A 225,459-nucleotide genomic window follows, 5' to 3' on the forward strand; every position below is an offset into this window, starting at 1 on the left:
ATCGGCCATAGAGAACATTGTTAAACGATGCAGAAAATTCCTTTAAAAAACCCATCGCTAAGCAAATACATCATTAAACGAAGCAATCGCTAAGTGAGGCACCGCTGTAATTGTATTTTAATTGTTTTATCTTTTTAATTGTATTTTAATTGTTGAAAGCCACCCAGAGATCTTTGGGTAGTGTGGGCAGCATATAAGTTTTAGTTAGTTAGTTAGTTAGTTAGTTAGTTAGTTAGATAGATAGATAGATAGATAGATAGATAGATAGATAGATAGATAGATAGATAGATAGATAGATAGATAGATAGATAGATAGATAGATAGATAGATAGACAGACAGACAGACAGACAGACAGACAGATAGATATTTTAAAAATTTTAAGTGAAGAAAAATATTTCCTGGATATGTAGGTTGAACCCTAGATAATGCATGCAATATTCTGTCTTCTCAAGAACCATTCCCCCCCAGTAAACCACTAACTCTTCAATCCACTATGAACTCTCTCCTTCTTCCAGCAGGAAGGAAAACTCCACAGAGTGTCACTAGAAAGAATGGAAGATGAAAATGAGAACTGTCCTGATGCAGAAGAATCCCAGAGGCAGAAGCAGAACCAGGCAGACCTGAGGAAAGACATATCTCATCAACATCTGAGGAGTGTTGTCTGTGAAGAAGAAACGGGAAAGATATCAAACAGATGTATCCTTCAAAGCTCAGAGTCTGGACAAAACAGCGCTCTGAGGAAAAGCCCTGTGAAATGCCCAACATGCCACGCAGAGGGAAAATGGTGTCATTGCTTGGAACATAGAAAGAGATCCAGATCGAGCCCAGAAGATACGAGATTTCACACAGGGCAAAAACACATCAAAGCCTCCAGGTCTCAAAAACGCTTCAGTGTAAGCTCTGCCCTTGAAGTATCTCAACCACAAAACTCTGAAGAGAAACCATATAAATGCAAGGAATGTGGGAAGAGCTTCAGTGCCCATTCAAGACTTAATAGGCATCAAAGGGTACACACAGGAGAGACGCCCTACAAATGTCATGAATGTGGAAAGGGCTTTGGGCAGACTTCACATCTTAGAGTACACTTGCGAATTCATAAAGGAGAGAAACCCTATAAATGTGGTGAATGTGGGAGGGGTTTCACCCAATCCATACATCTCACAATACATCAACGAATTCACTCAGGGGAAAACCCCTACACTTGCAAAGACTGTGGGAAAAAATTCAGGCATCTTTCAAATTTAACCAGACATCAGTACTTGCATTCAGGGAAGAAACCCTATCAGTGCAATGAATGTGGGAAAAAGTTCAGCTTGAAAGAACACCTTACAGTACATCAACGAACTCACTCAGGAGATAAACCCTATATGTGTGATGAATGTGGGAAGAAGTTCAGCCAGAAAGGAAATCTTATAGTACATCAACGAATTCACTCAGGAGAAAAACCCTATACATGCAAAGAATGTGGAAAATGTTTCAGCGATGCCTCAAATTTAAAAGTACATCAGCGCTCTCATTTAAGGGAGAAACCCTATCAGTGCCAAAAATGTGGGGATATGTTCAGCCAGAAAGAAAACCTCAAGGTACATGAACGAATTCACACAGGGGAACAACTCTACACATGTAAAATTTGTGGGAAAATGTTTAGGTATCTCAGGGATTTTACAGTACATCAGCGCTCTCATTCAGGGGAGAAACCCTATAAGTGTGATGAATGTGGGAAGAAGTTCAGCCAGAAAGGAAATCTTATAGTACATCAACGAATTCACTCGGGAGAAAAACCCTATACATGCAAAGAATGTGGAAAATGTTTCAGCAGTGCCTCAAATTTAAAAGTACATCAGCGCTCTCATTTAAGGGAGAAACCCTATCATTGCCAAAAATGTGGGGATATGTTCAGCCAGAAAGAAAACCTCAAGGTACATGAACGAATTCACACAGGAGAACAACTCTACACATGTAAAATTTGTGGGAAAATGTTTAGGTATCCCAGGCATTTTACAGTACATCAGCGCTCTCATTCAGGGGAGAAACCCTATAAGTGTGATGAATGTGGGAAGAAGTTCAGCCAGAAAGGACATCTTATAGTACATCAACGAATTCACTCGGGAGAAAAACCCTATACATGCAAAGAATGTGGAAAATGTTTCAGCAGTGCCTCAAATTTAAAAGTACATCAGCGCTCTCATTTAAGGGAGAAACCCTATCATTGCCAAAAATGTGGGGATATGTTCAGCCAGAAAGAAAACCTCAAGGTACATGAACGAATTCACACAGGAGAACAACTCTACACATGTAAAATTTGTGGGAAAATGTTTAGGTATCCCAGGCATTTTACAGTACATCAGCGCTCTCATTCAGGGGAGAAACCCTATAAGTGTGATGAATGTGGGAAGAAGTTCAGCCAGAAAGGACATCTTATAGTACATCAACGAATTCACTCGGGAGAAAAACCCTATACATGCAAAGAATGTGGAAAATGTTTCAGCGGCGCCTCAAATTTAAAATTACATCAGCGCTCTCATTCAGGGGATAAACCCTATCAGTGTGGTGAATGTGGGAAAAGTTTCAGCAAGAGAGAAAATCTTATAACACATCAACGAAATCACTCAGGAGAAAAACCCTATACCTGCAAAGAATGTGGAAAACAGTTTAGATATCTTGCTGATTTTACAATACATCAGCGCTCACATTCAAATGTCATGAATGTGGAAAGGGCTTTGGGCAGTCTTCAGATCTTAGAGTACACTTGCGAATTCATAAAGGAGAGAAACCCTATAAATGTGATGAATGTGGAAGGAGTTTCACCCAATTCGCAACACTCACAGTACATCAACAAATTCACTCCGGGGAAAACCCCTACGCTTGCAAAGTTTGTGGGGGAAAATTCACGTATCTTTCAAGTTTAACCAGACATCAGCGCTCTCATTCAGGGGAGAAACCCTATCAGTGCAACGAATGTGGGAAAAAGTTCACCCGGAAAGGAAACCTTTCAGTACATCAACGAACTCACACTGGAGAAAAACCCTATAAGTGTGATGAATGTGGGAAGAAGTTCAGCCAGAAAGGAAATCTTATAGTACATCAACGAATTCACTCGGGAGAAAAACCCTATACATGCAAAGAATGTGGAAAATGTTTCAGCGATGCCTCAAATTTAAAAGTACATCAGCACTCTCATTCAGGGGAGAAACCCTATAAGTGTGATGAATGTGGGAAGAGGTTCAGCTTGAAAGCAAACCTTACAGTACATCAACGAATTCACTCAGGAGAAAAACCCTATACCTGCAAAGAATGTGGAAAACAGTTTAGATATCTTGCTGATTTTACAATACATCAGCGCTCACATTCAGCAGTGAAGCCCTATCGCGGTGAAGACTGTGGGAAAAGCTTCACAGCTACGTCAGACTCTACAGATCATCAAAAAGTTCACATTGGGGAGAAGAAACCATATAAATGTGAAGAGTGTGGGGAGAGCTTCTGCCAGAGCAAGGACCTTGGACAGCACAAACAAATTCATTCCAGTGAAAATTCCTATCCATGCCGAGATTGCGGAGAAAACTTCCGTTGCAGAGCCCAGCGCATCAGACACCGGCAGATGCACAGAGAGGGGAAACTTTGAAAAGTGCACAAAATGTCTTTCTCCAACGCCATCCCCATTATCCATTTTACAACAATAAGTCTTATGTGATATGCTGTAAATGAACTTTTTAATATGGTGAAGGAGGATGTGTTGTGTGCAAATCCCCGCCTTGTGTTCTGGGGGTGAGATTTTTAAAAAATTGTTTTAATCGTATGTTTTACTGGAATGGTTTTAACACGATCCGAACTTCATCGTTTTACATAAATTGCCTTGAAATCGAAATAAATGTTCAGACTGGAATGAGGCATCTTCCGAGAATTAGCCTGAATTATGAAAATAAGGATGTTGACTGGATGAGCATGGATAATTTTGAGCATATTTACAAGACAGCTCCTGACAGATTTTCTGTGAGTTATGGCAACCTGTGAGGGTTCACCTTCGGGGGACCCTTTCAGGTCCTCCGTCCCAAACAATTCACAGTCACTTCCTTGCTTCAAACCAATAACGTTAACTTTGAACTCAACTGGTAACTTATTCACAGGTAAAAAATTCTCTGTTTTTCTCTTTTCCCCTTAACGGAGGGATAAAGGGGATGCAGTCCCAGTTTATGGGTTGCCCTAGGCCAGTGATGGCGAACCTTTTTGAGTCCGAGTGCCCAAATTGCAACACAAAATCAGCTTATATATTTCAAAGCCCCAACACTGCAGTTAAACCTAAATCCTGAGAAAAAAGTTTAGTTTAGAGAAAAAAGCAACTGCCCCTGCACTGTAAGGCTTAAATGCTTGGTTCCCACCCCCCAGGGCAGTATTAACAGAGAAATACTTCCCGGTCCTCCGGGAAGTATTTCTTAAACCTGAATCCTGAGGTTTTAGTTTAGGGAGGGGGGGGAACTGCTCCTGCACTATAAGGGTTAAGTGCTTGGTTTCCCCCCCCCCCCGGGCAGTATTAACAGAGAAATACTTCCCGGTCCTCCAATCCCCTGTTGGGCTAAACCGGTAATGGTCGCCATTGCACCCCTCCGCTGGACCACTGGACCTGCAGAGGGGAGTGCGGAAATCTGGGATCGGAGGGTGGGTAAGTATTTCCCGATGGCGACTTATGGCTTGCATGTCCACAGAGAGATGCCTGCATGCCAGCTGTGCCACACGTGCTGTAGGTTCGCCCGCCATTAGTCCTTCAGAAAACTCCCCTGCCTTCCGCAAGGACATGCAGCCACTTACCAAAACAACTTATGCCGTGGCACTTTATTAGGTAAAGGTAAAGGTAAAGTTTCCCCTTGACAATTTTTGTCCAGTCGTGTTCGACTCATCACCGTTTCCAAGCCATAGAGCCAGCGTTTGTCCGAAGACAATCTTCCGTGGTCACATGGCCAGTGCGACTTAGACACGGAACGCTGTTACCTTCCCACCAAGGTGGTCCCTATTTATCTACTCGCATTTGCATGCTTTCGAACCGCTAGGTTGGCGGAAGCTGGGACGGGCGCTCACTCCGTCACGTGGATTCGATCTTACGACTCCTTGGTCTTCTGACCCTGCACCACAGGCTTCTGCGGTTTAGCCCACAGCGCCACCACATCCCTTTATTAGTTAGACCTGATTAACTGCAGTCAATTGTACAAACATTAAATGAATAATGATTAAATTTTGGCCGGTGTGTGGCTATTCTAATTAAACCAAGATTCCTGAACAGTGTTCCCTTTTCCACAGAATGGTGGTTCTTGGCTGAAAGTCCAAAAGATCAGCCTCTATTTTCAAATACTTTCCCCTCATACCACTCAAAAGAATTTGCAGGGGTGATATAAGCAAATACATTATGCTAATGAGAGTACCAGTAGCCCTTTTTCTATGAAATTACTGAGCCATATGGCCCAAAATTGACTCAGGTTTCCATCTTCCTGGGGTGGATAACGTGAATACCCAGCTTGATGGCTCAAGGGAGAGACACTGCATGCTCCAAGCTCCACTCCCTTTTATGCTTTGATTCTTTTATTTTTAAGCTTTTAGAAATAAGTGTTTACTGCTTGCAGCTTTTATCATAGAAGAGTCGGGTGCTGCCACGAGTAGCCTCCTCCACTTGCTTATCATTGTTTTAATGTGATTTTAACTGCCTATTTATTTATTTATTTATTTATTTATTTATTTTTTTGTTTTGTTTTGTTTTGTTTTGTTTTGTTTTGTTTTGTTTTGTTTTGTTTGTTTGTTTGTTTGTTTGTTTGTTTGTTTGTTTGTTTGTTTGTTTGTTTGTTTGTTTGTTTGTTTGTTTGTTTGTTTGTTTGTTTGTTTGTTTATTTATACTCCACCTATCTAGCCAAACGACCACTCTAGGCAGCTTTTAATATTTCACCTTATATTTTAACTGGAACTTTGGATGGTTGCAAGGAAGAAGAGCAGCACATCACATAAGACAACGAAGGGCTTCTACTGTCTTAACTATTTGAATGAAGATTTTGTCTCTTGGTTTCTGGTTGGAGCATTTCTTTTGAGTTTGTTTCACACCTGTGGCTTTAAACAGCCCTTGCAAAACTACAAGCCTCCTCACAATGGATTTCAAAACTTTTACTTTATGAGAACTTCGACAAAGCATGCCAGAGAAGAGTGACAGGATGAGAAGCTGTTGAGGTGAAAATGGGAGACAGATTGTCGTCAGTGAGAGGAGCAAACTGCTCTGAACCTGCAATCAGCAAATCCTCACATTCTCACCGACCTGCCACACAGTGCATTGAGTGCAAATGGGAAATAAACATCATAGATCAAGCCCGGGTCATCACCCAGGCAAAGCAGTGAAGCAACTGAAAATAGATAAGCTTCTAACAGCCAACTGCTCAGTGAGTAATTTAATGGCTGGGGCCCCCATAGACCTAAGCAACCAAGTTGCAATACTGAGGGAATGAAACGCTTCCAATCACTGAGGGGATAAATGCTGAATCTTCCCTGCCCTCCCCTGTTAAGGCGGTTTCAGGTGCCTACCCTCTTAGCAGAACACTGCCTGCTCACAGCTCAAACTGTCACCGCAATATTTAATAATCTACAAAGGGTGTGTCATAAAATGAATGCAGTCGAATCCACTTTGGGGAAGCTCACAAAATCACTGACCCCAGCACCAAGACACCCTCAACCAAAGAGGAATGTGCAAGGCAACCAGATGGGGGGAAACAACAATAATGAACCGCAAAAAAAAAAAAAATCCCCAACACCAACCTGCTCAGTTTACTTAAGGGAGGCTGCAAGGAACATGAATATCTTTGAGCCTGCTCAGATCCTGATGCAAATCTCACCCATCTCCATCAATAGCAGGAGATGGGATTCACAGGAGACAGCTTTAACTTCCCTAAGTCAACTGTGAATGGCAGAAGCGCACAAAATAGACCTAACAACCGAGACAAGAAATAAATGTATCTGTCATCCCCTACTTTAGAATGACCCATAAAACTCCAGCCGATTCCCCATGCAAATTAATAGGAAGATATCTCTAAGTATGAGTTCCTTTACAGATATTGGCATGTGCTCTGTCACATATATTCAGGCATAGTTTTTTTTCATAGTTTTTTTTCAAAGTGAACAGTGTGGTCCTGGTCTGCATGGGAAGCATGCTTGTGTACACTAAACGGCTTCCGGTTCCGGCTCAGCCAGGCAAGACGCTCATGGCTACACAGCGGTGATTTTATCTTTATTTTATGTAATTTTATATGGTTTTTATAGCTTTTGTTTAGTTGAAGTTCCTATTCTACTTCTTGGCTGAAGGCATGATTTTAACCTTGGTAAAAGTAAACACAGAGATAATGACCACTGGAGCTGCCGAGAGATATTAGAAATACCTCTGTACGACAGAATTACACAACTGCAGCCTTGGGAAAAAAACAGAAGAAAATAACACCGCTACTAAACGCCCGTATGGGACCAGATGATGACTATCTGGGAACCAAATTTAAGATGATAGCCAACATAAGAAATGATAATGTGGGGACCCTGAATCAGGAGAGGGCATCTAAGGACCAACATGCAAATTATGCCGGGGCCTGTCTGTACAAATTTGCCTACAGACTGGGCCTCTCAGTTTTAAATGGCACAATCACAGGTGATACTCCAGGAAAATATACATTTATGGCAGCAACTAAAGCTAGTACAATTGACTACATCCTGGTGTGCAGGGGGCTCCTTTCCATGGTCAAAACTCTCCAAGTACAACACAAAGATGGCGTCGGTAGCAGCGGTTAGTGCTTACCTCCGCCGCGCCGGTTCGCCTCTTGTACTCTTTTCCTAACTTTCTCTTTCCTATCTCTTTTTCCTTTTTTTTTCTTCTTTTTTTTTGCTCTCACCCTCTTCTCTAGTCCCTCTCCTGGCCTCTTTGATTGATTGCTGGCTGCCTGATTGAGCACGGGGCTGGAGCCAGAGCTCAGACGCGGAGCTGGGGGCTGAGGCTCGACTGGAGCCTCCCGGCTTCGACTGTGCTTGGACGCTCGGGTGCCTCGCTGGCCGCAGGAGGTGGCGTTTTGAGCGCTTCCGTGTTTGCTGAGGAGTCGGGTCTATCGACCACTGGAGAACTGCGCTGCCAGGGAACAGGCTTGCTTGTCAGGCTGACGCTGAGCTCTCCAGAGGAGAAAGATTGGCGTCTGGTGACTCGGCGCCTCCCTCCCCCTTGACGATCTTTGCAGGGCCGAGATCGGAGCTCAGTGCTTGGAACCTGGTGTGCTGTGTTCCCTATGGCCAACAGCAAGGTCCACGCTGCCTAGGAGCGTTGTGGGACCCGGGCTGCTGAGACAGAGAGGCAGATTGCCAGCGGTGACCTGGTGGGACGAAGACCTCATCGTCCTAGGAGAGTCCTGGACGGTCGCCATGTTGGGTTCCCGGCCAGCAGCTTCTTCTCCAGATTCGGTCTGTTCATCCAGCCCGTCCAGGGCCAGCTATAAAAATCTATTGACTCCTTTACAAGGAAGGGAAAGAGGGAAGCCTGGGACTATCTATCTTTTTGCCTGGACTTCGCTGCTCTCGACGCTGCCTGTTCTTTTTATTTTGATGCAACCTGTGAGCAACATCCTTAATCCGGCAATTTCCCTGACTTTAACATCAACTCTAACAACCCCTGGAAATATATTAACATCATCAAGAATAGCAAGTCCAGCAAAACTAAAAAAGACAGGGTTCCGAGGCAGTGGAGGATGGACGTAGTTAGATGGGGGGGGGGAATGTTTTTTATTTTTTTTATTTTTTGTTAAATTTAAATTCATTATGTTTGTATTGGGTTTATAATTTTGTATTGCTATGTATTTTTTGTATTTGTTAAGTGGTGATATTATTTAGTGTTTGCTTTCTCATTATTATTATTATTATTTTATTTCTTCTCTCTTTTCTTTTCGTCTGGCATGGAGTGGGAGGCCTGCTTGCCCAGCGAGGGGCCTTTTAACATCCCGGTGGTTATGGGTAGAGGGCGATATGGCGTTGACGCAATCTCTGCTCGTGTTAGTAGAACAGTGAACAGATGTCTGAAGGCTGTTCACTGTTCTGAGGCTGCAGTCAACCCCCAGTATCGAGGCAGCCAGTTCAGCCAGCCTTCCACTCTAACCCTGGTGCTGTTGAATGCCAGGTCTGTATCGAATAAGCCCCAGGTGATTCATGACCTTATCCTGGAGGAGAATGCAGACCTGGCATGCATAACCGAGACGTGGCTCAATGGGGAGGGTGGTCCCCCCCTGGCTCTCATCTGCCCGCCCGGTTATGATGTCCAGCACCAGGGTAGACTGGAAGGACGGGGAGGGGGAGTAGCCATTGTCTATAAATCCAATTTGGAGGTTACCAGGCGCTCCTCGGTGGTAAGGCCGGGTCTAGAGGCACTCCACGTGTCGATAGGGGCCAGGGATGGAATTGGGATTTTGCTGGGCTACCGTGCTCCCTGCGGCCCAGCCACTTCCCTTCCGGAGCTGGCTGACTTTGTCTCCGCGGCATTGTTGGGATCCCCAAGGCTTCTGGTCTTGGGTGATTTCAACGTGCATGCGGAGGCAGAGGTTACTGGGCCAGCTCTTGAGTTCTTGGAAACCATGGCTTCCTTGAACATGTCCCAGCATGTCAACGGCCCCACCCACGTGGGTGGCCACACGCTAGACCTGGTTTTTTCCTCCAATTGGGGCGAGAGTGGTCTGATGGTGACAGACCTTGTGTCTATCCCCTTGTCATGGTCAGATCACCACCTGATAAAATCTAACCTCACAGTGGCTCTCTCCCCCCGCAGGGAGCAGGGGCCTATTTCCATGGTCCGCCCTCGAAGACTACTGGATCCAATCGGTTTCCAGGAGGCCATGAGAGGGATTACGGCTGACCTGGCTAGCGCTCCTGTTGACGTCCTGGTGGACAGCTGGTCCACCGCTGCCACCTGGGCAGTCGACACGATCGCGCCCAAACGCCCTCTCCGGCGCAGAACTCGTCCGGCGCCCTGGTTCAACCTGGAGCTCCGGGCAATGAAGCGAATTAGGAGAAGGCTAGAGCGCAGATGGAGGAAGAACCCGACGGACAATAACTGGATAGCTGTCAAGGTCGCAACTAACCTTTACCTGAATAAGGTGAAGGCTGCATGTAGATCATTCTTCGCTAACCGGATAAGCGAAGCGTCCAACCAGCAGGCGGAGCTTTTCCGTATAGTGAGCGACCTATCCGGAGTTGGTCCGGGTGATGGGCCTCCCCCTAGTTTTTCACCTGACCAATTTGCGGCATTTTTAAAATCTAAAGTGGAGGCCATCCGCCGGGAGCTCTCTCCTTTTCTAAATGCAGTGAATCAAGCTGAGATGTCCAGCGCTCCGTCTTACCCGGTTATTCTCGACTCTTTCCAGCCAGTAACGCCTGATTCTGTGGCCAGGGTGCTTGACCGCTGTCGGGCCACCACCTCCTCCTTGGACCCTTGCCCGGCCTGGCTAATCAAAGCAGCCAGGCCGAAAACAACTGAATGGGCCACAGCAATAATAAATGGGTCTTTCCTGGAGGGCAGGTTCCCGCCTGCTCTCAAGGAGACACTCATTAGGCCCATACGAAAGAAACCTAGTTTGGCGGCGGACAAAATTGGCAACTATAGGCCCGTCGCCAATATTTCTTTCATGAGCAAAGTGGTGGAGAGGGTGGTGGCAGACCAGCTTCAGGCACTCCTGGATGAAACAGATGGCCTGGATCCGTTCCAGTCGGGCTTCAGGCCGCATCACGGTACAGAGACGGCATTGGTCGCCCTGTATGATGACCTGCTGAGGGAGGCCGACAGGGGCAATACGTCTCTGCTGGTCCTCCTCGATATTTCGGCGGCCTTTGATACCGTCGACCACGGTATCCTCCTGGGGAGGCTCTCCGAGTTGGGAATCGGTGGCCTGGCGTTAGCCTGGCTCCGTTCCTTCTTGGAGGACCGCCCCCAGAGAGTTCAGCTTGGGGAGAGTGTCTCGGCCCCGTGGAACTCCAACTGTGGGGTTCCACAGGGGTCGATTATCTCCCCAATGCTATTTAACATCTATATGAGGCCGCTAGCAGGGGTCATCAGGGGGTGTGGAGCGCTGTGTCATCAGTATGCTGATGACACCCAGCTCTACATCTCCTTTTTACCAACTGCAGGTGATGCCGTCCTGTCCCTTCAGCGCTGCCTGGGGACTGTACTGGAATGGATGCAGGAAAATGGCCTGCGGCTGAACCCGGACAAGACGGAAGTCCTGAGGGTGGGCCCCCCCGTGGTTGGCGGCTTGGTTGGCTCTCTCTTGTTTGGGGGGGCCACCCTGGCTCCGGTGAGTGGGGTCCGCAGCTTGGGCATACATTTGGACCCGACGCTCACCATGGAAACACAGGTGGCGTCGGTTGTCCGCTCCTCCTTTTTCCACCTTTGGCGGATTGCCCGGCTGCGGCCCTATCTCGACACGGGGGCGCTCACCACCTTAGTACATGCGCTCGTAATCTCAAGATTAGATCACTGCAACGCGCTCTACGTGGGGCTACCTTTGAGGCTGATACGGAAACTCCAGATGGTGCAGAATGCAGCAGCCAGACTCCTTACCGGAGGGAGAAAATTCCACCACGTTTCTCCTATCCTGGCTAGACTGCATTGGCTGCCCATTCGTTTCCGTATTGACTTCAAAGTTTTAATGCTCACTTATAAGGCCCTAAACGGTTTGGGACCTCGATACTTGGCGGAACGCCTTCACCCACCAAGTTCTACCCGGACCACCCGCGCGACCCAGGAGGTGAGGCTGAGGAGCCTGATGCCGAGGGAGGCCCGGAGGGAGAAGACACGAAACCGGGCCTTCTCGGCGGTGGCTCCTCGCCTTTGGAACAATCTCCCTCCTGAGATTCGCGCGGCCCCTACGCTGGGTACATTCAAAACTCAACTAAAAACATGGCTCTATGTCAAGGCCTTCCCTCCTGCCAGCACCTAATCTAACTTAATTTATTTTTCTCTTCTTTATCTATTTATTATTTGCGATTATTTATGATTTTTGTTATTTTCTGTTAATTGATTTTTAATTTATTTTATTATAATTGTATCTATGTTCTTGTTAGCCGCTCAGAGTGGTATAGATTTACCAGATGAGCGGGATATAAATCAAATAAATAAAATAAAATAAATAAATAAGTACTTCCTTACATGGAGGGGGATCATTTCCCCCTACATCTAAGTTTCCACCTAAACGTCAGAGATTTAGACACAGAACCAAGATATCATACTGAAATTACAGCACTAGAAAGAGTGGGTTGCCGAGTAAGATGGTCACCTAAACTGGCACAAAATTTAAAACAACTTTTAACTTCGAAAAATTTGATTGATGCCCTTAATCCAGTAGGAAGCCAGACAGTCCACTGGAATCCCATAGATAAATATGAAACTCTCCTACAACAATTACAGCCACATCTCGTCCACTCATATAGCAGAAACCTTCAGAATTCATATAACCGATCCAAACCTTGGTTCAACCAAAGCTGTAAGGCAGCAAAACAATTAGTTAATCAGACATACCAGGAATACCTGAGAGCAGAAGACCATGTCAAAAAAGAGGTCCTCCTAAAACTACTGGTACATAAGAAAGAATACAAACAGCAGATACATCACAGTAAAAGAGAACACACGAGAGAACTATGGAGGAAGGTGATTGAAGCAGCAAAAGCCAAAAATCCATCCCTTTTCTGGAAACTAATCTCAGGCAGACTATCAGAGCCCAGACACCCATTATCCTCTTGTATTCCACTAGATAAATGGGTATCCCACTTTACAAGTATGTATGAGGATGTTATTGTACCCCCTTCTCCAGTAATGCTTGGAAGCACTCCCAAATGGCCCCCGGTGACCCCAGGCGAAATAATAGCTCATATAGATCAGCTAAAAAATGGAAAAGCCCCAGGCCTTGATGGCATCCCACCAGAACTCCTAAAAGAAAACAAGACATGGTGGGGCTCTTTTCTAGCACCTCTCTTCACCCATATTAATGACACAGGCCAAATCCCGATATCATGGAAAACGGCCACAGTGGTCCCATTTTATAAGAAAGGGAAAAGGGAGGATCCAGCCAACTACAGGCCAATAAGTTTGCTGAATATTATAAGCAAACTATATGCAAGGCACCTCCTAGACAAACTCCTGGAGTGGCTCGAAGTAGAAAATATCATTGGGGCAGAACAAGCAGGCTTTCAGCCAGGGAGATCCACAATAGAACAATGCCTAATTATACAGCATCTTATAGAGAAATACTCAGCCAAAGGAGTAACATCACTCTATGCTGCCTTTGTGGACTTTAAATCAGCATTCGATTCTATATCGAGAACACACCTCTGGGACAATCTATCAAACTCATCTATAGACAAAAGACTTCTATATCTAATCAGGGCCCTACATGAAGAAACATACCTGAGAGTCAGGTGCAGCAGACAGGGACACCTCACGGAATCTGTGCAAACGCACAGAGGTGTTAGGCAAGGCTGCCTGCTGGCACCAGCATTATTCATATTTTACATAAACGACTTATCAAGCTGGCTTAACACCGCCGATCTCCATTCACCTAAACTTACAGATAGAACAGTGCCAGCCTTACTCTATGCTGATGATACAGTAATTCTATCCAGAACCCCCATAGGGCTGAGGAGGGCACTTAAGAAGCTTGCCTCATACTGTGAATATAAATCATTAACGATTAACTATCAGAAGACCAAGATAGTCGCCTTTGGACAGAGACCCAAGAGTAGGTCATGGCAAATAAATGGACACAGTATCGAGCAGGTGAACAGCTTCAAATATCTGGGGGTAGTATTACAGGCCTCAGGATCTAGGCTTCAGCATAGTAAATTTGTGGCTGATCAGGGAGAAAGATCGGCAAATAGTATAGTAAAATTCCATCTCTCCCAAGGAGGGTCCTTCATACCGGCAGCCCTCAAATTGTATAGAGCAAAGGCATTAGCCCAGCTGCTGTACGGCTCATTCATGGGGCCACCCAGTTCTCACTTCGCACCACAAGAAATAGTCCAATCCAAATTCTTAAGAACTATACTCCAGGTCCCAAGATGCGTGTCAAATGCAAGGATAAGGCTAGAAACAGGATGCCTTAAAGTAGAAGCCTGGATTAGAATTCAATCTATATATATGTGGCTAAAGGGACAGTTAAATCCAGAAGGCCTATTTTCCTTATTATTTAAAGATAACTATCAATCTAAGTGGGTTAAATCGGTCCAGGGCTACTTGGGGAAAATTGGCCTCTCACCTCAGGCACTTATATCCTCTGGAATAGAGCAGGCAAAACAAATAGTTAAACAAAGAATAGAGGACAATGAATACCAAACAGACCTTTCTAGCATCCAAAATATGGCAGCACGGACTTACATCAAAAATTGTATGGTACCGGCCAAATACTTAACATCTTTGGAAATTAAAGGAATTAGAAGAGCCTTTACTCTGGCAAGGTGTTTGGCCCTCCCCTCTGCTGTACTAGAAGGGAAGTATAAAAATACCCCTTTTGCTGAAAGGTTATGCTCCTGCCACCTGAGGGAGATCGAGACCATACAGCACATGTTCTTCACCTGCCCATTGTATGAAGCAGTGCGAAAAGAGACTTTGTGTGTGTTTAGTCGTTTAGTCGTGTCCGACTCTTCGTGACCCCATGGACCAGAGCACGCCAGGCCCTCCTGTCTTCTACTGCCTCCCGGAGTTGTGTCAGGTTCATGTTGGTTGCTTCGCAGACACTGTCCAGCCATCTCATCCTCGGTCGTCCCCTTCTCCTCTTGCCATCACACTTTCCCAACATCAGGGTCTTTTCCAGGGAGTCTTTTCTTCTCATTAGATGGCCAAAGTACTGGAGCCTCAGCTTCAGGATCTGTCCTTCCAGTGAGCACTCCGGGTTGATTTCCTTTAGAACTGATAGGTTTGTTCTCCTTGCAGTCCAGGGGATTCTCAAGAGCCTCCTCCAGCACCACAATTCAAAGGCATCAATTCTTCGGCGGTCTGCTTTCTTTATGGTCCAGCTCTCACTTCCATACATCACGACAGGAAAAACCATAGCTTTGACTATTCGGACTTTTGTTGGCAAGGTGATGTCTCTGCTTTTCAAGATGCTGTCCAGATTTGTCATCGCTTTCCTCCCAAGAAGAAGGCGCCTTTTAATTTCAGGGCTGCTGTCTCCATCTGCAGTGATCATGGAGCCCAGGAAGATAAAATCTGACACTGCCTCCATATCTTCCCCTTCTATTTCCCAGGAGGTGATGGGACCAGTGGCCATGATCTTAGTTTTTTTGATGTTGAGTTTCAGACCGTTTTTTGCACTCTCCTCTTTCACTCTCATTACAAGGTTCTTTAATTCCTCCTCACTTTCTGCCATCAGAGTGGTATCATCTGCATATCGGAGGTTGTTGATATTTCTTCCGGCAATCTTAATTCCGGCTTGGGATTCCTCCAGTCCAGCCTTCCGCATGATGTATTCTGCATATAAGTTAAATAAGCTGGGGGACAATATACAGCCTTGCCGTACTCCTTTCCCAATTTTGAACCACTCAGTTGTTCCATGACCAGTTCTAACTGTTGCTTCCTGTCCCACATATAGGTTTCTCAGGAGACAGATAAAGTGGTCAGGCACTCCCATTTCTTTAAGAACTTGCCATAGTTTGCTGTGGTCCACACAGTCAAAGGCTTTCGCATAGTCAATGAAGCAGAAGTAGATATTTTTCTGGAACTCTCTGGCTTTCTCCATAATCCAGCGCAAGTTAGCAATTTGGTCTCAAGTTCCTCTGCCTCTTCGGAATCCAGCTTGTACTTCTGGGAGTTCTCGGTCCACATACTGCTGAAGCCTACCTTGTAGGATTTTGAGCATAACCTTGCTAGCGTGCGAAATGAGTGCAATTGTACGGTAGTTGGAGCATTCTTTGGCACTGCCTTTCTTTGGGATTGGGATGTAGACTGATCTTTTCCAATCCTCTGGCCACTGTTGAGTTTTCCAAACTTGCTGGCATATTGAATGTAGCACCTTAACAGCATCATCTTTCAAGATTTTAAATAGTTCAACTGGAATGCCATCACCTCCACTGGCCTTGTTGTTAGCCAGGCTTTCTAAGGCCCACTTGACTTCGCTCTCCAGGATGTCTGGCTCAAGGTCAGCAACTGCATTGTCTGGGTTGTCCGGGATATCCACATCTTTCTGATATAATTCCTCCGTGTATTCTTGCCACCTCTTCTTGACGTCTTCTGCTTCTGTTAGGTCCCTCCCATTTTTGTCTTTTATCATGTTCATCTTTGCGCAAAATGTTCCTCTAATATGTCCAATTTTCCTGAACAGATCTCTGGTCTTTCCTTTTCTGTTATCTTCCTCTATTTCTTTGCATTGTTCATTTAAGAAGGCCCTCTTGTCTCTCCTTGCTATTCTTTGGAAGTCTGAATTCAAGTTTCTGTAACTTTCCCTATCTCCCTTGCATTTTGCTTCCCTTCTCCTCTCTGCTATTTCTAAGGCCTCGTTGGACAGCCACTTTGCTTTCTTGCATTTCCTTTTCTTTGGGATGGTTTTCGTTGCTGCCTCCTGGACAATGTTACGAGCCTCTATCCAAAGTTCTTCAGGCACTCTGTCCACCAAATCTAGTTCCTTAAATCTGTTCTTTACTTCCACTGTGTATTCATAAGGGATTTGGTTTAGATTATACCTGAGTGGCCCAGTGGTTTTTCCTAATCTCTTCAGTCTAAGCTTGAATTTTGCTATGAGAAGCTGATGATCAGAACCGCAGTCAGCTCCAGGTCTTGTTTTTGCTGACTGTATAGAGCTTCTCCATCTTTGGCTGCAGAGAATATAATCAATCTGATTTCGATATTGCCCATCTGGTGATTTCCATGTATAGAGTCGCCTCTTGTGTTGTTGGAAAAGAGTGTTTGTGATGACCAGCTTATTCTCTTGACAAAACTCTATTAGCCTTTGTCCTGCTTCGTTCTGAACTCCAAGGCCAAACTTCCCTGTTGTTCCTTTTATCTCTTGGCTCCCTACTTTAGCATTCCAGTCCCCTAGAATGAGAAGAACATCTTTCTTTGGTGTCAGTTCTAGAAGGTGTTGTAAATCTTCATAGAATTGTTCAATTTCAGTCTCCTCAGCAATGCTGGTTGGTGCATAAACTTGGATTATTGTGATGTTGAATGGTCTGCCTTGGATTCGTATTGACATCATTCTATCATTTTTGAGATTGTATCCCATTACAGCTTTTCCCACTCTTTTGTTGACTATGAGGGCTACTCCATTCCTTCTACGGGATTCTTGTCCACAATAGTAGATATGATAATCATCTGAGCTGAATTCGCCCATTCATGTCCATTTTAGTTCACTGATGCCCAGGATGTCGATGTTTATTCTTGCCATCTCCTGTTTGACCACCTCCAGCTTCCCAAGGTTCATAGATCTTACATTCCAGGTTCCTATGCAGTATTTTTCTTTGCAGCATTGGATTTTCCTTTCACTTCCAGGCACGTCCACAGCTGAGCGTCCTTTCGGCTTTGGCCCAACCACTTCATTAGCTCTGGAGCTACTTGTACTTGTCCTCCGCTCTTCCTCAGTAGCATGTTGGACGCCTTCCGACCTGAGGGGCCCATCTTCCAGCGTCATATCTTTTAGCCTTTTGTTTCTGATCATGGGGCGTTCTTGGCAAAGATACTGGAGTGGCTTGCCATTTCCTACTCCAGGTGGATTGCGTTTAGTCGGAACTCTCCACTATGTCCTGTCCGTCTTGGGTGTCCCTGCACGGCATAGCCCATAGTTTCTCTGAGTTACTCAAGCCCCTTCGCCACGACAAGGCAGCAATCCATGAAGAAGAGACTTTAACCCCCTTAATAGATAGATTGCCAGGACGTTCAGAGGGAAATAGGCTAGAGTTCCTTCTCTCAGATGTTGATGTCCAGATCACCTGTCGGATTGCGAGGTTCTGTGTAGCAATTCTTCGATTGCGGAAGTTAAATACCAATTAGATTGCCGTTCCCAGTTGTATGTATGCCAACATGTTCTAATGGAATACTGAAAGTTAGAAATTTTAAGGTTTTATAAGGTTTTATACTTATGTGACTGGTCTAAGGACTGTAAATAAACTATTGATTGATTGATTGATTGACCTAACAACCATTAAATGGCTTCCTCACTCCAGGGGGTCAAAAGAGGGTACAACTCTCTTTTGAACATGCAGTGATTTATTTATTTGTTTGTTTGTTTGTTTCTTTCTTTCTTTGTTTGTTTATTATTTCTACATACTCCACCTATCTGGTCATTGTGATCCCATTCATGCTACTCAAAATAGTGGAGGGTCATATAAAACACACGTCGAGTGTTGTAATCTGGAAATTTATAACAGGAGGGCCACAGTCACTTTCTGCCTGCAAAAGCTGTGGTGGTCTAAGGCAGAGGTCATCAACCCCCCGGTCCGTGACCCGGTGCCGGTCCCTTGCATGAGCCAGACCAGGCCACGAAGACAGACTTCCCCCCTGCACGCACTCCCCTCCCCACAGCTGCTTTGCGCACACCCACGCGTGCCAATGCCGGCGTGAGCACTCTCTCACCCCTTCATGCATGCACCCCCGTGGGCAAAGCAGCTGTGGGGAGGCAAGTGCATGCAGGCAGGGAGGGGGAGGTCTGTCTTTGCGGCCTGGCATCAGCGGTGATGGGGGTGGTGCAGAGGCAGGAGAGATTAAGAGAGAGAGGAAAAGAAGCATTTATGTCTACATCAGGAAGGGAACAGAGGTAGGACATCCCCCGGTAAGAAAGCAGAAAGAAAACGTATGCTGGTTTGGGGTATTCTCAGCCTCAGGTTGGGAATCAAAGCCCATTTGCAAAGTTCTTGCCATGCCTGCGTGCCGGAGGCACGCACACACGCACGCTCCCCCACTGCTTCATGGGTGTGCAGGAGTGCCTGCTCACCTCACCCCCCCTTGTGCACGGGCACATGCTTGAAGGGGTGCAGGAATGCCTGCCAGCGCCAGCAGCCTGGGAGTCTGAGCATGGCCAGGGTGCGCTCTCTGGCTGCTCGCCTCCTAGGCTCCAACAAGGCCAGGGTCAGCGGTCCTCACCGCTCTTAGCAGGCCAATGCTGCTGCTGGTGCCTCTATCTCCAGAATCGGCACCAGCGGATGCTTGCTGGGGCTGCCGTGCCAGTCTTTGGCGCTCCTCCCTGCCCTCCACCATTTGAATTTCCCACCATGGCCCCCACGGCCCTCTGGCACACGTGATACCCCACCACTTCGTGCATGCATCCGAGAGCGTGAGGGGTCACCCCACCTCCCTCAGAGGCTCAGCCGGTCCGCAGTAAGGAAAAGGCTGATGACCTCTGCCTTAACCAACAAAAACCCACATCGTGTAAGCTATGGTTTTTCCTGTGGTGATTTATGGAAGCAAGAGCTGGACCAAAAAGAAAGCTGACCACCGAAAAATTGATGCTTTTGAATTGTGGTGCTGGAGGAGACTCTTGAGAATCCCCTGGACTGCAAGGACAACAAACCTATCCATTTTGAAGGAAATCAACCCTGAGTACTCACTGGAAGGACAGATCCTGAAGCTGAGGCTCCAATACTTTGGCCGTCTCATGAGAAGAGAAGACTGTCTGAAAAAGACCCTGATTTTAGGAAAGTGTGACGGGAAGAGGAGAAGGGGACGACAGAGGATGAGGTGGCTAGACAGTGTCATCGAAGCAACCAAGATGAATTTGACCCAACTCCGGCAGGCAGTGGAAGACAGGAGGGCCTGGCGTGCTCTGGTCCATGGGGTCACGAAGAGTCAGACACGACTTAACAACTACCCAACAACAAACCTGGTAAGGCTGGTGTGCAAGGTTTAAATTACACAGCTAAAGAGTTCTAAGCTTAAATAAGTCAGTAATTGGAAATCTAGGAAGAGAAGCTTGCCCATAGTTGCCCACTCACACACCTTCTCGGTCTCACCCAATCTAGAGAAAAGGTGGTGGAAGCTGGGAACTACAGTTTGGCTCCTTCTCCTAGTAGAATGACTTCTCTAAGGGGACGCGTTCCTGACAGAACCATGAATTCAGAACTCTGCAACAAGTCATTCATTCTTTCCATATCATTGTCCTGCCATTCTCTGTGTTTTTTCAAAATTCGGAGATGTTCTTTCAAACTTTTCTTAATTTTAATCTGGGAAGAGCAGGAAAACAGCTGAAAGTTGCAGATCCCTAATTCAAAGTGTTGTCGTTAAGTCGGTGAATTATGGAGTGGACAGAACCCTGCTGAGCCCAGTATGTGCTGAGAATCTGGCCTGGAACATGAAATCCAGTGGCAGCAAATATTTTACTGGTCACCCTCGGAAAGAAGCCGGGATCATAATTTTAAAAGTTGGTGTCAACTGTCCAATCAGCAGCTGAAATCTTGCTTCTTCTTGGGGTGGTAAACCACAGTACAATAAATTAACTGAATCAATAGAGATTAAGTAAATCAGCGCTTTAGGCTCCATGGATGGGCCATTTCTATTTGCCACTTTCTGTACTATACTATGTTGCAATTTGAGTAGGCCTATTGGAATCAATGCAGTTTAGGGGGGATTTAACTCACCTAATCCCAACGACTGGCTGACTGACTCCCAAAGAGTCAATGGGCCTTCTTTGGTGCAACTTACTAAGCAAAGTAAAAGGATTTTATCAGTTGTATAAATCTCTGGTCTTTAATACAGTGGTGCCTCACACAACGATGTTAATCGGTTCCAAAAAAATCAACGTTGTGTGAAACATCGTTCTGTGAAACACCATTTCTCATACGAATGCATTGAAAACCGGTTAATCCATTCCAATTGGAACGGATTGCCATCGTTCAGTGAAAATCCCCATAGGAAACATCGTTGAGTGAAACAATGTTTCCTATATTGGAATGTATTGAAGCTGACTCAATACATTTCAATGCCTTTGCGAAGTCCTTTTTCGCTTCTGTAAAAGTGTCTTACAATGTTTGGAAGCTGTTTTAAATGATTGCAATGGTTAGTCCACCTCCTGAAACCTTTGCAAACTGATTTTGGTGTTGTTCTGACACTTCGTTAATTTATGATGATTTTTTGTTTTTTCCATTGGAAACCATTAGACAGACCATCCAATGGTTTCCTATGGAGAAAAAACAAAAAATCATCATAAATTAACGAAGTGTCAGAACAACACCAAAATCAGTTTGCATAGGTTTCAGGAGGTGGACTAACCATTGCAATCATTTAAAACAGCGTCCAAACATTGTAAGACACTTTTACAGGAGCAAAAAGGGAGATCGTTGTGTGAAAATCCCCCATAGGAAACATCGCTGTGTGAGGCAGCAAATTTAACAGAAAAAGGCATAGTTGTGTGAATTCATCATTGTGTGAGGCACTCGTTGTGCGAGGCACCACTGTATTTTAAAATAGCCTCAGACACAGACAACATGGGGGAGCTGAGAAATCAAATGAACAAAGACGGGACATTTGAGGGTAAAAACAGAAAACGAAATACCTATAAACCTCTAGACAAACTTTTTTCCCCCTTCGACCACCGGTTTCCTCTATGCTGGAGATTCTGTGTTGCTCCCAGAATTCTTTGCAAATCCTAGAGTAAAATTTTCCACAGCTGGATCCATTGAAAAGCAGCAAGCTGGGAGTGATAAAACAAGGAAGAAAAGCCTCTAATTGCAATTAGCAGTAGGCTTCCAGCAGAAAGACTTCCAAGAAAAGGCTCTTTACTTTTACTCTGGCTTTCCTCAACGATTTATTTCTTTTCTTCCAACTCTGTAACTGGATGTTGAGATTTCCTGGGCCGTTGAGGTCATCTGGGTGAGTTAACGGGAATATTGGGAGCTTCTCAGAGGGAAGAGAAGGTGAAACAGAGAAGATGGCTTAGCAATGGAGGATAATGCAGAGATAGAGAGAATGTGTGTTCTTCCCCTTGTGTTTGAGGTGGGGCAGGAGAGAGTTTCTGCAGGGGTCCCTTTTGAGACATACAAGCCACAGAATCCTGTGGATGATGGACGGATGTTCTGGCCCGTATTTCAAAAGAAGAAGATGTGGACTCTCAGTAAGGAGGCTGACATTTCAGTTGTGATCCTTCTCTCCCTTCAACTGTTGTTCCCCCTTTAGCTGCAACCAGCCTTGGTGTCTTCCAGTCCTCTATAGTGCTGTTTCTGTGGCTTTACACGTGAGGAGCTGAACCTTCTCAAAGCCCCACTCGATTGAGCAAGGAGAATCCCTCATCCTCCATGTTTCTTCCTGTTGTTAACTGCCCATCAGGTCACCTGCAACGTATGGTAACCCAATGAATTAGCGGTCTCTCAAAGGCTCTGGCCTTACCAGCCCTGCTTGGCTTCTCCAAACTCAGTGCCCTGCCTTTCTATGCTGAATCAACTTATTTATTTATTTATTTATTTAATTTCTATGCCGCCCACTCTACCCAAAGGTCCCTGGGCGGCTTACAACAATTAAAATTCAATGCAATAAAATAAAATGATTAAAATACAATTAAATTACAATTAAAATACAATTAAAATTGCCATCATTAAGACCCACTTATCTCGTATTTTGTTTTCCAGTTGTTCATTCACCTTTACCAGGAAAGTTTTGGATTATGGACAGAACTAGTAGCAAAGAAGAAGCACAGATTTATACTGTATTCTCAGGCTATGCCATTTAGATTTTTGGGACTCCAGCTCTCAAAATTCTCAAAAAAAAAAAAAATCCCCGGGTGAAATTTCAGTCCAGAGACTCACAACTTCAGACACCAATATTTCCCTCACCTCCAAGCTGGGCCTCATACTATGAAGGCTACACTTTCATTCTTGATTTCGTGCTGCAATGCCTCCTGGGTGTTGTAGTCTCATAGCTCATTTTTTTTCTCTAGGGGGGCCTCTCAAAGACTACAATACCCAGGAATCATTGCAGGAGGAATTGAAGACGTGGACTGCAGCCTCAAAGACTAGGCCTTGCAACAGGTGAGGGAAAGGCAGGTGTTTGAAGCTGTGAGTCTGTGAACCAGGATTCTCAAAATTCTGCCAGGGGAATTCCTGGATAATTTGAGGAATTGGAGTGTAAGAGATCCAAACTGTCACATCCTTACTGTCTTCTCTCCGTGGGGTGAGGGAATGTTATCTCTCACATCTGCAAGCAAATGTGGTCCCAACGGTAGCCCTAAAAGGATTGTGCTCTATTGTGGCAGGCGCTAAAGAAGGGGTGAGCTCTGGAAAAAAAATACCATGGAAGGAAAGGCTCCTTTTGAGGGTGAAGAGAAGCAGCTGCGGAAAGCAAGCAAAAAAGGAGAAGACAACAGCGATGAAGGTATTTCCCTTCAGGGGGCTCTGCAGATAACTCTCTAGAGGGGTGTTGCAGGATCAAACACAAGAGACAGGATGTCGTCAGGCTATTTTTGCCTTATTTATCACTGTGAATGAATTTTAGTATTGGATCTAAATTTACTCTCAGAATCCCACAGCCTACGAGTCCAAAGAGAAACAGCTGAAGAAGACATTGAGAAATTAAATTTTCCCTAGTTTGAAGAGGGTCAAAGGTTTTCTATTTAATTACACATGCTAATTAACTGAAGTGTATACATTCCTTCATTTTCTGGACCTTCTAACTTGAATACTGAACAAGCAGTGTATGTTAGATCAGGGGTCCCCAACCCCTGGTCTGTGGCCTGGTACCGGTCTGTGGGCTTTCTGGAACAGGACCGCGGACATGGATCTCCACCGCCCCTGCACGCACGGTGGGCATGTCACGCTTGCGATTGGGCATGTCGCGCTTGTAGAGTGTGACACGCCCCTCTGTGAGCGTGACACACCCACCTGCAAACGCGACAAGCCCACCTGTGAGCACAAGGGTGCCCCCTGCCCCGCATAAGCGCCCGCACCCCTCCAACCAGTCCACAATCCAAAAAAGGGTTGGGGACCACTGTGTTAGATGATTTGTTCCAGTCTTCTGCTTGACTTATGCTGTGTATTTTTACACAGTGTCAAGTCAAATAGTCCTTATGAGGACCAGTTTAAGGTTGGTTAGGTAGAGAGCATTCAGAAGTGGTGTACCTTTTGATCATTTTGAGGGGAACTCCGGGACTTTACAGCTTCTCCAAAGCTATGCTGGCTGGCTCTTTTCCTGGGAGGTGTAGTAGGGAGTCAAACGTCTGGCTTCTGGATCCGCAGTCAGATAATCAATTAAGTAAGCTTTGCAGCTAATGGTATTTGATTTAAACAAATGAAACTTATTACTCTTCATTACTCAACCACGAGACACCTTGTGCTTTTAGCTCCACCTAAAGTGGAAGTGCTGTTACTGGGTGCTTCGCTGAATAGGCTGGAGGGCCATTTCCCTGCCCTGAATTGAGTTACACTCCCCCTAAGGGACAGGGTCCACAGCCTGTGGGTGCTCCTGCAACCCAGTCTAACTCTGGAAGCCCAGGTGGACTCGGTGGCGCCTTCCTTCAGCTGTGGAAATTATACCAGCTACAGCCCTACCTGGACGAGCGGAGTCTCATGACAGTTAAACACGCACTGGTAATATCTCGCATAGATTACTGCAATGCGCTCTACGTGGGGCTGCCTTTGAAGACGGTCCAACAACTGCAACTGGTCCAGAATCGAGCTGCACGGCTGGTGAGTGGTGGGGCCACTAGGGTACACATCAAGCCAATTCTGTTTCAATTGCATTGGCTACCAGTTGCTGCCCAGACCCAATTAAAGTGCTTGTTTTGACATATAAAGTCCTAAACAGCTGAAGGGCCACCTCCTTCCATATGAGCCTACCTGGCAGTTAAGATCTAGCCATGGGGCCCTTTTGAAAGAACCATCCCTCAAGGAGGTAAGAGGGATGGCTTGTAGGCAAAGGGCCTTTTCAGCAGCTGCCCCCAGACTATGGAATGCCCTCCCGAGGGAGATTCGTTGGGCACCGACACTGATGATATTTTGGTGCCAGGTCAAAACTTCCCTGTTCCAGAAGGATTTTAATTGCAATAAAATCAACTGTGGGTCCTGATGGCAATTTTCTAGAGTATATATATATATTAATTGTATTTTTAATTTTTAATTGTATTTCAATTGTTGAAAGCCGCCCAGAGATCTTTGGGTAGTGTGGGGAGCATATTAGATAGATAGATAGATAGATAGATAGATAGATAGATAGATAGATAGATAGATAGATAGATAGATAGATAGATAGATAGATAGATAGATAGATAGATAGATAGATAGATAGATAGATAATTTTAAAAATTTTAAGTGAAGAAAAATATTTCCTGGATATGTAGGTTGAACCCTAGGTAATGAATGCAATATTCTGTCTTCTCAAGAACCATTCCCCCCCCAGTAAACCACTAACTCTTCAGTCCACTATGAACTCTCTCCTTCTTCCAGCAGATGATGCACAAAAGAAGGAAGGAAAACTCCACACAGTATCACCGGAAAGAATGGAAGATGAAAATGAGAAGTGTTCTGATGCAGAAGAATCCCAGAGGCAGAACCAGGACCAGGCAGACCCGAGGAAAGACATATCTCATCAACATCTAAGATGTATCCTTCAAAGCTCAGAGTCTGGACAAAACAGTGCTCTGAGGAAAAGCCCTGTGAAATGTCCAAGATGCCACAAAGAGGGGAAATGGTGTCGATGCTTGGAACATAGAAAGAGATCCAGATCGAGCCCAGAAGATACGAGATTTCACACAGGACAGAAACATATCAAAGCCTTCAGGTCTCAAAAATGCTCCAGTGTTAGCTCTGCCCCTGAAGTATCTCAACCACAAAACTCTGAAGAGAAACCATATAAATGCAAGGAATGTGGGAAGAGCTTCAGTGCCAGTTCAGGACTTAGGAGGCATCAAAGGGTACACACAGGAGAGAAGCCCTACAAATGTCATGAATGTGGAAAGGGCTTTGGGCAGACTTCAGATCTTAGAGTACACTTGCGAATTCATAAAGGAGAGAAACCCTATAAATGTGATGAATGTGGAAGGAGTTTCACCCAATTCGTAACACTCACAGCACATCAACGAATTCACTCAGGAGAAACCCCCTACATTTGCAAAGTTTGTGGGGGGAAATTCACGTGTCTTTCAAGTTTAACTAGACATCAGTACTTGCATTCAGGGGCGAAACCCTATCAGTGCAACGAATGTGGGAAAAAGTTCATCCGGAAAGGAAACCTTTCAGTACATCAACGAACTCACACTGGAGAAAAACCCTATAAGTGTGATGAATGTGGGAAGAAGTTCAGCCAGAAAGGAAATCTTATAGTACATCAACGAATTCACTCGGGAGAAAAACCCTATACATGCAAAGAATGTGGAAAATGTTTCAGCGATGCCTCAAATTTAAAAGTACATCAGCACTCTCATTCAGGGGAGAAACCCTATAAGTGTGATGAATGTGGGAAGAAGTTCAGCCAGAAAGGACATCTTATAGTACATCAACGAATTCACTCAGGAGAAAAACCCTATACATGCAAAGAATGTGGAAAATGTTTCAGCGGCGCCTCAAATTTAAAAGTACATCAGCGCTCTCATTCAGGGGAGAAACCGTATCAGTGTGGTGAATGTGGGAAAAGTTTCAGCAAGAAAGAAAATCTTATAATACATCAACGAAATCACTCAGGAGAAAAACCCTATACATGCAAAGAATGTGGAAAATGTTTCAGCGGCGCCTCAAATTTAAAAGTACATCAGCGCTCTCATTCAGGGGAGAAACCCTATAAGTGTGGTGAATGTGGGAAGAAGTTCAGCCAGAAAGGAAATCTTATAGTACATCAACGAATTCACTCAGGAGAAAAACCCTATACCTGCAAAGAATGTGGAAAACAGTTCAGATATCTTGCTGATTTTACAATACATCAGCGCTCACATTCAGCAGCGCAGCCCTATCGCGGTGAAGACTGTGGGAAAAGCTTCACAGCTACGTCAGACTCTACAGATCATCAAAAAGTTCACGTTGGGGAGAAGAAACCATATAAATGTGAAGAGTGTGGGGAGAGCTTCTGCCAGAGCAAGGACCTTGGACAGCACAAACAAATTCATTCCAGTGAAAATTCCTATCCATGCCGAGATTGTGGAGAAAACTTCCGTTGCAGAGCCCAGCGCATCAGACACCGGCAGATGCACAGAGAGGGGAAACTTTGAAAAGTGCACAAAATGTCTTTCTCGAACTCCATCCCCATTATCCATTTTACAACAATAAGTCTTGTGTGATATGCTGTAAATGAACTTTTTAATATGGTGAAGGAGGATGTGTTATGTGCAAATCCCTGCCTCGTGTTCTGGGGGTGAGATTTTTTAAAAATTGTTTTAATCGTATGTTTTAACGGAATGGTTTTAACATGATCCGAACTTTATCATTTTATGAAAATTGCCTTGAAATCGAAATAAATGTTCAGACTGGAATGAGGCATCTTCCGAGAATCAGCCTGAATTATGAAAATAAGGATGTTGACTGGATGAGCGTGGATAATTTTGAGCATATTTACAAGACCACTCCTGACGACATTTGTGTGAGTTGTAGCAACCTGTGAGGGTTCACCTTCGGGGGACCCTTTCAGGTCCTCTGTCCCAAACAAATCACAGTCACTTTCTTGCTTCAAACCAATAACGTTAACTTTGAACTCAACTGGTAACTTATTCACAGGTAAAAAATTCTGTTTTTCTCTTTTCCCCTTAACGGAGGGATAAAGGGGATCCAGTCGCAGTTTATGGGTTGCCCTAGGCCAGTGATGGCGAACCTTTTTGAGCCCGAGTGCCCAAATTGCAACACAAAATCAGCTTATATATTTCAAAGCGCCAACACTGCAGTTAAACCTAAATCCTGAGAAAAAAGTTAAGTTTAGAGAAAAAAGCAACTGCCCCTGCACTGTAAGGCTTAAATGCTTGGTTCCCACCCCCCAGGGCAGTATTACCAGAGAAATACTTACTGGTCCTCCAATCCCCCTTTGGGCTAAACCGGTAATGGTCGCCATTGCACCCCTCCGCTGGACTACTGGACCAGCAGAGGGGAGTGCGGAAATCTGGGATCGGAGGGTGGGTAAGTATTTCCCGATGGCGACTTATGGCCTGCATGTCCACAGAGAGATGCCTGCATGCCAGCTGTGCCACGCGTGCTGTAGGTTCACCCGCCATTAGTCCTTCAGAAAACTCCCCTGCCTTCCGCAAAGACATGCAGCCACTTACCAAAACAACTTATGCCGTGGCACTTTATTAGGTAAAGGTAAAGGTAAAGTTTCCCCTTGACAATTTTTGTCCAGTCGTGTTCGACTCATCACCGTTTCCAAGCCATAGAGCAAGCGTTTGTCCGAAGACAATCTTCCGTGGTCACATGGCCAGTGCGACTTAGGCACGGAACGCTGTTACCTTCCCACCAAGGTGGTCCCTATTTATCTACTCACATTTGCATGCTTTCGAACTGCTAGGTTGGTGGAAGCTGGGACAAGTGACGGGCGCTCACTCCGTCACGTGGATTCGATCTTACGACTCCTTGGTCTTCTGACCCTGCAGCACAGGCTTCTGCGGTTTAGCCCACAGCGCCACCACATCCCTTTATTAGTTAGACCTGATTAACTGCAGTCAATTGTACAAACATTAAATGAATAATGATTAAATTTTGGCCGGTGTGTGGTTATTCTAATTAAACCAAGATTCCTGAACAGTGTTCCCTTTTCCACAGAATGGTGGTTCTTGGCTGAAAGTCCAAAAGATCAGCCTCAATTTTCAAATACTTTCCCCTCATACCACTCAAAAGAATTTGCAGGGGTGATATAAGCAAATACGTTATGCTAATGAGAGTACCAGTAGCCCTTTTTCTATGAAATTACCGAGCCATATGGCCCAAAGCTGACTTGGCTTTCCTTCTTTCTGAGGTGGGTAAACTGAATGCCCAGCTTGACGGCTCAAGGGAGAGACACTGCATGCTCCAAGCTCCACTTCTTTTCATGCTTTGATTCTTTTATCTTTTAAGCTTTTAGAAATAAGTGTTTACTGCTTGCAGCTTTTATCATAGAAGAGTCGGGTGCTGCCACGAGTAGCCTCCTCCACTTGCTTATCATTGTTTTAATGTGATTTTAACTGCCTATTTATTTATTTATTTATTTATTTATTTATTTATTTGTTTGTTTGTTTGTTTGTTTGTTTGTTTATTTATTTATTTATTTATTTATTTATTTATTTATTTATTTATTTATTTATTTATTTATTTATTTATTTATTTATTTATTTATTTATTTATTTATTTATTTATTCATTCATTCATTCATTCATTCATTCATTCATTCATTCATTCATTCATTCATTCATTCATTCATTCATACTCCACCTATCTAGCCAAGCGACCACTCTAGGCAGCTTTTAATATTTCACCTTATAGTTTAACTGGAACTTTGGATGGTTGCAAGGAAGAAGAGCACCACATCACATAAGGCAACGAAGGGCTTCTACTGTCTTAACTATTTGAATGAAGATTTTGTCTCTTGGTTTCTGGTTGGAGCATTTCTTTTGACTTTGTTTCACACCTGTGGCTTTAAACAGCCCTTGCAAAACTACAAGCCTCCTCACAATGGATTTCCAAACTTTTACTTTATGAGAACTTCGACAAAGCACGCCAGAGAAGAGTGACAGGATGAGAAGCTGTTGAGGTGAAAATGGGAGACAGATTGTCGTCAGTGAGAGGAGCAAACTGCTCTGAACCTGCAATCAGCAAATCCTCACATTCTCATCGACCTGCCACACAGTGTATTGAGTGCAAATGGGAAATAAACATCATAGATCAAGCCCGGGTCATCACCCAGGCAAAGCAGTGAAGCAACTGACAATAGATAAGCTTCTAACAACCAACTGCTCAATGAGTAATTTAATGGCTGGGGTCCCCGTAGACCTAAGCAACCAATTTGCAATACTGAGGGAATGAAACGCTTCCAATCACTGAGGGGCTAAATGCTGAATCTTCCCTGCCCTCCCCTGTTAAGGCAGTTTCAGGTGCCTACCCGCTTAGCAGAACACTGCCTGCTCACAGCTCAAACTGTCACCACAATATTTAATAATCTACAAAGGGTGTGTCATAAAATGAATGCGGTGGAATCCGCTTTGGGGAAACTCACAAAATCACTGACCCCAGCACCAAGACACCCTCAACCAAACAGGAATGTGCAAGGCAACCAGATGGGGGGAAACAACAATACTGATCCGCCAAAAAAAAGAAATCCCCAACACCAACCTGCTCAGCACTTAAAGGAGGCTGCAAGGAACACGAATATCTTTGAGCCTGCTGAGATCCTGATGCAAATCTCACCCATCTCCATCAATAGCAGGAGATGGGATTCACAGGAGACAGCTTTAACTTCCCTAAGTCAACTGTGAATGGCAGAAGCGCACAAAATAGACCTAACAACCATTAAATGGCTTCCTCACTCCAGGGGGTCAAAAGAGGGTACAACTCTCTTTTGAACATGCAGTGATTTATTTATTTATTTATTTATTTATTTATTTATTTATTTATTTATTTATTTATTTATTTATTATTTCTACATACTCCACCTATCTGGTCATTGTGATCCCATTCATGCTACTCAAAATAGTGGAGGGTCATATAAAACACACGTCTAGTGTTGTAATCTGGAAATTTATAATAGGAGGGCCACAGTCACTTTCTGCCTGCGAAAGCTGTGGTGGTCTAAGGCAGAGGTCATCAACCCCTCGGTCCGTGACCCAGTGCCGGTCCCTTGCATGACCCAGACCAGGCCGTGAAGACAGACTTTCCCCCTTCCCCCCTGCACGCACTCCCCTCCCCACAGCTGCTTAGCGCACACCCACGTGTGCCAGCACCGGCGTGACCGGTCTCTCACCCCTTCATGCATGCACCCCCGCGGGCAAAGCAGCTGTGGGGAGGCAAGTGCATGCAGGGAGGGAGGGGGGAGGTCTGTCTTTGCGGCCTGGCAGCAGTGGTGATGGGGATGGTGCAGGGCCGGGAGAGAGTGAGAGAGAGAGGCAAGCAAGCATTTATGTCTACATCAGGAAGGGAACAGAGGTAGGACATCCCCCAGTAAGGAGGCAGAAAGAAAACGTAAGCTGGTTTGGGGTATTCTCAGCCTCAGGTTGGGAACCAAAGCCCATTTGCCAAGTTCTTGCCATGCCTCCAGCACGCACACATGCTCCCCCACTGCTTCATGGGTGTGCAGGAGTGCCTGCTCACCTCACCCCCCCTTGTGCATGGGCACATGCTTGAAGGGGTGCAGGAATGCCTGCCAGCGCCAGCAGCCTGGGAGTCTGAGCATGGCCAGGGTGCGCTCTCTGGCTGCTCGCCTCCTAGGCTCCAACAAGGCCAGGGTCACTGCTCTTCGCCACTCTCAGCAGGCCAGTGCTGCTGCTGGTGCCTCTAGCTCCAGAACCGGCACCAGCGGATGCTCGCCGGGGCTGCCGTGCCAGTCTTCAGCGCTCACCCCCCACCATCCACAATTTGAATTTCCCACCACGGCCCCCACAGCCCTCTGGCGCACGTGATCCCCCACCACTTCGTGCATGCATCCAAGAGCGTGAGGGGCCGCCCCACCTTCCTCAGAGGCTCAGCCGGTCCCGCAGTAAGGAAAAGGCTGATGACCTCTGCCTTAACCAACAAAACCCACATCATCAAAGCAATGGTTTTTTCCTGTGGTGATTTATGGAAGCAAGAGCTGGACCAAAAAGAAAGCTGACCACCGAAAAATTGATGCTTTTGAATTGTGGTGCTGGAGGAGACTCTTGAGAGTCCCCTGGACTGCAAAGAGAACAAACCTATCCATTTTGAAGGAAATCAAGCCTGAGTACTCACTGGAAGGACAGATCCTGAAGCTGGGGCTCCAATACTTTGGCCGTCTCATGAGAAGAGAAGACTGTCTGAAAAAGACCCTGATTTGAGGGAAAGTGTGACGGGAAGAGGAGAAGGGGACGACAGAGGATGAGGTGGCTAGACAGTGTCATCGAAGCAACCAAGATGAATTTGACCCAACTCCGGCAGGCAGTGGAAGACAGGAGGGCCTGGCGTGCTCTGGTCCATGGGGTCACGAAGAGTCAGACACGACTTAACAACTAACCAACAACAAACCTGGTAAGGCTGGTGTGCAAGGTTTAAATTACACAGCTAAAGAGTTGTAAGCTTAAATAAGTGAGTAATTGAAATCTAGGAAAGAGAAGCTTGCCCATAGTTGCCCACTCACACACCTTCTCGGTCTCACCCAATCTAGAGAAAAGGTGGTGGAAGCTGGGAACTACAGTTTGGCTCCTTCTCCTAGTAGAATGACTTCTCTAAGGAGACGCGTCCTGACAAAACTATACATTCAAAACTGCAACAGGTCTTTCTTTCCACATTATTGTCCTGCCATTCTCTGTGTTCTTTCAGAAGCCATAGATGTATCAATATTTCCTTAATTTTAATCTGGGAAGAGTAGGAAAATAGGTGAAAGTTGCAGGTCCCTAATTCAAAGTGTTTGTCGTTAAGTCGGTGAATTATGGAGTGGACAGAACCCTGCTGAGCCCAGTATGTGCTGAGAATCTGGCCTGGAACATGAAATCCAGTGGCAGCAAATATTTTACTGGTCACCCTCGGAAAGAAGCCGGGATCATAATTTAAAAATGTTGGTGTCAACTGTCCAATCAGCAGCTGAAATCTTGCTCCTGCTTGGGGTGATAAACCACAGTACAATAAATTAACTGAATCAATAGAGATTAAGTAAATCAGCGCTTTAGGCTCCATGGATGGGCCATTTCTATTTGCCACTTCCTGTACTATACTATGTTGCAATTTGAGTAGGCTTATTGGAATGAATGCAGTTTAGGGGGATTTAACTCACCTAATCCCAACGACTGGCTGACTGACTCCCAAAGAGTCAATGGGCCTTCTTTGGTGCAACTTACTAAGCAAAGTAAAAGGATTTTTATCAGTTGTATAAATCTCTGGTCTTTAATATTTTAAAATAGCCTCAGACACAGACAACACGGGGAAGCTGAGAATCAAATGAACACACACGGGACATTTGTGGGTAAAACAGAAAACCAAATACATATAAATCTCCAGACAAATTAATTTTCCCCTTCGACCACCAGATTCCTCTATGCTGGAGATTCTGTGTTGCTCCCAGAATTCTCTGCAAATCCTAGAGTAAAATTTTCCACAGCTGATGCCATTGAAAATCAGCAAGCTGGGAGTGAACAAGGAAGAAAAGCCTATAATTGCAATTAGCAGTAGGATTCCAGCAGAAAGAAACAGAGACTTCCAAGGAAAGGCTCCTTGCGTCTCTTCTGGTTTTCCTCAATGATTTATTTCTTTTCTTCCAACTCTGTAACTGGATGTTGAGATTTCCTGGGCCATTGAAGTCATCTGGGTGAGTTAACGGGAATATTGGGAGCTTCTCAGAGGGAACAGAAGGTGAAACAGAGAAGATGGCTTAGCAATGGAGGATAATGCAGAGACAGAAAGAGAGACTGTGTGTTCTTCCCCTTGTGCTTGAGCTGGGGCAGGAGAGAGTTTCTGCAAGGGTCCCTTTTGAGACATACAAGCCACAGAATCCTGTAGATGATGGACAGCTGTTCTGGCCCGTATTTCCAAAAATGTGCACTGTCTGTTAGGAGGCTGACATTTCACCTGTGATCATTCTCTCCCTTCAACTGTTGTTCCCCCTTTCGCTGCAACCAACCTTGGTGTCTTCCAGTCCTCTGTTTCTGTGACTTTACATGTGAGGAGCTGAACCTTCTCAAAGTCCCACTTGATTGAGCAAGGAGAATCCCTCATCCTCCATGTTTCTTCCTGTTGTTAACTGCCCTCAGATTACCTGCAACGTATGGTAACCCAAATGAATTAGCGGTCTCTCAAATGCTCTGGCCTTACCAGCCCTGCTTGGCTTCTCCAAACTCACTGCCCTGCCTTTCTGTGCTGAATCAACCTATCTCGTATTTTGTTTTCCAGTTGTTCATGCACCTTTACCAGGAAAGTTTTGGATTATGGACAGAACTGGTAGCAAAGAAGAAGCACAGATTTATTTTATCAGGCTATGCTGTTTGGATTTTTGGACTCCAGCTCTCAAAATTCTCAAAAAAAAATTCCCAAGGTGAAATTTCAGTCCAGAGACTCACACATTCAAACACCAATATTTCCCTCACCTCCAAGCTGGGCCTCATACTATGAAGGCTACACTGCTGCAATGCCTCCTGGGTGTTGTAGTCTTATAGCTCATTTTGTTCTCTAGGGGGGCCTCTCAAAGACTACAATGCCCAGGAATCATTGCAGGAGGAATTGAAGACGTGGACTGCAGCCTCAAAGACTAGGCCTTGCAACAGGTGAGGGAAAGGCAGGTGTTTGAAGCTGTGAGTCTGTGAACCGGGATTCTCAAAATTCTGCCAGGGGAATTCCTGAATAATTTGTGGAGTTGGAGTGCAAGAGATTCAAATTGTCACATCCTTACTGTCTTCTCTCCGTGGGGTGAGGGAACTTTATCCCTCACATCTGCAAGCAACTGTGGTCCCAACGGTAGCCCTAAAAGGATTGTGCTCTATTGAGGCAGGCGCTAAAGGAGGGTTGAGCTCTGGGAAAAGAATATCATGGAAGGAAAGGCTCCTTTTGAGGGTAAAGAGAAGCAGCTGTGGACAGCAAGCGATGAAGGAGAAGACAACAGCGATAAAGGTATTTCTCTCCCTTCAGAGGTCCTTTCAAATCTGCATGGTAAAGAATTTTTTTAAAACACCAAGAATTAAATGACAACATTTAATTAAATTTAGATGGCTACGCTCAGAGGTTTGTATGCCAGGCACATTTATGGTTTTCCCACTCTCAGAAAGAAAGAAAGAAAGAAAGAAAGAAAGAAAGAAAGAAAGAAAGAAAGAAAGAAAGAAAGAAAGAAAGAAAGAAAGAAAGAAAGAAAGAAAGAAAGAAAGAAAGAAAGAAAGAAAGAAAGAAAGAAAGAAAGAAAGAAAGAAAGAAAGAAAGAAAGAAAGAAAGAAAGAAAGAAAGAAAGAAAGAAAGAAAGAAAGAAAGAAAGAAAGAAAGAAAGAAAGAAAGAAAGAAAGAAAGAAAGAAAGAAAGAAAGAAAGAAAGAAAGAAAGAAAGAAAGAAAGAAAGAAAGAAAGAAAGAAAGAAAGAAAGAAAGAAAGAAAGAAAGAAAGAAAGAAAGAAAGAAAGAAAGAAAGAAAGAAAGAAAGAAAGAAAGAAAGAAAGAAAGAAAGAAAGAAAGAAAGAAAGAAAGAAAGAAAGAAAGAAAGAAAGAAAGAAAGAAAGAAAGAATGAATGAATGAATGAATGAATGAATGAATGAATGAATCAAAACGGAAAAAAAGTTGAACGGATATCTGCCCCATTGAGATTTTATACAATATAAACATTTTATATCTGTTTGATCTATTTTTATATGGACCTCATAGTTATTAGTCCCAACCAAGCTTATTTTGGTATGTTTTGATTTGTCTGAATCCAAAGCATAGCTCAGTATCAGAGTATATGTTGCACCTTTGTTTAACCCTTTGTCTAAGCCCACTAGCTAATGTTGGATTGCAATTCCCATCATCCTGAAATGAGACTATGGCCGAATGATGGTTCAGGTAGCCCAACCACATCAATATTGAACAGGGACTGCTACCGGGAAGTTGTATGCTCGTGCTTCCAACAAGTACCAACCAAAGCTCTACAGATAACTCTCTAGAGGGGTGTTGCAGGATCAAGCACAAGAGACAGGATGTCATCAGGCTATTTTTGCCTTATTTATCACTGTGAATGAATTTTAGTATTGGATCTAAATTTACTCTCAGAATCCCACAGCCTACGAGTCCAAAGAGAAACAGCTGAAGAAGAAGACATTGAGAAATTAAATTTTCCCTAGTTTGAAGAGGGACAAAGGTTTTCTGTTTAATTACACATGCTAATTAACTTAAGTGTATACATTCCTTCATTTTCTGGACCTTCTAACTTGAATACTGAACAAGCAGTGTATGTTAGATCGAGCTGCATGGCTGGTGAGTGGTGGGGCCACTAGGGAACATATCAAGCCAATTCTGTTTCAATTACATTGGCTACCAGTTGCTGCCCGGGCCCAATTCAAAGTGCTTGTTTTGACATATAAAGCCCTAAACAGCTGTAGGGCCGCCTCTTTCCATATGAGCCTACCTGGCAGTTAAGATCTAGCCATGGGGCCCTTTTGAAAGAGCCATCCTTCAAGGAGGTAAGAGGAATGGCTTGTAGGCAAAGAGCCTTTTCAACAGCTGCCCCCAGACTATGGAACGCCCTCCCGAGGGAGATTCGTCTGGCACCGACACTGATGACATTTTGGTGCCAGGTCAAAACCTTCCTGTTCCAGAAGGTTTTTAATTGAACTAATATCAACTGTGGGTCCTGATGGCAATTTTCTAGAGTATATATATTACAGTGGTGCCTTGCTTAACGAAGTTAATTGGTTCCAAAAAAACATCACTATGGGAAAACATCGCTAAGCGAAACACGTTTTCCCATAAAGATGCATTGAAAACCGGTTAATCCGTTCCAATAGGAACAGATTGCCGTCCTTAAGCGAAAATCGCCCTAGGAAACATCTGTGACAAACCCAGACCTACTGGGATATGCCACAGTTTCACTAAGCTGCCACCAACCATTCCCTATAAGAAGTCACACAGACCAGGGATGGATTTTTAACAAATAAAAGAACAAGGTTTATTTACATAACACACAGGGAAAATAAAATGATCAAGTGAATAAGATACAGTAACGTGGCTTAGTCTCAATCATACATACACTAGTTTGGTTCACACAGAACGCATTTAACTAAAGCACAGACCCTGAACCTATCAGTTCTGGCTAACCCTACAGACACCTGAACCTATCAGGTTGGTACTGACTGACACACAGTAGTACCCTGTCTGACACACAGACTCCCACTCAAGCTTCTTCTCTCAGCTCTTCTCCAGCTTCTCACTTCTCCACACAAGCTCCACATATATATACAGTACAGCCCCTCCTCCTGATGTCCCGCCTTCCACTCCCCATAGGATGGAACTTTCCCTCCAAACCCATGACAGACAGGTACCATCAGTGCTGTATGTTACACCTCCCCTCTTTATAAGTTGTTTTGTAGGGGGAAAGCTAAAGTGCTTTTCTCCCAAAAAACAACCTGGATCCAAAACATACAAAAACAGTTATATAACAACATACAATACCATACTTACTTATACTTACACTCCAAACATGTCAATTAGGCATTTAAACATTTACTATTTCCAATACATCAAGTTACCTTTATTCATACAAACCAATCATGTTTAATAAACAGGTACATTTAACTTTTTGGTCACCAAAATATATACATAGTCCATGTTCCTTCGCCGTCTTTATTCTTTGGGTCTTCTTGACAAGGCGTCAGCAACACAGTTCACTGACCCTCTGACCACCTTCACTTCAAAGTCATAGTCTTGCAGGTTTAAAGCCCACCTCATAAGTTTACTATTGTGGGTTTTCATTGTCTTTAACCATTGCAGTGGTGAATGGTCAGTGCACAGAATAAAATGTCTTCCCCAGATGTAAGGTTTGGCCTTCTGGATCGCGTAGACTATGGCCAGGCACTCCTTTTCCACGGTTGCCAGATGTCTCTCACCTTTCTGGAGTTTCCTACTCAGGTAGGACACTGGATGCTGGTCACCATTCTCATCCTCCTGGCAAAGAACTGCTCCTACCCCGCTGTTAGACGCATCGGTGTAGATGATGAACTCCCGGTCGAAGTCTGGAGCACGCAGCACTGGATAGTTGATGAGGGCCTCCTTCAACCTCTGGAACGCCTCCTCACAGTCGCTGGTCCACGGGATGCGGTCATCAGCCTTCTTCCTCGTCAGATCGGTCAGCGGAGTCGCTATCTCGCTAAACCTCGGGATGAACTTTCTGTAGTAGCCCACCAACCCAAGAAATGATTTGACTTTTTTCTTGGTGTTGGGTCTGGGCCAATCACGAACTGCTTCCATCTTGGCCTCTAGGGGTTTTATCACTCCTCCCCCTACTATGTGACCCAAGCACTTTACTTCTGGGCTACCCAGCTGCAGTTTGTTCTCTTTGCAGGGCCTAGGCCAAAGCACTCCCTCCCCTGGGTTAAAGTGCCTCTCCCTGGCTTCCTGGTCATCCCAAGCTTTCTTTCTGACCTTTTGAGCTTGCAGGGTCTCTGCTGCTAGCTCTAGGTTTCTCTTTAGGTCATTCATCAAGGTGTCTATATATGTCACCACATCTTGTGGGTCATCCTGGGTGATCTGCTCCCAATTTTGTTTGATCAAATCAAGGGGCCCTTTCACCCTTCTCCCAAATAAAAGTTCAAATGGACTGAACCCGGTACTAGCTTGTGGCACTGATCGATAAGCAAACAAAAGGGATTGCAGCTTCTGGTCCCAATTGTTTGGATTCTCTGCCAAGTAAGCCCTAATCATGCGCATCAGAGTCCCATTGAACTTCTCCGTTAACCCATTACTTTCAGGGTGATAGGCAGTGGTTTCCTTGTGCTTAATTCCACAGATTTGCCATAAGCGTTTCATGAGCTTCGATGTGAACGATGCGCCCAAATCTGTGATTATTTCTGAGGCAAATCCCATCCTGGACATATACCCCACCAAGGCATCTGCCACTGTGTTAGTTTCAATGTTAGTCAAGGGTATGGCTTCAGGGTACCTCGTGGCATGGTCCACAATGGTGAGAATGAACCGGTTCCCCCTCTTTGTGGCCTTGGGCAAAGGTCCCACAATATCCACCCCTATGCATTTGAACGGAGTGTCAATCACAGGCAAAGGGCACAACTTTGCTTTGGTCCTGTCACGATTATTCCCCTGCCGCTGACACACATCACATTTTTTACAGAACTCCCTGATCTGCTTCCCTATGTCAGGCCAGTAAAAATTCTGTGTGATTCTCTGCTGTGTCTTGTTCACCCCTAAGTGCGCAGCAAACATGTCAGAGTGCCCCCTTTGTAAGATCATGGGGCGATACTTTTCAGGTACCACTAGCTGACTTCTGATCCCATCTCCCCCTTTTGAGATATTCCTCAGGGTCTCTCTATATAAAATCCCCTTTTTCTCTAGAAATCTCACTGGGGTTTCAGGTGTTAGCTGGGCGTCTGTCACCTGTTCAAAACACTTTTGGAGAGTGGCGTCTGCCTTCTGCTCTTGGCCAAATCTGCTGTCTGTGGTTAAGGTTTCCACCACAGCTTCGGCACTCCCCTCTGCTTCCGTCTCGGGCTCATCAGTACCCCCCTGAACTGTCCCCGTGGTGGCTTGTGAGCGTGTAATCACTAGCACCCGTTTCACATGTTCAGCCAGGTCATTTCCCACGAGCACGGCTGCTGGCAGAGTCGATGAAATCGCTAGCCGCCAAACTCCCTTCCAGCCTTGAAAGTTCACAGGTACCTCAGCTACTGGCAGCGAGATCACCTGTCCCTCAATCCCTGCCACCTTTATGCTCTCATTTGGGATTATATACTCCCTAGGAATAATATCTGGATGGCACAGGGTCACCTGGGAACAAGTATCCCTTAACCCCCTGTACTGATGGTCAAGTATTCCTACGTCCACCCCTGCGGTTTCAAACAACTGTGAATCTGTTCTCACTAGCAAGCAGCGCTTGACCTCCACAAGAGGACCATTTTCCCCAGCCTGATCAGCAGATGTAGCTGTTCCAGATTGAGTAGCCATGGCAACAGGCTCCCTCAGTGGCAAGGAGCTTTGCTCTTTCTGGACACAGAACACAGCTTTTGGCTTGGTTCCACTCAAATCATGAGGCGAATTTCCCTTTAGCTGCTTCCATTTCTCACACTCTGAGATTAGGTGGCCCTTTCCCTGACAGAAATAACATTTTCTGCTGTACTTGGAGTCTTTCTCATCTGGTTTTAGTTTTCCCTCCAAAATCTGGTTCCTGGACTGGCTCTGCCCAGAAGTTTTATCAACAAAATGGCCGCCCATTTTTGGCGGGCTCTGAACTAACCCTTTGGAGTACTTAGGGTCCCATGTTTCCCTCATGTTTTCTTCAGAATACTTCAGGTTTTGATGTTGTGCCTTAACTTGTGTGCCTTCTTTTGGTTTCTTTTCTAGCTGCAATTTCTTCTCTTTTATTCTCAAATCCAGCTCCTTTTGCTTAGCCTCAAACTCAGCCCTGATCTGTAAAATTTCTTCCTCAGCCCTAGCTTTTATCTCTTTTACTTTTTCTTCAGTCTTATCTCTGATTTCTTTTAATTTAATGTCTTTTTGCTGATTATATTTTTCAAGATCCTGCTCACTTTGTCTGGCCTGAGCCTCATACTTTTCTCTTTCCGAAATTTCTTCAACTGATAAATTGTTATTTTTCTTATTTAGGAATGTTAATTTTAATTGTGCCATTCTAAGTCTGTGTTTCAGTTCCATCTCTTTCATCCTCATGGCCATTCCCCTTTCCTTGGCATCTGCCTCTGCCTGCCTGATTTCAGCTCTCTCTGGCCTCCATCTCCCTCACCCTCAGTTCATGCTGTTGGGCTAGGAGCATTTTCCTGAGTTCTGGGTTCTGCTCTCCCGTGCTGTCCTCCTGCACTGAGCCAAATTCATCCTCAGAACCCTGGTCCACCTGGGGTTCTTTCACTTCACCCATTTCTGCCATTTGGCTTCGAGTCAAGGGCATAATCCCCCCTCCAGAACAGGCTGCTTTCAAAAGTCAAGCCTCAAAATAAAGCGACCACTTTTTTTCTCTCTTTCTTTTGCCTCAGAACCAGCCTTCTATAGATTGCTGCTGTTCTTCAGCACTAACTTGCAACTGTTGCCAGCCGGAGTCCACCCCCTCTGCTAGGCCTCTCAGCAGACAAGCTAGATCACTGCTATTTCACTCAGCTTTGCCTCAGCTTTTTCCCGCCAAAACAGGTTGCCTCAGAGCTCCCTAATCTAGTCTCCCCAATCTGAGGTTACACGTTCTTCTACTAGCGTACCTCCCCGTGAGGTAAGCCTAGACGATTACCTACGTGCTCTCAGATTGTCCCTGACTAGACCCCCCTTGCTCTGGGCACACTTGCCAAGGCTTTGCTGGACCACTGGACAACTGGACCAGTCGTATCCCACACGCTGGACACCAATCAATGTGACAAACCCAGACCTACTGGGATATGCCACAGTTTCACTAAGCTGCCACCAACCATTCCCTATAAGAAGTCACACAGACCAGGGATGGATTTTTAACAAATAAAAGAACAAGGTTTATTTACATAACACACAGGGAAAATAAAATGATCAAGTGAATAAGATACAGTAACGTGGCTTAGTCTCAATCATACATACACTAGTTTGGTTCACACAGAACGCATTTAACTAAAGCACAGACCCTGAACCTATCAGTTCTGGCTAACCCTACAGACACCTGAACCTATCAGGTTGGTACTGACTGACACACAGTAGTACCCTGTCTGACACACAGACTCCCACTCAAGCTTCTTCTCTCAGCTCTTCTCCAGCTTCTCACTTCTCCACACAAGCTCCACATATATATACAGTACAGCCCCTCCTCCTGATGTCCCGCCTTCCACTCCCCATAGGATGGAACTTTCCCTCCAAACCCATGACAGACAGGTACCATCAGTGCTGTATGTTACAACATCGTTAAGCGATACAATGTTTCCAACATTGGAATGCATTGAAGCCTATTCAATGCATTTCAATGGTTTTGCGATGTCTGTTTTTGCAATTTTAAGTGTGTCTTAAAAGGTTCAATAATGGTTTTAATTGCTTGGAATCATTAGTGCACCTTGTAAAACATTTGCAAACTTAATTTGGCTTTGTTCTGAGTCTTCGTTAATTTTTGGTGAATTTTTTTCTCCCCCATTGGAAAGCATTGGACCCGATTTTGACAGCTGTCAAACTTGGGTTCAATGCTTTCCAATGGGGGAGAAAATAAAATGATTCCAAGCATTTAAAACAGGTTTCAAAAATATTAAGAAACTTTTAAATGAGCGAAAACAGACATCGTTAAGTGAAAATCGGCCATAGAGAACATTGTTAAACGATGCAGAAAATTCCTTTAAAAAACCCATCGCTAAGCAAATACATCATTAAACGAAGCAATCGCTAAGTGAGGCACCGCTGTAATTGTATTTTAATTGTTTTATCTTTTTAATTGTATTTTAATTGTTGAAAGCCACCCAGAGATCTTTGGGTAGTGTGGGCAGCATATAAGTTTTAGTTAGTTAGTTAGTTAGTTAGTTAGTTAGTTAGTTAGTTAGTTAGTTAGTTAGATAGATAGATAGATAGATAGATAGATAGATAGATAGATAGATAGATAGATAGATAGATAGATAGATAGATAGATAGATAGATAGATAGATAGATAGATAGATAGATAGATAGATAGATAGATAGATAGATAGATATTTTAAAAATTTTAAGTGAAGAAAAATATTTCCTGGATATGTAGGTTGAACCCTAGATAATGCATGCAATATTCTGTCTTCTCAAGAACCATTCCCCCCCCCCCCAGTAAACCACTAACTCTTCAATCCACTATGAACTCTCTCCTTCTTCCAGCAGGAAGGAAAACTCCACAGAGTGTCACTAGAAAGAATGGAAGATGAAAATGAGAACTGTCCTGATGCAGAAGAATCCCAGAGGCAGAAGCAGAACCAGGCAGACCTGAGGAAAGACATATCTCATCAACATCTGAGGAGTGTTGACTGTGAAGAAGAAACGGGAAAGATATCAAACAGATGTATCCTTCAAAGCTCAGAGTCTGGACAAAACAGCGCTCTGAGGAAAAGCCCTGTGAAATGTCCAAGATGCCACACAGAGGGGAAATTGTGTCATTGCTTGGAGCATAGAAAGAGATTCAGATCGAGCCCAGAAGATACGAGATCTCACACAGGGCAGAAACATATCAAAGCCTTCAGGTCTCAGAAACGCTTCAGTGTTAGCTCTGCCCTTGAAGTATCTCAACCACAAAACTCTGAAGAGAAACCATATAAATGCAAGGAATGTGGGAAGAGCTTCAGTGCCCATTCAAGACTTAGTAGGCATCAAAGGGTACACACAGGAGAGACGCCCTACAAATGTCATGAATGTGGAAAGGGCTTTGGGCAGACTTCACATCTTAGAGTACACTTGCGAATTCATAAAGGAGAGAAACCCTATAAATGTGGTGAATGTGGGAGGAGTTTCACCCAATCCATACATCTCACAATACATCAACGAATTCACTCAGGGGAAAACCCCTACACTTGCAAAGACTGTGGGAAAAAATTCAGGCATCTTTCAAATTTAACCAGACATCAGTACTTGCATTCAGGGAAGAAACCCTATCAGTGCAATGAATGTGGGAAAAAGTTCAGCTTGAAAGAACACCTTACAGTACATCAACGAACTCACTCAGGAGATAAACCCTATATGTGTGATGAATGTGGGAAGAAGTTCAGCCAGAAAGGAAATCTTATAGTACATCAACGAATTCACTCGGGAGAAAAACCCTATACATGCAAAGAATGTGGAAAATGTTTCAGCGATGCCTCAAATTTAAAAGTACATCAGCGCTCTCATTTAAGGGAGAAACCCTATCAGTGCCAAAAATGTGGGGATATGTTCAGCCAGAAAGAAAACCTCAAGGTACATGAACGAATTCACACAGGGGAACAACTCTACACATGTGAAATTTGTGGGAAAATGTTTAGGTATCCCAGGCATTTTACAGTACATCAGCGCTCTCATTCAGGGGAGAAACCCTACCAGTGTGATGAATGTGGGAAAAAGTTCAGCTTGAAAGCAAACCTTACAGTACATCAGCGAACTCACACTGGAGAAAAACCCTATAAGTGTGATGAATGTGGGAAGAAGTTCAGCCAGAAAGGAAATCTTATAGTACATCAACGAATTCACTCGGGAGAAAAACCCTATACATGCAAAGAATGTGGAAAATGTTTCAGCAGTGCCTCAAATTTAAAAGTACATCAGCGCTCTCATTTAAGGGAGAAACCCTATCAGTGCCAAAAATGTGGGGATATGTTCAGCCAGAAAGAAAACCTCAAGGTACATGAACGAATTCACACAGGGGAACAACTCTACACATGTGAAATTTGTGGGAAAATGTTTAGGTATCCCAGGCATTTTACAGTACATCAGCGCTCTCATTCAGGGGAGAAACCCTATAAGTGTGATGAATGTGGGAAGAAGTTCAGCCAGAAAGGAAATCTTATAGTACATCAACGAATTCACTCAAGAGCAAAACCCTATACCTGCAAAGAATGTGGAAAACAGTTCAGATATCTTGCTGATTTTACAATACATCAGCGCTCACATTCAGCAGCGAAGCCCTATCGCGGTGAAGACTGTGGGAAAAGCTTCACAGCTACGTCAGACTCTACAGATCATCAAAAAGTTCACATTGGGGAGAAGAAACCATATAAATGTGAAGAGTGTGGGGAGAGCTTCTGCCAGAGCAAGGACCTTGGACAGCACAAACAAATTCATTCCAGCGAAAATTCCTATCCATGCCGAGATTGTGGAGAAAACTTCCGTTGCAGAGCCCAGCGCATCAGACACCGGCAGATGCACAGAGAGGGGAAGCTTTGAAAAGTGCACAAAATGTCTTCCTTCAACTCCATCCCCATTATCCATTTTGCAACAATAAGTAGACAGTCACCTGGGTGATATGCTGTAAATGAACTTTTTAATATGGTGAAGGAGGATGTGTTATGTGCAAATCCCTGCCTTGTGTTCTGGGGGTGGGATTTTTTAAAAAATTGTTTTAATCGTATGTTTTACTGGAATGGTTTTAACACGATCCAAACTTTATCGTTTTACGAAAATTGCCTTTATAATCGAAATAAATGTTCAGATTGGAATGAGACGTCTTCCGAGAATCAGCCTGAATTATGAAAATAAGGATGTTGACTGGATGAGCGTGGATAATTTTGAGCATTTTTACAAGACCACTCCTGACGACGTTTGTGTGAGTTATGGCAACCTGTGAGGGTTCAACTTTGGGGGACCCTTTCAGGTCCTCTGTCCCAAACAAATCACAGTCACTTTCTTGCTTCAAACCAATAACATTAACTTTGAACTCAACCGGTAACTTATTCACAGGTAACACATTCTATGTTTTACTCTTCTCTCCTTAACGGAGGGATAAAGGGGATCCAGCCGCAGTTTATGGGTTGCCTTAGGCCAGCGATCGCGAACCTTTTTGAGCCTGAGTGCCCAAACTGCAACACAAAATCAGCTTATATATTTCAAAGTGCCAACACTACAGTTAAACCTGAATCCTGAGGTTTTAGTTTGGGGGGGGGTACTGCTCCTGCACTATAAGGGTTAAGTGCTTGGGTTTTTCCCCCCTAGGGGCAGTATTAACAGAGAAATACTTACCGGTCCTTCAATCCCCTGTTGGGCTAAACCAGTAATGGCCGCCATTGCACCCTTCCGCTGGACCACAGGACCAGCAGAGGGAAGTGTGGAAATCTGGGATCGGAGGGTGGGTAAGTATTTCTCGATAGCGACTTATGGATTGTGTGCCCACAGAGAGCCAGCTGTGCCATATGTGCCATCGATTCACCCACCATCGCTGCCCTAAGCTGATGGGAGCAAAGGTGTTCCCATTTAGTGTGTCCTTCACAAAGCTCCCCTGCCTTCCGCAGGGACATGCAGCCACTTACCCAAACAATTTATGCCCTGTCACCTTATTAGTTAGACGTGATTAACTGCAGTCAATTATGCAAGCATTAAATCAGGGGTCTCAAGTATGCGGCCCACGGGCCATTTGCGGCCCGCCAGATGATAATTTGCGGGCCCCGCCTTGCCTGCCCCCAAGTGCCCACGCGTCCTCTGCTGTCAAGAGTCAAAAAAAGAGCCTTGCCTCGCTCACCAGCTCTCCCCCAAAACAGCGCCTCTTGCACCCTCAATCTGGAACTGCAGCCTGTCAGCCAGCCAGCCTGTCTGCCGGCTGGCAGGCTGCAATTCCGGATGGAGGGTGCAAGAGGCGCTGTCTTGGGGGAGAGCCGGCGAGCGAGGCGCACTGCCAGCCCTTTCCCCCAAGTGCCCGAGCCGCCGCTGAGCGATGCCTGAGAGTGGAGCTCACTCCCGGCCCGGCCTCAAAGAGTGCCTCCAAGCCACCAACAGCAGCTGCCACTGCCACCACCTCTTCCAGAGAAGCGGTTCTCTGGCTCTCTTTTTCTCTCTGCACCCCCTACACCAGCCTGGCCAGCATCCTCCTCAGCGCCCCACAGTGTTTCCTCCTCTTCGTCCTGCTTCAGCTGCCTCGGCTCTTGAGGCTGCCTGGGCTCACCTCACAAAGTTTGATCCTCTGTCGTGGTGGGGGTAGCTGCTGCTGAGTGCGCCTTTTTTTAAAGGGGGCCCTCAGAGGGTTGCTGGACCTCCATGCATGTGTGCGCGTGTGTTTTTGGGCGTCCGCACGCACCTGTGGAGGAGCCCGCCCTGTTCTGTTTAATTTTGCAGGTACTGATGGGAGCTTTTCTCCTTTGGCAAGGCATTTCTGTGACACCCCCCGCCGATGCTCCAACCCTTTAATGACAGAACTGCCCTGACTTACAGAACAGCTCCAACTCCCAGGGCACACTTTCCGTTCTATCATGGAACATCGCCGGGTGGCAAAATAAGTTTTGATATTTTGCTGTTGTTAAGTCATGTCCGACTCTTCATGACCCCATGAACCAGAGCATGCTAGGCCCTCCTGTCTTCCACTCCCTCCCAGAGTTGGGTCAAATTCATGTTGGTAGCTTCAAAATTGGGAGAGGCCGTGATGCAAGCCTGCCTCCAGGCTGAATGCTCAGAGGTCAAGGTTTCCCATCTGTTGAGGTCCATTCCTAAGGCCTTCAGATCCCGCTTGCAGATCTCCTTGTATCGCAGCTGTGGTCTCCCTTTGATCAAAATAAAGGGAACTCTTTTGATCGAGTTTAGCATTAATATTAAAATAAGTATTCTGCCTGGGGGCCAGAAAGGTTTGCCTTTCCCAAAGCTGGCTGCTCTCCATTATTTGGATCTGTTTGTTTATTTATTTATTTATTTATTTTATATCCCACCTATCTGGTCGGTTAAGACCACTCTAGGCGGCTAACAGCATAAAACAGTATAAAAAAATTGAAATAGAAGAAACTTTAGGAGGGAGGAAAGAATAGGAGAGGGAGAGGAGAGGGCATCAGGAATTGTCTGGAGGGAAGGCCTGCCAAAACATCCATGTTTTTAGTTGATTTATAAAGATACCCAGCGAGGGTGCCACGTGAATCTCAGGAGGTAGGTTGTTCCAAAGGCGAGGAGCCATCGCCGAGAAGGCCCGATTTCTTGTCTTTACCTTCCGGGCCTCCCTCGGCATTAGGCTCCTCAGCCTCACCTCCTGGCTCGCACGAGTGACACGGGTAGATCTTGGTGGTTTCACTCCTTTTGCAGGGGAGGGACATGTCAACCTGTCTTGGCCGTAGAAACAGATCCTGCCCAGTTACCACAGAACAACAACAAGAATATCTCTCACCTCCGTCTCCCCTGCCTTTTGTCCTTGGGACAAGACACTAAGGAGAGCCATAGTGGGGTTATATAAAACACACGTCTAGTGTTGCAATCTGGAAATTTATAATGGGAGGGCCACAGTCACTTTCTGCCTGCCAAAGCTCTGGTGGTCTAAGGGAGATGTTTAGGTGCTGAGGGAACTGGTGCTCTCACGGTCACAACGAAATGAAACACAGCCTTGTTTCCTTTTTCCAGAACTTGTTTTGTAGCAGTCAAGGCATGGAAATGGAGTAAAGCAGGGGTCTCAAACATGCGGCCTGGGGGGGAGCAATTGTGGCCCGTGGGAAGATCGTTTGTGGCCCCCTCCTTAATATGAAAGTTTAAGGAGTCGGGGCAGCGACGGCGGCACCTACTTGGTAAATGCGGGGCTTCCTCCCCGCCTCGTAGGGGCTGGGTCCCACCTGCCCCCCCAAAGTGCCCACGTATCCCGAAGGGGAGCCCTCTCCCTGCCCAGCAGTCTTCTCCCTCAGGGGTTTGGCACCATTGCGGCTTCTGCTTTTAGGTCTTTCTCTCCCCCCCCCACCACTCTTCACGGGTCACCTGACAAGGCTGCTGCTGCTGTCTGTGGAGACACAACGCTTCTTCCCCCCGCCTGGCACTCCCTGCCCAGACGTGCTGTGGGAGGAGGCGCAGCCCTTTAAGGATCATGTCCTCTGTCCAGCAGGCAATACCAAAAAACCTAAAAATGTCCAGCTTTTGTATCTCCACCCCCTCCCCCACCCCCTGCAGCCGAACTTCTCCCTGTTACTTCCTTGGTTGTGGTACTTGTAAATCCTCCTGTTCTTTCAGAGATTGGAGATAAGGTGGCTTGATTGTTTAGGGCTGTAGAACAGCCTCAGGCAATCAATCCCCAGCTTGTGGATGGCAGCTTCTGCCCAGAGCTGAAAAAGGAAGGAAGGTGCAAGAGAGATGGATGGATGGATGGATGGATGGATGGAAACGAACAGGAGAGGTGTGGAGTGAAGTGAGTGCACTTGCTTGTCTGCTGGAGGGGAGACTGGTCTGGGGTTTGGGGGTGGCATTTCAGAGCCAGGGAAATAGGGGGTTGTCCGTCCCTCCTTCCTCCTAAAGCTGGGGAAGCGGAGGCACTTTTATCCCCCCCTTCTGCCCTGACCCCCCCAACTCTGGGGCATGTGCAGAGCGCATTTCCAGGTCCAGGAGCATATGCAGAGTTATCCCCCATGCTTGTGGGAGCCGAAACACACACATACAAGCGTATTTCTCTCAGCTTGAGAAATTGCAAAGGGTGAAGAAAATGGCTCTGTGTGTGTGTGTGTGTGTGTGTGTGTGTGTGTGTGTGTGTGTGTGTGTGTGTGTGTGTGTGTGTGTGTGTGTGTAAATTCATTTTCTGCACCTTTTGCATTTCTCAAGCTGAGAGAAATCCACACCTTCTGGATTTTTTCCCTGTTTTTTATAAAGTGTTTCAACTTTTTAAACTTTTTATTTCACTTTATTATGCTTTTATTAAAATAAAAAAATCAATAACTAAAACAAGGGGATGGGTCTCCATTAAAGGAAGGAATAGATTGTCTCCATTGGTCCTGGGAGCCCAGTAAGTGTATATGTATATGTAGTTTTGTAGTCCAAAAAATGTAACTTTCCCAGTCTTGACCTTTCAAGACTGAGTAGGTTGAATATATTGCCCCATGATCAAAGAGCTATTCTCCCCAATACCTAATTCCAAAAGCGACATACCCCCCCACCCTGTGCACAGAGCCCCCCCCGAATACGTCCTCATTTGTCCTCCCTTTTGGCTTTCTATGTCCTCCTTTTCGTACACATGTATCCGGCAACTCTACCCTTAAAGGATTGTGCTCTAGTGTGGCAGGCGCTAAAGGAGGGGTGAGCTCTGGAAAAAAAACAATGGAAGGAAAGGGTCCTCTTGAGGGTGAAGAGAAGCAGCTACAGACAGCACGCGACGGAGAAGACAACAGCGACGAAGGTCCTTCTCTCCCTTCAGAGGTCCTTCCAAATCTGTAGGGTATCGATTTTGTTTCGTTTTGTTTACAGCAAGACATTAACACTGACATTTTATCACATTTCAATGGCTAGGTTCGGATGTTTGTATGCCAGGCACTTTTCAAGTTCATTCCACTCTCCAAAAAAAAGAGTTATTTAAAAACACACACAACCAATTCTGATTTCTCTCTGGAAAGGTTTTCCTTCTGACTTCTCTGTGGTTTCCCTTTCAACAGTCCCTGCTGACACTGGTTCATGCTTCAAATGGTCAACTTTTACTTCAGGAACAACCAAGAAACTACTTACATCTTCATTTTCTGTCATGAAAAATTGTTTTTATGTGTATATCTATTGTATAATTTTTAATGTTGTTAGCCGCCTAGAGTGGTCCTGACACGACCAGATAGGCGGGATATAAATAAAATAATAAATAAATAAATAAATAAACCTATAAACTTTCACCTCTCCCTCCAATGGAGAGAGGTAAAAGGGTTCATGGATTGAATCTCAGACATTCTGAATGTCCTCAAGTCTCTCCAGGCCTTCTCTTTAACATCGAATGCTTCCAATAGCTCCCTGGGCAATGGCAGGTGAAGTAGGGTCAGCGTACCATCTCCCCATCCTTCTCTTTCCTCAGGGTTCATCTCCCAATTTGAAGAGACCCTTGTCCAGCAGGCTGAGGCAAAAGATGCAGTCCCGAAACCAGCAAAATCAGGGAACTGGACAGGGAACAGACTGTATTTGTCTTCAGTGTGGAAGGGATGGTCACTCCCAAATTGGCCTTCTCAACCCCACAAGACACCGTTCTAAGACCTCTATTCAGAGCATGTTACCATAGTCCCTCAGAAGTGAAGAATGCCTTCTAGACCTCATTGGAAACCATTCCCCACCATCTTGTGGGTGATGCTCTCACCCAGCTTCTGGGTCCTCCATGCCTCCTCCTTGTCTGTCTCTCTGTCTCTGTCTCTCTTTTCGATCCTTTTCTTCTCTTCTTGCTCCACTCTCTGCTTTCTCACTCCCCCAAGTAGGAACACTTTCTAGGAAAACACTGTTTTCTGTGTGTTGCTGCTTCTTCTCCTGGAATCATTCATCTTTCCCAACTGGGGTTGCAGTAATTTTCCATCTGTATCCATTCTCTTTTCTAGCATCTACTTCTCCATCTTCTACTCCTTTGGCCCCCACTCATGCTTTCTCCTCTATTTATAGCTCTCCCCTCTCTTTTCTTTTTCTCCTCTCCCTGAAGAATGGATTAGGGATGGGATTGGAGGCTTACCACTTTTCATAAAACCAGAGATGCACATTCTTTTTTTTTTCCTTAACCACATGGGAAGAGGAATTTTGAAGAAATTACATCATACTTTGAAGCCCTGAGAAGGAAAACCTCAAGGTTTTGGGGGCACAGAGAGTCTTCTTCTCCATCCTACCAGTACTCAGAAGAGGAATAGAAAGGGAAAGAAAAATACTCTTGGTGAACAACTGGCTATGAAGGTGGTACCAACATGAAGGATTTGTATTTTGGGACCAACTAGATTTTAATGTGAGTGTTTGTGGACAAGTCAACCTCCTCAGAAAAGGAGGTTTGTCTTCCACAGGGAAGAAGAGAGAAGAGGAGGCCGGAGGGAAAGCCTGCCTTACCTCATCCCAATGCTATGATTCCACCATCTTCTGTAGTGACAGGATGTGAAAAAGGTCTGGTTCCTTTCATTTGGAAGTGAGACACCACCTTGTTTCCTTTTCCTAGAACCCAGAGATTCTCCTTTGGGACATCGAAGCCACCATTTTGATCAGCCTGAAAACAGAGCAAAACTGTGGCTCAAAAGCAGGTCTGTTTTACACCTTAGTAGAGATGGGCGTGGAGGTTCGTGCTGGTCAGAGGTTCATATCAAAGATGCTGCATGTTCCCTTCCCCTGCTCACTTACCGGCCAGAGCATGCTCTCCTCCTCCTCTTTGGCTATTCAGCCAGTCCCTGGCAAGAGCATGGGTTTTCCCATCCTGCCTCCTTGTCTGAGACGGTGATCAGCCAAGGAGGCAGAGCAGAGAAGCATGGGCTCCTGCTGGAACTGGTTGAACAGCCAAATAAGAAGAGGAGGGCAGCATGCGATCAGTGTGCGATCCAGCTGGGGAGGTGAGAGAAGAGAATGAAGCACACCTGCAATGCTGTGCATACAAACTGGCACAAACTTTCACTTCCAGGCGCGCCCACGGATTTGGCCCAAGCACTTCATTAGCTCTGGAGCTACTTGTACTTGTCCTCCGCTCTTCCTCAGTAGCATGTTGGACGCCTTCCGACCTGAGGGGCCCATCTTCCAGCGTCATATCTTTTAGCCTTTTGTTTCTGATCATGGGGTTTTCTTGGCCAAGATACTGGAGTGGCTTGCCAGTTCCTGCTCCAGGTGGATGGCATTTAGACAGAACTCTCCACTATGACCTGTCCATCTTGGGTGTCCCTGCACGGCATATTCCATAGCTTCTCTGAGTTACTCAAGCCCCTTCGCCACGACAAGGCAGCAAACCGTGAAGGGGTGGTTAGCTAGGGACACTAAAAGCAATTTAAAAAGCCTTCTTCAGGTATGTGAGTAGCAAAAGACAAACAAAAGATTTAGTGGCACAGCTCCGCAAAGGAGATGGAAAAATGATAACAGAGGACAAAGAAAAGAGGTGCTCAGTACCTATTTTAGTTCCATCTTTTCCCGTAAGACAGACAGTGAACTTCCAAACAAATTGGAAGTCCATGTGGGGGGGGGGGGGACAGGATTGCAGCTGGAGATAGATCAACAAAAAATCAAGGAATACCTCCACCTTGACCTAAAAACAACAAAAAGTCATGTACAGGAAGTGGGAAAAAGGCCAGGCCACCAAGGGTGAGTACAGACAAGTAGCAAGGAAATGCCGGTATGACATTAGGAGAACAAAAGCTGAGAATGAGCTGAGGTTAGCTAGAGACACTAAAAGCAATAAAAAAGCATTCTTCAGGTATGTGAGTAGCAAAAGACAAACAAAAGACATAGTGGCACAACTCCGCAATGGAGATGGAAAAATAACAGAGGACAAGGAAAAGGCAGAGGTGCTCAATTCCTATTTTAGTTCTGTCTTTTACCATAAGACAGACTATGAACTTCCAAACAAATTGGACTGCAGCTGGAGAAAAATAAACAGTCAAGGAATACCTTACTACCTTGAACGAGTTCAAATCTCCAGGACTGGATTAACTGCATCCGAGAGTACTGAAGGAACTGGCTGAAGAACTCTCGGAACCGCTCTCCATTATTTTCTTGAAATTATGGGAAACGGGGAAGGCGCCAGAGGATTGGAGGAGGGCCAATGTTGTCCCTATCTTTAAAAAGGGCAAAAAAGAGGAACCTGGGAACTACAGGTCAGTCAGCCTGATGTCAATGCCAGGCAAAATTTTGGAACAGAAAGCAGTCATTGTCCAAGCACCTAGAAAACAAAGCAGTAATAACTAGAAACCAATACGGATTTGTCCAGAACAGTAGTTCTTAACCTTTGTTACTCGAATGTTTTTGAACTGCAACTCCCAGAAACCCCAGCCAGCACAGTTGGTGGTGAAGGCTTCTGGGAGTTGCAGTCCAAAACTCCTGAGTAACCCAAGGTTAAGAACCAGTGGTCCAGAACATATCCTGCCAAACTAATTTGAACTAGTTTTTTGATCAGGTAACCTCCTTGATAGACAGAAGGAATGCTGTAGATGTAGTATATCTTGACTTCAGCAAAGCTTTTGATGAAGTGCCCCATGACATCCTGATTAGCAAGCTAACTAGGTGTGGACTGGATAGATCATGTGTCAGGTGGATACACAACTGGCTACAGAATCGTACTCAGAGGGTGATGATTAATGGGTCCTTCTTTAACTGGGCGGAGGTAACTAGTGGGGTGCCCCCAAGGCTCAGTCCTGTGCCTGGTGCTTCAATATTTTAAATTAATGACTCTATGATTATTTGGACCAAAACTTCAGCCTTGGAGGAAAAACGTCCTACCTGTTAGAGCAGTACAACAGTGAAACCAGTTACTTTGGGAGTTGGTGAGTGCTCCAACACTGGAAGCATTCAAGAAAAGCTTAGAGAATCACCTGGCAAATATGCTTTGATTGTATTCCTGCCTTGAGCAGGGGGTTGGACTTGATGGCCTTGTAGGCCTCTTCCAACTTCACTTTTCTATGATTCTGTGATTATTTGGACTGAAACCTTAGCCAAGAGGTGCGGAAGGAGACAGAGTGGGGGGCTAGGTCCTAGGAACCCAGAGTTTGAATCCCCCGTTGGTCACAGAATCTCACCAATGATGCTTGGCACTAGTAAAACCGCTCCTTTAACAGAGAGCGAAAAACTCTGTTAGGGTTGCTGTAACTTGGATGCCGCTTGAGACGCATGACTTACAACCTGTGTCAGCAGCTGTATTTCAGGCTGTCAAAATGACTTCATTGCAATTGGAGCATTTATTGGTTTCAAGGCAATTTTCATATAATGATTAATTTAAAATCGTGATAAAAACATTGAAGTAAAAGACGCAATTGGTGCTGACAAAGAATCACAGAGCACGAGACAGGGAGGTCCACACATCACATCCAGTCTTTGTCACTGTCTTCCGACATGCAGACGTTGAGCCAGAGCATTAACCCAGTTGACCGTCTCCTTCCTGATGTAGAATATGCTCAGGAATGTGGGGTTTGTGAACCTTGGGAGGAAGTGAACATTTCCTCCAAAGGATTTCCACATTCAAAGCCAACATGACGTTTCTTTCCAAAGTGCCTTCGTAGGTCCACAAAGGGTTAAGTCAACAGTAGAGCTCTCAGTATCCCTTGAATCTCCGAATGTTTTCTTCCCAGGAGAGACATTCAGATGACATTTCAAAAGTTTAAGGTCATTTTGCAGAATTTTCAGACTTTCCACTCTCTGTGCATAAGCTGATGTGTGAAGCTCTGGGTTTTGCAACCAAGTTTTCCCCCCACATTGTCTCCATTTTAGGGGTTCTCACTGGAGTGAATTTTCTTGTGTTCTTTCAGATCGAACAACCAGAGAAATCTTTCCCCACATTCCTCACATTTATGTGGTTTTTCCCTAGTATGAAGTTGTTGATGTTCTGTGAAGGGTGACTCAGCTGTGAAGCTTATCCCACATTCTTCAGAACGACACGGATTCTTCCGTGAATGTGAGCGCTGATGTATGGTTAAATTAGAGAGACGCGTGAAACATTTTCCACATTCTTCGCACACATACGGTTTTTCCCCTGAATGAATCCGTTGATGTTTGGTGAGGTTTCAACAGGAGCTGAACTCTTTGCCACAGCTTTTACAATGATAGGGTTTCTCCCCTGAATGTGAGCGTTGATGTATGGTTAAACTAAAGAGACGCGTGAAACGTTTCTCACATTCATTGCATGCATACGGCTTTTCTCCGGAGTGACTTCGTTGGTGTACTCTGAGGTGAGACTGTTGGGAGAACATTTTTCCACATTCCTTGCATTGATAGGGTTTCTCTCCTGTGTGACGGAGCTGATGTGCTTTGAAATCTGATGGATCACTAAAACATTTCCCACATTCTTTGCATGTATAAGGTTTTTCCCCTGAGTGAATTCGTTGATGTACGATGAGGTTGGAGTTTTTGGAAAACGTTTTCCCACATTCTTCACAGAGAAAGGGTTTTTCCCCTGAATGAATTTGTTGGTGTGCTGCAAGACTGGAGTTTTGTGAAAACCTCTTCCCACATACTTCACAGGGAAAGGGTTTCTCTCCTGTATGAATTTTTTTATGTTGTCTGAGATACGAATTACTCATGAAGAACTTTCCACATTCATGACATTTGTAAGGACTCTCCTCAGTGTGCATTCCCTCATGTTGCTTAAGTCCCGAATTTCCCTTGAAGCTCTTGCAACATTCTTCACCTTTATACAATTTTCCTTCTGAGTCCACAGGCTGAGTGACTTGAAGAGCTGAGCTAACGCTGAAGCATTTTTCAGACCCTGAGTCTTCATAAGCTTTCTCTCCTGTGGGAAATCCTGGATCTTCTGGGCTCCATCTGGAACTCTCTCCATCCTCCAAAGAAAAACAATAATGTGGGGTTATTTTCTATTAAATTTCATGTATTAATGAAAATTGGCTCATCTCTATTCCTTAAAAAAAATTTATCTCCTAAATATATTGGCTGAGTCTCTTTCTTGGGGTGAAGGTGGTTGAAATATATCCCTCCCCCCCAGAACAGAGGGTGGCACTAAAAAACCCAGGGAATGGAGGCTGAACCAGCGTTATGAGAGGAGTAATTTCCTCATGTTTATGGAGAGTTTTTTCTGTGTTGAAAGCATTTGTTTCTTTGCTTTTGCACTGGGGGGGGGGGGCGCAGGAAAAAGTTACCTGCCTTCTGGGTTGAACATTTTAAATCCACTGCATTTGTTCCCTGCAGAAAAACAGCAAAGGACCAGTTCTCATCACCGTTGATTCTAACACAGTGGCAATGCGTTCCACCGTTAGAGCTTTACACCCTGAGCTTTGGTGAAAAGATTCCTAAAATCCTTCTACATCCTACACCGAATATGGAGATACAAACCTCCCACCTCTCCCCTTTTCTTCCAGTCATGATCCTGCCTTGTTTCCATTCCTATCTGTATTTCTGTGAGGGATCCTGGCCTGTGATGAGGTGGCTTGCAGGCAAGCTGAGAAGCATCATAAAATCTGGACCATTCCTTGCATGGTTAAATGTGAGCGGGAAGTGGAGGTTAGGTTTTGAGAACCACAAAGCCATTTTAGAGAAACCCAGTGGAAGCAGCAGTGGGTTCCCAACGGGTGTGAGTCGATAAAAAAATCTTTTGTATTACTTCAAGAAGTAATTACTAGGAGTTGTTTGGGGTTCTCAGGCTCCGACCTCCTTTCATAGAGGAGGGCACGATGAACGTAGGAAACGCCGTTTAATAACAACGCATCAATTAGAATCCTATCAGGGTTAAAGGAAGCTTTGTGCAACTTGTTGTGGTTAATTGTGTCTAACAAGGTGCCAGGCAATTAACTGTCTTGAGTAATTTCCTGAATTCCCTGGCAAATACCCTGAACCAGTATACCAACACAGATGTCAAGGCTGTATCTTTGTGGAACTAGACAGGTGGTCTGTTCTATTGCTGGTAGTCTTCCCTTAGATTGTTTAATTATCCCAGTGCAGGTGCAGTGCAAAAAGTTTAGGTTTTAGAGGTGAATGTCTTCAGATCAAGAAATCACCGTACACGGGAGGCGTTGGGCGCTGCATCTCCAGAGTCAATGCGTTTATGACAACAACAAAAAATCCAGGTGGGACAGCATGACTCTGCATGACAATGGAAGAAATGGTAGGGGAAGTATTAAGGTCTGTGTGGTTGTGAGAAAAAGGACATGGAGGAGAACCCTCCCATCAATATGTCACCCCCTTCATCCTTCAGAAACTGAGGGCATTATAACCTCCTCTTCACTTAGAGATACGGGTGAAGAAAAGGGGGGAAATGAGCATCCCTGTCAGTTTAGGAGAAAAGTAATGTTCAACAGAGGATGGGTCAGCCATGGAGAAGGACATTAAAATGGGGGGGGGGAGTAGAGAAAGGGGAAGAGCTGGCAGAAGAGAAAGGGGAATCACAAAAAAGGAGAGAAGGCTCCAGGAAGGGATATAAAGGAACAGAAAGATTATTGTGGAAGAGGAGAAAGAATCTGAAGTGAAAGAATCTGAATTACTGGAAGGGCAGGAATGCATCTCAGAATGCAGGACATGCAACAATGGGCTAAAGTTACAGGAAACCAGATTTTGGTTGAATGCCATGAAAATGTCCTAATTGTTACAGAAGTAGAACAATGGAACCAATGACCTCAAAAGGTGGTAAGTGCTCCCACACTGAGAAGTTTAGGCAACTACCTGGCAGATATCCTTTGGTATGTATTCCTACACAGAGTAAAGAGTCAGAAATGATGGCATTAGAGGGCCCTTCCGAATTCATGATTCTGTGATCACCAAAGAGGATGCATGGATGAGGGAGATGGTCCATCTTAAGATCCCCCAAGAAGAAGCAGGGAAACATCGACCTCTTAGAAAACCCTCTATTTGGGGGAGGGAAAGAGAAAATATCACCACATAGAACGTGAAAGGAAGACCAGGGAAGAGACTAGAGGGAGAAGAGAAAACTCATGGAATCCCATCCAGGAGATGATCCAGAGGGGAGCCTCAAGCACAGGAGGAAGGGGATGAGTCGAGAGGAAAAGATGCCGAGGAAAACTGGGTTCAACATCCAGGCTCTGTCTCCTTATGTACAGGCCAATGCCAATCTCCTCCCCAAACCAGTCCAGAGACAACGAATGGACCAAAATGTCCACTGAAAAGACTTATCATTATGTAACCCGGGATGATATGACTCTTTATGTTGTTGTCCTTTGACTCTGAGTTAGAAGCTCTAAATCCTGTTAGAGTTGCTGTAATTTGGATGCAACTTGACAAACATACTCACACAGTCAGGATTCCTATTTCCATATTTCAGGTAGTCTAAAAAGACTTAGCTGGAATCAGATCATTTATTACTTTCAAGGCAATTTTCATAAAATGATGAAGTTAAAATCATGATAAAACCATTGAAGTAAAAGATACAATTGGTGCTGACAAAGAATCACAGAACACGAGGCAGGGAGATCCACGCATCACATCCAGTCCTTGTCATTCTCTTCCGACATCCAGACTTTGAACCAGAGCATTAGCCCAGTTGACCGTCTCCTTCCTAATGTAGAATGTGCTCAGGAATGGGGGGTTTGTAAACCGTGGGAGGAAGAGAACATTTCCTCCAAAGGATTTCCACATTGAAAGCCAAACGTTTCTTTCCAAAGAGCCTTCGTAGGTCCAGAAAGGCTTAAGTCAACAGTAGAGCTCTCAGTATCCCTTGAATCTCCGAATGTTTTCTTCCCAGGAGAGATATTCAGATGGAGTTTCAGACACAACCAAGCAACCAACCAAGTTATCCCCCCCCATTGTCTCCATTTTACAGGTTCTGACTGGAGTGAATTTTCTTGTGTTCTCTCAGTTTGAACAACCAGAGAAATCTTTCTCCACATTCCTCACATTTATGAGGTTTCCCCCCAGTATGAAGTTGTTGATTTTCTGTGAAGGGTAACTCAGCTGTGGAGCTTATCCCACATTCTTCACAACAATACGGATTCGTATTCATTACATGCATACGGTTTTTCTCCAGACTTCGTTGGTGTACTGTGAGGTTAGAGTGTTCGGAGAACATTTTCCCAACATCTTTGCACTGATAGGGTTTCTCTCCTGTATGACAGCGCTAATGTACTTTGAAAGCTGACGGATGACGGAAACATTTCCCACATTCTTTACATGTCTAAGGTTTTTCCCCTGAGTGAATTCGTTGATGTTTTTTGAGGTTTGAACAGTCGCTGAACTGTTTGCCACATATATTACATTGATAGGGTTTCTCCCCTGAATGTGAGCGCTGATGTACTTTCAAAGATGACGGAAAAGTGAAGCATTTCCCACATTCATCGCATACATACAGTTTATCTACTGAGTGAATTCGTTGGTGTACAACAAGGTTGGAAATTTGGGAAAACCTTTTCCCACATTCTTCACAGAGAAAGGGTTTCTCTCCTGTATGAATTCTCTGATGTACTATAAGATCACTCTTCTGCTTGAAGCTACTCCCACATTCTTTGCATGTATAAGGTTTTTCCCCTGAGTGAATTCGTTGATGTACCACAAGGGTTGAACGTGTAGTGAAGCTTTTCCCACATTCTTCACAGGGAAAGGGTTTCTCTCCTCTATGAATTCTCTGATGTACTGTAAGAACTCTCTTATAGTTGAAGCTTCTCCCACATTCTTTGCATGTATAAGGTTTTTCCCCTGAGTGAATTCGTTGATGTACTACAAGGTTTGAACGTTTAGTGAACCTCTTCCCACATTCTTCACAGGGAAAGGGTTTCTCCCCTGTATGAATTCGTTGATGTTCTCTGAGATTTGAATGCCTTCTGAAGCCCTTTCCACATTCATGACATTTGTAGGGTCTCTCCTCAGTGTGCATTCCCTGATGTTGCCTAAGTCCAGAACTTCCCTTGAAGCTCTTGCCACATTCTTCACCTTTATACAATTTTCCTTCTGAGTGCACTGGCTGAGTGACTTGAAGAGCTGAGCTAACGCTGAAGCATTTTTCAGACCCTGAGTCTTCATAAGGTTTCTCTCCTCTGGGAAATGCTGGATCTTCTGGCCTCCTTCTGGAACTCTCTCCATGCTCCAAAAAGTGACACAGACTTTCCTCTGAGTAGCATGTTGGACATTTCACTGGGCTTTTCCTCAGAGGGCTCCTTAGCCCAAACTCTGAGCTCTGAAGGACATGGAGGTGTCTTTTTATTGTCTTTTCCTCTTCTTCCTGACAGACACCTCCACTCAGATAAGGGTGAGGCTTGTTTTTCCTCTGCCTTGGCAATTCATCTCTGTTCCCACAGTTCTCCTTTTCATCCTCCACTCTTTCTGGGGATGTCCCGTGGAGTCCTCCTTCCTCTTCCTGTGCATCATCTGCTGGAAGAAAGAGAAAATTCATGGTGATTAGTGACTTTTGCCATTTAACATGGAAAATATCTATTGTTAAGCCAATGTCCTGCTGCCTCCTTTTCTCTGCTGAGAAAAAAAGTAGATTACAATCATTCGTGACCTGGGTTAACACCTTCTTAACCAACAGAAGTCCAAGGATTTAAAGGAATCAGATTTCCAGTCTTAGTGCTAAAAGTTTTAGGTGGACCTAAACGAATGTTTATTGGCTGAGCACTAAAGTCCAAGAACATTTATTTTTGCTTGGGAAGGGAACGTAAAAGAGAATGCAAATGCAAAAGTTCCTATCAGGAAGAAAAGTGTTTTTCTAAACCTAGCTGGATGAAGAGATCAGTGAATGGAGTGTGGATCTAGAGTCCAAGGGTTCGATCCCCCATGATACCTCTTGGGACTTTGTAAACTTTTCTCAGAATTTGCTACCTTTTCTGTTCAAGAGGCTTAAAACAATTATAGGGGGTATAGAAATCACCCGCAAATTACCCTAGACTTGAAGTTCTATTAAACATACAGCATGAAGATTTTTTTTTTACTACAAGTGTTCCAAGAACAATGAATCAGCTACTCTACTAGCAAGACCACTAACCTAAAACAATTTTTTTAGCAGTCCCCTGTTCTGTTTTGCTTCCCAATCCATACAGAGAAGGTAGTTGATGTACATGTCCAACCTGAAAAGGGGATAGGTCAGCCATCTCTGAGTACCCTCCAGCTGGGAAAAGAGTGTTGTGAGTCAGAATCGACTATACAACACATTAAAAAGATGAAAAATCAGCTTAACTGAGCCACTGAGTTTCTAAGATACATTGCTGGTGCAGTCACACAATTAGAATTAATCGGACATTACACATAAAGTTATTATAAAACAGAGAAGTGATGAGTGGTAATCAAGACAAATGTATACAATGATTAACATGCAGAGGGAAACAGAATAACTTTGTCTCAACTCCAAGAATGAAAAGCTCCCTGATTCTTTTGTAGAAAAGATTTTATACCCGGCAGAGGTCGAGATGCCTCTGATACGCCTGAGGGTAGAGCAGGAGCTTCTTCTTCACCGTCATCTTCTCGGTCCTCCGTGGTCTCCAGCTGCTGCTGCTCACCCTCAAGAACAGTTCCTGGCCTTCCAGATATGCGCCAAGTATTTGTCTTCATGGGCCACCTGGGACAACAGAGGAGAGTTTTGCATGGGACGATCTCATCCACCTGCTTGTTTTGTCATACATCACTCTCTGTTATGCTTATGCAGTGCCCCAAAGCATTCAAATCAATCTCTGAGCTGATAAAAACCTGCAAACTGCATATCCCCACCCCTACACCACCCCTGGAGCTGACTACTCAATTTTCCAACACCAGAAGTACTGAAGGGTGAATCAGCCTTGACTCATGGAATTGAACCTGGCTCATGAGCAGAGTTTTGGCTGCAGAACTGCAGTTAAATTACTGCACCACCACGTACCTCTACCTACCGGTGCTAATGTACTTTCAAAGCTGACGGATCACTGAAACATTTCCCACATTCTTTGCATGTATAAGGTTTTTCCACTGAATGAATTTGTTGATGATTGGTGAAGTTTGAAAAGGAGCTAAAACTCTTTGCCACATATTTTACATTGATAGGGTTTCTCCCCTGAATGTGAGCGCTGATGTGCTATCAACTTTGAGGGAGCACTTAAACATTTCCCACATTCGTTGCATGCGTACCTTTTTTCTCTGGAGTTAATTCTTTGGTGTGCTACGAGGCTGGACGTTTGGGAAAACATTTTCCCACATTCTTCAGAGGCAAAGGTTTTTTCTCCTGAATGAATTTGTTGATGTACTACAAGGTTTAAACGGTTAGCGAACCTCTTCCCGCATTTTTCACAGGGAAACGGTTTCTGTCCTATATGAATTTTTTGATGTTCTCTAAGACTTAAATGCCACATGAAGAACTTTCCACATTTAAGACATTTGTGGCAGCTCTGCTCAGTGTGCATTCCCTGATGTTGCTTAACTACAGAACTTCCCTTGAAGCTCTTGCCACATTCTTCACCTTTATACAATTTTCTTTCTGAGTCCACAGGCTGAGTGTCTTGAATAGCTGAGCTAACACTGAAGCATTTTTCAGACCCTGAGTCTTCATAAGGTTTCTCTCCTGTGGGAAATCCTGGATCTTCTGGGCTCCTTCTGGAACTCTCTCCATGCTCCAAACATTTACAATGATTTTCCTCTGAGTGGCATGTTGGACATTTCACTGGGCTTTTCCTCAAATTACTCCTTAGTTCAAACTCTGAGCTCTGAATAATATGGACGCCTGTTTTTATTGTCTTTTCCTCTTCTTGTTTACAGACAACTCCTCTCAGATAAGGGTGAGGTTTCTTTTTCCTCTCATTTGCCTCATTTTCCTTCTCCCTCTGGGATTCATCTCTCTTCCCACAGTTCTCCTTTTCATCCTCCACTCTTTCTGGGGATGTCCCGTGGAGTCTTCCTTCCTCCTCCTGTGCATCATCTGCTGGAAGAAAGAGAATTCATGGCAATTAGTGGATTTTGCTATTTAACAGGGAAGATATCTATCCATACGCCAATTTCCTGCTGCTTCCCTTTCTCTGTTGAGAGAACAGTAGATCACAATCATTCGTGATCTGGGTTAACACCTTCTTAACCAACAGAAGTCAAAGGATTTAAAGGAATCAGATTTCCAGTCTTAGTGCTAAAAGTTTTAGGTGGACCTGAACAAACAATGAGTATTTATTGGCTGAGCACTAAAGTCCAAGAAGATTTATTTTTCCTTTGGAAGGGGAATGTAAGAGAGAATGCAAATGCAAAAGTTCCTATCAGGAAGAAAAGTGTTTCCCTAAAACTAGCTGGATGAAGAGATCAGTGAATGGAGTGTGGATCTAGATATCAAGGGCTCGATTCCCCCATGATACTACTTGGGACTTTGTAACCTTTTCTCAGAATTTGCTACCTTTTCTGTTCAAGAGGCTTAAAACAATTATAGGGGGTTATAGAAATCACCCGCAAATTGCCCTAGACTTGAAGTTCTATTAAACATACAGCATGAAGATATTTTTTACTACAAGTGTTCCAAGAACAATGAATCAGCTACTCTACTAGCAAGACCACTAAACTAAAACATTTTTTTTAGCAGTCCCCTGTTCTGTTTTGCTTCCCAATCCATACAGAGAAGGTAGTTGATGTACATGTCCAACCTGAAAAGGGGACAGGTCAGCCATCTCTGAGTACCCTCCAGCTGGGAAAGGGGTGTTGTGAGTCAGAATAGACTATACAACACATTAAAAAGATGAAAAATCAGCTTAACTGAGGCACTGAGTGTCTAAGATACATTGCTGGTGCAGTCACCCAATTAGAACGAATCGGAAGTTACACATAAAATTATTATAAAACAGAGAAGTGATGAGTGGTAATCAAGAAAAACGTATACAACGATTAAGATGCAGAGGGAAACAGAATAACTTTGTCCCAACTCCAAGGATGAAAGGCTCCCTGATTCCTTTGTAGAAAAGATTTTATACCCGGCAGAGCTCGAGATGCCTCCGATACGCCTGAGGGGAGAGCAGGACCTTCTTCTCCGTCATCATCTTCTGGGTCCTCCGTGGTCTCCAGCTGCTTCTGCTCACCCTCAAGAAGAGGTCCTGGCCTTTCAGGTATGGACGAAGCATTTGTCTTCATGGGCCACCTGGGACAACAGAGGAGAGTTTTGCATGGGACGATCTCATCCAGCTGCTTGTTTAGCCATTGCTCACTCTGTGTTATGTTTATATGGTGCCCCAGAGCATTCAAATCACTCTCTGAGCTGATAACAACCTGCAAACTACGTATCTCCAGCCTCACGCCACCTCTGGAGCTGAGTACTCAATTTTCCAACACCAGAAGGACTGGGGGGTGAATCAGCCTTGACTCATGGAATTGAACCTGGCTCATGAGCAGAGTATTGGCTGCAGAAGTGCAGTTTAACTACTGCGCCACCAGGTACTTCTACCTTCCGGTGCTGATGTACTTTCAAAGCTGACGGATGACAGAAGCATTTCCCACATTCCTTGCATTCATAAGGTTTTTCCACTGAATGAATTCGTTGATGTTTGGTGAGGTTTGAAAAGGAGCTGAACGGTTTGCCACATATTTTACATTGATAGGGTTTCTCCCCTGTATGTGAGTGCTGATGTGCTATCAACTTTGAGGGAGCACTTAAACATTTGCCATATTCATCGCGTGCATACCTTTTTTCTCCGGAGTTAATTCGTTGGTGTGCTACGAGGTTGGTGTTTTGGGAGAACATTTCCCCACATTCGTCAGAGGGAAAGGTTTTTTCTCCCGAATGAATTTTTTTATGTTGTCTAAGACTTAAATGCCACATGAAGAACTTTCCACATTTAAGACATTTGTGGCTCCTCTTCTCACTGTCCATTCCCTGATGTTGTTTAAGTCCAGAACTTCCCTTGAAGCTCTTGCCACATTCTTCACCTTTATACAATTTTCCTTCTGAGTCCACAGGCTGACTGACTTGAAGAGCTGAGCTAACGCTGAAGCATTTTTCAGACCCAGAGTCTTCATAAGGTTTCTCTCCTCTGGGAGATGCTGCATCTTCTGGGCTCCTCCTGGAACTCTCTCCATGCTCCAAACATTTACAAAGATTTTCCTCTCTCTGGCATGTTGGACATTTCACTGGGCTTTTCCTCAGAAGGCTCCTTAGTTCAAACTCTGAGTTCTGAAAGACATTGAGGCGTTTCTTTATTATTATTTTCTCTTCTTGTTTACAGACAACTCCTCTCAGATAAGGGTGAGGTTTGGTTTTCCTCGCATTTGCCTCATTTTCCTTCTGCCTTCGTGCTTCATCTCTGTTCCCACAGTTCTCATTTTCATCCTCCACTATTTCTGGGAATGTCCCGTGGAGTCTTCCTTCCTCCTCCTGTGCATCATCTGCTGGAAGAAAGAGAGAATTCATGGTAATTAGTGACTTTTGCCATTTAACATGGAAAATATCTATCGATAAACCAATTTCCTGCTGCCTCCCTTTCTCTGCTGAGAAAACAGCAGATCGCAATCATTTGTAACCTGGGTTTCAACCTTCTTAACCATCAAAGTCTGAGGATTTTAAGGAATCTGTTTCCTGTCTTAGTGCTACAAACTGGATTTAGAATGGGCAGAGGAACTAGAGACCAAATTGCTAACATGCGCTGGATTATGGAGAAAGCCAGAGAGTCGAGAAATATAATTTGGGGGTGATTTCTATACCCCTCTATAATTGTTCTAACACTTTTGAACAGAAAATGTAGCAAATTCTGAGACAAAGTTACAAAGTCCCACGAGCTATCGTGAGGAATTGAACCATTGAATTCCAGATCCACACGCCACTCTCTGGTTTCTCCATCCAGAAAGTTTTTTTTGAAAAACTCTTTTCTTCATGATAGGACTTTTGCATCTGTAAAAGGAGAGAATTCATGGTGATTAAAGGATTATGCCATTTAATAGGGAAAATATCTATCAATAAGCAAAATTCCTGCTGCCTCCCCTTTCTGTGCTGAGAAAACAGTACATCACAATTGTGTTACTGAGTTGAGCAGGAGGTTGGACTTGATGGACATGATTCTATGATTCGTGACCTGGGCTTCAACCTTCTTGACCTACAGAATCAGTTTTCCAGTCTCAGTGCTAAAACCTTTAGGTGGACCTGAACAAACAATGAGTGGAATGACTGAGCACTGAAGTCCAAGAAAATTTATTTTGCCTGGATGGAGAATGAAGAAGAGGATGGAAATGCAAAAGGTCCTATCAGAAAGAAAAGTGTTTTTCTAAACCGGGTATAGCTGGATGGAGAGATCTGTGAGTGGAGTGTGGATCCAGAATTCAGGGGTTCGATCCCGCAGGATGCCCCTTCGTCCTTTGTAACCTTGTCTCAGAATATGATACCTTTTCCGTTCAGGAGTGTTAAAACAATCATAGGGGTGTCTAGAAATCCCCACCCCAGTCACCCTAAATGAAAAGCACTTTTAAACAGACGTCATGAAGGTATTGTTTACTACAAGTGTTGTGAAAACAATGAATCAGCTACTACACCAGAAAGATCATTGAATGAAAACAATTTTTGGCAAACTCCTGTTCTGTTTTGCTTCCTATCCATACATAAGAGGCATAAAAACAGTAAACACTGAACCTTGGGAAAGCATCCAACCAAAAAAGGGAAAGAGTAAACCATCTGTGAGTACCCTTACAGCAGATTACAGTGGACCCTCCACTTACAGACGGCTCCACCTGCGGACTTTTCGACTTCCAGACTTCTCCAGCTGCAAAATTTCACTTCGACTTGCGGCCGGAGAATCAACCTACGGACCGGAAGGGGGAGGCAGGGAAAGCACCAAAGTAGCATTTTGCAGTTCCCCCGCCTCCCCCTTCCGGTCCGGATGCCTTCCAGGGCTTCTCCGCCGCAATGGGAGGCATCTCGGTAGCTCCCCCGGCGCTGCTGGAGGCCTCCAAAGCACGATCAGCAGGGGGGGATACCTCCGAGATGCGTCCCATGGCGACAGAGTAGCCCTGGAAGGCCTCCAGAGGTCCCCCTCACTGCTGATCGTGCCTCCAGAGCTTCTCTGGTCGCTATCTGTTGCTGGATTTCCCAGAGCATACTGGCCCTACCAGGGGAGAGGTTACCCTGGTAGGCGTGGTCTACCCACCGGGAAAGCCTGGTAGACCCGATGTATTCTGGGAAAGCTCCCGCAAGCAGCAGTGGCCAACCTCCGAGAGGCCTCCCATGGTGGCGGAGAACCCCTCGGAGAGCTTCAGCAGCGGTGATGGCGGCGGCCAGGGACCCATTAGGACCAGTAAGGTGCTGCTTTTTGCATTATTTCCTTTTTTTGTGGGAGGTGTTTTTTCTTTGATGGGTTACGGATTAAGAGGTTTTCAGTGCATTCCTATGAGAAAGGGACCCTCAACCTATGTACTTTTTGACTTTTCCAGTACGGATTAAAACCGTAAGTCGAGGGTCCACTGTAAAATGATGAAAAAGCAGCTTAAGTGAGGCATTAAGTGTCTAAAATACATTGCTGGTGCAGTCACACAATTAGAAAGAATTGGACGTTACACATAAAGCTATTATAAAACAGAGAAGCGATGAGTGGTAATCAAGGCAAACATATACAATGATTAACATGCAGAGGGAAACAAAATACCTTTGTCCCGACTCCGAGGATGAAATGCTCCCCGATTCCTTTGTAGAAAAGAATCCATCCCCTGAAGATCTGGAGTCGCATCCCATATGCCTGAGGGGAGAGCAGGAGTTACTTCTCCATCATCATCTTCTGTGTCCTTTGGGGTCACCAGCTGCTGCTGCTCACCCTCAAGAAGAGTTCCCGGCCTTCCAGGTATGCACCAAGCATTTGCCCTCATGGACCACCTGGGACAACAGAGGAGAATCCTTCTAGGAGTACAATCCTGTCCCCGAGCCTAGTCTTAGCTAAGCAATCCCATTGCTTTATATGGAACAATCTCATCCAGCTGCTTGTTTTGTCATTGATTGCACTGTGTGATGCTTATATAGCGCCCTGGAGCATGCAGAGCACTCTCTGAGCTGATGACAATCCTGCAGGCTATATATCCCCACCCCCACGCCACCCCTGTGAGCTGAGTACTCAATTTTCCAACCCCAGAAGGATCGAAGAGTGAGTCTGCCTTTACTCATGGAATTGAACTCAGGTCATGAGCAGAGTTTAGGATGCAGGACTGCAGTTTAACCACTGCATCACGAAGCTCACTATCTAAATCCACTGAAACAAGCCAGTCCAGAGTTGCCATTTGAAATTTATGGACTCCAACTCCCAGAACATTCCAAGAGTCCCTCCCCCACCCCCAAAATCTTGGGAATCCCAGTCCACAAACTCATACCGTCGGATGCCTGTATTTCCCTAACCTGAACCAACTCTCCTGTGGCTGCATTCTAGACCACTGGTTCTTAACCTTGGGTTACTCAGGGGTTTTGGACTGCAACTCCCAGAAGCCTTCACCACCAGCTGTCCTGACTGGGGTTTCTGGGAGTTGCAGTTCAAAAGCATCCAAGTAACAAAGGTTAAGAACCACTGTTCTAGACTTTTATTTGGGGCTGCAATGCTTCTTGGGAGTTAAAGTTCTTTGGGAGGGGCCCATTGTAGAGCTTAAAAGGCAAGAGACAAGAATATCCAAGAAAAAATGGGGCAGGAAACTGAGGCCTGGAAGCCACCCTCCATTGACTAGTCTTCAAGGGACATGTAAGTGCTTGAAAAGCACCCTGGTAATTTTCAAAGAATTTGAGTAGTTGGAGGCCAAATAAACCAAACTGCATCTATCACAGGTGATAGGTTTTCTGTGCTCTGCAATTCAATGGTTTTCCTGGGAAGCAGGGAAGACAACCAAATACAAGATAGATGGATGCAGTAAAGCAGCACAAGTGAGTGTTCAGCCTTTAAAATGGCAGTCACCATTTCTTTTGTTGAAATAATTACTGCCCATAATGTCTGTACATCATCCACATCATCTCTGAAGACACCCTTGCAAGACCTCTCTAGATGGCTACATGGTCCATAAAGACCATCTCTCTCTCTCTCTCTCTCTCTTTCTCAGGCTACATTCCTCTGTTGAAAAGTCATCTTCTCTATTTCACCTTCTCTTCTTTCTGAGAAGCCTCCTGTATTCTTTTCCTCTTACTCACCAGGTGACCTCCACAGCCCAGGAAAGTTTGCAAACCAGGTACAGAGAAGCAGCCTCTTTGAGAGAAAGGACTCAAAAAGAGTAATAAGGCAGAAAAGAACAGGAAAAAAGCAGCCAGCTTTGGCCCTCTTTCCCATTCAATCCCTGTTTCTTTCTGCTGGCCTCTCCTTGCTAATTGAAACTCTGCGCTTTCCTTTCCCCTTTAAACACTCCCAGGTTTATGCTTCCTCCTTCAAATTGAGCCAGCTGCCCAGGATTTGCCCTTAATTTTTGATGGTCTTCTGGGAAGTGTAGTTCAGAACAAAACGGAGACTCGGGCACAGTGGTCCAGGGGAAATCCTGGGAAAGGCAGCCGTGATAGGCTATGCATGGATATCAGGCAAAAGCAACAGAAACAAAAGAAAAAAAGAGACATAAATACGTGGCACTTTATAGACCACTTTGAAGACCAATTATTACATTTTAATGTGAGCTTTTGTGGACTCATTCACTTTGTCAGACATACGAAAACAGAGTGAAACGCTGAAGGAAATATCTGTCCTATAAGCAGAACATTCTAAATCTACACTGGCTCTTGGTTTTGTGCTATGTTCACATGGAGTAATTTATGACTCATGTTGTTGTCAAAAAACAGTGGTTCCCAATCTTGGGTAACTCAGGTGTTTTTGGACTTCAATTCCCACAAGTCTTCAGCACCAGCTGTGCCGGCTGGGGTTTCTGGGAGTTGTAGTCCAAGAACACCTGGGTGATCCAAGGGGTGGAGCAACCACTGGTCTAAAATCAAACAAACAAAAAATAAAGAAAAGCCATAATGTGGGGGTATTTTCTCTTACATTTCATGTATTAATGAAATCTGCTCATCTCTATTCCTTAAAAAAAAAATTATCTACTAAATATATTGGCTGAGTCTCTTTCTTGGGGTAAAGCCGGTTGAAATATATCCCTCTCCCGCAGAACAGAGGGGTGGCACGAAAGGACCCAGGATATGGAGGCTGGACCAGTGTTATGAGTGATTTCCTCATGTTTATGGAGAGTTTTTTCTGCGTTGAAAGCATTTGTTTCATTGCTTTTGCACAGGGGGCAGAAAAAAGTTACCTGCCTTCTGGGTTGAATATTTTAAATCCACTGCATTTGTTCCCTGCAGAAAAACAGCAAAGGACCAGTTCTCATCACCGTTGATTCTAACACAGTGGCAATGTGTTCCACCGCTAGAGCTTTATCCACTGAGCTTTGGTGAAAAGATTCCTAAAATCCTTCCACATCCTACACCGGATATGGAGCTACAAACCTCCCTCCTCTCCCCTTTTCTTCCAGCCCTGATCCTGCCTTGTTTGCATTCCTATTTGTATTTCTATGAGGGATCCTGACCTGTGATTAGGTGGCTTGCAGGCAAGCCGAGAAGCATCATAAAATCTGGACCACTCCTTGCATGGTTAAATGTGAGCGGGAAGTGGAGGTTAGGTTTTGAGAACCACAAAGCAGTTTTAGAGAAACCTGATGGAAGCAGCAGTGGGTTCCCAAGGGGTGTGAGTTGATTAAAAAAAATCCCTTTGAATTACTTGGAGAAGTAATTACTAGGAGTTTTGGGGGTTCTCAGGCTCCGACCTCCTTCCATTGAGGAGGGCACGATGAACGTAGGAAACACCGTTTAATAACAACGCATCAGCTAGAATCCTATCAGGGTTCAAGGAAGGTTTGTGCAACTTGCTGTGGTTAATTGTGTCTAACAAGGTGCCAGGCAATTAACCGTCTTGAGTAATTTCCTGAATTTGCCCTGGCAAATGCCCTGAACCTGTATACCAACACAGATGTCAAGGCTGTATCTTCGTGGAACTAGACAGGTGGTCTGTTCAATTGCTGGTGGTGTTCCCTTGGATTGTTTAATTATCCCAGTGCAAGTGCAGTGCAAAAAGTTTAGGTTTTAGAGGTGAATGTCTTCAGATCAAGAAAGCACCATAGACGGGAGGCGTTGGGCGCTGCATCTCCAGAGTCAGTGCATTTATGGCAAAAATCTCCAGGTGGGACAGCATGACTCTCCATGAAGGCAAAAGAAATGGTCGGGACATATGAAGGTTTATGCAGGTGTGAGAGAAGGGACATGGAGGAGAACCCTGCCATCAATATGTCATCCCCTTCATCCTTCAGAAACTGAGGGCATTATAAGCTGCACTTCACTTAAAGATACGGGTGAAGAAACGGGGGGAAATGAGCATCCCTGGGAGTTTAGGAGAAAAGTAATGTTCAGCAGAGGATGGGTCAGCCATGGAGAAGGACATTAAAATGGGGGGAAGTAGAGAAAGGGAAAGAGCTGGCAGAAGAGAAAGGGGAATCACAAAAAAGGAGAGAAGGATACAGGAAGGGATATAAAGGAACAGAAAGATTATTGTGGAAGAGAAGAAAGAAGTAGAAGTGAAAGAATCTGAATTACTGGAAGGGCAGGAATGCATCTCAGAATGCAGGACATGCAACAATGGGCTAAAGTTACAGGCAACCAGATTTTGGTTGAATACCACGAAAATGTCCTAATTGTTACAGAAGTAGAAGAATGGAACCAATGACCTCAAAAGGTGGTAAGTGCTCCCACACTGAGAAGTTTAGGCAACTACCTGGCAGATATCCTTTGGTATGTATTCCTACACAGAGTAAGGAGTCAGAAATGATGGCATTAGAGGGCCCTTCCGAATTCATGATTCTGTGATCACAAAAGAGGATGCATGGACGAGGGAGATGGTCCATCTTAAGATTCCCCCAAGAAGAAGCAGGGAAACATCAACCTTTTAGAAAACCCTCTATTTGGGGGAGGGAAAGAGGAAATATCACCACATAGAACATGAAAGGAAGACCAGGGAAGAGACTAGAGGGAGAAGAGAAAACTCATGGAATCCCATCCAGGAGACGATCCAGAGGGGAGCCTCAACCACAGGAGGAAGGGGATGAGTCGAGAGGAAAAGATGCCGAGGAAAACTGGGTTCAACATCCAGGCTCTGACTCCTTATGTACAGGCCAATGCCAATCTCCTCCCCAAACCAGTCCAGAGACAACAAATGGACCGAAATGTCCACTGAAAAGACTTATCATTATGTAACCCGGGATGATATGACTCTTTATGTTGTTGTCCTTTGACTCTGAGTTAGAACCTCTAAATCCTGTTAGAGTTGCTGTAATTTGGATGCAACTTGACAAACATAACTTCCAACTTGTGTCAGCAGCTCTCTTGTAAAGAAGCTCAACATTTCCACACTCACACAGTCAGGATTCCTATTTCCATATTTCAGGTCGTCTAAAAAGAATCAGATCATTTATTAATTTCAAGGCAATTTTCATAAAATAATGAAGTTAAAATCATGATAAAACCATTGAAGTAAAAGATGTAAATGGTGCAGAAAAAGAATCAGAGAACACGAGGCAGGGAGATCCACACATCACATCCAGTCTTTGTCACTGTCTTCCGACATGCGGACGTTGAACCAGAGCATTAACCCAGTTGACCGTCTCTTTCCTGATGTAGAATGTGCTCAGGAATGTGGGGTTTGTGAACCTTGGGAGGAAGAGAACATTTCCTCCAAAGGATTTCCATATTCAAAGCCACCATAAAGTTTCTTTCCAAAGTCCCTTCGTAGGTCCACAAAGGCTAAAGTCAACAGTAGAGCTCTCACTGTCCTATGAATCTTTGAATGTTTTTCTTCCCAGGAGAGATATTCTAATGGCATTTCAAAAGTGTAAGATCATTTTCCATAATCTTCAGACTTCCTACTCTCTGTGCATATGCTGAGGTGTGATCCTCTAGGCTCTACAAACAAGTTTCCCCCCCACATTCTCTGTATTTCAGGGGTTCTGACTGGAGTGAATTTTCTTGTGTTCTCTCAGTTTGAACAACCAGATAAATCTTTCCCCACATTCCTCACATTCATGTGGTTTCTCCCCAGTATGAAGTTGTTGATGTTCTGTGAAAGCTAACTCAGCTGTGAAACTTATCCCACATTCTTCACAACAATAGGGATTCTTCCGTGAATGTGAGCGCTGATGTTTGGTTAAATTGGAGAGACGTGTGAAACATTTCTCACATTCATTGCATGCATACGGTTTTTCTCCAGAGTGACTTCGTTGGTGTCTTGTGAGGCTAGAGTGATAGGAGAACATTGCTGTACATTCTTTGCACTGATAGGGTTTCTCACCTGTATGAATTCTCTGATGTACTTTAAGATCGCCCTTCTGGTTGAAGCTTTTCCCACATTCTTTGCATGTATAAGGTTTCTCCCCTGAGTGAATTCGTTGATGTATTACAAGCTTTGATCGTCTAGTGAACCTCTTCCCGCATTCTTCACAGGGAAAGGGTTTCTCGCCTGTATGAATTCGTTGATGTTCTCTGAGACGTGAACGTCTTGTGAAGCCCTTTCCACATTCATGACATTTGTAGGGTCTCTCCTCAGTGTGCATTCCCTGATGTTGCTTAAGTCCAGAACTTCCCTTGAAGCTCTTGCCACATTCTTCACCTTTATACAATTTTCCTTCTGAGTCCACAGGCTGACTGACTTGAAGAGCTGAGCTAACGCTGAAGCATTTTTCAGACCCTGAGTCTTCATAAGATTTCTCTCCTGTGGGAAATGCTGAATCTTCTGGCCTCCTTCTGGAACTCTCTCCATGCTCCAAACAGCGACACAGACTTTCCTCTGAGTGGCATGTTGGACATTTCACTGGGCTTTTCCTCAGAGGGCTCCTTAGCCAAGACTCTGAGCTCTGAGGGACATTGAGGCATCTTTTTATTGACTTTTCCTCTTCTTCTTGATAGACAACTCTAAGATAAGGGTGAGTTTTGTTTTTCCTCTCATTTGCCTCATTTTCCTTCTCCGTCTGCGACTCATCTCTCTTCCCACAGTTCTCGTTTTCATCCTCCACTCTTTTGGGGGATGTCCCGTGGAGTCTTCCTTCCTTCTCCTGTGCATCATCTGCTGGAAGAAAGAGAGAATTCATGGTAATTAGTGGCTTTTGCCATTTAAAAAGGGAAATATCTATCAATAAACTAATTTCCTGCTGCCCCCATTTCTCTACTGAGAAAACCGTAGATCACAGTCATTCATGACCTAGGTTAACACCTTCTTAACCAACAGACGTCAAAGGATTTAAAAGAATCAGATTTCCAGTCTTAGTGCTAAAAGGCTTAGGTGGACCTGAAGGAGTATTTATTGGTTGAGCACTAAAGTCCAAGAACATTTATTTTTCCTTGGGAAGGGAATGTAAAAGTGAATGCAAATGCAAAAGCTCCTATCTTGAAGAAAAGTGTTTTTCTGAACCTAGCTGGATGAAGAGATCAGTGAATGGAGTGTGGATCTAAAGTTCAAGGGTTCGATCCGCCATGATACTTCTTGGGACTTTGTAACCTTTTCTCAGAATTTGCTACCTTTTCTGTTCAAATGGGTTAAAACAATTATAGGGGGTATAGAAATCATCCCCAAATTGCCCTAGACTTGAACTTCTATTAAACATACAGCATGAAGATTTTTTTTTTTACTACAAGTGTTCCAAGAACAATGAATCAGCTACTGTACTAGCAAGACCACTAAACTAAAACAATTTTTTTGGGCAATCCCCTGTTCTGTTGTGCTTCTCAATCCATACAGAAAAGGTAGTTGATGTACATGTCCAATCTGAAAAGTGGACAGGTCAACCATCTCTGAGTAGCCTCCAGCTGGGAAAGGGGTGTTCTGAGTCAGAATAGACTATACAACGCATTAAAAAGATGAAAAATCAGCTTGAGTGTCATGAGATGGGTTATGTGGTTTAAATCTTGTACTGAAGATGGGATATGTAGTAGTGAACAATGTAAAATGGATTCCATTTTAGTTCTCTGTATAAATGAATTTTGCATGCTGACAGTGTATTTTTCCAGAAGAAGGTGGGAATGTTTTTTCTGTAGGCCTAAGAAGAACAATCCTAGATTGATTGATTGATTGATTGATTGATTGATTGATTGATTGATTTATATCCCGCCTATCTAGCCAATTAAGACCACTCTAGGCGGCTTAGAACAAAATATAACTATATAATTAAAAACAATTTTATATAAGGGGAAAAACTTTGGACAAGATGGGACAGACACTAGGAAAAGGAGAGAAGGGGGAAATCAGGAATTGGCTGAGGGGAAGGCCTGCTGAAACATCAGTGTTTTTAGTTCTTTTTTAAAAATACCCAGCGAGGGAGCCGCGCGAATATCAGGGAGTAAGTTATTCCAGAGGCGAGGAGCCACCGCCGAGAAGGCCCGATTTCTGGTCTTCTCCTTCCGGGCCTCTCTCGGCGTTAGGCTCCTCAGCCTCACCTCCTGGCTTGCGCGAGTGACACAGGTAGATCTTGGTGGAAGTAGGCGTTCCGCCAGGTATCAAGGCCCTAAACCGTTTAGATAAGAAGGATGGACCTTGTTGTGGCGTGGTTGCAGATGGACGATAACAACAACACCTGTTACCCATGGGAAGAGAACAAAGCAGAGAGGAGAGAAGATAGAGGGACTGTTTACCTGACTTCATGGAGACTGGATGACAGCGTGAGAAATGGGAAATAAGGGATGTGCCAGCGAAGCTTGAAAAAGGAACTTTTTACTATGGACATTGATTTGAGATTCTGGGATTCATTATTCATTCATTCCTTGGGACATTTATTCTATTCTTGGATTACTTTATTCATCATGCTTTTTCTTATGGATTACCTTTTTGGACTATTTTAGAAATGTAGTTTTTCTAGGTCTATTTGCTTGCTGTTCAGTGCAAGTAAAATACTATACAGAATGTAAGGAATTTTAGAAGAAGGGGGGCTTTTGCCTTTTGCCTTCCCTTAAACAGCTTTTTATCTATTTTTATGGATTTGGGGGATTTTTAGTGTTTTTGTACTTTTATGGACTTACAGCGCGCAAAATTCTCAAAATGTATCTCTGGCCTTAATATGGTAAATAGGAAAGCCAATTAGATTTGCATAAGCCTGGGAGTTAGGAAAGTTTTAAGGATCAGATCATACTTTTGCACCATTAAAGAGCAGGCTGGGTAGGTGGAGCTCGTCAGCCATGGAAGGCAGCCCATCTAGGAGAAGGAAAACTCCAATTTCAAACCTCCACTGCTTTGTGGCTATATCCACTCATGGAAAAGGCTTCAGGAGTTAACCTCGAGGCAAAATCCGGAGCTGGAGTCCCGAAGGCAGCATGTGTCGTTCTCCCAACTCCTGTGACGTTGCTGGAACCAATTGTATTGGCTCTTGCCTTTCCATTGGACCATTTCAGCAATGTGGAGAGGGGGGATCTGCTGCTTGGGTAACAGCCTATCCTCCAGATTACCTTACCCGGCTTCACGCTCTGGAGAGGACACTCCTCGATTCAGAGCATTTTACCATAGTCTCTCGAGACTGAAGGATGCCTACATGATTGTTTCATTTCTATTTTGTAACCAGTCTTGAAAATGATCACTTGCTGGCTTATGCATGAAACTGACATGATTTTGTGAAACTTTATATCTTTTTAAAATAAAATTTAAAAAATTATAAAAATCAATTGGTCTCTTGAACAGTGGAACTGTCTTATCATTATCCTAAAGGGGAGTAGGCCACATTTTGCTACTGAGTTCTAACTTATTGAGCCTAATGGGTCTAAGGACTACAAAGCTCATGTTTTTTTTTAATTTTCCCAAGGTGGCAAAAGTGTTCTTTTTAGGGCAGACTTGTAAGCAGGAGTTGGGCGCAGGCCTTGCTGATGTTACTAGGACTCAACATTGCTAAATAAGGGTGCGCAAGCTTCTAATTACTCTCTGTCCGAATACCCTGGTATCCTGATCGCTTACATTGAGTGTCTAAGATACATTGCTGGTGCAGTCACACAATTAGAATGCATCGGAAGTTATACATAAAGTTATTATCAAACAGAGAAGTAATGAGTGGTAATCAAGACAAATGTCTACAACGATTAACATGCAGAGGGAAACAGAATAACTTTGTCCCAACTCCAAGGATGAAAGGCTCCCCGATTCCTTTGTAGAAAAGATTTGATACCCGGTAGAGATCGAGATGCCTCCGATACGCCCGAGGGGAGAGCAAGTGTTTCTTGTCCGTCGTCATCTTCTCGGTCCTCCAGGGTCTCCAGCTCCTTCTGCTCACCCTCAAGAACAGTTCCTGGCCTTCCAGGTATGCGCCAAGCGTTTGTCTTCATGGGCCACCTGGGACAACAGAGGAGAGTTTTGCATGGGACGATCTCATCCAGCTGCTTGCTTAGCCATTGCTCACTCTGTGCTATGCTTATATGGTGCCCCAGAGCATTCAAATCACTGTCTGAGCTGATGACAATCCTGCAGGCTACATATCCCCACCCCTACACCACCCCTGGAGCTGACTACTCAATTTTCCAACCCCACAAGGACTGAAGGGTGAGTCAGCCTGGACTCATGGAATTGAACCTGGCTCATGAGGAGAGTTTTGGCTGCAGAACTGCAGTTTAACTACTGCGCCACCAGGTACCTCTACCTACCGGTGATGATGTACTTTCAAAGCTGACAGAACACTGAAACATTTCCCACATTCTTTGCATGTACAGTGGTGCCTCACATAGCGAGGTTAATCCGTTCAGGATTAACCTCGCTATGTGAAAATATCACTGAACGGATCAAGAAAACACATTGGAACGCATTAAACCATTCAAATGGGCTGAAAACTCACCGTTCAGCGATGTTTTCCTATGGCCGGCAGCCATTTTCGCGCCCTCCCCTCAGAAGCGGCCATTTCGGGGCTTCCGGCGGCCATTTTGTAGCCACCGAACAGCTGATCTGCGGGTTGCAAAGCGAAGGTCGGTAAGCAAAATGCTTACCGACCTTCACTATGCGAGTTTCGCCCATTGGGGCCATCGCTTTGCGATTGCAGTTGCGATCGAAAAAAACCCCTTGCTATGCGGATTCGTTGTTCTACGGTGCGCTCGTTAAGCAAGGCACCACTGTATAAGGTTTTTCTACTGAATGAATTCGTTGATGTTTAGTGAGGTTTGAAAAAGAGCTGAACTGTTTGCCACATATTTTACATTGATAGGGTTTCTCCCCTGAATGTGAGCGCTGATGTGCTATCAACTTTGAGGGAGCACTTAAACATTTCCCACATTCATCACATGCATACCTTTTTTCTCCCAAGGAAATTCGTTGGTGCGCTACGAGGTTGGAGTTTTGGGAAAACATATTCCCACATTCTTCAGAGGGAAAGGTTTTTTCTCCTGAATGAATTTGTTGATGGACTACAAGGTTTGAACGGTTAGTGAACATCTCCCCACATTCTTCACAGGGAAAGGGTTTCTCTCCTGTATGAATTTTTTTATGTTCTCTAAGACTTAAATGCCACAAGAAGAACTTTCCACATTCAAGACATTTGTGACAGCTCTTCTCACTGTGCATTCCCTGATGTTGCTTAAGTCCAGAACTTCCCTTGAAGCTCTTGCCACATTCTTCATCTTTATACAATTTTCCTTCTGAGTCCACTGGCTGAGTGACTTGAAGAGCTGAGCTAACACTGAAGCGTTTTTCAGACCCTGAGTCTTCATAAGCTTTCTCTCCTGTGGGAAATCCTGTGTCTTCTGGGCTCCTTCTGGAACTCTCTCCATGCTCCAAACATTTACAATGATTTTCCTCTCTGTGGCATGTTGGACATTTCACTGGGCTTTTTCTTAGAGTACTCCTTAGTTCAAACTCTGAGATCTGAAGGACATTGAGGCGCTTGTTTATTATCTTTTCCTCTTCCTGTTTACAGACAACTCCTCTCAGATAAGGGTGAGGTTTGTTTTTCCTCTCATTTGCCTCATTTTCCTTCTCCCTCTGGGATTCCTCTCTCTTCCCACAGTTCTCCTTTTCATCCTCCACTCTTTCTGGGGATGTCCCGTGGAGTCTTCCTTCCTCCTCCTGTGCATCATCTGCTGGAAGAAAGAGAGAATTCATGGTAATTAGTGGCTGTCATGAGATGGTTTAGGTGGTTTAAAACTTGTACTGAAGATTGTGAGGCCCCCAAGATGGAGGCTATGATAGGAGTGCCGTCACTCCCAAAGAGTACCCATCACACCCAGACATCTCCCCCACCATCCCCACCGCGACGGGAAGAGAAAGGTGTGGAGACCACTGATTGGGGGAAGGAAAGCGTCGGATCCCTTACCCTGAACAAGGGGGTAGATACCCATGATTTGGAGGAAGTCATGAAGGAGTTTAAAATCACCCGGGATCCGGGACGAGTTCTGGCGGGAAACCGGGGGGTGGAGATTGAGGCTGGGGTAGGAGATATAAGGGAGAGGCCGAGGGATATACTAGGAGGTTGGGAGTGGGTGTGGATGGAGGACCCCTGGACCCATAAGTGGGAACAGGTCCGGGTTCCTCATGAGGAGGCCGAGAGGCGTCGGCAGTTGGGACTAAAACCCCGGCCTTCCTATTGGGGAGAAACGGAGGCTAAAGAGTGGAGGAGGAAACTCCGCGAGGAGAGAGAAGCCGTTGCCCGGGAATTGGAGAGAAAGAAGCAATGGCATATCGCAGAGCTGAGGAAGCTGGGGGGTTACCCGGCCCCTGGGGTGAGGATGGAGGAGATGGGTCCTCCTGGGATGGTTGGAGTGGAGATGAAGAGACACTACCGTTAATTTCCTTGGAAGAAGCTTTGGACCCTGGGCTGGGATCTGTGCCGCCTACAACAGGTCCCTGGAACCCAGAGACGACGAACCCATTTGTAAATAGTTTGTGGACTCCGTTGAAACCAAGCCATGTTTTGCAAGAATCTCTGAACCCCTTTGTGGGGGGAAACCCGGTTGGTGTTAATGTAGAAATAAATACAGAACCCTTTGATCTACCTCCACCGTCTCGTCCATTTATTGGGGAACAACCAGCCCTTCCAAACGAACCCTCACAAAGATGGGATATGTAGTAGTGAACAATGTAAAATGGATTGCATATTGGTTCTCTGTATGAATGATTTCTGCATGCTGACAGTGTGTTTTTGGAAGAATGTGGGAATGTACTCTTGTAGGCCTGAGGAGCACATTCCTAGATAAGAAGATTGGTCATTAGTTTTGGCGGAGTGCAGACGAATCTGGGAAAACAACACCTGTTTCCCATGAGAAGAGATGAGAGAAGATAAGGAAGAATTGTTTACCTGACTTCATGCCGTGAATGGATGAGAGCGTAAGAGACGGAGAAGAAGGGGGGTTCTCCAGCTAAGCTTTAAAAAGGAACTCTTACTATGGACAAAAAGCCTTTTCCTGATTTCTCATTTTTAGACTACAATATGCTAGGTCTTGTTGCCTGCTGTGCAGTGCAGGTAACAGACTGATAGAGATGTAGCTGTTTAGGTAGAAAGGGGGGCTTTAAGCCTTTTGCCCACCCTAATATAGCTTTTTATAGATTTTTCTAGGATTTTTAGTGTTTTTGTATTTAAAGAGAATTATTGTTTCATTTATATTTTGTATTATTCCTTGAAAATGATAACAAGCTTGCTTATGCATCAAACTGACTTTATTTTGTGAATTTCTATATTTTTCTTAATAAAATAATAATTATAAAAATCAGTTGGTCTCTTGAACAGTGGGACTCTCTTAGTATTACCCTGAGGGGGAATTTAGGCCACGCTTTGTTACTGGGTCCTACCCAGACTGAGCTAAGTATGTCTACTGACTACAAAGCTCATGTGTTATGTTTTTTTTAGTTTTCCTAAGGTGGTAGAGGTGTTTTTTTTAGGGCAGACTTTTAAGCAGGAGTTTGGGGCAGGCCTTGCTGGTGTACTAGGACTCAACCCAGCTGAAAGAGGGTGCACAAGCTTCTAATTACTCTCTGTCTGAATGGTCAGGAACCGGAGATGCAATAAATTTAACTGACACTTGACCCATAGCAACATCTCTCTGGCAAATTTCTTCCCCTCTTGGGTTTTCTGAATGCATCATCTCTCTCTCCCTTCTTGAAATTTCTGCCTCTTCTTGTTCTGTCACTTCAGCCAGCTGGGGATTATTAAACTGGCATTCTGGGATAGTAAGGTATCCCACCGCTGCCACCATGTCAACAATCAGCCTCCCTTAAGGATGCTTGATTGGTCAGACAGAGAGAAATTAGAAGTCTGTGCTCCCTCATTAGGCTAAGTCGAGTCCTGGTAACTTCAGCCAAGGGCCATCCCAGCACTTCTGCTTACAAGTCTGCCCTAAAAAGATACTTCTGCAGCCTTAGAAAATTCCAAAAAAGAAAGACCCATGAGCTTTATCGTCAGTAGACATACTTAGCTCAGTCTGGATAGGACTCAATAGCGTGTTGCCTTTTGCAAGGGATAGTCCTTCATGACTTCTGTTAAAATGTCCATTTCGGCTATTTCCCGTATCTTTTCAATAAGATCTTCTTGTTTCGGTACCGTTGGTCTTTTCCAATTTTTAGCATATAGAATTCTAGCTGCCGTAACTATGTATATAACTATATAATCCTTTGACTTATCTATATTTTCACGTATCATACTCAATAAAAACAGTTCTGGGGTTAATGGCACCTTACAGAGCAATATTTGTTCCAACATAGCATGCACTCTTTTCCAATATTGTTTCACTACTCCACATGACCACCACATATGGTAATAGCTTCCCACTTGTGTTTCACATTTCCAACACTTATTTGATACATCTGTATACATTTTTGACAATTTTTCTGGGGTCATGTGCCACCTATAAAACATCTTATATATATTCTTTTTAAAGTTCACCAATCTTGTAAGCTTTATGTTATTTTGTCATATTTTCAGCCATTGATCAATATCAATATTATGCCCTATATTTTGTGCCCACTTAATCATACGTTCCTTAACCATTTCATCTTGCATCTTAATTTCCAACATGTAATTATACATTTTCTTAACAATTTGTTCTTTTGAACCTAATAAAAGTTTATCGAAAATCGTTTGCTCTGAGTAGAAGCCTTCTATCTTATCTTTTGTATATCTAGATTCTAACTGTGCTCTAGGCCACCAGTCAATATATATATTCTGTGACTCTAGCTCTTCTTTAGATTTTAATTCACCATCCTTTTTTAATAGATCTAGCTTCATGTTAAAGAATGTGTTGCTGACGCAAAGACCATAATGGCAGCAAAGCTCCAGCAAGCGTTGGCCATTTTCAAAAACAAAACATCTTATATATATTCTCTTTAAAGTTCACCGATCTTGTAAGCTTTATGTTATTTTGCCATTTTTTCAGCCATTGATCGATATCAATATTATGCCCTATATTTTGTGCCCACTTAATCATACATTCCTTAACCATTTCATCTTGCATCTTAAGAAAATGTATAATTACATGTTGGAAATTAACAATTTGTTCTTTTGAACCTAATAAAAGTTTATCAAAAATCGTTTGCTCTGAGTAGAAGCCTTCTATCTTATCTTCTATCGGTGACACCCATACAGGTATTTTATAATAAATTTGTTGTACAATTTTTCTCCACATTCCCAGTAAAGCTCTTCTTATCATATGTGAGTTGAAATTCTTTTGTTCTTTATCCTTTTTATACCATAAGTAAGCATGTCAGCCAAGTTGCAAATCATGTCCTTCCAAGCTAAGTAATCTTAATTTAATTTATTTAATTAATTTTTTCTTTTTCCTTTTCTTAACTATTATTTATTATTTTTAGTATGTTTGTTAATAATGGATGTTCATGGATTCATATTGTTTTGTATTTTTTTTCTGTTGTTAGCCGCTCAGAGTGGTATAATTATACTAGATGGGCAGGATATAAATCAAATAAATAAAATAAATAAATAAATAATCTATCATTTTCTAGAGTTATCCATTCTTTTATCCAATCTAAGTTACAAGATCTATAATTCAGAACCCAATCTGGAAGACCAAAGCCGCCCCTCTGCTTATCATCTTGCATTGTCTTAATTTTAATTCTTAGTGTTTTTTTCCTTGCCATATAAATCTCATGATTATCCTATTAAATTCTTTAAAAAAGGACTGTTTTAGTATAATAGGAATTGACTGAAATAAAAATAAGATTTTTGGCAGGATGCTCATTTTGATCGTCGCAATTCTCCCCAGCAACGATAATTGTAGTTTGTCCCATTTTTCCAGGTTGTTCTGTATCTCCTTCATTAGTTTCATGTAGTTACCTCTAAACAATGTGCTTGTCTTCTTTGTAATTTGTATTCCTAGATATCGAATTTTCTTTTCCTCTTGGAAGTTTGTCTTCTCTATTAATTCCTGTCGTTCTTGTTCTCTCATGTTTTTAGTAAGTATTTTGGTCTTCTTTTGATTTATTCTCATACCTGCCATGTCACCAACATTTTTTAACATTGCCACCAAGGCTTCTATTGAATACAATGGTTCTTCCAGTATAATGACTAAATCATCCACAAAAGCCTGCAGTTTATAGCATTGGCCTTTTACTTTTAATCCTTTCAATTCCTTTTTATCTCTAATTTGTTCATTTAGTATTTCTAGAGTCAAGATAAATAGGAGTGGGGACAGTGGACACCCCTGTCTAGTACCTTTCTGTATTTGGGTTTCTTTTGATAACTCGCCATTAATTCTCACTTTTGCCTTTTGTTCGGTGTATATTGCTTTAATTAATTTCATAAATCTTTCTCCAACCTGCAGTGTTTTCAACGTATATATCAGAAAATTCCCATCAAGGTTGTCAAAGGCTTTCTCTGCATCCAGGAATATCATGGCCATCTGTTTCTCCGGGTGTGCTTCGTAATATTCCAAGGAATTTAGAACTCGTTTAGTTGTTTAGTCATGTCTGACACTTCGTGACCCCATGGACCAGAGCACGCCAGCCCTCCAATCTTCCACTGCCTCCCGGAGTTCTGTCAAATTCATGTTGGTTACTTCGCAGACACTGTCCAGCCATCTCATCCTCGGTCGTCCCCTTCTCCTCTTGCCATCACACTTTCCCAACATCAAGGTTTTTTCCAAGGACTCTTTTCTTCTCATGAGATGGCCAAAGTACTGGAGCCTCAGCTTCAGGATCTGTCCATCCAGTGAGCACTCAGGGTTGATTTCCTTTAGAACTGATAGGTTTGTTCTCCTTGCAGTCCAGGGGATTCTCAAGAGCCTCCTCCAGCACCACAATTCAAAGGCATCAATTCTTCGGCGGTCTGCTTTCTTTATGGTCCAGCTCTCACTTCCATACATCACGACAGGAAAAACCATAGCTTTGACTATTCGGACTTTTGTTGGCAAGGTGATGTCTCTGCTTTTCAAGATGCTGTCAAGATTTGTCATCGCTTTCCTCCCAAGAAGAAGGCGCCTTTTAATTTCAGGGCTGCTGTCTCCATCTGCAGTGATCATGGAGCCCAGGAAGATAAAATTTGACACTGCCTCCATATCTTCCCCTTCTATTTCCCAGGAGGTGATGGGACCAGTGGCCATGATCTTAGTTTTTTTGATGTTGAGTTTCAGACCGTTTTTTGCACTCTCCTCTTTCACTCTCATTACAAGGTTCTTTAATTCCTCCTCACTTTCTACCATCAAATTTAGAACTATTCTTATATTATTCCTCATCTGCCTTTTTGGTAGGAACCCAGATTGATCTTAATGTATCAGGTGGATTAAAATTCTTTTCAATCTAGTTGCCAAGATAGTCGCATATATTTTGTAATCCACATTCAACAATGAAATCGGCCTATAGTTTTGTATTTCTTTACCTTCCGTGTTTTCCTTATGTATAAGAGGAATTGTCGCTTCAGTCCATGTTGCTGGTATTTTCCCTTCTTCTTCAATACATTCTAGCAGCTTTCTGAATGGCCGGAGTAGCACCTCTTCCATTTCTTTGTAGTATTCCGCTGGCAGCCCATCCGGACCTGGTGCTTTCCCCTTTTTTTGTTTTTTAAGGGCTTCTATAATTTCTGCATGTGTTATAGGTTCATTTAAGGACTGAATTTGCTCTTTGGTCAATTTCATTTTGTTGTGCTTTAATATATATTCTTCCTGGGCTCCTCTATCCACTTCTTTTTTCTCATATAGCTTCCTATAAAACTCTTCAGCGATTTTTTTCATTTCTTCCTGTTTGAATTTTTCTATTTCCTTGTGATCTTTCAAAGTTCAGATTGTTGTCTTCTCCTTCTCTTTCCTTAATTTATATGCTAACCGTCTTCCCAGTTTATTTGCATTCTCGAAATAATTTTGCTTTGCAAATTTAAACTTCTTTGCGGTTTCTTCGGTGAGCAATATATTTATCTGATGTTGTATAAGTTTTATCTTCTCTTTCAGTTCTTTGTTTGTTGGGTTTTGTTTCAGCTGCCTCTCCTCTGTGCCTAGTCTCCTTTCCAGAGTCTCGTATTTTTTCTGTCTTTCTCTTTTTTGTTTTGCTGCAAATCTTATGGCTATTCCTCTTTAAAAAGCCTTACTTGCCTCCCATACCATAAACATTGAGATGTCTGGTCTTATATTCTGTTTAAAGAAAAAGTCCATTTCTAGTTTTAATTGTTTCTTAAATTCTTCATTTTTTTAATTTAAAAAAAAGGCTTCAACCTTCTTGACCTACAGAATCAGATTTCCAGTCTCAGTGCTAAAACTTTTAGGTGGACCTGAACAAACAATGAGCGGAATGGCTGAGCACTGAAGTCGAAGAACATTTATTCTGCATTGAAGGGGAATGAAAAAGAGGATGGAAATGCAAAAGGTCCTATCAGATGGAAAAGTGCTTTTCTAAACCAGGTATAGCTGGATGGAGAGATCAGTGAGTGGAGTGTGGATCCAGAGTTCAAGGGTTTGATCCCACAGGATGCCCCTTTGTCCTTTGTAACCTTGTCTCAGAATATGCTACCTTTTCTGTTCAGGAAACAATCATAGGGGTGTATAGAAATCCCCACGCCAATTACCCTTAAAAGAAAAGAAGTTTTAAACAGATGTCATGAAGGTCTCGTTTACTACAAGTGTTCTGAAAACAATGAATCAGCGACTACACCAGAAAGATCACTGAATGAAAACAATTTTGGCAAACTCCTGTTCTGTTTTGCTTCCAATCCATACATAAGAGGCATAAAAACAGTAAACATTGAACCTTGGGAAAGCAAGGAGGAGTTCATTTATGCGTCCAAACGAAAAAGGGAAAGGGTAAACCATCTGTGAGTACCCTTATAGCACATTACACTGGACCCTCAACTTACAGACGGCTTCTCCTGTGGACTTTTTGACTTACAGACTTCTCTGGCCACAAAGTTTCACTTCAACTTGCGGCCGGAGAATCGACCTACGGACCGGAAGTGGGAGGCGGGGAAAGCGCCAAATTAGAATTTTTCGCTTCCCCCGCCTCCCCCTTCTGTTCCGTAGGCCACTGATCGTACCTCCGGATGCCTTCCAGGGCGTCTCCGCTGCCATGGGAGGCATCTCGGAGGCTCCCCCCCACTGCTGGAGGCCTCCAAAGCACGATCGGCATAGGGCCCTACGAGATGCCTCCCATGGCAGTGGAGTAGCCCTGGAAGGCCTCCAGAGGTCCCCCTTGCCATTGATCATGCCTCCAGAGCTTCTCTGGTCTTCCGCCACCACCGGCTTTCCCAGGGCATACCGGGCCTACCAGGGGAGGGCTTCCCCTGGTAGGCCTGGTCTACCCACCGGGAAAGCCTGGTAGACTGGGCCTACGAGGGGAAGCCCTCCCCTGCTAGGCCCGGTGTACCCTGGGAAAGCTGCCACCAACAGCAGTGGCCAACCTCCAAGAGACCTCCCATGGTGGCGAAGAACCCCTCGGAGAGCTTCAGCAGCGGCGATGGCGGCGGCGAGGAACCCATTTGGAATGGTAAGGTGCTGCTTTTTGCATTTATTTTCTTTTTTTGGTGGGCGGTGTTTTTTCTTCAGCGGGTTACGGATTAAGAGGTTTTCAATGCATTCCTATGGGAAATAGACCCTTGACCAATGGACATTTTGACTTTTCCAATACGAACTAAAACCGTAAGTCGAGGGTCCACTGTAAAATGATGAAAAAGCAGCTTAAGTGAGACATTAAGTGTCTAAAATACACTGCTGGTGCAGTCACAGAATTAGAAGGAATCGGAAGTTACACATAAAGCTATTATAAAACAGAGAAGTGATGAGAGGTAATCAAGACCAATATATACAATGATTAACATGCAGAAGGAAACAGAATACCTTTGTCCCGACTACAAGAATGAGAGGCTCCCTGATTCCTTTTTCTAAAAGAATCCATCCCCTGAAGATCTGGAGACACCTCCGATATGCCTGAGTGGAGAGCAGGAGCTTCTTCTCCCTCATCATCTTCTGGGTCCTCCGGGGTTTCCAGCTGCTTCTGCTCACCCTCAAGAAGAGTTCCTGGCCTTCCAGGTATCCGCCAAGCGTTTCTCTTCATGGGCCACCTGGGACAACAGAGGAGAATCCTTCTAGGAGTACAATCCTGGTACCAAGCCTAGTCTTGGTTAAGCAATACCATTGTTTTGCATGGGACAATCTCATCCAGCTGCTTCTTTTGTCATTGATCGCACTGTGTGATGCTTATATGGTGCCCCAGAGCATTCAAAGCACTCTCTGAGATGATGATAATCCTGCAGGCTATATATCCCCACCCCCACGCCACCCCTGTGAGCTGAGATACTCAATTTTCCAACCCCAGAAGGACCGAAGAGTGATTCAGCCTTGACTCATGGAATTGAACTCGGGTCATGAGCAGAGTTTTGGCTGCAGGACTGCAGTTGAACCACTGCACCATGAAGCTCACTATCTAAACCCACTGAAACAAGACAGTCCAGAGGTGCCATTTGAAATTTTCGGACTCCAACTCCCATAACATTCTAAGAGTCCCTCCCCCACCCCCAAAATCTTGGGAATCTCAGACCACAAACTTATACTGTTGGATGCCTGTATTTCCCTCACCTGTACCAGAACCAACTCTTCTGAGGCTGCATTCTATTTGGGGCTGCAATGCTTCCTGGGAGTTGCAGTTCTTTGGGAGGGGCCCACTGCAGAGCTTAAAAGGCAAGAGACAAGAATACCCAGAAAAAATTGGGGCAGGAAACTTAGGCCTGGAAGCCACCCTCCATTGACTAGTCTTTGAGGGAAATGTAAGTGCTTGAAGATGTGGGTCTGCAGCCCAAAATTCCACCCTGGGAATTTTCAAAGAATTTGAGTAGTTGGAGGCCAAATAAACCAAACTGCATCTATCTCAGATGATAGATTTCTGTGCTCCACAATTCATTTGTTCTCCTGGAAAACAGGGAAGACAACCAAATGCAAGATAGATGAATCAAGTAGAGGAGCACAAGTGAATGTTCAGCCTTAAAAAAGGCAGTCAACATTTCTCTCTCTCTCTTTTTTTTGAAATAATTACTGGCCAGAATGTCTGTACATCATCCACATCATCTCTGAAGACACTCTTGCAAGACCGCTGTAGATGGCTACATAAAGACCGTCTCTCTCTCTCTCTCTCTCTCTTTCTCAGGCTACATTGCTCTGTTAAAAAGTCATCTTCTCTATTTCACCTTCTCTTCTTTCTGAGAATCCTCCTGTGTTCTTTTCCTCTTACTCACCAGGTGACCTCCACAGCCCAGGAAAGTTTGCAAACCAGGTACAGAGAAGCAGCCTGTTTGAGAGAAAGAACTCAAAAAGAGTAATATGGCAGTGGGACTGTTTATCTGATGGGGAAAAGAACAGGAAAAAAAGCAACCAGCTTTGGCCCTCTTTCCTGTTCCCTGTTTCTTTCTGCTGGCCTCTCATTGCTAATTGCAACTCTACTCTTTTCTTTCCCCTTTAATCACTCCCAGGTTTGCACTTTCTCCTTCAAATTGAGCCAGCTGCCCAGGATTTGCCCTTGATTTTTCAAGGTCGTCTGGGAAGTGTAGTTCAGAAGAAAATGGAGACCCGTGCACAGTGGTCCAGGGGAAATCCTGGGAAAGGCAGCCGGGATAGGCTATGCATGGATATCAGGCAAAAGCAAAAAAACAAAAGAAAAAAGACATAAACATGTGGCACTTTAAAGACCACTTTAAAGCTGAATTATTGCATTTTAATGTGAGCTTCTGTGGACTCATTCACTTTGTCAGACATACGAAAACAGAGTAAAACGTTGAATGAAATGTCAGTTCTATTAGCGCAACATTCTAAATATTCATTGGCTCTTGGTTGTGCGCTGTTTACATGGAGTAATTTATGGCTTATGTTGTTGTCAAAAAACAGTGGTTCCCAATCTTGGGTAACTCAGGTGTTTTTGTACTACAGTTCCCACAAGTCTTCAGCACCAGCTGTGCCGGCTGGGGTTTCTGGGAGTTGTAGTCCAAGAACACCTGGGTGACCCACTGGTCTAAAAACAAACAAACAAAAAAGAGAGAAAAACCATAATATGGGGGTATTTTCTATTAAATTTTATGTATTAATGAAATCTGCTCATCTCTATTCCTTCAAAAAATATTTCATCTCCTAAATATATTGGCTGAGTCTGTTTCTTGGGGTGAAGCCGGTTGAAATATATCCCTCTCCTCACAACAGAGGGGTGCCACGAAAGAACCAAGGGAATGGAGGATGGACCAGTGTTATAAGAGGTGCAATGTCCTCATTTTCATGGAGAGTTTTTTTTGTATTAAAGCATTTGTTTCATTGCCATTGCACAGGGGCAGGAAAAATTAACCTGGCTTCTGAGTTGAACATTTTAAATCCACTGCATTTGTTCAATGTGGAAGAACAGCAAAGAAGCGATTCTCATTCCTGTTGCTTCTACCACAGTGGCGATGAGTTCCACTGCCAGAGCTTTACACTCGTAGCTTGGGTGAAAAAGATTCCTAAAACCCTTTTCACACCCTAGACCAAATTTGGAGTTACAAACCTCCCTCCTCTCCCCTTTCTTTTCAGCCATAATCCTGCCTTGTTTTCATTCCTATCCATGTTTCTGGGAGGGGTCCTGGCCTCTGATTAGGTCACTTGCAGGCAAGCTGAGAGGCATCACAAATTCTGGACCATTCCTTGTACAGTGGTGCCTCGCACAACGAGTGCACCGTAGAACAACGAATCCACACAATGGGGCCGTTCTAGTGATCGCAAATGCGATCGCACACCGACGGCCCCTATGGCTCAAAAAAGCAGAGCGAAGGTCGGTAAGCGGTTCGCTTTGTGACCTTGGCTTTGTGACCCACCAATCAGCTGTTCGGCGGCTACAAAATGGCCACTGGAAGCCCCAAAATGGCCGCGCGCAGCATTTTTGCGCCCTCGTTAAGCGAGGGGAGGGTGCAAAAATGGTTGCCGGCCATCGGAGAAACATCGCTGTACGGTGAGTAAAGCTGCTATTGGAACGCATTAAACTAAGTTTAATGCGTTCCAATGGCTTTTTTTTTTGATCCGTACAGTGATGTTTTCACACAGCGAGGGTTCATCCGGAACGGATTAACCTCGCGGTGCGAGGCACCACTGTATACTTAAAAGTGAAAGTGGAGCTTAGGTTCTGACCATCACCAAGCCATTTTAAAGAAACCCAGTTAAATGTGTCTAAGAACCTGCCAGGCAATTAACCATCTTAATTCATTTCCTACATGCCGTGCCCTGAACATGTCCAGACACTTTGTCACCTGGTTGTAGTCAACTTTTATAACCTTTGTACACCAACCTCTAAAGGCTCAATCTTTGTGGAACTAGGGAGGTGGGTTGTCCCAGGTCTATCTGAAATTTTCAATCATTGTTCAATGGCTGGTGTTGTTCCCTTGGGTTGTTTATTATCCCAGACCACTTTCTCGGCTAGAGAGCAAACCACATGTCAAGTCAAGGTAATCCACGCAGGATCACAGACTCTCCACTCTCCTCTGTCAGAACATCGCCCCACTTTTAAAAAATGTCTTTGTGAGGTAAAATACCAATGACCTGATAGAAGAGTTCGTGAAATGGCACTGCTTGCCTCACACTGGAAAAGGGGTTCCTGCAAATTACGGTTTGGAGAAGAGACAAGAGATGCTCACTTGAGGATGATGAGCCGACTCTAGAGGCAGACCTTTCGGCACTGCACTGAAATTCGGGCCGAACACTTCAGAGGCAACAGGACTTTTTAGACACAGATATACACGCACCCCACACCAAGATACCAACAGTTACGCTTGTGAGCGTAGTGCAAAAAGTTTTATGTTTTAGAGGTGAATGGCTTCAGATTAAGAAAGCACCATACACGGGAGGTGGGAAGAACTGACAGAGGGGAAAGGAGACTCACAAAAAAGGCTATAGGAAGAGAAGCAAAGGAACAGAAAGAAAGATTATGGTGGAAACTTTTGAGGGAGAAGTAAAAGAGAAAGAATCCGAACTACATGAAGTGTAAGAATGGATCCCCGAATGGCATTCCAGTTGAACTGTTTAAAATCTTAAAACCTCGATATCCACACTGTGATTGTAAAGAGGCTCAATATTTGCAAACTGAGACAGTTAGGATTCCTATTTCTATATTTCATTTAGTCTAAAAAGATTTAGTTGGATTCAAATCGTTTATTAGTTTCATAACAATTTTCATTAAATGATTAAGTTAAAACCATTGAAGTCAAAGACACAATCGGTGCAGACAAAGAATCACAGAACACGAGGCAGGGAGATCCATAACTCACATCCAGTCTTTGTCACTTTCTGTGAATATGCTGATGGGTGTATCCCTGCACAGAGTAGGGTGTTGGAATTCATGGCCTTAGAGGGCTCTTCCAACTTCATGATTCTATGACCACCAAAGAGGATCTGTGGATGACGGAGATGGTCCAGGTTGAGGTCCCCCAAGAAGAAGCAGGGAAACATCAACCTCCTAGAATACGCTCTATTTCGGGGGGAGAGAAAGAGAGAATGCCACCATATAGAACATGAAAGGAAGACCAGGGAAGAGACTAGAGGGAGAAGAGAAAACCCCTGTAATCCCATCCAGGAGATGATCCAGAGGGGAACCTCAACCACAGGAGGAAGGGAAAGAGTCGAGAGGAAGAGATGCTGAGGAAAACTATGCTCAACATCCAGGATCTCACTCCTTATGTACGGGCCAATGCCAATTTCCTCCCCAAAACGGTCCAGAGGCAATGAATGGACCAAAATGTCCACCAAAAAGACTTATCATTACGTACCCTAGGATGATATGACTTTTTATGTTGTTGCCCTTTGACTCTGAGTTAGAACCTCTAAATCCTGTTAGAGTTGTTGTAAATTGGATGCAACTTGACACATAAAGCTTCCAACTTGTGTCAGCACCTCTCTTGTAAAGAAGATCAACATTTCCACAATCACAAAGTCAGGATTCCTATTTCCATATTCCAGATAGTCTAAAAAGAATCAGTTGGAATCGGATCATTTATTAGTTTCAAGGCAATTTTCATAAAATGATTTAGTTAAAATTATGATAAAACCATTGAAGTAAAAGATGCAATTGGTGCAGACAAAGAATCACAGAACACGAGGCAGGGAGATCCACACTTTACATTCACTCTTTGTCACTATCTTCCGACCTGCAGATGTTGAACCAGAGCATTACCCCAATTGACCGTCACCTTCCTGATGTATAATGTGCTCAGGAATGTGGGGTTTTTGAAACTTGGGAGGAAGAAAACATTTCCTCAAAAGTATTTCCACATTCAAAGTCACCATGACGTTTATTTCCAAAGTGCTTTCATAGGTCCACAAAAGCATAAGTCAACAGTAGAGCACTCACTATCCCTTGAACCTCCAAATGTTTTCTTCCCAGGAAAAATATTCAGATGGATTTTCAGACGTTTATGGCATTTTGCAGAATTTTCAGACTTTCTAATTTCTGTGCATAAGCTGATGTGTAACATTGTTAGTTCTGCAATGAAAGCTTTTCCCCAAATTCTCTCCATTTTAGAGGTTCTGACTGAAGTGAATTTTCTTGTGTTCTCTCAGACTGAACAACCAGAGAAATCTTTCTCCACATTACTCACATTTATGTGGTTTCTCCCCAGTACAAAGTTGTTGATGTTCTGTGAAGGGTGACTAGGCTGTGAAGCTTATCCCACATTCTTCAGAACGACACGGATTCTTCCGTGAATGTGAACGCTGATGTATGGTTAAATTGAAGAGACGCGTAAAACGTTTCCCACATTCATTGCATGCATACGGTTTTTCTCCGGAGTGACTTCGTTGGTGTACTCTGAGGTTAGAGTGTTGGGAGAACATTTTTCCACATTCTTTGCATTGATAGGGTTTCTCTCCTGTGTGATGGCGCTGATGTGCTTTGAAAGCTGATGGATCACTAAAACATTTCCCACATTCTTCGCATTTATAAGGTTTTTCCCCAGAGTGAATTCGTTGATGTACGATGAGGACTGAGTTTTGGGAAAACCTCTTCCCACATTCTTCACAGAGAAAGGGTTTTTCCCCTGAATGAATTCGTTGATGTTTTCTGAGATATGAATTCCTCATGAAGCCCTTTCCACATTCATGACATTTGTAGGGTCTCTCCTCAGTGTGCATTCCCTGACTTTGGTTAAGTCCAGAACTTCCCTTGAAGCTCTTGCCATATTCTTCACTTTTATACACTTTTCCTTCTGAGTGCACTGGCTGAGTATCTTGAAGAGCTGATCTAACACTGAAGCATTTTTCAGACCCTGAGTCTTCATAAGGTTTCTCTCCTGTGGGAAATCCTGGATCTTCTGAACTCCTTCTGGAACTCTCTCCATGCTCCAAACAGTGACACAGACTTTCCTCTGAGTGGCATGTTGGACATTTCACTGGGCTTTTCCTCAGAGGGTTCCTTACCCCAGACTCTGAGCTATGAGGGACATTGAGGTGTCTTTTTATTGTCTTTTCCTCTTCTTGTTCACAGACAACTCTCAGATAAGTGTGAGGTTTGTTTTTCATCTCATTTGCCTCATTTTCCTTCTCCCTCTGGGATTCATCTCTCTTCCCACAGTTCTTGTTTTCATCCTCCACTCTTTCTAGGGATGTCCTGCGGAGTCTTCCTTCCTCATCCTGTGCATCATCTGCTGGAAGAAAGAGAATTCATGATAATTAGTGGCTTTTCCCATTTAACAGGGAAAATATCTATCGATACGCCAATTTCCTGCTGCCTCCCTTTCTCTACTGAGAAAACAGTAGATCGCCATCATTCCTGACCTGGGTTTCCAGCTTCTTAACCAACAGAAATCCATGGATATAAAGGAATCATGAAGAAAATTGTTTCTCTACACCTAGCTGGATGAAGAGGTTAGTAAATGGAGTGTGGATCTGGAGTTCAAGGGTTCGGTTCCACCATGATACTTCTTGGGACTTTGTAACCCTTTCTCAGAATTTGCTAACTTTTCTCTTCAAGAGGGTTAAAACAATTATAGAGGGGTATAGAAATCACCCCCAAATTGCCCTAGATTTGAAGTTCTATTAAACATACTGAATGATGATTCTTTTTTACTACAAGTGTTCCAAGAACTATGAATCAGCTACTGTACTAAGCAAGACCACTAAACTAAAACAATTTTTTTAGCAACCCCCTATTCTGTTTTGCTTCCCAATCCATTCAGAAAAGGTAGTTGATGTACATGTCCAACCTAAAAAGTGGAAAGATCAACCATCTCTGAGTACCCTCCAGCTTGGAAAGGGGAGTTGTGAGTCAGAATCGACTATACAACACATTAAAAAGGTGAAGAGACCAAATTCCTAACATGCGCTGGATTATGGAGAAAGCCAGAGAGTTCCAGAAAAATATTTACTTCTGCTTCATTGACTATGCAAAAGCCTTTGATTGTGTGGACCACAGCAAACTATCGCAAGTCTTTAAAGAAATGGGAGTGCCTGACCACCTTATCCGTCTCCTGAGAAACCTATATGTGGGACAGGAAGCAACACTTAGAACTGGACATGGAACAACTGACTGGTTCAAAATTGGGAAAGGAGTACAACAAGGCTGTATATTGTCCCCCGACTTATTTAACCTATATGCAGAATACATCATGCGGAAGGCTGGACTGGAGGAATCCCAAACTGGAATTAAGATTGCCAGAAGAAATATTAACAACCTCCGATATGCAAATGATACCACTCTGATGGCAGAAAGTGAGGAGGAATTAAAGAACCTTGTAATGAGGGTGAAAGAGGAGAGTGCCAAAAACGGTCTGAAGCTCAAAATCAAAATCGGGTACGACTAAACGACTAGACGATGAAAAAAGGTGAAAAATCAGCTTAACTGAGGCATTAAGTGTCTAAGATACATTGCTGGTGCAGTAACACAATTAGAATGAATCGGAAGTTACACATAAAGTTATTATAAAACAGAGAAGTGATGAGTAGTAATCAAGACAAACGTATACAATGATTAACATGCAGATGGAAACAGAATATCTTTGTCCCAACTCCAAGGATGAAAGGCTCCCCGATTCCTTTGTAGAAAAGATTCTATACCCAGCAAAGGTCGAGACGCCTCCGATATACCTGAGGGGAGAGCAAGTGCTTCTTCTCCGTCATCACCTTCTGGGTTATCCAGGGGCTCCAGCTGCTGCTGCTCACCCTCAAGAAGAGTTCCTGACCTTCCAGGTATGCGCCTAGCGTTTTTCTTCATGGGCCACCTGGGACAACAGAGGAGAGTCCTTCTAGGAGTACAATCCTGTCCCCTTGACTAGTCTTGGTTAAGCAATACCATTCCTTTCCATGGGATGATCTCATCCAGCTGCTTGGTTTGTCATTGATCACTCTGTGTGATGCTTCTATGGTGCCCCAGAGCATTCAAATCACTCTCTGAGCTGATGACAATCCGGCAGACTACATATCCCCACCCCTACACCGCCCCTGGAGATGACTACTCAATTTTCCAACCCCAGAAGGACTGAAGGGTGAGTCAGCCTTCACTCATGGAATTGAACCTGGCTTATGAGCAGTTTTGGCTGCAGAACTGCAGTTTAACTACTGCACGACCAGGTACCTCTACCTTCCGGTGCTGATGTACTTTCAAAGCTGACGGATCACTGAAACATTTCCCACATTCTTTGCATATATAAGGTTTTTCCACTGAATTAATTTGGTGAAGTTTGAAAAGGAGCTGAACGGTTTGCCACATATTTTAGATTGATAGGGTTTCTCCCCTGAATGTGAGCGCTGATGTGCTATCAACTTTGAGGGAGCATTTAACATTTCCCACATTCATCGCAATCATACCTTTTTTCTCTGGAGTAAATTCGTTGGTGTGCTACGAGTTTGGAGTTTTGGGAAAACATTTTCCCACATTCTTCAGAGGGAAAGGTTTTTTCTCCTGAATGAATTTGTTGATGGACTACAAGGTTTAAACGGTGAGTGAACCTCTTCCCACATTCTTCACAGGGAAACGGTTTCTGTCCTATATGAATTTTTTCATGTTCTCTAAGACTTAAATGCCACATGAAGAACTTTCCACATTCATGACATTTGTAGGGTCTCTCCTCAGTGTGCATTCCCTGATGTTGCTTAAGTCCAGAACTTCCCTTGAAGCTCTTGCCACATTCTTCACCTTTATATAATTTTCCTTCTGAGTGCACTGGCTGAGTGACTTGAAGAGCTGAGCTAACACTGAAGCATTTTTCAGACCCTGAGTCTTCATATGGTTTCTCTCCTGTGGGAAATCCTGTGTCTTCTGGGCTCCTTCTGGAACTCTCTCCATGTTCCAAACATTTACAAAGATTTTCCTCTCTCTGGCATGTTGGACATTTCACTGGGCTTTTCCTCAGAAGGCTCCTTAGTTCAAACTCTGAGTTCTGAAAGACATTGAGGCGGTTTTTTATTATTATTTTCTCTTCTTGTTTACAGACAACTCCTCTCAGATAAGGGTGAGGTTTGGTTTTCCTCGCATTTGCCTCATTTTCCTTCTCCCTCTGCAATTCATCTCTGTTCCCACAGTTCCCGTTTTCATCCTCCACTCTTTCTGGGGATGTCCTGTGGAGTCTTCCTTCCTCCTCCTGTACATCATCTGCTGGAAGAAGGAGAGAATTCATGATGATTAGAGGCTTTTGCCATTTAACATGGAAAATATCTATCGATAAATCCAATTTCCTGCTGCCTGCCTTACTGTGCTGAGGAAACAGTAGATCGCAATCATTCGTTACCTGGGTTTCAACCTTCTGAACCATCAAAGTCTGAGGATTTTAAGGAATCAGTTTTCCGGTCTTAGTGCTACACACTGAATTTCGAAGGGGCAGAGGAACTAGAGACCAAATTGCTAACATGCGCTGGATTATGGAGAAAGCCAGAGAGTCCAGAAAAATAATTTGGGGGTGATTTCTATACCCCCCCTAAAATAGTTCTAACACTTTTGAACAGAAAAGGTAGCAAATTCTGAGACAAAGCTACAAGGTTCCATGAGCTATCATGGGGAATTGAACCACTGAATTCCAGATCAACACTCCATTCTCTGGTTTCTCCATCCAGCAAGTTTTAAACAAAACTCTTTTCTTCATGATAGGACTTTTGCATTTGTAAAAGGAGAGAATTCATGGTGATTAAAGGATTTTGCCATTTAATAGGGAAAATATCTATTGATAAGCAAATTTTCTGCTGCCTCCCCTTTCTGTGCTGAAAAAAAAACAGTACATCACAATTATATTACTGAGCTGAGCAGGAGGTTGGACTTGATGGACATGATTCTATGATTCGTGACCTGGTTTTCAACCTTCTTGACCTACAGTTTTCCAGTCTCAGTGCTAAAACTTTTTGGTGGACCTGAACAAACAATGAGCGGAGTGGCTGAGCACTTAAGTCCAAGAACATTTATTTTGCATCGAAGGGGAATGATAAACAGGATGGAAATACAAAAGGTACTATCACAAAATAAAGTGTTTTTCTCAACCAGGTATAGCTGGATGGAGAGATCAGGGAGTGGAGTGTGGATCCAGAATTCAGGGGTTTGATCTCCCATGATAGCTCATGGGACTTTGTTACCTTGTCTCAGAATATGCCTCCTTTTCTGTTCAGGAGCGTTGAAACAATCATAGGGGTGTATAGAAATCCCCACCCGACTTTCCCAAAAAGAAAAGCACTTTTAAACATACGTCATGAAGGTATTGTTTACTACAAGTGTTCTGAAAACAATGAATCAGGTACTACACCAGAAAGATCACTGAATGAAAACAATTTTTGGCAAATACCTGTTCTGTTTTGCTTCCAACCCATAAAAAAGAGGCATAAAAGCAGTAACACAATGAGAACAAATCGGGAGTTACACATAAAGTTATTATAAAACAGAGAAGCGATGAGTGGTAATAAAGACAAACGTATACAATGATTAACATGCATGGGAAAACAGAATACCTTTGTCCCGACTCCGAGGATGAAAGGCTCCCTGATTCCTTTGTGTAAAAGAATCCATCCCCTGAAGATCTGGAGACACCTCTGATATGCCTGAGGGGAGAGCAAGAGCTTCTTCTCCGTCATCATCTTCGGGGTCCTCCGGGGTCTTCAGCTGTTTCTGCTCACCCTCAAGAAGAGTTTCTGGCCTTTCACGAATGCGCCAAGCGTTTGTCTTCATGGGCCACCTGGGACAACAGAGGAGAATCATTTTAGGAGTACAAGCCTGTCCCCGAGCCTAGTCTTGGTTAAGCAATACCATTGCTTTGCATGGGACGATCTCATCCAGCTGCTTCTTTTGTCATTGATCGCACTGTGTGATGCTTATCTAGCGCCCCAGAGCATTCAAAGCACTCTCTGAGCTGATGACAATCCTGCAGACTACATATCCTCACCCCTACACCACCAATGGACCTGAGATACTCAATTTTCCAACCCCAGAAGGGCCGAAGGGTGAGTCTGCCTTGACTCATGGAATTAAACTCGGGTCATGAGCAGAGTTTTGGCTGCAGGACTGCAGTTTAACCACTGCACCATGAGGTTCACTACCTAAACCCACTGAAAGAAGACAGTCCAGATGTGCAAATAGAATTGTTTGGACTCCAACTCCCAGAATATTCCAAGAGTCCCTCCCACACCCTCAAATCATTGGGAATCCCAGTCCACAAACTCACACTGACGGACGCCTAGATTTCCCTCACCAGTACCAGAACCAGTTCTTCTGAATTTGCATTCTAGACCATTTAGGGCTGCAGTGCTTCCTGGGAGTTGCAGTTCTTTGGGAGGTGCCCACTGTAGAGCTTAAAGGGCAAGAGACTAGAATAGCCAGAAAAGAAATGGGGCAGGAAATTGAGGCCTCAAAAGCACCCTCCGTTGACTAGGCTTTGAGGGAAATATAAACGGTTGAAGATGTGGGTCTCCAGTGCAGAATTCCACCCTGGGAATCGTAAAAGAATTCAGGGAGTCGGAGTCCAAATAAGCCAAACAGCATCTATCCCAGATGACAGATTTCTGTGCTCCACAATTCATTTGTGCAGGCATCGTTCAGTCTCAAGAGACTATGCTAGCATGCTCTGCATGGAGGATTTCGAACAGCATCTAGTGTGGCTGAGAAGGCCAATTCGAGAGTGACCATCCCTTCCACACTGAAGACAAATACAGTCTGTCTCCTGTCCAGCTCCCTGATTTTGTTGGTTTTGGGATTCAATTCAATTTCTAGGAGAAGAATTCAATGGTTTTTCTGGGAATCAGGGAGGACAAACAAATACAAGATAGATGGACTCAGTGGAGGAGCACAAGTGAGTGTTCAGCCTTTAAAATGACAGTCACTATTTTTTCTTTTTTTTAAAAAATTACTGTCCAGAAAGTCAGTCAGTCAGTCAGTCAGTCAGTCAGTCAGTCAGTCTGTCTGTCTGTCTGTCTGTCTCTCTCTCTCTCTCTCTCTCTCTCTCTCTCTCTCTCTCAGGCTACGTTCCTCCACTGCAAAGTCATCTTCTCTGTTTCACCTTCTCTTCTTTCTGAGAAGCCTCCTGTGTTCTTTTCCTCTTACTCACCAGGTGACCTCCACAGCCCAGGAAAGTTTGCAAACCAGATACAGAGAAGGAGCCTGTTTGAGAGAAAGGACTAAAAAAGAGTAATAAGGCATTGGAACAGTTTATCTGATGGGGAAAAGAACAGGAAAAAAGCAGCCAGCTTTGGCCCTCTTTCCCGTTCAATCTCGGTTTCTTTCTGCTGGCCTCTCATTGCTAACTGCAACTCTGCTCTTTTCTTTCCCCTTTAATCACTCCCAGGTTTGTGCTTCCTCCTTCAAACTGAGCCAGCTGCCCAGGATTTGCCCTTAATTTTTCAAGGTCTTCTGGGAAGTGTAGTTCAGAACAAAACAGAGAATCGGGCACGGTGGTCCAGGGGAAATCCTGGGAGAAGCAGCCGGGTTAGGATGTGCAAGCATATCAGGCAAAAGCAGCAGAAACAAAAGAAAAAAGACATAAACATGTGGCACCAACAGTGGCCAGAGGATTGGAAAAGATCAGTCTACATCCCAATCCCAAAGAAAGGCAGTGCCAAAGAATGCTCCAACTACCATACAATTGCACTCATTTCACATGCTAGCAAGGTTATGCTCAAAATCCTGCAAGGTAGGCTTCAGCAGTATGTGGACCGAGAACTCCCAGAAGTACAAGCTGGATTCCGAAGAGGCAGAGGAACTAGAGACCAAATTGCTAACTTACGCTGGATTATGGAGAAAGTCAGAGAGTTCCAGAAAAATATCTACTTCTGCTTCATTGACTATGCAAAAGCCTTTGACTGTGTGGACCACAGCAAACTATAGCAAGTTCTTAAAGAAATGGGAGTGCCTGACCACCTTATATGTCTCCTGAGAAACCTATATGTGGGACAGGAAGCAACAGTTAAAACTGGTCATGGAACAACTGATTGGTTCAAAGTTGGGAAAGGAGTACGACAAGGCTGTATATTGTCCCCCAGCTTATTTAACTTATATGCAGAATACATCATGCGGAAGGCTGGACTGGAGGAATCCCAAACTGGAATTAAGATTGCCGGAAGAAATATTAACAACCTCCGATATGCAGATGATACCACTCTGATGGCAGAAAGTGAGGAGGAATTAAAGAACCTTGTAATGAGAGTGAAAGAGGAGAGTGCAAAAAACGGTCTGAAACTCAACATCAAAAAAACTAAGATCATGGCCACTGGTCCCATCACCTCCTGAGAAATAGAAGGGGAAGACATGGAGGCAGTGACAGATTTTATTTTCATGGGCTCCATGATCACTGCAGATGGAGACAGCAGCCCTGAAATTAAAAGATGCCTTCTTCTTGGGAGGAAAGCGATGACAAATCTTGACAGCATCTTGAAAAGCAGAGACATCACATTGCCAACAAAAGTCCGAATAGTCAAAGCTGTGGTTTTTCCTGTAGTGATGTACGGGAGTGAGAGCTGGACCATAAAAAAAGCAGACCGCCGAAGAATTGATGCCTTTGAATTGTGGTGCTGGAGGAGGCTCTTGAGAACCCCCTGGATTGCAAGGAGAACAAACCTATCAGTTCTAAAGGAAATCAACCCTGAGTGCTGGAGTAGCACCTCTTCCATTTCTTTGTAGTATTCCGCTGGTAGCCCATCCGGACCTGGTGCTTTCCCATTTTTTTGTTTTTTAAGGGCTTCTATAATTTCTAAACCTATCAATTCTAAAGGAAATCAACCCTGAGTGCTCACTGGAAGGACAGATGCTGAAGCTGAGGCTCCAGTACTTTGGCCATCTCATGAGAAGAAGAGTCCTTGGAAAAAACCTTGATGTTAGGAAGGTGTGACGGCAAGAGGAGAAGGGGATGACCGAGGATGAGATGGCTGGACAGTGCCTGCGAAGCAACCAACATGAATTTGACACAACTCCGGGAGGCAGCGGAAGATAGGAGGGCCTGGCGTGCTCTGGTCCATGGGGCCACGAAGAGTCGGACACGACTAAACGACTAAACACACACTTTAAATGCCAGCTATTACATTTTAATGTGAGGTTTTGTGGACTCATCCACTTTGTCAGACATATGGAAACATTGTCAAAATTGTCAAAAGCAATGGTTCCCAACCTTGGTCAACTCAGGTCTTTCTGGACTGGAATTCCCAGAAGCCTTCAGCCCCAGCTGTGCTGCCTGGGGTTTCTGGGAGCTGTCATCCAAGAAGACCTGGTTGACCCAAGTGTAGCAAGCACTGGTCTAAAAACAAACAAAAAGAAAGTTTTTTAAAATTATTCTACAGTATGTCTTTATGAATAAACTCCTCATCTTTATTCCTTCCATTTTTTTTTACTTCTACATATATTGGCTGAGTCTGTTTCTAAGGGGTGAAGCTGGGTGGAATATATCCTTCTGCCCAAATTAGAGGGGTGGCATGAAAGGACTCAGGGAAGGGAGGGTGGCCCAGTGGAGGGACAGGTGTGCTTTCCTCGTGTTCATGCAGAGTTTTTCTGTGTTGAAAGAGTTTGTTTCATTGCTATTTAATGGGGGCTGGAAAAAGTAACCTGGCTGCAGGGTTGAATATTTTAAATCCATTGCATTCGTTCCCTGCAGAAAAACAGCAAAGAACCAATTCTCATCACCGTTGTTTCAACCACAGTGGCAAGGAGTTCCACTGCTAGAGCTTTACACCCTGAGCTTTGGTGAAAAGATTCCTAAATTCCTTCCACACCCTACACTGAATATGGAGCTACAAACCTCCCTCCTCTCCCGTTTTCTTCCATCCGTAATCCTGCCTTGTTGCATTCCTATCCGTGTTTCTGGGAAGGATCCTGGCCTGTGATTAGGTAGCTTGCAGGCAAGCTGAGAAACATCATAAAATCTGGACCATTCCTTGCATGGTTAAAAGTGAGAGGAAAGTGGAGGTTAGGCTGCATCTTCGTGGAGCTAGACAGGCAGGCTGTCCTGTGTCTATCTGAAATTCCCTTTCAATGTTCAATCGCTGGTGTTGTTCCCTTGGATTGTTTTAATTAGCCGCCTAGAGTAGTCTTAAATGACTAGATAGGCGGGATATTAAATAAATAAATAAATAAATAAATAAATAAATAAATAAATAAATAAATAAATAAATAAATAAATAAATAAATAAATAAATAAATAAATAAATAAATATCCCAGATCATTTTCTGGGCAGGAGCACAAACCACATGTCTAGTCAATGCAATTCTCAACAGGATCCCGGAGTCTCCACTCCCCTCTGCCATAACACTGCATTCTTCCTCCCCCACTTTATAAAAAATGCCTTTATGAGGTAAAATAGCAGTGACCTCGTAGAACAGCTCATGAACTGGCACTGCTTGCCTCACACGGCACTTCACTGGAAAAGGTTCCTACAAACTCTTGTTTGGAGAAGAGACGAGAGAAGGTCACTTTACGATGACGAGCCGACTCTAGAGGCAGATGTTTCGGCACTGAGTTGAAATACGGGATGAACACTTCAGAGGCAACAGGACCTTTTAGACACAGATATACACACATGCCACACCAAGATACTGACAGTTACACTTGCAGGTGCAGTGCAAAGAGTGTAGGTGTTGGAGGTGAATGGCTTCAGATCGAAGAAAGCACCATAGACGGGAGGCGTTGGGCACTGCATCACCAGTCAGTGCATTTACGGCAAAAGTCTCCAGGTGGGACAGCATGACTCTCCATGAAGGAAGAAGAAATGGTCAGGACATATGAAAGTCTGGGTGGGTGTGAGAGAATGGACGTGGAGGAGAACCCTGCCATCGACATGTCACCCTCTTCATCCTTCAGAAACTGAGGGCATTATAACCTCCAATTCACTTATAGATACGAATGAAGAAAAGGGAGGAAATAGACTCCCCTGAGTATCCCTGTCAGCCCAGGAGAAAAGCAATGTTCAGCAGAGGATGGGCCAGTCATAGCGAAGGACATTAAAATGGGGGGAAGTAGAGAAAGGAGAAAGAGATGACAAGAGGAGAAAGGAGACTCAGAAAGAGGGCTATAATAAGAGGAGCAAACGACCAGAAAGAAAGATAATTGTGGAAATTTCTGAGGGAGAAGTCGAAGAGAAAGAACGCAAATTACTTGAAAGGTGAGAATGGATCCCAGAATTCGGGACATGCAACAATGGGCTAAAGTTACAGGAAGCCAGATTTCGGTTGAATATCAGGAAAACCTTCCTAACTGTTAGAGTAGTACAACAATGGAACCAATGATCTGATAAGGTGGTAAGTGCTCCCACAATGAGAAATTTAGACAACCAGCTGGCAGATATCCTCTGGTTTGTATTCCTGCACAGAGTAGGGAGTCGGAATTGATGGCCTAAGAGGGCCCTTCCAACTTCATGATTCTATGATCATCAAAGAGGATCCACGGATGAGGGAGATGGTCGAGCTTAAGGTCCCTCAAGAAGAAGCAGGGAAACATCAACCTCCTAAAGAAAACCTCTATTTGGGGGAGGGAAAGAGAGAATAACATCACATGGAATGTGAAAGGAAGATCGGGGAAGAGACTAGAGGGAGAAGAGAGAATTCATGGAATCCCACCCAGGAGACGATCCAAAGGGGAACCTCAAGCACAGGATGAGTTACGTACTCCAGGACAATATGACTTTTTATGTCTTTGACTCTGAGTAAGAACCGTTTGAATTAGTAGTAGCTACCAAAGCCATTCAAAAAGGTTGGATCTTTTGAGCATGAACTAGAGTCCCTCCATCCTTTCTAAGGGGGATGGGTGGAGGAGGAAGGGAGAATTAAACCCACTCACAGGGGGAGGAAAGGCATTAGTGGCTTTGTAGTTACATGCGAGGAATCCTGAGCAAAGCATTACAGGCTACAGGATCTCTAGTGGATTTCACCTCCCACACGGCTAAGCCTTTCCCACCACCTTCCTCTATCTTCAGGCAACTATGTGTTGTCTTGGCCTTGTTGTTTATTGTTCAGTCGTTAAGTTCTGTCCAACTCTTTGTGACCTCATGGACCAGAGCACACCAGACCCTCTTGTCTTGGCCTAGAACTGTCCTAGTATTAGATTTTTGTTTGTTTTTTATAATATACAAAGTTAAAAACTTTAACAATCTAACATATAATTAATGAAACAAAAAGACAAAAAGAAAAGCTACCAGCTGTTGTATGTATGTATACTTTTATTACCTGATGTTAGCCGCCTAGAGTGGTCCTGCGTTGGCTAGATAGGCGGGATATAAATTAAATAAACAAACAAACAAACAAACAAACATCCTTCCTTCTGCTATGGATCAGAGATTTCACTGTCGTCTGGACCTCAAATGCCTTCAAGGGGGTCCCGGTGACCACTGAATTCGTTATATCTATTAAGTTTCTCCCTAAGCTCCTGTCTTTTTCTGGGCCCAATTATGTACCAGCTTCCAACTTTGCTTTACAAAATCTCTTAATTGATCCCGTAGTGCCTCTCTGAGCATGTCTAGTTCTGCCATTTCCAGTAGCTTCTTTAAGAACTGTCCTATTATTCGGACTTCAACATCAGTCCAGAGGTGTTGAAGGAGACCGGGGGGGGCTAGGTCATAGGAAACCAGATTTCAAATCGCCCCTTGGTCATGGAAACTCAACGATGATGCTTGGCACTAGTAAAACCACTCCTTTAACACATAGTTAAAAACTCTGTTAGGGTTGCTATAAGTTGGATACAACTTGAAACTCATAACTTAAAAACTGTGTCAGTCACTCTCTTGTAAACAGGCTCAACATTTCCACACTCACACAGTCAGGATTCCTATCTCTGTATTTCAGGCTGTCTCAGAATGCTTTGTTGCAACTGGAGCATTTATTGGTTTCAAGGCAATTTTCATAAAATGATGAAGTTAAAATCGTGATAAAACCATTGAAGTAAAAGACACAATTGGTACAGCCAAAGAATCACAGAACACGAGGCAGGGAGATCCACACCTTACATTCACTCTTTGTCACTGTCTTCCGACATGCAGATGTTGAACCAGAGCATTACACCAGTTGACCATGTACTTCTACCTGTAGAATGTGCTCAGGAATTTGGGGTTTGTGAACCTTGGGAGGAAGAGAACATTTCCTCCAAAGGATTTCCACATTCAAAGCCACCATAACGTTTCTTTATAAAGTGCTTTCATAGGTCCGTAAAGGCTTAAGTCAACAGTAGAGCTCTCACTATCCTATGGATCTTTGAATGTTTTCTACCCAGGACAGATATTTAAATAGGGTTTAAGGAGGTCATTTTTCAGCATCTTCAGACATTCTACTCTCTGTGCATAAGCTGATGTGTGATGCTCTTGGCTCTGCAAGCAAGCATCATCTCACATTCTCTCCATTTTAGATGTTCTGAGTGGAGTGAATTTTCTTGTGTTCTCTCAGTTTGAACAATCAGAGAAATCTTTCCCCACATTCCTCACATTCATGTGGTTTCTCCCCAGTATAAAGTTGCTAATGTTCTGTGAAGGGTAACTCAGCTGTGAAATTATCCCACATTATTCACAGTGATAGGGATTCTTCTGTGAATGTGAGCACTGGTGTATGGTTAAATTGCAGAGACGTGTGAAACATTTCCTGCATTTATTGCATGCATATGGTTTTTCTCTGGAGTGACTTCGTTGGTGTACTTTGAGGTAAGAAATTGACTCTCCTGAGCATCCCTTTCAGCCCAGGAGAAAAACAATCTTCAGCAGAGGATGGGCCAGCCATGGAGAAGGACATTAAAATGGGGGGGGGGGGAGTATAGAAAGGGAAAGAGCTGCCAGAGGAGGAAGGGGAATCACAAAAAAAGGAGAGAAGGCAACAGGAAGGGATATAAAGGAACAGAAAGATAATTGTGGAAGAGGAGTGAGAATTAGAAGAGAAAAAATCTGAATTACTGGAAGGGCAGGAATGGATCTCAGAATGCAGGACATGCAACAATGGGCTAAAATTACAGGAATTCAGATTTTGGTTGAATACCACTGTAACATACAGCCCTGCTCTCACCTGTCCGTCACAGCTGGGCAGTGGAACATCAGCCAATGAAGGGGCGGATGGTGGTGCAGAAGGGGGAGGAGCTGGAATATATATAGGGGTGTGTGATGTGTGTGAGAGGGATTGATAGATTGAGAGACTGAGAGTTATTGATTAACATGTTAGTAGGCCTGTAAGCCAAATACAGTGGTGCCTCGCATAACAAGCGCCCCATTTAACGACGAATCCGCACAGCGATTTGTTTTTTGCGATCGCTTTTGCGATCGCATTGCGATGTTTCCTATGGGGTGAGCTCAGCCCAGTGCAAGGAGGACCCAGCGTTGCTTGCAAGGAGGGAGACAATTCCTCCCTGTCTGGCTGGCTTGCTTCCGAAGCCAAAAAGGCAGGGAGAAAGTGCGGGAAGTTCGAACTTCCCGCGTTTTCTCACTTCCTTTTTGGCTTCAGAGAGATCCAAAGCCACACATCGCGGCAGTGGGGACCCCCAGGGAGGTCTCCCAGGGCTTGCACGCCACCATGGGAGACCTCCCTGGGGGCCTCGCCGCCGCGATAGGTGCTTCAGAGGTTTCAAAGGGCTTTCCACGACATTGGAGGAAGCCCTTTGAAAGCTCCAAAGGCAGCGGAGCGCCGGGTGGCTAGAGCAGGCCGGGGCCCTGGCCACTCGCCCCCGGCCGCACGGAGCCAGCAGAGTGCCGGGAGGCTTCGGACCGGTAAGTCCTTTTTTAAAAAAATTTCTGTGTGGGTTTTGGAGGGTGGGTTTGGACTGGGGGGGTTATGTTTGTGGTTTGTGTGTGTGTGTGGTTTTTTTCATGACATTTTCACCTCAAGCGCTTTGGCTGTGTGAAAATGGGGGCTTTGGTCCTCCCAAAGGCCCCATTTTCACACAGCTGATCGGCGGTTCCAAAATGGCTGCCACAACCATTTTCACTGCCCTTGCTTACCAAGGCAGCGAAAATGGCAGCCGGATGGAGGATTTCCGCTTAGCAGTAAGTTTTCCCCCAATAGTGATGTTTCTGGATAGCGACGATTAATCCGGAACGGATTAATGTCGCTATGCGGGGCACCACTTTAGTCAGTGAGGGAAAAGTCTGTGTGTGCTATAGTGAATGAGAAACCGTGATTTACAACTTGATTATTTACCTGTGATTTACTCCTTTAATTTTGTTAAATCAATAAACACGTTTGTTTGGAAGAAACACTTGTCCTTTTTAAATATTGAATAATCTTTGGTAACAGCAGTTGAAGAAAAGTCGTGAGCACTCCTGGAGGCCTGAGTTGGCAGAGGCTTCAGAGTGGCCCACTACATATAATTGGTGTCCAGCGTGCCGGATACGAGTGTGGTCCAATAAAGCCTTGGACGGGAACGGTGCCCAGAGCAGATCTTTAGTCAGGGAAGTCTGAGTGGACGAGTGGGTAACCTCATAGGACTTGTCTCACGGGGAGAAAGTCTAGTAGGGGGCTCTGAAACTCAGATTGGGGGCTAAAATAGGGACTCTGGCTCTGTGGTAACCATTTCTGAGGAGAGTTGCCCAAAGCAGAATCTGTGGCAAGTTGGCTAGCTTGTCCTGAGTTTAAGGGAGAACTCTGAGGGGACAAAGCGGAGCCAAGGGCAGATAAGCTGAGGGAACTCAAGTCAGCTAAACCTGGGATAGGGGAAGCTGATAATTCAAGTTGTTTTGTGGCCTGAGGCAGGGAAAGAAACTCTGTCTTTGGTGTGTGGCCTAGCTGGAGGCAGAGGCCTAGACAAGGGCAGAAAAATAAACAAAAAGTCTGGTATGACAGGAAAGCCAGAGAATGAAGTTTTAATCCTAGAGATGAGGTGCTTGTGCTAAGACCTCTCAAAGGGAACAGATTACAACTAAATTGGGCAGGACCATTCAGAATTATTCCCAAAATGAACAACATTATATAATTAAGAAAGATGGAGAACCAGGCAGGAGGGTGGTCCATGTAAATATGATCAAACCATATTATAGGGAGGAGAACAGAGTGCTGTTTGCCGTGAAGGAAGCTGACAATGAGAAATATGCCTTACCCTATTGAGAAGGGAGGGGGAAAGCAAGATACAACCATGAAGATGTCAAGATTAGCCCTTTACTTTCCCAGGAGCAACAAAGGGAATTGAAGACCTTGGTTACAAAGTACCAACAGGTTTTCTCTAGCAAACCCGGGTTAGCCAAGGGAGTGGTGCACAAGATTGATACAGGAGATGCACCCCCACAAGCAGTTACTCCATATAGTGTTACTGGGCCATATGTTGATAAGGTGCGCAAGGAGCTAGATGATATGTTGAAAGAAAACATCATTGTTCCCTCATCCAGCCCTTGGTCTGCTCCTATAGTCTTGGTTGACAAGCCAGATGGCAGTATTCGGTTTTGTGTGGACTATAGAAAGCTGAACCATGTAACCAGTGTGTGTGTGTGTGTTTAGTCGTTTAGTCGTGTCCGACTCTTCGTGACCCCATGGACCAGAGCACGCCAGGCCCTCCTGTCTTCTACTGCCTCACGGTGTTGTGTCAGGTTTATGTTGGTTGCTTCGCAGACACTGTCCAGCCATCTCATCCTCGGTCGTCCCCTTCTCCTCTTGCCATCACACCTTGCTAACATCAAGGTTTTTTCCAAGGACTCTTTTCTTCTCATGAGATGGCCAAAGTACTGGAGCCTCAGCTTCAGGATCTGTCCTTCCAGTGAGCACTCAGGGTTGATTTCCTTTAGAACTGATAGGTTTGTTCTCCTTGCAGTCCAGGGGATTCTCAAGAGCCTCCTCCAGCACCACAATTCTTCGGCATCAATCCTTCATGGATTGCTGCCTTGTCGTGGCAAAGGGGCTTGAGTAACTCAGAGAAGCTATGGGCTATGCCGTGCAGGGACACCCAAGACAGACAGGACATAGTGGAGAGTTCCGACTAAACGCAATCCACCTGGAGTAGGAAATGGCAAGCCACTCCAGTATCTTTGCCAAGAACGCCCCATGATCAGAAACAAAAGGCTAAACCATGTAACCAAGCCGGATGCATATCCTATGCCCAGATTAGACAACCTGATAGAGACCATAGGGGGATGTCAATATATTTCCTGCCTAGATCTAACAAAAGGGTTTTGGCAAGTGAGAATTGACCCCAAAGATCAGGAGAAGACAGCCTTTTGCAGCCCTTTTGGTTTATACAAATTCTGTGTCCTAAGTTTTGGGTTACTTTCCAAAGACTTATGGACAAAACCTTACAAGGGCTTAGCGACTTCACATTGACGACATAGGTACTCCTGGAAAGATCACCTTTGTCACTTAGAGATAGTGCTGCAAAGATTGAAAGCAGCTGGGCTAACAGTGAAAGCGTGCAAATGCCAGCTGGGTAGCCCCGAATTGAAGTACTTGGGTCATGTAGTAGGGGGAGGTAGGATCAAACCCCTAGAAGCCAAAGTGAATGCTATTAGTAACTGGCCTGAAGCCGTGCTGTGCCAGAGTGACGACGGCGGAGATCTTCATCCAGTGGCGTAACTGAGCAAGAAGCTGCAGGGAGGTGAGTGACACCTGTCCACCATCGAAAAAGCGTGTCTTGCTATCGTGTATGCGGTTCAGAAACTTAAGCCATATATCTGGGGAAGACATTTTGTCTTGTGTACTGACCATTCCCCACTATTGTGGTTAAGGACTATCAAAGCCAACAACAGCAAGCTGATGAGATGGGCTTTGATCCTGCAGGACTTTGATTTTGAGGTTCGAGTAATTAAAGGGACTCAGAACAGTGCTGCAGATGCCCTCTCTAGAAGACCAGAAGACTAAAGAAAAGAATGGACTCTTATAATGGTGAAAGTAATATAAGTTTGATGTACATGGACCCATTGATAAATGTTATAAGTTATGTAAGCAAAAGAAATTGTATGTAAGTATTTTTAAATGTTCTAATGTGTTATTAAGTGTGTGCCTGAATGAACATTGGAAGTGGTAATGTATGACAACTAGAGTGTCAGGTTTAAATATAAAATGCAGGTAAGATGTTTAGCAATGTTTATATAAATGTTTGTTAAATGTAATGGTGTTATTGGGATAATGTAATTGTATCTTGCTCCTTGTTCATGAGAGGAAAGCACTTTAGCTTTTCCCCCATGAAACAACTTGTTAAGGGGGGAGGTATTGTAACATACAGCCCTGCTCTCACCTGTCCATCACAGCTGGGCAGTGGAACATCAGCCAATGAAGGGATGGAGGGTGGTGCAGAAGGGGGAGGAACTGGAATATATATAGGGGTGTGTGATGTGTGTGAGAGAGATTGATAGATTGAGAGACTGAGAGTTAGTGATTAACATGTTAGTAGGCCTGTAAGCCAGTGAGGGAAAAGTCTGTGTGCTATAGTGAATGAGAAACCGTGATTTACAACTTGATTATTTACCTATGATTTACTCCTTTAATTTTGTTAAATCAATAAGCAAGTTTGTTTGGAAGAAACACTTGTCCTTTTTAAATATTGAATAATCTTTGGTGGCAGCAGTTGAAGAAAAGTAGTGAGCACTCCTGAAGGCCTGAGTTGGCAGAGGCTTCAGAGTGGCCCGCTACAACCACGAAAAAGATCCTAATTGTTACAGAAGTAGAACAATGGAACCAATGACCTCAAATGGTGGTAAGTGCTCTCACACTGAGAAGTTTAGGCAACCACCTGGCAGATATCCTTTGGTTTGTATTCCTACACAGAGTAAGGATTCGGAATTGATGGCCTAAGAGGGCCCTTCCAACTTCATCATTCTATGATCACCAAAGTGGATCTATGGACAAGGGAGATGGTCCAGCTTAAGGTCCCCCAAGAAGAAGTCGGGAAACCTCCTAAAACCCTCTATTTGGGGGAGAGAAAAAAGAATACGACCACATAGAATGTGAAAGGAAGACCAGGGAAGAGACTAGAGGGAGAAGAGAAGACTCATGGAATCCCACCCAGGAGATGATTGAGAGGGGAATCTCAACCACAGGAGGAAGGGAATGAGTCGAGAGGAAGAGATGCCGAGGAAAGCTTGGCTCGACATCCAAGCTCTGACTCCTTATGTATGAGCTGAGAATGCCAGTCACCTCCAGAAACCAATCAAGAGGCAATGAATGGACCAAAATGTCCACTGAAAAGACTTATCATTAGGTAACCCGTAATGATATGACTTTTCGTGTTGTTGCCCTTTGACTCTGAGTTAGAACCTCTAAATCCTGTTAGAGTTGCTGTAATTTGGATGCAACTTGACAATCATAACTTCCAACTTCTGTCAGCAGCTCTCTTGTAAGGAAGCTCAACATTTCCACACATTTACATACTTATTTCCATACTTCAGGTAGTCTAAAAAGACTTAGTTGGAATCAGATCATTTATTAGTTTCAAGGCAATTTTCATAAAATGATTGAGTTAAAATCAAGATAAAACCATTGAAGTAAAAGACGCAATTGGTGCAGACAAAGAATCACAGAAAACGAGGCAGGGAGATCCACACGTCACATCCAGTCTATGTCACTCTCTTCCAACATAACTTCCAACTTCTGTCAGCAGCTCTCTTGTAAGGAAGCTCAACATTTCCACACATTTACATACTTATTTCCATACTTCAGGTAGTCTAAAAAGACTTAGTTGGAATCAGATCATTTATTAGTTTCAAGGCAATTTTCATAAAATGATTGAGTTAAAATCAAGATAAAACCATTGAAGTAAAAGACGCAATTGGTGCAGACAAAGAATCACAGAAAACGAGGCAGGGAGTTCCACGCATCACATCCAGTCTATGTCACTCTCTTCCAACATGCAGATGTTGAACCAGAGCATAACCCCAGTTGACCATCTCCTTCTTGATGTAGAATGTGCTCAGGAATGTGGGGTTTGTGAACCTTGGGAGTAAGAGAACATTTCCTCCAAAGGATTTCCACACTCAAAGCCACCATAGCATTTCTTTCTGAAGTACTTTTGTAGGTCCACAAAGGCTTAAGTCAACTGTAGAGCTCTCACTGTCCTATGAATCTTTGAATGTTGTTCTTCCCAGGATATTCAGACGGAGTTTCAAATGTTTAAGGTCATTTTGCAGAATCTTCAGGTTTCCTATTCTCTTTGCATATGCTGAAGTGTGATCCTCTGGGCTCTGCAAGCAAGTTTTCCCCCACATTCTCTCCATTTTAGAGGTTCTCATTGGAGTGAATTTTCTTGTGTTCTCTCAGTTTGAACAACCAGGTAAATCTTTCCCCACATTCGTCACATTCATGTGGTTTCTCTCCAGTATGAAGTTGTTGATGTTTTGTGAAGGGTAACTCAGCTGTGAAACCTATCCCACATTCTTCACAATGATAGGGATACTTCTGTGAATGTGAGTACTGATGTATGATTAAATTGCAGAGACGTGTGAAACATTTCCCACATTCATCGCATGGATACGATTTTTCTCTGGAGTGACTTTGTAGGTGTACTGTGAAGTCAGAGTGTTGGGAGAACATTTCTCCACATTGTTCGCATTGATAGGGTTTCTCTCCTGTACGAATCCTCTGAGGTACTCTGAGATCTTTGCTTTGATTGAAGCTTTTCCCATATTCTTCCCACCTATAGGGTTTCTCCTCTGAATGACACCGCTGATGTAATTTGAAAGCTGATGGATCACTGAAACATTTCCCACATTCTTTGCATGTATAAGGTTTTTCCCCTGAGTGAACTTGTTGATGTATGATGAGGTTTGCACAGTAGCTAAACTGTTTGCCACATATGTCACATTGATAGGGTTTCTCCCCTGAATGTGAGCGCTGATGTGCTATCAACTTTGAGGGAGCTCTTAAACATTTCCCACATTCTTTGCATGCATACCTTTTTTCTCCAGAGTAAATTTGTTGGTTTGCTACGAGGTTGGAGTTTTGGGGAAACATTTTCCCACATTCTTCACAGGGAAATGGTTTCCCTCCTATGTGAATTCTCTGATGTACTGTAAGATCTCTCTTCTGGTTGAAGCTTTTCCCACATTCATTGCAAGTATAAGGTTTTTCCCGAGAGTGATTTTGTTGATGTACTCTGAGACTTGAATGCCACATGAAGGTCATTCCACATTCATGACATTTGTAGGGTCTCTCCTCAGTGTGCATTATCTGATGAAGCTTAAGTCCAGACCTTCGCTCGAAGCTCTTGCCACATTCTTCACATTTATACACTTCTCCTTCTGAGCGCACCGGCTGAGTGACGTGAAGAGCTGAGCTAACACTGAAGCATTTTTCAGACCCTGAGTCTTCATAAGGTTTCTCTCCTGTGGGAAATGCTGGATCTTCTGGGCTCCTTCTGGAACTCTCTCCATGCTCCAAACAGTGACACAGACTTTCCTCTGAGTGGCATGTTGGACATTTCACTGGGCTTTTCCTTGGAGGGCTCCTTAGCCCAAACTCTGAGCTCTGAAGGACATGGAGGCATCTGTTACTTGTCTTTTCCTCTTCTTCTTCATAGACAACTCCTCTCAGAGAAGGGCAAGGCTTGTTTTTCCTCTCATTTGCCTCCTTTTCCTTCTCCCTCTGCAATTCATCTCTCTTCCCACAGTTCTCGTTTTCATCCTCCATTCTTTCTGGGGATGTCCTGTGGAGTCTTCCTTCCTCCTCCTGTACATCATCTGCTGGAAGAAGGACAGAATTCATGGTGATTAGATATCTCTCCATAAGCCAATTTCCTGCTGCCTTCCTTTCTGTGCTGAGAAAGCAGTAGATCGCAATCATTCGTGACCTGGGTTTCAACCTTCTTAACCATCTAAAGTCTGATTTTAAGGAACCAGTTTTCCGGTCTTAGTGCGACAAACTGGATTTAGAAGGGGCAGAGGAACTAGAGACCAAATTGCTAACATGTGCTGGCTTATGGAGAAAGCCAGAGAGTTCCAGAAAAATAATTTAGGGGTGATTTCTATACCCCCCTATAATTCTTCTAACCCTTTGGACATAAAAGGTAGCAAATTCTGAGACAAAGTTACAAAGTCCCATGAGCTATCATGGGGGATCGAACCATAGAATTTCCGATCCACACTCCACTCACTGGTTTTTCCATCCAGCAAGTTTTTTAAAAAAAACTATTTTCTTTGCTGTCCAAGGCCTCGTTGGACAGCAAAGAAAGCAAAGTGGCTGTCCAACGAGGCCTTAGAAATAGCAGAGAGGAGAAGGGAAACAAAATGCAAGGGAGATAGGGAAAGTTACAGAAAATTGAATGCAGACTTCCAAAGAATAGCAAGGAGAGACAAGAGGGCCTTCTTAAATGAACAATGCAAAGAAATAGAGGAAGATAACAGAAAAGGAAAGACCAGAGAGCTGTTCAGGAAAATTAGAGATATTAGAGGAACATTTTGCGCAAAGATGAACATGATAAAAGACAAAAATGGGAGGGACCTAACAGAAGCAGAAGACGTCAAGAAGAGGTGGCAAGAATACACAGAGGAATTATATCAGAAAGATTTGGATATCCCGGACAACCCAGACAATGTAGTTGCTGACCTTGAGCCAGACATCCTGGAGAGAGAAGTCAAGTGGGCCTTAGAAAGCCTGGCTAACAACAAGGCCGGTGGAGGTGATGGCATCCCAGTTGAACTATTTAAAATCTTGAAAGATGATGCTGTTAAGGTGCTACATTCAATATGCCAGCAAGTTTGGAAAACCCAACAGTGGCCAGAGGATTGGAAAAGATCAGTCTACATCCCAATCCCAAAGAAAGGCAGTGCCAAAGAATGCTCCAACTACCGAACAATTGCACTCATTTCGCACGCTAGCAAGGTTATGCTCAAAATCCTGCAAGGTAGGCTTCAGCAGTATGTGGACCGAGAACTCCCAGAAGTACAAGCTGGATTCCGAAGAGGCAGAGGAACTCGAGACCAAATTGCTAACTTGCGCTGGATTATGGAGAAAGCCAGAGAGTTCCAGAAAAATATCTACTTCTGCTTCATTGACTATGCGAAAGCCTTTGACTGTGTGGACCACAACAAACTATGGCAAGTTCTTAAAGAAATGGGAGTGCCGGACCACTTTATCTGTCTCCTGAGAAACCTATATGTGGGACAGGAAGCAACAGTTAGAACTGGTCATGGAACAACTGAGTGGTTCAAAATTGGGAAAGGAGTACGGCAAGGCTGTATATTGTCCCCCAGCTTATTTAACTTATATGCAGAATACATCATGCGGAAGGCTGGACTGGAAGAAACCCAAGCCGGAATTAAGATTGCCGGAAGAAATATCAACAACCTCCGATATGCAGATGATACCACTCTGATGGCAGAAAGTGAGGAGGAATTACAGAACCTTGTAATAAGAGTGAAAGAGGAGAGTGCAAAAAATGGTCTGAAACTCAACATCAAAAAAACTAAGATCATGGCCACTGGTCCCATCACCTCCTGGGAAATAGAAGGGGAAGATATGGAGGCAGTGTCAATTTTTATCTTCCTGGGCTCCATGATCACTGCAGATGGAGACAGCAGCCCTGAAATTAAAAGACGCCTTCTTCTTGGGAGGAAAGCGATGACAAATCTTGACAGCATCTTGAAAAGCAGAGACATCACCTTGCCAACAAAAGTCCGAATAGTCAAAGCTATGGTTTTCCCTGTCGTGATGTATGGAAGTGAGAGCTGGACCATAAAGAAAGCAGACCGCCGAAGAATTGATGCAACAAACCTATCAATTCTAAAGGAAATCAACCCTGAGTGTTCACTGGAAGGACAGATCCTGAAGCTGAGGCTCCAGTACTTTGGCCATCTCATGAGAAGAAAAGAGTCCTTGGAAAAAACCTTGATGTTAGGAAGGTGTGATGGCAAGAGGAGAAGGGGACGATCGAGGATGAGATGGCTGGACAGTGTCTGCGAAGCAACCAACATGAACCTGACACAACTCCGGGAGGCAGTAGAAGACAGGAGGGCCTGGCGTGCTCTGGTCCATGGGGTCACGAAGAGTCGGACACGATTAAACGACTAAACACACACATTTTCTTCATGATAGGACTTTTGCATTTGTAAAAGGAGAGAATTCATGGTGATTAGAGGATTTTGCCATTTAATAGGGAAAATATCTATCGAAAAGCAAATTTCCTGCTGCCTCCCCTTTCTGTGCTGAGAAAACAGTACATCATCCTCATCATAATTTATTGTCATTGTAAGTATATACACAGTATACCCATACAACGAAATTCACAGACACCCAGAGGCCAGACACATGCACACGCATAAAATTCCCCAAACACTCCCCACCCACTAAAAGACCCCACTCAAAATACAAACATCTACACCGCAGGCCAAGTAACACAGTCCAACTAATTATTCACTACTGGTGGTTTTTAAGCTCATTATTAATTGCAATTATAGCTCTGGTATAAAAACTATTGAGAAAATGTGTGGTCCGAGTCTTAACTGTTCTATATCTTCTGCCAGATGGTAACAGTCAAAAAAGTTATAAGCAGGATGGGAAGAGTCTCTCAGGATGCTGTGTGACTTCCTCAGACAGGGGGATGTGAAGATGTCATCCAGGGTTGGTAGCTGGAGCCCAATGATATTCTGGGCAATTTTAATGGTTCTCTGTAGAGCTTTTTTGTCCGCTACAGAGCTACTCCCAAACCATGCCAGAATGCCATAGGTTAGGACACTCTCAATGGTGCTACGATAGTATGACAGATGTAAATGCTGAGATAAATTTAACTTGCCGAGCATTCTCAGGAAATACAGCCTCTTCTGTGCCTTCTTCATTAGCATGTTGGCATTTATAGTCCATGAGAGGTCCTCTGAGATGTAAGTTCCCAGAAATTTAAAACTACCAACTATCTCCACTTCCTCACCGTTTATATACAGTGGTAAATGTACATTTCTCTTCCTCCTAAAATCAATTATGAGTTCTTTATTTTTGATGTTAAGTGTGAAATTATTTTCTTTACAAAGTATCAACCTTTGTACTTCCTTTCTATAAGCAGACTCATTGTTCTTATTTATGAGCCCCACCACTGTCGTGTCATCTGCAAATTTAATAATTGCATTGGTGTTATACAGTGGGGTGCAATCATGTGTGTACAGGGAATAGAGGAAGGGGCAGCACACAGCCCTGGGGAGCTCCTGTACTTAGTACCAGGGTAGAAGAATTGTGAGATCCCATCCTTACTGACTGTGGCCTATCTGTCAGAAAATCCTTTATCCACATGCAAATCTCCTGAGGTAATCCCAAGTTGATCATTTTAAAAACAACCTATTTGGTAGAATGGTATTAAAAGCAGAGCTATAATCCACAAACAACAGCCTCGCATAAGTTCCCTATTGTTCTAAGTGGCTCAATACAGTATGGAGTACAATGGACACAGCATCATCAGTAGATCTATTTCTAATAACAGATGTTAAAGCTACTGGTCTATAATCAATGAGAGATACCACTGCTGACTGCTTGGGGACTGGCACTATAATAGATGTCTTCAGGCAAGTGGGGACTGAACACTGCAACAAGGATAGATTGAAAATATCCGTAAAAACTCCAGCTAATTCTACAGCACAGCCCCTAACAACTATTCCCATGATTCCATCTGGTCCAGCTCCTGAGCATGTAGAGTCCGTAATAAGGACCGATCTCTGGAATGCCTAGCCGCTGCAAATGCTTGCGCCGCCATCACAATTATATTACTGAACTGAGCAGGAGGTTGGACTTGATGGACATGACTCTAGGATTTGTAACCTGGGCTTCAACCTTCTTGACCTACAGAATCAGTTTTCCAGTCTCAGTGCTTAAGAACATTTAGGTCGACCAGAACAATGACCGGAATGGCTGAGCACTGAAGTCGAAGAACATTTATTTTGCATGGAAGGGGAATGAAAAAGAGGATGGAAATGCAAAAGGTCCTATCAGAAAGAAAAGTGTTTTTCTAAACCAGGTACAGCTGGATGGAGAGATCAGTGAGTGGAGTGTGGATTCAGGGGTTTGATCTCCCATGATAGCTCATGGGACTTTGTAACCTTGTCTCAAAATTTGCTGCCTTTTCAGGAGCGTTAAAACAATCATAGGGGTGTATAGAAATCCCCACACCAATTACCCTTAAAAGAAAAGCACATTTAAACAGACCTCATGACGGTAGTGTTTACTACAAGTGTTCTGAAAACAATGAATCAGCGACTACACCAGAAAGATCACTGAATGAAAACACTTTTTGGGAAACTCCTGTTCTGCTCTGCTTCCAATCCATACATAAGAAGCATAAAAACAGTAAACACTGAACCTTCGGAAAGCAAGAATGAGTTGATTTATGCGTCCGACCGAAAAAGGGAAAGGATACACAGTCTCTGAGTACCCTTGCAGCACATCACAGTGGACCCTCCACTTACAGACGGCTCCATCTGGGGACTTTTCGACTTACAGACATCTCCGGCCGCAAAATTTCACTTCGACTTGCGGATGGAGAATCGACCTATGGACCGGAAGGGGGAGGCAGGGACAATGCCAAATTTGAATTTAGTGCATTTCCGCCACAATGGGCGGCATCTCGGAGGCTCCCCTGCCGCTGTTGGAGGCCTCCAAAGCATGATCCATGGTGGCAGAGAAGCCCTGGAAGGCCTCCAGAGGTCCCCCTCACCGCTGATTGTGCCTCCGGAGCTTCTCTGGTCATCCACCGCCACAGCGGCCGGCTATCCCAGGGCATATCAGGCCTACCAGGGGAGGGCTTCCGCTGATAGACCTGGTCTACCCACCGGGAAAGCCTGGTAGACCGGGCCTATCAAGGGAAGCCCTCCCCTGCTACGCCCATTGTACCCTGGGTAAGCTGCCACCGGCAGCAGAGGCCAACCTCCGAGAGGCCTCCCATGGCGGCGGAGAAGCCCTCGGTGGGCTTCGGCAGCGGTGATGGCGGCGGCGAGGGACCCATTTGGAACAGTAAGGTGCTGCTTTTTGCATTTATTTTCTTTTTTTGGTGGGGGGTGTTTTTTCTTTGGTGGGTTACGGATTAAGATGTTTTCAATGCATTCCTATGGGAAATGGACCCTCGACCTATGGACTTTTCGACCGTTCCAATAGAGATTAAATCTGTAAGTCGAGGGTCCACTGTAAAATGATGAAAAAGCAGCTTAAGTGAGGCAATAAGTGTCTAAAATGCATTTCTGGTGCAGTCACACAATTAGAAGGAATCAGAAGTTACACATAAAGCTATTATAAAACAGAGAAGCGATGAGTGATAATCAAGACAAACATATGCAATGATTAACATGCAGAGGGAAACAGAATACCTTTGTCCCGACTACAAGAATGAGAGGCTCCCTGATTCTCCTGTAGAAAAGAATCCGTCCCCTGAAGATCTGGAGACGCCTCCGATATGCCTGAGGGGAGAGCAGGAGCTCCGTCATTATCTTCTGGGTCCTTCGGGGTCTCCAGCTGCTGCTGCTCACCCTCAAGAGTTCCTGGCCTTCCAGGTATGTGCCAAGCACTTCTCCACATGGGCCACCTGGGAGAACAGAGGAGAATCCTTCTAGCAGTAGAATCATGGTAACAAGCCTAGTCTTGGTTCAGCAGTCCCATTGCTTTCTATGGGATGATCTCATCCAGCTGCTTGTTTTGTCATTGATCACTCTCTGTTATGCTTATATAGCGCCCTGGAGAATTCAAAGCACTCTATGAGCTGATGACAATCCTGCAGACTACATATCCCCACCCCATCCTACCCCTGTGAGCTGAGATACTCAATTTTCCAACCCCAGAAGGACAGAAGAGTGAGTCAACCTTGACTCATCAAATTGAATTTGGGTCATGAGCAGAGTTTTGGCTGCAGGACTGCAGTTGAACCACTGCACCACGAAGCTCACTATCTAAACCCACTGAAACAAGACAGTCCAGAGGTGCCCTTTGAAATTTACAGGCCCCATCTCCCAGGACATTCCAAGAGTCCCTACCCTACCACCAAAATCTTGGGAATCCCAGTCCACAAACTCATACTGTTGGATGCCTGTATTTCCCTCACCTGAACCAGAACCAGAACCAACTCTTCTGAGGCTGCATTCTAGAGCTTTATTTCGGGCTGCAATGCTTCCTGGGAGTCAGTTCTTTGGGAGGGGTCCACCGTAGAGCTGAAAGGGCAAGAAACCAGAATATCAAGAATAGAAATGGGGCAGGAAATTGAGGCCTCAAATTCACTCTCCGTTGACTCCGTTCTTTGAGGAAAATGAAAGTGCTTGAAGATGTGGGTCTGCAGCCGAGAATTCCAACCTGAGAATTTTCAAATAATTCAATGAGTAGGACACCAAATTAACCAATTAGCATCTATCGCAGATGAAAGATTTCTGTGCTCCACAATTCTGTGGTATTTCCTGGAAAACAGGGAAGACAATCAAATACAAGATAGATGGATGCAGTAAAGCAGCACAAGTGAGTATTCAGCCTTTAAAATGACAGCCACCATTTCTTTTTATTTAAAAAAAATACTGGCCAGAATGTCTGCAAATCATCCACATCATCTCTGAAGAAACTCTTGCAAGACCTCTATAGATGGCCTCATCAAGTCCATGGTTCATAAAGACCTCTCTCTCTCTCTTTCTCTCTCTCTGAGTAGCCTCTCTTATTCTTTTCCTCTTACTCACCAGGTGACCTCAACAGCCCAGGAAAATTTGCGAACCAGGTACAGAGAAGCAGCCTCTTTGAGAGAAAGGAACCAAAAAGAGCAAAAGAACCAAAAGGCCCAAAGGCCATACACTTTCTCATTCCAATCTCCCCTCCCCCTCAGCTCAAGCAGATAGTGAGGAAAAAGAGAAGGAATTAAAATATACCTCTCCCAGACAACATGTGCTCCCAAAGCAGAGCCTACCTGATGCCTTAGTGTCCCTTTCCAGGTGGGGCCCAAACGCCCTACAGGTTCTCATTTCAATCTCCCCTCCCCCTCAGCTCAAGCAGATAGTGAGGAAAAAGAGAAGGAATTAAAATATACCTGTCCCAGACAACATGTGCTCCCAAAGCAGAGCCTACCTGATGCCTTAGTGTCCCTTTCCAGGTGGGGCCCAAACGCCCTACATGTTCTCATTTCAATCTCCCCTCCCCCTCAGCTCAAGCAGATAGTGAGGAAAAAGAGAAGGAATTAAAATATACCTCTCCCAGACAACATGTGCTCCCAAAGCAGAGCCTACATGATGCCTTAGTGTCCCTTTCCAGGTGGGGCCCAAACGCCCTACATGTTCTCATTTCAATCTCCCCTCCCCCTCAGCTCAAGCAATTAGTGAGGAAAAAGAGAAGGAACTAAAATATACCTCTCCCAGAGAAAATGTGCTCCCAATACGGAGCCTACCAGATGCCTTAGTGTCCCTTTCCAGGTGGGGCCCAAACGCCCTACAGGATCTCCTTCCAATCTCCCCTCCCCCTCAACTCAAGCAGTTAGTGAGGAAAAAGAGAAGGAATTAAAATATACCTCTCCCAGAAGAAATGTCCTCCCAATACGGAGCCTACCTGATGCCTTAGTGTCCCTTTCCAGGTGGGGCCCAAACGCCCTACACGTTCTCCTTCCAATCTCCCCTCCCCCTCAGCTCAAGCAGTTAGTGAGGAAAAAGAGAAGGAATTAAAATATACCTCTCCCAGAGAAAATGTGCTCCCAATGCAGAGCCTACCTGATGCCTTAGTGTCCCTTTCCAGGTGGGGCGCAAACGCCCTACAGGATCTCCTTCCAATCTCCCCTCCCCCTCAGCTCAAGCAGTTTGTGAGGAAAAAGAGAAGGAATTAAAATATACCTCTCCCAGAGAAAATGTGCTCCCAATGCAGAGCCTACGTGATGCCTTAGTGTCCCTTTCCAGGTGGGGCCCAAACGCCCTACATGTTCTCATTTCAATCTCCCCTCCCCCTCAGCTCAAGCAGTTTGTGAGGAAAAAGAGAAGGAATTAAAATATACCTCTCCCAAACAACATGTGCTCCCAATGCAGAGCCTACCTGATGCCTTAGTGTCCCTTTCCAGGTGGGGACCAAACGCCCTACAGGATCTCCTTCCAATCTCCCCTCCCCCTCAGCTCAAGCAGTTTGTGAGGAAAAAGAGAAGGAATTAAAATATACCTCTCCCAAACAACATGTGCTCCCAATGCAGAGCCTACCTAATGCCTTAGTGTCCCTTTCCAGGTGGGGCCCAAACGCCCTACAGGATCTCCTTCCAATCTCCAATCCCCTCAGCTCAAGCAGTTTGTGAGGAAAAAGAGAAGGAATTAAAATATACCTCTCCCAGACAATATGTGCTCCCAATGCAGAGCCTACTTGATGCCTGAGTGTCCCTTTCCAGGTGGGGCCCAAACGCCCTACATGTTCTCATTTCAATCTCCCCTCCCCCTCAGCTCAAGCAGTTAGTGAGGAAAAAGAGAAGGAATTAAAATATACCTCTCCCAAACAACATGTGCTCCCAATGCAGAGCCTACCTGATGCCTTAGTGTCCCTTTCCAGGTGGGGCGCAAACGCCCTACAGGATCTCCTTCCAATCTCCCCTCCCCCTCAGCTCAAGCAGTTTGTGAGGAAAAAGAGAAGGAATTAAAATATACCTCTCCCAGACAATATGTGCTCCCAATGCAGAGCCTACTTGATGCCTGAGTGTCCCTTTCCAGGTGGGGCCCAAACGCCCTACACGTTCTCATTTCAATCTCCCCTCCCCCTCAGCTCAAGCAGTAAGTGAGGAAAAAGAGAAGGAATTAAAATATACCTCTCCCAGAGAAAATGTGCTCCCAAAGCAGAGCCTAGCTGATGCCTTAGTGTCCCTTTCCAGGTGGGGCCCAAACGCCCTACATGTTCTCATTTCAATCTCCCCTCCCCCTCAGCTCAAGCAGTTTGTGAGGAAAAAGAGAAGGAATTAAAATATACCTCTCCCAGACAACATGTGCTCCCAAAGCAGAGCCTACCTGATGCCTGAGTGTCCCTTTCCAGGTGGGGCCCAAACGCCCTACATGTTCTCATTTCAATCTCCCCTCCCCCTCAGCTCAAGCAGTTAGTGAAGAAAAAGAGAAGGAATTAAAATATACCTCTCCCAGACAACATGTGCTCCCAATGCAGAGCCTACCTGATGCCTGAGTGTCCCTTTCCAGGTGGGGCCCAAACGCCCTACATGTTCTCATTTCAATCTCCCCTCCCCCTCAGCTCAAGCAGTTAGTGAGGAAAAAGAGAAGGAATTAAAATATACCTCTCCCAGACAACATGTGCTCCCAAAGCAGAGCCTACCTGATGCCTGAGTGTCCCTTTCCAGGTGGGGCCCAAACGCCCTACATGTTCTCATTTCAATCTCCCCTCCCCCTCAGCTCAAGCAGATAGTGAGGAAAAAGAGAAGGAATTAAAATATACCTCTCCCAGACAATATGTGCTCCCAATGCAGAGCCTACTTGATGCCTGAGTGTCCCTTTCCAGGTGGGGCCCAAACGCCCTACACGTTCTCATTTCAATCTCCCCTCCCCCTCAGCTCAAGCAGTTTGTGAGGAAAAAGAGAAGGAATTAAAATATACCTCTCCCAGACAACATGTGCTCCCAAAGCAGAGCCTACCTGATGCCTGAGTGTCCCTTTCCAGGTGGGGCCCAAACGCCCTACATGTTCTCATTTCAATCTCCCCTCCCCCTCAGCTCAAGCAGTTAGTGAGGAAAAAGAGAAGGAATTAAAATATACCTCTCCCAGACAACATGTGCTCCCAATGCAGAGCCTACCTGATGCCTGAGTGTCCCTTTCCAGGTGGGGCCCAAACGCCCTACATGTTCTCATTTCAATCTCCCCTCCCCCTCAGCTCAAGCAGTTAGTGAGGAAAAAGAGAAGGAATTAAAATATACCTCTCCCAGACAACATGTGCTCCCAAAGCAGAGCCTACCTGATGCCTGAGTGTCCCTTTCCAGGTGGGGCCCAAACGCCCTACATGTTCTCATTTCAATCTCCCCTCCCCCTCAGCTCAAGCAGATAGTGAGGAAAAAGAGAAGGAATTAAAATATACCTCTCCCAGACAATATGTGCTCCCAATGCAGAGCCTACTTGATGCCTGAGTGTCCCTTTCCAGGTGGGGCCCAAACGCCCTACATGTTCTCATTTCAATCTCCCCTCCCCCTCAGCTCAAGCAGTTTGTGAGGAAAAAGAGAAGGAAGTAAAATATACCTCTCCCAGACAACATGTGCTCCCAAAGCAGAGCCTACCTGATGCCTGAGTGTCCCTTTCCAGGTGGGGCCCAAACGCCCTACATGTTCTCATTTCAATCTCCCCTCCCCCTCAGCTCAAGCAGTTAGTGAGGAAAAAGAGAAGGAATTAAAATATACCTCTCCCAGACAACATGTGCTCCCAATGCAGAGCCTACCTGATGCCTGAGTGTCCCTTTCCAGGTGGGGCCCAAACGCCCTACATGTTCTCATTTCAATCTCCCCTCCCCCTCAGCTCAAGCAATTAGTGAGGAAAAAGAGAAGGAATTAAAATATACCTCTCCCAGACAACATGTGCTCCCAAAGCAGAGCCTACCTGATGCCTGAGTGTCCCTTTCCAGGTGGGGCCCAAACGCCCTACATGTTCTCATTCCAATCTCCCCTCCCCCTCAGCTCAAGCAGATAGTGAGGAAAAAGAGAAGGAAGTAAAATATACCTCTCCCAGAGAAAATGTGCTCCCAATGCAGAGCCTACGTGATGCCTTAGTGTCCCTTTCCAGGTGGGGCCCAAACGCCCTACATGTTCTCATTCCAATCTCCCCTCCCCCTCAGCTCAAGCAGATAGTGAGGAAAAAGAGAAGGAAGTAAAATATACCTCTCCCAGACAATATGTGCTCCCAATGCAGAGCCTACTTGATGCCTGAGTGTCCCTTTCCAGGTGGGGCCCAAACGCCCTACACGTTCTCATTTCAATCTCCCCTCCCCCTCAGCTCAAGCAGTTAGTGAGGAAAAAGAGAAGGAATTAAAATATACCTCTCCCAGACAACATGTGCTCCCAAAGCAGAGCCTACCTGATGCCTGAGTGTCCCTTTCCAGGTGGGGCCCAAACGCCCTACATGTTCTCATTCCAATCTCCCCTCCCCCTCAGCTCAAGCAGATAGTGAGGAAAAAGAAGGAAGTAAAATATACCTCTCCCAGACAACATGTGATCCCAATGCAGAGCCTACTTGATGCCTGAGTGTCCCTTTCCAGGTGGGGCCCAAACGCCCTACATGTTCTCATTTCAATCTCCCCTCCCCCTCAGCTCAAGCAGTAAGTGAGGAAAAAGAGAAGGAATTAAAATATACCTCTCCCAGACAACATGTGCTCCCAAAGCAGAGCCTACCTGATGCCTTAGTGTCCCTTTCCAGGTGGGGCCCAAACGCCCTACATGTTCTCATTTCAATCTCCCCTCCCCCTCAGCTCAAGCAGTTAGTGAGGAAAAAGAGAAGGAATTAAAATATACCTCTCCCAGACGATATGTGCTCCCAATGCAGAGCCTACCTGATGCCTTAGTGTCCCTTTCCAGGTGGGGCCCAAACGCCCTACACGTTCTCATTTCAATCTCCCCTCCCCCTCAGCTAAAGCAGTAAGTGAGGAAAAAGAGAAGGAATTAAAATATACCTCTCCCAGACAACATGTGCTCCCAATGCAGAGCCTACCTGATGCCTTAGTGTCCCTTTCCAGGTGGGGCCCAAACGCCCTACATGTTCTCATTCCAATCTCCCCTCCCCCTCAGCTCAAGCAGATAGTGAGGAAAAAGAGAAGGAATTAAAATATACCTCTCCCAGACAACATGTGCTCCCAAAGCAGAGCCTACCTGATGCCTGAGTGTCCCTTTCCAGGTGGGGCCCAAACGCCCTACATGTTCTCATTTCAATCTCCCCTCCCCCTCAGCTCAAGCAGTTAGTGAGGAAAAAGAGAAGGAATTAAAATATACCTCTCCCAGACAACATGTGCTCCCAAAGCAGAGCCTACCTGATGCCTGAGTGTCCCTTTCCAGGTGGGGCCCAAACGCCCTACATGTTCTCATTTCAATCTCCCCTCCCCCTCAGCTCAAGCAGTTTGTGAGGAAAAAGAGAAGGAATTAAAATATACCTCTCCCAGACAATATGTGCTCCCAATGCAGAGCCTACTTGATGCCTGAGTGTCCCTTTCCAGGTGGGGCCCAAACGCCCTACACGTTCTCATTTCAATCTCCCCTCCCCCTCAGCTCAAGCAGTTAGTGAGGAAAAAGAGAAGGAATTAAAATATACCTCTCCCAGACAACATGTGCTCCCAAAGCAGAGCCTACCTGATGCCTGAGTGTCCCTTTCCAGGTGGGGCCCAAACGCCCTACATGTTCTCATTTCAATCTCCCCTCCCCCTCAGCTCAAGCAGATAGTGAGGAAAAAGAGAAGGAATTAAAATATACCTCTCCCAGAGAAAATGTGCTCCCAAAGCAGAGCCTACGTGATGCCTTAGTGTCCCTTTCCAGGTGGGGCCCAAACGCCCTACATGTTCTCATTCCAATCTCCCCTCCCCCTCAGCTCAAGCAGATAGTGAGGAAAAAGAGAAGGAAGTAAAATATACCTCTCCCAGACAACATGTGCTCCCAAAGCAGAGCCTACCTGATGCCTGAGTGTCCCTTTCCAGGTGGGGCCCAAACGCCCTACATGTTCTCATTTCAATCTCCCCTCCCCCTCAGCTCAAGCAGTTAGTGAGGAAAAAGAGAAGGAATTAAAATATACCTCTCCCAGACAACATGTGCTCCCAAAGCAGAGCCTACCTGATGCCTGAGTGTCCCTTTCCAGGTGGGGCCCAAACGCCCTACATGTTCTCATTTCAATCTCCCCTCCCCCTCAGCTCAAGCAGTTTGTGAGGAAAAAGAGAAGGAATTAAAATATACCTCTCCCAGACAATATGTGCTCCCAATGCAGAGCCTACTTGATGCCTGAGTGTCCCTTTCCAGGTGGGGCCCAAACGCCCTACACGTTCTCATTTCAATCTCCCCTCCCCCTCAGCTCAAGCAGTTAGTGAGGAAAAAGAGAAGGAATTAAAATATACCTCTCCCAGACAACATGTGCTCCCAAAGCAGAGCCTACCTGATGCCTGAGTGTCCCTTTCCAGGTGGGGCCCAAACGCCCTACATGTTCTCATTTCAATCTCCCCTCCCCCTCAGCTCAAGCAGATAGTGAGGAAAAAGAGAAGGAATTAAAATATACCTCTCCCAGAGAAAATGTGCTCCCAAAGCAGAGCCTACCTGATGCCTTAGTGTCCCTTTCCAGGTGGGGCCCAAACGCCCTACATGTTCTCATTCCAATCTCCCCTCCCCCTCAGCTCAAGCAGATAGTGAGGAAAAAGAGAAGGAAGTAAAATATACCTCTCCCAGACAACATGTGCTCCCAAAGCAGAGCCTACCTGATGCCTTAGTGTCCCTTTCCAGGTGGGGCCCAAACGCCCTACATGTTCTCATTTCAATCTCCCCTCCCCCTCAGCTCAAGTAGTTAGTGAGGAAAAAGAGTAGGAATTAAAATATACCTCTCCCAGACAACATGTGCTCCCAAAGCAGAGCCTACCTGATGCCTGAGTGTCCCTTTCCAGGTGGGGCCCAAACGCCCTACATGTTATCATTTCAATCTCCCCTCCCCCTCAGCTCAAGCAGTTAGTGAAGAAAAAGAGAAGGAATTAAAATATACCTCTCCCAGACAACATGTGCTCCCAAAGCAGAGCCTACCTGATGCCTTAGTGTCCCTTTCCAGGTGGGGCCCAAACGCCCTACATGTTCTCATTTCAATCTCCCCTCCCCCTCAGCTCAAGCAGTAAGTGAGGAAAAAGAGAAGGAATTAAAATATACCTCTCCCAGACAACATGTGCTCCCAAAGCAGAGCCTACCTGATGCCTGAGTGTCCCTTTCCAGGTGGGGCCCAAACGCCCTACATGTTCTCATTTCAATCTCCCCTCCCCCTCAGCTCAAGCAGTTAGTGAGGAAAAAGAGAAGGAATTAAAATATACCTCTCCCAGACAACATGTGCTCCCAAAGCAGAGCCTACCTGATGCCTGAGTGTCCCTTTCCAGGTGGGGCCCAAACGCCCTACATGTTCTCATTTCAATCTCCCCTCCCCCTCAGCTCAAGCAGTTTGTGAGGAAAAAGAGAAGGAATTAAAATATACCTCTCCCAGACAACATGTGCTCCCAAAGCAGAGCCTACCTGATGCCTGAGTGTCCCTTTCCAGGTGGGGCCCAAACGCCCTACATGTTATCATTTCAATCTCCCCTCCCCCTCAGCTCAAGCAGTAAGTGAGGAAAAAGAGAAGGAATTAAAATATACCTCTCCCAGACAACATGTGCTCCCAAAGCAGAGCCTACCTGATGCCTGAGTGTCCCTTTCCAGGTGGGGCCCAAACGCCCTACATGTTATCATTTCAATCTCCCCTCCCCCTCAGCTCAAGCAGTAAGTGAGGAAAAAGAGAAGGAATTAAAATATACCTCTCCCAGACAACATGTGCTCCCAAAGCAGAGCCTACCTGATGCCTTAGTGTCCCTTTCCAGGTGGGGCCCAAACGCCCTACATGTTATCATTTCAATCTCCCCTCCCCCTCAGCTCAAGCAGTAAGTGAAGAAAAAGAGAAGGAATTAAAATATACCTCTCCCAGACAACATGTGCTCCCAAAGCAGAGCCTACCTGATGCCTTAGTGTCCCTTTCCAGGTGGGGCCCAAACGCCCTACATGTTATCATTTCAATCTCCCCTCCCCCTCAGCTCAAGCAGTAAGTGAAGAAAAAGAGAAGGAATTAAAATATACCTCTCCCAGACAACATGTGCTCCCAAAGCAGAGCCTACCTGATGCCTTAGTGTCCCTTTCCAGGTGGGGCCCAAACGCCCTACATGTTATCATTTCAATCTCCCCTCCCCCTCAGCTCAAGCAGTTAGTGAGGAAAAAGAGAAGGAATTAAAATATACCTCTCCCAGACAACATGTGCTCCCAAAGCAGAGCCTACCTGATGCCTGAGTGTCCCTTTCCAGGTGGGGCCCAAACGCCCTACATGTTATCATTTCAATCTCCCCTCCCCCTCAGCTCAAGCAGTTAGTGAAGAAAAAGAGAAGGAATTAAAATATACCTCTCCCAGACAACATGTGCTCCCAAAGCAGAGCCTACCTGATGCCTTAGTGTCCCTTTCCAGGTGGGGCCCAAACGCCCTACATGTTATCATTTCAATCTCCCCTCCCCCTCAGCTCAAGCAGTAAGTGAGGAAAAAGAGAAGGAATTAAAATATACCTCTCCCAGACAACATGTGCTCCCAAAGCAGAGCCTACCTGATGCCTTAGTGTCCCTTTCCAGGTGGGGCCCAAACGCCCTACATGTTCTCATTTCAATCTCCCCTCCCCCTCAGCTCAAGTAGTTAGTGAGGAAAAAGAGAAGGAATTAAAATATACCTCTCCCAGACAACATGTGCTCCCAAAGCAGAGCCTACCTGATGCCTGAGTGTCCCTTTCCAGGTGGGGCCCAAACGCCCTACATGTTATCATTTCAATCTCCCCTCCCCCTCAGCTCAAGCAGTTAGTGAAGAAAAAGAGAAGGAATTAAAATATACCTCTCCCAGACAACATGTGCTCCCAAAGCAGAGCCTACCTGATGCCTTAGTGTCCCTTTCCAGGTGGGGCCCAAACGCCCTACATGTTATCATTTCAATCTCCCCTCCCCCTCAGCTCAAGCAGTAAGTGAGGAAAAAGAGAAGGAATTAAAATATACCTCTCCCAGACAACATGTGCTCCCAAAGCAGAGCCTACCTGATGCCTGAGTGTCCCTTTCCAGGTGGGGCCCAAACGCCCTATATGTTCTCATTTCAATCTCCCCTCCCCCTCAGCTCAAGCAGTAAGTGAGGAAAAAGAGAAGGAATTAAAATATACCTCTCCCAGACAACATGTGCTCCCAAAGCAGAGCCTACCTGATGCCTTAGTGTCCCTTTCCAGGTGGGGCCCAAACGCCCTACACGTTCTCATTTCAATCTCCCCTCCCCCTCAGCTCAAGCAGTAAGTGAGGAAAAAGAGAAGGAATTAAAATATACCTCTCCCAGACAACATGTGCTCCCAATGCAGAGCCTACCTGATGCCTTAGTGTCCCTTTCCAGGTGGGGCCCAAACGCCCTACATGTTCTCATTTCAATCTCCCCTCCCCCTCAGCTCAAGCAGTTAGTGAGGAAAAAGAGAAGGAATTAAAATATACCTCTCCCAGACAACATGTGCTCCCAAAGCAGAGCCTACCAGATGCCTGAGTGTCCCTTTCCAGGTGGGGCCCAAATGCCCTACATGTTCTCATTTCAATCTCCCCTCCCCCTCAGCTCAAGCAGATAGTGAGGAAAAAGAGAAGGAATTAAAATATACCTCTCCCAGAGAAAATGTGCTCCCAAAGCAGAGCCTACGTGATGCCTTAGTGTCCCTTTCCAGGTGGGGCCCAAACGCGCTACACGTTCTCATTCCTATCTCTCCCCCCCCCCCTCATCTCAAGCAATTAGTGAGTAAAAAATGAAGGCAGTAAAATATACCTCTCCCAGACAACATGTGCTCCCAAAGCAGAGCCTACCTGATGCCTGAGTGTCCCTTTCCAGGTGGGGCCCAAACGCCCTACATGTTCTCATTTCAATCTCCCCACCCCCTCAGCTCAAGCAGTTAGTGAGGAAAAAGAGAAGGAATTAAAATATACCTCTCCCAGACAACATGTGCTCCCAAAGCAGAGCTTACCTGATGCCTGAGTGTCCCTTTCCAGGTGGGGCCCAAACGCCCTACACGTTCTCATTTCAATCTCCCCTCCCCCTCAGCTCAAGCAGATAGTGAGGAAAAAGAGAAGGAATTAAAATATACCTCTCCCAGACAACATGTGCTCCCAATGCAGAGCCTACCTGATGCCTTAGTGTCCCTTTCCAGGTGGGGCCCAAACGCCCTACATGTTCTCATTCCAATCTCCCCTCCCCCTCAGCTCAAGCAGTAAGTGAGGAAAAAGAGAAGGAATTAAAATATACCTCTCCCAGACAACATGTGCTCCCAAAGCAGAGCCTACCTGATGCCTGAGTGTCCCTTTCCAGGTGGGGCCCAAACGCCCTACATGTTCTCATTTCAATCTCCCCTCCCCCTCAGCTCAAGTAGTTAGTGAGGAAAAAGAGAAGGAATTAAAATATACCTCTCCCAGACAACATGTGCTCCCAAAGCAGAGCCTACCTGATGCCTGAGTGTCCCTTTCCAGGTGGGGCCCAAACGCCCTACATGTTATCATTTCAATCTCCCCTCCCCCTCAGCTCAAGCAGTTAGTGAAGAAAAAGAGAAGGAATTAAAATATACCTCTCCCAGACAACATGTGCTCCCAAAGCAGAGCCTACCTGATGCCTTAGTGTCCCTTTCCAGGTGGGGCCCAAACGCCCTACATGTTATCATTTCAATCTCCCCTCCCCCTCAGCTCAAGCAGTAAGTGAGGAAAAAGAGAAGGAATTAAAATATACCTCTCCCAGACAACATGTGCTCCCAAAGCAGAGCCTACCTGATGCCTGAGTGTCCCTTTCCAGGTGGGGCCCAAACGCCCTACATGTTCTCATTTCAATCTCCCCTCCCCCTCAGCTCAAGCAGTAAGTGAGGAAAAAGAGAAGGAATTAAAATATACCTCTCCCAGACAACATGTGCTCCCAAAGCAGAGCCTACCTGATGCCTTAGTGTCCCTTTCCAGGTGGGGCCCAAACGCCCTACATGTTCTCATTTCAATCTCCCCTCCCCCTCAGCTCAAGCAGTAAGTGAGGAAAAAGAGAAGGAATTAAAATATACCTCTCCCAGACAATATCTGCTCCCAATGCAGAGCCTACGACATGCCTTAGTGTCCCTTTCCAGGTGGGGCCCAAACGCCCTACACGTTCTCATTTCAATCTCCCCTCCCCCTCAGCTCAAGCAGTAAGTGAGGAAAAAGAGAAGGAATTAAAATATACCTCTCCCAGACAACATGTGCTCCCAATGCAGAGCCTACCTGATGCCTTAGTGTCCCTTTCCAGGTGGGGCCCAAACGCCCTACATGTTCTAATTTCAATCTCCCCTCCCCCTCAGCTCAAGCAGTTAGTGAGGAAAAAGAGAAGGAATTAAAATATACCTCTCCCAGACAACATGTGCTCCCAAAGCAGAGCCTACCAGATGCCTTAGTGTCCCTTTCCAGGTGGGGCCCAAATGCCCTACATGTTCTCATTTCAATCTCCCCTCCCCCTCAGCTCAAGCAGATAGTGAGGAAAAAGAGAAGGAATTAAAATATACCTCTCCCAGAGAAAATGTGCTCCCAAAGCAGAGCCTACGTGATGCCTTAGTGTCCCTTTCCAGGTGGGGCCCAAACGCGCTACACGTTCTCATTCCTATCTCTCCCCCCCCCCTCATCTCAACCAATTAGTGAGTAAAAAATGAAGGCAGTAAAATATACCTCTCCGAGAGAACATGTGCTCCCAAAACCGAGCTTACCTGATGCCTTAGTGTCCCTTTCCAGGTGGGGCCCAAACGCCCTACATGTTCTCATTCCAATCTCCCCTCCCCCTCAGCTCAAGCAGATAGTGAGGAAAAAGAGAAGGAATTAAAATATACCTCTCCCAGAGAAAATGTGCTCCCAAAGCAGAGCCTACGTGATGCCTTAGTGTCCCTTTCCAGGTGGGGCCCAAACGCCCTACATGTTCTCATTCCTATCTCTCCCCCCCCCTCATCTCAAGCAATTAGTGAGTAAAAAATGAAGGCAGTAAAATATACCTCTCCGAGAGAACATGTGCTCTCAAAACCGAGCTTACCTGATGCCTTAGTGTCCCTTTCCAGGTGGGGCCCAAACGCCCTACATGTTCTCATTTCAATCTCCCCACCCCCTCAGCTCAAGCAGTTAGTGAGGAAAAAGAGAAGGAATTAAAATATACCTCTCCCAGACAATATGTGCTCCCAAAGCAGAGCTTACCTGATGCCTGAGTGTCCCTTTCCAGGTGGGGCCCAAACGCCCTACACGTTCTCATTTCAATCTCCCCTCCCCCTCAGCTCAAGCAGATAGTGAGGAAAAAGAGAAGGAATTAAAATATACCTCTCCCAGACAACATGTGCTCCCAAAGCAGAGCCTACCTGATGCCTGAGTGTCCCTTTCCAGGTGGGGCCCAAACGCCCTACATGTTCTCATTTCAATCTCCCCACCCCCTCAGCTCAAGCAGTTAGTGAGGAAAAAGAGAAGGAATTAAAATATACCTCTCCCAGACAACATGTGCTCCCAAAGCAGAGCTTACCTGATGCCTGAGTGTCCCTTTCCAGGTGGGGCCCAAACGCCCTACACGTTCTCATTTCAATCTCCCCTCCCCCTCAGCTCAAGCAGATAGTGAGGAAAAAGAGAAGGTATTAAAATATACCTCTCCCAGACAACATGTGCTCCCAATGCAGAGCCTACCTGATGCCTTAGTGTCCCTTTCCAGGTGGGGCCCAAACGCCCTACATGTTCTCATTTCAATCTCCCCTCCCCCTCAGCTCAAGCAGATAGTGAGGAAAAAGAGAAGGAATTAAAATATACCTCTCCCAGACAACATGTGCTCCCAATGCAGAGCCTACTTGATGCCTGAGTGTCCCTTTCCAGGTGGGGCCCAAACGCCCTACAGGTTCTCATTTCAATCTCCCCTCCCCCTCAGCTCAAGCAGTTAGTGAGGAAAAAGAGAAGGAATTAAAATATACCTCTCCCAGACAACATGTGCTCCCAAAGCAGAGCCTACCTGATGCCTTAGTGTCCCTTTCCAGGTGGGGCCCAAACGCCCTACATGTTCTCATTTCAATCTCCCCTCCCCCTCAGCTCAAGCAGATAGTGAGGAAAAAGAGAAGGAATTAAAATATACCTCTCCCAGAGAAAATGTGCTTCCAAAGCAGAGCCTACATGATGCCTTAGTGTCCCTTTCCAGGTGGGGCCCAAACGCCCTACATGTTCTCATTCCTATCTCTCCCCCCCCTCATCTCAAGCAATTAGTGAGTAAAAAATGAAGGCAGTAAAATATACCTCTCCGAGAGAACATGTGCTCCCAAAACCGAGCTTACCTGATGCCTTAGTGTCCCTTTCCAGGTGGGGCCCAAACGCCCTACATGTTCTCATTCCTATCTCTCCCCCCCCTCATCTCAAGCAATTAGTGAGTAAAAAATGAAGGCAGTAAAATATACCTCTCCGAGAGAACATGTGCTCCCAAAACCGAGCTTACCTGATGCCTTAGTGTCCCTTTCCAGGTGGGGCCCAAACGCCCTACATGTTCTCATTCCAATCTCCCCTCCCCCTCAGCTCAAGCAGTTAGTGATGAAAAAGAGAAGGAATTAAAATATACCTCTCCCAGAGAAAATGTGCTCCCAAAGCAGAGCCTACCTGATGCCTGAGTGTCCCTTTCCAGGTGGGGCCCAAACGCCCTACATGTTATCATTTCAATCTCCCCTCCCCCTCAGCTCAAGCAGTTAGTGAAGAAAAAGAGAAGGAATTAAAATATACCTCTCCCAGACAACATGTGCTCCCAAAGCAGAGCCTACCTGATGCCTTAGTGTCCCTTTCCAGGTGGGGCCCAAACGCCCTACATGTTATCATTTCAATCTCCCCTCCCCCTCAGCTCAAGCAGTAAGTGAGGAAAAAGAGAAGGAATTAAAATATACCTCTCCCAGACAACATGTGCTCCCAAAGCAGAGCCTACCTGATGCCTGAGTGTCCCTTTCCAGGTGGGGCCCAAACGCCCTACATGTTCTCATTTCAATCTCCCCTCCCCCTCAGCTCAAGCAGTAAGTGAGGAAAAAGAGAAGGAATTAAAATATACCTCTCCCAGACAACATGTGCTCCCAAAGCAGAGCCTACCTGATGCCTTAGTGTCCCTTTCCAGGTGGGGCCCAAACGCCCTACATGTTCTCATTTCAATCTCCCCTCCCCCTCAGCTCAAGCAGTAAGTGAGGAAAAAGAGAAGGAATTAAAATATACCTCTCCCAGACAATATCTGCTCCCAATGCAGAGCCTACGACATGCCTTAGTGTCCCTTTCCAGGTGGGGCCCAAACGCCCTACACGTTCTCATTTCAATCTCCCCTCCCCCTCAGCTCAAGCAGTAAGTGAGGAAAAAGAGAAGGAATTAAAATATACCTCTCCCAGACAACATGTGCTCCCAATGCAGAGCCTACCTGATGCCTTAGTGTCCCTTTCCAGGTGGGGCCCAAACGCCCTACATGTTCTCATTTCAATCTCCCCTCCCCCTCAGCTCAAGCAGTTAGTGAGGAAAAAGAGAAGGAATTAAAATATACCTCTCCCAGACAACATGTGCTCCCAAAGCAGAGCCTACCAGATGCCTTAGTGTCCCTTTCCAGGTGGGGCCCAAATGCCCTACATGTTCTCATTTCAATCTCCCCTCCCCCTCAGCTCAAGCAGATAGTGAGGAAAAAGAGAAGGAATTAAAATATACCTCTCCCAGAGAAAATGTGCTCCCAAAGCAGAGCCTACGTGATGCCTTAGTGTCCCTTTCCAGGTGGGGCCCAAACGCGCTACACGTTCTCATTCCTATCTCTCCCCCCCCCTCATCTCAACCAATTAGTGAGTAAAAAATGAAGGCAGTAAAATATACCTCTCCGAGAGAACATGTGCTCCCAAAACCGAGCTTACCTGATGCCTTAGTGTCCCTTTCCAGGTGGGGCCCAAACGCCCTACATGTTCTCATTCCAATCTCCCCTCCCCCTCAGCTCAAGCAGATAGTGAGGAAAAAGAGAAGGAATTAAAATATACCTCTCCCAGAGAAAATGTGCTCCCAAAGCAGAGCCTACGTGATGCCTTAGTGTCCCTTTCCAGGTGGGGCCCAAACGCCCTACATGTTCTCATTCCTATCTCTCCCCCCCCCTCATCTCAAGCAATTAGTGAGTAAAAAATGAAGGCAGTAAAATATACCTCTCCGAGAGAACATGTGCTCTCAAAACCGAGCTTACCTGATGCCTTAGTGTCCCTTTCCAGGTGGGGCCCAAACGCCTTACATGTTCTCATTCCAATCTCCCCTCCCCCTCAGCTCAAGCAGTTAGTGAGGAAAAACAGAAGGAAGTAAAATATACCTCTCCCAGACAACATGTGATCCCAATGCAGAGCCTACTTGATGCCTGAGTGTCCCTTTCCAGGTGGGGCCCAAACGCCCTACATGTTCTCATTTCAATCTCCCCACCCCCTCAGCTCAAGCAGTTAGTGAGGAAAAAGAGAAGGAATTAAAATATACCTCTCCCAGACAATATGTGCTCCCAAAGCAGAGCTTACCTGATGCCTGAGTGTCCCTTTCCAGGTGGGGCCCAAACGCCCTACACGTTCTCATTTCAATCTCCCCTCCCCCTCAGCTCAAGCAGATAGTGAGGAAAAAGAGAAGGAATTAAAATATACCTCTCCCAGACAACATGTGCTCCCAAAGCAGAGCCTACCTGATGCCTGAGTGTCCCTTTCCAGGTGGGGCCCAAACGCCCTACATGTTCTCATTTCAATCTCCCCACCCCCTCAGCTCAAGCAGTTAGTGAGGAAAAAGAGAAGGAATTAAAATATACCTCTCCCAGACAACATGTGCTCCCAAAACAGAGCTTACCTGATGCCTGAGTGTCCCTTTCCAGGTGGGGCCCAAACGCCCTACATGTTCTCATTTCAATCTCCCCTCCCCCTCAGCTCAAGCAGATAGTGAGGAAAAAGAGAAGGAATTAAAATATACCTCTCCCAGACAACATGTGCTCCCAATGCAGAGCCTACCTGATGCCTTAGTGTCCCTTTCCAGGTGGGGCCCAAACGCCCTACATGTTCTCATTTCAATCTCCCCTCCCCCTCAGCTCAAGCAGTAAGTGAGGAAAAAGAGAAGGAATTAAAATATACCTCTCCCAGACAACATGTGCTCCCAATGCAGAGCCTACTTGATGCCTGAGTGTCCCTTTCCAGGTGGGGCCCAAACGCCCTACATGTTCTCATTTCAATCTCCCCTCCCCCTCAGCTCAAGCAGTTAGTGAGGAAAAAGAGAAGGAATTAAAATATACCTCTCCCAGACAACATGTGCTCCCACAGCAGAGCCTACCTGATGCCTTAGTGTCCCTTTCCAGGTGGGGCCCAAACGCCCTACATGTTCTCATTTCAATCTCCCCTCCCCCTCAGCTCAAGCAGATAGTGAGGAAAAAGAGAAGGAATTAAAATATACCTCTCCCAGAGAAAATGTGCTTCCAAAGCAGAGCCTACATGATGCCTTAGTGTCCCTTTCCAGGTGGGGCCCAAACGCCCTACATGTTCTCATTCCTATCTCTCCCCCCCCTCATCTCAAGCAATTAGTGAGTAAAAAATGAAGGCAGTAAAATATACCTCTCCGAGAGAACATGTGCTCCCAAAACCGAGCTTACCTGATGCCTTAGTGTCCCTTTCCAGGTGGGGCCCAAACGCCCTACATGTTCTCATTCCAATCTCCCCTCCCCCTCAGCTCAAGCAGTTAGTGATGAAAAAGAGAAGGAATTAAAATATACCTCTCCCAGAGAAAATGTGCTCCCAATCCCGAGCCTACGAAATGCCTTAGTGTCCCTTTCCAGGTGGGGCCCAAACGCCCTACATGTTCTCATTCCAATCTCCCCTCCCCCTCAGCTCAAGCAGTTAGTGATGAAAAAGAGAAGGAATTAAAATATACCTCTCCCAGACGATATGTGCTCCCAATGCAGAGCCTACCTGATGCCTTAGTGTCCCTTTCCAGGTGGGGCCCAAACGCCCTACATGTTCTCATTCCAATCTCCCCTCCCCCTCAGCTCAAGCAGTTAGTGATGAAAAAGAGAAGGAATTAAAATATACCTCTCCCAGAGAAAATGTGCTCCCAATCCCGAGCCTACGACATGCCTTAGTGTCCCTTTCCAGGTGGGGCCCAAACGCCCTACATGTTCTCATTCCAATCTCCCCTCCCCCTCAGCTCAAGCAGTTAGTGATGAAAAAGAGAAGGAATTAAAATATACCTCTCCCAGAGAAAATGTGCTCCCAATCCAGAGCCTACGACATGCCTTAGTGTCCCTTTCCAGGTGGGGCCCAAACGCCCTACATGTTCTCATTTCAATCTCCCCTCCCCCTCAGCTCAAGCAGATAGTGAGGAAAAAGAGAAGGAAGTAAAATATACCTCTCCCAGCCAACATGTGCTCCCAATTCAGAGCCTACCTGATGCCTTAGTGTCCCTTTCCAGGTGGGGCCCAAACGCCCTACATGTTCTCATTTCAATCTCCCCTCCCCTTCAGCTCAAGCAGATAGTGAGGAAAAAGAGAAGGAAGTAAAATATACCTCTCCCAGACAACATGGGCCACCAATGCAGAGCCTACCTGATGCCTTAGTGTCCCTTTCCAGGTAGGGAAAACGCCCTACATGTTCTCATTTCCATCTCCCCTCCCCCTCAGCTCAAGCAGATAGTGAGGAAAAAGAGAAGGAATTAAAATATACCTCTCCCATCCAACATGTGCTCCCAATTCAGAGCCTACCTGATGCCTTAGTGTCCCTTTCCAGGTGGGGCCCAAACGCCCTACATGTTCTCATTCCAATCTCCCCTCCCCCTCAGCTCAACCAGTTAGGGAGGAAAAAGAGAAGGAAGAAATATATACCTCTCCCAGACAACATGTGGTCCCAATGCAGAGCCTACGTGATGCCTTAGTGTCCCTTTCCAGGTAGGGAAAACGCCCTACATGTTCTCATTTCCATCTCCCCTCCCCCTCAGCTCAAGCAGATAGTGAGGAAAAAGAGAAGGAATTAAAATATACCTCTCCCAGCCAACATGTGCTCCCAATTCAGAGCCTACCTGATGCATTAGTGTCCCATTCCAGGTGGGGCCCAAACGCCGTACATGTTCTCATTCCAATCTCCCCTCCCCCTCAGTTCAAGCAGTTAGGGAGGAAAAAGAGAAGGAAGAAATATATACCTCTCCCAGACAACATGTGCTCCCAATGCAGAGCCTACCTGATGCCTTAGTGTCCCTTTCTAGGTGGGGCCCAAACGCCCTACATGTTCTCATTTCAATCTCCCCTCCCCCTCAGCTCAAGCAGATAGTGAGGAAAAAGAGAAGGAATTAAAATATACCTCTCCCAGCCAACATGTGCTCCCAATTCAGAGCCTACCTGATGCCTTAGTGTCCCTTTTCAGGTGGGGCCCAAACGCCCTACATGTTCTCATTCCAATCTCCCCTCCCCCTCAGCTCAAGCAGATAGTGAGGAAAAAGAGAAGGAAGTAAAATATACCTCTCCCAGACAACATGGGCTCCCAATGCAGAGCCTACCTGATGCCTTAGTGTCCTTTTCCAGGTAGGGAAAACGCCCTACATGTTCTCATTTCCATCTCCCCTCTCCCTCAGCTCAAGCAGATAGTGAGGAAAAAGAGAAGGAATTAAAATATACCTCTCCGAGACAACATGTGCACCCAATGCAGAGCCTACCTGATGCCTTAGTGTCCCTTTCCAGGTGGGGCCCAAACGCCCTACATGTTCTCATTCCAATCTCCCCTCCCCCTCAGCTCAAGCAGATAGTGAGGAAAAAGAGAAGGAAGAAATATATACCTCTCCCAGCGAACATGTGCTCCCAATTCAGAGCCTACCTGATGCCTTAGTGTCCCTTTCCAGGTGGGGCCCAAACGCCCTACATGTTCTCATTCCAATCTCCCCTCCCCCTCAGCTCAAGCAGTTAGGGAGGAAAAAGAGAAGGAAGAAATATATACCTCTCCCAGACAACATGTGCTCCCAATGCAGAGCCTACGTGATGCCTTAGTGTCCCTTTCCAGGTAGGGAAAATGCCCTACAGCTTCTCATTTCCATCTCCCCTCCCCCTCAGCTCAAGCAGATAGTGAGGAAAAAGAGAAGGAATTAAAATATAACTCTCCCAGCCAAAATGTGCTCCCAATTCAGAGCCTACCTAATGCCTTAGTGTCCCTTTCCAGGTGGGGCCCAAACGCCCTACATGTTCTCATTCCAATCTCCCCTCCCCCTCAGCTCAAGCAGATAGTGAGGAAAAAGAGAAGGAAGTAAAATATACCTCTCCCAGACAACATGGGCTCCCAATGCAGAGCCTACCTGATGCCTTAGTGTCCCTTTCCAGGTGGGGCCCAAACGCCCTTCATGTTCTCATTTCCATCTCCCCTCCCCCTCAGCTCAAGCAGATAGTCAGGAAAAAGAGAAGGAATTAAAATATACCTCTCCCAGACAACATGTGCACCCAATGCAGAGCCTACCTGATGCCTTAGTGTCCCTTTCCAGGTGGGGCCGAAACGCCCTACATGTTCTCATTCCAATCTCCCCTCCCCCTCAGCTCAAGCAGATAGTGAGGAAAAAGAGAAGGAAGAAATATATACCTCTCCCAGACAACATGTGCTCCCAATGCAGAGCCTACGTGGTGCCTTAGTGTCCCTTTCCAGGTGGGGCCCAAACGCCCTACATGTTCTCATTCCAATCTCCCCTCCCCCTCAGCTCAAGCAGTTAGTGATGAAAAAGAGAAGGAATTAAAATATACCTCTCCCAGAGAAAATGTGCTCCCAATCCCGAGCCTACGACATGCCTTAGTGTCCCTTTCTAGGTGGGGCCCAAACGCCCTACATGTTCTCATTTCAATCTCCCCTCCCCCTCAGCTCAAGCAGTAAGTGAGGAAAAAGAGAAGGAATTAAAATATACCTCTCCCAGACAACACGTGTTCCCAATGCAGATCCTACCTGATGCCTTAGTGTCCATTTCCAGGTGGGGCCCAAATACCCTACATGTTCTCATTCCAATCTCCCCTCCCCCTCAGCTCAAGCAGATAGTGAGGAAAAAGAGAAGGAAGTAAAATATACCTCTCCCAGACAACATGTGCTCCCAATGCAGAGCCTACCTGATGCCTTAGTGTCCCTTTCTAGGTGGGGCCCAAACGCCCTACATGTTCTCATTTCAATCTCCCCTCCCCCTCAGCTCAAGCAGTAAGTGAGGAAAAAGAGAAGGAATTAAAATATACCTCTCCCAGACAACACGTGTTCCCAATGCAGATCCTACCTGATGCCTTAGTGTCCCTTTCCAGGTGGGGCCCAAACGCCCTACATGTTCTCATTTCAATCTCCCCTCCCCCTCAGCTCAAGCAGATAGTGAGGAAAAAGAGAAGGAATTAAAATATACCTCTCCCAGACAACATGTGCTCCCAATGCAGAGCCTACTTGATGCCTGAGTGTCCCTTTCCAGGTGGGGCCCAAATGCCCTACACGTTCTCATTTCAATCTCCCCTCCCCCTCAGCTCAAGCAGTAAGTGAGGAAAAAGAGAAGGAATTAAAATATACCTCTCCCAGACGATATGTGCTCCCAAAGCAGAGCCTACCTGATGCCTGAGTGTCCCTTTCCAGGTGGGGCCCAAACGCCCTACATGTTCTCATTCCAATCTCCCCTCCCCCTCAGCTCAAGCAGATAGTGAGGAAAAAGAGAAGGAAGTAAAATATACCTCTCCCAGACAACATGTGCTCCCAATGCAGAGCCTACTTGATGCCTGAGTGTCCCTTTCCAGGTGGGGCCCAAACGCCCTACATGTTCTCATTCCAATCTCCCCTCCCCCTCAGCTCAAGCAGATAGTGAGGAAAAAGAGAAGGAATTAAAATATACCTCTCCCAGCCAACATGTGCTCCCAATTCAGAGCCTACCTGATGCCTGAGTGTCCCTTTCCAGGTGGGGCCCAAACGCCCTACATGTTCTCATTCCAATCTCCCCTCCCCCTCAGCTCAAGCAGATAGTGAGGAAAAAGAGAAGGAATTAAAATATACCTCTCCCAGCCAACATGTGCTCCCAATTCAGAGCCTACCTGATGCCTGAGTGTCCCTTTCCAGGTGGGGCCCAAACGCCCTACATGTTCTCATTCCAATCTCCCCTCCCCCTCAGCTCAAGCAGTTAGTGAGGAAAAAGAGAAGGAATTAAAATATACCTCTCTCCCAGACAACATGTGCTCCCAATGCAGAGCCTACCTGATGCCTGAGTGTCCCTTTCCAGGTGGGGCCCAAACGCCCTACATGTTCTCATTCCAATCTCCCCTCCCCCTCAGCTCAAGCAGATAGTGAGGAAAAAGAGAAGGAATTAAAATATACCTCTCCCAGACAACATGTGCTCCCAATGCAGAGCCTACCTGATGCCTTAGTGTCCATTTCCAGGTGGGGCCCAAATACCCTACATGTTCTCATTCCAATCTCCCCTCCCCCTCAGCTCAAGCAGTTAGTGATGAAAAAGAGAAGGAATTAAAATATACCTCTCCCAGAGAAAATGTGCTCCCAATCCAGAGCCTACGACATGCCTTAGTGTCCCTTTCCAGGTGGGGCCCAAACGCCCTACACGTTCTCATTTCAATCTCCCCTCCCCCTCAGCTCAAGCAGTTAGTGAGGAAAAAGAGAAGGAATTAAAATATACCTCTCCCAGACAACATGTGCTCCCAAAGCAGAGCCTACCTGATGCCTTAGTGTCCCTTTCCAGGTGGGGCCCAAACGCCCTACATGTTCTCATTTCAATCTCCCCTCCCCCTCAGCTCAAGCAGATAGTGAGGAAAAAGAGAAGGAATTAAAATATACCTCTCCCAGAGAAAATGTGATTCCAAAGCAGAGCCTACATGATGCCTTAGTGTCCCTTTCCAGGTGGGGCCCAAACGCCCTACATGTTCTCATTCCTATCTCTCCCCCCCCTCATCTCAAGCAATTAGTGAGTAAAAAATGAAGGCAGTAAAATATACCTCTCCGAGAGAACATGTGCTCCCAAAACCGAGCTTACCTGATGCCTTAGTGTCCCTTTCCAGGTGGGGCCCAAACGCCCTACATGTTCTCATTCCAATCTCCCCTCCCCCTCAGCTCAAGCAGTTAGTGATGAAAAAGAGAAGGAATTAAAATATACCTCTCCCAGACAACATGTGCACCCAATGCAGAGCCTACCTGATGCCTTAGTGTCCCTTTCCAGGTGGGGCCCAAACGCCCTACATGTTCTCATTCCAATCTCCCCTCCCCCTCAGCTCAACAGTTAGTGATGAAAAAGAGAAGGAATTAAAATATACCTCTCCCAGAGAAAATGTGCTCCCAATCCCGAGCCTACGACATGCCTTAGTGTCCCTTTCTAGGTGGGGCCCAAACGCCCTACATGTTCTCATTTCAATCTCCCCTCCCCCTCAGCTCAAGCAGTAAGTGAGGAAAAAGAGAAGGAATTAAAATATACCTCTCCCAGACAACACGTGTTCCCAATGCAGATCCTACCTGATGCCTTAGTGTCCATTTCCAGGTGGGGCCCAAATACCCTACATGTTCTCATTCCAATCTCCCCTCCCCCTCAGCTCAAGCAGATAGTGAGGAAAAAGAGAAGGAAGTAAAATATACCTCTCCCAGAGAAAATGTGCTCCCAATCCAGAGCCTACGACATGCCTTAGTGTCCCTTTCCAGGTGGGGCCCAAACGCCCTACATGTTCTCATTCCAATCTCCCCTCCCCCTCAGCTCAAGCAGTTAGTGATGAAAAAGAGAAGGAATTAAAATATACCTCTCCCAGAGAAAATGTGCTCCCAATCCCGAGCCTACGACATGCCTTAGTGTCCCTTTCCAGGTGGGGCCCAAACGCCCTACATGTTCTCATTCCAATCTCCCCTCCCCCTCAGCTCAAGCAGTTAGTGATGAAAAAGAGAAGGAATTAAAATATACCTCTCCCAGAGAAAATGTGCTCCCAATCCAGAGCCTACGACATGCCTTAGTGTCCCTTTCCAGGTGGGGCCCAAACGCCCTACATGTTCTCATTTCAATCTCCCCTCCCCCTCAGCTCAAGCAGTAAGTGAGGAAAAAGAGAAGGAATTAAAATATACCTCTCCCAGACGATATGTGCTCCCAATGCAGAGCCTACCTGATGCCTTAGTGTCCCTTTCCAGGTGGGGCCCAAACGCCCTACATGTTCTCATTCCAATCTCCCCTCCCCCTCAGCTCAAGCAGTTAGTGATGAAAAAGAGAAGGAATTAAAATATACCTCTCCCAGAGAAAATGTGCTCCCAATCCCGAGCCTACGACATGCCTTAGTGTCCCTTTCCAGGTGGGGCCCAAACGCCCTACATGTTCTCATTCCAATCTCCCCTCCCCCTCAGCTCAAGCAGTTAGTGATGAAAAAGAGAAGGAATTAAAATATACCTCTCCCAGAGAAAATGTGCTCCCAATCCAGAGCCTACGACATGCCTTAGTGTCCCTTTCCAGGTGGGGCCCAAACGCCCTACATGTTCTCATTTCAATCTCCCCTCCCCCTCAGCTCAAGCAGATAGTGAGGAAAAAGAGAAGGAAGTAAAATATACCTCTCCCAGCCAACATGTGCTCCCAATTCAGAGCCTACCTGATGCCTTAGTGTCCCTTTCCAGGTGGGGCCCAAACGCCCTACATGTTCTCATTTCAATCTCCCCTCCCCTTCAGCTCAAGCAGATAGTGAGGAAAAAGAGAAGGAAGTAAAATATACCTCTCCCAGACAACATGGGCTCCCAATGCAGAGCCTACCTGATGCCTTAGTGTCCCTTTCCAGGTAGGGAAAACGCCCTACATGTTCTCATTTCCATCTCCCCTCCCCCTCAGCTCAAGCAGATAGTGAGGAAAAAGAGAAGGAATTAAAATATACCTCTCCCATCCAACATGTGCTCCCAATTCAGAGCCTACCTGATGCCTTAGTGTCCCTTTCCAGGTGGGGCCCAAACGCCCTACATGTTCTCATTCCAATCTCCCCTCCCCCTCAGCTCAACCAGTTAGGGAGGAAAAAGAGAAGGAAGAAATATATACCTCTCCCAGACAACATGTGGTCCCAATGCAGAGCCTACGTGATGCCTTAGTGTCCCTTTCCAGGTAGGGAAAACGCCCTACATGTTCTCATTTCCATCTCCCCTCCCCCTCAGCTCAAGCAGATAGTGAGGAAAAAGAGAAGGAATTAAAATATACCTCTCCCAGCCAACATGTGCTCCCAATTCAGAGCCTACCTGATGCATTAGTGTCCCATTCCAGGTGGGGCCCAAACGCCGTACATGTTCTCATTCCAATCTCCCCTCCCCCTCAGTTCAAGCAGTTAGGGAGGAAAAAGAGAAGGAAGAAATATATACCTCTCCCAGACAACATGTGCTCCCAATGCAGAGCCTACGTGATGCCTTAGTGTCCCTTTCCAGGTAGGGAAAACGCCCTACATGTTCTCATTTCCATCTCCCCTCCCCCTCAGCTCAAGCAGATAGTGAGGAAAAAGAGAAGGAATTAAAATATACCTCTCCCAGCCAACATGTGCTCCCAATTCAGAGCCTACCTGATGCCTTAGTGTCCTTTTCCAGGTAGGGAAAACGCCCTACATGTTCTCATTTCCATCTCCCCTCCCCCTCAGCTCAAGCAGATAGTGAGGAAAAAGAGAAGGAATTAAAATATACCTCTCCGAGACAACATGTGCACCCAATGCAGAGCCTACCTGATGCCTTAGTGTCCCTTTCCAGGTGGGGCCCAAACGCCCTACATGTTCTCATTCCAATCTCCCCTCCCCCTCAGCTCAAGCAGATAGTGAGGAAAAAGAGAAGGAAGAAATATATACCTCTCCCAGCGAACATGTGCTCCCAATTCAGAGCCTACCTGATGCCTTAGTGTCCCTTTCCAGGTGGGGCCCAAACGCCCTACATGTTCTCATTCCAATCTCCCCTCCCCCTCAGCTCAAGCAGTTAGGGAGGAAAAAGAGAAGGAAGAAATATATACCTCTCCCAGACAACATGTGCTCCCAATGCAGAGCCTACGTGGTGCCTTAGTGTCCCTTTCCAGGTAGGGAAAATGCCCTACAGCTTCTCATTTCCATCTCCCCTCCCCCTCAGCTCAAGCAGATAGTGAGGAAAAAGAGAAGGAATTAAAATATAACTCTCCCAGCCAAAATGTGCTCCCAATTCAGAGCCTACCTAATGCCTTAGTGTCCCTTTCCAGGTGGGGCCCAAACGCCCTACATGTTCTCATTCCAATCTCCCCTCCCCCTCAGCTCAAGCAGATAGTGAGGAAAAAGAGAAGGAAGTAAAATATACCTCTCCCAGACAACATGGGCTCCCAATGCAGAGCCTACCTGATGCCTTAGTGTCCCTTTCCAGGTGGGGCCCAAACGCCCTTCATGTTCTCATTTCCATCTCCCCTCCCCCTCAGCTCAAGCAGATAGTCAGGAAAAAGAGAAGGAATTAAAATATACCTCTCCCAGACAACACGTGTTCCCAATGCAGATCCTACCTGATGCCTTAGTGTCCATTTCCAGGTGGGGCCCAAATACCCTACATGTTCTCATTCCAATCTCCCCTCCCCCTCAGCTCAAGCAGATAGTGAGGAAAAAGAGAAGGAAGTAAAATATACCTCTCCCAGACAACATGTGCTCCCAATGCAGAGCCTACCTGATGCCTTAGTGTCCCTTTCTAGGTGGGGCCCAAACGCCCTACATGTTCTCATTTCAATCTCCCCTCCCCCTCAGCTCAAGCAGTAAGTGAGGAAAAAGAGAAGGAATTAAAATATACCTCTCCCAGACAACACGTGTTCCCAATGCAGATCCTACCTGATGCCTTAGTGTCCCTTTCCAGGTGGGGCCCAAACGCCCTACATGTTCTCATTTCAATCTCCCCTCCCCCTCAGCTCAAGCAGTTAGTGAGGAAAAAGAGAAGGAATTAAAATATACCTCTCCCAGACAACATGTGCTCCCAATGCAGAGCCTACTTGATGCCTGAGTGTCCCTTTCCAGGTGGGGCCCAAATGCCCTACACGTTCTCATTTCAATCTCCCCTCCCCCTCAGCTCAAGCAGTAAGTGAGGAAAAAGAGAAGGAATTAAAATATACCTCTCCCAGACGATATGTGCTCCCAAAGCAGAGCCTACCTGATGCCTGAGTGTCCCTTTCCAGGTGGGGCCCAAACGCCCTACATGTTCTCATTCCAATCTCCCCTCCCCCTCAGCTCAAGCAGATAGTGAGGAAAAAGAGAAGGAAGTAAAATATACCTCTCCCAGCCAACATGTGCTCCCAATTCAGAGCCTACCTGATGCCTGAGTGTCCCTTTCCAGGTGGGGCCCAAACGCCCTACATGTTCTCATTCCAATCTCCCCTCCCCCTCAGCTCAAGCAGTTAGTGAGGAAAAAGAGAAGGAATTAAAATATACCTCTCTCCCAGACAACATGTGCTCCCAATGCAGAGCCTACCTGATGCCTGAGTGTCCCTTTCCAGGTGGGGCCCAAACGCCCTACATGTTCTCATTCCAATCTCCCCTCCCCCTCAGCTCAAGCAGATAGTGAGGAAAAAGAGAAGGAATTAAAATATACCTCTCCCAGACAACATGTGCTCCCAATGCAGAGCCTACCTGATGCCTTAGTGTCCATTTCCAGGTGGGGCCCAAATACCCTACATGTTCTCATTCCAATCTCCCCTCCCCCTCAGCTCAAGCAGTTAGTGATGAAAAAGAGAAGGAATTAAAATATACCTCTCCCAGAGAAAATGTGCTCCCAATCCAGAGCCTACGACATGCCTTAGTGTCCCTTTCCAGGTGGGGCCCAAACGCCCTACACGTTCTCATTTCAATCTCCCCTCCCCCTCAGCTCAAGCAGTAAGTGAGGAAAAAGAGAAGGAATTAAAATATACCTCTCCCAGACAACATGTGCTCCCAATGCAGAGCCTACCTGATGCCTTAGTGTCCATTTCCAGGTGGGGCCCAAATACCCTACATGTTCTCATTCCAATCTCCCCTCCCCCTCAGCTCAAGCAGTTAGTGATGAAAAAGAGAAGGAATTAAAATATACCTCTTCCAGAGAAAATGTGCTCCCGATCCAGAGCCTACGACATGCCTTAGTGTCCCTTTCCAGGTGGGGCCCAAACGCCCTACATGTTCTCATTTCAATCTCCCCTCCCCCTCAGCTCAAGCAGTAAGTGAGGAAAAAGAGAAGGAATTAAAATATACCTCTCCCAGACGATATGTGCTCCCAAAGCAGAGCCTACCTGATGCCTTAGTGTCCATTTCCAGGTGGGGCCCAAATAACCTACATGTTCTCATTCCAATCTCCCCTCCCCCTCAGCTCAAGCAGATAGTGAGGAAAAAGAGAAGGAATTAAAATATACCTCTCCCAGACAACATGTGCTCTCAATGCAGAGCCTACCTGATGCCTGAGTGTCCCTTTCCAGGTGGGGCCCAAACGCCCTACATGTTCTCATTCCAATCTCCCCTCCCCCTCAGCTCAAGCAGATAGTGAGGAAAAAGAGAAGGAATTAAAATATACCTCTCCCAGACAACATGTGCTCCCAATGCAGAGCCTACCTGATGCCTTAGTGTCCATTTCCAGGTGGGGCCCAAACGCCCTACATGTTCTCATTTCAATCTCCCCTCCCCCTCAGCTCAAGCAGTTAGTGATGAAAAAGAGAAGGAATTAAAATATACCTCTCCCAGAGAAAATGTGCTCCCAATCCAGAGCCTACGACATGCCTTAGTGTCCCTTTCCAGGTGGGGCCCAAACGCCCTACATGTTCTCATTCCAATCTCCCCTCCCCCTCAGCTCAAGCAGATAGTGAGGAAAAAGAGAAGGAATTAAAATATACCTCTCCCAGACAACATGTGCTCCCAATGCAGAGCCTACCTGATGCCTGAGTGTCCCTTTCCAGGTGGGGCCCAAACACCCTACATGTTCTCATTCCAATCTCCCCTCCCCCTCAGCTCAAGCAGATAGTGAGGAAAAAGAGAAGGAATTAAAATATACCTCTCCCAGACAACATGTGCACCCAATGCAGAGCCTACCTGATGCCTTAGTGTCCATTTCCAGGTGGGGCCCAAATACCCTACATGTTCTCATTCCAATCTCCCCTCCCCCTCAGCTCAAGCAGATAGTGAGGAAAAAGAGAAGGAAGTAAAATATACCTCTCCCAGACAACATGTGCTCCCAATGCAGAGCCTACCTGATGCCTTAGTGTCCCTTTCTAGGTGGGGCCCAAACGCCCTACATGTTCTCATTTCAATCTCCCCTCCCCCTCAGCTCAAGCAGTTAGTGAGGAAAAAGAGAAGGAATTAAAATATACCTCTCCCAGACAACATGTGCTCCCAATGCAGAGCCTACTTGATGCCTGAGTGTCCCTTTCCAGGTGGGGCCCAAATGCCCTACACGTTCTCATTTCAATCTCCCCTCCCCCTCAGCTCAAGCAGTAAGTGAGGAAAAAGAGAAGGAATTAAAATATACCTCTCCCAGACGATATGTGCTCCCAAAGCAGAGCCTACCTGATGCCTGAGTGTCCCTTTCCAGGTGGGGCCCAAACGCCCTACATGTTCTCATTCCAATCTCCCCTCCCCCTCAGCTCAAGCAGATAGTGAGGAAAAAGAGAAGGAAGTAAAATATACCTCTCCCAGACAACATGTGCTCCCAAAGCAGAGCCTACTTGATGCCTGAGTGTCCCTTTCCAGGTGGGGCCCAAACGCCCTACATGTTCTCATTCCAATCTCCCCTCCCCCTCAGCTCAAGCAGATAGTGAGGAAAAAGAGAAGGAATTAAAATATACCTCTCCCAGCCAACATGTGCTCCCAATTCAGAGCCTACCTGATGCCTGAGTGTCCCTTTCCAGGTGGGGCCCAAACGCCCTACATGTTCTCATTCCAATCTCCCCTCCCCCTCAGCTCAAGCAGATAGTGAGGAAAAAGAGAAGGAATTAAAATATACCTCTCCCAGCCAACATGTGCTCCCAATTCAGAGCCTACCTGATGCCTGAGTGTCCCTTTCCAGGTGGGGCCCAAACGCCCTACATGTTCTCATTCCAATCTCCCCTCCCCCTCAGCTCAAGCAGTTAGTGAGGAAAAAGAGAAGGAATTAAAATATACCTCTCTCCCAGACAACATGTGCTCCCAATGCAGAGCCTACCTGATGCCTGAGTGTCCCTTTCCAGGTGGGGCCCAAACGCCCTACATGTTCTCATTCCAATCTCCCCTCCCCCTCAGCTCAAGCAGATAGTGAGGAAAAAGAGAAGGAATTAAAATATACCTCTCCCAGACAACATGTGCTCCCAATGCAGAGCCTACCTGATGCCTTAGTGTCCATTTCCAGGTGGGGCCCAAATACCCTACATGTTCTCATTCCAATCTCCCCTCCCCCTCAGCTCAAGCAGTTAGTGATGAAAAAGAGAAGGAATTAAAATATACCTCTCCCAGAGAAAATGTGCTCCCAATCCAGAGCCTACGACATGCCTTAGTGTCCCTTTCCAGGTGGGGCCCAAACGCCCTACACGTTCTCATTTCAATCTCCCCTCCCCCTCAGCTCAAGCAGTAAGTGAGGAAAAAGAGAAGGAATTAAAATATACCTCTCCCAGACAACATGTGCTCCCAAAGCAGAGCCTACCTGATGCCTTAGTGTCCATTTCCAGGTGGGGCCCAAATACCCTACATGTTCTCATTCCAATCTCCCCTCCCCCTCAGCTCAAGCAGTTAGTGATGAAAAAGAGAAGGAATTAAAATATACCTCTTCCAGAGAAAATGTGCTCCCGATCCAGAGCCTACGACATGCCTTAGTGTCCCTTTCCAGGTGGGGCCCAAACGCCCTACATGTTCTCATTTCAATCTCCCCTCCCCCTCAGCTCAAGCAGTAAGTGAGGAAAAAGAGAAGGAATTAAAATATACCTCTCCCAGACGATATGTGCTCCCAATGCAGAGCCTACCTGATGCCTTAGTGTCCATTTCCAGGTGGGGCCCAAATAACCTACATGTTCTCATTCCAATCTCCCCTCCCCCTCAGCTCAAGCAGATAGTGAGGAAAAAGAGAAGGAATTAAAATATACCTCTCCCAGACAACATGTGCTCCCAATGCAGAGCCTACCTGATGCCTGAGTGTCCCTTTCCAGGTGGGGCCCAAACGCCCTACATGTTCTCATTCCAATCTCCCCTCCCCCTCAGCTCAAGCAGATAGTGAGGAAAAAGAGAAGGAATTAAAATATACCTCTCCCAGACAACATGTGCTCCCAATGCAGAGCCTACCTGATGCCTTAGTGTCCATTTCCAGGTGGGGCCCAAACGCCCTACATGTTCTCATTTCAATCTCCCCTCCCCCTCAGCTCAAGCAGTTAGTGATGAAAAAGAGAAGGAATTAAAATATACCTCTCCCAGAGAAAATGTGCTCCCAATCCAGAGCCTACGACATGCCTTAGTGTCCCTTTCCAGGTGGGGCCCAAACGCCCTACATGTTCTCATTCCAATCTCCCCTCCCCCTCAGCTCAAGCAGATAGTGAGGAAAAAGAGAAGGAATTAAAATATACCTCTCCCAGACAACATGTGCTCCCAATGCAGAGCCTACCTGATGCCTGAGTGTCCCTTTCCAGGTGGGGCCCAAACACCCTACATGTTCTCATTCCAATCTCCCCTCCCCCTCAGCTCAAGCAGATAGTGAGGAAAAAGAGAAGGAATTAAAATATACCTCTCCCAGACAACATGTGCACCCAATGCAGAGCCTACCTGATGCCTTAGTGTCCCTTTCCAGGTGGGGCCCAAACGCCCTACATGTTCTCATTTCAATCTCCCCTCCCCCTCAGCTCAAGCAGTTAGTGATGAAAAAGAGAAGGAATTAAAATATACCTCTCCCAGAGAAAATGTGCTCCCAATCCAGAGCCTACGACATGCCTTAGTGTCCCTTTCCAGGTGGGGCCCAAACGCCCTACATGTTCTCATTTCAATCTCCCCTCCCCCTCAGCTCAAGCAGTTAGTGATGAAAAAGAGAAGGAATTAAAATATACCTCTCTCAGAGAAAATGTGCTCCCAATCCAGAGCCTACGACATGCCTTAGTGTCCCTTTCCAGGTGGGGCCCAAACGCCCTACATGTTCTCATTTCAATCTCCCCTCCCCCTCAGATCAAGCAGTAAGTGAGGAAAAAGAGAAGGAATTAAAATATACCTCTCCCAGACGATATGTGCTCCCAATGAAGAGCCTACCTGATGCCTTAGTGTCCATTTCCAGGTGGGGCCCAAATACCCTACATGTTCTCATTTCAATCTCCCCTCCCCCTCAGCTCAAGCAGTTAGTGATGAAAAAGAGAAGGAATTAAAATATACCTCTCCCAGAGAAAATGTGCTCCCAATCCAGAGCCTACGACATGCCTTAGTGTCCCTTTCCAGGTGGGGCCCAAACGCCCTACATGTTCTCATTCCAATCTCCCCTCCCCCTCAGCTCAAGCAGTTAGTGATGAAAAAGAGAAGGAATTAAAATATACCTCTCCCAGAGAAAATGTGCTCCCAATCCAGAGCCTACGACATGCCTTAGTGTCCCTTTCCAGGTGGGGCCCAAACGCCCTACATGTTCTCATTTCAATCTCCCCTCCCCCTCAGCTCAAGCAGTAAGTGAGGAAAAAGAGAAGGAATTAAAATATACCTCTCCCAGACGATATGTGCTCCCAATGCAGAGCCTACCTGATGCCTTAGTGTCCCTTTCCAGGTGGGGCCCAAACGCCCTACATGTTCTCATTTCAATCTCCCCTCCCCCTCAGCTCAAGCAGATAGTGAGGAAAAAGAGAAGGAAGTAAAATATACCTCTCCCAGCCAACATGTGCTCCCAATTCAGAGCCTACCTGATGCCTTAGTGTCCCTTTCCAGGTGGGGACCAAACGCCCTACATGTTCTCATTTCAATCTCCCCTCCCCTTCAGCTCAAGCAGATAGTGAGGAAAAAGAGAAGGAAGTAAAATATACCTCTCCCAGACAACATGGGCTCCCAATGCAGAGCCTACCTGATGCCTTAGTGTCCCTTTCCAGGTGGGGCCCAAACGCCCTACATGTTCTCATTTCCATCTCCCCTCCCCCTCAGCTCAAGCAGATAGTGAGGAAAAAGAGAAGGAATTAAAATATACCTCTCCCAGCCAACATGTGCTCCCAATTCAGAGCCTACCTGATGCCTTAGTGTCCCTTTCCAGGTGGGGCCCAAACGCCCTACATGTTCTCATTTCAATCTCCCCTCCCCCTCAGCTCAAGCAGATAGTGAGGAAAAAGAGAAGGAAGTAAAATATACCTCTCCCAGACAACATGGGCTCCCAATGCAGAGCCTACCTGATGCCTTAGTGTCCCTTTCCAGGTGGGGCCCAAACGCCCTACATGTTCTCATTTCCATCTCCCCTCCCCCTCAGCTCAAGCAGATAGTGAGGAAAAAGAGAAGGAATTAAAATATACCTCTCCCAGCCAACATGTGCTCCCAATTCAGAGCCTACCTGATGCCTTAGTGTCCCTTTCCAGGTGGGGCCCAAACGCCCTACATGTTCTCATTTCAATCTCCCCTCCCCCTCAGCTCAAGCAGATAGTGAGGAAAAAGAGAAGGAAGTAAAATATACCTCTCCCAGACAACATGGGCTCCCAATGCAGAGCCTACCTGATGCCTTAGTGTCCCTTTCCAGGTAGGGAAAACGCCCTACATGTTCTCATTTCCATCTCCCCTCCCCCTCAGCTCAAGCAGATAGTGAGGGAAAAGAGAAGGAATTAAAATATACCTCTCCCATCCAACATGTGCTCCCAATTCAGAGCCTACCTGATGCCTTAGTGTCCCTTTCCAGGTGGGGCCCAAACGCCCTACATGTTCTCATTCCAATCTCCCCTCCCCCTCAGCTCAAGCAGTAAGGGAGGAAAAAGAGAAGGAAGAAATATATACCTCTCCCAGACAACATGTGCTCCCAATGCAGAGCCTACGTGATGCCTTAGTGTCCCTTTCCAGGTAGGGAAAACGCCCTACATGTTCTCATTTCCATCTCCCCTCCCCCTCAGCTCAAGCAGATAGTGAGGAAAAAGAGAAGGAATTAAAATATACCTCTCCCAGCCAACATGTGCTCCCAATTCAGAGCCTACCTGATGCCTTAGTGTCCCTTTCCAGGTGGGGCCGACACGGCCTACATGTTCTCATTCCAATCTCCCCTCCCCCTCAGCTCAAGCAGATAGTGAGGAAAAAGAGAAAGAAGTAAAATATACCTCTCCCAGCCAACATGTGCTCCCAATTCAGAGCCTACCTGATGCCTTAGTGTCCCTTTCCAGGTGGGGCCCAAACGCCCTACATGTTCTCATTCCAATCTCCCCTCCCCCTCAGCTCAAGCAGATAGTGAGGAAAAAGAGAAGGAATTAAAATATACCTCTCCCAGCCAACATGTGCTCCCAATTCAGAGCCTACCTGATGCCTTAGTGTCCCTTTCCAGGTGGGGCCCAAACGCCCTACATGTTCTCATTCCAATCTCCCCTCCCCCTCAGCTCAAGTAGATAGTGAGGAAAAAGAGAAGGAAGTAAAATATACCTCTCCCAGACAACATGGGCTCCCAATGCAGAGCCTACCTGATGCCTTAGTGTCCCTTTCCAGGTAGGGAAAACGCCCTACATGTTCTCATTTCCATCTCCCCTCCCCCTCAGCTCAAGCAGATAGTGAGGAAAAAGAGAAGGAATTAAAATATACCTCTCCCAGACAAAATGTGCACCCAATGCAGAGCCTACCTGATGCCTTAGTGTCCCTTTCCAGGTGGGGCCCAAACGCCCTACATGTTCTCATTCCAATCTCCCCTCCCCCTCAGCTCAAGCAGATAGTGAGGAAAAAGAGAAGGAAGAAATATATACCTCTCCCAGCCAACATGTGCTCCCAATTCAGAGCCTACCTGATGCCTTAGTGTCCCTTTCCAGGTGGGGCCCAAACGCCCTACATGTTCTCATTCCAATCTCCCCTCCCCCTCAGCTCAAGCAGTTAGGGAGGAAAAAGAGAAGGAAGAAATATATACCTCTCCCAGACAACATGTGCTCCCAATGCAGAGCCTACCTGATGTCTGAGTGTCCCTTTCCAGGTGGGGCCCAAACCCCTACATGTTCTCATTTCAATCTCCCCTCCCCCTCAGCTGAAGCAGATAGTGAGGAAAAAGAGAAGGAATTAAAATATACCTCTCCCAGACAACACGTGTTCCCAATGCAGATCCTACCTGATGCCTTAGTGTCCATTTCCAGGTGGGGCCCAAATACCCTACATGTTCTCATTCCAATCTCCCCTCCCCCTCAGCTCAAGCAGATAGTGAGGAAAAAGAGAAGGAAGTAAAATATACCTCTCCCAGAGAAAATGTGCTCCCAATCCAGAGCCTACGACATGCCTTAGTGTCCCTTTCCAGGTGGGGCCCAAACGCCCTACATGTTCTCATTCCAATCTCCCCTCCCCCTCAGCTCAAGCAGTTAGTGATGAAAAAGAGAAGGAATTAAAATATACCTCTCCCAGAGAAAATGTGCTCCCAATCCAGAGCCTACGACATGCCTTAGTGTCCCTTTCCAGGTGGGGCCCAAACGCCCTACATGTTCTCATTTCAATCTCCCCTCCCCCTCAGCTCAAGCAGTAAGTGAGGAAAAAGAGAAGGAATTAAAATATACCTCTCCCAGACGATATGTGCTCCCAATGCAGAGCCTACCTGATGCCTTAGTGTCCCTTTCCAGGTGGGGCCCAAACGCCCTACATGTTCTCATTTCAATCTCCCCTCCCCCTCAGCTCAAGCAGATAGTGAGGAAAAAGAGAAGGAAGTAAAATATACCTCTCCCAGCCAACATGTGCTCCCAATTCAGAGCCTACCTGATGCCTTAGTGTCCCTTTCCAGGTGGGGCCCAAACGCCCTACATGTTCTCATTTCAATCTCCCCTCCCCTTCAGCTCAAGCAGATAGTGAGGAAAAAGAGAAGGAAGTAAAATATACCTCTCCCAGACAACATGGGCTCCCAATGCAGAGCCTACCTGATGCCTTAGTGTCCCTTTCCAGGTGGGGCCCAAACGCCCTACATGTTCTCATTTCCATCTCCCCTCCCCCTCAGCTCAAGCAGATAGTGAGGAAAAAGAGAAGGAATTAAAATATACCTCTCCCAGCCAACATGTGCTCCCAATTCAGAGCCTACCTGATGCCTTAGTGTCCCTTTCCAGGTGGGGCCCAAACGCCCTACATGTTCTCATTTCAATCTCCCCTCCCCCTCAGCTCAAGCAGATAGTGAGGAAAAAGAGAAGGAAGTAAAATATACCTCTCCCAGACAACATGGGCTCCCAATGCAGAGCCTACCTGATGCCTTAGTGTCCCTTTCCAGGTGGGGCCCAAACGCCCTACATGTTCTCATTTCCATCTCCCCTCCCCCTCAGCTCAAGCAGATAGTGAGGAAAAAGAGAAGGAATTAAAATATACCTCTCCCAGCCAACATGTGCTCCCAATTCAGAGCCTACCTGATGCCTTAGTGTCCCTTTCCAGGTGGGGCCCAAACGCCCTACATGTTCTCATTTCAATCTCCCCTCCCCCTCAGCTCAAGCAGATAGTGAGGAAAAAGAGAAGGAAGTAAAATATACCTCTCCCAGACAACATGGGCTCCCAATGCAGAGCCTACCTGATGCCTTAGTGTCCCTTTCCAGGTAGGGAAAACGCCCTACATGTTCTCATTTCCATCTCCCCTCCCCCTCAGCTCAAGCAGATAGTGAGGGAAAAGAGAAGGAATTAAAATATACCTCTCCCATCCAACATGTGCTCCCAATTCAGAGCCTACCTGATGCCTTAGTGTCCCTTTCCAGGTGGGGCCCAAACGCCCTACATGTTCTCATTCCAATCTCCCCTCCCCCTCAGCTCAAGCAGTTAGGGAGGAAAAAGAGAAGGAAGAAATATATACCTCTCCCAGACAACATGTGCTCCCAATGCAGAGCCTACGTGATGCCTTAGTGTCCCTTTCCAGGTAGGGAAAACGCCCTACATGTTCTCATTTCCATCTCCCCTCCCCCTCAGCTCAAGCAGATAGTGAGGAAAAAGAGAAGGAATTAAAATATACCTCTCCCAGCCAACATGTGCTCCCAATTCAGAGCCTACCTGATGCCTTAGTGTCCCTTTCCAGGTGGGGCCCAAACGCCCTACATGTTCTCATTCCAATCTCCCCTCCCCCTCAGCTCAAGCAGATAGTGAGGAAAAAGAGAAAGAAGTAAAATATACCTCTCCCAGCCAACATGTGCTCCCAATTCAGAGCCTACCTGATGCCTTAGTGTCCCTTTCCAGGTGGGGCCCAAACGCCCTACATGTTCTCATTCCAATCTCCCCTGCCCCTCAGCTCAAGCAGATAGTGAGGAAAAAGAGAAGGAATTAAAATATACCTCTCCCAGCCAACATGTGCTCCCAATTCAGAGCCTACCTGATGCCTTAGTGTCCCTTTCCAGGTGGGGCCCAAACGCCCTACATGTTCTCATTCCAATCTCCCCTCCCCCTCAGCTCAAGTAGATAGTGAGGAAAAAGAGAAGGAAGTAAAATATACCTCTCCCAGACAACATGGGCTCCCAATGCAGAGCCTACCTGATGCCTTAGTGTCCCTTTCCAGGTAGGGAAAAGGCCCTACATGTTCTCATTTCCATCTCCCCTCCCCCTCAGCTCAAGCAGATAGTGAGGAAAAAGAGAAGGAATTAAAATATACCTCTCCCAGACAAAATGTGCACCCAATGCAGAGCCTACCTGATGCCTTAGTGTCCCTTTCCAGGTGGGGCCCAAACGCCCTACATGTTCTCATTCCAATCTCCCCTCCCCCTCAGCTCAAGCAGATAGTGAGGAAAAAGAGAAGGAAGAAATATATACCTCTCCCAGCCAACATGTGCTCCCAATTCAGAGCCTACCTGATGCCTTAGTGTCCCTTTCCAGGTGGGGCCCAAACGCCCTACATGTTCTCATTCCAATCTCCCCTCCCCCTCAGCTCAAGCAGTTAGGGAGGAAAAAGAGAAGGAAGAAATATATACCTCTCCCAGACAACATGTGCTCCCAATGCAGAGCCTACCTGATGTCTGAGTGTCCCTTTCCAGGTGGGGCCCAAACGCCCTACATGTTCTCATTTCAATCTCCCCTCCCCCTCAGCTGAAGCAGATAGTGAGGAAAAAGAGAAGGAATTAAAATATACCTCTCCCAGCCAACATGTGCTCCCAATTCAGAGCCTACCTGATGCCTTAGTGTCCCTTTCCAGGTGGGGCCCAAACGCCCTACATGTTCTCATTCCAATCTCCCCTCCCCCTCAGCTCAAGCAGATAGTGAGGAAAAAGAGAAGGAAGTAAAATATACCTCTCCCAGACAACATGGGCTCCCAATGCACAGCCTACCTGATGCCTTAGTGTCCCTTTCCAGGTACGGAAAACGCCCTACATGTTCTCATTTCCATCTCCCCTCCCCCTCAGCTCAAGCAGATAGTGAGGAAAAAGAGAAGGAATTAAAATATACCTCTCCCAGACAACATGTGCACCCAATGCAGAGCCTACCTGATGCCTTAGTGTCCCTTTCCAGGTGGGGCCCAAACGCCCTACATGTTCTCATTCCAATCTCCCCTCCCCCTCAGCTCAACAGTTAGTGATGAAAAAGAGAAGGAATTAAAATATACCTCTCCCAGAGAAAATGTGCTCCCAATCCCGAGCCTACGACATGCCTTAGTGTCCCTTTCTAGGTGGGGCCCAAACGCCCTACATGTTCTCATTTCAATCTCCCCTCCCCCTCAGCTCAAGCAGTAAGTGAGGAAAAAGAGAAGGAATTAAAATATACCTCTCCCAGACAACACGTGTTCCCAATGCAGATCCTACCTGATGCCTTAGTGTCCCTTTCCAGGTGGGGCCCAAATACCCTACATGTTCTCATTCCAATCTCCCCTCCCCCTCAGCTCAAGCAGATAGTGAGGAAAAAGAGAAGGAAGTAAAATATACCTCTCCCAGACAACATGTGCTCCCAATGCAGAGCCTACCTGATGCCTTAGTGTCCCTTTCCAGGTGGGGCCCAAACGCCCTACACGTTCTCATTTCAATCTCCCCTCCCCCTCAGCTCAAGCAGTTAGTGAGGAAAAAGAGAAGGAAGTAAAATATACCTCTCCCAGACAACATGTGCTCCCAATGCAGAGCCTACCTGATGCCTTAGTGTCCCTTTCCAGGTGGGGCCCAAACGCCCTACACGTTCTCATTTCAATCTCCCCTCCCCCTCAGCTCAAGCAGTTAGTGAGGAAAAAGAGAAGGAATTAAAATATACCTCTCCCAGACAACATGGGCTCCCAATGCAGAGCCTACCTGATGCCTGAGTGTCCCTTTCCAGGTGGGGCCCAAAGTTTAGTGAGGAGAAACAGAAGGAAGTAATATATACCTCTCCGAGAGAACATGTGCTCCCAATGCAGAGCCTACCTGATGTCTGAGTGTCCCTTTCCAGGTGGGGCCCAAACGCCCTACATGTTCTCATTCCAATCTCCCCTCCCCCTCAGCTCAAGCAGTTAGTGATGAAAAAGAGAAGGAATTAAAATATACCTCTCCCAGAGAAAATGTGCTCCCAATCCCGAGCCTACGACATGCCTTAGTGTCCCTTTCTAGGTGGGGCCCAAACGCCCTACATGTTCTCATTTCAATCTCCCCTCCCCCTCAGCTCAAGCAGATAGTGAGGAAAAAGAGAAGGAAGAAATATATACCTCTCCCAGACAACATGTGCTCCCAATGCAGAGCCTACCTGATGCCTTAGTGTCCCTTTCCAGGTGGGGCCCAAACGCCCTACATGTTCTCATTCCAATCTCCACTCCCCCTCAGCTCAAGCAGTTAGTGATGAAAAAGAGAAGGAATTAAAATATACCTCTCCCAGAGAAAATGTGCTCCCAATCCCGAGCCTACGACATGCCTTAGTGTCCCTTTCTAGGTGGGGCCCAAACGCCCTACATGTTCTCATTTCAATCTCCCCTCCCCCTCAGCTCAAGCAGATAGTGAGGAAAAAGAGAAGGAAGAAATATATACCTCTCCCAGACAACATGTGCTCCCAATGCAGAGCCTACGTGATGCCTTAGTGTCCCTTTCCAGGTGGGGCCCAAAGTTTAGTGAGGAGAAACAGAAGGAAGTAATATATACCTCTCCGAGAGAACATGTGCTCCCAATGCAGAGCCTACCTGATGTCTGAGTATCCCTTTCCAGGTGGGGCCCAAAGTTTAGTGAGGAGAAACAGAAGGAAGTAATATATACCTCTCCGAGAGAACATGTGCTCCCAATGCAGAGCCTACCTGATGTCTGAGTGTCCCTTTCCAGGTGGGGCCCAAACGCCCTACATGTTCTCATTCCAGTCTCCCCTCCCCCTCAGCTCAAGCAGATAGTGAGGAAAAAGAGAAGGAATTAAAATATACCTCTCCCAGACAACATGTGCTCCCAATGCAGAGCCTACCTGATGCCTTAGTATCCCTTTCCAGGTGGGGCCCAAACGCCCTACATGTTCTCATTCAAGTCTCCCCTCCCCCTCAGCTCAAGCAATTAGTGAGGAAAAAATGAAGGCCGTAAAATATACCTCTCCGAGAGAACATGTGCTCCCCAAACCGAGCTTACCTGATGCCTGAGTGTCCCTTTCCAGGTGGGGCCCAAACGTCCTACACGTTCTCATTCCAATCTCTCTCCCCCCCCCTCAGGTCTAGCAATTAGTGAGGAAAAAATGAAGGCCGTAAAATATACCTCTCCGAGAGAACATGTGCTCCCAAAGCAGAGCCTACCTGATGCCTGAGTGTCCCTTTCCAGGTGGGGCCCAAACGCCCTACATGTTCTCATTCCAGTCTCCCCTCCCCCTCAGCTCAAGCAGATAGTGAGGAAAAAGAGAAGGAAGAAATATATACCTCTCCCAGAGAAAATGTGCTCCCAATACCGAGCCTACCTGATGCCTGAGTGTCCCTTTCCAGGTGGGGCCCAAAGTTTAGTGAGGAGAAACAGAAGGAAGTAATATATACCTCTCCGAGAGAACATGTGCTCCCAATGCAGAGCCTACCTGATGCCTTAGTGTCCCTTTCCAGGTGGGGCCCAAACGCCCTACACGTTCTCATTTCAATCTCCCCTCCCCCTCAGCTCAAGCAGATAGTGAGGAAAAAGAGAAGGAATTAAAATATACCTCTCCCAGAGAAAATGTGCTCCCAATCCAGAGCCTACGACATGCCTTAGTGTCCCTTTCCAGGTGGGGCCCAAACGCCCTACATGTTCTCATTTCAATCTCCCCTCCCCCTCAGCTGAAGCAGATAGTGAGGAAAAAGAGAAGGAAGTAAAATATACCTCTCCCAGACAACATGTGCTCCCAATGCAGAGCCTACCTGATGCCTTAGTGTCCCTTTCCAGGTGGGGCCCAAACGCCCTACATGTTCTCATTTCAATCTCCCCTCCCCCTCAGCTGAAGCAGATAGTGAGGAAAAAGAGAAGGAAGTAAAATATACCTCTCCCAGACAACATGTGCTCCCAATGCAGAGCCTACCTGATGCCTTAGTGTCCCTTTCCAGGTGGGGCCCAAACGCCCTACATGTTATCATTTCAATCTCCCCTCCCCCTCAGCTGAAGCAGATAGTGAGGAAAAAGAGAAGGAAGTAAAATATACCTCTCCCAGACAACATGTGCTCCCAATGCAGAGCCTACCTGATGCCTTAGTGTCCCTTTCCAGGTGGGGCCCAAACGCCCTACACGTTCTCATTTCAATCTCCCCTCCCCCTCAGCTCAAGCAGTTAGTGAGGAAAAAGAGAAGGAAGTAAAATATACCTCTCCCAGACAACATGTGCTCCCAATGCAGAGCCTACCTGATGCCTTAGTGTCCCTTTCCAGGTGGGGCCCAAACGCCCTACATGTTCTCATTTCAATCTCCCCTCCCCCTCAGCTGAAGCAGATAGTGAGGAAAAAGAGAAGGAATTAAAATATACCTCTCCCAGACAACATGTGCTCCCAATGCAGAGCCTACCTGATGCCTTAGTGTCCCTTTCCAGGTGGGGCCCAAACGCCCTACACGTTCTCATTTCAATCTCCCCTCCCCCTCAGCTCCAGCAGTTAGTGAGGAAAAAGAGAAGGAAGTAAAATATACCTCTCCCAGACAACATGTGCTCCCAATGCACAGCCTACCTGATGCCTTAGTGTCCCTTTCCAGGTGGGGCCCAAACGCCCTACACGTTCTCATTTCAATCTCCCCTCCCCCTCAGCTCAAGCAGTTAGTGAGGAAAAAGAGAAGGAATTAAAATATACCTCTCCCAGACAACATGTGCTCCCAATGCAGAGCCTACCTGATGCCTGAGTGTCCCTTTCCAGGTGGGGCCCAAAGTTTAGTGAGGAGAAACAGAAGGAAGTAATATATACCTCTCCGAGAGAACATGTGCTCCCAATGCAGAGCCTACCTGGTGTCTGAGTGTCCCTTTCCAGGTGGGGCCCAAACGCCCTACATGTTCTCATTTCAATCTCCCCTCCCCCTCAGCTCAAGCAGATAGTGAGGAAAAAGAGAAGGAATTAAAATATACCTCTCCCAGACAACATGTGCTCCCAATGCAGAGCCTACCTGATGCCTTAGTGTCCCTTTCCAGGTGGGGCCCAAACGCCCTACATGTTCTCATTTCAATCTCCCCTCCCCCTCAGCTCAAGCAGATAGTGAGGAAAAAGAGAAGGAATTAAAATATACCTCTCCCAGACAACATGTGCTCCCAATGCAGAGCCTACCTGATGCCTTAGTGTCCCTTTCCAGGTGGGGCCCAAACGCCCTACATGTTCTCATTTCAATCTCCCCTCCCCCTCAGCTCAAGCAGATAGTGAGGAAAAAGAGAAGGAATTAAAATATACCTCTCCCAGACAACATGTGCTCCCAATGCAGAGCCTACCTGATGCCTTAGTGTCCCTTTCCAGGTGGGGCCCAAACGCCCTACATGTTCTCATTTCAATCTCCCCTCCCCCTCAGCTCAAGCAGATAGTGAGGAAAAAGATAAGGAAGTAAAATATACCTCTCCCAGACAACATGTGCTCCCAATTCAGAGCCTACCTGATGCCTTAGTGTCCCTTTCCAGGTGGGGCCCAAACGCCCTACACGTTCTCATTTCAATCTCCCCTCCCCCTCAGCTCAAGCAGTTAGTGAGGAAAAAGAGAAGGAATTAAAATATACCTCTCCCAGACAACATGTGCTCCCAATTCAGAGCCTACCTGATGCCTTAGTGTCCCTTTCCAGGTGGGGCCCAAACGCCCTACATGTTCTCATTTCAATCTCCCCTCCCCCTCAGCTCAAGCAGATAGTGAGGAAAAAGAGAAGGAATTAAAATATACCTCTCCCAGACAACATGTGCTCCCAAAGCAGAGCCTACCTGATGCCTTAGTGTCCCTTTCCAGGTGGGGCCCAAACGCCCTACATGTTCTCATTTCAATCTCCCCTCCCCCTCAGCTCAAGCAGATAGTGAGGAAAAAGAGAAGGAATTAAAATATACCTCTCCCAGAGAAAATGTGCTCCCCAAACCGAGCTTACCTGATGCCTGAGTGTCCCTTTCCAGGTGGGGCCCAAACGTCCTACACGTTCTCATTCCAATCTCTCTCCCCCCCCCCCTCAGGTCTAGCAATTAGTGAGGAAAAAATGAAGGCCGTAAAATATACCTCTCCGAGAGAACATGTGCTCCCAAAGCAGAGCCTACCTGATGCCTGAGTGTCCCTTTCCAGGTGGGGCCCAAACGCCCTACATGTTCTCATTCCAGTCTCCCCTTCCCCTCAGCTCAAGCAGATAGTGAGGAAAAAGAGAAGGAAGAAATATATACCTCTCCCAGAGAAAATGTGCTCCCAATACTGAGCCTACCTGATGCCTGAGTGTCCCTTTCTAGGTGGGGCCCAAAGTTTAGTGAGGAGAAACAGAAGGAAGTAATATATACCTCTCCGAGAGAACATGTGCTCCCAATGCAGAGCCTACCTGATGTCTGAGTGTCCCTTTCCAGGTGGGGCCCAAACGCCCTACATGTTCTCATTCCAGTCTCCCCTCCCCCTCAGCTCAAGCACTTAGTGAGGAAAAAGAGAAGGAAGAAAAATACCCCTCTCCCAGAGAAAATGTGCTCCTAAAACAGAGCCTACCTGATTCCTGGGTGACCCAAGGGTGGCAAGCACTGGTCTAAAAATAAACTAAAAGAAAATTTTTTAAAATTATTCTGCAGTATGTCTTTATGAATGAACTTCTCATCCTTATTCCTTCCATTTTTTTTACTTCTACATATATTGGCTGAGTCTGTTTCTAGGGTTGACTCTGGTTGGAGTATATCCTTCCACCCAAAATAGAGGGTCGGCATGAAAGGATTCAGCGAAGGTAACGTGGCCCAGTGTGGGGACAGGTGTGTTCTCCTCGTCTTCATGCACAGTTTTTCTGTGTTGAAACTGTTTGTTTCATTGCTATTTAATGGGGGCCGGAAAAAATAACCTGGCTGCAGGATTGAAGATATTAAATCCATTGCATTTGTTCCCTGAATAAAAAAAGCAAAGGACCGATTCTCATCATCGTTGTTTCAACCACAGTGGCAAGGTGTTCCACCTCCAGATCTATACATACTGAGCTTTGGTGGAAAGATTCCTAAATTCCTTCCCCATCCCTCACTGAATTTGGAGCTACACACCTCCCTCCTCTCCCCTTCTCTTCCAGCCATGATCCTGCTTTGTTTGCATTCCTATCTATATTTCTGGGCGGGATCCTTTTAAAACTCTATCAACTCTCTGTTCCAGTCAGCGTTCTTACAGATCTCTAACTCACTCTTAGTTCACTTTTAAGTTTCACACTGTCTCTCGCTCACAGAATCTCTCCTCATACTCCATACACCAGCCTTTATATCCAGCCCCCTTCCCCCTTGGCTACACCTTCCGCCCTCTCATTGGCTCCTACTCCACTGTTCAGTGGTGACGGTCAGGTGAGGGCAGGGCTGTTTGCTACAGGCACTGCGCTGAAATATGGGATGAACACTTCAGAGGCAACAGGACTTTTTAGACACAGATAAACACACACACCACACCAAGATACTGATAGTTACACTTGCGGGTGCAGTGCAAAAAGTGTAGGTTTTGGAGGTAAATGGCTTCAGATCACGAAAGCACTCTAGACAGGAGGCGTTGGGCACTGCATCTCCAGAGTCACAGCATTTACGGCAAAAATCTCCAGTGGGATAGCATGACTCTCCATGAAGGCAGAAGAAATGGTTGGGGGTGTATGAACGTCTGGGTGGGTGTGAGAAAAGGGGCATGGAGGAGAACCCTCCCATCGACATGTCGCCCCCTTCATTTTTCAGAAAATGAGGGCACTATAACCTCCACTTCACTTATAGATACGGGTGAAGGAAAGGGGGAAAATTGATTCCCCTGAACATCCCTGTCAGCCCAGGAGAAAAGCAATCTTCAGCAGAGGATGGGCCAGTCATAGAGAAGGAAATTAAAATGGGGGATGTAGAGAAAGGGGAAAGAGCTGACAGAGGAGAAAGGAGACTTAGAAAGAGGGCTATAATAAGAGGACCAGAGGACCAGAAAGAAAGATAATTGTGGAAATTTCTGAGAGGAAATTAGAAGAGAAAGAACTGAAATTACTGGAATGGTGAGAATGGATCTCAGAGTTTGGGACATGCAACAATGGGCTAAAGTTACAGGAATCCAGATTGTGGTTGAATATCAGGAAAACCTTCCTAACTGTTGGAGCAGCACAACAATATAACCAATGACCTCAAAAGGTGGTAAGTGCTCCCACACTGAGAAATTTAGACAATCACCTGGCAGATATCCTTTGGTTTGTATTCCTACAAGAGTAGGCTGTTGGAATTAATGGCCTTAGAGGGCTCTTCCAACTTCATGATAGTATGATCATCAAAGAGGATCCATCAACGAGGGAGATGGTCCAGCTTAAGGTCCTCCAAGTAGAAGTAGGGAAACATCAACCTCCTAGAAAACCCTATATTTGGGGGAGAGAAAGAGAGAATACCACTATATAGAATGTGAAAGGAAGATCAGAGAAGAGACTAGAGGGAGAAGAGAGGACCCATGGAATCCCACCCAGGAGATGATCGAGAGGGGAATCTCAAGCACAGGAGGAAGGGAATGAGTCGAGAGGAAGAGATGCCGAGGAAAACTGGGCTCTATATGCAGGCTCTGACTCCTTATTTACAGCTCAATGCCAATATCCTCCCCAAACCTATCCAGAGGCAAAAAACGGACCAAAAAGTCCACCGAAAAGACTCATCATTGGGTACCAGAGGATGATAGAACTTTTTATGTCGTTGCCCTTTGACTCCGAGTCAGGATTCCTATTTCCATATTTCAGATCATTTAAAAAGACTGAGATGGAATCAGATCATTTATTAGCTTTAAGGCAATTTTCATAAAATGATGAAGTTAAAATCATGATAAAACCATTGAAGTAAAAGACGCAATTGGTGAAAACTAAGAATCACAGAACACGAGGCAGGGAGATCCACACATCACATCCACTCTTTGTCACTCTCTTCCGACATGCAGACGTTGAACCAGAGCATTACCCCAGTTGACCGTCTCCTTCCTGATGTAGAATGTGCTCAGGAATGTGGGGTTTGTGAACCTTGGGAGGAACAGAACATTTCCTCCTAAGGATTTCCACATTCAAAGCCAACATAATGTTTCTTTCCAAAGTGATTTCATAGGTCCACAAAGGCTTAAGTCAACAGTAGAGCTCTCACTATCCCTTGAATCTCCAAATGTTTTCTTCCCAGGAGAGATATTCAGATGGCATTTCAAAAGTTTAAGGTCATTTTGCAGAATTTTCAGACTTTCTACTCTCTGTGCATATGCTGAACTGTGATCCTCTGGGCTCTGCAAGCAAGTTTTCCCCCACATTCTCTCCATTTTACAGGTTCTGACTGGAGTGAATTTTCTTGTGTTTCTCCCCAGTATGAAGTTGTTGATGTTCTGTGAAGGGTAACTCAGCTGGGAAGCTTATCCCACATTCTTCACAATGATACGGATTCTTCCGTGAATGTGAGCGCTGATGTATAGTTAAATTACAGAGACGTGTGAAATATTTCCCACATTCATTGCATGCATACGGTTTTTCTCCGGAGTGACTTCGTTGGTGTACTGTGAGGTTAGAGTGTTGGGAGAACATTTCTCCCCATTCTTCGCATTGATAGGGTTTCTCTCCTGTATGAATGCTCTGAGGTACTCTAAGATCTTTGCTCTGGTAGAAGCTTTTCCCATATTTTTCACATCAATAGGGTTTCTCCCCTGAATGACGGCACTGATGTACTTTGAAAGCTGACGGATCACTGAAACAGTAACCACATTCTTTGCATGTATAAGGTATTTCCCCTCAGTGAATTTGTTGATGTATGGCGAGGTTTGAACAGTAGCCAAACTGTTTGCCACATATTTTCTATTGATAGAATTTCTCCCTTAAATGATGGCCCCGATGTTCTTTCAAAGTTGAGGGAGCAGTGAAACATTTCCCACATTTATCGCATGAATACAGTTTTTCTCCTGAGTGAATTCGTTGGTGCACTACAAGGTAGGACTTCCGGGAAAACATTTTCCCACATTCTTCATAGGGAAATGGTTTTTCCCCTCAATGAATTCGTTGATGTTCTACAAGATGTGAGTGTTTGGTGAACCTCTTCCCACATTCTTCACAGAGAAAGGGTTTCTCTCCTGTATGAATTCGTTGGCCGTTCCACATTCATGACATTTGTACCGTCTCTCAGTGTGCATTATCTGATGTTGCTTAAGTCCAGACCTTCGCTCGAAGCTCTTGCCACATTCTTCACATTTATACACTTCTCCTTCTGAGCGCACCAGCTGAGTGACGTGAAGAGCTGAGCTAACACTGAAGCATTTTTCAGACCCTGAGTCTTCATAAGCTTTCTCTCCTGTGGGAAATGCTGGATCTTCTGGGCTCCTTCTGGAACTCTCTCCATGCTCCAAACAGTGACACAGACTTTCCTCTGAGTGGCATGTTGGACATTTCACTGGGCTTTTCCTCAGAGGGCTCCTTAGCCCAAACTCTGAGTTCTGGAGGAAATTGAGGAATCTTTTTATAGTCTTTTCCTCCTCTTCTTGACAGACAACTCCTCTCAGATAAGGGTGAGGTTTGTTTTTCCTCTCATTTGCCTCATTTCCCTTCTGCCCTCATGATTCATCTCTCTTCCCACAGTTCTCCTTTTCATCCTCCACTCTTTCTGGGCATGTCCCGTGGAGTCTTCCTTCCTCCTCCTGTGCATCATCTGCTGGAAGAAGAAGAGAATTCATGGTAATTAGTGGCTTTAACCATTTAACAGGGAAAATACCTATCAATATGCCAATTTCCTCTTGTTCCCTTTCTCTGCTAAGAAAAAAGTAGATCGTAATCATTTGTGACCTGCGTTTCCAGCTTCTTAACCAAGAGAAGTCAAAGGATTTAAAGGAATCAGATTTCCAATCTTAGTGCTAAAAGTTTTAGGTGAAACGGAATGAACACCGAGGGTTTATTGGATGAACACTAAAGTCGAAGAATATTTATTTTTGCTTGGGAAGGAAATGTAAAAGTGAATGGAAATACATACACTCCTATCATGCAGACAACTATTTTTCTAAACCTAGCTGGATGAAGAGATCAGTGAATGGAGTGTGGATCTAGAGTTCAAGGGTTCGATCCCCCATGATACCTCTTGGGACTCTGTAACCTTTTCTCAGAATTTGCTACCTTTTCTGTTCAAAAGGGGTTAAAACAATTATAAAGGGTATAGAAATCACCCCCAAATTGCCCTAGACTTGAAGTTCTTTTAAACATACAGCATGAAGATACTTTTTTACTACAAGTGTTCCAACAACAATGAATCAGCTACTCTACTAGCAAGACCACTAAACCAAAACAATTGTTTTAGCAATCACCTGTTCTGTTGTGCTTCTCAATCCATACAGAAAAGGTAGTTGATGTACATGTCCAACCTGAAAAGGGGAAAGATCAACCATCTCTGAGTACCCTCCAGCTAGGAAAGGGGGGTTGTGAGTCAGAATCGACTATACAACACATTAAAAAGGTGAATAATCAGCTTAACTGAGGCATTAAGTTTCTAAGATACATTGCTGGTACAGTAACACAATTAGAACGAATCAGACGTTACACATGAAGTTATTATAAAACAGAGAAGTGATGAGTGGTAATCAAGACAAAGGTATACAATGATTAATATGCAGAGGGAAACAGAATAACTTTCTCCCAACTCAAAGGATGAAAGGCTCCCTGATTCCTTTGTAGAAACGACTCTATACCCGGCAGAGCTGGAGAAGCCTCCGATACGCCTGAGGGGAGAGCAAGAGCTTCTTCTCCGTCATCATCTTCTGGGTCCTCCATGGTCTCCAGCTGCTGCTGCTCACCCTCAAGAAGAGTTCGTGGTCTTCCAGGTCTGCAACGAGCATTTTTCTTCATGGGCCACCTGGGACAACAGAGGAAAAACCTTGTAGGAGTACAATCCTGTCCCCTTCACTAGTCTTAGTTAAGTGGTCCCATTGCTTTGCATGGGATGATCTCATCCAGCTGCTTTTTTGTCATTGATCACTCTCTGTTATGCTTATATGGTACCCAGAGCATTCAAATCACTCTCTGAGCTGATGACAATCCTGCAGACTACATATCCCAACCCCTACACCACCCCTGGAGCTGACTACTCAATTTTCCAACCCCAGAAGTACTGAAGGGTGAATCAGCTTTGATTCACGGAATTGAATCTAGCTCATGAGCAGAGTTTGGGCTGCAGGACTGCAGTTTAACTACTGCGCCACCAGGTACTTCTACCTTCCGGTGCTGATGTACTTTCCAAGCAGACAGATCACTGAAACATTTCCCAGATTCTTTGCATGGATAAGGTTTTTCCACTGAATGAATTCGTTGATGTTTGGTGAAGTTTGAAAAGGAGCTGAACGGTTTGCCACATATTTTACATTAATAGGGTTTCTCCCCTGAAAGTGAGCGCTGATGTGCTATCAACTTTGAGGGAGCGCTTAAACATTTCCCACATTCATCGCAATCATACCTTTTTTCTCCGGAGTAGATTCGTTGGTGTGCTACGAGGTTGGAGTTCTGGGAAAACATTTTCCCACACTCTTCAGTGGGAAAGTTTTTTTTCTCCTGAATGAATTTGTTGATGGACTACAAGGTTTAAACGTTGAGTGAACCTCTTCCCACATTCTTCACAGGGAAACAGTTTCTGTCCTATATGAATTTTTTGATGTTCTCTAAGACTTAAATGCCACATGAAGAACTTTCCACATTTAAGACATTTGTGGCAGCTCTTCTCACTGTCCATTCCCTGATATTGTTTAAGTCCAGAACTTCCCTTGAAGCTCTTGCCATATTCTTCAACTTTATAAAAAAATTTTCTGAGTGCACTGGCTGAGTGACTTGAAGAGCTGAGCTAACGCTGAAGCATTTTACAGACCCTGAGTCTTCATAAGGTTTCTCTCCTCTGGGAAATGCTGGATCTTCTGGGCTCCTTCTGGAACTCTCTTCATGCTCCAAACATTTACAAAGATTTTCCTCTGAGTGGCATCTTGGACATTTCACTGGGCTTTTCCTCAGAGGACTCCTTAGCCCAGACTCTGAGCTCTGAAGGACATTGAGGCGCTTGTTTATTATCTTTTCCTCTTCTTCTTGACAGACAACTCCTCTCAGATAAGGGTGAGGTTTGTTTTTCCTCTCATTTGCCTCTTTTTCCTTCTGCCTTCGTGATTCATCTCTGATCCCACAGTTCCCGTTTTCATCCTCCACTCTTTCTGGGCATGTTCTGTGGAGTTTTCCTTCCTTCTCCTGTACATCATCTGAAAGAAGCAGAGAATTCATGGTAATTAGAGGCTTTTTCCATTTAACATGGAAAATATCTATCGATAAACCAATTTCCTGCTGCCTCCTTTTCTGTGCTGAGGAAACAGTAGATCGCAATCATTCGTTACCTGGGTTTCCACCTTCTTAACCAACAGAAGTCCAAGGATTTTCAGGAATCAGTTTTCCGGTCTTAGTGCTACACACTGAATTTCAAAGGAGCCGAGGAACTAGAGACCAAATTGCTAACATGCGCTGGATTATGGAGAAAGCCAGAAAATGCAGAAAAATAATTTGGGGGTAATTTCTATACCCCCCTAAAATTGTTCTAACACTTTTGAACAGAAAAGGTAGAAAATATGAGACAAAGTTACGAAGTCCCATGCGCTATCATGGGGACTCGAACCATTGAATTCCAGATCCACAGTCCACTCACTAGTTTCTCCATCCAGCAAGTTTTTTTAAAAACTCTTTTCTTCATGATAGGACTTTTGCATTTGTAAAAGGAGAGAATTCATGGTGATTAAAGGATTTTGCCATTTAATGTGGAAAATATCTATCGATAAGCAAATTTCCTGCTGCCTCCCCTTTCTATGCTGAAAAAAAAGTATATCACAATTATATTACTGAGTTGAGCAGGAGGTTGGACTTGATGGATTTGATTCTATGATTCATGACCTGGGTTTCAACCTTCTTGACCTACAGAATCAGTTTTCGGGTCTCAGTGCTAAAACTTTTAGGTGGACCTGAACAAACAATGAGCGCAATGACTAAGCACTTAAGTCCAAGAACATTTATTTTGCCTGGAAGGAGAATGAAAAAGAAGATGGAAATGCAAAAGGTCCTAACAGAAAGAAAAGTGTTTTTCTAAGCCAAGTATAGCTGGATGGAGAGATCAGTGAGTGGAGTGTGGCTCTAGAGTTCAGGGGTTCGATCCCACAGGTGCCCCATTGTCCTTTGTAACCTTGTCTCAGAATTTGCTACCTTTTCTGTTCAGGAGCATTAAAAAAATCATAGGGGTGTATAGAAATCCCCACCCCAGTCACCCTAAACGAAAAGCTTTTTTAAACAGACGTCATGAAGGTCTTGTTTACTACAAGTGTTCTGAAAACAATGAATCAGCGACTACACCAGAAAGATCACTGAATGAAAACAATTTTTGGCAAACTCCTGTTCTGTTTTGCTTCCAATCCGTACATAAGAGGCATAAAAACAGTAAACACTGAACCTTGGGAAAGCAAGGAGGAGTTGATTTACACGTCCAACCGAAAAAGGGAAAGAGTAAACCATCTCTGAGTACCCTTACAGCACATTACAGTGGACTCTCGACTTACAGACGGCTCCACCTGCGGACTTTTCAAGTTCCAGACTTCTCCGGCCACAAAGTTTCACTTCGACTTGCGGCCGGAGAATCGACCTACGGACCGGAAGTGGGAGGCGGGGAAAGCGCCAAATTAGAATTTTTTGCTTCCCCTGCCTCCGGATGCCTTCCAGGGCTTCTCCGCTGCAATGGGAGGGATCTCGGAGGCTCCCCCGCTGCTGCTGGCCTCCAAAACACGATCGGAATGGGGGACCTCCGAGATGCCTCCCAAGGTGACGGAGTAGCCCTGGAAGACCTCCAGAGGCCCCCCTCTCCATTGATCATGCCTCCAGAGCTTCTCTGGTCATCCACCACCACCGGCTTTCCCAGGGCACACCCTGCCTACCAGGAGAGGGCTTACCCTGGTAGGCCTGGTCTACCCAACGGGAAAGCCTGATAGACTGGGCCTACCAGGGGAAGACTTCCCCTGCTACTCCTGGTATACCCTGGGAAAGCTGCCACCAGCAGCAGCGGCTGACCTCCAAGAGGCCTCCCATGGCGGCGGAGAAGTCCGCGCAGACTTCTGCAGTGGCAATGGCGGCAGCCCCAGATCACCGTGAGGCCTCCGTCAGTGGTGGGGAAGCCCTCGGAGAGCTTCAGCAGCGGTGATGGCGGCGGTGACAGACCCTTTCGGACCGGTAAGGTGTTGCTTTTTGCATTTATTTTCTTTTTTTGGTGTGGGGTGTTTTTTCTTTGTTGGGTTACGTATTAAGAGGCTTTCAATGCATTCCTATGGGAAATGGACCCTTGACCTACGGACTTTTTGACTTTTCCAATACAGATTAAAACTGTAAGTCCAGGGTCCACTGTAAAAAGATGAAAAAGCAGCTTAAATGAGGCATAAAGGGTCTAAAATACATTGCTGGTGCAGTCACACAATTAGAAAGAATCGGAAATTACACATAAAGCTCTTATAAAACAGAGAAGTGATGAGTGGTAATCAAGGCAAACGTATACAATGATTAACATGCAGAGGGAAACAGAATAACTTTGTCCCAACTCCAAGGATGAAAGGCTCCCCAATTCCGCCGTAGAAAAGAATCCATCCCCTGAAGATCTGGAGACGCCTCCGATATGCCTGAGGGAAGAGCAGGAGCTTCTTCTCCATCATCATCTTCTGGGTCCTCCGGGGTATCCAGCTGCTGCTGCTCACCCTCAAGAAGAGTTCCTGGCCTTCCAGGTATGCACCAAGCATTTGTCCTCATGAGCCACCTGGGACAACAGAGGAGAATCCTTCTAGGAGTACAATCCTGGTACCAAGCCTAGACTTGGTCAAGCAATCCCATTGTTTCATATGGAATGATCTCATCCAGCTCCTTGTTTTGTCATTGATCACTCTCTGTTATGCTTATATAGCGCCCCAGAGCATTCAAAGCACTCTCTGAGCTGATCACAATCCTGCAGGCTATATATCCCCACTCCCACGCCACCCCTGTGAGCTGAGATACTCAATTTTCCAACCCCAGAAGTATGGAAGGCTGAGTCAGCCTTGATTCATGGAATTGAACTCGGGTCATGAGCAGAGATTTGGCTGCAGGACTGCCGTTTAACCACTGCACCACGACGCTCACTATCTAAACCCACTGAAACAAGACAGTCCAGAGGTGCCATTTTATATTTTCAGACTCCAACTCCCAGAACATTCCAAGAATCCCTCCCCCACCCCCCAAAATCTTGGGAATCCCAGTCCTCAAACTCATACCTTTGGACACCTATATTTCCCTCACCTGTACCAGAACCAAGACTTCAGAGGCTGCATTCTAGACCTTCATTTGGGGCTGCAATGCTTCTTGGGAGTTGCAGTTCTTTGGGAGTGGCCCATTGTAGAGCTTAAAGGGCAAGAAACTAGAATACCCAGAAAAGAAATGGGGCAGGAAACTGAGGCCTGGAAGCCACCCTCCATTGACTAGTCTTTGAGGGAAATGTAAGTGCTTGAAGATGTGGGTCTACAGCCAGAGGTGGGATTCAGCAGCTATTCTATAGAACCGGTTCCTAAATGTACTATTGGTTCGTAGAACCGTTTGCTGGCCTGAGATGAATGAAGGAGGAGGGGCCAGGTGACCAGCGACGAGTGGGGGGAGGGGGGCACAATTAGCTGCCTCCCTTCCTGTACTACACTGAGGTGGGGTGTGGGTGAGAGAGATAAAGCCCTGGAAAGAGCAGAGGCATCACTGGGGGAAAGGGGGGGAGGATGAGTCCTTGACGTCACTGGAGGAAAGCCTATGGCCTTGAGGCGGGGGGGGGTGATTGACAAGGCATGAGGGCAGGATACAGAGGGAAAAAGTTTTGGGGTGAGACCACTTCAGTCAAACACCCAACCGTCCTCGTTTTACTATGATTTTTTTCAAGTTAAAGGTACCACATAAGACTGTTGCTCTGCCTAGAAACCACATTAGGTATGCAAAGGCGGCCTCCAGGTAACAACAAGCAGGGCTATCAGTCATTTCAGGAGCAGGAAAGGGGGTGGAAACAATTTTTGCTGGTGAGCTATAGGGTGAAATAGGAGGTAAAGGGAAGGAGAGATGTGTCAGTTTTCTGTCAAACTTGGTCATAAGCACTCACTGTGAGGTGTGTGTTTGTGTGTGTGTGTTTGGCACATGCCCACGGTGAGGGTAACAGCAGCGGTATGTCCAAACAGATACACTTATCCAGATGTCTTAATCATGTGAGAAGTAGTTGTGATGATAGGCAGTAGGGAGACCACTGTGGAAGAAACCCTCATCGGATCCCACTGTCCTGGGCATTTATTTATTTATTTATTTATTTATTTATTTATTTATTTATTTATTTATTTATTTATTTATTTATTTATTTATTTATTTATTTATTTATTTATTTATCCGTCATTAGGACATAGAACCTGTTGTTAATTTATTTGAATCCCACCACTGTCTACAGCCCAAAACTCCACCCTGGGAATTTTCAAAGAATTTGAGTAGTTGGAGCCCAAATAAACCAAACAAGAAAAAAGTAGCCAGATCTGGCCCTCTTTCTCAGTCAATCCCTGTTTCTTTCTGCTGGCCTCTCATTGCTAATTGCAACTCTGCTCTTTCCTTTCCCCTTTGATCACTCCCAGGTTTGCGCTTCCTCCTTCAAATTGAGCCAGCTGACCAGGATTTGCCCTTGACTTTGCAAGGTCTTCTGGGAAGTGGCTGCTTTTTTCCTGTTCTTTTTCACATCAGATAAACTGTCCCACTGCATTATTACTCTTTTTTATTCCCTTCTCTCAAGCAGGCTGCTTCTCTGTACCTGGTTTGCAAACTTCCCTGGGCTGTTGAGGTCACCTGGTGAGTAAGAGGAAAAGAATAAGAGAGGCTTCTCAGAGAGAGAGAGAGAGAGAGAGAGAGAGAGAGAGATGTCGTTATGGACCATGGACTTGATGAGGCCATCTAGAGAGGTCTTGCAAGAGTGTCTTCAGAGATGATTTGGATGATTTACAGACATTCTGGCCAGTAATTTTTTATAAAAAGGAAATGGTGACTGCCATTTTAAAGGCTTGTGCTGCTTTACTGCGTCCATCTATCTTGTATTTGTTTGTCTTCCCTGTTTTCCAGAAAAAACCATTGAATTGCGGAGCTCAGAAAATTTGTGATAGATGTTGGTTGGTTTATTTGGGCTCCAACTCCTCAAATTCTTTGAAAATTCCCCGGGTGGAATTTTGAGCTGCAGACCCACATCTTCAAGCACTTACATTTCCCTCGAAGACTAGTCAATGGAGGGTGGCTTCCAGGCCTCAGTTTCCTGCCCCATTTCTTTTCTGGGTATTATAGTATCTTGCCTTTTAACCTCCACAATGGGCCCCTCCCAAAGCACTGTGACTCCCAGGAACTATTGCAGCCCCAAATAAAGGTCTAGAATGCAGCCTCAGAAGAGCTGGTTCAGGTGAGGGAAATACAGGCATCCGACGGTATGAGTTTGTGGACTGGGATTCCCAAGATTTTGGTGGTGGGGTAGGGACTCTTGGAATGTTCTGGGAGTAGGATTCCATAAATTTCAAAGGGCACCTCTGGACTGTCTTGTTTCAGTGGGTTTAGATAGTGAGCTTCGTGGTGCAGTGATTAAACCGCAGTCCTGCAGCCAAAACTCTGCTCATGACCCGAGTTCAATTCAATGAGTCAAGGCTGACTCAGCCTTCAGTCCTTCTGGGGTTGGAAAATTGAGTATCTCAGCTCACAGGGGTGGCGTGGGGGTGGGGATATGTAGTTTGCAGGATTGTCATCAGCTCAGAGAGTGCTTTGAATGCTCTGGGGCGCTATATAAGCATAACACAGTGTGATCAATGACAAAACAAGGAGCTGGATGAGATCATTCCATATGAAACAATGGGATTGCTTGACCAAGTCTAGGCTTGGTACCAGGATTGTACTCCTAGAAGGATTCTCCTCTGTTGTCCCAGGTGGCTCATGAGGACAAATGCTTGGTGCATACCTGGAAGGCCAGGAACTCTTCTTGAGGGTGAGCAGCAGCAGCTGGATACCCCGGAGGACCCAGAAGATGATGATGGAGAAGAAGCTCCTGCTCTTCCCTCAGGCATATCGGAGGCGTCTCCAGATCTTCAGGGGATGGATTCTCTTCTACAGAGGAATCAGGGAGCCTTTCCTCCTTGGAGTCGGGACAAAGGTATTCTGTTTCCCTCTGCATATTAATCATTGTATACGTTTGTCTTGATTACCACTCATCGCTTCTCTGTTTTATAATAGATTTATGTGTAACCTCCGATTCCTTCTAATTGTGTTACTGCACCAGCAATGTACCTTAGACAATGCCTCAGTTAAGTTGATTTTTCATCTTTTTAATGTGCTGTAAGGATACTCAGAGATGATTTACCTTTCCCCTCCTTTTTTGGGTTGGATGCGTAAATCAACTCCTTCTTGCTTTCCCAAGGTTCAGTGTTTACTGTTTTTATGCCTCCCTCTTATGTATGGATTGGAAGCAAAACAGAACAGGAGTTTGCCAAAAATTGTTTTCATATTGTGATCTTTCTGGTGTAGTCGCTGATTCATTGTATTCAGAACACTTGTAGTAAACAATACCTTCATGACGTCTGTTTAAAATTGCCTTTCTTTTGGCGTTGGGATTTCTATACACCCCTACGATTGTTTCAATGCTCCTGAACAGAAAAGGTAGCAAATTCTGAGACAAGATTACAGAGGACGAAGGGGCATCCTGCGGGATCGAACCCTTGAACTCTAGAGCCACACTCCACTCACTGATCTCTCCATCCAGCTATATCTGGTTTAGAAAAACACTTTTCTTCCTGGTAGGACCTTTTGCACTTCCACCCTCTTTTACATTCCTCTTCCATGCAGAATAAATGTTCTTGGACTTCAGTGCTCAGCTATTCCGCTCATTTTTTGTTCAGGTCCACCTAAAAGTTTTAGCACTGAGACCGTGTGATGCACCTCCATCTCTGTGACCCATATTATGTTCTGGTTCCTCACAAAGACTCAAGCTGTATCTATCTTCTCACACACTGCCACCATATGTTTTATTTTAAACATCAATTAATTCAAGGACACACCAGTTAACAAACGCGTTAAGTTTATTTATTAGGGTGGGGTTAATGATTGGTTGAAAATAACAGTGTCAATCACAGGAAGCAAATCACATACAGTATATAAACTAGGCTGTATTTAACTTCTTCTGTTACTTTAATATATATCCCAATCTCTGATTTCAATCTACCTCAATCAATGCCCTTTGAACCTCTGATCTGAACCTTTATATTTGTCTTTTCACTATACTCTCTCTGTCTCACACTACTACTCTCTCACACACTCCTCCTATCTATCTCACACTCCTCCAGAGCTTCACACAGAACTTCTAATCTAATCTCACACTCCTCCAGAACCTCACACAGAAGTCTAATCTAACACAGAACTGAACTGAACTGCCTGTCTCCTCCAGACTCCTCCTTTTGTACGCCCTTCTCTCCTGCTCCCGCCTTCTGTCCTTCTCATTGGCTCTCCTGCCAAGGTACCCTGGTGACGGACAGGTGCTGAATGGGGTACCCGCTACAGACTGGAAAACTGATTCCTCAAAATCCTCTGACTTTTGTAGGTCAAGAAGGTTGAAACCCAGGTCAAGAATCATAGAATCATGTCCATCAATTCCAACCTCCTGCTCAACTCAGTAATACAATTGTGATGTGCTGTTTTCTTAGCAGAGAAAGGGGAGGGAGCAGGAAATTTGCTTATCGATAGATATTTTCCACATTGAATGGCAAAATCCTCTCATCACCATGAATTCTCTCCTTTTGCAAATTCAAAAAGTCCAATCATGAAGAAAAGAGGGTTTTTTTTTAACTTTCAGGATGGAGAAACCAGTGAGTGGAGTGTGGACCGGGAATTCAATGGTTCGATCCCCCATGATAGCTCATGGGACTTTGTAACTTTTTCTCAGAATTTGCTACCTTTTCTGTTCAAAAGTGTTAGAACAATTATAAGGGGTTATAGAAATCACCCCAAAATTATTTTTTCTGGAACTGTCTGCCTTTCTCCATAATCCAGCACATGTTAGCAATTAGGTCTCTAGTTCCTCTGCCCCTTCTAAATACAGTGTGTAACACTAAGACCGGAAAACTGATTCCTTAAAATCCTCAGACTTCTGATGGTTAAGAAGGTTGAAACCCAGGTAACGAACGATTGCGATCTACTGTTTCCTCAGCACAGAAAGGCAGGCAGCAGGAAATTGGCTTATGGATAGACATTTTTCATGTTAAATGGCAAAAGCCTCTAATCACCAAGAATTCTGTCCTTCTTCCAGCAGATGATGTACAGGAGGAGGAAGGAAAACTCCACAGGACATCCCCAGAAAGAGTGGAGGATGAAAACGAGAACTGTGGGAACAGAGATGAATTGCCACGGCAGAAGGAAAATGAGGCAAATGAGAGGAAAAACAAACCTCACCCTTATCTGAGAGGAGCTGTCTGTCAAGAAGAGGAGGAAAAGTCAATAAAAAGATGCCTCAATGTCCCTCAGAGCTCAGAGTCTTGGCTAAGGAGCCCTCTGAGGAAAAGCCCAGTGAAATGTCCAACATGCCACTCAGATGGAAATCTGTGTCACTGTTTGGAGCATGGAGAGAGTTCCAGAAGGAGCCCAGAAGATCCAGGATTTCCCAGAGGAGAGAAACCTTATGAAGACTCATGGTCTGAAAAATGCTTCAGTGTTAGCTCAGCTCTTCAAGACACTCAGCCAGTGCACTCAGAAGGAAAATTGTATAAAGGTGAAGAATACGGCAAGAGCTTCAAGGGAAGTTCTGGACATAAGCAACATCAGAGAATGCACACTGAAGAGAGACTCTACAAATGTCATGAATCTGGAAAGGGCTTCATGTGGCTGTCAAGTCTTGGAGAACATCAACAAATTCATACAGCAGAGAAACCCTTTCCCTGTGAAGAATGTGAGAGGAGGTTCACCAAACACTCACATCTTGTAGAACATCAAAGAATTCATTCAGGGGAAAAACCATTTCCCTGTGAAGAATGTGGGAAAATGTTTTCCCGAAAGTGCAACCTTGTAGTACACCAACGAATTCACTCAGGAGAAAAACCGTGTGCATGCGATGAATGTGGGAAATGCTTCACTGCTCCTGCATCTTTGAAAGCACATCTGCGCCATCATTTAAGGGAGAAATCCTATCAATAGAAATATGTGGCAAACAGTTCGGCTACTGTTCAAACCTCACCATACATCAACAAATTCACTCAGGGGAAATACCTTATATATGCAAAGAATGTGGGAAATGTTTCAATTATCTGTCAGCTTTCAAAGTACATCAGCGCCATCATTCAGGGGAGAAATCCTATTGGTGCGGAAAATATGGAAAACTTCAACCAGAGCAAAGATCTTAGAGCACCTCAGAGAATTCATACAGGAGAGAAACCTTATCAGTGTGAAGAATGTGGGAAATTTTTCTCCCTATACTCTTACCTCACAGTACATCAACGAATTCACTCCAGAGAAAAATCTTATCCATGCGATGAATGTGGGAAATGTTTCACACGTCTCTGCAATTTAACAATACATCTGCACTCACATTCATGGAAGAATCCCTAACACTGTGAAGAATTTGGGATTAGTTTCACAGCTGAGTTACCCTTCACAGCACATTAACAACATATTGAATAGAAACCACATGAGTGTGAGGAATGTGCGGAAAGATTTCTCTCGTTCAATCTGAGAGAACATAAAATTTTCACTCCCCTTAGAACCTCTAAAATGGAGAGAATGTGGGGGAAAACTTGCTTGCAAAAACCACAACATCACACATCAGCATATGCACAGAGAGCAGAAAGTCTGAAGATTTGGCAAAATGACTTTAAACTTCTGAAATGACATCTGAATATCTCTCCTGGGAAGAAAACATTTGGAGATTCAAGGGACAGTGAGAGCTCTACTGTTGACTTCAGCCTTTGTGGACCTATGAAAGCACTTTGGAAAGAAACATTATGTTGGCTTTGAATGTGGAAATCCTTTGGAGGAAATGTTCTCTTCCTCCCAAGGTTCCCAAACCCCACATTCCTGAGCACATTCTACATCAGGAAGGAGACGGTCCCCTGGGTTTATGCTTTGGTTCAACGTCTGCATGTCGGAAGACAGTGAAAAAGACTGGATGTGATGTGTGGATCTCTCTGCCTCGTGTTCTGTGATTCTTTGTCCGCACCTATTGCGTCTTTTACTTCAATGGTTTTATCACAATTTTAATGTTATCATTTTATATAAATTGCCTTGAAACCAATAAATGCTCCGATTATTTTTTATTATTATTATTATTATTTATTATTTATTTTATTTATATCCCGCCTATCTAGTCGATAGACCACTCTAGGCGGCTCACAACAAAGGGAACAACAATAATAAAAACCATTTTACAAAAAGGAAAACTTTCAACAATTGGATAACACACTAGGAAAGAGGAATCAGGAATTAACTGGGTTGGGGAAGGCCTGCCGAAACATCAATGTTTTTAGTTGCTTTTTGAAAATACCCAGGGAGGGGGCCGCGCGAATATCAGGGGGAAGGTTATTCCAGAGGCGAGGAGCCACCGCCAAGAAGGCCCGATTTCTTGTCTTTTCTTTCCAGACCTCCCTCGGCGTTAGGCTCCTCAGCCTCACCCCCTGGCTCGCGCGAGTGACACGGGTAGATCTTGGTGGTAGAAGGCGTTCCACCAAATATCAAGGCCCTCAACTGTTTAGGGCTTTATAGGTAAGCATCAACACTTTGAAGTCGATGCGGAATCGGATGGGCAGCCAATGCAGTGCGGCCAGAGTGGGTGAAATGTGTTGGAATTTTTTCACTCCACTGAGAAGTCTGGCCGCCGCATTCTGCATCACCTGTAGTTTCCGCAGCAGCCTCAAAGGCAGCCCCACGTAGAGCGCATTACAGTAGTCTAATCTTGAGATTACAAGCGCATGCACCAAAGTGGTGAGCGCCCCAACATCGAGATAGGGCCGCAGCTGGGCTATCCGCCTGAGATGGTAGAAGGCGGTTCAGACCACCGACGCCACCTGGGATTCCATAGTAAGCGCCGGGTCAAGATGGATCCCCAAGCTGCGTAACCCATCCTTTGCAGGGAGGGTCACCCCCCCAAAAGAGAGGGAGTTTCCCAAACTCCCAACTGTGGGGGTGCCCACCCTTAGCACCTCCGTCTTGTCCGGGTTCAACCTGAGCCCGTTCTCCTGCATCCATTGCAGTACGGACCCCAGGCAGCACTGAAGGGACAGAACGGCTTTTCCTGCGGTAGGTGGAAAGGAGATGTAGAGCTGAGTATCATCAGCATACTGATGACACCGGGCTCCACACCCCCTGATGACCCCACCCAGCGGCCTCATATAGATGTTAAACAGCATTGGGGAGATGATCGACCCCTGTGGAACCCCACAATTGAGATTCCATGGGGCCGAGACGCTCTCCCCAAGCTGCACTCTCTGGGGACAGTCCTCCAAGAAGGAACGGAGCCAGGCCAGAGCAAGGCCCCCAATTCCCAACTCGGAGAGCCTCCCCAGGAGGATACTGTGGTCAATGGTATCGAAGGCCGCTGAGATGTCAAGGAGGACCAGCAGAGACACTTTGCCCCTGTCGGCCTCCCTCAGTAGGTCATCACACAGGGCGACCAATGCCGTTTCTGTGCCATGGCGCAGCCTGAAGCCCGACTGAAATGGATCCAGGGCATCTGTTTCGTCCAGGTGCGCCTGAAGCTGATCGGCCACCACCCTCTCCACCACCTTACTTAGGAAAGAAACATTGGCGACGGGCCTATAATTGCCATTTGCGTCCGCCGCCAAACTTGGTTTCTTCCTAATGGGCCTAATGAGTGTCTCCTTGAGACCCATTAATTATTGCAGTGGCCCATTCCATAGTTGTAGGCCTGGCTGCTTTGATTAGCCAGGCCAGACAGTGGTCAAGGGAGGAGGTGGTGGCACGACAGCGATCAAGCGCCCTGGTGACAGCATCAGGCGTGACAGGCTGAAAGGAGTCAAAAATTGCCGGACAAGACGGAGCGCTGGACATCTCAGCTCGACTCACTGTATTCAAAAAAGGAGACAGGTCCCGACAGATGGCCTCCACTTTAGATTTTAAAAATGCTGCAAATTGGTCCGGTGTAAAACTAGGGGGAGGCCCATCACCCGGGCCAATTCTGGATAGGTCACGCACTATACGGAATAATTCCACCTGCTGGTTGGATGCTTCGCTTATCTGGTTAGCGAAGTATGCTTGACTGGCAGCCTTTACCTTAGCCAGGTAAAGGTTAGTGGCGACCTTAACAGCTATCCAATTATAATCCGTCGGGTCCTTTCTCCATTTGCACTCTAGCCGTCTCCTGATTCGCTTCAACGCCCGGAGATCCTGGTTAAACCATGGCGCCGGGCGAGCTCTGCGTTGGAGAGGGCGTTTAGGTGCGATCGTGTCTACAGCCCTGACCACAGCGGCGAACCAGCTGTCGGTCAGAGCCTTGACAGGAGCGCCACCCTGGTCTGCCATAGCACCTCTCATGGCATCCTGGAATCCAATAGGATCCAGTAGCCTTCGAGGCCGGACCATAACAATAGGTCCCTGCTCCCTATGAGGGGGGAGGGCCATGTTGAGGTTACATTTTATTAGGTAGTGATCCGACCATGACAGAGGGACTGACTCTAGGTCAGTCACCATCGGACCACTCTCGCTCCAAATGGAGGAAAAAAACAGGTCGAGTGTATGGCTGCCCACGTGGGTGGGGCCGATGACATGTTGGGACATGTTCAAGAAGGCCATGGTCTCCAAGAACTCAAGAGCTGGTCCGGAAATCTCTGCCCCCGCATGGACGTTGAAGTCCCCCAAAACCAACAGCTTAGGGGAACCCAACAGTGCTGCGGAGACAAAGTCCACCAGCTCCGGTAGGGAAATGGCTGGGTCGCAGGGAGCACGGTAGCCCAGCAAGATCCCAATTGCAAGGAAGTCTTGTATATTATAACAAACAAACAAATAATAGGACAGTTCTATGCCAAGACAGGAGGATCTGGTGTGCTCTGGTCCATGGGGTCATGAAGAGTCGGACACAACTTAGCAACTAAACAACAAACAACAAGGCCAAGAAAACACATACTTGCCTGAAGATAGAGGATGTTGGTGGGAAGGGCTTAGCCTATGTGAGGTGAAAGCCACTAGAGATCTGACAACCTGTTATGCTTTGCTCATGATTCCTCACGCGTAACTGCAAAGCCGCTAATGCCTTTCCTCCCCCTGTGAGAGGGTTTAATTCTCCGTTACTCCTCCACCCATCCCCCTTAGAAACGATGGAGGGAGTCTAGTTCATACTCAAATCATCCAACCTTTATGAATGGCTCTGGTAACTTCTCTACTACTAATTCAAACAGTTCTCACTTGGAGTCAAAGGGCAAAGACATAAAAATTCTTATCATCCTGGGGTATCTAACTCATCCTGTGCTTTGGATCATCTCCTGGGTGGGATTCCATAAGTTCTCTCTTGTCCCTCTAGTCTTTTCTTTGATCTTCCTTTCACATTCTATGTGGTGGTATTCTCTTTTTCTCTCCCCCAAATAGAGGTTTTTTTTAAGGAGGTTGATGTTTCCCTGCTTCTTCTTGGGGGACCTTAAACTGGACCATCTCCCTCGTCCATGGATCCCCTTTGGTGATCATAGAATCATGAAGTTGGAAGGGCCCTCTAAGGCCATCAATTCCGACTTCCTACTCTGTGCAGGAATACATACCAAAGGATATCTGCCAGGTGGTTGTCTAAACTTCTCAGTGAGGGAGCACTTGACACCTTTTCAGATCATTGGTTCCTTTTCCAATGAAGTGCCGTGTGAGGCAAGCAGTGCCAGTTCATGAGCTGTTCTATGAGGTCACTGCTATTTTACCTCACAAAGGCATTTTTTTAGTAAGTGGGGGAGGAAGAAGGCAGTGTTCTGACATCCAGCTGCTTGTTTTGTCATTGATCACTCTGTGTTATGCTTATATGGTACCCAGAGCATTCAAATCACTCTCTGAGCTGATGACAATCCTGCAGACTACATATCCCCACCCCTACACCACCCCTGGAGATGACTACTCAATTTTCCAACCCCAAAAGGACTGAAGGGTGAATCAGCCTTGACTCATGGAATTGAACCTGGCTCATGAGCAGAGTTTGGGTTGCAGAACTGCAGTTTAACTACTGCGCCACCAGGTACCTCTACCTACTGGTGCTGATGTACTTTGAAAGCTGACGGATCACTGAAACATTTCCCACATACTTTGTATGTATAAGGTTTTTCCACTGAATGAATTCGTTGATGTTTGGTGAGGTTTGAAAAGGAGCTGAACGGTTTGCCACATATTTTACATTGATAGGGTTTCTCCCCTGAATGTGAGCGCTGATGTGCTATCAACTTTGAGGGAGCACTTAAACATTTCCCACATTCATCACAATCATATCTTTTTTCTCCGGAGTAAATTCGTTGGTGTGCTACGAGGTTGGTGTTTTGGGAAAACATTTCCCCACATTCTTCAGAGGGAAAGGTTTTTTCTCCTGAATGAATTTCTTGATGGACTACAAGGTTTAAACGGTGAGTGAACCTCTTCCCACATTCTTCACAGGGAAACGGTTTCTGTCCTATATGAATTTTTTGATGTTCTCTAAGACTTAAATGCCACATGAAGAACTTTCCACATTTAAGACATTTGTGGCAGCTCTTCTCACTGTCCATTCCCTGATATTGTTTAAGTCCAGAACTTCCCTTGAAGCTCTTGCCGTATTCTTCACCTTTATACAATTTTCCTTCTGAGTGCACTGGCTGAGTGTCTTGAAGAGCTGAGCTAACGCTGAAGCATTTTTCAGACCCTGAGTCTTCATAAGGTTTCTCTCCTGTGGGAAATGCTGGATCTTCTGGGCTCCTTCTGGAACTCTCTCCATGCTCCAAACATTTACAAAGATTTTCCTCTGAGTGGCATGTTGGACATTTCACTGGGCTTTTCCTCAGAGGGCTCCTTAGCTCAAACTCTGAGTTCTGAAGGACTTTAAAGACCAATTCTTACATTCTAATGTGAGCTTTTGTGGACTCATTCAGTTTGTCAGACATATGAAAACAGAGTGAAACTTTGAATGAAGTATCTGTCCTATAAGCAGAACATTCTAAATATTCATTGGCTCTTGGTTTTCTGCTATGTTCACATAGAGTAATTTATGGCTTATTTTGTTGTCAAAAACAAGGGTTCCCAATCTTGGGTAACTCAGGTGTTTTTGGACTTCAATTCCCACAAGTCTTCAGCACCAGCTGTGCCGGCTGGGGTTTCTGGGAGTTGTAGTCCAAGAACACCTGGGTGACCCACTGGTCTAAAATCAAACAAACAAAAAGGGGAAAAAACACAATAATGTGGGGGTATTTTCTATTAAATTTCATGTATTAATGAAACCTGCTCATCTCTATTCCTTCAAAAGAAATTTTTAATCTCCTAAATATATTGGCTGAGTCTGTTTCTTGGGGTGAAGCCGGCTGAAATATATCTCTCCCCCCAGAACAGAGGCGTGGCACTAAAAAACCCAGGGAATGGAGGGTGGACCAGCCTTATGAGAGGTGCAATTTCCTCATGTTCAGGGAGAGTTTTTTCTGTGTTGAAAACATTTGTTTCATTGCTTTTGCACCGGGGGGGGGCAGGAAAAACTAACCTGGCTTCTGGGTTGAACATTTTATATCCATTGCACTTGTTCCATGCGGAAGAACAGCAAAGAACCGATTCTTATTCCTGTTGATTCTACCAAAGTGGCAATGAGTTCCACCGCCAGAGCTTTACACACTGAGCTTTGGTGAAAAGATTCCTAAAATCCTTCCACACCCAACACAGGATTTGGAGTTACAAACCTCCATCCCCTTCCCTTTCTTTCAGCCATAATCCTGCCTTGTTTGCATTCCTATCCGTGTTTCTGGGAGGGATCCTGGCCTCTGATTAGGTCACTTGCAGGCAAGCTGAGAAGCACCACAAATTCTGGACCATTCCTTACATGGTTAAATGTGAGCGGGAAGTGGAGGTTAGGTTCTGACCATCACCAAGCCATTTTAAAGAAACCCATTGGAAGAGGCAGAGGGTTCCTGAGGGGTGTGAGACGGTAAAAATTCCTTTGAATTATTTGGAGAAAAGATGTTTTAAAAGAAAGGAGGGCCTTTGTGGTTCTCAGGCTCCGACCTCCTTCCACTGAGGAAGGCACGCTGAAACTAGGAAATGCCATTTAATAACAACGCATCTGCTAGAATCCTATCAGGGTTCAAGGAAGGTTTGTGCAACTTGCTACAGTTGATTATGTCTAAGAACTTGCCAGGCTATTAATTATCTTGATTCATTTCCTACATGCAGTGCCCTGAACATGTCTGGACACTTTGTCACCTGGTTGCAGTCAACTACAGTGGTGCCTTGCTTAGCGATTGCCTCGTTTAACGATGTATTCGCTTAGCAATGAGGTTTTAGGAGCGATCTTGCACTCTGTTTAGCAATGTTTCCAATGGAGAAATTTCGCATAGCGATGTTCAGGAACAGGCCTCGCATAGCGATGACAGTTTAGGCCCCCCTGTTTTGCTTAGCGATGTCCGTTTTCTCTATTTTTAAAGTGTCTTAAAATGTTCAAAAACTGTTTAAAATGCTTGGAATCGTTAGTGCACCTTGTAAAACCTTTGCAAACTTAATTTGGCTTTGTTCTGAGTCTTCGTTAATTTTTGGTGAATTTCCCCCCCATTGGAATGCATTGAACTGTAGGTTTGACAGCTGTTTGACCCTTTCACTGTTCAATCACTGGTGTTGTTCCCTTGGATTTTTTATTATCCCAGACCACTTTCTTGGCTAGAGAAACCATATGTCAAGTCAATGAAATCCTCATAGGATCACAGACTCTCCACTCTCCTTTCTCAGAACATTGCCTCACTTTTAAAAAAGTACCAGTGACCCGATAGAAGAGTTCGTGAAATGGCACTGCTTGCCTCATACTGGAAAAGGGGTTCCTACAAATTACGGTTTGGGGAAGAGACAAGAGAAGCTCACTTGAGGATGACGAGCCAACTCTAGAGGCAGACCTTTCGGCACTGCGCTGAAATTCGGGATGAACACTTCAGAGGCAACAGGACTTTTTAGAAACAGATATACACACACCAACAGTTACGCTTGTGAGCGCAGTGCAAAAAGTTTTAGGTTTTAGAGGTGAATGGCTTCAGGTCAAGAAAGCACTGTAAACAGGAGGCGGGAAGAACTGACAGAGGAGAAAAGACACTCACAAAAAAGGCTATAGTAAGAAAAGCAAAGGAGCAGAAAGAAAGATTATGGTGGAAATTTTTGAGGGAGGAGTAAAAGAGAAAGAATCCGAATGACATGAAGTGTAGGAATGGATCCCAGAATGACATTCCAGTTGAACTGTTTAAAATCTTAAAAGATGACAATGTTAAGGCGCTACGCTGAATATGCCAGGAAGTTTGGAAAACTCAGTAGTGGCCAGAGGATTGGAAAAGCTCCGTCTACATCCCAGTCCCAAAGAAGGGCAGTGACAAAGAATGCTTCAACTACCGTACAATTGCAATCATTTCACACGCTAGCAAGGTTATGCTCAAAATCCTACAAGGTAGGCTTCAGCAGTATGTGACCGAGAACTCCCAGAAGTACAAGCTGGATATCAAAGGGGCAGAGGAAATAGAGACCGAATTGCCAGTATGCGCTGGATTATGGAGAAAGCCAGAGAATTGCAGTAAAACATCTAATTCTGCTTCACTGACTACTCAAAAGCATTTGACTGTGTGGACCACAGCAAACTATGGCAAGTCCTTAAAGAAATGGGAGTGCCTAACCACCTTATCCATCTCCTGAGAAATCTTTATGTGGGACAGGAATCAACAGTTAGAACTGGATATGGAACAACTGATTGATTCAAAATTGGGAAAGGAGTATGACAAGGCTGTATATTGTTAACAAAAATGATCTGAAGCTCAACATAAAAAAAAAAACTGAGATCATGGCCACTGGTCCCATCACCTCCTGGCAAATGAAAGGAAAAGATAAGGAGGCAGTGACGGATTTTACTTTCTTGAGCTCCATGATCACTGCAGATGGGGAGAGCAGCCATAAAATTAAAAGACACCTGCTTCTTGGAAGGAAAGCGATGACCAACCTAGATAGCATCTTAAAAAGAAGAGACATCACATCGCCAACAAAAGTCCCCATGGTAAAAGCTATAGTTTTTCCAGTAGTGATGTATGGAAGTGAGGGCTGGACCATAAGGAAGGCTGACCGCTAAAGAATTGATGGTTTTGCATTGTGGTGCTGGAGGAGACTCTTGAGAGTCCCCTGGACTGCAAAGTTAATTCAGAAGGAATTTAATTCTGAAGGAAATCAACCCTGAGTGCTTACTAGAAGGACAGATCCTGAAGCTGAGGCTCCAATACATTGGCCATCTCATGATAAGAGAAGACTCCCTGGAAAAGACCCTGATGTTAGGAAAGTGTGAAGGCAGGAGGAGAAGGGGACGTCAGAGGACAAGGTAGTTGGACAGTGTAATCAAAGCTACAAACATGAAGTTGAACAAAATTTGGGAGGCAGTGGAAGACAGGAGGGCCTGGCGTGGTCTGGTCCATGGAGTCACGAAGAGCTGGACACAACTTAATGACTAAACAACAACAACAACAACTTGGAAGCAACTTGACACACATAACTTCCAAATTGTGTCAGTAGCTGTCTTGTAAGTAGTAGGCATCCTTCAGTCTTGAGAGAATATGGCAACATGCTCTGTATGGAGGTCTTGGAACAGCATCTAGTGTGGCTGAGAAGGCCAATTCCAGAGTGACAATCTCTTCCATACTGAAGACAGCTGACAGAGTAGCGGAATTCCAGGTAAACATCGAAGTATGATAGCCAAATAAGATCTTCCCAGAGGTTATGAATACACCAGGCACAAGAATAGTGTTGATAGTAGCTGTTCTATTATTTACAATATATACAGGCAAGTTTTCAGTTCCAAAATAATGCACAGTTGTTTCCACAGAGTTTTGGTGCATATATCAGTAACAAAGTCCATTAAATAAGTTCAGTAGTTGTATACCATTTGTTCCTTCCAACTTGCCAGAGTCCCTTCTCAATACCAAGCGTGTAGACACAGCTTCCACCAGGATTCTCAGCAACAGGAACAAGATGATTCTTCTCCACAGTTTCTCCAACAGCATCACCAGCAACAATCCACAATAACCCACGACAACCCACAGGTTGTGTCTCCTAGTGCTGCTAGTTTTATCCTAGTATTGCCAAATCCTACATTTGCTTCCACAGCTGTTACAATCACTTCAGCTGAGTCTGTTCAAGCTTTGCTTTACTTTACACTTCTGATTCTGACAATAATTACAGTTATGTTACAAACTTGATTTAATAATTCTATCCAGGTTATTCCCAACCTGTCAACAACTACAATCTGTCCTCTGTCCAGCTCCCTGGTTTTGCTGGTTTTGGAACTGATTCTTTGCCTCACCCTGCTGTCCAAGTGTCTCTTCAAATTGGGAAAGGCTATGATGTACCACCTGCCTCCAGGCTGAATGCTCAGATGTCAAGGTTTCCCATCTGTTGAGGTCCATTCCTAAGGCCTTCAGATCCCGCTTGCAGATGTCCTTGTATTGCAGCTGTGGTCTCCTTCTAAGGATATTTCCCTGCACTAATTGTCCATACAGGAGATCCTTTGGAATCCGACCATCAGCCATTCTCACAACATGCCCAAGACAACGTAGATGTTGCTGTTTCAGTAATGTATACATGTTAAAAATTCCAGCTCGTTCTAGGACTACTGTATTTGGAACTTTATCCTGCCAGGAGATACCAAAAATGTGTCGGAGGCAAAGCATATGAACATGATCAACTTCCTCTCCTGCCATGCACAAAGGGGCCAGGACCCACTCCAGTACAGGAGTGTGCTCACAACACAGGCTCTATAGACCTGGATCTTGATATATGCCATCAGTTTCTTATTAAGCCATACTCTCTTTGTGAGTCAAGAGAACATGGTGACTGCTTTCCCAAGGCATTTATCCAGCTCGACCTCTAGGGAGAGTGTGTCAGAGATCGTTGAGCCAAGGTACACAAAGTCATGAACAACCTACAATTCTTGTGTGGAGATAGTAATAGAGGGAGGTGAGTCCACACCCTGGCCCATGACTTGTGTTTTCTTCAGGCTGACTGTTAGTCTTGGCAGGCCTTGCTAAAATGATTAATGTGTTGTTTGAGGTCTTCAGCAGAGTGGGCAACAATGGCTGCATCATCGGCAAAGAGGAAGTCAGTTGGACTTTGGTCTTCGCTCTCAATCTAGTGAGATTAAAGAGCTTTCCATCTGATCTAGTCCGGAGATAGACACCTTCTGTTGCAGTTCCAAAGGCCTGCTTCAGCACGACAGCAAAAAAGATCCCAAACAGGGTCGGCGCGAGGACACAGCCTTGTTTTCTTCCACTTCGGATGTCAAAGGGATCTGATGTTGAGCCATCAAAAACTACAGTGTCCTTCATTTCCTCATGAAAGGACCAGATGATGCTAAGGAGTCGAGATGGACATCCAATCTTGGGAAGGATTTTAAAAAGGCCATCCCTGCTAACCAAGTCAAAGGCCTTTGTGAGATCTATGAAGGCCAAAAGAGTGGCTGTTGTTGTTCACTACATTTCTCCTGCAACTCTCTGAGGGAGAATACCATGTCGGTGGCGGATCTATGAGCTCGAAATCCACACTGTGATTGTAAAGACACTCAATATTTGCAAACTGAGGCAGTTAGGATTCCTATTTCTATATTTCATTTAGTCTAAAAAGACTTAGTTGGAATCAGATCATTTATTGGTTCCATGGCAATTTTCATAAAATGATTAGGTTAAAATCGTGATAACGATTGAACCAAAGAGGCAATCGGTGCAGACAAAGAATCGCACAGCACAAGGCAGAGAGATCCACACATCACATCCAGTCTTTGTCACTTTCTGTGAATATGCTGATGGGTGTATCCCTGCACAGAGTAGGGTGTTGGAATTAATGGCCTAAGAGGGCTCTTCCAACTTCATGATTCTGTGATCACCAAAGAGGATCCATGGATGAGGGAGATGGTCCAGCTTAAGGTCCCCCAAGAAGAAGCAGAGAAACATTAACCTCCTAGAAAACCCTCTATTTGGGGGGGGAGAAAGAGGGAATACCACCACATAGAACGTGAAAGGAAGACCAGGGAAGAGACTAGAGGGGGAAGAGGAAACTCCTGAAATTCCATCCAGGAGACGATCGAGAGGGGAACCTCAACCACAGGAAGAAGAGAATGAGTCGAGAGGAAGAGATGCCGAAGAAAACTGGGCTCAACATCCAGGCTGTGATTCCTTATGCACGGGCCAAACCTGTCCAGAAGCAACGAATGGATCAAAATGTGCACCGAAAAGACTTATTATTAGGTACCCTAGGATGATATGACTCTTTATGTTGTTGTCCTTTGACTCTGAGTTAGAATTTCTAAATCCTGTTAGAGTTGCTGTAACTTGGATGCAACTTGACACACATAACTTCCAACTTGTGTCAGCACCTCTCTTGTAAAGAAGCTCAACATTTCCACACTCACACAGTCAGGATTCCTATTCCCATATTCCAGATAGTCTAAAAAGACTTAGTTGGAATCAGATCATTTATTAGTTTCAAGGCAATTTTCATAAAATCATTAAGTTTAAATTATGATAAAACCATTGAAGTAAAAGACGCAATTGGTGCAGACAAAGAATCACAAAGCACGAGGCAGGGAGATCAACACGTCACATCCAGTCTTTGTCACTGTCTTCCAACATGCAGACGTTGAACCAGAGCATTGCCCCACTTGACCGTCTCCTTCCTGATGTGCTCAGGAATGTGGAGTTTGTGAACCTTGAGAGGAAGAGAACATTTCCTCCAAAGGATTTCCACATTCAAAGCCACCACAACATTTCTTTCCAAAGTGCCTTTGTAGGTCCACAAAGGCTTAAGTCAACAGTAGAGCACTCAGTATCCCTTGAATCTCCGAGTGTTTTCTTCCAAGGAGAGATATTCAGATGGCGTTTCAGATGTTTATGGCATTTTTACAGAATCTTCTGAGTTTCTACTCTCTGTGCAGAAGCTGATGTGTAACACTCTGGGTTCTGCAATGCAAGTTCTTCCCCACATTCTCTCTATTTTAGACGTTCTGACTGGAGTGAATTTTCTTGTGTTCTTTCAGATCGAACAACCAGAGAAATCTTTCCCCACATTCCTCACATTTATGTGGTTTCTCCTCAGTATGAAGTTGTTGATGTTCTGTGAAGGGTGACTCAGCTGTGAAGCTCATCAGACACTCTTCTGAATGATACGGATTCTTCCGCGAATGTGTTTGCAGATGTATGGTTAAATTGCAGAGACGGTTGAAACATTTCCCACATTCGTCGCATACATACAGTTTTTCTCCGGAGTGACTTCGTTGGTGTACTCTGAGGTTAGAGTGTTGGGAGAACATTCCTCCACATTCTTCGCATTGATAGGGTTTTTCTCCTCTATGACGGTGCTGATGTACTTTGAAAGTTGACAGATCAGTGAAACATTTCCCACATTTTTTGCATGTATAAGATTTTTCCCCTGAATGAATTCGTTGATGTTTGGTGAGGTGTGAAGAGGAGCTGAACTGTTTACCACAACTTTTACAATGATAGGTTTTCTCTCCTGAATGTGAGCGCTGATGTGCCTTCAAAGAGGAGAGAGCAGTAAAACATTTCCCACATTCATCGCATGCATACGGTTTTTCCCCGGAGTGAATTCGTTGGTGTGCTACAAGGTTGCAGTTTTGGGAAAACATTTTCCCACATTTTTCACAGGGAAAGGGTTTCTCTCCTGTGTGAATTCTCTGATGTACTGTAAGATATCTCTTCTGGTTGAAACTTTTCCCACATTCTTTGCATGTATAAGATTTTTCCCCTGAGTGAATTCGTTGATGTTTGGTGAGGTGTGAAGAGGAGCTGAACTGTTTACCACAACTTTTACAATGATAGGTTTTCTCTCCTGAATGTGAGCGCTGATGTGCCTTCAAAGAGGAGAGAGCAGTGAAACATTTCCCACATTCATCGCATGCATACGGTTTTTCCCCGGAGTGAATTCGTTGGTGTGCTACGAGGTTGTAGTTTTGGGAAAACATTTTCCCACATTTTTCACAGGGAAAGGGTTTCTCTCCTGTGTGAATTCTCTGATGTACTGTAAGATATCTCTTCTGGTTGAAACTTTTCCCACATTCTTTGCATGTATAGGGTTTTTCCCCTGAGTGAATTCGTTGATGTACTACAAGGTTTGAGCGTTTAGTGTACCTCTTCCCACATTCTTCACAAGGAAAGGGTTTCTCTCCGGTATGAATTCGTTGATGTTGTCTGAGATATGAATTCCTCATGAAGCCCTTTCCACATTCATGACATTTGTAGGGTCTCTCCTCAGTGTGCATTCCGTGATGTTGCTTAAGTCCAGAACTTCCCTTGAAGCTCTTGCCACATTCTTCAAATTTATACAATTTTCCTTCTGAATGCACTGGCTGAGTGTCTTGAAGAGCTGAGCTAACACTGAAGCATTTTTCAGACCCTGAGTCTTCATAAGATTTCTCTCCTGTGGGAAATCCTGCATCTTCTGGGTTCCTTCTGGAACTCTCTCCATGCTCCAAACAGTGACACAGAATGTCCTCTGAGTGGTATGTTGGACATTTCACTGGGCTTTTCCTCTGAGGGCTCCTTAGCCCAAACTCTGAGCTCTGAAAGACATGGAGGTGTCTTTTTATTGTCTTTTCCTCTTCTTCTTGACAGACAACTCCTCTCAGATAAGGGTGAGGCTTGTTTTTCCTCTCATTTGCCTCATTTTCCTCCTGCCTTTGTGATTCATCTCTGATCCCACAGTTCCTGTTTTCATCTTCCACTCTTTCTGAGGATGTCTCGTGGAGTCTTCTTTCCTCCTCCTCTGCATCATCTGCTGGAAGAAGGAGAGAATTCATGGTAATTAGTGGCTTTTGCCATTTAACAGGGAAAATATTGATAAGCCAAATTTCCTGCTGCCTCCCCTTTCTATGCTGAGAAAACAGTACATCACAATTATATTATTGAGTTGAGCAGGAGGTTGGACTTGATGGACATGATTCTATGATTCGTGACCTGGGTTTCAACCTTCTTGACCTACAGAATCAGTTTTCGGGTCTCAGTGCTAAAACTTTTAGGTGGACCTGAACAAACAATGAGCGCAATGACTAAGCACTGAAGTCCAAGAACATTTATTTTGCCTGGAAGGAGAATGATAAAGAGGATGGAAATGCAAAAGGTCCTGTCAGAAAGAAAAGTGTTTTTCTAATCCAGGTATAGCTGGATGGAGAGATCAGTGAGTGGAGTGTGGCTCTAGAGTTCAAGGGTTTGATCTCCCATGATAGCTCATGGGACTTTGTAACCTTGTCTCAAAAATTGCCACCTTTTCTGTTCAGGAGCGTTAAAACAATCATAGGGGTGTATAGAAATCCCCACGCCAATTACCCTTAAAAGAAAAGCACATTTAAACAGACCTCATGAAGGTCTTCTTTACTACAAGTGTTCTGAAAACAATGAATCAGCTACTACACCAGAAAGATCACTGAATGAAAACAATTTTTTGGCAAACTCCTGTTCTGTTTTGCTTCCGATCCATACATAAGAGGCATAAAAACAGTAAACACCAAACCTTGGAAAAGCAAGAAGGAGTTGATTTATGCATCCAAACAAAAAAGAGAGAGAGAGATTGAGAGAGAAAGGGTAAACAATCTCTGAGTACCCTTACAGCACATAGTGATTTCAGTTTTGAGAGACTGTTCCAGATGCTGGAGGTACAGGATAAAGAAAATGGAAGGATATAAACCACTCCAAATCAGACAAGAAAGCTATCGAAGGCTCAGAGCAAGTCAACTGAAATGCCATCTGCTCCTTCATTTCCCCCAGAAGCTGAGGACCTAAATCTATATACAGTAACTACGGATCTCCTGATTTCTAATTGACCTTACTTGGAACTTATATCCAGCTCCTCTTCTTCTGCCATAAGCCTGGAGGCAGATGAGACCCACATCAAAGGCAGACTAAATCAGCCAACAAATACTGTGTCACCTCTACACCCACTTCCCCCTGTACAGGAGGATCCAAACCCAGTGGCTGCAATTGTGGATTTATTGTCTCTCAAATCATCCAATTCGGTACTTTTACCTAGCACCTCATCTCTGGCCATCAATATACAACCAGATAAGATTGCTGAAAGTAAATCTGTTCAGTCACCAAAAATATCAATGGTGCTTTAAAAGAATCAAAGAAAAGAAAATGCAAGAAAGCAAAGTGGCTGTCCAACGAGGCCTTAGAAATAGCAGAGAGGAGAAGGGAAACAAAATGCAAGGGGGATAGGAAAAGTTACAGAAAATTGAATGCAGACTTCCAAAGAAGAGCAAGGAGAGACAAGAGGGCCTTCCAGAAAAGGAAAAACCAGAAATCTGTTCAGGAAAATTAGAGATATTAGAGGAACATTTTGTGCAAAGATGGACATGATAAAGGACAAAAATGGGAGGGACCTAACAGAAGCAGAAGACATCAAGAAGAGGTGACAAGAATACACAGAGGAATTATATCAGAAAGATGTGGATATCCCGGACAACCCAGACAATGTAGTTGCTGACCTTGAGCCAGACATCCTGGAGAGTGAAGTCAAGTGGGCCTTAGAAAGCCTGGCTAACAACAAGGCCAGTGGATGTGATGGCATTCTAGTTGAACTATTTAAAATCTTAAAAGATGCTGCTGCTAAGATGCTACATTCAATATGCCAGCAAGTTTGGAAAACTCAACAGTGGCCAGAGGATTGGAAAAGATCAGACTACATCCCAATCCCAAAGAAAGGCAGTGCCAAAGAATGCTCCAACTACCGTACAATTGCACTCATTTCACACACTAGCAAGGTTATGCTCAAAATCCTACAAGGTAGGCTTCAGCAGTATCTGGACCGAGAAAACCCAGAAGTACAAGCTGGATTCCGAAGGGGCAGAGGAACCAGAGACCAAATTGCTAACATGTACCGGATTATGGAGAAAGCCAGAGAGTTCCAGAAAAATATCTACTTCTGCTTCATTGATTATGCAAAAGCCTTTGACTGTGTTGACCACAGCAAACTATGACAAGTCCTTAAAGAAATGGGAGTGCCTTATCTATCTCCTGAGAAACCTATATGTGGGACAGGAAGCAACAGTTAGAACTGGATATGGAACAACTGACTGGTTCAAAATTGGGAAAAGAGTACGACAAGGCTGTAAATTGTCCCCTGGCTTATTTAACTTATATGCAGAATACATCATGCGGAAGGCTGGACTGGAGGAATCCCAAGCCGGAATTAAGATTGCCCTAAGAAATATCAACAACCTCAGATATGCAGATGATACCACTCTTATGGCAGAATGTGAGGAGGAATTAAAGAAGCTTGTAATGAGGGTGAGAGAGTGCAAAAAACAGCCTGAAACTCAACATCAAAAAAACTAAGATCATGGCCACTGGTCCCATCACATCCTGGCAAATAGAAGGGGAAGATATGGAGGCAGTAACAGATTTTACTTTTTGGGGCTCCATGATCACTGCAGATGGTGACAGCAGCCGTGAAATTAAAAGACGCCTGCTTCTTGGGAGGAAAGCAATGACAAACCTTGACAGCATCTTAAAAAGCTGAGACATCACCTTGCCAACAAAAGTCAGCATAGTCAAAGCTATGTTTTTTCCTGTAATGATGTACAGAAGTGAGAGCTGGACCATAAAGAAAGCAGACCGCCAAAGAATTGATGCCTTTGAATTGTGGTACTGGAGGAGGCTCTTGAGAGTCCCCTGGACTGCAAGGAGAACAAACCTATCAATTCTAAAGGAAATCAACCCTGAGTGCTCACTGGAAGGATAGATCCTGAAGCTGAGGCTCCAGTACTTTGGCCATCTCATGAGAAGAGAAGACTCCTTGGAAAAGACCTTGATGTTAGGAAAGTGTGACGGCAAGAGGAGAAGGGGACGACCGAGGATGAGATGGCTGGACAGTGCCTGCGAAGCAACCAACATGAAGTTGACACAACTCCGGGAGGCAGTGGAAGATAAGAGGGCCTGGCGTGCTCTGGTCCATGGGGTCACGAAGAGTCGGACACGACTAAACAAAATGAAACCTTCCTAAGCCTAATGGAAAACTACCGTAACTCAGCTAGGAAAGAAATGGCATCTCTTACAAATTTTTGAAGAGGCAGGAGTGTCCCACCTGTCAATCGAAGGCATAGAGAATGTTGAATATCTTTGCTTCATTAACCCCACCTATAGCATAAAAGCAACTTTCATAGGCCCGACCTCTGTGTATCCTATACTTAGATAAAGGCAGGCTTTTGCTAGTTTAGGGGTTCAGGTGAAGAGACACTTTGTTAATACCATAATCCAACCACGGATCAAGGACTGGTCTGCCAGGGACGGACAACTTATAGAACAGGATAAATCTTTACCAACTTACAATTTAATAATAATAATAATAATAATAATAATAATAATAATAATAATAATAATAATAATAATAATAATAATAATAATAATAATAATAATAATATATTTTATTGTCATTGTAAGTATGTACACAGTATACCCATACAATGAAATTCACAGACACCCAGAGACCAGACACATGCACACACATAAAATTCCCCAAACACTCACCACCCAGTAAAAAATAAACATATATTAATATGTTTAGGCCTTAGTGATGCAAATTCAAGATGTGAGAATTTAAACTCCACTGGTCATAGAAGCAAGAACCTCGCTTATAATAACCAATTAAACAGAGACACAAGCGACACCCTTCAAAGTTCTCTGGAAGTAAGAGACTACTTTCCAGAGGGTACTCCGATAGTGTCCACGATGATCTCCGATAAGGAGAAAGTCCTAATTGACAGATACTTCACTTTCCCTATAACAGAACAACAGCATATCATAAACAGACTCCAAACGCTTATCCATAATTTAGTCAGCAGTTCAGTTAGTTTAAATTCCCCGTAAGAGCAAGCAAATAAACTCCAAACAAAATCTGCAGACTCCTGTCCAACAACAACACAAGCCTCTTGTATACAAATTCTATCAGAGGCTGACCCGTCACATAGACTGCTATTAACAAACCCTATCTCAGTCCAGACTCACAAAGAGAGTATGGCTTAATAAGAAGTTGACGGCATACACCAAAATCCAGGTCTATAGAGCCTGTGTCCTGAGCACACTCCTGTACTGCAGTGAGTCCTGGACCCTTTGTGCATGTCAGTAGAGGAAGCTGAACACCTTCCATATGCGTTGCCTCCGACGGATTTTTGGTATCACCTGGCAGGACAAAGTTCCAAACAGAGTAGTCCTAGAACGAGCCGGAATTTTCAGCATGTACACATTACTGAAACAGCAACATCTACTTTGGCTTGGGCACGTCGTGAGAATGGCTGATGGTCGGATTCCAAAGGATCTCCTGTATGGAGAATTAGAGCAGGGAAATAGCCCCAGAGGGAGACCACAGCTGCGATACAAGGATATCTGCAAGCGAGATCTGAAGGCCTCAGGAATCCTCAACAGATGGGAAACCCTGACATCTGAGCGTTCAGCCTGGAGGCAGGCATTGCATCACGGCCTCTCCCAATTTGAAGCGACCCTTATCCAGCAGGCCGAGGTGAAGAGGAAGTTGCAAAATCAGGGAGCTGGACAGGGGTCAGATTGGATTTGTCTTCAGTGTGGAAGAGATTGTCACTCTCGAATTGGCCTCCTCAGCCACACTAGACGCTGTTCCAAGTCCTCCATACAGAGCATGTTACCATAGTCTTTCGAGACTGAAGGATGCCTAACTAACTCAGTCCTCTCAGTCTCTTTTGCGGTTTACCTCAACCCATGGCAGGAGGTTGGTGGCCCCTGCCATTGAGGTGTTTGCCAAGAAAAGAGTACCCCAAATAACATATGGGGCAGAGATATGGGGATATATAAAGACTCACACTGAAGAAGTGATCCAAAATTCTTTTATCCAATCTCTTCTAACTGTCTCTCACAACATACCCTCTGCATATCTAAGGGCCGAAGTAGATTGATTCCAATTTAAATACACTCACATATTGCGCTAGCCATGTATTGGCTGAAATTGGCCAGTATGAATGACTCTCGCCTTCCTAGGAAGTGCTACATAGAACAGCTTCAGAATCAATCTCAAAAATCTTGAGTGAATTCAGTTAGACTCATTTTGCAGAACTATGGGATTGACACAGACTCCCTTCCTACCTTTGTTTCAAACAGAGCTAAGCAATTGGTTAAAGAAAAAATATGTCTTTAAGTGGCAGGATCTCCATACCATCTCAGAAACGTCCTATAACTGTTGGTTCCCTCTGTATAAAACATCATTCTGTTTGGAGGACTACTTTGTTAATCTCACCTCAGCCCCTCTAAGAAAAGCGTTTACAGCTGTGTGCTTTCAATGTATGCCGTCTGCAATATTAGTAGGAAGATATGAAAATGTTCCTTTTGATGAAAGACTTTGTATAGGTGGATCAGGAGAAGTTGAAGATGTTTCTCATTATTTGTTAAGATGTCCTTTATATCATCACCCCAGGAGCAAATTCCTTGCAGGCATACTTAGAACTCTGTGTGACAGTCCTCCTCTGGCTCACCTCTGCACGCTGCTTGTGGACAGGGATCTATTTAATACCCACCAAGTAGCAAAATTTGCCCTGGCAGCAAAGAAGATTCGTGCCAAGCATCCAAAATCCTAAATCTTTCTTTTTAAGTGTAATTGTGATATGACAGCGCCACATATGGTTGAAGCTGTCATTGTTATATTGCGATGACCTATGGTTTTAAGCAATTAACTAATAAAGTATTGAGAAGATGAAAAATCAGCTTAACTGAGGCATTAAGTGTCTAAGATACATTGCTGGCCTAGTCACACAATTAGAAGGATATCGAAAATCACACATAAAGCTATTATAAAACAGAGAAGTGATGAGTGGTAATCAAAGCATATACAATGATGAACATGCAGAGGGAAACAGAATACCTTTGTCTGGACTCCAAGGATGAAAGGCTCCCTGATTCCTTTGTAGAAAAGAATCCATCCCCTGAAGATCTGGAGAAGCCTCCAATATGCCTGAGGGGAGAGCAGGAGCTTCTTCTCCGTCATCATCTTCTGGGTCCTCTGGGGTCTCCAGCTGCTGCTGCTGCTCACCCTCAAGAAGAGTTCCTGACCTTCCAGGTATGCGATAAGCGTTTGTCCTTATAAGCCACCTGGGACAACAGAGGAGAATCCTTCTAGGAGTACAATCCTGTCCCTGAGCCTAGTCTTGGTTAAGCAATCCCACTGCTTTGCATGGGACGATCTCATCCAGCTGCTTGTTTTGTCATTGATTGCACTGTGTGATGATTATATAGAGCCCAGGATCATTCAAAGCACTCTCAGAGCTGATGGCAATCCTGCAGTGTACATATCCCCACCCTCACGCCACCCCTGTGAGCTGTGTACTCAATTTTCCAACCCCAGAAGGACGGAAGGTTGAGTCAACCTTGACTCATCGAATTGAATTTGGGTCATGAGCAGAGTTTTGGCTGCAGGACTGCAGTTTAACCACTGCACCACGAAGCTCACTATCTAAACCCACTGAAACAAGACAGTCCAGAGGTGCCATTTGAAATTTATGGACTCAAACTCCCAGAACATTCCAAGAGTCCCTCCCCCACCCTCAAAATCTTCGGAATCCCAGTCCACAAACTCATGCCATGGGATGCCTGTATTTCCCTCACCTGTGCCAGAACCAAGACTTCTCAGGCTGCATTCTAGACCTTTATTTGGGGCTGCAATGCTTCCTGGGAGTTGCAGTTCTTTGGGAGGGGTCCACCGTAGCGCTTAAAGGGCAAGAAACTAGAATACCCAGGAAACTGAGGCCTCAAATTCACTCTCCGTTGACTAGTCTTCGGGGGAAATGTAATTGCATGAAGAGGTGTGTCTGCAGTGCAGAACTCGACACTTGGAATTTTCAAAGAATTCGAGGAGTTGGAGCCCAAATAAACCAAGCAGCATCTATCGCAGGTGAAAGATTTCTGTGCTCCACTATTCAATGGTTTTCCTGGAAAACAGGGAAGACAATCAAATACAAGATAGATGGACGTAGTAAAGCAGCACAAGGAGTGTTCAGCCTTTAAAATGACAGTCACCATTTCTATTTTTTAAAATAAATTACTGGCGAGAATGTCTGTAAATCATCCACATCATGGCTGAAGACACTCTTCAAAGACCTCTCCAGATGGCCACATCAAGTCCTTGGTCCATAGAGACCCCCCCCCCTCTCTACATTCCTCCAGTGCAAAGTCATCTTCTCTGTTATCCCTTCTCATCTTTTGGGGAAGCCTCTCTTATTCTTTTCCTCTTACTCACCAGGTGACCTCAACAGCCCAGGAAAGTTTGCTAACCAGGTACAGAGAAGCAGCCTGTTTGCAGCTTTGGCCCTCTTTCCCATTCAATCCCTGTTTCTTTCTGCTGGGCTCTCCTTACTAATTCCAACTCTCCTCTTTCCTTTCCCCTTTGATCACTCCCAGGTTTGCGCTTCCTCCTTCAAATTGAGCCAGCTGCCCAGGATTTGCCCTTGACTTTGCAAGGTCTTCTGGGATGCGTAGTTCAGAACAAAATGGAGACTCAGGCACAGTGGTCCGAGGAAATCCTGGGAGAGGCAGCCAAGTTAAGATGTGCAGGCATATGAGGCAAGAATAACAGAAAAAAAAGATAAGAAAAAGACAAAAACATCTAGCACTTAAGAGACCAACTATTACATTTTGAGCTTTTGTGGACTCATCCAGTTTGTCAGACATTTGGAAACAGAGTGAAACATTGAATAAAATATCAGTTCTAGAAGTAGATCTTTTTAAATATTCATTGGCTCTTGGTTGTGTGCTATGTTTACAGGAAGAAATTTATGGCTTGTGTTGTGAAATACAGTGGTTCCCAACCTTGGGTAACTCAGGTGTTTTTGGACTTCATTTTCCACAAACTTCAGTACCCACTGTGCTGTCTGGGGTTCCTGGGAGTTGTAGTCCAAGAACACCTGTGTGACTCAATGGTGGCAACCACTGGTCTAAAGCCAAAATACTAAAAATTAATAAAATATGATTTTATTATATTTATTTATTTATTTATTTTTATTTACAATATTTTTTAACCACACCATTACCAGTGGCTTCTGGGCGGCGTACAACATTAAAACTTAAAAACATTTTAAAAGACAATATAAAATATCATATATTGAAATAATTCTTAAAACATTAATATTAATAAGTCCTGCTGCTCACGCGGCCAGCTAGGGAATACTGTTTAGTTAAAATGCTGGCTAAATAGAAAGGTCTTTGCCTGGCACCGAAAAGCCAAGAGTGTTGGAGCCAGGCGGAGGGCATTCCAAAGTTGGGGGGCAACAACCGAGAAGGCCCTATTCCGACATGCTATCCCCTTCACCTCTTTCAGGGCTGGCACCTTCAGAAGGGCCTCCTGGCCTGATCTTAGAGGATGGGCAGGCTCGTATGGAAGAAGGCAGTCCTTTAGATAACCAGGTCCTAAGCCGTTTAGGGCTTTATATGTCAAAGTAAGCACTTTGAATTGGGCCCAGCAGCAACTGGCAGCCAGTGCAAATTTTTCAGAACCGGCGTGATATGAGTCCATGCGGCAGCACCATTTACCAGCCGCACAGCCCGGTTCTGTGCCAGTTGCAGTTGTCGGACCGTCTTCAAAGGCTGCCCCACGTATAGCACATTGCAGTAGTCCAGTCTGGTTGTTATCAGCACATGAGTGACTGCTGCCAGGCTCCGCTCATCCAGGTAAGGGCAAAGTTGATATATTCTCCGCAGCTGTAAGAAGGCACCCCTGGACACTGAGTCCACCTGGGCTTCCAAGGTCAGACTGGGGTCAAGGAGCACCCCCAAGCTGCGGACCCTGTCATTTAGGGGGAATGTAATCCCGTCTAAGGCAGGGAAATGGCCCTTTAACCTATCTGGTGGGGCACCTACCAGCAGCTCTTCAGACTTGTCTGGATTGAGCCTCAGTTTATTGACCCTCATCCAGACCATTACTGAGTCCAGGCACGAGTTCAGAACAGTGACTGCCACACCTGGATTGATAGAGAATGAGAGGTAGAGCTGGGTATCATCAGCATATTGCTCATTCCTCAGCCCAAACCTCCTAACGACCTCCCCCAGCGGTTTCATGTAGATATTCTTCTTCACTTGTTGTTGTTGTTGTTGTTGTTCTATTGAATGTATTTATGATTTACCTTCTCATCTTTATTCTCTCAATTTTTTTTTTTACTTCTACATTTTGTGGTGTTCACCCTTCTGACCCCTGCTTGTCCCTCACAAAGGCTCACGTCTCACTTTCCTCTCACTGCCACCAGTGGGTTACCTCAATCCACAATACAAATTATGTATATCAGAACAGAAACTGAACTTATTTATTGAAGTGAAGCAGATTCAATAGTACAGAACAGAAACTACGGGAGTCCTAAATCTTCGTTCCACTGTGGCAATGAACTCCTTAAACCTCTGGGAAGTTTCATTTTTATGTTTCATTATATAGACATAGCTGTAACGTGAGTAATCGTCTGTTATGGTTAAACAGAACCTATTTCCACCTTTTGCAGTGGCCGCACATCAAGAAAAACCTTATCAGTGATTCTGTTATTTTTGTTACTCTCAGGCAATGCCTTTGACTTGGTTAATTTATGTCTGTGACAGTCTAAATATTTCTCACTGTTTTCTATATTTAGATCAGATACACATTCTTTAGTTTTGTCTAAAACTCCAAAACTTACATGACCTAACTTTCTATGTTGGATATGTATATATTCACGTGGCCCTGAGTTGTTAACCACATTTATAGCTTTATTCACTTGGCTATGACTCATCACATATAGATGATCCTTTAGATCAGTGGTTCTTAACCTTTTTGAAAGAAACGCCCCCTTGAGCCATTGAGGAAGTTATCATCGCCCCCCTCCCCGCGATGATATCTTATTTATTTATTTATTTATTTATTTATTTATTTATTTATTTATTCATTCATTCATTCATTCATTCATTCATTCATTCATTCATTCATTCATTTATTTATTACACTTAAATCCAATGACCCCTGAAAACAAAATTAAATTCCAAGAAAATGAAATGCCCCCCAAAAAGTAACATTTAATGATTTAGTTGCAAGTGAATTTTAAGACACAAAAAGAAATATAAAAAGGGTATAAAAACAAATTCAGGAACTAAAAATTTCAAGACAAAAAGTCTGAAACTAAATTAAAATTGGAGGAAAATATATATTCATGCACAATGTAAAAAGGCTGCAGCCATCTTCACAGGTTTGGCTTGCTCCAGCGCCCCCTACCGCCCCCTTCTGCTCCAGCGCCCCCACGCCGCCCCTTTTCATTCTACCGCCCCCCTGAAAAATGAAATCGCCCCCTGGGGGGCATTATCGCCCACGTTAAGAACCACTGCTTTAGATCACTGGTTCTTAACCTTGGGTTACTCAGGAGTTTTGGACTGCAACTCCCAGAAGCCTTTACCACCAGCTGTGCTGGCTGGGGTTTCTGGGAGTTGCAGTTCAAAAACATCCGAGTAACAAAGGTTAAGAACCACTGCTTTAGATAACCACTTGCCACCTGTGCACCCTTTTTCATTACTTTGCATCTGCCTTTCTCAAAAATTACAGTGTAGACGTCTTTATCTAGACTCAGCACATTGAATAAATTATGTTGTAAACTTGGCACACAAAAGACATTTTTTAAAAGTTTGCTTTAAACAGTTTACGTACACAGAACCTGTGTACGATGGGAACACTTCAGGAACGCTGTTTATAACACCGCCTTGTCCACATTTGGCAAGAAGACCAAAAAGATGTCAGACTGGTTCGAAGACCATTTGGAGGAGCAGATGCCAGCCATCAAGGAAAAGAGGAGAGCTCTAGCAGCATACAAAGCCTGTCCTAGCGAGTACAACTTGCAGGTTCTCCAAGTTGCTTGTAGCAAAGTTTAACAGGCTGCCAGGAGATAAATATTTATTTAGGTTCAATACAGAAGAAATTTGCTCCTTTGAAGACTACTATAGGCGTGATCATCCAGGACCAAGCACAGCAGATGGACCACTGGGTGCAGCACTACTCTGAGCTAGGTTTCAGAGGGAATGCAGTAACCAAAGTGGCATTAAATAACATTGAGTGCCTGCCTGTCTTGGAAGAGCTGGGCAGCGAACCAGCTTTAGTAGAAATAAAAGTGGCCCTGGATTCCCTCATCTCTGGCAAGGCACCTAGGAAGGATAACATCCCCGTTGAAGTGCTGAAATGCTGTAAAGAGATCATCACCACTGAGCTGTATGAAATCTTTTGTCTTTGCTGGAGGGAAGGTGGAGTTCCACAAGACATGGAGGATGCAAACATCGTCACATTGTATAAGAACAAAGGAGACAGGGGCGACTGCAATAACTACCGTGGCATCTCTCTTCTCAGCGTTGTAGGGAAGCTGCTTGCTCGTATTGTGCTGAAGAGATTCCAGGCACAGTCTATCCAGAATTACAGTGTGAATTCTGAGCTAATAGATCCACCACTGACATGGCATTTTCCCTCAGAAAGTTGCAGGAGAAATGTAGGGAACAACAGCCACTCTATGAGATCTATGAAGGCCACAAAGAGTGGCTGTTGTTGTTCCCTACATTTCTCCTGTCTGAGGGAAAATACCATATCGGTGGTGGATCTATTAGCTCGAAATCCACACTGTGATTCTGGATAGACTCTGTCTGCAAGCACCTGGAGTCTCTTCAGCACAACACAGGCTAGCAGCTTCCCTACAACACTGAGAAGAGAGATGCCACGGTAGTTATTGCAGTCGCCCCTGTCTCCTTTGTTCTTGTACAATGTGACAATGTTAGCATCCTTCATGTCCTGTGGTACTCCACCTTCCCTTGAGCAAAGACAAAAGATTTCATACAGCTTGGTAGTGATGATCTCTTTACAGCACTTCAACACTTCAACGGGCATGTTATCCTTCCCAGGGGCCTTGCCAGAGCAAGGGAATCCAAGGACGCATTTATTTCTGCTAAATTTGGTTCACTTTCCAGCTCTTCCAAGACAGGCAGGCACTCAATGTTATTTAATGCCTCTTCAGTTACTACATTCTCTCTGGAATATTTATTTATTTATTTATTTATTTATTGGGTTTATATACCGCCCCATAGCACTACAAGCACTCTCCGGGCGGTTTACAATTTTAATTATAAAGGCTACACATTGCCCCCCCAGCAAGCTGGGTACTCATTTTACCGACCTCGGAAGGATGGAAGGCTGAGTCAACCTTGAGCCGGCTACCTGGGATTTGAACCCCAGGTCGTGAGCACAGTTTTAGCTGCAGTACAGCGTTTTAACCACTGCGCCACGAGGCTCTTATATAGCTCAAAGTAGTGCTGCACCCAGTGTTCCATCTGCTGTCCTCAGTCCTGGATGATCACACCTGTAGCAGACTTCAAGGGAGCAGATTTCTTCTGTATTGGACCTAAAGCCTGCTTGATACCGTCATACATTCCCTTGTACAATCAGTACAATGACGCAGATAAAATCAATGGTTTTACTTTCAACAAAACAACATTTATATTAAATTTGTATTCACATCAAAATCTCAACAGCGCTTTTGTCATATTCATGGAGTTTTTTTCTCCGTTGAAAGAGTTCGTTTCATTGCCATTGAATGGGGGCAGAAAAAGTAACCTGGCTTCTGGATTGAACATTTTAAATTCACCGCATTTGTTCCATGAAAAAGAACAGCAAAGAACCAGTTCTCGTTCCTGTTGATTCTACCACAGTGGCAATGAGTTCCACCGCCAAAATTTTATACACTCAACTTTGGTGAAAAGATTCCTAAAATCCTTCCTCATTCTACACTGAATTTGGACAAACAAACCTCCCTCCTCTCCCCTTTCCTTCCAGCCATGAGCCTGCTTTGTTTGCATTCCTATCCATGTTTCTCGGAGGGATCCTGGCCTCTGATTAGGTCACTTGCAAGCAAATTGAGAAGCATCCCAAATTCTGGACCATTCCTTGCATGGTTAAAAGAGAGAGGAAAGTGGAGGTTAGGTTTGGATCACCAAAAAGGCATTTTAGAGAAACACAGTGGAAGTGGAAGTGGGTTCAGAAGGGGTGTGAGTCGGTAAAAATTCCTTTGAATTATTTGGAGAAAAGATGTTTTAAAATAATGGACGGCCTTTGGGGTTCTCAGGCTCTGATCTCCTTCCATAGAGCAGGGAACGCTGAATTTAGGAAATGCAGTTTAATAACAACTCATCAGCCTATCAGGGTTCAAGGAAGGTTTGTGCAACTTGCTACGTTTAATTATGTCAAACAACATGTCAGGTAATTCAGTAGTTTCTTGAATTTGACAGACATGGATTGTTCAATTATTCCAGACCACTTTCAGGGCAAGAGTGTAAATCACATGACACATCATTATACTTTTCACAGGATCACAGACTCCTCTGTCAAAAAACTGCCCCACTTTTAAAAAATGCCTTTGTGATACACACATGCCACACCAAGATACTGAAAGTTATGCTTGCGAGTGCAGTGCAAAAAGTTTAGGTTTTCGAGGTGAATGGCTTCAGATCAAGAAAACACCGTAGACGGGAGGCAGGAAGAACTGACAGAGGAGAAAGGAGACTAACGAAAAATGCTATAGTAAGAGAAGCAAAGGAACACTAAGAAAGACAATTGTGGAAAATTTTGAGGCAGAAGTAAAAGAGAAAAATTCAAACTACATGAAGTGTTGGAATGGACCCCAGAATGCCGGACATGCAACAATGGGCTAAAGTTACAGGAAGCAAGATTTCGATTGAATGTCAGAATAAAATCCTATCTGTTAGAGCAGTACAACAGTGAAACCAATGACCTCAAAAGGTAGTAAGTAGTCCCACACTGAGAAACTTTGACAACTACCTGGCAGATATCCTTTGCTTTCTATAAGTTAAGTACCCTAGGATGCTATGACTTGTTATGTTGTTGACCTTTGACTCTGAGTTAGAACTTGTAAATCATGTTAGAGTTGTTGTAACGTGGATGCAACCTGACACACATAATTGTGTCAGCACCTCTCTTGTAAAGAAGCTCAACACTTCCACACTCACACAGTCAGGATTCCTATTTCCATATTTCAGATTGTCTAAAAACACTGAGTTGGAATCAGATCATTTATTGGTTTCAAGGCAATTTTCATAAAATAAGTTAAAATTATGATAAAACCATTGAAGTAAAAGACACAATTGGTACAGCCAAAGAATCACAGAACACGAGGCAGGGAGATCCACACATCACATCCAGTCTTTGTCACTGTCTTCCGACATGCAGACGTTGAACCAGAGCATTACCCCAGTTGACCGTCTCCTTCCTGATGTATAATGTGCTCAGGAATGTGGGGTTTGTGAACCTTGGGAGGAAGAGAACATTTCCTCCAAAGGATTTCCACATTCAAAGCCACCATAACGTTACTTTCCAAAGTGCCTTCATAGGTCCACAAAGAATTAGGTCAACACTATAACTCTCACTGTCCTATGAATCTCTGAATATTTTATTTCCAGGAGAGATATTCAAATAGAGTTTAAGGCATTTTTACAGAATTTCAGACTTTCTACTCTCCATGAATAAGCTGATGTGTGATGCTCTGCGCTCTGCAATGCAAGCTTTCCACCACATTATATCCAATTTAGAGGTTCTGATTGGACTGAATTTTCTTGTATTCTCCCAGATTGAACAACCAGAGAAATCTTTCCCCACATTCCTCACATTTATGTGGTTTTCCCCCCAGTATGAAGTTGTTGATATGCTGTGAAGGGTGACTCAGCTTTGAAGCTTATCCCACATTCTTCACAACAATATGGATTCTACCGTGAATGTGAACGCTGATGTATGGTTAAATTGGAGAGACGCATGAAATATTTCCCAAATTAATCGCATGCATATGGTTTTTCTCTGGGGTGACTTTGTTGGTGTCTTGTGAGGTTAGAGTGTTGGGAGAACATTTTTCCACATTCTTTGCATTGATAGGGTTTCTCTCCTGTGTGACGGCGTTGATGTGCTTTGAAAGCTGATGGATCACTGAAACATTTCCCACATTCTTTGCATGTATAAGGTTTTTCCCCTGAGTGAATTCGTTGATGTATAGTGAGGGTTGAAATGGAACTGAACTTTTTGCCACAAATTTTACAATGATAGGGTTTATCCCCTGAATGTGAGCGTTGATGTCTGGTTAAATTGGAGAGCTGCGTGAAACATTTCCCACATTCATCGCATGCATACGGTTTTTCTCCGGAGTGAATTCGTTGGTGTACTCTGAGGTTAGAGTGTTGGGAGAACATTTTTCCACATTCATTGCATTGATAGGGTTTCTCCCCTGAGTGAATTCGTTGATGTTCTCTGAGACTTGAATGCCTTGTGAAGCCCTTTCCACATTCAAGACATTTGTAAGGACTCTCCTCAATGTGCATTCCCTGATGTTGTTTAAGTCCAGAACTTCCCTTGAAGCTCTTGCCACATTCTTCACCTTTATACAATTTTCCTTCTGAGTCCACAGGCTGAGTGACTTGAAGAGCTGATCTAACACTGAAGCATTTTTCAGACCCTGAGTCTTCATAAGGTTTCTCTCCTGTGGGAAATCCTGGATCTTCTGGCCTCCTTCTGGAACTCTCTCCATGTTCCAAACATTTACAAAGATTTTCCTCTGAGTGGCATGTTGGACATTTCACTGGGCTTTTCCTCAGCGGGCTCCTTAGCCCAGACTCTGAGCTCTGAAAGAGATTGAGGGATCTTTTTATAGTCTTTTCCTCTTCTTCTTGACAGACAACTCCTCTCAGATCAGGGTGAGGCTTGTTTTTCCTCTCATTTGCCTCATTTTCCTTCTCCCTCTGCAATTCATCTCTCTTCCCACAGTTCTCCTTTTCATCCTCCACTCTTTCTGGGGATGTCCTGTGGAGTCCTCCTTCCTCCTCCTGTGCATCATCTGCTGGAAGAAGGAGAGAATTCATGGTGATTAGTGGCTTTTACCATTTAAAAGGGGAAATATCTATTGGTAAGCCAATGTTCTCCTGCCTCCTTTTCTCTCCTGAGAAAACAGTAGATTACAATCATTCGTGACGTGGGTTTCCACCTTCTTAACCAACAGAAGTCAAATGATTTAAAGGAATCAGATTTCCAATCTTAGTGCTAAAAGTTTTAGTTGGACCTGAATGAATGTTTATTGGCTGAGCAATAAAGTCCAAGAAGATTTATTTTTGTTTGGGAAGGGAATGTAAAAGTAAATTGAAATGCAAAAGCTCCCATCATGAAGAAAAGTGTTTTTCTAAACCTAGCTGGATGAAGAGATCAGTGAATGGAGTGTGGATCTAGAGTTCAAGGATTCGATTCCCCCATGATACTTCTTGGGACTTTTTAACCTTTTCTCAGAAGTTGCTACCTTTTCTGTTCAAGAGGGTTAAAACAATTATAGGGGGTTATAGAAATCACCCCCAAATTGCCCTAAACTTGAAGTTCTATTAAACATACAGCATGAAGATATTTTTTACTACAAGTGTTCCAAGAACAATGAATCAGCTACTGTACTAGCAAGACCACTAAACTAAAACAATTTTTTTGCAATCACCTGTTCTGTTTTGCTTCCCAATCCATACAGAAAAGGTAGTCAATGTCCAACCTGATAAGGGGACAGCTCAAACACCTCTGACTAGCCTCCAGCTAGGAAAGGGGAGTTCTGAGTCAGAATAGACTATACAACACATTAAAAAGATGAAAAATCAGCTTAACTGAGGCATTAAGTGTCTAAGATACATTGCTGGTGCAGTCACCCAATTAGAACGAATCGGACGTTACACATAAAGTTATTATAAAACAGAGAAGTGATGAGTGGTGATCAAGACAAACGTCGACAATGATTAACATGCAGAGGGAAACAGAATAACTTTGTCTCAACTCCAAAAATGAAAGGCTCCCCGATTCCTTTGTAGAAAAGATTTTATACCCGGCAGAGTTCGAGATGCCTCCGATACACCTGAGGGGACAGCTTACCTTCTTCTCCGTCATCATCTTCTGGGTCCTCCGTGGTCTCCAGCTGCTTCTGCTCACCCTCCAGGAGAGGTCCTCCTCTTTCAGGTATGCGCCAAGCGTTTGTCTTCATGGGCCACCTGGGACAACAGAGGAGAATCCTTCTAGGAGTACAATCCTGTCCCCAAGCCTATCTTGGTAAAGCAGTCCCATTGCTTTCCATGGGATGATCTCATCCAGCTGCTTGGTTTGTCATTGATCACTCTCTGTTATGCTTATATGGTGCCCCATAGCATTCAAATCACTCTCTGAGCTGATGACAATCCTGCAGGCTACATATCCCCACCCCTACACCACCCCTGGAGCTGACTACTCAATTTTCCAACCCCAGAAGCACTGAAGGGTGAGTCAGCCTTAACTCATGGAATTGAATCTGGCTCATGAGGAGAGTTTTGGCTGCAGAACTGCAGTTTAACTACTGCATCACCAGGTACTTCTATCTACCGGTGCTGATGTACTTTCAAAGCTGACGGATCACTGATATATTTCCCACAATCTTTGTATGTATAAGGTTTTTCCCCTGAGTGAATTCATTGATGTTTGGTGAGGTTTGAAAAGGAGCTGAACGGTTTGCCACATATTTTACATTGATAGGGGAACCCCCCTGAATGTGAGCGCTGATGTGCTATCAACTTTGAGGGAGCACTTAAACATTTCCCACATTCATCGCAATCATACCTTTTTTCTCCGGAGTTAATTCGTTGGTGTGCTACGAGGTTGGTGTTTTGGGAAAACATTTCCCCACATTCTTCAGAGGGAAAGGTTTTTTCTCCTGAATGAATTTCTTGATGGACTACAAGGTTTAAACGGTTAGCGAACCTCTTCCCACATTTTTCACAGGGAAACGGTTTCTGTCCTATATGAATTTTTTGATGTTCTCTAAGACTTAAATGCCACATGAAGAACTTTCCACATTTAAGACATTTGTGGCAGCTCTTCTCACTGTCCATTCCCTGATATTGTTTAAGTCCAGAACTTCCCTTGAAGCTCTTGTCACATTCTTCACCTTTATACAATTTTCCTTCTGAGTCCACAGGCTGAGAGACTTGAAGAGATGAGCTAACGCTGAAGCATTTTTCAGACCCAGAGTCTTCATAAGTTTTCTCTCTTGTGGGAAATCTTGAGTCTTCTGGGTTCCTTCTGGAACTCTCTCCATGCTCCAAACATTTACAAAGATTTTCCTCTGTGTGGCATGTTGGACATTTCACTGGGCTTTTCCTCAGAGGACTCCTTAGCACAGACTCTGAGCTCTGAAGGACATTGAGGCGCTTGTTTATTATCTTGTCCTCTTCTTCTTGACAGACAACTCCTCTCAGATAAGGGTGAGTTTTGTTTTTCCTCTCATTTGCCTCATTTTCCTTCTGCCTTCGTGATTCATCTCTGATCCCACAGTTCCCGTTTTCATCCTCCACTCTTTCTGGGGATGTCCTGTGGAGTTTTCCTTCCTCCTCCTGTGCATCCTCTGCTGGAAGAAGGACAGAATTCATGGTGATTAGAGGCTTTTGCCATTTAACATGCAAAATATCTATCGATGAACCAATTTCCTGCTGCCTCCCTTTCTGTGCTGAGAAACCAGTAGATCACAATCATTCGTGATCTGGGTTAACACCTTCTTAACCAACAGAAGTCCAAGGATTTAAAGGAATCAGATTTCCAATCTTAGTGCTAGAAGTTTTAGGTGGACCTGAACGAGAAGTCTGAGGATTTTAAGGAATCCGTTTTTCGGTCTTAGTGTGACAAACTGAAATTTGTAGGGGCAGAGGAACTAGAGACCAAATTGCTAACATGCGCTGGATTATGGAGAAAGCCAGAGAGTCCAGAAAAATAATTTGGGGGTGATTTCTATACCCCCCTATAATTGTTCTAATCCTTTTGAACAGAAAATGTAGCAAATTCTGAGAAAAAGTTAGAAAGTACCATGAGCTATCTTGGGGGATCGAACCATTGAATTCCAGAGCCACACTCCACTCACTGATTTCTCCATCCAGCAACTTTTAAAAAAAACTCTTCTCTTCATGATAGGATCTTCTGCATTTGCAAAAGGAGAGAATTCATGGTGATGAGAGGATTTTGCCATTGAATAGGGAAAATATCTATCGATAAGCAAATTTCCTGCTGCCTCCCCTTTCTGTGCTGAGAAAACAGTACATCACAATTGTGTTACTGAGTTGAGCTGGAGGTTGGACTTGATGGACATGATTCTATGATTCGTGACCTGGGTTTCAACCTTTTTGACCTACAGAAGTCAGAGGATTTTGAAGAATCAGTTTTCTAGTCTCAGTGCTTAAGAACTTTTAGGTGGACCTGAACAAACAATGAGCGGAATGGCTGAGCACTGAAGTCGAAGAACGTTTATTTTGCCTGGAAGGGGATTAAAAAAGAGGATGGAAATGCAAAAGGTCCTATCAGATGGAAAAGTGTTCTTCTAAACCAGGTATAGCTGGATGGAGAGATCAGTGAGTGGAGTGTGGATCCAGAATTCAGGGGTTCGATCTCCCATGATAGCTCATGGGACTTTGTAACCTTGTCTCAAAATTTGCTGCCTTTTCTGTTCAGCGTTAAAATAATCATAGGGGTGTTTAAAAATCCCCACCCCAATTACCCTTTTAAAAAAAGCACTTTTAAACAGACATCATGAAGGTCTTGTTTACTACAAGTGTTCTGAAAACAATGAATCAGCGACTACACCAGAAAGGTCACTGAATGAAAACAATTTTGGCAAACTCCTGTTCTGTTTTGCTTCCAATCTATACATAAGAGGCATAATAACAGTAAACACTGAACCTTGGGAAAGCAAGGAGGAGTTCATTTACGCGTCCAACTGAACCATCTCTGAGTACCCTTACAGCACATTACAGTGGACCCTCGACTTACAGACGGCTCCACCTGCGGACTTTTCGACTTACAGACATCTCCAGCCGCAAAATTTCACTTCGACTTGCGGCTGGAGAATCAACCTACGGACCGGAAGGGGGAGGTGGGGAAAGCGCCAAATTAGCATTTGGCGTTTCCCCGCCTCCCCCTTCCAGTCTGGATGCCTTCCAGGGCTTCTCCGCCGCAATGGGAGGCGTCTCGGTGGCTCCCCCGGCGCAGCTGGAGGCCTCCAAAGCACGATCAGCAGCTGGGGGGACGTCCGAGATGCGTCCCATGGCGATGGAGTAGCCCTGGAAAGCCTCCAGAGGCCCCCCTCGCCACTGATCGTGCCTCAAGAGCTTCCCTGGTCATCCACCACCAGCAGCTTTCCCAGGGCCTACCGGGCCTACCAGGGGAGGGCTTCGCCTGGTAGGCCTGGTCTACCCACTGGGAAAGCCTGGTAGACTGGGCCTACGAGGGGAAGCCCTCCCCTGCTAGGCCCGGTGTACCCTGGGAAAGCTGCCACCGGCAGCAGCGGCGGACCTCCGAGAGGCCTCTCATGGCGGCGAAGAAGCCCTCGGTGGGCTTTGGCAGTGGCGATGGCGGCGGCCAGGGATCCATTTGGAATGGTAAGGTACTGCTTGTTGCATTATTTCCTTTTTTGTGGGTGGTGTTATGGATTAAGAGGTTTTCAATGCATTCCTATGGGAAATGGACCCTCGATCTACAGACTTTTCGACCGTTCCAATACAGATTAAATCCGTAAGTCGAGGGTCCACTGTAAAATGATGAAAAAGCAGCTTAAGTGAGGCATTAAGGGTCTAAAATACATTGCTGGTGCGCTGACACAATTAGAACGAATCGGACGTTACACATAAAGTTATTACAAAACAGAGAAGTGATGAGTGGTAATCAAGACAAATATATACAACGATTAACATGCAGAGGGAAACAGAATACCTTTGTCCCGACTCCAAGGATGAAAGGCTCCCCGATTCCGCTGTAGAAAAGAATCCATCCCCTGAAGATCAGGAGACGCCTCTGATATGCCTGAGGGGAGAGCAGGAGCTTCTTCTCCCTCATCATCTTCTGGGTCCTCCAGGGTCTCCAGCTGCTTCTGCTCACCCTCAAGAAGAGTTCCTGGCCTTGCAGGTATGCACCAAGCATTTGTCCTCATGGGCCACCTGGGACAACAGAGGAGAATCCTTCTAGGAGTACAATCCTGTCCCCGAGCCTAGTCTTAGTTAAGCAATCCCATTGCTTCACATGGGACGATCTCATCCAGCTGTTTGTTTTGTCATTGATCGCACTGTGTGATGCTTATATAGAGCCCGGGATCATTCAAAGCACTCTCTGAGCTGATAACAATCCTGCAGGCTATATATTCCTACCCCCACGCCACCCCTGTGAGCTGAGCATTCAATTTTCCAACCCCAAAGAGTGAGTCTGCCTTGACTCATGGAATTGAACTCGTGTCATGAGCAGAGTTTTGGCTGCAGGACTGCAGTTCAACCACTGCACCACAACGCTCAGTATCTAAACCTACCGAAACAAGACAGTCCAGAGGTGCCATTTGAAATTTATGGACTCCAACACCCACACACCCCCACACATCTTGGGAATCCCAGTCCACAAACTCATACTGTCTGATGTGTGTATTTACCTCACCTCTCTGAGGCTGCAATGCTTCCTGGGAGTCGCAGTTCTTTGGGAGGGGCCCACCGTAGAGGTGAAAGGGCAAGAAACTAGGATATCCAGAAAAGAAATGGGGCAGGAAATTGAGGCCTCAAATTCACTCTCCGTTGAGTAGTCTTCGGGGGAAATGTAAGTGCACAAAGATGTGGGTCTGCAGCCCAAAATTCCACCATGGGAATTTTCAAAAATTTTAGGAGTTGGACCCCAAATAAACCAACCAGCGTCTATCACAGGTGAACGATTTCTGTGCTCCACAATTCAATGGTTTTCCTGGAAAACAGGGAAGACAATCAAATACTACATAGATGGACGCAGTAAAGCAGCACAAGTGAGTGTTCAGCCTTTAAAATGACAGTCATCATTTCTTTTAAAAAAAATACTGGTCAGAATGTCTGTAAATCATCCACATCATCTCTGAAAACACTCTTGCAAGACCTCTATAGATGGCCTCATCAAGTCCATGGTTCATAAAGACCTCTCTCTCTCTCTTTCTCTCTCTCTCCCTCTCTCTCCATTCCTCCAGTGCAAAATCATTTTCTCTTTTACACCTTCTCTTCTTTCGGAGAAGCCTCCTATATTCTTTTCCTCTTACTCACCAGGTGACCTCAACATCCCAGGAAAGTTTCCAAACCAGGTACAGAGAAGCAGCCTGTTCGCAGCTTTGGCCCTCTTTCCCATTCAACCCCTATTTCTTTCTGCTGGCCTCTCATTGCTAATTGCAACTCTGCTCTTTTCTTTCCCCTTTGATCACTCCCAGGTTTGCGCTTTCTTCTTCAAATTGAGCCAGCTGCCCAGGATTTGCCCTTGATTTTTCAAGGTCTTCTGGGAAGCGTAGTCCAGAACAAAACGGAGACTCAGTGATCCAGGGGAAATCCTGCGAGAGGCAGCTGGGTTAGGATGTCCAAGCATATCAGGCAAAAATAACAGAACCAAAAGAAAAGAAAAAAGACAAAAACATGTATCACTTTAGAGTCCAACTACACTATTACATTTTAATGTGAGGTTTTGTGGACTCGTCCAGTTCGTCAGACATATGGAAACAGAGTGAAACGTTGAATAAAATATCACTTCTATTAGTAGAATATTCTAAATATTCATTGACTCTTGGTTGTGCACTATGTTTACAGGAATAAATTTATGGCTTGTATTGTCGAATGCAGTGGTTCCTAACCTTGGGCAACTCAGGTGTTTTTGGACTTCAATTCCCACAAACTTCAGCACCCACTGTGCTGGCTGGGGTTTCTGGGAGTTGTAGTCCAAGAACATCTGGGTGACTCAAGGGTGGCAACCAACGGTCTAAAGCCAAAATATTAAAAAATAAAATAAAATATGATGATGATGGTGATGATGATGATGATGATGATTAAACCGAATGTATTTATGATTTACCTTCTCATCTTTATTCCTTCAGTTTTTGTTTGCTACTACATATTGTGGAGTTCACCCTTGTGTCCCCTGCTTTTCTCTCACAAAGGCTCACGTCACGTTTTCCTCTTGCTGCCACCTGTGGATTAGCTCAGTCCACAATACAAATGACGTATATCAGTACACTTGTCTTGTAAACAAAAACAGAACTTATTTATTGAAGCAGATTCAATAGTAACAGAGGTTTCTCAGATACACATTATACGTAAGCAAATCATCAACAGTTCTCTCAGTACATATTTCTTTCTCTAGCCATATCACTACCACCTTCTCTACTTAATTTCCCAACCAGCTCTATCTCTCAGTATCCGTTCCCTCTCTCTTTAACCAGCCCTATCTGACTCCTCCATCTTCCGCCAAACCTCATGTAGCTGCTGACTCCGCCTCTCCAGTCCTCCTATAGGCTCATGCAAATCAGCTCATGACTATGAATAGCATGAGTGACGTAGGTGATCATCACACATATATTGGCTGAGTCGGTTTCTAGGGGTGAAGCTGGGTGGAATATATCCCTCACCCCAGAGCAGAGGGGTAGCACAAAAGGACCCAGGTAATGGAGGGTGGCCAAGCGTTGGGAGAAGCACGCTTGTTGAGAATTTTGGTTCAACGTGTATTCTCAGAACGTTAGCAGAGTAAGAAGATATTGGTTTGTATAGACACTATGACGCTGAGAGAGGAACGTATCAACTTTGTGTATTTACATATATACAGATAGAGTAGACATTCCTCTGGCAGCATAACATGACATGATACAACACACAGCATAGGAAAAAAGTGATCTGACTTAAAGCAGATAAAATGTCCCCTTTACACATGACTTAAAAAGGGACGTGGTGGCGCTGCTGGCTAAACTGCAGAAGCCTGTGCTGCAGGGTCAGAAGACCAAGCAGTCGTAAGATTGAATTCACACAATGGAGTGAGCTCCTGTTGCTTGTCCCAGCTCCCGCCAACCTAGCGGTTCAAAAGCATGCAAATGCAAGTAGATAAATTTTGTTTTTTATTTTTATCCATACATATCTAAACATATAAACTTAAAAATGCTAAGGATCTAGCAATAATAAACAAAAAACATTACAACTAAACATCCATCCTTCCCCTGTGGATCAGAGATTTCATCGTCGTCTGGTCATCTGAGTATCATCAAAAGATTCTGGTGAGCACTGGTTCGCTATAAACTAATTTCTCCCCTAAATTCCTGTCTTTTCCTCGGCCAATTGTATAGCAACTTCCAGCTGGTTAGTCCTGTAATGTCTCTGAAAGCATGTCTAGTTCTGCAATAGCTTCTTTAATCGCTCATCCATTGTTACTGTTTCTGCATTTTTCCATTTTTTGGCCGCAGAGTAACCTAGTTGCAGTGTATATATACAGTAGACTATATTTTATTTTCTTATCAATAATCTCTGGAATGGTATTCAATAATAATATTCAACATTTCAGATTTAATACTTAATTTTTGCTAAACAATTTATTGTGGTATTTCCCAGACCTGTAACCAAAATTATTTTGCTTTTTTGCATGACCACCATACATGACAATGAGTCTCTGAATTTTTTTTAACATTTCCAACAAACATCGCTGATCCCTTCTGACATTTTTTGAAAAAAATGGTGGTCCATTCCTCTTGCTAACCTATTCACCATCGTCAATAAATCAGGTATCATTCCCGAATCTTGGCTTAACTCAATTATTGCCCCAATATATTAAAAAGGTGACCCCTCTCTCCCCAGCAACTATAGACCAATAAGCCTTCTATCCTTTATTGGGAAACTCTACTCAAGATTTCTCCTCAAGAAACTCACTGCCTGGGCGGAAGACATTGGTCTCCCAACTAGGGAAAAAATTGCCTTCCGCCCAGGAGCTTCGACCCTGGACCATATTTTCACCCTCTCTTTCCTAGTTAATAAATACTCCCAGTCCCACAAGGCAAAACTTTACTCCGCATTCATCGATCTCAAAGGAGCCTTTGACTCCGTAGACAGGAACACCTTATGGAAGAAACTAATGAACTGGAATATTGACCCCCATCTTCTCTCGCTCATCCAACAACTACATTGTTCCAACTCATGTCGCGTACGTTTAGACCACACTGGCGCCGTGACTGAAGATATTCCTATCCACAAAGGCGTCAGACAGGGATGCATTCTGGCACCCCTCTTATTTAACCTCTATATAGCCGATCTTCCTCCTGTCTTACTCCCTCTTGACCTTCCCATCCCCTCCCTGAACAACTCACCTATTCCTCTACTCCTATATGCCGACGACGCTGTCCTTCTATCTCTCTCCAAGCGCGGTCTCCGTAAGCTGCTTTTAACCTTCCAGGAGTACTGTCTTGCAAATCATCTATCCATTAACTCCGCGAAGACTAAAATTTTAGTCTTCTCCAAATCATGGACTCCATCCCAATGGAAAATACAAAACCTCAGCTTTCAGCAGGTATCATCCTTCAAGTATCTCGGAGTTACATTTCACTACCGCCACTCTTGGTTACTCCACCGTAAATCTGCCATATCCTCAGCTCTTCTATCCCAGAACGCCATAGTCAGATTCTTTTTCAACAAAGGCAACCAATTCATTCCTGCTGCTCTTCAGGCATTCCAACTCAAACCCGTCCCTCAATTACTGTACGGAGCACCCGTTTGGATTAAAGTCGCCAACTCCGAACTGGATTGCTCAATCTCTAAATTTCTTCGTAAGATCCTGGGGATCCCCAACTCAATCAGACTGTCCACGATTGCATTAGAACTAGGTATCCACCTTCCCTCCACCTCTGCTTGGATTTCTACCTTCAAATTTTGGCTGAAACTTCAACTCCCACCCAACCTCCATCTTATATGATCTTATTTGGATTCTCACATATTCAACTGGTTCAAACTAGTAGATGCTAAGCTTTCCACCCTCGACATATCCCCTGAAACCTTGACCTTCCTAAAGCCCACCTTATCATTAAGTCTAAACTACTGGAACAAGAAACTCGGACCCTCCTACTTAATCTAAGGGCCTGGCGTGCTCTGGTCCATGGAGTCACAAAGAGTCGGACATGACTAAAAGACTAAATGAAACGAAATGAAGTTTTATTCTTGGTTTCTTGGCCTTCCATACAAATTTCAAAGTCAGGCTGTCTAAGTCCTTGAAGTATTTATAATGTAATAGAATTAGCAAATTTTAAAATAGAAATAATAAAGGTGATGATATTACCAAATTTGTTATCAACATTCTTCCCATCATTGAGGTTTGTAGCTTATTCCAATCTTCCAAGTCTCTCTGTAATTCTTTCTGTGTTTTAAGATAATTTTCTTACATCAAATTACTTCTGGGGTTTTGTTTGTTTGTTTGTTTGTTTGTTTGTTTGTTTGTTTTTGCAATAACAACTCTGGCCATGAAAGCCTTCGCAAATACAACTCCTAGATATTTCACTTTTTGTACCTCCTCAAAGTTAGTTTTTATTATCAGTTTTTCAATGTCTCCTTTCTCTATATTTTTAGTCAGGAATCTTCCTTTCTAGACTTCTAGCCTATTGAAGTCTCTCCTAGATGTATTGCCATTCCAGTGTTTTAGCAAGGGTCCTGTAGCACTCTGACTTAAAATGTTTCACTTTTGCTGCAATGTAAAACCTCGATTCACCAAATGTGCCTTATGTTGCTGGGTATTCTCTGTCTGTGCCTTCAACTTGTGAATCCATCTGCCACCAACTTTACTGGTAAAAACACTTTGTGCTCTTCCAAAGACTTATATTCATTTAACACTGCTTCTTTTCACTTCTCTTCTTGGGCATGAGTAGGGTTGCCAGATGTCACGCAAAAGGAGGACATGTCCTCCTTTTTAGCCTAATGTCCTTCATCAGGCAGGCAAAGATAAAAACCATTAAAATGTCAGGCTTTTGTATATTTTATGTTATAATTTTGGATGGGAGGGGGAGAGGTGGAAGGACCCCCTTCCCCCTGGCTTTCCCTGCCCCCACCTGCTCACCCACCCCGGTATTTTTTTTTTTTTAAAAAGCCTCCATTGAATTTATTTTTAATTTTTAACATGACTGTTTCTTGGTCGGTTCACTAAGAGACATTTATTGGCAGCTATTGTAATAAAATTGTACTGATTGTGGGTTTAATCTTGAATGATTCAAATGAAACATTCAATATGTCCTCCTTTGTCCTCCTTTTTGACTTTCTATGTCCTTCTTTTAGTGCCCGTGTATCTGGCAACCCTAGGCATGAGGCAATTTTAACATTTGCTCATAACTTTCAGGTTCATACATTACCATATTTACATATGTTGCTGTAAACCTCTCAGATGGAACACCAAAATTAAATCGCTGTGAGCATCCTGGAACAATTTCCTCAGCCTCACTACATGTCTCATGTTCCTCTCCTACAGCTCCATTTTCTTCTTCATATGTCTTATAATCCCCTCCTATACCCTCATTTTCTTCTTCATTCTCAAACCTCTCTTGTCTGTCACTAGAAAAGTATTTCACTGTTTGTATGTATTTGAGATCAATTTTCATTTTCACAAAAATTAGCTGCTAATTATTACATTTCCGTATTGATCACAAAACCTATAACATTTGCTTCCTGTTTGATAGCCTAAGCAAATCAACTTCTTTGCTTTTGGGCAACCTTTTGTTCTGCATGTTTTGGATATATGAACATGACAACCAAAATTTTTCATCTTTCAGAGAAGTTTTGTCTTCCATGTAATAGAAAACAGGGCATATTTTCTATTGCAGAGTTCCACACTCTGTTTACAATACAGTTAGCACATTTCATGGCTGAACCCCAATAACTTCTGGTTAACTTTGCATCAGCAAGTAATGAGTCTAGTACAGTTTGCAAAACTTCATTCCTTCTTTCTACAATTCCATTCTCAGCAGCAATTTGTACACCTGTGACAAATGCCTTTTTTCTTAAGATGATTCATTAATTTGTCAAGTAAGACACCTAGGCTTCTAGCAACATGGGGACTTCATTATCAAGTCTTCAGCAACAATATGTACAGGACCTCCACTGTACTTGCCTTCAAAGTGCACGTAACATCCTTTTCAATCCAGAATTTGAGGCAAAACTGCTCAAACAACTTCCTCAAATTCTGCCTCCACCCACCTTAACTCCCCTGCTTCACTCTCCGTCTCATTCTGACCAGCCTGAGAACACCTCCTGGAAAACCCAGGATGACTTAAAAGCATTGCCCCCTCAAGCAACTGAGATTGATAACCGTCCTTCAATGGATACAACTGGTGCTTGTGCAGAAACTGTTGTCATTTCTGCTTCTCATGTCCTGCCGGAGACTGCCATAGCAGTTCCTGTCAGATCTGAACTTTTCCAGGCTCAAGGCATCCACGAACTGCAAAGCAGTAGCAAGGACAATGAGATGGAATGCTTATCTGCCCCATGGCTTGTCCCTAGTGACGGGAGGAAAGGTCTCTTTTCACCAGCAAAAGGACTCACTTGCCTTCAAGAATGGCAAGATTTAGCATTTAAGCGAGCAGAAATTAATGCTGGTGCACCCCCTGATGGTCCTCTAATTCAGCCAATGTTTATGGGAGGAGCTGCATTTGCTACTGCTGTTCAGCAAGGCTTCACGGCAGCAGCTCTAACTCAAGCAGCAGGAGTAGCTATACACGCCTGGAAGCCGGCATTCCAATCAGCAAATCACACTGCAAGCTGCCTGACTCCCTCCCTGGCTGGCCTGAAAGAAGAAACAGCTACCTCATTGTCTCCGCCGGGTCAGCCAAAGTTGCATGATTTCCAAGGGAATTAGGACCCAGGCCCAGAGAAAATAATAGAGGACCTGCAGAATTTCTTTGATATCATGGGCTGGGGTACAAAACCAGCTTTACAAGCATTAGATGCATCATATAAGGAAGGGGAGGAGGAAGAGAATCTAAAGGGGGTGGCTGCTACACCACAACATGAAGCTTGTTTTGAACTGCTGTTTCCATGTGCTAATCCTGTTTGGGTGAAAAATCCTACTCAGCCGGACATGATCCTGATCATCCAGATCCTGATCCTGATCATCCAGATGGGAGGACGTCCAGTCCAGAGCCTAGTGGATACAAGTGCTGATATCCCAGTTGATATCATAGCTGGGAAAGATTGCCCCCCACCTGGCCAGTAGATAGATTAATGCTGCATATTGGGGTGGGAGGAGGTGAACCAGCTCCTTAAAGTTTTCCCCCATCACCTTCCAATCTGGAGAAAGCATTGTTTACACTCCAGCCACTTGTAAGGGATCCAAATGATGTCCTGGACACTGTTTCCTGAGTAGCTCGCCATGATGGACTTCATACAAGCCTGCATTCCTGTCTCTGCCTATGTGCCTTCAGGAGTAATAGTGTCAAGATCTTAAGAGTGACTCCAGGCGTTCTGCCTGCTATTTTGGCTACCTCATGGCTGCTAAATGCAGTTCTCTACATCCCTGAAAAAAGGCTTGTTCCAGATGATTAACTGCTTGTTTTCTTTTCTGCATGGGTGTAAGTTTGCTCTGAGTTCATGACTGTTCAAGTCTGCATATGACTGTGTTATGGTCATAGCTCCATGATGCCACCTGAGCATTTTTACACGTATCTTTTTATTATGAGACCAGTCACTCATTAACAGTTAATTTAAATTTAGATATAAAGGGGACTAACAAGTACCTCTATCTTTTTTCCTACTCATCCCTCAAAATAAAAATAAAACACAGTACAGAATAAAAGACAAAACGGCTATAGAATTGGACTGGCAGATTATGGGGTTAAAGTTGCTGTTCTTAAGTTACTGTTTTTAAAGTTGCTATCTTTAAAGTTGCTGTTATGTTACCAAGCTGTACACCTGTTAATTGCCTTTTATGCAAAAGCTCTGTATGCTTTACAATTTTCTGCTTTTTCCTCATAGCAGTCCGCTGTGTTTTATGTATCTAAATATTAATCATGCACTCTTAGCAATGGAATGGTTAATTAGTGATCAATATGCTTTCTTTTCCTGAATATGGTTATGTACTTATTATGCATAATTATTGTAACTGTAATTTTAGTTATCCAATATTGCGTTTTCGTTAATCTACACTGTGATGCTGACTATGTGTTCTGCATTTTTCCGTAAGTCTGTACCTCAACTATCTTTTATCACTGAGCAATTGTATCAGGTAAAATATCATGTTCTTGATACTGTCCCACCCTCTGCCGAAGACGAGCCTGACTTCATGACATCATACCAGCGCCGGAACTCCCTGGATTCGGAATTTTCAGGAGTCTACAACAGCCATCGTCTTCAATAAAATAAATAAAAACGGATGGGAAGTGGGGAAATTGTATGCTTTTACAATGTATATATCTGTGGCAATAGCAGTCATTGTACTAAGCGCGCAAATCACATATACAGTGTGGTTGCTTCCAGAAAAGGATGATTCATTAACCTGCTTTTAATTACCTGTCTCTCGGTAAATTGTATCAACTTACTTGTGTATTTAAAGTGTTATCTGTCTCTGTTTAGCCTGCTCTGTATTCAGGAATGTTTACCCTGCTTGTGTATTTAGGATTTACGTGCCTCTGTTTACCAGCCCCTCTGTTTGCCATACTTGTGTATTCAGGATATTACCTGCCTGTGTTTAGAATTGTCACTGGTTAACTTGTTCAAAGGTAGTAGAAAACAATAAAAGGGGGGCGCGGCGACGGATAGGGAGAGTGTTCCCACTGAACAGCATGTTGCACAGCATGCTGTTTAGTTCATCAGGATCCCCGTCCTGAAAACACACTCGAGTGCTCGCCTCTTCATTTCTCCTTGCTGGTCAAGGAGAAGTTTCATTTGCAGATCCCGACAATTAGGTTTCATCTGCAGATCCCTACAACTAAACTTCATTTGCAGATCCCGACATAGAACA

The 225,459-nt window shown here is 45.0% G+C and overlaps 9 protein-coding genes and 1 long non-coding RNA gene across 31 annotated transcripts in view; 4 read left to right on the forward strand and 6 right to left on the reverse strand.

Annotated features, from left to right (window-relative positions):
• Positions 1 to 5,225, forward strand: part of LOC110071043 (uncharacterized) — a 49,174-nt gene extending 43,949 nt beyond the window's left edge. Inside the window, exon 2 of one of the 3 annotated variants that reach the window (XM_078387498.1) lies at positions 972 to 5,225. In XM_078387498.1, the coding sequence (XP_078243624.1) occupies positions 972 to 2,910 (1,939 nt within the window). In that variant the 3' untranslated portion in view covers positions 2,911 to 5,225. Of the gene's footprint in view, positions 1 to 516 lie in introns of all 3 variants that reach the window. The other 2 variants (XM_078387489.1, XM_078387488.1) reach the window with 2 other exon arrangements.
• Positions 1 to 27,399, forward strand: part of LOC140704276 (uncharacterized) — a 34,212-nt gene extending 6,813 nt beyond the window's left edge. Inside the window, exons 1-3 of one of the 8 annotated variants that reach the window (XM_072988993.2) lie at positions 21,725 to 21,815; positions 23,191 to 23,309; positions 25,376 to 27,399. In XM_072988993.2, coding sequence (XP_072845094.2) covers positions 23,228 to 23,309; positions 25,376 to 27,129 — 1,836 coding nt within the window. In that variant the 5' untranslated portion in view covers positions 21,725 to 21,815; positions 23,191 to 23,227 and the 3' untranslated portion in view covers positions 27,130 to 27,399. Of the gene's footprint in view, positions 1 to 21,724; positions 21,816 to 22,859; positions 22,967 to 23,190; positions 23,310 to 25,375 lie in introns of those variants that run through there. The other 7 variants (XM_072988995.2, XM_072988994.2, XM_078387718.1 and 4 more) reach the window with 7 other exon arrangements.
• Positions 21,733 to 44,810, forward strand: LOC110071291 (uncharacterized). Of its 3 annotated transcripts, none has more exons than XM_078387592.1 (2): positions 21,733 to 21,815; positions 42,502 to 44,810. In XM_078387592.1, the coding sequence occupies exon 2, from the start codon at positions 42,535 to 42,537 to the stop codon at positions 44,527 to 44,529; it is 1,995 nt and encodes a 664-aa protein (XP_078243718.1). In that variant the 5' UTR covers positions 21,733 to 21,815; positions 42,502 to 42,534; the 3' UTR covers positions 44,530 to 44,810. The 3 variants fall into 3 exon arrangements, with proteins under 3 accessions (XP_078243718.1, XP_078243716.1, XP_078243717.1); XM_078387590.1 differs by lacking the exon at positions 21,733 to 21,815 and adding an exon at positions 33,177 to 33,344 and having other exon boundaries at positions 42,499 to 44,810; XM_078387591.1 differs by lacking the exon at positions 21,733 to 21,815 and adding an exon at positions 33,177 to 33,344.
• A 4,090-nt stretch (positions 44,811 to 48,900) lies between these two features.
• On the reverse strand, positions 48,901 to 60,366 carry LOC144587447 (uncharacterized). Its single transcript, XM_078388005.1, has one exon. It carries the CDS (start codon positions 59,984 to 59,986, stop codon positions 58,775 to 58,777), a length of 1,212 nt encoding a protein of 403 aa, XP_078244131.1. The 5' UTR covers positions 59,987 to 60,366; the 3' UTR covers positions 48,901 to 58,774.
• Positions 60,367 to 61,571: 1,205 nt separating this feature from the next.
• LOC140704086 (uncharacterized) lies at positions 61,572 to 65,600 on the reverse strand. Its single transcript, XM_078386799.1, has 3 exons — positions 64,206 to 65,600; positions 63,549 to 63,664; positions 61,572 to 62,473 (listed from the first exon to the last, which is right to left on the reverse strand). Exons 1-3 carry the CDS (start codon positions 64,928 to 64,930, stop codon positions 61,572 to 61,574), a joined length of 1,743 nt encoding a protein of 580 aa, XP_078242925.1. The 5' UTR covers positions 64,931 to 65,600.
• Positions 65,601 to 71,494: 5,894 nt separating this feature from the next.
• LOC140701299 (uncharacterized) lies at positions 71,495 to 213,153 on the reverse strand. 3 transcript variants are annotated; one of them, XM_078388007.1, is made up of 5 exons: positions 212,311 to 213,153; positions 86,753 to 86,976; positions 77,788 to 78,574; positions 76,681 to 76,844; positions 71,495 to 73,604 (listed from the first exon to the last, which is right to left on the reverse strand). In XM_078388007.1, the coding sequence occupies exons 1-5, from the start codon at positions 213,117 to 213,119 to the stop codon at positions 72,484 to 72,486; spliced, it is 3,105 nt and encodes a 1,034-aa protein (XP_078244133.1). In that variant the 5' UTR covers positions 213,120 to 213,153; the 3' UTR covers positions 71,495 to 72,483. The 3 variants fall into 3 exon arrangements, with proteins under 3 accessions (XP_078244133.1, XP_078244132.1, XP_078244134.1); XM_078388006.1 differs by having other exon boundaries at positions 71,495 to 73,607; XM_078388008.1 differs by lacking the exon at positions 212,311 to 213,153 and adding an exon at positions 88,144 to 88,229 and having other exon boundaries at positions 71,495 to 73,607.
• Positions 95,279 to 98,030, reverse strand: LOC144587448 (uncharacterized). The gene is made up of 2 exons (XR_013542606.1): positions 97,832 to 98,030; positions 95,279 to 96,497 (listed from the first exon to the last, which is right to left on the reverse strand). It is a non-coding gene; the product is annotated as an uncharacterized LOC144587448 (long non-coding RNA).
• LOC110071454 (uncharacterized) lies at positions 111,638 to 140,434 on the reverse strand. 6 transcript variants are annotated; one of them, XM_078388014.1, is made up of 4 exons: positions 140,348 to 140,434; positions 120,241 to 120,340; positions 119,507 to 119,721; positions 111,638 to 113,911 (listed from the first exon to the last, which is right to left on the reverse strand). In XM_078388014.1, the coding sequence occupies exons 2-4, from the start codon at positions 120,270 to 120,272 to the stop codon at positions 112,449 to 112,451; spliced, it is 1,710 nt and encodes a 569-aa protein (XP_078244140.1). In that variant the 5' UTR covers positions 120,273 to 120,340; positions 140,348 to 140,434; the 3' UTR covers positions 111,638 to 112,448. The 6 variants fall into 6 exon arrangements, with proteins under 6 accessions (XP_078244140.1, XP_078244142.1, XP_078244139.1 ...); XM_078388016.1 differs by lacking the exon at positions 140,348 to 140,434 and adding an exon at positions 122,968 to 129,354 and having other exon boundaries at positions 120,241 to 120,338; XM_078388013.1 differs by lacking the exon at positions 140,348 to 140,434 and adding an exon at positions 121,827 to 121,879.
• LOC140704278 (uncharacterized) lies at positions 176,385 to 180,717 on the forward strand. 2 transcript variants are annotated; one of them, XM_078388018.1, is made up of 2 exons: positions 176,385 to 176,605; positions 178,751 to 180,717. In XM_078388018.1, the coding sequence occupies exons 1-2, from the start codon at positions 176,389 to 176,391 to the stop codon at positions 179,629 to 179,631; spliced, it is 1,098 nt and encodes a 365-aa protein (XP_078244144.1). In that variant the 5' UTR covers positions 176,385 to 176,388; the 3' UTR covers positions 179,632 to 180,717. The 2 variants fall into 2 exon arrangements, with proteins under 2 accessions (XP_078244144.1, XP_078244145.1); XM_078388019.1 differs by having other exon boundaries at positions 178,754 to 180,717.
• LOC140704280 (uncharacterized) lies at positions 192,102 to 202,151 on the reverse strand. 3 transcript variants are annotated; one of them, XM_078388010.1, is made up of 4 exons: positions 201,907 to 202,151; positions 201,429 to 201,598; positions 200,536 to 200,762; positions 192,102 to 194,430 (listed from the first exon to the last, which is right to left on the reverse strand). In XM_078388010.1, the coding sequence occupies exons 2-4, from the start codon at positions 201,464 to 201,466 to the stop codon at positions 192,635 to 192,637; spliced, it is 2,061 nt and encodes a 686-aa protein (XP_078244136.1). In that variant the 5' UTR covers positions 201,467 to 201,598; positions 201,907 to 202,151; the 3' UTR covers positions 192,102 to 192,634. The 3 variants fall into 3 exon arrangements, with proteins under 3 accessions (XP_078244136.1, XP_078244135.1, XP_078244137.1); XM_078388009.1 differs by having other exon boundaries at positions 192,102 to 194,433; XM_078388011.1 differs by having other exon boundaries at positions 192,102 to 194,433; positions 201,276 to 201,598.
• Positions 213,154 to 225,459: the final 12,306 nt, after the last annotated feature.

Source organism: Pogona vitticeps, chromosome 2 (genome assembly GCF_051106095.1).
Source record: "Pogona vitticeps strain Pit_001003342236 chromosome 2, PviZW2.1, whole genome shotgun sequence".
Taxonomy (NCBI): Eukaryota; Metazoa; Chordata; class Lepidosauria; order Squamata; family Agamidae; genus Pogona; species Pogona vitticeps.

Excerpts from the sequence above, each read along its gene's own strand:
- LOC110071291 (XM_078387592.1), top strand. The coding sequence starts at position 42,535 with ATGGAAGATGAAAATGAGAACTGTCCTGATGCAGAAGAATCCCAGAGG.
- LOC144587447 (XM_078388005.1), bottom strand. The coding sequence starts at position 59,986 with ATGAATTTTCTCTTTCTTCCAGCAGATGATGCACAGGAAGAGGAAGGA.
- LOC140704086 (XM_078386799.1), bottom strand. The coding sequence starts at position 64,930 with ATGAATTCTCTCTTTCTTCCAGCAGATGATGCACAGGAGGAGGAAGGA. Across the intron at positions 63,665-64,205 it reads ATTAACTCCGGAGAAAAAAG|GTGGCCCATGAAGACAAATG; the intron begins GTATGCACGCGA and ends CTGTTGTCCCAG. Across the intron at positions 62,474-63,548 it reads AGATGATGACGGAGAAGAAG|ATGATGCACAGGAGGAGGAA; the intron begins GTCCTGCTCTCC and ends TTCTTCCAGCAG.
- LOC110071454 (XM_078388014.1), bottom strand. The coding sequence starts at position 120,272 with ATGCAGCCTCAGAAGAGTTGGTTCTGGTTCTG. Across the intron at positions 119,722-120,240 it reads AAGAGTTGGTTCTGGTTCTG|GTGGCCCATGTGGAGAAGTG; the intron begins GTTCAGGTGAGG and ends CTGTTCTCCCAG. Across the intron at positions 113,912-119,506 it reads TTCTTGTAGTCGGGACAAAG|CAGATGATGTACAGGAGGAG; the intron begins GTATTCTGTTTC and ends TCCTTCTTCCAG.
- LOC140704278 (XM_078388018.1), top strand. The coding sequence starts at position 176,389 with ATGAGGACAAATGCTTGGTGCATACCTGGAAGGCCAGGAACTCTTCTT. Across the intron at positions 176,606-178,750 it reads TCCTTGGAGTCGGGACAAAG|CAGATGATGTACAGGAGGAG; the intron begins GTATTCTGTTTC and ends TCCTTCTTCCAG.
- LOC140704280 (XM_078388009.1), bottom strand. The coding sequence starts at position 201,466 with ATGCAATTACATTTCCCCCGAAGACTAGTCAACGGAGA. Across the intron at positions 200,763-201,428 it reads CGAAGACTAGTCAACGGAGA|GTGGCTTATAAGGACAAACG; the intron begins GTGAATTTGAGG and ends CTGTTGTCCCAG. Across the intron at positions 194,434-200,535 it reads TCCTTGGAGTCCAGACAAAG|CAGATGATGCAGAGGAGGAG; the intron begins GTATTCTGTTTC and ends TCCTTCTTCCAG.
- LOC140701299 (XM_078388006.1), bottom strand. The coding sequence starts at position 213,119 with ATGAATTCTGTCCTTCTTCCAGCAGAGGATGCACAGGAGGAGGAAGGA. Across the intron at positions 76,845-77,787 it reads ATTTCCTTGGGAGAAAAAAG|GTGGCCCATGAAGACAAACG; the intron begins GTATGCATGTGA and ends CTGTTGTCCCAG. Across the intron at positions 73,608-76,680 it reads GGCATCTCGATCTCTACCGG|CAGATGATGCACAGGAGAAG; the intron begins GTATCAAATCTT and ends TCTTTCTTCCAG.